General features: G+C 45.0%; 1 long non-coding RNA gene across 1 annotated transcript; it reads right to left on the minus strand.

Moving 5' to 3' along the window:
- Positions 1-100,253: 100,253 nt before the first annotated feature.
- LOC144753771 (uncharacterized) lies at positions 100,254-220,493 on the minus strand. Its single transcript, XR_013594521.1, has 3 exons — positions 220,285-220,493; positions 196,038-196,125; positions 100,254-100,382 (listed from the first exon to the last, which is right to left on the minus strand). It is a non-coding gene; the product is annotated as an uncharacterized LOC144753771 (long non-coding RNA).
- Positions 220,494-288,358: the final 67,865 nt, after the last annotated feature.

The following is a 288,358-nucleotide window of genomic DNA, read 5'->3' on the forward strand; positions in this document are numbered from 1 at the left end:
ATTGTTTGCATACCAATGCCTAGACAGCCTAGTAGTAAGTTTTCATTCAATTATGTCGTCCAGTTCGATGAGGAGTGGGTGTTATATTCCATAGAGATACTCCAATATAGGCGTGGGTAATATCCTAACCCTTCCCCTTTATTCTTCTCTACATTACACACATAACGGTTCTTAGGGACTGACCTTTTACCTAGATAGAACACTGCACACAGAACGCTGGATTATCCCTGGTAAAGGCCTCATACATTATGCATGAGTATTCTTGGAAACTCAGCAGGAGTACAATCTCCTGTATAATAACTATGTATAAAGTTCATTCCCAACGTCATCCTAAGACCGACAAGTAGCACAGCAAGGTAGAACCCCCAGGGAGACCTTTGGGTATATAAACATCACATCTTGTTGAGACAAATAGAGAAGATCAAGATTTCCCTGCCGACACACACTGATGCGAGACGCTGAGATTCCTGCATGCAGATACTCCAGCTCGCAGTGGTCTAACATCCTTTGCGGAGTGTCCAACTCGAGACCAAGACGGGGTCCCACAGTCTCTCACTTCAGGTACTGGGGTTGACTTTATCCTAGAGGGATTCTTGGCTTAACACCTACATACATACTAGGTACACCTAGGTACATCTAGTTAGGTTAGCATCATAGGAGTACGCATTTTATTATCATGTATTTTATAAACTTGCCTGCATTGATTGTAATAGCAAACTGGTGGAAATCTACCATCCTTTTACTTTCTTTGTGTTTCTAATCATTTATATCTGTTACTGTCTAATGGTTGTTTCAACACACCTATTTTACACTAGAATAATGATTGTTCAATATATGCTTATTGAAAAACATCCATACCGTTTATTCTGTGTATCTCTATGAGACTAAGTGAGCACGAGTGAATGAGTGAAAAGTAGTACATTGTTTCCATGGTCCTGAGGGATCAGGGTTGTCATGTTCGATAGTTCCCAAGAACTATTCTCTTCCAGAAAAGAGGAGTTTCTAGTGGCAATGTGAGCTAGCTGGTACACAGGCCAACATTCCTGGTGAGGGTGTCTAGAATCAGTCTAACACCAATCCTACCATGCATGTTGTCAAAACGGGCAGATCTTATATAGGTTTTATAGGAACTACACAACACTAGCATAGCCTTTTCAGCACCCACAATACCCTCTTTTGTGCTAGACATAACAGTTGTGGTTGTACCTTGCCCTCCCACCCGTCAACTTCAGCTTGATTTTAATTTTTTACAGGCACAATAATAACTACTGCTATCACTATTAATACTCCTACTATGAGTGTACCTATCACACACTTAAACCTACAGTCTGAATTTCCAGACTCCATTTTAAATTGTCAGTTTAGCACAGCAAGAGGATCAACACAAAGTCTCTTCTCTCCGCCTCAGATTGCTGTTCAACCAGATCACATACAGTTGATTGACGTTCTGGAAATTGATTCACACTTCGTTGCACTTTTATTTACACAGTTCAAAAAGAATTCCTTAGCCGTCTTTCTTTTTCTACGGAAAGTCCTTAAATGTGTTCTTCTTCCACTCAGACTTAGGTTATCTTCTTGTAAAGCAAGCTTTATTTACAATTCAAAGTTTAATCAACAGTCTTTTAGAACATCAGAACCAATTTCGATAATGACGCGTTGTAAAATTTCTAGACGAACAGCCACAATGTCCTGGGCTGGTGGCTGATACCCAAAAGTTGGAAAGGACAGATCTCACAGAATCACAACTCACACTCCCAAATTCCAGTCCATGGACTACATCTCAATATCAATTTTTAGTTCTGGGGTTCTGCTGACCAATCGTGAAGACCTCAGTCTCCCTGTCCCCACTGGTCCAGGCATCTGTGATCAGATAGGTCCACTCTGGGGCGTACCTCTGGCAGGGCACTCTTGCTCTTCTAGACCTCCTCTGGCTTTCTTGTGCTTGTTCTGCATCACTCAGCTCCGATTAAAATGTTTCAGACACTAGAGCATGATCTCTTTCAGATGTCAGCCTCAAGTTTACCCTCCTCTGATTCACTTGCAAGCTCTATTCTTCTACGCTGCACCGGACCAATTTGCGCACCAGTTCCTTCAGCTGAGTCTGACTCTGTACCACTACAACGTTACTGTCTCCCTACGAGTCAATACTTGGTCCTTTGTGTAGAGTGACCCCCCTCAGCTCTGGTGGGCAACCAGCTTTGACAGCAACACTCACAGCTTGGCTTGTCCTCTCATGTGGCCTCACAACCACAGCTGGATCCTCTTCTGGGAGAGGAATTGTTTCTTTAGAGGGTCCTGAAACTCTGTGGGTATGGGAGGTGTGAATGCAGTTCGGCAAGCCTCCGCACTTTACAGCTGTATTTGTCACCGGAATCACTTGACACAGACCTCTCCAGTGACCATCAAGGCAATTTTTCCTCAGGTGTTTGCGAATGAGCACCCTGTCACCCATGCACAAGTCGTGGCACAGATCCTTTGTGGTCGGTGCAGTCACAGCTTCAACATGGTGAGACACAGAACGGACCACGTCAGCCAGTCCTTAGTAATAATCAAGGATCAAATCATCTGTGAGGTTTATCAAGGCTGTAGATGACACTGTTGGCAACCACATCGCCCTCCCCATCAAAATCTCATGGGGTGAGAGACCTGTCCTCCTATCAGGGACACTATGAATAGTAATCAGAACGTAGGGCAATGCATCAGGCCATTTCAGAGACGTGGACTAACACACCTTTGCCATTCGCATCTTGAGAGTTCCATCAATCTGCTCCACTATTCCAGATGCCTCTAGTCTGTAGCTACAATGCAGTCTCTGATCAACTTGTAATGCAGCACGAAGCAGCTTCCTAGCAGCTTCCTAGTCTTACTATGGAAGTGTGTTCCTCTATCTGACTCCAATGAGGTTGGATACCCGAAATGAGTAATATGCTCTCTAAGCAACCACTTCGCTACTGTGAGACTATCATCTCCTTTCTCACAACCTGCTTTGATCCAACCAGCTTCTTCCTGTCCTGACACTTCTCCCTTCTGGGATCTGAGACAAAGCACTGGACTGGACGACCTCCTTCCTCTCCGGCAGAACCCTTTCCGATCCGAAGCCACCGAGATCATCTGCGGCGTACCCCAAGGATCATCCCTCAGCCCGACATTGTTTAATATCTACATGGCACCACTTGCTCAGGTCGCCCAACTGCACAACCTCAACATCATCTCTTACGCCGATGACACCCAGCTGATCCTCTCCCTCACCAAGGACCCCCTCACTGCCAAAACCAACCTTCACAAAGTCATCGCCGAGTGGATGAAGTTTAGCCGCCTGAAGCTGAACTCAGACAAGACGGAAGCCCTCATCCTCGGCTCCTCTTCCTTGGCGGGGGATGACTCCTGGTGGCCGACCACACTACGAGGAGCACCTACACCCACCAACCACGCACGCAACCTAGGGTTCATCCTCGACTCAACACTCTCCATGACCAACCAAGTCAACACTGTCTCGTCCTCCTGCTTTAACACCCTCCACAAGCTCTGCAAGGTCTACAGGTGGAAACCCCACTGAAACAAGAAGAACAGTCACACAGGCCCTCATCAGCAGCAGGCTAGACTACGGCAATGACCTCTATGCAGAAGACTCCTGAAATGACTACAACGCATACAGAACGCCTCCGCATGCTTGATCCTCGACATCCCTCACCGCAGCCAAATCACACACCACCTAAAAGACCTACACTGGCTTCCCGTCAACAAGAGGATCACCTTCAAGCTCCTAACCCATGCACACAAAGCACTCCACAACACCGGACCGTCATACCTCAACAGGCGACTCACCTTCTAAACCCCGAACCGCCAGCTCCACTCCGCCGACCTCGCCACTGTCCCCTGCATCCGAAGAACAAACACCGGTGGCAGATCGTTCTCCCACCTCACCGCCAAAACCTGGAACACCCTCCCCATCCTTATACGGCAGACCCAGGACCTACTCACCTTCAGGAGGCTACACAAGACCTGGCTATTCGAACAGTAGCAGCATCCCTCCCTCAGCGCCTTGAGACCCTCACGGGTGAGTAGTGCGCTTTACAAATGTTTGATTGATTGATCATTGAAGACGCTTGATCTCATCCCAAGTGTCTGTTATGGTTAATATCATGCTGAGCTTGATTCTTTCTGTGTTCTCCCCAGTGTATTACCCAGTGAAAATGCATCCTTGTTCATCACAGAAACGTGCAACCTCATCAGAGTACCTGTTGCAGAGAGTTACAAAGTAATTTCCCTTCCCATGAGCAGCACACTCACCACAGCTATTTGCCTTGGATGTTGCAAAGCCTCCAACAGTTGTCTTACATATTCCCCATTCCCTATGGGAGATCTTGATGACATTAGGAACCCCCTCTGTGACTATAGCTGTCCAAAGTCAAGAACCACACTGAATCCGTACTGGCTATCAGTGTAGATGGTGACTCGGATTTGATCAGCAACCAGGCATACACGTGTCAAGGCAATGATCTCAGCCACTTGTGCGGAGTATATTCCCTGTCAACAAGCAGCTTCAACAACTCCAGAAATGGTACATACAGCAAACGCCACTCTCAGATGACCCATTTTGTCTCTTAAGCATGAACCATCTACAAAGAAGATTTCAACAGATTCAGGCAGAGGTTCATCAACAATGTCAGGTCTTGGTTTGGTATGCTAACAACTAGGTAAGATTGCAAGCAAGACGGTGTGAGCGCGGAAATCCGCGCTGTGATAACGCCGCTGCAATCCAACAAGCATCCAATAAGTATCGTAACAACGAGGTAACTGGGGATGCGTTCTGGGAAGGAAAGATCAACGGGCCCCCTGACAACGAAGGTGCGGAAGAACCAAGCACCCAAGGTACAAAAAAAGATAAAAGCGCAGGTAAAAGGATTAAATCAGACCTTAATCTCACCAATTGCTCGGGTGTTCGAAAAGTCAAGTAAAATACAGCAGAAATTCAACTTCTTGGCTGATCCGACCGGGGTACTAATGTCAATGGAATCAGACATATCAAAAAACCAATTACAAACCCCAATTGAACTGTTAAGCATCTTTAAGAAAAAACAGTGATATAATAGACTCAGCCGAGGAAATTTTTTTTATAAATGAAATGGAACAAATGGAACAAATGAATTTATCATGCGAAATCCTGAACCTAAGAAGTGATCTAATACATCACACTTCACCGCTGCTAAAAGATGCTGAGGTAGCAAATAAGGATAAAAGAGAAATTGAAGGGTCGATACACATTACACATCTGCAGCAACAACCTATAGCGTTTAAAAAGCCAATACCATTAGAGATCAGAGTGAAAATAACAAATAAAAGGAAATTGCAAGAAACAAGTTATAATGACACTGACACGAGGAAATCACATGCTGTAGAATCTACATCATTAAAAAAGTTTGCGAACAGTACCAACAATATGGAGCGGGAAACGCAACCATTATTATCACTAGAGGTCGAAGTGGACACAACAAGAAAGCGGAAAATGCAAGAATCATCTATTATTAATGTGGACACATTGAAAACACATGCAGCTGAATCTACACCAATAAAAAAACTTACCAATAATTCCACAAATCTTGAAGAAAAAAAACAAGTTTGTGTTATCCCAATTAATGGAGATGTGAGTCATCCAAACCTAGAATATAGTTTTTTTAGGGAGATATGCTTAGAAAGTGGATCAAAGATACCGAATGGCATACGTAACGAGGAACATCCAGAAAAAAAGATAAAATTGGAAGGAGAACATCATATAGATGAATTAACAAACAAAAACCAATATATCAAAACAGATCTGGATCAAAAACCAAAAAACACAACAATTCAAGATCCAGGGGCTATATGGGACATATTTTACCAGACTTCTGCTTTAACATTAGAAGCATTGACTTATCAGTCAAATAAAATGGACACCCAAATAGAAATTCTGGGAGTAATGGCTAATGCAGTCACTGGAATAGACCGAAAATTATCAGAACTAAACCACCTAATAACTAAAGCTCAAAAACATGCAGCAACTAACAACAACTTTGAATGCACTTGTGAACCGATGATAAATAAACTTTCAACTATCCCTGAAGTAGTTAACACCATACTAGAGGATGTCAAAGACCTAGTTCAAAAAAATATATTAACAAAAAAGAGGAAACAGGTCAAGCCCTGCAGCCTATCTGTGATCATACTAAATCTCCAGTAGGAAAGCAACAGGAGCTGGTGGAGTCCAAAAAACTAAAACAAACTGAAAATATAATAGGTCAGAACGGGGAAACCGATTTGTTACCCATAACTACAGAAAAGGATAATGATAATTGTCAAAGACATAAAATTTCAAAGAGACAAAGGAAAAAAATTTGCAAAGCAAGAAATAAGGTCATAAAAGAAAATACAGTAAAAATATATCTCTCCTCTGAGAAATCACTAGAAATGAATCAGGAAGACACAATACAGTAAGTAATTGATCTAGAAAAAATCGAGGGTGAAAACCAGCTCGAAGCGGTGGAAAAGAAGAAAAAAGGAAATAAATATTATGACAACTTTAACAAATCGTTGAAATACTAGAAGGACAATAAGCCAAGTGTATGCAATGAAATTAAGGTAGATGACATTATGGACCAAAAACAACTGACGCAAACCCAAATCAGGGAAAACAAAAAACATAATCAAGCTGAGCAAAACAAAACTCAGGATTGTAAAACAACACGCTCTCAAAAAGAAACTGGATGTATTTCATGGTGCCATCTATGTGATATACAAAGCTCCCCGAATGAAACAAAGTCAGTACCCACTGAAGTAAAGTCTAACACGCTGTTAAATGGTGAATAAAATCACGTAGATGTAAGGATACAGAGAACAATTTGTCAAGCTAAAATCAACTCACGGAATGAATCCATAAATCCCTTGCAACAAAAAAAGTATTCAGCCCAGTTAGATAAGCAGCCAGGTGAGACAGTGAACAACTCAGAACTAGCAATTAGAAAGATGGGTAGAGGAGACTACAAATATAATAATGAAGAACTAATTATTACAAAGTCTGGCCAAGAGAAACTAATAGTCTGTAAAACCCATCAAAAAGTAATGGAAAATAAAACGGACCCGTTATTCTCAAATACGCCGCCACAAATAATATTGACACCACTATACGACTCAAGAGGGACCTGGGACACTCTGAATAGAGAAACTGGAGTGAGCAGCATGTACTCGCAAGATGCGCGGTAAATGTTACATGGAACAGTCGTTTCCTTCACTGTTTCATCTTATTCTAATCCAACAAGGTTACTTCATGTTAATGTGGTTTCAAAATTTTCAAAATTTTATTTTCATCTTTTGAATATTCATGATTTTACTGATGTCATCTCAGCATTAAATTCATTTCTCAATCTTCACAAAAAACCCAATGCATTTCAGGTCACAAAAACAAAGGACCCTTCCACAGGGGTCTGCAAGGAAACATACAGGACCCAGGTAATTACCAGTGCAAAATGGTGTGCATAGTAAATCAGCATACTGCAAATACATATACAAATACAATACATACATTGCGACAAAAATCTAAGGTACTGAACCCACAGTACTGATCTGAAAAAATGCACATTGAAAAAGAATTCTAGGCAGCATTCCTCATTTGTTTCTCGGTAAGGCTAAATAGTTGCTCATATGACAACGATTTTTTAAACCAAATATCAGCATTTTGTGCAAAATGATAACATTTATAGAATGCACATCGTTCCAAAACCGCCTATGTTAAAAGCAATAACATATCCAGAAACGAAGTTTTAAACTTACTGAAAGATTGAGAAGCAGCGCGTCTCTCACAATGCTTAGGCAAACAAGATCAAACACTTCACGTTTGTTATTAACCAATCACTAAAGTGGACCCGTGCACGTGACTGACGGTCACATGTTCTGAGTGTAGTGGCTTCAACATGGAGGAGTTGCCGGCGGTTTACTAAATAATATCACAATACACTTAATTATAGCGACTAAACGGACAAAGCAGCAGTTGATATGCAACAATAAAATGAAATGAAATTAAAACTACCACGGAGAATGCATTTAGTAAAAAACAGAAAAAACAATAATACTGCAATGATAATGTATATTATGTATGATGCTCAGCAGTCAGGATGACACAAAATTCATCAGATAGAAATTTTTGTTGCCAAAATAATTAAGTTGAAAAAAGGGGGAAAGGACAGTCCTGTTACCAATGTCTTCAGAGATCGAGTGGTCTTTATAAAAAACACGTATACTCAATCCTGTCATTCATTCCAGTTGGCTGAAGAGAATTTAATTTTTTGATCCAGAAAAATTCGGCTCGTAGTCTCTGTTTATTAGGATCCATGTCTCCGCGCTGTTTTATCACCTGCAGAATCGTGCATCTTAATTGTGCGATTTGGTGACAAGCCTCAATCCAATGGTTTGCCACTGTGGATTTTTTGTTGGAAAGTCTAATATTGCTTTTGGGCTCTGTGATTCGTACTTTTAATTTACGTTCAGTCTGACCCACATATACTTTCCCGCAGGGGCATTTGATCGCATATATGATGTTCTTAGTGTCACAGGTTGCTGAATGTTGCAATTCAATTTGATATCCTTTCGAAGGATGGGTGAACTGGTTCCCTACAATTATATTGCTGCAATGGACGCAGTTAAGGCATTTAGACATTCCTTTGTATATTCTTCGTTCTTTTTCTGAACAATTTAGGATCTCTTTCAAGTTACGCGACCTTTGATGTGCAAACAAAATCCTGTCACTAAATAATTCTTTTAAGTCTGGTTCTCTTGAAATTAATGACCAATGATTATTCAGAATTCATTTAATGCATGTGACTTCCGTCGAGTATTTTAGTACACATACAGTTCTGTTTTTGGGTCTCAAAACATTAGGTTCAAGTAGCTTCTCTCTGGATTTAGTTTTCACTCTTTCTAGAGATTCTTTCAAAATGTTTTCCGGATAACCTCTTGTCAGGTATTTCTGGGTCTTAGTCTCTAATGATGTTGACAAATCACATTCGTGAGAAGTAATGCGTTTCAATCTAGTGAATTGAGATGTAGGAAGATGCTGCTTGAGCGACTCTGGATGAAAGCTCTGAAATAATAAGCATAAATTGCGATCAGTTGGCTTCGTGTGTACCTTAGTGCTCAATTTTTGCTTACAAAGTGTGATTCTGACATCAAGAAAAAGCAATCGATGACTCATCAATGGTGTAGGTGAATTTGATTCTTTCATTGTGAGTGTTCAGTGTTTCAATGTTCCTTTCCAAATCACTTTTGATCCCTTTCCAAATTAAAAATATGTCATCAATGTAACGTTTAAATAAAATTAAACCACTTGTCCAGTCAGCATTTTTCAAAATGAGATCATGTTCAAATTTGTGCATGTAAATATTGGCGTACGAGGGTGCCCCCCCAAAGCCCATCGATGTTCCATTACATTGGTTATAGAATTTTCCATTCCATTCAAAATAACTGTAAAACAAAGCGAATTGCATTAGTTCAAGGATGAACATCTGTTGTGATTCATCCAAATCACTTTGTAATAAGCTCCACTCAAGTGCTTCAATACCCTCATTATGCGGAATTGACCTGAATAGAGGTAATATCTTACATCTAATGAAATCAATACCTTCATTAGAAAAAGTAACTACAAAAGACATTGAAACCGTGGGCTTTGCACATAACCGGGATGGTACTCAACCACTCAAGGTCTTAACATTAAATACTGCTCACTTAGTGGATCAAATTATGCAAGAACAAGAAATTTTCCAAAATTGGGGGATAAAAATTAGTCAACTGCTACCTAAACCCTACCCGAGCCCATTTAAAAAGGGAGAATTCCCAAGAAAAGCCCCTAAAGAATCAAAGAACAACCCGGTATATTCAATATTAAAAAACCCACAGGGTAGTACACCTCAGGTTAAAGAAGAGAGCATGGAAAAAAAAAAAGTTGCAGAATCTAACCAAATAAACGATAGTTGGATATGGAATGCACTGCATGGGCACTGACAGAATGATGTTCAAAACAAACCCAAGGAAAGGAGGTGTCATCAACACCAGGTTTGCATATGCTCTTGGAACATAAATGGAATAGGTAAAAAACGTATTAACGCTGGAGTAGATTCCTATACCAAATCATATGCCTACAAGAGACATGGGAAACGGAAGCTTTCTTTTTACAAGGTTATAAAGGGTACTACGTCCCAGCCATCAAATATTGCAAATTTGGACGTCCATGTGGGGGACTGGCAATATTCAATGGGACCAACTTGCAAATCAGCCATGAACAATTGGTCACCAATAACGCAAACATACAAGCAGTTAAGATAATATTTGCATCCGGTGAGGAAAAAAACAGAAATACGTTAATAATATTTAACATATATATTCCACCTAATCAGTCATCACGCAAGAACATAAGTGTCGACTTAGTAACATTTCTGCTGGAACAAATAGTACTTGACCCAAACATTAATATTCTAGCTACAGGGAATTTTAATATAAACCTGCTGATTCAAATGACACGGGACGATTTCATCCACTCTCAAAACTACGAATGGTCCATTCCGGAACAAACTATCGACCCTAGTATAATTACCAAACAAAATCTTATCGGAAAAAATCTATTGATGGACTTGGAAGCAATGGGTCTACGAGTATTAAACGGCAGGTTTCCAACTGATCAATCTGCTGGCTGGTCATTTCATAATCATGAATCAAAATCAAGAATAGATTTTACATTACTATCAATAGAGATGTTTGATAGAATTGGTTCCTATAGACTTAAAAAGTAATTGAGAGTGATCACAGCCAGCAAATATTAGAAATATGCTTTGAACTTCCAAAATATCAAAACTACTTAACTACACGAGGTCAGATTAGTACAATTAACTATAGGAAACTCATTTGGAAACCGGATAAAAAATTTGTTGTGAAAAAAAAGGCCCAAAAATTGGTCCAAGCCTAATCAGCCTACACTAACACATTGGGAACAGTTTACGCGGAAGGTAGTTGAATTAGATGAAGATTTTCTAACTAGCAGGAAACCCAAACCCAGGATGAAAATAAAAAGAGATATTAGTATTAATCTCCCATACACATTTAAAACAGTAAGGCGGACCCGTAACAAATTAAGAAAACAGCTAATTAGGATGCCGGATAATGAGGAAATTAGAAAACAATTTAGCAGTGTGAATAATAATTTGAGGAAATTATTGTGGTCTGAAAAAAATAAAGCCCAGCAACAATTGTGGACAAAATTTTTCCATGCAAGTAATCAACCAAATTCCAGAGAATTTTGGAAAATAATTATTGAAATAAACAGACCGAATAAACACGTGATAGCCTCGCCAATAAAGGAAGAGGACTGGGTAAGATTCCTCAAAAAGACGTTATACGTGGAAAGAGAGTCTCACTCTCAGGATGACATTCGGACAGGGAACACTGAAAGAGAACAAGAAACTGACCGGTGAAAAACTTCTCAGAGACTGAAGTAGCCAATTTAATAAAGAGACAAAAGGATATTGCGCCGGGACCCAACGGAATTCCATTTGCACTTTATAAAGATGACCCCGCTCTATGGGCTACTTATTTGACAAAGGTCTTTAACGAAGTTATTCAAACAGGGCAAATACCAGAATCCTGGAAAGGATCATTAATATCCCCTGTGTACAAAAAGGGTAATTGGCAACTACCCGAAAACTATCGTTTGATCACTCTCCAAGATACGGACGCAAAACTATTTGCGGGTCTTTTATTACTAATTTTGACAGATTGGGTTAAAGAAAGGCAAATATTACCCCCAAATCAAACAGGGTTTATTAAAGGCTTAGGAACCACAATTAATATTTTAATCTTATCAGTTTTAACGGATAAAGCACTTTTAGCTAGACAGTCTCTCTACTTTTGTTTTGTCGATTTTAGATCGGCCTTCGACCTTGTTAATAGAACTCTTCTATGGAAAAAACTTGAGGATTATGGAATACGTGGCTCACTGCTTAACCTTATCAAACTACTTTATTCTAAAAATTGGGTCAAGGTGCGGATCGGAGACGGCCGATCATTATCCAACAAAATTCCGGTGACACGCGGCCTTAAGCAGGGTTGCGTGCTTGCACCATTACTTTTTTAACTTATTTGTAGCTGACCTCACCAACACTTTAAATGAAGTTAACTCACACCCGCCTAGACTAGCCGGAAAACAAATGTCGAATTTGCTATATGCAGATGACGTGGTGTTGTTGAGTCATACAAAAGTGGGATTACAAAGGCTAAGTAATCGTACACTTATGTATGCAAAGGATAACCAAATGATAATAAATGAGGCAAAAACAAAATTAATGGTTGTCACAAGGAAAAAAAGACAAAAAAACAAATGGATGCTAGGACAAACTCACCTAGAGCAAGTTGATAGCTATCGGTATTTTGGTGTCTTATTTAATGAAAGTGAAAGCTTTCTCCCTCAACGGAAGGATATCACAAGGAAAGCAAATAGCTTGGCTGCAGCATTTAGAACTATACAAAAGAATCTGACTGCACTGACATATGGTCCGCTATTAAAAATCATAGCTGCTAAACTATTACCGGCTTTAACATACGGAGTCGAAGTCTTAAACGGTAAAGATTCGGAGTTACTAAACAACGCTGTGGCAAAAACCTACAAAATAGTATTCAACCTACCACGTAATGCCTCACAGGCACAAATGAGGTTGGAGTTTGGTATAAACAATCAGCAATATGCCCGGCAAGGACAAATTTTAAAAGTTTGGAACCGTATAAAAAATGATCAGGACAATCAATTGCCTCGAGCATTGTGGCAAGAAGTAGTAGTCAACAAAAAACTTCAAGCATGGATATACTTAAATAAAGCTAAAAAAGAATTTGGAATTACATCAATTTGGGAAAACACAATCATTCAAGAAAGCTTTAAAAAACAATTAATAAACTGGTTATTCATTTATCGCTTCTAAAAGACAAAGAACTATTGGTAAAAAGAAAGCACTCATGGCCGATTGTAAACGACTACAAAAAAAAGCAAGTCCAAAATTACCTTCAAACTCCCTGGTCTGTTCAAAGTAAGCGGGCATTTATCAGAGTACGCTTTGGTCTAAGGCCAGGTTTGTGTCATCTTCCACCTTGGAAGACAACTGAAGGCAATATGATATGTAGGTTGTGTAAAGGGGGACAAGAAGACATTTTGCTCTTGGTGTGTCTGTGTCCTGCAATAGAAGCAGAAAGGAAAGTAACCCTCAGGCGGTTATTTAATGCTCGAGGCATAAGTACTTGTAGACAAGCAATAATGGCATGTCTAAACCTGATCTATTAATGAATGCTGCTTTTGTAAAAATTTTAACTGTGATTGCGAAAGGCCTTAAGGAAAATTTTATGTAGACTTCTTCTTTTAAAAAGATTAGCATTATTATCTGTATGAAGTTTTTAAAATGTTTATTAATAAAGATATTTTAATGTGTACTTCTTTGTAAGATTTTAATTAATCAAACAAATAAAAATAAACTTGAAACTTGAAACCTCAGACCACCTGCCCACGAAATGACCGGACAGTCATATAAACAAATCAATAGGATCCAACCACTCAAAATCATTCACACACAGTGACCCACAACCTGCATCAGCCAGTCGAATCGCTGTGGTCTGCCCTTGTACACTAGCTTCCCACACAACTCTATCAAGCTCTCTCACACACATTTCTCTATCACGAGTGGGTTGTTGATAGCACTCCACGACTCCCACAAACACTGGTCAGACAATTACAGCACTGGTGTCTTCTACACCACAAACCTATCCTGGGATCTTACGCTACTCGTCGAGCCTGACACAAAATCCAAAACAAATCACATGGACCGCTTGCGTTCGGCCTGAAACCACAATCACTCGACTCTCATCCCAACTGAGCCAGATATCACGCAATCAAATGAATCATCACTGCAGTCTAACACACACATCGCTATTCATATTCACTCCACTGTGAACCGCTGTTCCTGCTGGAGGTAACTCTCTGTCAGTCTCTGCCAAACTCCTCTGTGCTCCTCTCTTGATCCTCTGGGCTTTCATCCATCCATATTTGGGGCTTTATGGCTAACTTTCCCTAACTTCCTCCCCTCTCTGCAGAGGCAACCATCCTCTTGCTACCAACAGATGGGGCTGGGCACCTCTCTACAAATGAACTCTGCATCCCTTGGTCAATGAATCACTGTTGCCTGCTGAGAAGTGTAGAGGGGAGAAATAACTCATTATGACAAATTCAACATCTTTAAAGAACCTTGACTCTGAGGAATCACAGACTGCAAATTCCAAGTTAGTGCGTTTATTACAATGCCAAAAATGACTGGACAGACACCTCAAGACAAGGTTGTAGAAGTACATTGGAACTAATACAAATCTGAATCTACGAGCAAGATGGAAACGCTGGATCATAAAAAGAATGGCAAATTCCAGAACCAAAACATAGGCAATGATTACCCCCACGTCAAAATCTTTCTTCATTTGGGGTGAATAAGTGAAACCTGTTAGTCTATCCCTACGCTACTACTACCGTGACATCCCTACTTAGCATTCCCCAGGCAAAGTCAGGAAAAGGTGTCAACTCATGAAGACCTCCTAAATAGTGCACTCAGGTTGCATGGGTCAAGTAGCCAAAGCTACAGAGCTCTTTCCCTCTGCATCGAACTCCTCACATCCTCTCCTGACTCATCCCACTGGGCACTGTCCCTAATTCAAACACAAAGCACTCCCACTGCTTGCATCTCAATCATCTCCTCCTGCTGGGTGTCAGGCTACGAGAAAACTCCTTAGGTAACTGCACGGGAACAGAGATGCTGGATCCCAAATCCAACCCTGGTAACAAACCAGAGCTCAAGTAAACAAGTCTCCAACTGGTTACCTCGGGAGGAAAGGGGGAAAGTGGATAAAATAATAAACAAGAAGAGACTTTCTTGGCTGGTTCCTCTCGTCAGTCCGACCTGCAGACCGCTACCGATTGGTGTACCTGAAGGAAAACAACACTAATTAGATTCTCCTATGACTACTCTACTCTATTCTAATCTCGGCGTTCTTTCTTCCTCTGACCTACCATACGCTTCCAAGAGTCTTGCCTCTCTTCTATTTCTTGGTACTGGCCGGGGAATTTTGCTTCCTACGTTTCTTCCTGCATTGCACAATTACATGTACGTGGATTAGTTTCTAGGATCTCCCTAATTCTCTTGTGTAAATACTACTCTTTTTAACTTACTCACTTCTGTCCAGTACTCCTGTAGTCTTATTCTTTTTTTCAGAACAATTTTTTTTATTGTTTTCTTGAGAGAGATTGCAAGTAAACCACAGTACTCCGAACACCGAATGGGCTGTGAGCACAGAATCAATATGCACAGAATAGCAATCAATACAGTAGTCAAAAAGAAGCATAATTACTGTAAATCTCCCATCCCCCTGCCCCGCATTAACTACCCCCTCCCGGATCCCGCCCTAGCCCCTTGCACGATGTCCTCAATGGTCCAAGAAAAATAGTCATTATGAGACTGGTGATATATATTTTCCCTCACCCCGGTTCTCAAAGCATCTGTTCAGCAACTACATCCCGCTGTGCTGGCGGCTCCAGCCACAATCCCCTATACTCCGCCCATCTCTTCCATATTTTGTAGTGTTTCCTGGGGCAACCTCGGGCCTCAGACACTGGACGCTCCAGTCCCATACAGTAATCCAAACCCTGTTTCCACACCCCCACCGCGGGGGCCTTAGGGTCCTTCCAGGCGCGGGCCACGTCCCTCTTGGCCACAGTAAGGCCAAGGAGCAGTAAGTGTTGTTTATAGATGTTGCCACCCACCTGTTCCATCACATGGAGAAGGCCCAGCTGCGATGTACGGGGGAGCTTCCAGCCCAATACTTCATACAGGCAGTCCCAAACACTCGTCCAGAACCTCTCCAGTGCTCCACAAGACCATACCGTATGTAGGAAAGTGCTATGTACTCAACTGCATAATTCCCAAAATTAGAAACCTAAACCATAATATCATAAATGAAATGTATACTGATTTTCAGGTTCACTAATATCAATCATCAATTTTGACTGTCCAAAATGAAACTATAAACTGTGACATTGTTTTTTAAAAAATATAAGAACTAATAGTATTTTGTTCTTTATAGACATATTGGCTGAAACTATAACTGTCCTGAGGAAGACACCGCGACGTGTCGAAACGCGTTGACTCAAATCCAACAGCCACAGTAACAGTAGATAGGACATGTATCACTGTCCTTCTAACATGTTTTAAAATGTATGTTTTCTCAATATAGAAAATACATCATTTTTTTATCAACAATCCATTATAATTGTATATTCACATTGTATAGATTTATCTTTGTTTTTATTAAAAAATACTATTTTTGATATCATCATGTTTGTCTGTGTTATGGTTTAGGTTTCTAATTTTGGGAATTATGCAGTTGAGTACATAGCTGGTTTTTGTTCAACTGATAGCCTGGGTGTTTACCTTCATATTGTATGTTTTCCCTGACCCAGGATTCTTATCCTTACCAGGGGGCCCTTGTTACTTCACAAAGTATGTAGGAAAGTGCCCACCTCTCGTCCACATCTCAGACAGTCGGGGAACGCAATCAAACCCGCTCGCCACAGTCTCTCTCTAGTATAGTAAGCTCTATGCAGATATTTAAATTGGATGAAGAATAATCGTACGGCAACGGCCGCACCCCTAGGAGCAGCGAAAGCCTCCCTCCAATCTTCTTCCTCCATCTCTCCCACATCTCCCTCCCATACGGTCCGAAATTTATCGAGAGAGGGGAACAATGGGTAACCAACGATTGATAGATGCGGGATATTTTCTTTTCCTCCAATTCTCCCATAAATAACTTAGCTTCTAGAGGGCTGAATTCAGGTAAGGAGTCTAGTCCCTCCAAGGCAGGGGTGATGGCATGTCGGAACTGTAAGTATTTAAAGAACTGAGATTGGGGCATGTTATATTCGTCTCTCAGCTCTTGGAATGATTTAAGGGTCGTGTCTTTCATTACATGGCCCAACGCCGAGATCCCTATTGCGTCCCAGCCGCGGAACCACTGCAAGGACGCCAAAGCCGGTAAGCGATCATTCTGCCACAACGGGGTCTCCTCAGTCAGCCTGTTCCACCATCCCATGCGGTGAAGCGCCCGTCGCCAGATCTGAAAGACCACCTGCGTAACCACTGGGAGCCTCTTCCTCTTCCCAGCCGAGTACAATAATGTATGTAGGGTGTCCGGCTCCATCAGATACCTCTCCAAGGCGTAAGTCGGGTCACCCCGATCCCCATACCACCACTCATTCAATACCAACAAGTGAGACGCCTGATAATATGACAGGACATCTGATGAAGCTAAGCCACCGTAATATGTGGAGAGGAAACAGGTGCAGAGCGCCACTCTCACTGCACCCCCGGCCCAGAGGAACTGGCCTAGCGCCGAATTGACCTGGCGAAACCACTGCGGCGTTATAGGGTAGGGGTGGTTCTGTAATTGATAGAGTAAGCGAGGGAGGGCCACCATCTTGAAAATGGCCGAGCGTCCATAGAGATTCAAGGGCATACGGGACCACGTTTTCATGTCCGACCGGACCCGGTCCCAGACAGGAATGACATTGCGCTCCCACGAGACTCCAGGTATGTCCGTCAGGAACACCCCAAGATACTTAATGCCTCCGGTCGCCCCCTGCAGGGCCGATGCCCAGGTACCCAGCTCCGTACCTTCCCCCAGAGTCCACAGCGTGGACTTCCGCACATTTAGATGGAGCCCCGACACCTCCCCAAACACCCGCATAATTTCAAGGACCCTCGGTCCGGACCTATTGAGGTCCGTGAGGAAGAAAAGCACGTCTTCAGCGTAGAGCGCGATCCTGTCCGATGGCCCGGCCTCCCATTCGAAGCCCCTCATCTGCACGTCTATGCGCACCCACGCCGCCAATGGTTCCATGGCCAGGGCGAACAGGTACGGCGAGAGGGGACACCCCTGCCGGGTGCCCCGTCCGATAGGAAAGGCGCCGGATACAGCCCCAGCCACTCTCACAGACGCCATCAAGTCAGTATACAGCAGCTGTATGTACGATAGAAACTGGGGTCCAAGATTCAGGCGAGGTAGGAGTGCATGCAGATAAACCCAACTCAATAAGTCAAAGGCTCTATCTATATCAGCCAGTAGACGTGCCGCCTGGGTTCCCGTGGCCAGCATCATCTCCAATGCCACCTGAGCCCGCCTAATGTTGTGTCTCGTTTCTCTATGTGGCATAAAGCCTGCCTGGTCCGGATGGACCAAGTTAGTGATTAACGGAAGGAGGCGATTGGCGAGGGCCTTAGCCAGTATCTTCGCCTCAACATTTAAAAGCGAAATGGGTCTATATGATTCATGATGCTCGGGGGGCCTTCCTGGCTTACAAAAAAATACTATCTCGGCATGCCTCCAATCCGCCGGCAGGCGGCCGGACTCCCTGGCCGCATCTAGTGCTTTCTTGTAGTGCGCACCCAATTGGAGGTGGTATTTCCTAAAGAACTCGCACGGGAACCCGTTGGGTCCTGGGGCTTTCCCTGCATTCAATTCTCCGAGGGCCTTTCCTAATTCTTCTGCGGACAACGGAAGCTCAAGGCGAGTTCGCTCCTTAACTGATATCCCCTGTGGCGGGAGATCCGCAAGAACTTTATCCACAGCGTCTGCCGGGAGGGATTCCCTAGGCGCATACTGTGCCGCGTAATAGCGCGCAAAGCTGTCTGCAATCTCCTCGGGGGCTGACAAAGAATCCCCGGCCTCATTTCGAAGAGCCGGCAGTGTCTGCGCCAGGAAAGTGCCTTGGCAGAGCCTATACAGCATTGTGCTGGACTTGTCTCCCCATTGGTAGATTCTGCTCTGCGTAGCAAGCCACACCTGACGTGACTCCTCAAGGTGTAGAGATGCAGAGCCCCGCTGCGCCTGCAGCAGCCTTCGCACATCTACATCCTCCCCAGTCGCCGTGCATTGTTCTTCCAGGGCGTGGACCCGATCCGCCGCCCTCTCCAGGCCCTCCCTGCGCGTCCTACGGGCCGTCGCACACCAAGCTATATCCACTCCTCGGAGTGTGGGCTTCAGAGCCTCCCAGAGGGTCCCATCGTCCGTCCTGGATCCCTCATTATCTTCCCAATAGTGGGCTATGGCCTCTCGCCTGTGAGACTGGTAATCATCTTGTTGCAGGTGCCAAGTAGAGAGGCGCCATCCAAATGGCAACCGCCTCTTATCTAGGAGGATATTAATCGTAGTGGGGGAATGGTCAGAGAGCCCGCGCGGCAGTATATCCGTTGAGTCCACCCTCCCAATCCGAGCGCAGGGGACAAACAGGTAATCTAATCTTGAGAAGGATTTATGCACTGCAGAAACATATGTGTATTCCCGACTATGTGTATGTTGATAGCGCCATGCATCTATCCAGCCCATTCCCCTCACCATGTCATTCAATCTAGTAGGGGCACTCACCATCTGCCCACCACCGGGTCTGCAGCGATCTATCTGACCTTCCATAACATCATTCCAGTCTCCCCCAATGACAGCCATCACGTCTGGAATCTCGGCCCAGATGGTGAACAGTTTCTCAACAAATTACCATTGCAGCGGGGGAGGAGCATACACACTTCCAAAAACCACTGGTTCACCTCCAATCATTCCTTTAATAAAGACGTATCTGCCCTGAGCATCCACCCACTGCGTAGAGTGGGCGTAAGACACTCTGCGGTGAATCAATACCGCCACTCCCCGGGAGCCCCTAACAAAACCGGCGTGGAACACCTGTTGATATCCATAGCGCTGCAAACTAAGGGTTTTGGTGCCCAGGAGGTGTGTCTCCTGCAACAGTAGAACATCTGCCTTCTCTTTTTTCCCCAGCCGTAGCACAGCACCCCTCTTAATTTTATCCAGCATGCCCCTTACATTCCAGCTCACTATTCGTAGCGATGCCCTGGGGAGCTCTGATTCGGGACCTCTAGCCGCCATCTATCGGTTGAAACTCTAATTGCCCGGGTGTCGGGAATTGTATCTGCATACATGCCCACAATAGAACCTGGTGAACCATCGTGCTCTAAAGAGCTGCCCCAACCCCCCCAAACTCTTGCCTCCCCCCACCCCTCCGCCCCCCACCAACCCCCAACCCAACAACCTACCAACTTCTAGCCTCCCCCCACCCCTATACCTCAGCAACGTTGAAGTACCTGTCAAGGCGTAGGAGCGCTCCAACCCCCATGGGAGGCCAGGAGCCACCCACTCCAATGGATCCCCATGAACAGCACACTTAACCCCCAACCAACCCCGTAGGGGCAATAAACGTCTCTGAACTCGAGGAACGTGTCCGCCAGCCAGATCAGTGCGCCCCCCCATACCCATCCCCACCCCATCTCAGTTCAATTGGAACAGTGCAGCATCGGATGTGGCTAGTCCCCATCTTTCCAGTGTCTCCGGTAGGAGCTAGGAAGTGCCACTCGCCTACCACATATGAATAAGTGTAGATAGTGTCCTCAGGTCCATCTTGGTAGTTCAAGGATCTGGCTTCCGAATGTCTGGCGTGTCAGGCCCCTCATCTCGCCCCTCTTGAGAAGGAGGACGTTTCTTGGGCCGGGACCTCCAGTTGCTTGCACTCCGCGATCTCCGGGAAGGCTGCCGCGATGCCGCCGTCGAGGATGAATCTGAATCATGACCCGGTGGTGTGTGCGCTCGGATCCTAACCGTTTCTTCTGTCCAGTTAAACACCTCCTCTGGTGTGTTGAAGAAAAGGGTACGAGATTGATACACCACCCGTAAGCGGGCCGGGAAGAGCAGGGCATACTGAATCTTCAGGTCTCGAGGATGCACCTTGGCCGCCGTAAAGGATTGCCGCTGCTGTTGGACTTGTTTAGTATAGTCCGGAAATATAAGGATCTTCTGATTGTCAAACATGAGGGGCTCTTTTGCGCGTGCCTGCCGCAGGATAGTGTCCCGGTCGTGGTAGTTGAGCAGCCGAGCTATCACAGTTCTCGGGCGAGCACCCACAGGAGGCTTCTTGAGCAGCGCTCTATGTGCTCGCTCGACTATGAAGCAGTGGGAGAGGGAGTCCGCCTGCATCCACCCCTCCAACCACTGTGTCAGGAAGGCCTCCATGTTGTCTTTCTCGCAATCTTCTGGAAAGCCAACAAATCGCAAGTTGTTGCGCCGAGCCCGTCCTTCTGCATCTTCGGCTCGGAGCACCAGGCCCTTTTGAATCCCCTCCATATTGGCCATTTTTTTCTTTAGGGTCACCAGGCCATCCTCCACCTCCGATAGTCTGGACTCAGCTTCAGTAATGCGGGTCACCGCATTCCGTAGGTCTTGGCGCAAGAGGGTGACGTCAGCCCCCACCGCCCCAATCTTTGCGTCGAGCATGTCTCTGGATTGCGTGATCGCCGCCATAAGGGCCGCATTATCTGGCGTCAGTGTCTGGGGCCCCCCGGAGGCTCCCGATCCCCCACTCAGGCCCGCAAATTTGTCCATGGGCCCCTGTTTCGAGGACCCACCGTTGTTACCCCCTCTGGTCATGGTTAGTCTCGGTCTCCCCGGGCGTGCCACTCAGCCTCTGCTGCGTCGCTGGAAGGGGGCAACGTCCCGGGATTATTGTGCTGTTCGCGCGCTCCAAGGGCGGCTGCAGTCCGATGTCCAAGGCACACCCACGGCTCACTGCCTCCAAAAGTCCCCAGCCTATGCCAGCCTGCCACTCTTTCAGTGCCACGCAATCACTCCGCAGCAGTCACAGAATGGCGTTGCGGTCCCAAAATGGCATGCCCCAGTGGTCCGGTGCCAGCACGGCCAGCCTTCTCTGATGGGCGGTGAGAAGCGCACGATCCCCCACGGCTGCAGCTCACCCCCGGGTCCGGTGGTCCTCTAATGTCAGCTGCCTCCGCACAGTCCCAGTCGGCCAGAGGGGACCAGACCGCCCCTACAGGAAAGGGGGCCCCCTTGCCCGCCTCCGATTATCTCCGCGGCCCGATCCGGCCGCCGGGGGGGAGAGGAGGGGGACCGTCAACACTCAGGACCCCCCCCACCGCTCGAACCTCCCCCCGCCGCAGCCTGAAGCATGGCAATGGCGGTCCACAGTCCAGGAGGATCCACACGCCTCACCACCGGTAGAAAAGCAGCTCCCCACTCACCCCTTTGGCTGCGTGTCCTGCTGCGCTCAAGCCACAGTGTCTCGTGGTGGCTCCACCGGAGAGGGGGATAAGGGTGGGAGGTGGGGAGGAGAGCGCCACTCCCGGCCGATGCCTCTATCCAACCACGGCGCGCGCCACCACCGAGGCCTCAGTCCCGGGCACCGAAAGGCTGCTTCACGGGGCCGCTCCCACGATGACTCCGCAGATTGCCGAAGCAGACCAGGGCCTCCGCCCGAGCCCGCCTGCCAGATGGTCCTTTGGTTCCTCGCGCCCGGGGGCCAGCACCTCCACAAGATCTCACCCGGCCTTCCGGGGCGCCAAAATCTAGGTCCAGGCTCCTACAGTCGCACAGGCCTCACTGCCTGGAGCCCGGTGCCTCCGCTCCACTCAGGGTCACCGCAATCAGCAGCCCAATCGTACGACCCAGCACCGGGCTCTCACACACCAGGTCCGCTTCCCTTCTGCCTGACAATTTCGCCACTTCGGGGTCCGGGCAGCACCTCCGCGGGGGCCCTCACGTCCGCCGGGGTCGCCAAAATCTATGTCCCGGCTCCCGATGATCGCGCCGTTCGGAGCTCCGGATCTCCGCTCCCAGTGCTCGCCTGTCTCTCAGAGTCGCCGTGTAGCTCATCGCTGGTCACTCAGTCAGGGGACCCGTAGTTGGGGCTTTTGGGGATGGGGGAAGGAAGGATTAATGCAGGATTTCTGCTCGGCGGGACGGAGCTGTTCTAAGCCACGTCCACCATGCTGTCGCGCTAAGCCACACCCCCCTGTAGTCTTATTCTTATATGCTTCTTATTATTTGTTGCCAACCTTTCCTATAGTTTAAAAGACACCAGGGTTAACTATTATGTGTGTAAGTTAATATGACCTTCTATTTATTTAATAAGCTCTAGTTCTACTTACTGATTAGCTATTCTGTTTTTATCTTGTACTCTTCGTATATCTTCTATTGAGAGTTTAGTTTATTCCTTGTCTTCTATTCTCTTATTTTTCTCTAGGATAACTTCCAACGGGCTTGTCTATTATACACTGCACCGATAGATGATTCAGTCTCTATCTCCGGTAAGTATCTTTTACCTTTTAGATTCTATAACGTCAATACTTTAATAACAAACGAGTTCCAATCACTTATCTCTATTTCTTGGTTTTCTCTTGTCAGCCGCTGGTCCAACTTCGCTGCACGACATGAACTCGAGTTCTGTGGTCAGGTAAGATTTGTCGCTTGATTTTCTGTTGTTGTTGTCAACGAACATTTTCTAGCTGTGCTCTCTTGTTCAGAATTCTCCTTGGCAGTCATAAACTGTCGTCCGACTTACTACTCGGTTATTACTTTCTCTAAATATGCGCAGGAACTTCAGGGAAACATCTCCTCACGGTTGAATCTCTGGTGAAGTGCGCAGATTCATCAAGCGCAGGCTCCACCTGGACTCCGATGCACCGGAGGACCATGAACTAGAACGCTGACCTCTGCCCAAAAGCAGCGGCCATCTTGGAGTTCCGATATCGTATTCTCTCGGACCGGGAACCCCCTACTGGTCTCAAATCCTCATGTTGATGCTTTTGGTGTTGAAACAGAGCCACCTCTGGTTCTAGGGTCCTGACAGTACCCCCCCAACAAGGTAGATCCTCTCCTTCTTGGTTTTGTTGGGAATCGAAGATGAAAGGATTTGACTAACTTCGGAGCGAGCGTGAAAATCTTCATCCCGCTCCCAAGATCGTTCATGAGGACCATATCCTTTCCAATCTACTAAATAGTACAGTTGTCCTTTTGAAATTTTGCAATCTAGGATTTCCTTGACCTCGTACTCCGTTCCAGTCTCTAAATGTAGGGGTTTTGGAGGTAGTTTCCTTCTCAAATTAGTTGGGGATTTCTTCAAAAGAGAAACATGGAACACTGGGTGAATTTTGAGTTTTGACGGCAAGGTAAGTCTATAAGTCACCTGATTAACCTTTTTCTCTACTGGATAAGGACCAATAAACCGAGGTTGAAATTTCCGGTTTCCCTTTAGTCTTAGGTTCCTAGTACTTAACCAAACGTAGTCCCCTGTTTCTAAAAGGGGGCCTTCACGTCTCTTCTTGTCAGCATAGGTTTTATACTTCTCTATTGCGGCTCTTAGATTTTCTATAGCTTCTTGGTGAATTTGTTCCAGATGTGACACTAAATCCTCAACTGATGGGACGGAAATGTCGATTTGCCTAAGAGTTGAGTTGGGATGCCTTCCATAATTCATATAGAAGGGGGAGAAGCCTGTGGATACACTCTTCGCATTGTTGTGGGTGAACTCAGCCACCCACAAATACCCTGACCAGTTTCCATCCTGCTTTAATAGTAACAACCTTAAATATTGTTCTAGCTCCTGGTTCACCCTCTCGGTCTGACCATCGGTTTCAGGGTGGTAGCTAGTGGAGAATCTTACTTCAGTTCCTAAACTTTCCATGAAGGATTTCCAAAAATGGTAAATGAACTGTGGCCCTCTATCAGAGATTACTACCTTGGAGATTCCATGTATTTTCACTATTTCAGAACTAAAGTGAGTAGCTAACTATCTTGCTGAAGGAACTCCTTTTAAAGCTACGAAATGTGCCATTTTTGAGAAAGAATCTACCACTACTAATATGGTGTTATAGCCTTGACTGAGTGGTAAGTCAGTGATGAGATCTAAGGTGATCGTGTGCCAAGGATAAGGTGGAGTGGGTAAGGGCTGTAGCAAACCATTTGGGGCCTGCCGTTCAGATTTTCCCTGAGCACATATCACACAAGTCTTAACATATTCCTCGATATCCTTAGCCATTTACGGCCACCAATAATGTCTTTTGATCAGTTCCTTGGTTTTCGCTTCTCCCTTGTGTCCTGCCAACTTTGCATCATGACACTCTTGCATCACTTGTTGCTGTAATTCTTTAGTGGGAATATACAAATGTCCTTGAAAGTAAGGGAGTTGACGAATTATGTTTTTGCCTTCTTTTTCCTTAACCCAATCTAGCATAGCCTCTGGGCTCATCACTTCGGATACACTAGTTTCAAGATTGACTGAGGTTGTAACTCCAAATATCTTTTCCTTCAGAATGATAGATTGATTCTCCAAGGGCATCTTTTGATTTTCGGTATCAATTCTGGATAAGGCGTCAGCCTTCCCGTTTTGTGTTCCAGGCCGGTAGGTAATTACGAAATCATAATCGGCAAAGTATAACGATCATCGCAACTGCCTCGGAGTCAGTGTTCTGGCCGTTTTAAATTACGATGGTCTGTAAATACTACTACCACCTTCATCCCACCCTCACACACAATACCGGCAGCCATAACTGCTTTTGAGCAAGCGGTATTTAAGGACCTAGAACATTGCCAGAACCCGAAAACATTCGGGAATTTCAGTACTGCTGAATTTGAGGCATTGCAACAATTAAAAAACGACACCTCCATAACCATAAAACCCGCGGACAAGGGCGGAGGGATCGTCATCCAAAACACAACTGCGTATGAGACCACCTGCAAAAATCTACTCAGTGACGTTAGAAATTACACGCCACTGGCATTGGACCCAACCCCAGATCTTGCTAAAAGAATTAGCTCTATGGTAAAACAAGCAGAGGACCAAGACCAGATTTCCAAGAATGAAGCTGCATTTTTGAATAACACAAGTAGTAAAATACCCTACTTTTACACTCTGCCGAAAATGCATAAAAACAAACTCCCTCCACCTGGACGCCCAATCGTCTCTGGCATAGGGTCACTTCTGGAACCGCTATCACAATTTTGTGATTACTTTTTGAAACCATTAGTCCAGTCTACACCGACCTACCTTAAGGACACCAAGAGCCTGTTACGACTTCTGACAGAAATAAACTTTCCTGAAAACTCTATTACCCTTGTAACACTAGACGTGGAAAGCCTCTATACTAGCATTCCGCAGGATGACACAATCGAGGTCCTTAAAAAGGCCCTAGACTCAACCGACTGGGAATTCCAGACCCCAAAAAAATTCATCATCGATTGTGCCACTATAGCACTAAAAGAGAATTTTTTCTCATTCAAAAACAAACTGTACCTACAATGCTCTGGGACATCCATGGGCAGCACCTTCGCGCCGAGCGTGGCGGGGCTGTATGTGGCAGATTTTGAGGCTAAACATATCCTACCACCAACTGCTAACTTTTCTTCGTCAATGCTTTTGTGGAAACGCTACATTGACGACATCCTACTCATTTGGAATGGTAGTGATAATGACTTGAAAGATTTCCTTTCATGGATCAATACCTTAGACCCTAACCTAAGATTTACCAACACCACAAACAGAAAAGAAATCGTATTCTTAGATGTGGTTATTTCAATCAGCGGAACGACACTGGCTACAAAAACCTACAATAAACCTACTGCAAAAAACAATCTACTGCAATTTAACAGCTTTCACCCGCGCCCGTTAAAAGAAAATCTACCTTACGGGCAATTTCTCAGACTGCGGAGGAATTGCAGTACAACCACAGACTTCAAAAGTCAATCAGCTGATCTGACCGAAAAATTGAGAAATAGAGGCTATCCTAATTCCACACTAAGCAAGGGATTCAAAAGAGCTAAAAATCAGCCAAGGGAAGCTCTCCTTGAAGAAAGAACTAATAATTCAGATCAGATTCCACTCACCTGTGTCACGACATACAGCAGCCTCTCCAACACCATGAAAAAGAGTATAAATAAACACTGGAGTATTGTAAGAACCTTTAAAAAGGATTGGGAAAAACCCCTTTTTTCCTTTAAAAAGGGACGCAGTCTAAAAGATACGCTGGTCCACACACGCCCAAAAGAGAATCCACTGAATATCACACCATCAGTAACAACATCGTGGGGACTCCCTAAAATCACCGGGCATTATCCCTGCTCGGATTGTAGTGTTTGCCATTTAACACAACCTACAAAAACATTGACATTGGAAGAAGGGAAAGTGTGGACGCAACGTGTTCATACTAATTGCAACTCATGCAATGTGGTCTATTTGATCACATGTTCCTGTAACCTTCGGTACGTTGGCATGACCACTAGAAAAGTGAAACAAAGGATCTGCGAACACCGGAGTAACATAAGGTGCAAGAAAGTAACCACTAAGCTGAGCCGCCATTTCCTAGAAAAGAATCATACCACTAATGACATGACATGGACTGTCATTGAAGCAATTGATGGTGCAAGGAATATACAAAATAGACTGTTCGAAAAGGAACAGCGTTGGGTATACCGTCTGGGGACAAATATCAATGGGCTCAACGACGATATTCCCTGGAACACAGTCCTAACATGAACTCTTTAACTCCAGCTGGCTGTCAAATACTACACAGAACTGATCTGCTTAAAAACATGTAACATTCGATTTACTTTTCATAAAAAACTCTGTGTACTTTAACATCCCAGTCCACAGTTCAATCTATGTGTACAAAATCACAATCCTTTATGTGCTCTTTCACACTGTCCTTCCCTATTTATGAACCCACTGGTTTATAGCAGTTCCAAGTTCCTGATTGCAAAGTAAATCTTGCCGATCAAAATAGCTAATCCCTCGCTCCCTTTTCCGAGAGACAATGTTTTCCCTTGGTCGTCATAACAACTATCAGCGTGTAAACACCCCCCTGAGGCTTAGCGTAGGGATAGGCTCCTTAATTCAAGCCTCGGTCCGATCAGTAACGCGCATCCGCCTCAGTGGGCGTGTGCGCCCCAAGCCTCGCTTTCACTGAGACACGCCCATCGCGAGAACAGCGAGGCACGCCCAAACCCGAAATCGAGCGCGTAAACAAAGCGCTCTTATACGCATTCACCGGCCCCGCTTCCCATCGTCGGGGTCCGGTCTAGAGGGTCGCAACAGGTTCAAAAGCGGGCTGTGAGCGCTGAGGGCGTGAGTCTACATCCACAGCGGAACGATTACTACGACTAACAAAGCTAAGTGCCTGTGTGTTGTATGGGTTATGCTGACATTTCGACTCTGTACTTTTTCTTAGGATGTGCCAATCGCGCTCCAACCCCCCTCCCGAGACCCATGGTGCAAGTAGCGCCCATTTTTAAAGTGAGATGTTCTCCATATTCCACCATCTTGTGGGGGTCACTGACCATTTGGTCAAATTGATCCCTTCTCATGGAGAGTTCACATCGCGTTTTTATCTCCTTCACTACAATAGTAGTTTTTAAACCACCTCTAGCACTTCACCTCCTAGCAAATACGATTATTCCCAAAGGGCTACTTGGATGGTGCATAAGTTATCTATTATTGTGTGCACACAAAGGTTTGCCACCATCTTAGGAGCACTACGATAAGTCCACGCTGGCATATACTAACTGTATGTATGTCTTTATGTGTTTGTCTGTATATCTTTTCCTACAGGTGCTGATACACCCCTAATTTTGGGGTTTTTTGGATTGAGCAAATTGCTCTCCCATTTTAAGCACTTTTTTCACTTTTCCTTTTCACTTTCACGCCCCCAGGTCAGGGTGGACTATTAGAGTGTCCATACCGCCGGGGTTTTAGTCCTGAAGAATGCCATGGTGAATATATACCACATTGAAGGCAGAAACATGTTGACTGATTTTAATAAATTTGTGGTATTTAGCTGAATTTAAAACTAGATCCTAATAACCTTGGCGATTAAATTCAGACACATATACCACTTACACGTGTCTTAGGGATCACTTATTAAAGTTTTTTTGATACCCTGTTAGTCACTTTTAATTTGAGAATCTTCACAACACATCCTCCCCACACAACCAGCTCCGCAGTCTTTCTGGCGTCGCAGCACACCGAAGAGACACTCTGTCTCTTCGGTGGGGCCCGATGATGAAGCATGACACTGACTAGGTCGGTGTGTGAGGGCTTTCCTACTCAAATAGAGTGACTATGATCCCACCCAACTAGAGTGACTGTGATCAATAATATCTCGCTTATCTTTTTGCTCCACGTTTCTGGTAGCCGTGGGCTTGACCAGTTCAGACCTCTCTCTTTTTTTGTTGTTTTTTTGTTGTTTGACTGTAAATACTGTCACCTGATGCTGAGCTCCCATAAGGTGATGTCACCACTCCTTGAAAGCGTCTTTTATCGCCAACAGCTCCTTCTCGGTGATGGTATAATTAATTTCAGCTGGGGATAGTTTCCTAGATCTATAGGCGACTGGATGCAATTGTCCTGTAAGCTTGTTCCGTTGAGATAGAACTCCTCCAACAGCTTGATCTGAAGCGTCTGTTTCGACATAAAAAGGTTCAGTGGGATCAGCATGTTGAAGAATCCGAGCTGACGTGAAATCTTGCTTCAAGGAATTGAAGGCCTCCTCAGCTTCTCTTGTCCATTCAAACTGGATTCCTTTCTTGAGCAGTTTAGTAAGCGGTAAAATTTTTTGCGAGAACTCACTGATAAACCTTCGATAGAAATTGGCAAATCCAATGAAGCTTTGAACTTCTTTTACACTCTTGGGGGATTTCCAAATCACCACTGCTTCGATCTTTCGCTGGTCCATAAGTATACCATTAGGGGAGATGACGAAGCCCAAAAATTCTACTTGGGAGACGTTAAAAGCACATTTCTCCAGTTTACCAAACAGTCTGTTATCTCGTAATTTTTGTAAAACCCCTCGCACTTGGTCCTGATGCCTTTCCTGATCCGTGGAGTAAATTAGAATGTCATCTATATATACTGTGGCACATTGATCGATAAACTCCTTTAGTACATCATTGATGAAGTGCTGAAAGGCTGCCGGGGGCATTGCAAAGACCATAAGGCATGACCTGATATTCGAACAATCCAAATCGGGTTCTGATGGCCGTCTTCTACTCATCGCCTTCCCGCATTCTGACCAAATGGTAAGCACCTCTCAGGTCTAGTTTTGTGTATATTTGGGCACCTTTCACTTGGTCCAATAAAACCGATATTAGCAGTAACGTGTATCGATTTTTCTTTGTGAATCTGTCGATTGCTCTGTAGTCAATACAGATCCTCAAATCCCCTTCCTTCTTCGGCACGAAAAACAAAGGCGACGAGACCGGGGATTGAGAGGGTCGAATGAAACCATTTGCAAGGTACTTGTCTAAGTATTCTTTTAGGTGACTGTGCTCTTTTTCGGTTAATGCGTACACTCTGCTGCAATGTAGATTGGAACCAGGTTCAATTTCGATCTTGCAGTCATAGACTCTGTGTGGAGGAAGTTGTTTGGCTTCCACCTCATTGAAGACATCCTGAAAATCCTTATAATCTTCAGGTATCTTTAGTGCATTGATCACACATATTGAACATCCAATTTGACACAGAGAGTGGGCTGGATTGAACTCTTGCATACTCTTTTTCTCCTCAAAACAATTTTCCAGACAATACTTGGAATCCATCCTTATTGTCCTGTTGCTCCAGTCAATTGTTGGGTTGTGCCCTGTGAGCCAAGGAAGGCCGAGTATTAATTCAAACTGTGGGGCATCGATCAAATTAAATTGGATCCTCTGCTTCTGACCATTATTTGAAATTAGATGAATTACTTCTGTATGACTTATTATGGGACCGGATGATAAATTCGTCCCATCAACAGCTCTAACAGGTTTGCTTCTGCTCTTCTTAATTGCCTGTATTCCTACTCTTCCTGCGAATTTTAAATCGCAAAAGTTTCCCGTGGCTCCTGAGTCTATCATTACTGTGACTCCGGTCAATGTTACATGTCTGAACTTAGCTTCCATTGATAAAATCAAGTGAGGGGCCGCAGACTGTAGGGTATTAGCGACTCTGTGCTCTTCTGGAGTTTTCTCTAGCTTTGCATCCACCCGTTCAACTCCTCCAACAGATAGTGCCACTAGTTTTCCTTCGGTTTGAAACTGGTTTTTGGTTTCTTGGGACAATTTCTGACAAAATGACCTCCAGCTACACAATACATACACAGGTTACTTCTTCGTCTGTTTTCTTTTTCTTCCTTTGACAAAGGACCCTGTATCGTGCCAATTTGCATAGGCTCCGCACCCAAATGCCCTTCATTACTTCGGTTACCTTCCGACCTCACAGGATCAAACCTCGGAACCGTTGGCCTGAATTCTCTTCTCACCTTTTCTTTCTCCTTGTCGAAAATCGATTTCTAAAACTAGATCCATCAGGGCGGAGATTTCGGTGGGTCTCTTAGGTATTCCGGCCAACGCGTCCTTAAGTTCATCCTTCAAGCCTCGATAAAAGACTGCAGCTCACTTACTCTCTGGCCAATTTGCTTCCACCACGAGTTTATTAAATTGTGCCAAATAGGATACCAGATCTCGATTTCCTTGCTTCAAGTCAAGCAATTCATTGTCCACCACTTGAGAAATTCTTCTGTCAAATATTCGAAGAAACTCCTCCTTAAATTCTTCGTAGTTCCTCAATATCAGATCGTCTCTGGTTATCAATGGCAAAGACCATGACGCAGCATCCCCACTCAGGTAGGACAATGCAAATGCGACTTTAGATTGTGCATCAGGGAAAATTGCAGGCCGACACATGTAATGCAATGAACATTGTGTAATGAATATTTGCGCCTTTTGTGGATCTCCACTGAATCGCTCTGGGGCAGCTAGGGGTATAACTGGGGACAAAGAGTGAATAACTTGTGTGGTCGTTCTGTTTGTGCTATCTAACAAGGGACTTGGCGCATCTTGTCCTGAACTGAAAGTTTGTTTAAATCTTTGTACTAATTCTGCCGTTTCTTTTCTAGAATTGGCCATTTCTAATCTCATATGTTGATTTTCCTCTCTGACTGCGCTTAACTCTTTTTGAATGGTGTCTAAGATTACTCCTAACCCTTGTATGTCTATTCCCTCCGCCATCTCTGTTCAGGTGCAAGGTGCAACTTGGGCACTTCACTCTGTCATGCTACAAGAAAACTCCTTAGGTAACTGCACGGGAACAGAGATGCTGGATCCCAAATCCACCCCTGGTAACAAACCAGAGCTCAAGTAAACGAGTCTCTAATTGGTTACCTCGGGAGGGAAGGGGGAAAGTGGATAAAATAATAAACAAGAAGAGACTTTCTTGGCTGGTTTCTCTCGTCAGTCCGACCTGCAGACCGCTACTGATTGGTGTACCTGAAGGAAAACAACACTAATTAGATTCTCCTATGACTACTCTACTCTATTCTAATCTCAGCGTTCTTTCTTCCTCTGACCTACCATAAGCTTCCAAGAGTCTTGCCCTCTCTTCTATTTCTTGGTACTGGCTGGGGAATTTGGCTTCCTACGTTTCTTCCTGCAATGCACAATTACATGTACGTGGATTAGTTTCTAGGATCTCCCTAATTCTCTTGTGTAAATACTACTCTTTTTAACTTACTCACTTCTGTCCAGTACTCCTGTAGTCTTATGCTTATATGCTTCTTATTATTTGTTGCCAACCTTGCCTATAGTTTAAAAGACACCAGAGTTAACTATTATGTGTGTAAGCTAATATGGCCTTCTATTTATTTATTAAGCTCTAGTTCTACTTACTGATTAACTATTCTGTTTTTATCTTGTACTCTTCGTATATCTTCTATTGAGAGTTTAGTTTATTCCTTGTCTTCTATTCTCTTATTTTTCTCTAGGATAACTTCCAATGGGCTTGTCTATTATACACTATATCGATAGATGATTCAGTCTCTATCTCCGGTAAGTATCTTTTACCTTTTAGATTCTATAACGTCATTACTTTAATAACAAACGAGTTCTAGTCACTTATCTCTATTTCTTGGTTTTCTCTTGTCAGCTGCTGGTCCAACTTCCCTGCACAACGTGAACTCGAGTTCTGTGGTCAGTTAAGATTTGTCGCTTGATTTTCTGTTGTTGTTGTCAACGAACGTTTTCTAGCTGTGCTCTCTTGTTCAGAATTCTCCTTGGCAGTCATAAACTGTTGTCCGACTTACTACTTCCTACTCGGTTATTACTTTCTCTAAATATGCGCAGGAACTTCAGGGAAACATCTCCTCACGGTTGAATCCCTGGTGAAGTGCGCAGATTCATCAAGCGCAGGCTCCACCTGGACTCCGATGCACCGGAGGACCATGAACTAGAACGCTGACCTCTGCCCACAAGCAACGGCCATCTTGGAGTTCCGATATTGTATTCTCTCAGACCAGGAACACCCTACTGGTCTCAAATCCTCATGTTGATGCTTTCGGTGTTGAATCAGAGCCACCTGTGGTTCTAGGGTCCTGACACTGGGCCCTTCTCATAGGTGATTTTCCATTTAGTTTTGATACTACCAGCTCCTGGCTCGATGACCTTGATTCCCAGACCTCCTTCTGTAAGAAAGAACACTGTCTCCCAATTATCAGCATTCCTTGCATAATAATATCTTCTCCTCCCCGAGCCTAACTCCTAAAACAAAAGGCGTTATTCTAACTAACAAAGAGGACTTTCTCCACCTGCAACAGAAACGTGAGAACAGAACAAATCCAACATGCACATGAAATTCATCTTTTTACCCCACTATGAGAGCCGTCAGGGAAAATTAATTTCAGGGCTACAGAAATCGCCTAACATAAGAATGAAGCACACAGGCCCTACAGAAATGCACATAAATTTATGTTTTACTTAAGCATTTCATGTTACATAAGTACTTGGAATGCGCAAATCATTGTGAGCTGCCTATGATTTCTACACATTTTTTTTATAAACACATTTTGCTTTTATTGATTGACAAAGTAAAGAAAAAACACCAGCCTTACAGTCTAACACCATGAAAGGACAGGACTTAGAAAAAGAAAGCAGCACCACACGATTTACAGACAATAACAAAAAACATGGGAATATAAAATTGGACGTTCCCTTTATGACTACTCCACCTCCCTCAACCATGTCGCCTAAACCCTACGGTGCTTCCTAGGACATCCATGAGCCTTGTACAAAACTTTCTCCTGCGTGGCACACCAATCTACCCCAGTTCTCCAGCGTCCAACGCACGGAGGTTCGGAGAGCTTCCAGGAGGCCGCAATGTCTCTTTATGCAACCACCATTGCCGTAGTGTAAAACAAATTTTAGTTCCGTGACCCATCCAGCCCATCAGTAATAACCAGGAGCGCGTGCCTTGAGTCATGGGGCACCTCCCACCCGAAGACCTCGGTGAGTTCCTCCTCAATCTCCCCCCAGAACCGCTCCAAACGGGGACATACCCATACCATATGGAAAAAATCTGCGGGGTCATGACCGCACCTGGCACATTTAGAGGTTGGGCTATGTCCGGCCCGGTAAAGGCGTGAGATATGTAGCATGTAAATAGTATAATTGCACTAAGAGCGGTCTGGCAGAGGCAGTGACCGTTCTAGAAGCCATAAGGGCGTTGCGGCAGTCCTCCTCATCTAAGGTGCCTACCCAACCCTCCCATTGAGCCCGCAGTCGGTCCAAGGAAGTGGGGGCATTGTTGATCAGTGTACGGTAGATATGGGAGATGCCGCCCCTACCCAGGTCACCAAACATTATCTGGGCCTCAGGTGGACTGTGATTCAAAAAGGGGGCGGTGAGCTGGGATGGGGCAGTGAGATAAATAACGGTGATGGATCAAGCCCTGATCTTTGGACTGGGTAAGAGTGGTCTGCTTAATTCAGACACTCTGTTCATCACCACCCCCTTTTCTGAATCGTTTTTGGCCACTATAGGTGTGGCAGGGTATACTCAGACATGAGTCCCTTTCTCACTGCTCCATCAGGATTCAAGCAAGCCGGGCCGAAGAGGCTGAAACGCCAGAAACCGGTCCCCGGTAGCTTGTCTCCTTTCTGGTGAAGAATTGGCTTGGTAGTTTGGTCTGCCCTGTTCCCATGATGCACTGGGCCAGGGACAGACTAATTTGCATATAGCCAGGTTCTGAGCTGGGATGGGGCAGTGAGATAAATAACGGTGATGGATCAAGCCCTGATCTTTGGACTGGGTAAGAGTGGTCTGCTTAATTCAGACACTCTGTTCATCACCACCCCCTTTTCTGAATCGTCAGGTGGACTGTGGTCATGAAGGCATGTGCCAGTCGGAGGTGGGTGTGAAGGGCGTGGCAGGCATAACTGCAAATACCTATAAAATTGTGACTGGTGTAAGGAATACCTGCTTTGAAGGTCACCGAAGGTCCGCATGTGATCCCCCACCCACACATTGCCTAGCTGCAAAATGCCTATCAGGTCTCAGGCTCTAAACCCCTGTAGTGCACCCCTGCAGTGCGTTGACTTCTTTGAGCCAGGTCCCTTGCCACAAGGTTGTGCATTGGGTTAACGTGTGCGTCCATTTGGTATGTCGCAGTGCAGCCACCAGGCCAGCAACACAGAGCATGTCACCTCTGGCAAGTGGGAGGGAATAGGGGCCCCATATTACCTAGCCTGGATCATGGCGAAGCCCAACTCTCCGACCGGCTCGGGTCAGACCAACCCCCATTGAACCAATCATGTATGGAGAGAAGCAGAACAGCCAAATAATATAAATAGAGGTGGGTCATCCACAATCTCCCGTCAAATGAGGGGATCATACACACGCTGAGTGCCAACTAGGCCCTACCATTTCCCCATAAAAACTTGCTGGCTATGCTATCGAGTTCAAGGTACCAAGCGCTGGGAAAGCCGATGGGGGTAGTTTGTAATACATAGGGGAAATGGGGGAGCACCATCATTTTAAATAGGGCGACCCTCCACATGGGATTCTGGGGCAGTGGCTGCCACTTCTGGAGGTGTGCCTTAAACCGCTTCACATTTGGGCCACGTTGAGGGCTCAGCTGAGCTCAGGGAGCAAGGTCATCCATATCCCCAAATATTTGAAGGTTTGATGGCAAAGAGGAATGTTGGATTGCCAGTCAAAACATTCGCGGGACCGGTGTGGGGGAACCAAGGCCGACTTATCAGGTTAAGCCTGAGGCCTGAAGCCCGTCAAAGACGTGTAGAATGCGGAGGCAATGGGGGCCTGACCTGGTATGATGTGCCAAATAGATGAGGACATCGTCTGCATAGGGTGTAATTTTGTCTGGGTCGGCGTTGGGCCTCTCCCATCCCCGCACACGCTCGCACAACCGTGTCATGGACGCCAGGGGTTCCATCACCAAGGCGAAATACAGGGGGGGGTAGGGGACCACCCTGTCTCATTCCTCTACGAACCAGAAAGGGCTCCGATAGAACCCCGTTCACCAAGACGTGGGCGCAGGGGGAGGCATAAAGAACTTTAACCATGGCACAAAAATGGGGACCGAGTCCCATCATAACAAGGACGCCTTCTAAGAACCCCCAGTCCACCGAATCGAAGGCTTTTTCAAAGTCCACCAGAAGAATCACGAGATAGGGAGGAAGAAGATGATGGTGTGCCAGGGCGACTTGCAGTCTACGAAGACAATGCCTAGTGCCACGGGGCTATTAGAAAAAGCGAAACTAGGACCACGTGGAGGGGACATATCAAGCATCCTTAACAAGCATCCTTAACACACGCGAACTCAAGTGGATGTATGTCTTTGACTCCATTGATACTGGTCTTAATGAACAGGACAGTTCGTTTTCTCAATTGGCCACACTAGCTTGAATCCTTATGTTTTCACAATGTTGTGGACTTACTGTAATTCTGCATTTTGATAATAACTGAATGTGTGATATGTCATATCCCAAAATGAATGTTGATAATTACGTGCTTCACACAAGAGTTACGCCTGTGCAATCACATCTTTGCCAGAAGCACTGAATTGGCCTTTACCCCCTTGTAAGGGAGGTACGCCATACATGATATTATATATTGATCGCCCGCAATGATATCAGTACGAAGGAATGTTCATTTGTTGGTTATAATATTACAGAACTTATTTATGCATGTATCCACGATTTGCTTCATGGTTTTACACCCTAGTGTCTTTAGTACGTTATGTATATTTTCGTACTTTACTCATCCTTCAACATGGCTTACAAACTCCATACTATCTCGTGATGATTATCACCCCATCTGAAAGTTATTTATATACATTTCGTAAATATACAACTATCATTTGTTCAGGGTTGATATATTCCACCATGGTCTTTTTTCTACCCTTATCAAGCACCACGTGTCTCAAGTTACCGTGGTGATCTAACTAGCAGGAATCCAGCCCCATTCATCTTCTACGTGTCTTACAAATCCCAGATTACCATAATTATCACCCCGTTTGACTTTCCAAATATCTCTCAAATACCATTTTTTAGTAATCAACTATCATACGCCCAGGGTTGATATTTTCCACCATGAACGATAGTCTTTCTTCTACCTTTATCGAATACCACGTGTCTCAGTTACCATGGTGATTTAATTAACAGGAACCCAGCCCCGCCACGGCTAGTGTGCGAGGCGGATCCAGCCCCGATTGATTCGGCTGTTGTAAGTACCTTGTCGTGGTTTTTTCGATATTTCATCCGAGCGATTGTTTTGGCAATTGACTTCGTGGTGGGTCACCATGTAACTCCCTCCATAAATTTCTTTACAGAAATTTTGGAGTTACCGTCCCTGCACGACGTAAGCGGCTTCGCCCACAGACCGCATCTTTGACGGTGAGTCTGCCATGTCCCATTATATCACCCACGGGCTAATGACTCTATACACGTTGTAATGGCCACAGGCCTGGTAATGATCAGTGTGCCCCCTCCTTGTTCTAGGCATCATTTTGGAGTTACCGTCTCTGCACGATTAAAGCGACTTCGCCCACAAACCGCAACTGTGACGGTGAGTTTGATACACTCATGGGCTATTATCTATATACACGGTGTAATGACCTATAGGCCGGGCAATGATCAGTGTGCCCCCTCCTTGTTCTAGGTTAAATCGTTCTACCGACTCTCTACTGAAATCTCGGAGATACCATGTCTGTATGATAAAGGTGGCCCCGCCCGCAATCATGGCGGTGAGTTTGAAATGTCTTGATATATCAATCACGGGATGATTACTACATACATGCTGTATTAGCTCAGTGGGTTGGTATTGATCAATTTGTCCATTCCTCGCTCTAGGTGTGATCGGCCTACCGACTGCTTGCTTCAGTCAACGCACCAAGGCAATCGGTAAGCCGGACCCATCACGTGTCGGTCTAAACCTTATAAGCTTCTCTATGTACTATGATTGTATATCAACCTCAGCGCTGCCTGCTCTATTTGCAGACACGTATCTACCGATTGAATCCTGTATGATTTTATCATCGGGAAAGATTTTTGACCCGCAGCCATCGTGCCTGCTTACCATCCTATACCCATGGTCAAATGAGGCTCCTCATTATCTTAAGAAGAGCAGCTGCATCATTCGCCTTCTAGTTATAACAGAAAGGCTACTGTCTGATAATGATGTGGATGTCCCACCATCTCGATATCATGTACCTACCAGCTTGAAACTAGCAACATATGTTGTCAATATCAAGGTCCAATATGTCCAATGTGCGCCCACCCTATGTCTAGTCTGTTAAGATTCATACACCATTGAATAATATAGTTTCCTTTTATACATTTTCATTAGGTTGCTTGTCCCGCTCCCTTTCTGGTCCTGAAGAAGACCCCACAGCAAGGGCACAACTAATCTCTGCATTTTAGAGGGTCGAAACGTCGACAACCACCTTTCTATGTCAACTCCACGCCATCATTTGTTACATTAATTGTATTATGTGGAGGATGTCATTTTATCTACATGCTTGAACTATTGGTCTTTTTGTGTATTTAATTTGTCAATACACTACTGTAAATCGTCCGATTTGATTGTCACTTAATCCCTCTATCCCTACCAATTCACTTGACCATCACTTCACCCCCCCTTCCCTCCTTTCCTGGGCACCTTGCAACCGCCGCAAATTTCATAAAGTGTCTGTGTATTGAAATACACCGTATCCCGTTGTGAATTAAAACAGTGTGGATACATTAATTGTTTGGTGAATTATATATTTTTGATTTGTGTTTATTCATTGTGATTCACACTGGGACCCCTTCCTCTCAGTACTCATTGAACCCAGGTCCCAGTGACTATGTTTGGGTAAACCCCCCTGTATATACATTAGTGCCACGGGGGGCATAAATTTGCATTGGTCGGGATGGACCAGCGTGGACAAGTGGGCTTTGAGTCGCTTGGACAAGGATCGTGGCGAACAGTTTAGTCTCAGTGTTGATGAGGGAGATGGGACGTTAGTCCACACACCGTGTTAAGGGTGGTTGAGACTTGGGAAGGACCACAATGGTGGCCAGAACCCTCTCCTGTGGAATGGAGCCCTTTTAAACAGCCTCCCAAAACAGCCCCGCCAAATGCGGAGTGAGACAGTCCCGATATTGTATGTAGTACTCTTGAGGGAAGCCGTCCTGGCCCGGTCTCTTGCCGGAGGAAACAAGGGCAATCGCTCCCTCTATCTCCTCACACGTGATGGGGCTCTCAAGGTCTTTCTGTCTAATGGATCTAGGCTGGGGAGGGGCCACCCTCGACCTCCAACATACCAGCGAGTGAAAGGGATGGGGATCTGGCCGTGTATAGTTGCTGATAATAGGAAGCAAAGGCACAGGCCATCCAGTCTGGGGAACGGCACAACGAGCCATCCTTCGCCATGACCTCAGGAATTATGCGATTTGCCCTAAGGTATGTGGCAAAGCGATGGAGGAGCGAACCGTTCTTGTCACCCCAGCCATATACCCTGGCCACAGATGAAAGCCAAATGAGTTTGGCCGCCTCCAGCGACAACTGCTTGATTTCTGACCGGAGCCGGACAAGGAGTCTGGCTTCAGGGGCGTCTGGAGACTGAGCAGAGGCCCACTCAAAGCGCAAGGCTTGCACCTCACAACTGGTCATTTGTTCTGCCTGAGCCTGTTGCTGACGTTTGAGCTTGCCTTTAGCGAACCCCTTAATCGTGGCTTTGCCCGCCTCCCACAGAACACCAGGGGAGGAGATGGATCCGTCTTTGGAGAGGAATTATTGTTTAAGTTCCTGACCCACCGCCTTTCGGAACTCCCTGTCTTGGAGAAACCAGTCATTAAGTCTCCATGTCTGCCACATGAAGGCAGGAGGAGGGCCCGTGCAAATCACCACCGGGGAGTGGTCCGAGATACCACGTGGGAGGATGGATTTCTACAGGTTTAAGCTCGAGTTTCCACATCCTTGTAGAATAGAATAGAAAAAGATTTGTAAAGCGCGTGGTTACCCGGGAGCATCCCAGCGCTATAGAGCAGAGAATACTGTGAGGGGAATGCCAAATTAGGAATCCTGAGGAAAGAGAAAGGTTTTAAGAAGCTTACAAAACTTCGAGTGGCTGGGTTCAGTTTGAATCCTAAGAGGGAGTGCGTTCCACAGAGTCACTGCATTGACAGAGAATCAACGTCCTCCTGTTCGAGCTCTCTTCACTCTGGGGACAGTGGCAAGATGCACATGGTCGGAGCGAAGGGCCCTGTTAGCCTTGTAAGGGCACACTACGCTCCTCAAAATAGGTGGTCCCTTACCCTGTAGGGATTTGTGGACAATGCACAGGGATTTGAACTTTATCCTCTCGTGTATTGGCAGCCAGTGAAGAGATCTTAGGGCAGGTCTAGCTGGAGATCTTGCAGATGAGCCTGTAAGCAGCCTGGCTGCAGAATTTTGAATCAATTGGAGCTTGTTAATGGTGGCTTCAGGAGCACCCAAATAGAGGGCGTTACTGTAGTCCAACCTTGAGAGGATTAACCCTTGGATGAGAAGTTTTCTCGAGGGGAGAGGTAGTAGAGGGAGCACTTTTCGCACCACAGCCACGCCCCTAAACTTTTAATTTCATTTTTTGGGGCGGGAAGAGCCCCCAGACAGGTGGGCCAGTTGGAATCGGCTAAAGATGTCAACTTATGTCCTAGGAGCATGAGCTCGGTTTTAGTTCCATTTAATTTAAGAAGAGATTTACTCATCCAGGCATGTATTTCGGACAGACAGGAGTGAAGGTTTTCAGGGCATTGGTCCACTTGAGTGAGCGAGACGACTAGTTGTGTATCGTCTGCGTAGGTGACTAGTTTAATACCAAAAGGAGAAACCACATCTTCCAGTGGGGACATGTATACGTTGAACAAAGTAGGGCTCAACGAGGAGCCCTGCGGTACACCACACTGGAGGGGTGAACAACCTTTACAACGCAACTTTTACCACGCAGTGCCTTTACGACGCAACTTTTACAACGCAAACCATTACAACACATTGCGCTGGGGCGCGCTCTAGGATAGGGAATAGATTTAATTTACTATCCAACACCTTCCCTACTATCCTCGGGGACTGGAGTTGGAATAGTAAATTAAATAATTCACTATCCAACACCCAAAAGCACTATGCGTTGTAATGGTATGGTATGCGATGTAAAAAACGCGTTGTAAAGGCGTGCGTGGTAAAAGCATGCGTTGTAATGTCATACATACCACTGGAGGGGGATTCGGTTGGACCGTGCGTTGCCTTCCCAAACCTGGAAAGTCCGGTTGTTTAAGAACGATGTTAGCCATGACAGGGCTGTTCCAGCCACCCCCATATTAATAAGGCGCTGAATTAAGATGCGGTGGTCAACGGTATCAAAACCTGCGCTTAGATCCAGGAGTATCACAACTGCTGATCCTCCTGAATCCAAGATACACCTCGCCTCTTCGACAACCGCTATGAGGGCGGTGTCTGTGCCCTGACCTGGGCGGAAGCCTGTTTGAGAGCTACATAATAGCTCATTAGTTTCCAGAAAGGATGACAGTTGCTGGTTGGAAATTTTCTCCGCAATCTTGCTGAGTCCCGGCAGCAACAAAATAGGCCGAAAATTAGCCAACTCAGAAGAGTCCAGCTGTGGCTTTTTTAGTAGGGCTTTTACAATGGCTTCCTTCCAGCTAGGAGGGACGATGCCTTGAGAAAAGGAGGCGTTAATTAAATCAGTGGCCAGGGGGGAGATGGTAGATGCAATACATTTTAGGATATGCATAGCGGCGGGGTCGCTGGGAGATCCGCTTTTCATGGATGACAGGAGTTTTGGGAATTCTTCCCTGGAGACGGAAGCAAAGGAGTCCAAATGGGGGCCAGATGTATGGGCCCTAAAACTGCCAGAATCTAAAGGGCAGTCGCTTTGCGGTAAAGTTTTTAATATATTTTGAATTTTACTATCAAAAAAGTCCGCAAGCTGATTACATTTGGCCCCTGAAATGTCTGGGACGGGCGGAGGGTTAGGAACCTTCAGGAGTTCCCTCACTATCCGGAAGGTTTCTCTGGAGGAGTTCAAGGACATTCTGATTTTCTCTTCGAAGAATGCAGCCTGGGCAGCTTTAAGTGATGTTTTATAGGACCTAATAGCTGCGCTATAGGCGGCTTTGTTGTGACTGGCCCAATCTTTCCTCCACGCGCGTTCTAATTTTTTACAACCTTTCCTTAGGTCTCTAAGTTCTGGCGTGTACCACGGAGATTTAAAAACACTACTCTTTTTTACAAGTCTTTTTCTAGGAAGGACAAAGTCGAGTGAGCTGTCGAGCCAACTCGCAAAGTTTTTATCGGCCACCAAGGGTTCGGGATTGTGTAAGGGGGCAGTCTGCTCCAGTCTGAGAGTCCAGTTTCAAAAGAGAGCTTGGACCAGGCCCTTTCTAAAGTGCGTGATACAGAGGCTTGAAATGTGTCAGTGAGGATCGCCAGGAAAACGGGACCAGGAAGTGATCGGACCAGGGAAGGGGAAGTGGGGGGCTGGATTCTAGGAGAGGAATGTTGGAAAATATGGGGTCCAAGTGGTGTCCCCTATTAAGTGTGGCGTCTGTGTTTTTAAGCACCAGCTCTTAAGATATTAAATCGAGCTGAAGTTCTGCCGCCAGTTTGTCGTGGGGGTCATTAAAATGAAAGTTTAAATCTCCCAAAAGAATGAAGTTGGATGCAGTGGAAGCTGAGTCAATAATTGTTTCTAATGGCGAGCTACCGAAGTGCCCTGGGCTACCCGGAGGGCGGTACACCAGGAGACCTGAAATACATTTAGTAGGGGAGATTTGTACGGCAAAGAGGGAGCTCTCACAGTCGGCGATGACGCTGTCTGCCATCCTGCAGGTGAAATGATTTCTGTACACTATGGCTACCCCACCCCCTTTACCGTTAGGCCTAATCCGGAATTGGATGAGATATCCTTGGGGGAGCGCGTTGACAATATCTGAATCCGAATTCGGAGTCTGCCATGTCTCAGTTAGGAACAGTATGTCAAATTTGTGGTCCTGGATCAGTAAATTAATCTCCAAGGAATGTTTTGGCAGTGACCTGCAATTCAATAAAAAAGCCGGGCTGAAGAGAGGTGTTACCTCGAAACCGGTCCGGTCCTCGGATGCTTGATTCCGGTCTGGGAAAGATATGGCTGTTGTAGTTCGGACTGGACTGTTCCCATGGGGCAACAGGGTCAGAGCTGATTTGCATAAAGCCATTATCTGACCCAGGGTGGTGTGGAGTGCAAAAAAACGATGGATTTGGGCCCAGATCTTTTGACTGGGGGAGTGTGTGACATTGATCCACATTCAGTCCATCACTTGTTCTTTTTTGCAATTGCCGCCCTAAGTGCGCTGGGGATGCCCAGACGTGGGTCCCAGGCACTCCACACCACTTGGAGTCAAGCTAGCCGGGCTGAAGAGAGGTGTTACCTCGAAACCGGTCCGGTCCTCGGATGCTTGATTCCGGTCTGGGAAAGATATGGCTGTTGTAGTTCGGACTGGACTGTTCCCATGGGGCAACAGGGTCAGAGCTGATTTGCATAAAGCCATTATCTGACCCAGGGTGGTGTGGAGTGCAAAAAAACGATGGATTTGGGCCCAGATCTTTTGACTGGGGGAGTGTGTGACATTGATCCACATTCAGTCCATCACTTGTTCTTTTTTGCAATTGCCGCCCTAAGTGCGCTGGGGATGCCCAGACGTGGGTCCCAGGCACTCCACACCACTTGGAGTCAAGCTAGCCGGGCTGAAGAGAGGTGTTACCTCGAAACCGGTCCGGTCCTCGGATGCTTGATTCCGGTCTGGGAAAGATATGGCTGTTGTAGTTCGGACTGGACTGTTCCCATGGGGCAACAGGGTCAGAGCTGATTTGCATAAAGCCATTATCTGACCCAGGGTGGTGTGGAGTGCAAAAAAACGATGGATTTGGGCCCAGATCTTTTGACTGGGGGAGTGTGTGACATTGATCCACATTCAGTCCATCACTTGTTCTTTTTTGCAATTGCCGCCCTAAGTGCGCTGGGGATGCCCAGACGTGGGTCCCAGGCACTCCACACCACTTGGAGTCAAGCTAGCCGGGCTGAAGAGAGGTGTTACCTCGAAACCGGTCCGGTCCTCGGATGCTTGATTCCGGTCTGGGAAAGATATGGCTGTTGTAGTTCGGACTGGACTGTTCCCATGGGGCAACAGGGTCAGAGCTGATTTGCATAAAGCCATTATCTGACCCAGGGTGGTGTGGAGTGCAAAAAAACGATGGATTTGGGCCCAGATCTTTTGACTGGGGGAGTGTGTGACATTGATCCACATTCAGTCCATCACTTGTTCTTTTTTGCAATTGCCGCCCTAAGTGCGCTGGGGATGCCCAGACGTGGGTCCCAGGCACTCCACACCACTTGGAGTCAAGCTAGCCGGGCTGAAGAGAGGTGTTACCTCGAAACCGGTCCGGTCCTCGGATGCTTGATTCCGGTCTGGGAAAGATATGGCTGTTGTAGTTCGGACTGGACTGTTCCCATGGGGCAACAGGGTCAGAGCTGATTTGCATAAAGCCATTATCTGACCCAGGGTGGTGTGGAGTGCAAAAAAACGATGGATTTGGGCCCAGATCTTTTGACTGGGGGAGTGTGTGACATTGATCCACATTCAGTCCATCACTTGTTCTTTTTTGCAATTGCCGCCCTAAGTGCGCTGGGGATGCCCAGACGTGGGTCCTAGGCACTCCACACCACTTGGAGTCAAGCTAGCCGGGCTGAAGAGAGGTGTTACCTCGAAACCGGTCCGGTCCTCGGATGCTTGATTCCGGTCTGGGAAAGATATGGCTGTTGTAGTTCGGACTGGACTGTTCCCATGGGGCAACAGGGTCAGAGCTGATTTGCATAAAGCCATTATCTGACCCAGGGTGGTGTGGAGTGCAAAAAAACGATGGATTTGGGCCCAGATCTTTTGACTGGGGGAGTGTGTGACATTGATCCACATTCAGTCCATCACTTGTTCTTTTTTGCAATTGCCGCCCTAAGTGCGCTGGGGATGCCCAGACGTGGGTCCCAGGCACTCCACACCACTTGGAGTCAAGCTAGCCGGGCTGAAGAGAGGTGTTACCTCGAAACCGGTCCGGTCCTCGGATGCTTGATTCCGGTCTGGGAAAGATATGGCTGTTGTAGTTCGGACTGGACTGTTCCCATGGGGCAACAGGGTCAGAGCTGATTTGCATAAAGCCATTATCTGACCCAGGGTGGTGTGGAGTGCAAAAAAACGATGGATTTGGGCCCAGATCTTTTGACTGGGGGAGTGTGTGACATTGATCCACATTCAGTCCATCACTTGTTCTTTTTTGCAACTGCAATTCAATAAAGCCATGCGTAAATGGGTCCTGGCTTGTTCAGTGAACTTTTTTCCCGATGTCGGAAGAATGCAACGACTGCAATGAATGTATAGGCCATCTGGTCTGTGCAACATGTGGCATGAGGGGTTCCTCCTCTGTCTTAATTGGAGGAGAGTCTCGCGTGAGTAGGTAATGAGGCGGTTAGGGGCAATGGCCAGGGTTTCTGGCCCTGAGCCCGGGCTGGTCCGAACGGGCGCAGACGGGCTTGCCTCCGGCGCGCCCGCTGTGCGGATGAGAGGTGATGTTCATTTTATAGTGCTGGGCAGAACCCGCCCGCAGCACTAGCCTGCCGACCTCCGACTCCTCCCAAGATGGAGCACCTGATAATGCGCAGGGGTGTCCGAGCCCGCGGCCAGAAGAGCCCTAAATCGGCTCCTTGAAGCGAGAAGGAGCCCCTGGGGAATACGAGTGAGGTGAGAGGGGAACCAGAACAATTTTAAAAGAACAAAAAAAGTTTCCCAAAACAGTGCGTGAATTAAAAAGTCAAAAGCAGAACACGGAGCAATAAATTCAATTTTTTGAGAGAGAGGATACCCTGACTCCCGGCTTCCACCTCAGGAGTCTCTAACTCTAAAGGTGAACGCTTGCAAGATTATTTCCTACTTATAGTGCTGGGCCGAACTCGCCCGCAGCACTAGCCCGCCGACCTCTGACTCCTCCCAAGATGGCGCCCGTGATAATGAGCCGGGGTGTCCGAGCCCGCGACCAGAAGAGCCCTAAATCGGCCCCTGGAAGTGAGAAGGAGCCCCTGGGGAATACGAGTGAGGTAAGAGGGGAACCGGAACAATTTGAAAAGAACAAAAAAATTTGCCCAAAACAGTGCGTGAATTAAAAAGTCACAAGCAGAACACTGAGCAATAAATTCAATTTTTTGAGAGAGAGGATACCCTGACTCCCGGCTTCCGCCTCAGGAGTCTCTAACTCTAAAGGTGAACGCTTGCAAGATTATGTCCTACTTATAGTGCTGGGCCGAACTCGCCCGCAGCACTAGCCCGCCGACCTCCGACTCCTCCCAAGATGGTGCCCGTGATAATGCGCCGGGGTGTCCGAGCCCACGACCAGAAGGGCCCTAAATCGGCCCCTGGAAGCGAGAAGGAGCCCCTGGGGAATACGAGTGAGGTGAGAGGGGAACCGGAACAATTTTTAAAAAACAAAAAAAATTGCCCAAAACATTGCGTGAATAAAAAATTCAAAAGCAGAACACTGAGCAGTAAATTCAATTTTTTGAGAGAGAGGATACCCTGACTCCCGGCTTCCGCCTCCGGAGTCTCTAACTCTGAAGGTGAACGCTTGCAAGATTATGTCCTACTTATAGTGCTTGCCCGAACTCGCCCGCAGCACTAGCCCGCCGACCTCCGACTCCTCCCAAGATGGCGCCCGTGATAATGTGCCAGGGTGTCCGAGCCTGGGACCAGAAGAGCCCTAAATCGGCCCCTGGAAGCGAGAAGGAGCCCCATGGGAATACGAGTGAGGTGAGAGGGGAACCGGAACAATTTTAAAAGAACAAAAAAATTTGCCCAAAACAGTGCGTGAATTAAAAAGTCAAAACCAGAACACTGAATCCTTGTGCAACTTTATTCTGGTGCATGTTTAAACTATGCATTACCTTATAAATGAGCAACTTTGTTAACCAATTGCAGACAAATGCTATAGGTTATTCAACAAAAGAATAAATGTAGGGGCAGACTATTCTTCATTATGATGCACCCCCACGAATGAAAGAGCTCCATACTTTCTGACATCTGCTTCAAAACTGTGTGTCTCTTTCGAAACTGTGCGTTAGTCTATTGTAGTTCTAGAGATCTATCAAAAGCCATTTGATGTTATCACTGTGGGGTTATGTGGTCAATATAACCCTACAGTGATAACATAACTTTTTAGAGGGTGCATGAGGAGCATAACAGGACACTGAAATTTCACCTCAACGTTGGACGAGGCTACACCATGCAACCAGATCCAGAAAAGTTGCAGCACTAGCCCCCACATCAGCCAAAAGTCATATTAAACTCTGCAATCATTTTTGCACATGGCCAGTTACAGTGCCAGATTCAACAGGAATTATGGAATGCTCAGCACACTGTTACGAGAACGAACAAAGAACAAAATATAATTTGGACATGCTTAAAAGTGCAAGTCCTTTGAGAGAGTAGATTTTGGGTAGTCCTCACGTGAGATCAGAAGACACTAATGAAGTACTCTGGATCAATACCTCATTGTTCTCGAGTGACTACATACAACTAGAATATGAGGGCCAGTAGTAGAAATAGGAAAAGAGGAATGGAATGAGAGAGAAAACAAAGACATCAGATTCCACCACTCTCATTGGTCATTCTGCTGGTCACATATGTCAAGGTTTACCAGAAAATTTGAAGCCCAAAAGAGAAACGCACATGCCACTAACCTTTTTCTTTCTAGCCAGCAGGGACCACAGCTTGAAGAGAAGCCTCCCAGTTCCCTCAAGCGCCAACTCCCCCAATGTGAGGAACACAATTAGGACAGGTCGCACTCCGGGGAAAAGGGAAGGGGACAAAATAAGAAAAAACACTGCTGATAGGGCACCGTCTAGGTCTGGTCTAAGGTATGTGATTCTTCTTGGCACAGAGCAGCTATTGGGACAAAAGGAGAGTTGGTTTACTAGGACAATAGGCTGACCCTTACAGATTCAGACAAGACTAGTTCATAAAACACTTACTAGATGCCCAGCAATGTTTGGGCTTGGAACTGCCCCAGGGTAACACGGTCTGTTGCACGAATGACCCAGCAACCATCCTCTGCTGTTTAAATCACAGCTACAGAACAACTGCCTAAATAGAGGAAGGCAATGTTCTCTGAGCGTCTCGAATAGTTTCCTGGGTACAATGTGAAGTTAAAGTCACTTCAGAGAAAAGCAATGTCTAATTATCGAGTGGTGAATTCCTTACGCAAAGGAAGGCTTCAAGGAAGTAAAAGTAAATGTACGAAATGAAATGAGCAGTCTTGATAGCACGGCCACGCTATCAACCTAGATCCTACCTCGCACAGCGGGAAGGAAAGCGTCCGCGGAACCCAGCGGCGTCGTCCTCGAACAGCAGGAAGGAAAGCGTCCGCGGAACCCAGCAGCGTCGTCCTCGAGCAGCGGGAAGGAAAGTGTCCGCGGAACCCAGCGGCGTCGTCCTCGAACAGCGGGAAGGAAAGTGTCCGCGGAACCCAGCAGGGTCGTCCTCGAGCAGCGAGAAGGAAAGCATCCGCCGAACCAGGTCTCTGTGATACACGAACATCAACAGGCTCAGTCAAGGGATCGGGAAGGATTGACAAGCACCCTCCCCTTCCTGCTAGGCGATTGTGTACAGGCAGCCGTTTGCAATCTCCGGACTGCCAGAACCCATGGCGTTCTGGGAGATGTAGTGATGCGATATTCACTATACCCTGCTCTACGAGGAATCATGCTGCTTGAAATCGCTACAGCATATTTCTGCAATTCAAAATGGACATGTAGAGGATATTGTTGGAGGGTCACGTTTTAATATCTAAATTCCCAACCTAGCATTTTTGCTGGACCCATGTAGAATGAAGGTCCCTGCATAGGCCCTATGAGCTAAAATCTGGAAATGTGCTATTTTGGCCATTTTCACCATACACAGTCAGTATGTGATAGCCCACACATCCCTTGAACCCCCTGCATATAGGCCAGCTGGTACGACCTTGACATTTCATGAGTCTCATTTTGCTTCATTTTTATTATGAAAGTTCCCAAGCTTGCTCAAATGAAACCCACGACATCTTGCAACAATAAAACCTGTTTTTTAGTTCCGCTCTCTCATATATTTTTTTGAGATATCCACGCTACCAATGTTCTTTGTTTATAAATTGTGGTCAAGCATGGCCAGCCACTCGCTGAAACACCTGACCCCGTGGGTCACCACTTCTGTGTCCTAGGGTTGTAGCAACACCACTGTAGGCATGCGGTCAACAAACTAAGCCTGTATGACTCCAGTACCAAAGTCAATGTGGTTTAACCATTCTGCATTAACCAGGTATATATGTCCTGCACCCCACTTAGGAGCTGAGAACTCTCCTGCAAGTGCCTAGCAGAAGCGTGGGTTCTCCGGCCGGCCGTTTATCTGATTTGGGACTTCTATGCCTTCTCTCAGGTGATACATCCCAATTTAGATATACTTTTTTACCCTTTGATCTCTTCATTTATTCTCAGTTCTCACCCAATTCATTGCTTTTAATTGATTACTTTCAGGTCTAGTTGCTAGTACTGATACATAAATAATAGTGTTGCAAAACCCTGAAACATCAATTAACTCCGAAAGTGCAAGAAGAACCAAAACATTGTACTCTAATAATTCCCAGAAGATTGAAACTTTCAGGGGGGATAAAAACTCATAGTGGTTGAACTGCAAAATATATACAACCACCTTCCAAAGTCTGCAACTGTATTTCAACAGGCCTTGCAATAGTGGCGACATGATAACAGGGCCGGCAAATAAAACATGCTTCAAATCCGGATACTATTTTGACATAGATTACATATGCTTGGATGGACCTTGGCACTTCCAGGAGCCCTCACAGGGTGCTCCATGTGAACAGGCTCAAACCTTTTGTAAGCAGGACTGACATGGGCTTGCTCGTGGCAACTGATGAGGGACAGGAGGAAGAGAGTGACCCTATCTCTGATCTCCTCTCACAAAACCCTTATGATGGGTCAGTTGATGGTGTTGCCTTGGCAAGCAGCCTCACTGACCAACAGCAGATGGATTGTAGGAAGGTCCTCAATCAATATAGGCACATGTTTTCTTTGACACCCAGTCAAACTCCCTGGTGTACCCATGAAGTGGATACAGGTGAGAGTCTACCTGTCTAGAATAAAATCTACAGGCACCCTGACCATGTCAGAGATTGCATCAGGACAGAGGTCCAAAAGATGTTGGAGTTTGAGGAAAATTGAATTTTGCCCTGTCATGTGTCCCTACGTGTTCCCCATTATATGTTATATGTGCATGATCAATATGCATATGTTCCCCTCGACCGAATAAAGACGCAATTATAGTTGTGTCCAACGTAAGCATGGGTGTAAGTCAAGTCAAGTCAAGTCAAAATCTTTATTCGATTGTAGGTTTTACAATCATAAAAGTGCAATTTTTAAACACACGATAAAAATGACATTAAAAACAATTCATTTCAGTTGGCAAATAAAGACACAGTATACAGTACAATATATTAGGCAGTACGAGCATGGGCAACATATGATTAAAAATATAAATAACTGTGGTATTAAAAACACCTAAAAGAGATGCAGTGTAATTAGCCATCCATGCTTTTCCTAAAGCTGATGGCTTTTTTAAGAAAGTTACAAACAAATAAAGTGCAATCGCTATTCAGTAGTTGTAAGTAATAAAGTGCAGGTTTAATTTGTGAAAAACTCAGCTTTTTGAGGCACGGTTTGAGGTATAATTTCCGTGGGATCAAATAATAGGGGCAAATGAAAAGGAAGTGTGCCAGGTCTTGTGGAGACTTTCCGTCGCAGCCACAAGCTGGCAACACTTCTCCCCGTTGAGCCCCACTGGGGACTGCCAATAACAGATGGAAGAGGTCAAAGCGGAACCTTATTAACAGAAATCTTTCATAACTGGACATAGGCCAAGTCAGGTAAGGTTCCGTGTTCAAGCAAGTTTTTAGTAGAAAATGTTTCCTAACACTGGCCTTCTGCATCTCAACCTCTTCTCTGTCGGTACCTCTTAACAATAATATAGCGTTCTTAACCAAGCTAACATCTGTTTTTGTAATTAAATTTGGGGCATAAAACAGATCCCGTCGGTCAATTGCCGTTAGGCTGTCCTTTATGTACTTCACCCACGGTATTTTGAACCTCCCATCAAGCTGTAAGACTTCTTTCATTATGGCATGCGTTAATGGAATATCATTGTTCAGCCAGCAATTCAGCCAGCATATAACAGGGCTTACTGCTATTCTGTCATCTAAGTGGGGAATCCCTAGCTCCTCATGAACCGAGAAGTTCCCAATACCCCTGGGAAGTCTCAGGATCTTTTTTAGAAAGTTATTTTCTGTGACCACTAGGTCTTTACTCTTACGATAACCCCAAAGCTCACTCCCATAGCAGGCACCAGCCACGCTTTTTGCTTGGTACAGTTTGAGCAATGCGGCCATCGGGCAGTTGCCGATTTTTTTTGCAAAGCCAAGGATGGCCGCATTGACCCTTACTGTTGCTCCCTTCTTCTTGGAGACTGCAGGGCCCCAAGACAATTTGTTGTCAAGCAGAACCCCAAGGTAAGAGAAAGAACTGGTTGATGGTATTTTCTCGCCATTTATACTAAAATGGTCGATTTTCAAACCACCCTTGCCTACTTTCATGACGAAGGACTTGGCGTTGTTTATGCTCAAGCCACGTGACTCCATAAATTTGTGGAAGGAGTTTAAAAGTTTCTGAAGACCGATTGCTGTTCTTGAAATAAGAACAGCATCGTCTGCGTAGAGTAATACAGGTACCCCTCTGCGTTCAACTAAGGGATAATCTGCTTCCACGTTAAGGAGACAGTCCTCCAGTTCGTTAATATACAGGTTAAATAAAAATGGGGCCAAGATGCAGCCCTGTCGGACACCTCGATTTATTTTAAATTCGTCCGTTACATTAAGGTCTTGGGAGTAACGGACGTTCGCTCTGGTATCTGTATGCAGATCAGCGAGGAAGTGGACAAGGTTACTCTCTACACCCATTCTCAGCAAGGCAGCCCAGAGTAGGCTTCTGTCTACACAGTCAAATGCGGACGACAGGTCCATAAATGCCATGTAGACAGTGCCTTGTCTTGCCAGTGTATACTTGCTAAGGATAAGATATAGGTTCAGGCACTGCGTGATGGTCGAATGTCCTGATCTGAACCCATATTGTATGGGTGAAAGGATGTTATTATCTTTGGCCCAGGTGGATAACCTGTTGAGAATTACGCCCCCCACCACTTTAACTACTGAATTTAATAAAGAAATAGGCCTATAACATAACGGGCTACTGCGATCGCCCTTCTTAAAAATGGGGACTATGGTGGAAAGACCCCAGATTCTAGGGCACCCAGTTGTCGCCGCTGCATTAATTACAGCGGTAAGAACCGGAGCCCAGAAAGGGATACTGGACTTAAACAGATCCGGTGGTAGACCATCCGGACCTGGGGCCTTATTGGTAGTTAGACCCTGTATTCCCCTAACAATCTCATGTACTGTGAAGCACAATGGATGTAAAATCCGCTCCGCTCGCGGATTTTTCGGATTTTCGGCAAATTCGCAATCCGCGAATGCTCGCGAATTTGTCGAAAATCCGTGAATCCGCTCGCGGCGGATTTTTTGCTTGGTTGCGGCGCGCGGCGTGGTGCACGGCGTTCACTTTCCGTCATTTTAGCGTTTGCCGAGTTGTTTTTCTTTGCGAGTGACGCGCCATTTTAGATCTTGCTGCGTGTTCCCGCGGGAGTTTGTCGCCCGCGAATACGTACTCGCGGCTTGCCACCTTGCACAGCACACCTCGCGAGAGTTCGCAATTGCGAACACGTAGTTGCGGCGGAAAGGAACAATCTCGCACTTGCGAAATAGAGATTTTGCAATTTCGCACAAGAAAATCACCAGCAAACAGGATAAACCTTCAGAAAATTATGATTTTTATCAGAATCACTCCTCAGGTTGACATTTGCATGGCCTTTTTTTTTGCAAGGAGTCCATTTTGGGGGGGGGGAGGAAGGAAAGGAAGTGCCCCACAGTCTCCAACTTCCTGTTCCTGTCCAGCAGGCTCCTCCCAGTGCTTTGTCCATCTCCTGGTCACTTTCATTTGGATCTGGAGCTGGAAGGATTACTTTTTGTGGGTGCTGCTGGATATTTGGATTTGAGGCCTTTTTGACTGTCTTTGGATCACTTTTGGATTAGAAATCAACTTTCACAAGTAAGTTTGTTTGGGGCATTACAGTTGCTGCAAGTACAATTTTGGAACTTTTTCAGAAAATTAAATAAATTATATTGTGGGTAGCCACAGTATCCAGTAGGACCAGGGTTGGTTATGGGTGCATGATACAACTGTTTTGTTGAATTTAAACACCATTGAGGCCATGGATGGGCTGGGATTGTGCAGATTTTATTGTTTTTTGTCGTTTTTTTGGGCCTGCTGGTGTGGCCCTTTGCCCAGGGGTGGTGAGTGTTGCATGGGCCTAGTCTTTCTGTGGGGTGTCTTCTTGAATTTAAACATAATTGAGGCCATGGATGGGCTGGGATTGTGCTTATTTTATTGTTTTTTGTCGTTTTTGGGGGGCTGCTGGTGTGGCCTTTTGCTTGCCCAGGGGTGGTGGTGGTGCATGGACTGAGTGTGCCTGTGGTGTGGTCTCACTCTCTTTGATGTAAACATCATGGATGGCATTGGATTGTGGTGATTTCTGGCTGTTTTTCTGTTTTTTGGGGGTGTACTGTTGATGTGGACTGGCCATGTGGGTGGTGGTGGTGGCCATCTTGAGTGCTGGCTGGTACAGGCAACATGTGCTTGGGGTGTAAGGGGGCCATTTTGAGGAGAGGCAGTGTCTGAGGCCTGCACTTATTTTGCCTACTTTTCATCCCTTATGCCCAGGGGTAGTGAGTGTTGCATGGGCCTAGTGTTTCTGAGGGGTGTCTTCTTGAATTTAAACACCATTGAGGCCATGGATGGGCTGGGATTGTGCTGATTTTTGTCCTTTTTTGGGCCTGCTGGTGGGGCCCTTTGCCCAGGGGTGGTGAGTGTTGCATGGGCCTAGTCTTTCTGTGGGGTGTCTTCTTGAATTTAAACATAATTGAGGCCATGGATGGGCTGGGATTGTGCTTATTGTATTGTTTTTTGTCGTTTTTGGGGGGCTGCTGGTGTGGCCTTTTGCCCAGGGGTGGTGGTGCATGGACTGAGTGTGCCTGTGGTGTGGTCTCACTCTCTTAAATGTAAACATCATGGATGGCATTGGATTGTGGTGATTTCTGGCTGTTTTTCTGTTTTTTGGGGGTGTACTGTTGATGTGGACTGGCCATGTGGGTGGTGGTGGTGGCCATCTTGAGTGCTGGCTGGTACAGGCAACATGTGCTTGGGGTGTAAGGGGCCATTTTGAGGAGAGGCAGTGTCTGAGGCCTGCACTTATTTTGCCTACTTTTCATCCATTATGCCCAGGGGTAGTGAGTGTTGCATGGGCCTAGTGTTTCTGAGGGGTGTCTTCTTGAATTTAAACACCATTGAGGCCATGGATGGCCTGGGATTGTGCTGATTTTATTGTTTTTTGTCGTTTTTTTGGGCCTGCTGGTGGGGCCCTTTGCCCAGGGGTGGTGAGTGTTGCATGGGCCTAGTCTTTCTGTGGGGTGTCTTCTTGAATTTAAACATAATTGAGGCCATGGATGGGCTGGGATTGTGCTTATTTTATAGTTTTTTGTCGTTTTTGGGGGGCTGCTGGTGTGGCCTTTTGCTTGCCCAGGGGTGGTGGTGGTGCATGGACTGAGTGTGCCTGTGGTGTGGTCTCACTCTCTTTGATGTAAACATCATGGATGGCATTGGATTGTGGTGATTTCTGGCTGTTTTTCTGTTTTTTGGGGGTGTACTGTTGATGTGGACTGGCCATGTGGGTGGTGGTGGTGGCCATCTTGAGTGCTGGCTGGAACAGGCAACATGTGCTTGGGGTGTAAGGGGCCATTTTGAGGAGAGGCAGTGTCTGAGGCCTGCACTTATTTTGCCTACTTTTCATCCATTATGCCCAGGGGAAGTGAGTGTTGCATACTTGCATGTCCCTAGTCTTTCTGTGGGGTGTCTTCAATGTAAACATCATGGATGGCATGGGATTGTGCTAATTTTTCTGTGTTTTGTCGATTTTTTGGGGTGTATAACTGAACTGATGTTCCTCTGTCTTCCATTGCTTTTAGGTGCACAAGAAGACTCAAGAGAACCACCAGTGCCAGGAAGAAGTCCTGCAGCGGTGTGTGCAGCATAACGTCACGCGACGTCACGTCTGGACACAGAACCCTCTGCAACTCGTGCAACTGCTGCCTGCTGACCTGCTCTGAAGAAGATGGCCCCAAAAAAAGTAACCCGTAGCTCCTCTAGCAAGAAAGGTGCCAGTAAGGAGCAGAAGAAGCAAGTTACCAAGGACACTGGTGTGCCGCCCGCCCCTTTTTTTGGGAGTAAAAAAAAAAGTATGCCTGCAGCAGCAGCAGCGGGATCTGCTGGGGACCAAGCTGGCAGCAGCACCCCCGCTCCATTGGGCTCAGTGCCACCACCACCACCACGCCAACTTAAGTCCAAGCCCTTGAGTGCTGCAGAGGCAGCCAGTATAGTTCTTCAATCACCCTCGACCAGTGATGTTGGCTCATCGCAAGAAAGCAGCAGCAATGTCCCTCAATCAACACAGGTTGTTGTAGCTCATCTGACGAGTGTTGAACAACCACAGCCGCAACAACAATCACATGTGCAAGTACAAGCCCAAGTACATGTGGAAGGAGAGGCAGCGCAAGGAGATGCGCAAGCAGAGGTGCATGGAGGGTCACAAGTGCCCACAATAGTTGTTCCTCCCGAAGTAGGGGCACATCAGGAAATCGACAATCAAGGCGAGGTATCATTTGAGGAAGCCACTCCTCCTGATGATCCTTCATTGTCTTCCGCACCCCTAGCAAGGAAGAGATCAAGGGTGGTGTCTACATCCTCTTCAAGCACACCTCCTTCTGATGATACGGATCAAACTTGGGAACCAGCACCACAGCCGTCTGAGAGTGAGGCACACCATGATCCAACAAAGGTAGTTAAGCGTAAAAGGAAGCTCGTCCAAAGTCTCAGAGTTATGGAGTGTGATGAGGCTCAACAAGAAGTGGCGGATACTGCTGCTGATGAAGACTCTGCCAACGACGACCCAGTCATCATAAAGGTCACTGCAGCCCCAGCGGGCATGCAGCAAACAGACATTTTGACCCTAGCCCGAAGAGCTGCTGCGCGTGATGATGATGATGATGTTGTCGATGAGGAGGCAGTGGAAACACCACAATCATTGGAGTTAAGTAGTACACCAACTCGTCCCGCTTCCATATTTCTTTCTGGCAAGAAGAGACCTCCGTCAACCTCGACCTTAATTAGTGGCGGTGAAAGTGCAAAACGTACAAAAGTTGGGCAATCCAGATCCTCCACTTCATCTGGCATTAGCTTCATGACCACCACCACCAGTATCGCCGCCTCCTCCAGGTCCCACAGACACTTCAAGTCCCCAGTTTGGGACTTCTTTACTGTTTGTCCAAAAAATCCAAAGTTTGCCATTTGTACCCTTTGTAAGCTTGCAGTTAGTCGTGGTAAGTCAGGTACCAACTATGGTACCGGCGGCCAGAGAGGTCATCTTGAGAGAAAGCACACTGTCAGATGGTTTGCGCACCTAGATGCGATCAAGAAAGGCCAAATTCAAGGAAACTTTGATGTTTCATCTGATGATGACGAGCAGGAAGAAGACGTGTCAAACACTTCCCTTACACCCAGTACCCCTGTCAGCAGCACACCCAATGTGAGGCACACTAAGAGTGTTGGAGCGAGTGAGACACCAACGCACAAAAGTTCACCAGCGAGCAAAATTGGGTCAACGAAGTCATTATCAGCCCGTAAATGCTTGGTCCAGGGCAACATTAGAACAATGCTTACTTCAGACGTGCCATATGAACGCAACCACCCACTGACGCGTCTGTATAACACTAAGCTGGCTAAAATGCTAGCTGTGGACCTTCTACCTTTTTCTTTTGTAGAAGCGGTAGGTTTTCTTGAATTAGTGGCAACGCTCTGCCCTAAATGGAAGGTTCCGAGCCGGTTCTATTTTGCCAGAGTTGCGGTTCCAGCACTACATGAAGATGTGCTGCAGGCGATTGGGGCAGCTTTGCAGAAGAGTGCTGTTCACACAATACATCTGACAACAGACATGTGGACCAGTGGCCCAGGCGATGATTACATGTTCATCACTGCACACTGGGTCTCTTTTTCAGGTGTTAAAGCAAAGCTAAACGCAGGTGTTGACCCGGACCAAGTTTTCAAAGCTGCTCGGAAACATGCAACACTAGCCATGTTTGGCTTGGAGAAAAGTCACACAGCAGAAAACCTTTTGGAAGAGTTTAACAAAAAGGTCTTGACAATGCTATCCCCCCTAAAACGCAAGATTGGTTATGTTTCCACGGATAATGGCGCCAATGTAGTTAAGGCCATGTTCATTGGTGACCATGTTAGAGTGCCGTGTTTGGTGCACTGTATCAACCTGGTAGTTCAAAAATTCTTGAGTGATAAAGAGAGTCCAGCGTTCGAGGTAATGGCCACCTGCCGCAAAATGTGCAACCATTTCAGCCATTCTTTTAAGGCCCGGAAGCATCTGCGGAGACTGCTACTTCAACGTAGAATGCCAGTGAAAGCACTCATCCAGGAGGTGGCAACACGTTGGAACTCAACCTTCTACATGCTTGAGCGTCTGTATGAGCAGTATACGGTACTCGATCACTATTTCTTGACAGAGGCTACATCTCAGAAGGAGGACCTGCGGATGAGTAAGGCGCAATGGGACATAGTTAAAAGCCTGACAGACATGCTTCGTCCTTTTGAGTTCTTCACGCGTGCAGTCAGCCAGGAGGACTGTAATTTGGGAAAAGCTATCCCATTGTTGTGCATACTGGAGCACCAACTGATGGCGGTTTCTTCTGAGTTTGAAAAAGATGAAAAAAAAAAAAACCATTTCATTTTGTCTGAGAAATTATTACATCGCCTACGTGGTGATGAACGTCTTCAAAACATCAATTCAGATCAGCATTACATTTGTGCTACTATTCTGGATCCACGCTACAAAAAGGCGCTGGCAGACAACGCATTCTTTCCTTTCGCTGATGCAGATGTTCAAAAGTACAAACATTGGTTAGCCTGGTCAGCCAAGAGGTTTGAAAAAGAACGGCAGGTTATTGAAGGAGAAGCCAGTACATCAGCATCAGCATCAGCAGGCCATCCGCAGTCACAAGAATCCACTTCTGCACCTGTGGCTGGGGCACAAGTGACCTCTCAGCCGTTAAAGACACCGGCAACTGGATCATCTGCACCACACACAATGACAACACTAACAGTGGCTGGGGAGGAGGATTGGCTAAGTTTGATGGGGTATGGTTCTCGAAAAAATGTCACAGGCACAGCAAAAAGTAAGCAAAGTGGAGGAACAGTTGATGACCTTGAGTCGATGGTGCAGGACTATCTGAATGACTCAACAGAGGTCTTCCTTAATGATGAGCCATTGCAGTATTGGCATGGCAAAAAACAATTGTGGCCACAGCTCTTCAACCTGGCTATAAACTATTTGTCTTGCCCACTCGCAAGTGTGTCTTCTGAACGTGTTTTCAGTGCTGCTGGTGGCATTGTAACTCCCAAACGGAGCCGCCTCTCGCCCAAAAATGTGGAGCGGCTGACAATGATCAAGATGAATCAGCACCTCATACCACCAGATTACAAAGTACGAGAAAGCACGCCGCATGAAGACGAGGAGGACAGCAACGTAGATGAGGGGATTTTTTCTCTGTTCGGGGCCACTGACCTCATCCAGCCTGAATTCGCAGAGTATGATGACGAAATCTTGTTCTTATTCCCTGACACCGAGCCCTGAAAATGAGACAATCAATCAAGAACTTTCTTTTTCGTCCTTATTCACTTTTATTCCTGTGTGCTTTGTGTCTCTCTTTCTTTGTTTTGCACAGTTAATTTAATTCAAACTTTAATCACCTAATCCCAAAAACAAGACCATCATCAGAACTGTCTTCACTTGTTTGCTTATTGATTTGAAGGTGCCGCAGTGTACATTCCTCAGGTTCACAAGTTCTGAAGAACATGCTCCTCTATCCTCCTCCTCCAGACTGCGATTTCCCTCCAAGCAGAGTGCTGGATTACGCCCAATGAAGGAAGACTCAGCACTTGTGGGGGTGTTGTACTTCTTTGCGGGTGAGTTGACGGATTTGGGCCCATTGCTGTGAAGCTCTAATAATGGACAAAAGTGTTTTGGAGCAAATATGAGGTGGAAATTTCTTGCCGTTTTTGCTGACTTGCTTGCCTCTGAGGTGCTCTTTGGCGGGGTTCCGGGGGTTTGTGTGTAATTTTTGGTGTCTGTCGAAGCACTGCTGTGACAGTCTAATCTTGATTGCATTTGCTTTTCAGGAAATCCGTGGTGGAAAACAGGAGTTATGATGATTGATGATGATGACCTAGCTGAACAGCGCCGCATTTGGAACGAAGGCCGAGAGATATTGTAAGTATGAGATTTAGCTTTTTCGCTGTTTGGGGGTGTTGTCGGGTGTTTTTTTGCGGGTGGGTTGGCGGGTCTTGCCTGGGGCATTCCTGGGAAGGTCTAATACCGGATAGAAGTGTTTTGGACAAAATCCATAAGGAACAGCCTTTTTTTTGCTATTTCTTCTGACATCTTGCTCAATGTAGCGTTTTGGGGGGCTTCCTGCTGTTCGTGGGTGGGTTGCGTCCGGGGTCTCTGTCGAAGCACTGCTGCGACAGTCTAATCTTGATTGCATTTGCTTTTCAGGAAATCCGTGGTGGAAAACAGGAGTTATGATGATTGATGATGATGACCTAGCTGAACAGCGCCGCATTTGGAACGAAGGCCGAGGGATATTGTAAGTATGAGATTTAGCTTTTTCGCTGTTTGGGGGTGTTGTCGGGTGGTTTTTTGCGGGTGGGTTGGCGGGTCTTGCCTGGGGCATTCCTGGGAAGGTCTAATACCGGATAGAAGTGTTTTGGACAAAATCCATAAGGAACAGCCTTTTTTTTGCTATTTCTTCTGACATCTTGCTCAATGTAGCGTTTTGGGGGGCTTCCTGCTGTTCGTGGGTGGGTTGCGTCCGGGGTCTCTGTCGAAGCACTGCTGCGACAGTCTAATCTTGATTGCATTTGCTTTTCAGGAAATCCGTGGTGGAAAACAGGAGTTATGATGATTGATGATGATGACCTAGCTGAACAGCGCCGCATTTGGAACGAAGGCCGAGGGATATTGTAAGTATGAGATTTAGCTTTTTCGCTGTTTGGGGGTGTTGTCGGGTGGTTTTTTGCGGGTGGGTTGGCGGGTCTTGCCTGGGGCATTCCTGGGAAGGTCTAATACCGGATAGAAGTGTTTTGGACAAAATCCATAAGGAACAGCCTTTTTTTTGCCATTTCTTCAGACATCTTGCTCAATGTAGCGTTTTGGGGGGCTTCCTGCTGTTCGTGGGTGGGTTGCGGCCGGGGTCTCTGTCGAAGCACTGCTGCGACAGTCTAATCTTGATTGCATTTGCTTTTCAGGAAATCCGTGGTGGAAAACAGGAGTTATGATGATTGATGATGATGACGACCTAGCTGCACAGCGCCGCGTTTGGACCGAAGGCCGAGAGACATTGTAAGTATGAGATTTAGCTTTTTCGCTGTTTGGGGGTGTTGTGTCGGGTGTTTTTTTGCGGGTGGGTTGGCGGGTCTTGCCTGGGGCATTCCTGGGAAGGTCTAATACCGGCTAGAAGTTTGTTGGACAAAATCCATAAGGAAACACCAGTTTTGGCACTTTTTGTAAGTTAGGGTTCGTTAGGGTTAGCCCTAGCAGCAGGATTGCATGTGTTTCGGGGGGTTCTATTGCAACGCGGTTCTGTTGTTGTAGAGCACTGTTGGAGCGATGCTGGCTATGGATACTTTTGCTTGCTTGCAAGTGGTTTGAATACAATCCACGGTCTGTATTTGGGCCTACTGTTACTTTCAAAGTACGTTTTGTAACCATTTTTCTGCTAGGCATCGTTTTTGGAGATATGATTGGGGTTCTTCTACATTTTTGCGACTGGCTTTAGTAAGGGTCTTGGTGGGAGCATTGCTGGGAAGGTCAAATTTTGTTCTAAAACACAGTAGTACACCTACCTTGAGGGGAAAGATCCGCTATAATATTTTGGCCATACTTATTGATCCTTAAAAAGGTGACTCAGACAGAGCACGCAATTTCAAAAATATTGTACTGTCTATTAGGGAAATCAAAGTGTCACTTTTTGAACCACACAGCGTACATACCTTTTATTTATTTATCAGTGGTATTGTAATAGCACTTCCTGTTTTCCGTTCAATAATTACAGGCCGGGTTTCAGTCAACATCCGCCAGGCAGGCAGTGGACAGGGTGTCTTCTGTCAGTGGTCACCACATTGATGGACGAAGCGTCAGCTGGAATGGAGGAGTGCCGCCAATAAGAGGAATTGTTTGCTGCATGCAACTTACTTACCAAATTCAACAGGACAACTCCAACAACATACGCAATACGTACTACGGTCCAATGACCGTGTCCAACTGATCGTTCCGCGGGCAAAAAAGGCACGACTAGGAGGTCGGACCTTCTCAGTTAACGTCGCTGCTCTGTGGAACTCCCTGCCACAAGCAATACAACAGGCCCCCTCCGAACCCTGCTTTAAGAAACTGCTAAAGACGTGGCTTTTCACCCAGCCACGTTAACTGTCCTATGTCTTGCCTCAGGTTACTTGTGGTCTACTAGCGCCGGGACACCTCCTCGTGAGGTAGCTGTTCGCGCTATATAAAATCCAGTATTATTATTATTATTATTAATACAGATACAGTATCCATTGTTGTCTTTTATTCTATGAGTGTGACTGCATGTGCTTACCTTTAGTTTGTAACCAAAGATTGTCTGTATCTTCAATTATTGTTTGTCCATGCTCTGCTTTTTTTTTCTTCTCTCAACAAAACCTACCCAAAAAGAAACCCCCATTCCCATCCATTTTACAAACCCTAACCCTCTTCCCCCGGGCTGTGTTGTTTTGCTTGATGTCTGACTAAAATGACATCAATAATTCCACACACTTGCTGGGGAGGATAAGGTCATAGCAGCAACAGGCTGGTGAAGGAATACGAGCATATCTTCTAGACTTACTCAGCTTCAGTACTATATCTTCTAGTAGTAGTAGCCAATGTCAAATAAATTCAACGCAAGTACTAGTTATACTTGCAAGCAAATACTTTACCATTTGTTAGGCTACATTATGGCACTGTTCTAGTGTACTGTCACCTGCTATTTTCTCGATCGTACCGTAACCGTTGTAATGCTACAGTAAGGAGGACAAACAAGGTTTCGTTTTCTTTTTTTCCATAGGCATGCAACTGCCACTGTGTCACACCACTAGTACCACCGCAATGAGGAAATGTCACCCGCCCAGGATTGACAACGTTAATCCCCATTTCACCTGGAGCCAGCCCTGGGCCTAGCCCTAATTTCTAACACAAATGACAGGTAAGATAAGCGTTTGGTGGGAGGTAGTATAATGGAGTATTATTTCGGAGTAGACAAGAGATTGACGGTTGTACTACTAAAGTCCTACGACTGTTCAGGAAAACAAAGTTACTGTTACACCCCGCCCCCCACCCACCAGACTGAAAAGCAGTAAAAAACAGGTATGGTCAGATAAAGTTGAAAAATATATTTATTTAGCCCTAACAAAATAATCTCCCTCACCCACCCTAACCCCAACGATTGTCTCTGAAACGTCCCAAAACGATCCCAACTCCCAAATCCCACCCCCCAAAAGTCTATAAAAAAAGGGCAAGGGACACTCCACTACTGGAGGGTGCTGGTGCTGGTGCATGATGCGGCATGGGCATCATACTCCTTGCGGAGGGTGGCAAGCTCGGAGCGGAGGCCCTTAACCAAGTTCTTATACCTCAGGACCTCCTGCTCCAGGTTGGACATGCGGACTCGTAGGCGGCGTTGGCGTTCCTTGCAGCTCCTGTGGGGGGCAGCTGGTATTTCGGTTGCTTGGCGGTGGCGGTCGTCTTTCTTAGCCCGGCTCGGTCCCGCTGGCTTAGTCACGGAGGAGGATGCAGTGGTCACAGTCGAGGATGTTGCCCCGCTCGACTGCGTGTCCTCCTCCTCCTCCAGGGCCACCAGCCGCCGATATTCGGCGACTGTGGCCTCCAGCCTCCGTTGCCGGGCCAATCTAGCCTGCTCCCTCCTTGTTGTTGATTTGGAAGGAGCAACTATATGAAGAAAGAAAGACATAGTCTGTAACCAATGCTCCTTATTAATAACACAAAGTGATTGAGCCGAAAGTTGGGTCACAGAGTACAAGTAGCAAATTGAAAGCACAGTACATAACTATTGAGGACAGTATCTATGTAACCTCCCACTTCTGCATCCTTGCTCTAACAGTAGTGGTAGTTTAATGAACTAATTCTACGACCACTATGGACTTCCATTACAGTCGACTATGACAGTACACCAGTCTTATTCTTCTTCTTCTCTCTTGTTTAGGGAAATGGGTACGTTATCTTATGCAAGCCGGCAGAATGACATGGACACAGCACAGTGAACTTGCACCCGAGAAAAAAAGTTGCACACCATGATGAGTGAGACAGACTTGCATTACTGTACCGGTCCAGTACATGCAGGTGGTGAAGCTATTACTTTTCTATTACGGGTGGCACTGAGAATACTCTGTTACAAGGGCTACTGCTTAATTAATTTACCTTTCACCCTACAGTGCAAATGAGTACTAGAAAAGGAAACTGAAGAAGCTAACTAATTTGATTATCTATCACTTCACATGGGACGTATTTAATGACAGATGAGATGACTTTAGGTGCTTTGCTTAATATTGAGTGAACAGTGATACACCCACACATGAATGACGTACTACAAGTAAACTAAAGTTATTAAGAGAGGTACGGAGTGTCCACCGTAATAACCAGATATATGCTGTGAATGCAAACGCAATACAAAGTACTGCTACTATTCATGGTAGTATTGGACACATTTACAATTTCTTTTCCTTGCCTTCCCTGCACTGGAACGGACGTGCGGGTGCGGTGGTACATGCTCTTCAAGGTAACACTTACTTCACCTGGCGACCATCTACTCTCTCTAGATACACATGTGCTATCTAAGAGTCAGAGAATACCATGCTCCAGGCATCCATTCAGTCAAAGTATACGCACACATACAGTTTCTGTTTCACCCACCCAGGCTGCTGTCCTTCCACCCATCCTTGCTTCATCATTGACCCAGCCATGCACCATACCATATTCTTTCCATCCCAGCCACCTCGGGGGCCAAGCAAACACATATCGTTCTTCTTTGCCAGCCATCATACAAGTTCGCGTGAATCGCGTCCCACTTACTTACACCCTTCTTTCGCTTTTCGTTCATCCCATCCATCACGTTCGTCTAAGAACTTATTGGGATTCTTCTCACCAAAAACTTCACAGCTAAGTCGAAGTACATTTCGAGGAGGCTACTACCTGGTTGATTTGTAATTGTAATACACCCGTGCAGAAAGCACACTATGCAGTCTTCAATCTCAATAAGTAAGGAATATATAGCTTACCTGTTTCCGCCACCACCGTTTGATCACCCACAGGAACGTCCGCCAGCTCTTCTACCGCCGCCTCCTCCCCAGAGGCCTCCGAGTCCTGGTCCAACACAGCCACCTCCGCGCTGGGCCCGTCACCAGATGTTACACCTACAAAGTACATTTAAGAATGTTAGAATACACCACTCACTACTATATAATATTTGGTCTAGGAGAAATGTTAAAAAAACAGAATACAATGTAATAATTTGTGACTGTCTACTCCATAGTAAAAATGTCCCATTTTCCAGGGAAGGCTGTTGTCTTGCTGCACTTTTATGCACAACTGATGAATGCTTGCTTTTGATTTTTAACACGCACCACTTTTTCTCCTAACAGACAGAAGCTTGACTCCTGAGTCCTAAGAACACGACCAGGATCAAGTTCAAACTAGGTGAGAGTTCGGCTCGACCACAAGAAATGTGTCCAATTAATCGTCAGCACTAACCACTTTTCCGTTTACAGTTAAATAGTTTTATGACAAAGTAGATTTTAATAAATGTGTTTACTTTTAATAAAGCTTTTAAACTTAAATAGACTCTGTGGTTTTTGTTCCTCTAGACTAGAGTGGATGAGCTAAAGGTTTTGGAATTTTTGCAAGCATGAGTGCCTCTGACACTTCTTGACTGTGCTGTGACTCCGTACTACTCTCTTGTCCTGCGTACGATAATCTAGAGATCATTGGGGATCTATAATCGGTGACTTCGGGAGCTGAATGACTCTGCCACACTATCTAGTCAGTAAGGAGACAGTGCATAGAGGTATTGCTGAATATAATGGGAGTCCAATGGAATTGCCAAATGTCCAATCTTAGTTAGCTACACAGACAGACTAATAAGAATAGTCTAGTAATACCACAGGGAGTCATATTCGAGGCAGGATAAGAATTTATATCCAGTCTACAAGAAGATCAAAGACGATTTAGAAAAAATCGAATGAGGAACGCTAGGAAAAAATAGGTACTGTTTATTAAAATGTAAACTTACTGGGGCCAGCAAAGGAGCCCTCGCCTGCCCGATCCTGGCCTGCATCCTCAGCACCCTCCTCCTGTGTCCTCTTGCCCTTGGGGGGAGCTGATGTACAACATGAAAGAAAGAAAAACCAGAAAACATGGATGAGATTTTTCAACCAAATCAAACATTTCAAAAGAACAATAACAACATATTTTGGAAAAATAGCAAATAGATAGACAACTATTCCACGGGATCTATCTCATGTGGTATACTACGTTATTCGTATTGCCTGATTTGCGGAACGTTGACTTAGAAAGTTCCTATGTAACTCAATAAACAGACTACTAAAGAGGTTTGCCTAGGCCTGGCACTGCAGGCAGCAGTGCGCAACACGTGACAGACAAAGTCCATCCTGCTTGCAGATCAGTGAATACTCAAACTATCAATCCACCCGCCACCACCGCCACTATTTCTTCTTATAGCCATGTGACTGTCTAAAGGAAGGACTGGACTTCAGTCTGTTGGGGCTGATTTAGAAGTCCCTTGCGGAAGTTGCGGCTGATTTTCCTCCATTGTTGCGTGCCTTTTCTGACGCAGCGGCAGAACAAAAGACTCGCCATGGTGTTGGTGCGGCGTATATATTAAAAAAAAAAACACATATGGGCATATGGGCGATGCATCACGTTGTAAAGCCCTGCGCCATCAGGGGGCGTTCCGGCGCAAGGGAGGGCGTACCTGCGCAGGAACGAATCCTAAAAGTGGCTGAGGGAAATCTACAAGATGTCAATCAGTCACTTTTAGGACAATGATGCATGACTCAAACCCTGCGCGCTTGAAGCCGACGTACGGCTTGATGCAGCATTGGGGAGATAGGGTACCCCAGAGCATTTCTGGAGCTGCGCCATCGTTGGCACGCAACTCCAGCAATGCGCTGCCTTTACGGCACAGATGCGTAAGGCTTCTGTGACGTTTTGGGCCAATGGGTGGTGGTGGCATGGCACACAATTACTGCCGCATCCCTGCTACTTTGCAGGGATGCGCCGGTGATTGAAAATATGACCCTTACTGTCTAGCATTACGCAGTTCTTTTCTTTACAGTACACTCATACATAATTTCTCAGGCCAATGAAATGCTTCTGAACACAACATACAAAACAAAGAAGCATAGTAGCAAGCAAGGCTACTGAGAAGGAGAGCAGTGCACCTGAAATGCATAGAAGATTTTGAAATATAATTTACCTCAATGTAATCGGCAGCATTATTGCTCTTGGTAAAGAACAAAGATTTGCAAATAACAGAGCAGGATAAAACAGAGTAGTAAATGTACTACTACTACTACTCACCAAGCCCGGGGACCTCTACGCCGAGCGCGTCCAGCAAGTCCCGCTCCCGGTCCATGACATCGGTCCAGCGGTGGGTGGCCTGGTTATATGTGCGCCGGACCCCAGAGATCTTGTACATGGCCCGGCACACCTTCTCCCACCGCTTGCGACGCTCCCGGATGCCATAGCCGGTCGCGATCTTGCCGCCTCCCAGGATCGTCTTGGGGAGGCGGCGCTGGACGTGGAAGATCAGTGCCGCCACTTCCTCCGCGCTGAAGATCTCCCTCGGGACCACTTGCTCCCCCCTTAAACGCCCGCACGGGAGCCGGGCACGGGGTGCGGGACCCTTCCCCTTCTCAGGGTGCTTCCCGGCTCCCTTTACCATGGTCTGGGCAGAAATAAACTTAAATGATAAAGAAGAAATAGAATAGTGAAGAAGAAAAGAAAAGAGTTTAAAAAAGTAGTTTAAAAGTAACTAAAAGCTGCAGAAAACACAAAAATATAGAGCTAGAAAAATAGAGGGATAAATAATAAGTAAAATTAGATCAAAAAAACTTCAAACAAGCAAAGGATGGCAGAGATTGAGAGAGGATAGAGAAAGCATGCCCAGAACCATAGCAATGAATGAGAAACAAGATGGCCGCGCCCGTTCACGACCGCGTGGGTAAGTTCGCGCGAGATTTTCCTTGCGAGTACGGGCGAAATTGTACTAGCGAGCAGCACACTTTGCGAGATTACACATAGCGGGCGGAAACGGAATTACGTCACGCCAACAAGATGGCCGCGCCCGTGTACGACCGATAGGGTAACTTGGCAAACGTATAGCTAGAAGCGCCTCGCGAACACGCGCAAGATCACGCGAACATACATGTCGCAACAAAAACAATTTTGTATTCGCACGTATTCGCGGCTTCCGAAATCGATCTCGCACGGATTCGCGCCCCAAAAAACGCGCGAAATTGCAGAAAAAACGATTTTAGCTAAACTGAAAGCAATGAGCAGGTGCAAAAGTTCAAACTTAACATTAGTAACATTCAAGGTAGTGCTTCCTGATGGGCCCCTCCAGAGTTTGCAACTATTCTATGACCCTGCTATGACCCAAACAGCAGGCTCATAGAATAGCACCATAAAGGTCCTGTGAAAAAAAAATTTCACTGCAACAAAAAGCAAATTACAGATAAGGAAGGAAGCAGGTGCCAGCCAGACTGGAACTTTCAAAATTACTGACACATTAATGAAACACAAATTAATTGATGGCAGTTGAAAAAGGGCAGGTGTGCTTGCTTTTTTCAACCACCATAATCTACAGTGATAAATAAACCTAATAGGTGCCAGTGAGGATGTACCAGAGGGTGGCATGGGTGTCCCAGAGGGTGGCAGTGGTGAAACAGAGGGTGCTGTGAACCTGTGATGATAAACCAGACGTAGAAACAACATAGTCGCGGCCGTTGCGAGCCGAAAAGTAAGTTCGCAATTGCGAACTTGTCCCAAAATCGTCGCGAACACGCGCCAACACAAAAAACGGAAAAATCCGCAAATCCGCTAGAGTTCGCGGATCTTCGCGGATTGCGAATCCGTAAATCCGCAAGTTCGCGTACGCGAGATCCGCTAGATCCGCCCATGCTTAGTCCAACGTTAGTATGCCAGTTATCCAGTCCTCGTGAAAGCAACGAGTATTAGGCCTATGTTGCCAACGTCTTTTCATTGTGCACGTTAATTCATCGAGTTGTCCCCGTTTCTAGGCCTCGTAGGGCCCGGACACCAGATTCAAGCTCAAGTCTCCTGAAACCACTCCGAGGAGCGATGTAGCCCCTCCCGCATCCCTGACCCTTCACTTACTTCCTGCCAAGCAGCGCGGTGCCCGGCCTGGCCTGCCTGCCTGTCTGCCAAGAATATGTTATGCCTCTAGTTATCAGTTCAGCTCCCCGGTTTCACATTCCTAAGCTAACGAACCGCATAAACATCTTCAGCTAAAGTCTAGTCTTTCTGTCTCCATGCAAGAGAATTACTGAATTAGTATCCATAGAAGATTCATAGCACACGCAATACATGTAGAATATATGCATGCACCAGCCTTAGTGTCGAGTAGCCTTTGCCCTGATAACTTTTAGATTCTATCAACATGTACTCCAAACACAAGATATCAGATATGCTATAGGTACATGTCGTCCTGACATCCCAGACTTTAGTCTCCTCTTCTAGTGCCAGAAGTCAGAGCCCCCAGCTCTCCCCAGTTACACGTCATGGCCCGTTTGCGCGCACCAGTAGGTTAAAGGTCCCAGCTGCCCAGGTAGCCCCCTCCATGTATCCACCCATTTATGACACTTCTGTGACGTTTACATCACATGTCTTCGTGCACGCCCTGTGCACGCCTTCTTTGTACGCCCATATGTTCTTATCTTTCGTTTGTCACTTGTTACGCCTACTGTATGCAATGCAATTATACTGTTTTACTATATATACTGTGTAATGTTAATGAAATGCTAGCTGTCCCTTTTTATGCTTGTGTCTGTCCCTTCCTGAACCTTTGCAGGTGATGGAACCCGATGGTCCATTGGCTCGAGCCATCCGATTAAAGCCCATTCTGACTCAGATATCACGGATCCTGCCTCTTATTTATTGAGCTATCCTTTTCAGTTAATGCATAGAAAAATAGTACCGGTAATTAATTATTTATTTACCACATGATGGCGCCCGAATAGGGACGAGCCCCTTCCCCACGCGCCGGCGATGTAACGCAGGCCCCCTGACCCTTCTACAGCCGTGACGGAACCCTACAGTGCACGTGCAGATATTTCTGCTTCAAGTCTCCCTCAGGCCCACGGAGGAGACGGAGACTGCGGTCCGGCATCCAGACGAGGCGGTGAGGAAGGCGGGTCGTCCCGACCAGAGCCCAAGCCGAGAGAGCAAGGTCCGAGGTATCCGGAGGCCCACCTGTAACCGAAGCCCGAAGCCCGAGGCGCATGCGTAGTGCGTAGCAGTAACCAGACGTCGTAGCAGTCCAGTCCGAGGCCTTCAGTTTTGCTTCCCGGTGAGTACCGTTGCTGGGGGTATCTAGACGGGTTCATTAGTTTGCGCCCGGTCCGACGGGTTTGGGGTACACAGATCCGGTCCGACGTGTTCACCTAGGTGGATACGGTATGACGTGTCTCTTTAGGAGACCGGTATGTTCTGTACTGTTTTAGCAGTGCATCCAGTAATTCTAGTAAGTCTGTTCTCGAGAAGTTCAAGTATTATGTTTTCAATGTATTAGGTAGTATCTGTTCGAACTGTTATTAATGTGTTCTTGATGTCGTGGTATGAATGATTGTTTTGCTATTCATTACTGTGTTCATTGTGTATTGTGTTCAAGTTCAAGTACGTTTCAAATATGCCTCTGTTTTCGAAATTACGTCAGATAAAAACCAGAAAAGGGTTACTCGAAGAATCAGTTCCTGTCCCTCCCAGGGACAGTCCTGGACACTTCATGTATCATAAGCATGGCTTAGATGCCATACTGTATCTAGATTTATGGGTTGATTACACCAAACATCTCGAAGAGAAATATAGATGGCCTGTTTCAGGAACATGAGATGCCGAGTGCATCATGAGAGTAGAAGAAGCATTATGGAAAAAGAAAGCCAGACAGTCTCAGAAGGATGCCATAGAATTATGGCGTAAAGAATCCCATAAAAGAACAGAGAAAGAATTCAGAAGAGCAGAATTAAGTAGGGAATCCTCAGAAAAAGCCCAAGAAAGGGAATTAATAGAAGAAGGTGAACGAGTTAGAGCAGAACAGTCAGACAGACAGAGAAATGCCCTTATTAAAGGTATGTATCCTCTTCTCGCCGAGGGTTTGCCGAAGGCAACCCCGGAAGCACTCTGTAATTTACCGCCACCCTTGGTCCCGACTAAGCTGCGTCATAAACCGACTGCAGTTGAAATTTTTCTTTCTTCCTATTTAGACGACACTGTCCCCGAATATGCTAATACAGATCCTACCCCGCCAGTCCAAGTTCAAGTCCAGCCCCCTGTTAATAATGTAATTACTGTGCCTCCAGTCGTTGGTCCTGTTAATGTGCCAGCACCCCAGGATCAACCCGCATGACGTACCCCTACTGTACCAGTCACGTTACCAGCAGCCGCACATTCAGTATTAACTGACGATTCCAGTTCAGGAGGAGCAAGGGGAGGTACTCCTATCACCCCGCCTCAAGCAAGACGACATACGCTGAGAGATGTAGCGTTACAGCGTACGCCAAAACTGGCTACGTATGACGCCCTCAGAAAGTATCTTACAGAGTGCGGAACTGATTGTAGATATGATCCAGTACCAGGCGAAGATAGCATGTTAATATATTCCATACGTTTACGACGAGTTGCGAGCTTCTTGGTTACCATATCAAATATGGAACAACATCTAGACAGAATATATCACTTCATTCGTACAGGGGAGAAACCAGAAAGTATTCACGAAGCTATGGTACACAGGAAAGTCGAGATTCAAGGCATGATTTTGCAATTTCTGATAAATTGTTTAATAAGAGAACAAGATTATCCTGATAAAAACAAGGAAGATATGAAAGTCCTGACCAGATGGAGTGACAATATAGCAGAAGGAAAACACAGAACACAAAATTGTATAGAATCCATGTACAAAAAGATTCGTAAAGAAATTATAAGTATACACCAAAAGGAGGAAGCAATGAGAGTAGCCCAGAAAGAGAATGACTCTTCAGACGAAGAGGTAGACAACGAGAATCCCACCAGAATAGCGTATGTAGGTAGAACGAGACCTTCAGATAGACACACACGCCTAGATTACAAGAAAGCTTTTCCTCCTCCCGTACCAGAACAGTGTTCTCTTGAACAAGTATTCCAGGCTACCGATAAAGTTCTGAAACTACGAATAGGTTACAGTGAGCATAGTACCATGCATGAACAAGAACTAGCCCGATCAGCAGTCCGATGGACTAGTGATTCTACCACGTTTCCAGACGAAGTAGTGGCTCAAATGTTTCTGAAACTGCCCCCAGCCGAGCAGCGACTGGTGGGTATGTACATGATCCAGCACCTCATTACACTGTACGAGAGTCAGCATTCTGATCCAGGTCCTTTATATAATGTATTGAACGAGTTACTCCTAAACAGATGGAAAGGTCTAGGTACCGATTTAATTAGTGTCATTTTAGAACAGCGCCACAAATACAGAACGTTCCTGACTCCGCATTTTGTTCCTGTTTCACCTCCGTTCTACATAGACAGACAGAATCCGTTACGAGAAGTGCATCCTGTTAAGGGAGCGGGGGTAATCTCGAACGAGTATTTGTTTACACCCCTATCACGAAAATAGAACTACTAGAAATGAAAAAGTTAGTGCCCTGTCACGATAAAGATCCAGCAGGGTTCCACCGTGAATTAAAAGACATGCTCCGTATGGGAGAATACACGTATCCAGATATCATCAAAATGTTAAAGGTCCTGTTGCCTGCGGGCATATATGAAAAACTGAAAGAAAAAGAATGGGAGGTGGGAGAGAAAAAGATTGATTGGACCGCGTTAGAGAACGAAGATAATGCACGGGTCCCAGGTACTGGTCTTGGGGATAGAGCCAAAGATTTGCCCGAACTGTTAATACAAGTCTTGCCAAGATTGCTAGCCACGAAAAAGGAAGATTGGGATGCCATCTCAGCCTGTAAACAGAAACAAGACGAAGACACTAGTGATTTTTATTCCAGATTTGAGAAATGTTTCATTATTAATAGCGGTCTAAAAACAAGTAGTGAGTCGTATCCACATCTTTTTGTTACTAAACTAGTTGAGAATTCTTTACCGCAAGTTAAGAATAGAGTATTGAAGGTCGAGAGTACTTGGCAAGCTAATACCCCGTCCCAAATGCTCCAGATGTTACAGTATCACCAGAACCGAATCAGGGAAGAGCAAGAACACGAAAGAAGACGTATGAAAGACACGAAAATTAAAGTACTAGTTGCACAGTCTGTTCCACCAGATAGTCAGAAGAGGAGTCCGAATCAGACTAGTCATTCTGCAACTCCTGTTAATGGGACATGCAATTACTGTAAACAGCCAGGTCATTATATAAACGAATGTGCAGTTCTGAAACACAACATAGCTACAGGTAAGACGAAAGAGAGACCGCGTCCTCCTAGACAGGAACATGTTCCGCAGAATTCGCAGCAACCACCGCAGAATGCACAACAGACAGTTACAGTACCGCAGCCTATAGCTGCCACACAACACGTTACACAACAGATGTACCAGTATGCACAGTCAGATTATCCAGAATATCAGCAGTATTCATGAAACAGCCTAGAGAGGGAGGTTGGCTTGCCTCTCATCGAGATTCCTGTAGATCAAGAGGGTCCCTATGTACACAGTCAGGTATTAGGGAAAGACAGAAAGTTTCTGATTGATACAGGGGCAAGTAGGACTACCATCAGTCATGACGAGGTTCCAGGGGCTCCACTCTCAGGCTCAAGAAATGTTTCCCTGGGATTTTCAGGAAAGCCCATTGTTAATGAAATATCGAAACCAGTTTCCCTAGAAGTTGGTCCATTGTCCCGAACTACGGACTTGTTACTTACGAAATCCTGTCCTGAAAATTTACTTGGTATTAAAACATTGAAAGAATTAGGTGCCGTAATATGCTGCTCTCCGGAAGGAGGGAGATTGTTTTTACGTGATTTTAAAGGTCATTATGTGTTACGTGATTTTGATCCAAGATTACTGAATGTACCACAGCATTTATGGGCGCAAGGTCCAACTGATGTAGGTTGTATGCACATTACCACATATCGTGTCACTCTGAAACAAGGTGTTGTATTACCACGAATCCGACAGTACAAATTGCCACCCGAGGCTGTAGCAGCCTTATCGAAAATTATTGACGAGCTCATTGCTCAAGGAGTGGTTGTAGAAACTGACTCCAATGTATGTAATTCTCCTATCATTCCGATTCTTAAACGTACTGATCCAAATGCACCCCCAGTTTATCGATTAGTGATTGACCTCCGAGAACTTAATAAATGTATTATACCCCAGTACCCTGTGGTTCCAGATATCTCTTCCCTATTGACTGCCATTGATTCTGAAGCTACGTTCTTTACAGTTATTGATCTCAAGAACGCATTCTTTAGTGTTCCCATTCATCCAGACAGCCAGTTTCTTTTCGGATTCTGTTTAAATGGAAGAAGCTATAAATTCACACGAGCTCCTCAAGGTTTCACAGAAAGTCCTAGTATTTACAGTCAAGCACTTAAAAGACAACTAGACAGTATTCACATGCCAACTGACACTGCCCTGCTCCAGTATGTCGATGATCTATTGATCACGGCCCGTACAGAACGTGACTGCGAACGTGCGTCACTTACAGTATTGTATTTTCTGGCAGAGATGGGGCACAAGGTGTCCCCTTCGAAACTGCAATTCTGTGTCCAGCAAGTGGTATACCTTGGACACTTACTGTCCAAGAGGGGTAGACAGTTGACACCTAACCGTATCCAGTTAATAGCACATCTTCCACAGCCCAAGACACAGAAGGAGGTACGAGCTTTTATCGGCCTGACTTCTTATTGCAGACAATGGATTCCTCAGTATGCATATCTAGCTAAACCACTGATACAGTTAACGACACAGGAGGCAGCCACATCGACTGTCCTCCCTTGGACCCAGGAACATACACTTGTTTTCAATGAGTTAAAGAAAGCTTTATGTAATGCACCTGTATTAGCGACACCAAACTACAGTAAGCCTTTTACACTTTTTGTTCAAGAACGTGATGGTACAGCGTTGTCTGTTCTCACGCAAGATCAAGCAGGACAACACAAGCCTTGTGCTTATTTTTCTAGTACATTAGATCCAGTCGCCCAGGCTCTGCCTGCGTGCCTCAAGTCAGTTGCAGCCACAGCTCTAGCTATCAGACAAAGTGATTCCATAGTGTTAGGACACTCCCTGACAGTACAAGTTCCACATTCCGTGGAAGTTCTTTTAAACCGAACACAGACTCAGCACTTGACAATTGCACGTTTAACAGGATATGAACTGACACTGTTTCAGCCACATATAGAAATCAGACGCTGCAACATTTTAAATCCTGCTACACTGTTACCCTCGATTACATCAAACCCTACCACACATGACTGTGTGGAAGTTATTAACATCATGACTAAGCCAAGACAAGACTTGACGGACATTGCATTACCTGATCCAGACCTGACACTTTACGTGGACGGATCATGTATGAGAACAAGTACAGGAGAACTAGTAGCCGCGTATGCAGTGACTACTGAAACTGAAGTTATAGAAACACATCGTATTGACACCTTGTCTGCTCAAGCAGCAGAGCTCATTGCTCTGACCCAAGCCTGCATACGAGCTAAGAACCTGAAAGTAAACATATATACAGATTCACGTTATGCATTCGGAGTCGTACACGACTTTGGAGTACTCTGGCAAGAAAGAGGTTTCATGACCTCTCATGGAGCCAAGATTCAGCATGGCCCCCTCATTCAAGCTCTGTTAGAAGCAATACATTTACCGACAGCCATTGCCATTATGAAGTGCAAAGCACATACGAAAGCCACTGATACCATTTCCCAAGGTAACGATCTAGCAGATCGAACAGCCAAGCTTACAGCTCAGACTCCAGACATTCCAGTTAACACGACAAAGACAGATGTTCTAGATCAGACGACTTGTATGACAGTTAAAGACCCTACACAAGATGTACTAGACATACAGACACATGCTACCCCAGACGAGATCAAGAAATGGTCTGAACAAGGAGGGGTCCAGACAGATCAGGGATGGTTGACGAAGGGAAAAGCCACATGGTTTCTCCTCGACTCTATGGTTCAAGCCATTATTAACACCGCACATAGTCCAGCACATTTAAGAGAAAAAGCCATGTTAGACAGTATCCAGAACATTTGGTTTAACAAGCATTTACGAGCAGCAGCCAAACAGAAAGTGCGTACCTGCAGGATATGTTGTCAGTTCAATCCAGGTAAAGGTGTTCCGGGGGAACAAGGTGGATTCCATCCTCCTGACCACCCTTTTGAAGTCCTCCAGATGGATTATATTCAGATGGATCGATGTCAAGGTTTCAAGTATGTCCTCGTAGTTGTATGCACTTTGTCCAGATGGACAGAAGCATATCCAGTCCCAGATTACACTGCCGCGACCACTGCCAGGCAGCTGGTTCGTGAGTATTTCCCCCGCTATGGTTTGCCCAGGGTCGTGTATTCAGACAACGGCCAGCCATTCTCATCCGAACTCATGAAACAAGTATCTCTTCTGTTAGGGTACCAGTGGAAGTTCCATTGTGTACGACACCCCGAGGCAGCTGGCCTCGTCGAGAGACATAATCAGACTCTGAAAATCCGCATTGCAAAGGTTTGTGCCGAGAAAGGCGTAGATTGGATGGTAGCTCTGCCATTCGCCCTTTTTTACATGAGAATGGTCGCTCACTCCCGTTCAGGTCTGTCACCTTTTGAGGTTGCTTTCGGTCGTCCCCCGAACATGTGGGGTACACCGATGCCACGTAAAATTACCGATGTTGACAGTAATATGCTGACAGATTACCTAGCTTCCTTGATGTCTGCACTACTCTCTTGTCGTTCACAGGTTGCGGCTGCCTTTCCAGACAACACCCAAGTAAAACCGCACGAGGTCATACCAGGCGACCTAGTACTCGTGAGGAATTTCGATCGTTCAAGTCCGCTGGAGCCCCGCTGGAAAGAGCCAAAACTTGTTCTGATGACCACAAGGACCGCCGTAAAGCTAGAAGGAAGAAAAGGCTGGCTACACTCCAGCCACATCAAGCGTTTTCATGGACTCGGTCCAAAGACTTTTCTCAAGGACTGCCCCGATACTGACTCTAAACTTCCCCTGTTAGAGAAAACTCCGCAGCAGGAGTATAAACTTAAGCTCCGGTCTAGCAAGTCAGACAGTTTAATTGTTTAAGTCCCTCTCGGGTGAAGCGGTTAGACAGGTTCCTGACATGTATGAGATAGACCCCCATAGTGAGAGAGTTAGACGAAACTCCAAGAAAATACGTTACTGTAAAAATTTGCGCAGCAGATGTATCGTCACTTTATTGCTTATGTTATTTCTGAGTCTTACGATTACATGCATAAGTTACGTTTTACATGTATTTTTTCCTCCTATTGATTCACATGTACATCTTTCTTCTAATGATACAGTTGAGCACACTTTTAGTGAACTACCCCCTCACGAGTTATCCTATCGACTTTCCATGCGCAACAATACTTTTATCCGAATGTTACACTATTCACACCAGACTAGCAATGCCACTAATTGTTGGGTGTGTGGTCGACTCCCCCCTTTCCAGACACCAAAGGGAGTTCTGCCACTCTTTCCCTATCCGTTTTCACACAATGGTTCGTGTGGAGCATGGTTTACGATAACATCATCCTCAGACGATAAGTCCCTTCTGAATAGAACATGTTTCCCAGACAAGGAAGGTCTTTCCCATAGAACAGGGTTAGATCTAGAAAATGAAGTATATGATCTAGGTAATTATTCCTCGAATTTCATGGTTTTGAATGTTCAGTCCGAGACTACTCCAGACTTGCCTGCTATTACAGTCCTACCAGTGAAAGGCGAATTATGTGTCAGAAAGAATGGTTCAGTACATCTAGGACATAGTGATTGTAATACTGTGGTCGAGTATAGTGACAGTGGGAAATCTAATTTCAAAGCCTCACGTCATTCGTATTTTGTATGTGGTCAGACCGCATATGTACGTCTGCCCCTAGATTGGGATGGAACATGTTACATTGCCTTCCTACTGCCACCAGTTTTCCTAGCCCCATCCGATTATCACAGAAATACACATCTAGTACACGTCAGACATAGAAGGGAGATTGAGTCCCCAATTGTCGATCAAACTGAAACTGCCTTAGAACAGTATACAGACTTCAATAAAGGTTTCTTTTTCTTCATAGGACCTGTCCAGAATAATAAGCTAATACGTAGGCTAACCAGAACCCTTGAAGCAGTAGTGAATGAGACTACTTCCGCTCTAGGTAACTTAACCGAAGAACAATCTGCTATGAGATTTGTCGTTCTTCAGAACCGCCTTGTTCTTGACGTCATACTGGCCGATAGGGGCGGAGCTTGTAGAGTCATCGGATCTAGTTGTTGCGTTTTCATTCCTAATAACGCACCGTCTGTATATTCAGCCATAACTAGACTTCATAAAATAGCCCATCAGTTGCACCAGAATCCAGGCACCTGGACATGGTCCGGTTGGCTCTGGAGTATAATATCTGCCTGGGGATGGAAAGTATTGTCATTCCTAGGAATAGTAGTAATGATCATATTCAGTTGTTGCCTATGTTTACAATGTGGCCCTGCGATTTGCGGCTTGTGCGCTACCTCTTGTATTCCAAGTCCTAAGTCCCGTTCCAAGAAGATTCGAGACGAGCAAATGATGCTCTATGAACAGATAGATGGTCTCATGAATATTGATGTTTCCTGAAGGAAACGTAGGGAACAAGGAGGGAATGAGGAAAATTGAATTTTGCCCTGTCATGTGTCCCTACGTGTTCCCCAGTATATGTTATATGTGCATGATCGATATGCATATGTTCCCCTCGACCGAATAAAGACGCAATTATAGTTGTGTCCAACGTTAGTATGCCAGTTATCCAGTCCTCGTGAAAGCAACGAGTATTAGCCCTATGTTGCCAACGTCTTTTCATTGTGCACGTTAATTCATCGAGTTGTCCCCGTTTCTAGGCCTCGTAGGGCCCGGACACCAGATTCAAGCTCAAGTCTCCTGAAACCACTCCGAGGAGCGATGTAGCCCCTCCCGCATCCCTGACCCTTCACTTACTTCCTGCCAAGCAGCGCGGTGCCCGGCCTGGCCTGCCTGCCTGTCTGCCAAGAATATGTTATGCCTCTAGTTATCAGTTCAGCTCCCCGGTTTCACATTCCTAAGCTAACGAACCGCATAAACATCTTCAGCTAAAGTCTAGTCTTTCTGTCTCCATGCAAGAGAATTACTGAATTAGTATCCATAGAAGATTCATAGCACACGCAATACATGTAGAATATATGCATGCACCAGCCTTAGTGTCGAGTAGCCTTTGCCCTGATAACTTTTAGATTCTATCAACATGTACTCCAAACACAAGATATCAGATATGCTATAGGTACATGTCGTCCTGACATCCCAGACTTTAGTCTCCTCTTCTAGTGCCAGAAGTCAGAGCCCCCAGCTCTCCCCAGTTACACGTCATGGCCCGTTTGTGCGCACCAGTAGGTTAAAGGTCCCAGCTGCCCAGGTAGCCCCCTCCATGTATCCACCCATTTATGACACTTCTGTGACGTTTACATCACATGTCTTCGTGCACGCCCTGTGCACGCCTTCTTTGTACGCCCATATGTTCTTATCTTTCGTTTGTCACTTGTTACGCCTACTGTATGCAATGCAATTATACTGATTTACTATATATACTGTGTAATGTTAATGAAATGCTAGCTGTCCCTTTTTATGCTTGTGTCTGTCCCTTCCTGAACCTTTGCAGGTGATGGAACCCGATGGTCCATTGGCTCGAGCCATCCGATTAAAGCCCATTCTGACTCAGATATCACGGATCCTGCCTCTTATTTATTGAGCTATCCTTTTCAGTTAATGCATAGAAAAATAGTACCGGTAATTAATTATTTATTTACCACAAGTTGGGAGTGATTAAACCCTCAGATAGCCTGTGGGCTAGCACAGTGGTCTTGGTACCAAAACCTCACACCCAGGGTGGTAAGAGAGAGATGAGGTTTTGAATTGACTACAAGGGAGTCAATGCAGTAAATAGGACTGATGATCATCCAATTCTAAGGGCAGATGAGCTTATTGACACTTTTACATCAGACAAGTTCTCGAGCCCATTTAACCCAAATACTGGTTATTGGCCCATCATACTAGCTGAGGATGTCAAAGCAAAAGCAGCATTCTCATCCCCTAATGGGCTAGTGGGCAGTATTAATTTATTGTGATGCCCTTTGGTTTGAAGAATGCACCTACCACATTCCAAAGGCTGGTGAATAAAGTTCTCACAGGTCTGGAAGCCCATAATGCAGCATCTCTTGATGATACAGCTGTCTTTAGCTCCATCTGGTAGGATCACCTGGTCCACCTGAAGAATGTTTTGGAGCCTCTGCACAAAGCCGGTCTCACTATCAAGGTTACCAAGTACCAGATAGGGCAGAGAAAGGTTGTGTACCTGGGCCACCTTGTGGGTGGAGGCCAGGTTCAACCACTTCAGGGCAAAATCCAGACCATAATGGACTGGGTTGCTCCAACTACCCTGACTCAGGTCAGAGCTTTCTTGGACCTGACTGGGTATTACAGGAGATTTGTTAAAGGATAAGGGTCCAAAGTGACCCCCTTGAATGATCTGACCTCCAAGAAAATGCCCAAGAAAGTTCAGTGGGCACTTAGCTGTCAGAAGGCATTTGATGATCTCAAGCAGGTCCTGTGCACTGCTCCCATTCTGCAGAGTCCTGACTACTCCAAGCAATGTATTGTCCAAAGAGATGCATCTGAGTTGGGGGTAGGGGCTGTGTTGTCACAACTTGCCAAGATCAACCAGTAGATTTTATTAGCAGAAGGTTGACCCTGAGAGAGAAACGTTGGTCAGCTATAAGGAGGGAAGCCTTTGCTGTGGTCTGGGCCCTGAAGAAGTTGAGGCCATACTTGTTTGGCACTCACTTCATTGTTCAGACCCACCACAGGCCCCTCTTATGGCTAATACAGATGAAGGGTGAAAACCTCAAACTTTTGAGTTGGTCCATTTCACTAAAGGGGATTGACTCTTCAGTGGAATATAGATAGACCTGGGAGTAACCATGCCAATGCAGATGGGCTCTCCAGATATTTCCAGTTAGAAAATGAAGGCTCAACTGGGAAAATTAAGTCTCATCTCCTTACATTTTGGTAGTGGTTGTGTAGGAAAGTAGGATCTGCTTCTCATGGTTACCCCCACTTTTTGCTTGATGTGATGCTGTTTTTGACTAGTCTGACTGGGATACTGCTAATCAGGACCCACGTCTATCTGCTTTCTTCCTAAGTTGTTGTGTTCAGTACTAAGGTACATCCCAGATTGCATACTGGGGTACCCTTGTCATTCCCTAATATATGGTGCCCATGTACCCAGGGCCTAGGTACTCCAGAGTTCTCCATGGGCTGCAGCATGTATTATGCCACCCATGAGAGACCATTCAAAATGGAATTACAGACCTGCCATTGCAGCCTGTGTAAGTTGGTGCATGCACCACTTACTAAATGTATAGGTTTGCTATATCTGAGGATCACTGCACTTAAAACCACCAACATACCCAGTGAAGGAACAGGACTTGTTGGAGAAAATCCCCCCTCTAGACCGAACCTCCTTGCAGAAGATTCTGAATCACCTAAAACCTAGCTCTCCAACAGATCCAGCCCCCCTACCATTCTAAATAGGATTATTAAGACCATTTTCTGGTCATATTGGACTTGATAATAGCCTCTCTTCTGACGGGAACTGCACCCCCACTTTGGAAACAGGCAATGGTCAAAGCTCTTTTAAAAAAAATAGTTTGGACCCGGAAGAATGGTCGAATTATCAACCCATATCGCTCTTGCCGGGCATGAGTAAAATTGCTGAGAAGCATGTGAACTGAGCCCTCTCTGCATTCCTGGAAAAGAACAACCAGATTCACCCCTCACAGACAGGATTCAGATCACAGCCAGGCACGGAGACCGCACTTCTGTCGGTAGTGAAGGAAACTAGAAAAATCCTTGATGGCAGAGGCTGCGCAGCACTTATTCTGTTAGACCTGAGCGCAGCCTTCGACACGGTAAACCACTTTCTGTTGATCAATAGAATCAGGGATGTAGGAGCGGATGGAATAGCACTGAAATGGCTGCAGTCCTTTTTGGAAAACAGATTCTTCTCAGTCTTTGAGGATGAAATTTACTCAAAACAACTGCACCTTACATGTGGGGTTCCCCAGGGATCTGCACTGAGTCCCAATCTATTTAATATTTATTAGCGCTCCTTGGCAGAAATAGTTACTCTGTTTGGGGTTCAGATTGTCACCTATACTGACGACACTCGGTTGGTCGTCTCCCTTAATAAAAAGGACAACTCTGGACTGGGTATAACCTATTGCCTAGAAAAAGTCTCCAGATGGATGGATAGCTTATGTTTGAAGCTTAATGGGGCAAAGACTGAGCTTATGGTCCTTGGCAATTACGCCCCTCCCAATATAGATCCGTTTTGGCCTAACTGTCTGGGCCCTGCCCCTGCCCCGAAAAAGCATATTAAGAGCCTGGGTGTCTGGCTTGACGGTAACCTTGATTTCAAGGAGCAAGCTCGGAAAGTAGCAGCCAGCTTCTATGGTCTCTTGAGGATGACTAGGAAGATCCTTCCCTTATTACCTTTCACGGCCAGAAGACTGCTAGTTCAAGCACTGATTTTTTCATGGCTCGACTATGCCAATGCTCTACACTTAGGAGCTCCTTATTCCACGACCAAAATACTGCAGACAGTACAAAACTGTGCAGCTCGTCTGCTTTTGAACATCCCTAAACACCTCTCAGCTAAACCTGCTTTGGCCTCTCTGCACTGACTCCCAATTCAGGAGAGAATCTAGTTTAAGGCCATGTGCATTGCACATAAAGCACTTTCTGGAGAAGGATCTCCGATGATTCATTCCACTTATCCATTCCTACCAGCCCAATAGAGCTCTGGGATCCAAAACTAAACATCTGGTGACAGTCCCAAAAATAAAAAGGACGAGAAGTGGAGGCCGTCTTTTCTCATACAGTGTTGCTAAGACATGGAACCGCCTCCCCCTTCATATCCGTTCACAATCAAACTACTTGAATTTCCGTAAGCAACTGAAAACTCTCCTCTCCCTTGATATATTTAGAACCAGTATTTGCGTTACTATTAGCGCTGGGATGCCCTTGGGTAACCAGGCGCTCTATAAATGCTACCTCTTTCATTCATTCATTCACAAGACACCCCTATAGCAGGCTTTTCACATCCTGAAGGCAGGGTGCTTCATTCTAAGTGTGAGGGTACCCCTGCATGACCAGGACACCCCTGCAGCCTACAGAGTCCATTCTCCCGTGTTGTCAGTGAAGCAGCCATATGCTATATAGAGGGCCACTGCGAAATCACACGATTACCATCTCGAAAACTACTGCAACAAATCCTATCACGTTTGGTATCAAACATGTTGGAATCATACCCCAAACCGTAAACTATATGAGATGTATGATTCCAAGCACTGGAAGGGCCCTCCAATAGGCTCCCAGTGTTCCTGGTACCAGCCTTCTAGTCTCGGACAGCACAAAATGGTTGCTGCTGACCAGAGACACATTTCTGCCCTCCTGCTGCTGAGCCAAGCTCGAGCAGGGGAAGTTAGAACAATAGGCATCCTGTCACAGGGTGATGTAACCACCTCCCGGACAGGATTTAGTGTCTTAGGGCTGGGTGGAAGCGCTTGCCAGCGCCTAAAAGTCTGCATGAAAGGGCATATTTGGTGTCCCTGTGCATAGTCCAGTTCAAACTAGTCCTGGGAGCCGTTGGCTCCCCTCTGGTGCGAAACTGGCAACATGGGACTAACCTCCCCCCTGTTTAGACCTTCCCCTGGTCGGGTCCCTTGAATCTTCCCAACCCTCTCCAAGGGCTTATCTCTTTGCAGGTCCCCAAATTCATTGTGGGATAAGATTAATAACCGAAACCACTGCACTTCTACCATGTGGGCACTCTGGACTTCGCTGGAATCTGTTTGGGCCTGACTTCGTCTCCCTTCCAGTCTGCTGCATCATCTGTGCCTTTGCATCATACAGGAACCTTCCAAAGCCTTGAAGCATCAAGGAATACCAAAGTAATCTACCTTGGAGTGAATGAGTCATTCACCTGCATTTGCAGGCACCGCAACTAAGTCAACTAGTCGGCAGATCCTGAGCTCCTCCGGACTCCTTGGGCTTTGCAATACAGGTTGTAGTTTTCCACAGCTCCAGAGGCCTGCTCTACCCTCTCACCAAGTTTGAGCCAGTAGTTCTCGTGGGGGTTGCAATAACTGAACCCCTGAGTACCGTGTCCCCTTTGAGGGTACAAAGGCTTGTTGACATCTTTGCAAGAACATCTTCGAGCTCCAAGTATCCCCGACCTCGTGCACCTTCAATGACCAGAATCCTCAGCCACACCACATCGTGTGCATCGTGGCCTGCATCTTCTGGTGAGCTGCTTGAGGTCCTCTCATGTGCCTCTGGCCTGTGGGTCCATTTGAGGATCACCTTTGTTTTACTTGGGCTCCCCTAATTGCTCAGGGCCTGCCCTGATTCCCCTGCTTGTAGTGAGTCTCCTGGACCTAGCTGGTCCCAACCATGCACCTTCTTGACTTCCTGCGTGGGTTGCATTTGCCAAGGCTTGTTGGTGCTCCCGCCAGACACCGACCCCTCAGCACTCGACATCCTTCATGGGAAAGCTGGTATACAGGTCCTGGTCATCCTCAGCATTGCCTGGTCCTCGCAGCTGCAGAGTCAAGGTCACTGTCATCTTTCCTGAAGCACCCAACATCGACAGGGCTCCTGATCACTCCAGAGTGACATAGACTCTCTTCCCTCTGCTTTCAGGTACTCCTCCTCTTCAAGAATCCACATTTGGATTCCTCTGGACACTTTCTCCTTTTCCAGCAGCTGCACTTTCCTGATGTCCTCAATTGGGTTCGACAGCAGTTTCTGAAGCCACTTCACACCTATGCACCTGGCTTCCCTGGAGTAGGTAACTTGGGCACCATGGTATGCACGGGCGGGGTGGCTCTCCAACCTTCTGTTTTCCATGGGATTTCTTCAGGGTCCACTGCGAAGGGTCCCTAATCTTTAAAAATCCAACCGCGACTTGCACATAGACTTGTATGGAGCATGCAGTTGTTTTCACACACTGCACACACTCTCCGTGGGGTCTCTATCTACTTACCTTGGGTCATTCTGTGGGTCCCCAGCAATTCTTCATCCTCTCGACTTTGTCTTGACTCTAGTCATGGTTCTTATACCACTTTCTTAGTATATGGTTTGGTCCCCCCCTGGGGCCCACTGCGTAATATTGCTATTTACTGTGAGTACTTTGCTTTAGTATTGTGTGCTTAGTGTCTATCTTCGTGTGGGAGATACTGTAACATACTAGATACTTTTCATTTAATCTATACTCCAAGATTGCATTCTGGTAAAACAAGCTGCTTTACACACCTTCAAGGCCAAGCCTGAAGGCTGCTCTCCACAGCTACCACTTGGATAGCTTTCTAAGGTTGTCTAAGACCTCTTAAATCACCATGAGGGTTGTCTGGACTGGTGCAAGGTGCCCACTTACATTAGTGGACATCATATACCAGGCCAGCTTCTCACAGCGTGTGTGTGTTAGTGTGTGTGTATAAATATATATCTTTTAGAAAACAAAGCTTAGAATGACATTATAGTTTGATAAAGTTAAAAAATGTGCAAATATTTTAGCTGATGTAAAAAAAAAAATAGAAAATCCCTGAAAAAAAAGGTTAAAGTGAAGTGTAGTTAGGTGTTGTAATAAAGCAAAAAACAAATGTATAAATCCCCCAAAACACTGAAATTCACCAGTTATAGGTAACTGAGCTCAGTATAACTTGCTATAGTTCACTGAGCTAACTATAACTTGCATAGGACCTCACATATGAAATCATATATGTTAAAAGATATTATCGATGACAACACTGATGACATCATTGATGGCATCACTGATCAAATCTCTGACATGGCAGTTGGTGAGACCAAATGAGGACATAGCCTTAGGCTTGCGAGGAAGGGATCCAATCATATTTTTATTGTGCAAGTGATGATGATGGCAGGGAGCCTTCAGGGAATATTGCTGGCAGGTGACAATTCCTACTGCTGCAAAGGGTCTTTGATAATGCCTCTGAAAGTTCCTGCTAATTGTGGATGAAACTTATCTGCTCGAGTCAATAAGTGTATGTCGAAGTGTCACTCAAGGTATCACACATGGGACTTAAAGCACCAAAACCTTTAAATTGACATGTAACATGTAACAGAGACTGAAAACTTGACAGCCATTAGACCAGGTCTATAGACACTCCTTTCATTTAGCTTCGGAGCCAATTGATGAGCCAATCAGAGTAACCAGTCCTTGTACACTGAGTAATTGTCTCATAAAAGTGCAAAACCTGCTTGTAAGAGGAGAGCTGCCAAGAAAACTCCCAAACCCAGGGCTGAATCCTTGATCAGTAGAGAAATGGCATGAAAAGCAATACTGTCCATTCCAAGGTGAATATAATCCTAATCTTATTGGGACTTCTTGCCGCAGATTCCTTACCTTAGAAATACTCCCAGGTGTAAGACTGGATTCAGAAATCTTTTTGTGAGCAGTACCCCTGCATCATCAGCATCATCCTCGCCAGAAGGGACATGTGAGGTGTCTATATAGGCCCCACCCCAGCACGTTGACGTCAGCTCTTTACTTTCTGAGTCAGTCAGCTCAGAACCAGTGAGAGCTTTCACTTTGTCGAAGTTATTTTGAGATTTTTTCTCCTGGTTTTGCATGGATGTCCACTAGGAAGTCTGGCTTCAAGCCCTGCGGTGCCTGTCACCGCATCTTGTTTGCCTCTGGTGTCTGGAGCACGACCATGAGTTGAACACCTGTGCTGATAGCTGCGCCATGCATCCCATGGCATTATGAGAGTGGTCCCTCAAGCTCCTTGACATCCGACAAAGAGAGGAAGGTACCAGGATCGGTTGCGGAGTCAGAGATCCTCATCGCATTTGAAGTGGTCGGGCCGCTCGGTTAGGTCCCACAAAAAGAAGAAAGGCAAGAAGTGAAAGGGCTGAGTTTCTGGAAACCAGAGCAACTCCTGCTCCACTTCAGGAGTTTTATGAGGCTGTGCGCCTCATATTTGAGCGGCCTGTTCCCACCGGTGTGCCGTGAATATGTGACATTACAACGCAAACAATTACAGCACATGTTTTTACAACGTGTTTTTTACACCACAACTACCATTACAGTGCATGATTTTACAACGCATGCCATTACAACGCATTTTTAAAAACTACCATTGCAACGCATTCCATTACAACGCATACCATTATAATGCATACCATTACAATGCATAATACTTTTAGGGCAACAGTAGGGTAAGTATTGGATAGTGTAGGGGTTAAAATTACTATTCTCATTCCAGTGAGTGCAACAGTAGGATAAGTGTGGGGTAGTGTAGGGGTAAAAATTACTATTCCCACTCCAGTGAGTGCAACAGGAGGGAAAGTGTTGGACAGTGTAGGGGTAAAAATGACTATTCCCATCTACCCCAAAGCCCATACCCACCCTAAAACTAACTTACTTCCCTTAAAATGCTTTGTAATGGCATGTGTTGTAATTGTATGCGTTGTAATGACATGCATTGTAATGGCATGCTTTGCAATGGCATGCAGTGTAATGGCATGCGATGTAAGGACAGTTGCGTTGTAACAGTTGCGTTGTAAAAGCAGTCCACTGTATTGACAGCGTTGTAATGGATGTTTCCCATGCACCTTTGGGCTCCGTGGGTTTGGGAGGGGCCCCTCCTGGTTTCACACAGTTGGCTCCACCCCCCCAGCACCAGTTGGGCCCCTAGACTGGCGTCAGAGAAAGTCAAGGTGGTACGACCAGCGACCACCCAGATCCATCCATGGATTCAAGGGGCCCAACTGGCTCTGTGTCTACTGGTGTGGAACCAATAGGGGCCCCTCCTGAACCTGTGGGCCTGAAGGAATGCCATCCCCATTCTGATCCCTGACTCCAACATGGATCTGGAGGGGCATGGTTTGATGTCCACTGAAGCCCTGCCTTCTAGGCCAGAGCCTAAGCCCTATTCCTATGGACTAGGACTCGGGTGGATTGGGAGAGGTCGCTGGACCTTGAAGAATACCAGCCCTTGAAAACCAATATGGAATGGTGCGAGGACTCTGCAGAGAACAGTGGACTGGCCACTTCTCCAGCTACTGACATGCTTTCTCTGCCCACTGTGGCTATAGAGGAGGGAGCGTCATATGTAATGGTGCTGAGAAGAGCGACTGAGGTCTTGGACCTTAGCCTAACCTCAGTGGCAGTCTAGACAAACATCTTGACAGAGGTGCTTCAGTCAGGAGTGACCCTCTCAAACCTCCTTCTCCCATTTAATGAAGTCCTCCACCCTGGGGGACCTCAATTTCCTTAAATAACACCCTACCCGGGAGAGTGAATTCCCTATTGCAAAAGGAAATGACAGAGTGCACACCAATTTCCAAATGTTGTCAAAAAATTCTTTAGTATCCATTTGTAAGCGTGCTGGCCCGGTATCGTGGACTGCCCATGCCACGTGTATAGAATACGTCACTGAAAGTATGGGGCGTGGTGACACCCCACTCCAGTCACACAGCTTTCCATTGTGCATAACGAATATGCCGCAAATTATTCCAATTCAGCCAAAGTTTTTAATTTCAATTTCATCAACACTTTACTTAATGTTTTCCGTAATCGTCCTCTATCACATGAAAGACACTCTATGTTTCCCTTAATTCCTTAATGCTGTAGACATGTCGGTACTGGCCTTATTCTAGAGCATGGTATGGTACATAGATATTCTTCAAATGATCATTTTCATCACCCAATGCATTTCGGGCCGATTGTTGGCCCTTCGTCAGGGGTACTCTGCAATTTTAAAACATTACTGTTAGACTGCATCATAATAACTCGCATTAAGTACACAAACATATGTTGATGACTGAAGTTAAACCCGTTGGTAACGTTTTGCCCACTGAATTAAAACATGAGTAAATGCCCAGTGTTTCATCATTCTATCTTTTCTCCCTCCACCCCTTAAGTTCTAATCACTCGGGTCTCTCACAAGCTAACAATCGCTTTTGGTGAAAATGTCCCTTTAGCTACGATTTATCTAGCGAGCACATACCTTAATCCTACTGATGACGGTTTTATCTTGTGTTCAAACACCAATTCACCTCGCGTTCAAAAACCTTTCTAATCGTTTCTCTCCCTCTCTCGATTTTAATCACCTGTAACATGTCCCCGCCCATCAGTACTCAACCAATGAAAACCGGCTGTTCCATCAAACTACGAAACCCATAGTCCACTGCAACTGGAAGTTAGAAATACCAGCTACGCATTCCTAAGAATAATTATCAACCTGTTGTACTCATTATATCCTCTCCTATTTATATATCCCACTGTACATTTACATATTGAAACTTTAAATTCACCACCCATAGATGTCATTTTTCAAAGTTACTGTAAACGCGTCTTTGCTTGTATCTCAGTCTCTTAAAGTTCTATGCATAGATCACTAACGTTACTTGAAATAGCCATAAATCCGGCAAATGCTAGTCCATTATTATGTCCCAAAAATAGCAGTTCACAATTTTACATTCGGAAAAAGCTGTTAAATAGGCCAACATGTGACGATCGTAGAAGGGCCAACAATGGGCCCGAAATGCATTGGGTGATGAAAATGATCATTTGAAGAATATCTATGTACCATACCATGCTCTAGAATAAGGCCAGTACAGGCATGTCTACAGCATTAAGGAATTAAGGGAAACATAGAGTGTCTTTCATGTGACAGGACGATTACGGAAAACATTAAATAAAGTGTTGATGAAATTGACATTAAAAACTTTGGCTCAATTGGAATAATTTGCGGCATATTCGTTATGCACAATGGAAAGCTGTGCGACTGGAGAGGGGTGTCACCACGCCCCATACTTTCAATGATGCATTCCCCCAGTAGATAGGAATCCAAGAAGCTGGTCACCTTAGGCTAGAAGATGTTTTCTTCCCCCAGCCTGGCATTGTGGTCCTTGAACACTGCATGCCTTTTGGGCTTTCACTCTCATGCTCTATGGAATTCGGTTCCTGAGGAGGTCTGGACCATACTTCCCAAGCTGCTGCTGACGGGAGAGATACAGCCAAGTTCAGGATCCGATGTGGACTGGATACCACTGACTCATTGGGCAGACCTGGGAAACTGGATGGAAGCATTGAACTTGCAGGATGCATACTTCCACATTCCTGTCCTGCATGCCCACATGCGTTACCTGCGGTACACAATGGCCCACGAGCACTTTCAGTTTGCTGTGCTCCCTGCTGGCCTTACCAGCGCCCCACGGTTATTCCCTAAGTTGATGACGGTGGTTGCATCTCATCTAAGTAGATCAAGGGTGCCAGTCTTCCCCTATCTCGATGACTGGCTGTTAAAGGCAGGCTCTCCCCACACTGTCGTCTCTCACCTCCAGACTACAGTGGACCTCTTGCATTCACAAGGGTACACTATCAACATGCTGTAGTCACACCTGACTTCCTCTCAGACCCTCCGTTTCATTGGATTTTGTCTTGACATGGTGCAGTTTCCCGTCTATCCTCCCGAATGATGAATTCAGGATATTGAAGCTATGATACCAAGGCTTCAGCCACTATCCTGGATTTTGGTGAGTCTGACTCTGAGTCTGCTGGTACTTGTGGCCTCGTGCATCCTACTGGTGACACATGCCTGCTAGCATATGCGGACTCCACAGTGGTACCTGAAGGTCCTGTGGGTGTAGCACCAGGGAATCTCTCCAATATGATCCAGAACTAGGAGGGAACTGCAAAAGATCTTCAGTGGTGGTTAATGAGCTGAGACTGGATCAGCAGCAGACCTCTCTCCCTACCCCAAACCAAATCTCACAGTGGTGACAGATATGTCACTCCTGGGAAGGGGGCAGCCATATGGGAGAAGTGGAGATCAGAGGAATCTGGTCTCCTCTGAAATCCGAACTTCATATCAACCTTCTGGAGAGAAGATGAGTATGTCGTCTATATAAGACAGCAAGGATATTCTACAAACCACAGGATTCCACTAGATTTAGAGCACCTAAGTCAGGGTAGGGTTTGTAACCAGCTAATATTGGCCCAGTAGCCTCCTCATTACTGAGAAGACCCATTTGACTGGCCCAGGGACATGGGGAAGGGCTCCATTAAACCACGTCTGGTATTCCCAGAACTTTAGAGGAATTCCAAGGGGTGTAAAAGGTTTTTATGCTGCAGGTGCCTGGGCAACAGTGTATTTATGAAAAGTATTAGCGTTAGCGTCAACAGCAGGAAGGGTGACCAATGAGTAAAAGACTTCAAAGCGGAACACTGTATCCACTTAGCCTACAAAAATTACAGGGGCTCCAACATTAGGGACACCATGTTGTTGTGAATGTGCATAAACCACTGGTCGGCAGTTGACCGCAATAGGTTGCGCCATAAGTAATTTATAACAGATTCAAAGTGAAGCACAAACTGGGTGAAACTTTTTAATATTCAAGCTTGAAAAGCCAACAGAACTAGGTATTCCCTAAAAACTGTGGAGGACTAATCCCCAACACCACGGATGTCTCTGATAAAAGGTGCAAGGGCATTGTGTAAGGGCGGGCAGCATACTCTGCTCCACCAGCGGAGTTTGCAGAGTGTTACTAACTCCACACTCCACTGGGAACGCAGAGTTGATGCAAAACTCCGACTCCATGGTGTAGCAAAGTACGCTGCCCAACCCCAGCGCCCCAAAAAATAAAACTCACTTACCGCTCTCTGGTGGTGTCTGCGGGCTGTCCTCCAGCTTGCCGTGGTGTCCCTCCGCCTTGCCGCCGCTTCCTCTTTGCAGGCACTGCAAACCCCTACATTTTACATTAGTTTACGTTTCGTGTGTACTGCACTTACGTAGGGGGTTGCGATTGGCAATGATGAGGATGGCGGCGGCAAGGAGTAGAGACACCACAGCCATGTGGAGGACGGCCACCGGAGAGCAGGTGAGTGTTTTTTTTATCTTTATTTTAATTGTAGGTGGGACAGTGGTGGAGCGGAGCGGAGTACCATTGATTTTTTTTTAACCCCCTGGAACTCCGCAGAATGCCACTCCGCCCAGGGTAGTATTGTGGAAAAGCACAAATAAATACCAGACCCAAACATTGGTGGCACCATGTTGCAGGGATTCTGCTTAGGAACAGAACTATGCTTGAGACCATAGAACCTCAGTATGTAGGTACTGAGTCACCATACTACCTTAGTATCAATGAGCCAGAGTCTGACTAGCTATAGTGCCTCACTTTCCCTCCTAACCTTCCCAGAGAAACAAGTGAATCGGCATCCCAGAACACAACACTCCGGACCCTCTCAGGGATTGCAGTAACATGACACACCCTTTCGCTCTCTAACTCGTTTTTGTCCTTAATAAAATAAACATGAAACAAGAAGGAAGTTTGAAATATTTATTTAAAGTATCTTGTTCTAAGATGCAGTATTTGCGCTGGAATTAGAAAACAAATGCATAATACAAATATCGTTAGCATGGTTAATAAACCATATACCATAAAAAGACTTATCATGTTAGCCTAAACCCCTTACCCCCTTCCTACTGAAGCTAAATGACTATATATAAAACAATTCTGGAATTAGAGGCGGACCCTGTACCTTAGCATACATAGATGGATGCTCTACATCTCAGCTGACACAGCAATCTTGATTCAGGACATTTGCTCTCAGTCTGTGTTTTTAGAACTCCTCCCCTAGGTAATATGACAAGATATGTTTGCTCACAAACAGCAACTGCATTCTCATGAAATATCTATGTGCTAGTGCCAGACCAGAGAGAATAACAAGAGGCATTGTTGTTTGACTTTGTCCATGGTGTTCAGACTAAATACCAGAGAAGAGCAGAACATGAAAATATATGCAGGTTCTGTATGAATATACAATGTGGCACAAAAGTGATCATATTTATACAGTAACGTTTGCAAAGAGAAATGCGTCTGGCAACGTGCACTATTAGGCTAATATGTAGAGAACAATAATGGGCCTAGCAGGAAACACACAAGAGGTTGAATAGAGGAGGAAGATAGTAGAAGCTTTTCAGCAAGGGATTTTGAATTTGGGTCAAGTGGTAGAAAGGGATCAGGGGCTGGAATGGTGTAAGAAGAAGTGGGCCAGCTGTGTCAAAATCACTGATGTCAAAAAAGGCCCTACAAGAGATAGAATCACACTTTGTGGCAGACATGTCACAAAGCATGTCACCCAGGATGTCAATATCTTGTGCCAGTTCTTGACTGACAACCTTGATTGTATACAGCAATTCTCTTTTTTCCATAAAGAGGTCTTAAAAATACCCAATGCTCCCCCTGACACCAGTCATTGCAGGATGCAAGCAATGGGAAGGGGTACCTTGGTGTTTTCAGACTGGGTGCCGGTTTGGTACCGGGGGTATGAGTGAGGATGGTGCTGGTACTAGTGATGGTGGTGGCCACAGAAGAAGATGTTGACTCTGATGTGTAATCTGTCACCACCCGGGGCTGGGCAGAGCCAGAGGCCTCAGAGGTAGGTGGAAATATGGTGTCCTGCCAAGTCTCCTCACCATCATTTCCACTGGGTCCTTCTGTGTCAGCCATTGCATCTTCCAGCTCCCAGTGACCCTCCTGCCCTTCCCTCGAAGTGTGACCAGCGTCTCGCTTGTTTGCTCTGGAACAAGCTGAAAGCAGACATATTGCACACATGAGTAGCACAGTACAGAGTGCATTGACAAAATATACACAGCAAATATGGTCTCCATTTTTTCAATGAATGTCAACATTCTAAAGGAAGGGCACCCAATGTAACATCACAAAGGATCTAGGGCTAGATGTAGGTAATTGTAATTTACCGATTCGAAAATACCGAATTTTACCGATTCGGTATTTTCGAATCGGTAAATGCAATGTAGATAAAAAGTCGGTAAAAATACAGAATCGTTAAGATTCGGTATTTACCGAATCGGTATTTACCGATTCGGTAATTGCCCTTTATTCCTTTGTGCCTGGAGGCCCATAGGAATGAATGTCAATTACCGAATCGGTAAACCGAATCGGTAAATACCGATTCGGTAAAATAGGGAAAGAGTCAAGGGTGGCAGGGTGTCACTTTGACACCCTGTTGCACCCCTGAATAGTGCTGGTGTGCACATGCGGCATACATACATGCCCTAAGGGCATGTATGTCTGTCACATGGCACAGGTGTAAATGCAGATTTGCATTTACAGAGATATTCCTTATTTACCACCAACTAATAGTTGGTGGTAAGTAACGAATCCTTAAAGCACAAAAGCACTCTTTAAAGTGCTTCCTACATCTCATTTACCGATTCGGTAAATACCGAATCGGTAAATACCGATTCGTTATTTACCGAATCGGTAAATATACCACCTACATCTGTAAAGGCTATTACCGGTCGGTAACGGACGATTTCGGCCATTACCGACCGGTTATAGCCTTTCTACATCTGGCCCTTAGTTTGGTAATTGGGTGATGGGTTACTATGTCACAAACGTAATGGCTATATTGTCTTCATATTCTATAACATGTGTAAAAAGGGATACGAATACAGTTTGTGACAGAATACTTGTCCACAAAACCCTAACTTAGGGCCAAAAAATGAGAATGAACACATTTAAAGGCAAGCTAACATTCATAAAGTATGTAGACTTTAGGATGTAGGATACTCCTCATAACTGTGACATAATTTCGGTCCGCCATATTAAAAGTGCCATATGTTACAATGCACTTCTCTGACACTGTAAATGTGAGTTCTGAAAATAGACATGGGGTATTTCAGTGGAGATATTTATAATGGTCTACAACAAATTACATCTGCCTTGGAATAAAAGTAAACTGTTTCTAGGGCTGGATGTGGTATTATGCCTGAAAGTGAAGAGGCATTTAGCCCAGTGCTTAAATTGAGCGGGTGGTTCCCCAGTAATTGGCACCGGCACTTAATTGTCTAAAGTGCAACTTATGACAGCTGACACACAGCGGTCTTCTTTGTGTGATTTAGAGATAAGCGGAACAACATTTGTTTTATTGATATACATTGAAAACAACTGCTACCTGACGCCCAAGCAATTCTTATGTCTTTGGGGTCTCGACAATCTGAATTGTCATACTTGTAGCAGTGTGATGATTAGTAGTTGTGTATGTACTGTGATGGCTGTACTGACAGGGGCAACGGGTAGTGCAAGCTGCGGTGGCCTCCTGACAAGGATCCTGGCACTCATTTATTTTACAAATCAAGCACAGCTTTATCCTCTGCAGTGTCTCTGTTCAAAAGCAATCTAGTGGTAGGTGTACCGGAAAACAATCTTCAGAGGTGCAGCACACAGTGACTGCAGGTTCAACAGAAAGAGTTACTAAGAAAAAAGGAACAAATGACAGCAAGGGATAATTAACGCCACACTACCTGACTGTACATTAAGTGCAGATACAAAGGGTCACTGATGCCCACCTCCTAGGTCCACTGCCAAAGAACCCAACAATTGAAATATAGATTTACAGAGCACAGAGAGGCAACATAGACATAAATAGCACAAATGCTAGAAAACAATTCTTTCTGGAGCCTGCATTGAGGTAATACTTCTTTTTTTTTTTTTTAAGTTCAATAAGAAGTTTATTAGTCAAAAATAGGGTGTCAATACAAAATGCAAAGCAAGTTCAAGAAAGACAAGGAAATAATTAAACGGAACAATACATCAACAGCAATAATACATATCGAAAAGCAGATTCTCAATTGAAATAAAAATGATAAAATTAACCTAACTGTAGAGCAATACAGCAATAGGGAGATAAAAGGAATAATGAAGAAATAAGGAATGTTAAAGGTAATCAGGGGGGTTTGGAAACTTCTTGTTGAACAGGCAATAAATGAAATGAGCGCTTGGCACATACATCTAGGTACAATGTAATAGGGAGCCACAATTCCGTACACTTCATCGCCATGTGAGTAGGAAAAACAAAACCAGTGTCCAGTCTGTGATTGTGACAAACACTGTACCACCATGTTGTAAAGGAGATGTTCGAAAACGTTTTCCAGTTAATTGTAATCTGCTGGAATGCAACAGCTAATAACAAATCAACAATACGAGCATTGAGTGTGACACCCTCCCAACCTGAAGAGTGACTTCCCAGGAAAATGTGAGTGAAAGAGAACGGGATACAAGTGTGAAAAATTACATTAATCTGGGACCAGACCTGCTTCCAGAAATCATGAACAACATTACAGGTAAACAACATATGGAAAAGAGTAGCCTGAGGGGAAGAGCAAGACCAACAAAGGTCCAGGGTCGTGGGAAACCTTTTGTGAAGAGTAGAGGGCGTAAGAAGAAGACTATTATAGATGAAGAACAGGGATTGCGTTAGAGTCGCTGCCCTGGAGGATTTGCGAATCTTAGTCCATATCTTATTCCACAAAGATATAGGCCAAGACATGGCAAAGTCACATTCCCATTGTTCTACCTTAGACTTGGGTCGGATAGTCTCTGTGACATGAAGGTATTTGTAAATTGCAGAAGCCTTAGGTTTGGATTGTAGAAAAGAATGGAGTTGTGAAGTGGAAGTGATAGAAGAGAGAGAGGCACATGAATTAAAAAATCGGGTATAAGTTGTCATCACTGCCTCCTTGAGAAGAAGGTATTTGTGAGCAAAGGAAGTGGGTAGGCCAAAAGACTGGCAAAGTTGTGGGAACGTCAGAAAAACAGAATGCGAAAATAATTGAGATACCCAAAGTATCCCCTTTTGTCTCCAAGATTTCCAGTAAAAAGGCTTATTATTGATTAAAAGGCTCTGATTATGCCAGATGGTAGAGTTAAGAAACTCATCAACAGTAGCAGGGGGAGGTGGAGTGAAAGAGAGAAGCAGTTTGGTAGTGTACTTATGTAAGGGGGTGGTAATTGAAGGGGGTTTGCGAGAAAAGGAAATAAATTCAGCAAAAGAAAAAGGAGAAAGGGAGAGACGCTCAACCTCGACCCATAGAGGACAAGGAGCACCAGAATCTTGAAGCCAAAAAGAGGCTTGGCGCAGTAGAAACGCCTTTTGGTAGGCCGGAAAATCTGGAAAGTTAACTCCACCTTCTGATTTTGGTCGAATTAACCTGGCCAATGACATCTGAGATTTTTTGCCATTCCAAAGAAATGAAGATAACAATGCGTTAATCTTTTTGAAAAATGTGGAATGAATAGGTAATGGGATGTTAGAAATCGTATAAAGAATTATAGGAGACAACATCATCTTAATGGTGTCAAGGCGACCCCACCATGACAAATAGAGAGGATGCCATCTAGATGTCAAATCAGTTATTTTCTGGATACATTTAGACATGCAGAGAGAGATTGTATCCGATATGGACGGAGTAACATGTAAGCCTAAATATTTAATGTGCGAGGAACTCCAGGTGAAATTGGAAGCGCTAAACTCAAGTTTAAAAGTAAACTTTGTTAGGGGTAAAATCTCACATTTGTCATTATTAAGTTTATAGCCAGAGAAGGAAGAGTAAGCACGTACCTCATCTAAAAAAGCGAGTATGGATTCAGTAGGATTGGATATGAAAAGTAAAATGTCACCTAGGTATGCAGCAAGTTTGATATGAGAATGCGTTGTGCGAAAACCATGTATGTTAGGATTCTGACGGAGTTTCGAAAGGAAGGGTTCTAGAGCCAGATTAAAAAGAAACGGGGATAAAGGACAACCTTGTCGAACACCCCTGCCAAGGTCAAAGAAGAAAGAGACTAAACCGTTGGCACCGACCGCTGCACGTGGGTTGGAATAAAGGAGGGATACTAAAGAAATACATTTGGGACCAAAGCCAAACCATTTAAGGGTAGAGAAGAGATAGGTCCATTCAAATGCTTTCTCGGCATCCAATGCAATCGCTGCAATCGAATGTTGTAGACGTGAGGACTTCGACAGGACATTAAACAAAAGCCTGGTATGGTCAGTAATAAAGCGGCCCTTGATGAAGCCAGACTGCTCCGAACCCAACAAGTCGGGTAATATGAGGTCTAACCTTGCTGCAAGAGATTTGGCAAATATTTTATAGTCTATATTAACCAAAGAGATGGGCCTATAGTTCTTACAATATCTGGTGTCCTTTCCCTCCTTGGGTATAAGGCAAATATGCGCATCAGAAAAGGAACCTGAAGAGGCACCTAAGGTAGAAAATATGTCTAATAAAGAGTGCAATTTGGGTAACAAGAGTTGTGAGAAGTGAAGATAAAACTCAACCGTGAAGCCGTCTGGCCCAGGGGCTTTATCCGTCTTGAGATGTTGAAGTGCAGTGAGTAATTCCTGTTGGGATATGTCTGATTCTAAAGAAGTAAGATCAAGGGGAAAATGTTGGGGTTTGCGTATGCTGGAGAAAAAGTGTGACAGGGATTGAGGAGAAGGCTGGGTTTCTGAAGAGTACAGGGTCTTGTAGAAGAGAGAAAATTCATAGTGAATGTCAGCATCTTTGTACTTGAGAACAGAGTTGTTATCAAAAACAGATTCAATATTTAGCTTATTGTGCTTGACTTTCAAATAATTAGCCAAGATCTTTCCAGCCTTGTTTCGACCTCCATAAAATGTTGCGCTCGACTTCAATAAGTACAAGGAGGCATCATCAGTAGATTTTTTGTTAAACTGCATTTTAGCAGCAACTAGTGCAGTCAAACTATCCTGAGAATGGGAGGTGAAATAGGTGTGTTCCAATCTCTTAATTTTCTGAAGAAGATCTCCAGTAAATTTGCGAGCAGCCCTCCTTTTTTTCGCGACAAAGCCAATTACAAAGTCTCTCACCGCAGCCTTAAAAGCATCCCAGATGGTATGCTTAGGTATGGAATCAGTAACATTAATTAAAAAAAACTCACCAAAAAATTCAGTGAAGGAGGCAGTACATTTAGGATCTAGGAGAAGGGTATTGTTAAAGCGCCACCTCTTAGGCCCATCAGTTTTAGGCAATATGTCAATAGTAATTGAAGCAGGGGCATGATCTGACAAGAGTATGGGACCGATTTCAGCATTGGCGAGAGTTTGGGCTATGTTATGTGAGACAAAAAGCTAATCAATCCTTGACTGGGAATTGTGGGCAGGCGAATAAAAAGTAAACTCGGTCGTCGCCGGGTTGCAGAGGCGCCAAGCGTCAATGAGTTTATGTTGAGAAATCGCTTGGGCGAAGGGTTTATGGGATTTGTTTGGGATATAAGGAACTTTAGAGTTCCTATCAAGGAAAGGGTCGAGAGGCTGATTACAATCTCCCGCCAATATGAAATTATCTGCAACAAATTTGGAAATATGTGTGGACATCGTGCGCCAAAAAGCAGGGTCACCGCCAGTGGGGGCATAAACATTGAGCAGAGAGATTGGAACACCTCTAATGGATAAATTAACATGGGTCCATCTACCTTCAGAGTCCGATTCTTGAGATACACATGAATAAGCTAAAGATTTGCGACACAAAATTGCCACCCCATTACGTTTACCATCACCAGGAGAGTAATAAACATCACCCACCCAGCCCCTCTTTAGCTTTGCAGACTCTACATCTGAGAGATGCGTTTCTTGCAGAAACGCAAAGTCAACATTTAATTTAGCAAGGTGAGACAAAATTCTTTGTCTCTTAATTGGAGAATTAATACCTTTAACATTCCATGTGACGACTCTTAACGACATAACATGAAAAACATATTATGACAGACAAAATGAAAACATCCAAAAAAGAAGCCTGTTGAAAAAAGGAAACAAAGAAAAGAAAAAGACTTGTGGAAGAAGATGAGAAAGAACAGTATAGAGGAGTATGAGGGGATAAAAATATTAACAGACAAACTAGAAAAAATACAGAGGAGAGACATGTGAGAAGATGAAAAACAGCTAATGGAGAAGATATAACATGAGAAGAAGTGAGAAGTACAATATGAAAGAATAAAAAATGAAGAGATAGAAGAGAATAAATATGAATTGACACCTACCGAAAAGGGAAGGAAAAGGAGAGAGGAAATGAAAGGGAGAAGAGATGCAAAGATAACTACGTGGAACAAATGAAGGAAAAACATACTTACAAAGGAGAAAGGTGTGGGGATACAGTTGGGCTCAAAACCGGAAGAGTGGGGAGGGGAGGGTGGAACCACACGGAGTAGGCAAGACGTCCAGAGTCAGCGAGACGTCAAACCAGAAGACATCGCGGAGCGGGGTTCTTGATCTACGAAAACATGAGGAGGACAACAGCGAAAATTAACCATACAACGAAGGTGAGAACCGATAACTGGAACAGAAGTAAGCTAAAAATACAAAAAAAAACCATATGGAACGTATAAAACAATCCTACTAAACAGGTATCATGCACAGTAAAACAGGCATAAAAGAAGGAACAAAAAACCAGAAGAGTCAGTGAGGAAAGGAAGAAGATGGACCTGTCAGGTGCGACATGAATTCAGGAAGCTTTGAAGACGAACAGGATCCTCGTATGTTGTGGTTTTATTGTTGTGGGTGACCTTAAAAAGGCATGGGTGAAAAAGTCCATATCTTGCACCGATAGAGCGAAGATCAGCTCGCATGTCCAGGAATGCCTTGCGACAAGTTGCCGTAGCCTTAGCAAAGTCCTGCGCAAAGAACAAAAGTGAGTCTGACCAAGTAAGACGAGGAGAAGCTTTGGCTGCTGACAAAACTTTTAAGAGATCTGTATATTTCAGGAAACACATGATGACACCTCTAGGTCTTGACGTAGTAGAAGTTGAAGTCGGAGCACGACCAAGCCTGTGTGCTCGTTGAATATTAAGCACAGTACCCTCTGGCATATGCAAAAGCTTGGGGAGGAAAGATTGGAAAAAGGCAATGGAATCAGTCCCCTCACATCCCTCCACCAGGCCGTAGATACGAAGGTTGTTGCGCCTATTGCGGTTTTCAAGGTCCTCCACCTGCTTCTGAAGAGAGTGGACCTGCGATTGCAAGTGAGAGACCTTGGTGGACGAGTCCTGGAGAGAAGAAACATCCCGTTCCACTGTGGCGACTCGTACATCCATCTACGCCCAGTTGTCAGTCAGGGTTTGTAGTTTAGCATTAGTTTCTTCCATGAAAGGGCGGAGGGCCCGTATTTCATCCAGCAAAAGCTCCATAGATATTGACGTTGTGGATTTAGGTGGTGAGGGAGGATCCTTTTTTAACCTTTTGGTGGTAGCTTTCCCTGAAGAAATCACAGATGGCTCCATCTTAGGCTGTGAGTCACTGTCGAGACAAGGTTGAGAAGCCTCGTACCTAGCAAACTCAGAGAACAGTTTAGAGTTCTTAAGAAGAGTGCAACTCGAGGTCTTAGTAGCAGTGGTCGTAGATTTCTTGCCCATAGGGTACAATGACACACTAAAGGGAGCTTGTGAGTATAAGATTGGGCCCGCTATGAGGCTGTGGAAAGCGCAAAAGTCACCAGGATGCCATGAGTAATGAAGGAAAACCACATTATAATAGGCTCAATCGCAGAAGTAATATATTCAGCACCATGCCAGAAGGTACATACAACTGTACTCAAAAACCACAGGAATCCCATGCACTTCACGGCAAAAACAGCAAAAAAGCATCCAATAATAAGGCAAAGGCATTAAGCATCAAAATCCTGAGATGGAATAGCAGCCGCAGTGGTGAAAAGCTGAAGAGAGTCACAAAATAGCCGCCATTCATTATGGGAAACAGTGCCTCAGAGGTTCATGGAAGGAGGTGAGAAAAAAAAACATGAAAGGCAACACGCAGCAAAAAAGTCCCACCTTGGTGCAAGCAATTTAAGATAGAGTCATTGGAAGAGCAGGCAGGAACATTCAACTGCAGTAAATGACATTGCGCTATGCGTGAAGCGTGCTCTGAAGAATCAAAATGGCGGTCGCGGCTGTGAAGGAGCCGCGACCGGAACGCCGTCGGTGAAAAATTAAGCAAAACAGCATCAAAGGGCATCCAGAGAAGCTTCCAAGCATACCTGGGGCATTCCGCCGAGCAAAGCCTCCATTTCCGACGCTCGGGAAGCCCGTATACCGCAGATGTTTACCGGCGCCGACGAGCGCTCACACTGGAGCCGCCATACTCAACGGGCGCCAAGCCACGCCCCCCCGTAATACTTCTTTTAATAGTGAAATAGGCCTTTAGTTACTGCTGCGGCAAATGGACTGATACCGTGTCTCCCGAACTTCGCACAATGTGATAACTGAAACTAATTGACTCATTAACAGCTGATTCACTAATCAGAGTGAACACGCTATTTCTGTCACGGATCTGAAGACCCGATGTGGACACGTTTTTCTATTCTGAGATTCATGCATCATTAATTTGAGCCTCTACAGACATTATATGAATTGACGTGCTCTTTCTAAAATTTCCTAAACCTCACTATTGCCCTGATGAAGCCCTATTCAGGGTGCAAACGTGTTGGCTGCATCTGCTTTGTATCACGCATCTGTGGTTGTGAAACTATTAAAAGAAGTATTGACCTCATTGAAGACTCCAGAAAGAATTTGTTTCAAGCATTTGTGCTATTTATGTTGCCTCTCTGTGTTCAACAGAAAGAGAAAGTGTGGGCAAATGAAGAAAAGAGGCACCTAATAACTTCTTTATTAGTCTAAATACACGCACATGTGATTCTAGCATGTTAATCTTTTATTTCATGACTTATTTTATATTTACATTTTCCTGTTGACAAATCATTTGCTCTTTTCTTTCATTGTAACCTGCGAGTGAACAGAAACATTGTTTTGTTAAACTTAGTTGAATTCTATATATGACTCTTTAAAAAGTTACATTTTCAATAAATGTCACTTACCTCAAAATATTTATTGGTGATTTATGATTGTGGTGCTCTTCCTTCTATTGCTTTATTTTGCATCCGGACCAGCGTTATGGTGAGGAGGGTGGTGTACAGATTGTTTATCATTGCTGTCTTCATCCACTTGTTCCATAGGAAGTGTTTTCTTAGATATAATGTTGTGCAAACAACGGTTTTTGGTGCATACTTCAAAGCGCCACCACTTTTATAAATGCATCAGAAACATCCTTTAAGGAACCCAAAGATACATTGTATCACGACCATGTCTGCCTGTGTGCTACATTGGACCTTCTGTCCCTTGCTGATTTAGGATGTAGATTCGGTGACATTAGCCAGGGTCGATTTACATATGCACCACTGTCAACTAAATTATCAACATTACTATAATGTTACTTCAAGTTTGGAAACATATGTGGAATATAATTTTGTAAATAGATTTACCATACCGAACAAGCATCCATATCTAAGCTGCCCTTTTAATAGCCAATTGTAAAGCACACAGCGCTGTAACATACAAGAGTCATGGGCACTCACTGGATAACTTATAACAAGGTCTGTAATGACACACTCACTGTCTTTTTAACCCCTTCCATTCTGATGACGAACCCCAGCCGTCACGCTCCACGGTGCTCGTGTGCTGATGACGGCTGGGGTTCGTCACGGCCCCGCCCTGTTCTTTTGTTTACCGCACAGCGGCGGAATCGGCCCAGCATGGAAGGGGTTAAAGAACGGAAATGTTTTTGTTCCGATAAAGGAGTTCTATTCCATGAGTGGACATGTTGCTGTGGACATATCGCTATGCATGTTTTATCATTACAGCCAATTACTTTTGGAAATTAGACAATGCAATAAAATAGCACCTTGATGTCCCTTGGTGTTTTTGGAGGAGCTATGTGAGCATGGATCCTAAATTACATTGCTTCCAGGAAATTGTGCAGAGCGTACTTTGAACTATTCAATCAACCACAGCAACTATGTCTTGATAGCTGCCCAACACCAATAAGTGTAGAGACAGTGCTTAGCTTCAGTTATTGGTTGCCGGTGAGGGTCACAGCTACTCATTTTTGGGGTCCGGCACTTATTTTTCCTCTTCATACACTTCCCAACAGCAAGAGAGGGAAAAATATACAAAAGGGAAAGAAGGAGGAATATAAAGACGGAAAATCGTCACAAAGAGATAAAGCAGGACCCCACAAGAGGAGGATAAAGAGGCAGGGAGTGTCTGGCAGTGAATTAAAGAGACCTGGGGTGGATTCAAGATTACGCAGGTTTAGTATTAGGCGAGCTGACATTTAGTAGTGCTGGCTGCTGAGCAGAGCGTTGGGCACCAGCATTTATTCTTTTACACACTCACGGGCACATGCATCAACGATAATTGCATTCGCAAACGGTGCGAATCGCAATATTCGGCCGTTTGCGAATGCAATTATCAAAATTGGAATGCATCATGTATTTCGCAATTTTAGGAATCGCAATCATGTTGCGATTTCTAAAATTGCGATTGCATTTAAGAAATCGCAATTTCAGATTTCTTAAATGCAATGCATGATCATTTTTAAATTGCGAATTAGAAATTTGGAAGCGGTAAATTAGCATGAGGTTGGACCTCATGCTAATTTACCGAAAACCTTCAAACCTGCACAAAAATGCATTTTTGAAAGTTGCATTTTACACACACACATGTCCTTGGGACATGTGTGTGTGTAAATTGCACTTAAGCTTACTTTCAGGGGTGCAGGAAGGGGTTCTTTGGACCCCCCCCGCACCCTTGAAATTGCATTTTCAATTTGCAATTCGCAAATTGAAAATCGCAAATTGTAAATGCCTTCCCATTGGATTTCCCTTAATTGCGATTTGCAAATTGTGAATCGCAATTTAGGAAAAATACCGAATTGCAAAAAAAAATTCGTTTTTTTCATGCATTGCCGTTTGCGATTTCTAAATTGTGATTCCTTCATTTTCGCAATTTAGGAATCGCAAACGGAACCGTTGATGCATGTGGCCGTAAGTACTGTTTTTTTTTTTAGTTCAAAAACATTTTTTATTAAAAGAAGTTCAGATAAGGTAAGCATAACATATCATAAACACATGTTACATAAAAATGAATTCAAATATTCTAAAGAAAAGAAATAGGTATAAAGCATCGCAAAAGAGAAAATAATGAAGGTATAAAGAAGAGTGAAAAGGAAGAGAAAAAGAAAAGAGAGAAGGACAGTAAAAGAAAAATGCAATATGCTATAAGCACGACTAATAACTATAACAAAGTACAGCTGAAAAGGTATATACTATACATAACACTCACAATGAAAACAGATGTAATTCAGAAATGCAATTATAAAGTAACAACATGTATTAGATTTAAACAATATGGAACATCAAGTCATCCTCACGGAGGCTTAGAAACTTCTTGTTGCAGAGGAGAAATAGGCAAAGAATGTCTGGCACTATCATCAAACAAGGTGGTAACAGGTTCCCATAACATTTTTCGTTTCGTCGCCATGGACAATGGATAAACATAAGTCGTATCTAATCTGTGATTATAACAGACTGCATACCACCATGCCTGATAAGATATTTTGGTAAAGTCTTTCCAATTTTTGGTAATTTGTTGAAAAGCAACTGCTAACAATAGATCTATAATTCTGGTATCCATATTACAGTGTTTCCAAATAGGAGAGACACTCCCCAGGAAAATGTGCGAGACGGAAAAGGGGTGTGTGGAGAGAAAAATGTTGTTAATCTGGGACCATACTTGCGTCCAAAAGGTGCGCACTAAGGAGCATTCAAAAAGCATGTGAAAAAGATCTGCTCCGGGCTTAGCACACGACCAGCATGAGTCCATGACAGCTAGAAATTGCTTGCTTAGAGTGAGAGGGGAAAATAATAGGCGATTATAAATAAAAAATAACGTCTGAGTTGCGCTGGCGGCTCTAGAAGATTTGCGTAGTTTAAGCCAAATTTTATCCCAGATAGCAGTGGTCCAAGAAACTTGTAACTGTCTTTCCCAAGTCTCCTCAGTTTTTGTTTTAAGCCTAGGTGAGGGGGAGGATAAAAGAGCAGCATAAATTTTGGAAGCCTTGGCACGTTTGAGGAGTAAAGAGTGCAAAGAAGGCATACTGGAGAGTATTGATGAACAGGAGAAGGAGAAGTGAGATAGGTATTGTGAGCCTCTTGAAAAGCAGAAATTAACAAGGAATATTTGGGTCGGAAGGAAGAAGGAAAATGGAACAAAGAAGTAGCCGAAGAGAAGGAAAGGGGCCGACCGTGGTTATATAATTGGTGAACCCAAATAAGACCGCGAGATCTCCATGCCTTCCAAAAAATGGGCTTCTTATTTATCAAGATAGAAGCATTATGCCAAATGGGTTGATCAAAAAAGGATGTGATAGGGAGAGTAGGAAGAAGTTTAGATGTATGTTTGACAATAGGAGTAACTACACCGTGTGGTTTGCGAGAGAACATAAGATACTCTCGAAAAAGAAAGGGAGGGCCGTAAGTACTGTTAAGGAGCATGAGAAGTGAACATGAGTGGGAATGTCCTGACTTCTCTTTGTGTGTCTCCTTTAGAAAGAGTCAAGTTTATTTATGAACCCTCAAATGACCACTTAGCCTAGCATTTATTTGTTGTAAATCTCTTCGTCTGTTTGGTCAAAGTGTGTAACTCTGGTGCGAAATTCTAAAAATTATCTTCTTCCCCTCTGTTAGCCTGCCAAAATAAGCCTTCTCTTCACCTTTGGATACAAGGCAGCTATTGTGAAAAGAAGATGATGCACTGTGGTCCCGTGTTTATAGTTTACACCTCGTTACCACCTGTCTCTACTTGATGGTGATTTGCAAGTTCAAAATCAGCTTTTTGCAATTATTTGCTAATAACAAATGCCTAGTACATATAATTTGCGAATTGTTATTAGAGTATAACAAGTAGATATTGTTGGGAAAAAAATCTGTAAATATTCCATCTACTATGCTATTTTACTAATTCCTACAAATGTATGATTTATTACATACAGCTTGCGACTGCTTTGCAATTCAAATTTCTTTGTAAATATGGCCCAAAGTTCTTGAGGCATATTCTAGTCTTCTTAGATTTCAAGATTAGAAGAAATATACTTTTTGATGAAAAATTCACATATAAGATAGGAAAACGGGGAATGTGTTGTGCGGGGAAATAGTATCAACCAAATGTGACATTTAAGCTTTATAAAATTGTCAAGGAATAACATTTAAAAGAAGCTTATTTTAACAAGATTTAATTAAGATGTGGACAAGCCCATGACATTGATGAACCTTGACTAACCATTATCTAATAAATGTGGTCAATGTAGGTGACTGCGAGGATCACGAAAGAACTGTGATTCTTGAAAAAGTAGCTGCTTCAGAATCAATGCAATGGGTTAGCCTACTAAACATATGGGGGCATATGTATGAAAAAGACCTTTTGCGATTTCTTAATAGCGATTTTTAGAAAATTGCTATTAAGGAATTGCAAAATGCTATGTATGTAGGAATCGCAATAATAATTGTGATTCCTTAATATTCCTTAATTGAAAATCGCAAATCGTGATTCACAAGTAAGGAATACCTTCCTATTCATTCCTATGGGCGTAGAGGCCCATAGGAATGAATGGGAAGACATTCTCAATTTGCGATTCGCAACTAGAGAATTGCAAATTGAGAATGCAATTTCAATGGTGCCAGGGTGTCCTTTTGACACCCTGTTGCACTACTGAAATATGTATGCGTGCACATGTGGTGCAAATACATGCCCTAAGGGCATGCATGTATGCCACATGCCACTTTGAGAAATGCAAAAAAGTGCATTTTTCACAGAAATCGCAAATAACCACCAATTTGATGTTGGTGGTAATTTGTGATTCCTTAAATGCAATTGCAAAATAGGGAATCGCAAAGTTTGTAATTCCTTATTTTGCAAGGCAGTTTTTCTTTCATACATACCACTAAGCCCAATTGCGATCGCAAACGCCAGAATTCTGTGCATTTCGGCGTTTGCGATCGCAATTTGGAATGATACATATGGCCCATGGAGAGGTGATGTGGTTCGCTGTGTCAATACAAATGCCTCCACAATTTGTGATGTTTTTTTCTAGTAACACTTTTACAGAGATGCTGGGCACAACATATTTTTATCTCTTGTCTCATCCCTCCCTCCTACCCTCATTGGATACAGGTACTCAGTCACCTGTTACTGAACACAGTCGTGTGTAAAGCCTAATCTCCCCATCTTATTTCTTTCAAAATGTTTTTTTTTATTTTTCTAAAGAAATTGGTAATGGCTTCTTGAGATCAGCTTTGATGCAGCTTCATGATGAAGTTTCTTTTTCTTTTTGTTTTTAATACATTTTTATTAAGCAGAACATTAGGTACATGATATACATTTTGCAAAAAAAATCAAAGACACGATTATTGAAATCTTTTAAAACATGAAATAGCTTCTTTCTTCCATAGCAAGATTAAAAAAGGATATAAAACTGTAGCAGCCAACGTCATCATCAATGATTTAAACAGAGACAATGTGCAAAAACCTGCGATAAAGTGCAGCAGCAAAAAAGTGCAAATATCACAAAGTGCAATGACCACAAAAGTGATTGTGCTTCTAAAGTGCAATCACCAAGAGAAAAAGTGCAAGTGCTCTTAATCGCGAAGTCCGCTACATTTTCAACATCAATATCAATATCAACATCAAGTGTTAATCACCCCCCCTTTAGCTCTTCTAGATTTCCAAAATACTGCCAATTTTTTTCGAATTTCCTGATGGCTCCCACCCGACTTGCATATGCTTTTTCGAAATTACGAGTCCTTTTCATTTTATTGAACCACTACAAATGGGAGGGAACATCACTGGATTTCCAGTTCTGAAGGATTAAGGAGCGGGCTACCGTACAAGAGATAAAAAAACATTTCTTCAGCCTTAGTTAACATTGTTCTATCTTTGCATATACCAAATAGGAGGCCTTGCGGAAAAGATATCCCGAGGTTGAAAACAAGTGTTTTAGATGCCAAGCCAATTGCCAGGGCGGGTGGCACCACATTTTTTTTACCTGTCCACGGTTAGAGCCCTTTTGGGAGGCAATTTTTACGGATATAGAGCTGGCAATCGGGAAGAGGATTCAGCCTGAGGCTGAGTCGGCCCTATTTGGTATGATGAAGTTTCTTGAATAAAAATGCATTCCACTAGTATTTAATAATCAAAAGGGGGGAAGAGAAAATGTCCAGCTATTTTAAAATGTACCTCCCATTTACTACTATTAGACTCATCAAAGAACATTTCAGACATAGAACCTAGTCTCATCCATTAATATATTCCCTACTGGGACTGATGATCTCCATTTTCCTGGGTATGTTTTAAAAAAAAGATGCAAACCCTCACCCACCGACCTATGTAGCATGCTAAATTGTTTGGTTGCTTCTTATCTGGATAGCATTAGTGCTGGTACGGATGGACTTCATAATCCTTGGAGTACTTTAATTTAAAATCTTTTTCATTACAAAATCACATTATAGAAGTATTATATGTATCCACATACTGACAAATCAAATTATCCTTAGGTCACCTAAACAAATATTATTACAGAAACTTATGATAATATTAAAATATCCACAATGTGGCTAGTTGAGAATAACCACTGATCCTCTGTCCCTCTGGTAAACATGTTCCAACAATGCCCAATGGGCCCCATACGAGGTTTCCAGCTTTCATCTAAAGCAGGATGCCTGCCTTACAATTTCCCTTTTCTGTTCCTGTTGCTTCTCAATTTATCCGGGTATTAAACTATGATTAAAGTGTATGTGTTTCCCTATTACACGCACTCATGCATTCACATACATAACATTCACAGTCCATGTATGTATACACTTCTAGACTAGTTCTGTGTCCTCAAATTGTAGGTAGCTTTGAAAATATATGCCAATTAGTGCACAAAAGCATGATTTGTGACTGGAGCTGTCACATGATAGGTTCAATCATCACCCATTTAGGGGGAAATAGTGTTGCTTCAGACAAAAACATGACACAGCAAATGCATGCAATTAACCACTTCCAAATGTGATCGTCACATTTGTATCAGGTTTTCTTAAAAAATGTTCCCGAGATCTTCAGGAATCAGTAATCTGTCCTTACCCAGTCAGGGTTCAGAAAGGGGACCTTATAGTGGGATACTGTAGGAATCAATCAATTAATCAATCAAAGTGCATTTGTAGAAGGAGGTTTCCCTGCACTAGTGCAGACTGACAGTGAAGATCAGCATGGAGGTACCACATCTATGAGAAAAGCAGAGTATTTAAGGACTTCCTGAACTCTAGTTCTGACTTGATCAGGCACAAGTGTGTGTGTGTGTTGGGGGTGGGAATAAGCCATTCCAGAGTTTGGCTGCCCTGACCGGGAATGACCTTCCCCCTTGACGCTCTTTGGCATATCCTGGCGCACGAAGCAGACATGAGTGTCTAGATCTCAAGAAACAATCCTGGTGGTATAGGCTAAGCCTCTGTCCATGCCCCTTATGGCTCTAAAAGTTAGCCTTAGGGCCTTGAATTCAATACTCTTACTCACCGGGAGCCAATCTAACTGTCTCAGATGAAGAGAAATACGATGTCGGAAGGGCACCCTGCAGATCAGCCTATCTGCTGCATTCTGCACAATCTGTGGTCTGTGAAGCAGGTATTCCGGGAGCCCAATACACAGACTGTTTGCATAGTCCAGCTGGGAGGTAACCAGGGCATGTATAATGATCTTACAGCCTTCCTCAGACAAATATCATAAAACTTTCCTCAAGGACCGTAACTTCCAGAAGCTTGTGGCCGAGACTTGTAGGATGTGCATTGTAAAAGAAAGATCAGTATCAAAATTGATACCCACATTTCTTGCAAACTGAGTAGGCATAGGAGGGGGTGTTCAGTTCTTCTGGCCACCAGAGATTGGATAGTGGTAGTGAGCTCTGATTGAAGAACAAGACCTCAGTCTTATCTGCATTCAATTTCAAGTAGTTACCATACATCAAAGTGGAAATCTGCTACATGCATTCTTTGAATTTATTGAATTCCGGCGGGGTGTGCTCTTTGAATAACAAAACAGCTGTCTGTCGTCTGTGTAGGAGACTCCTTTCATGCCCCAGGATGAAATAATGGTGGCTAAGGGGGCCAGGTAGAAGTTAAAAAGCAGTAGGCACAAAGCCAAGCCCTGCGGCATTCCGCACACCAAAAGTTTTTGGTGAGGATGAGAAAAGTTGTAAAAAGACCTGTTGAGAGCGATCTTCCAGATAGGACAGAAGCCATGTGAGCGCCACTCCCCTCACGCCCAGATAATATAAGCGCTCCAGCAGGATCCGATGTGAGACCATGTCAAAAGCTGCCGATAGGTCCAAAAGTACTACCATGGCTATCATTTCTGCAAAATCTGTGAGCTGTTTCTGAAGCACCTTTTCGAGGATTTTCACTGGGGCTGGCAGGAGGGAGATCGGTCTGAAATTGCTGAGCATCCTAGGATCCACATTAGGTTCTTTCAGCAGTGTCCTCTGCAGTCACACCCTAGAAGACAAATAAAAGAAATTGGGTTATTAGTCAAGGGAGGGTGACTACCCACCTTGAGTAATAATCACAATTCTTGTCAGGGAGACCCTTCAAAGTCACTAAATTTACCACAGCTCAACCCCCTTGTAGCTATGGCACATCTTTGACATGCTTAACGTAGGGCAATGTGTAAAGTATTTATGCTGTACCCAAAAAGTAGTACAATTTAAATCAAACAATAAAACCCCAAACCAAACCTGAAAAACAGAGTATATTTTAATGAATAAAATGACACCCAAATGACAAAAATGTAATGAGGGAAACCAGAGATATACATTTTTTAAGTCTTAAATAAAAAGAATTCCAAAAAGTATTAAGCTCGCAACCACGATCAACTGGTTGCGGTCGACCGGGACCAAGGCATGATTTAAGGCTGACCACGATGGAGCGTGGGTCAGATACAGCAACCACGTTTAACCCGCCGGAAGTAAATTAATGCCTTTTTAATTGCCTTTACAGTGCTTACGCTTGCCCCCTTTTACTAAACATGGGGCCCATTTAACAAATTATGTCTTCCGCTAGAGTCAGTAGATGGCTACTCTCATGTAGGTTCCCATGTGGCGTTTTGATTTACTGTTGGAGCTTTAGCATGATGGTTACCTGATACGGTAATGTGATTAGGGGCCATATGTATCAAGCTAATTTTTAGTCGCAGACGCTGCGAATCGCAAAAAACAGCGTTTGCAATTAAAAATTCGCTATTGTGAATGTATGTAGTAAAATTTCCTCGCAAAATAAGAAATCGCTAAAATAGCGATTCCTTAAGTTACGAGAGCCTGAATTCTGCGATTTACCTAGCGATTCTTTATTTTGCGATTACCTCAGGTAGCGAAAATCGCAAATTGGGTAATCGCAAAATAAGAAATCGCAATTTGCGAATTCTCGAAAATCGCAATTTTGAGAATCCCAATTACCACCAAGTGGGAGCAGGTGGTAACCAGGTGCAAACTATATAAGGAGGCCCACAATGCAACAGACTTTTTCCACAATGTCTGGGCTTTACGTGATAGCGAGGAGGCTGCGACTGAGAGCTGCTGCACAGAGGAGGAGACGCCAGGAGAGGATATTCTGTGCACGCATTTCCATCTTCCAGCGCAGAGAGGAGGACATCTACACACACTACAGACTGGATGAAGAGAGTATCCTTGACTTAATTGAGGAACTCAAACCCTCCCTTGTACACCCCACATGCAGGACACAATCCATCCCCACCCACATCCAGGTCCTGTGCTCCTTGCACCTCTTGGCATCAGGCAGTTTCCAGGGGGTGATAGCCACAGCAGGAGGGGTGTCACAAAGTGCTCTTTTGTGCTTTTTCCATGCATTCCTGATGCCATAGTACAGAGGCTGCCCCGCCACATTCACTTCCCGAGCACCCCACAGGCACTACACCAGACCAAACAGGACTTTTATCAAATTGCCCAATTTCCCCATGTCATCGGATGCATAGATGGGACACACGTTGCAATATTCCCCCCCTCCCAGAATGAGTACGTGTTCAGGAATCGCAAATCTTACCATTCCCTGAACATACAGGTGGTGTGTGATGCCAAACACATCATCACGGACATTGTTGCCAAATACCCTGGCAGCACGCACGACTCATACATCTTCCGCCACAGTGGGATACACCGTAGACTCACAAATGGGGAGTTTGTCAAGGGCTATCTACTAGGTAAATGTATTTGAACAGTGGCCACACTTGTTAAGGATAGCATGTGCAGGACAGTGTCTAACCATATACCTTCCTTCCCTAAGGTGACAGTGCGTATGCAGTCTGAGGTTCTGTGGTTTTCGACTTCGCTTCATATTTAGCCGACATTTTGTGTCCGGCGCCATTTTGTGTTGCCTTTACTCAGGCAGCACGGCGAACGTAGTGTTTTTGCTTTTCCAGCTGCTATGCGACTCTTCTGTTAAAAAGTAACTCTTTGTCCTTGTTTACGAAACCGATGTCAGGGTCTGGCCGAGTTTGTTAATCCATGTCTAGACTGATTGATCCTTGTCTTAGTTGACTGTTTGGGTCCCACCATTCTTCCCTTACTTTATCTTATTTGACTGGCCTTCGCTATTCTCTTCTTGTATTCTCCTATTACACAACTATCCTTTGAGGCAAGTAGATATGTCCTACCACCTGCAAACTGGATTACAGGCACTAGCATTGATTAACTTAAGGGGAGGAGAGAACACGGGGTCTGAAAGAAGGGCGTATTCAAGATACTTGATAGCTTGTTTTCAAACTTTTCCTATTTGTCAGTTTTGTATGTTTAGGGAGTAGACGTTGTAAATATGTGTGCTATAAAAGATTGTGCGCCACGGAATTAAGTGGCAGTCTCCTAAGAACATACCGCTGTACTTCTTGGATAACTGTGCTTAGCTGCAGCTAATAAACATGATTTTCTACGCTTAACAGAGTGTCTTGTGTCTCTGTCTGACAAGGCAGGTGAACCCGGAGATATTAGGCGTGCCCTGCGCCGCTCTGCCCATAAGGCCCGGTTCTCCAAGTCCGTGACTTCATACTGACACCCTACCTCAATCCAGCCAATGCAGCGGAGCGGCGGTACAATAGCACCCACATTGCAACAAGAGCCACCATTGACAGGACATTTGGGATTCTCAAAAGCAGATTTAGGTGCATACACAAGAGTGGAGGGGCACTACAATACAGCCCAGAAACCTGTTGCAAGATAGTGGTAGCATGTGCCATGCTGCACAACATCGCCACCAGGAAAGGCACACCGGTGGAGGTCAGTGAATCTGACACACCAGATGTGGAGGGGCCAGCTCCAGGACGCAAGCCTGCCGTTGTAGCTGGTGCAGCTGCTGGGCACCAGAGGCGGGATGAGATTACGCGCAACTATTTTTAGGTAAGAGAAAATGGCACAATGCTATATTACAATTGTCAGACTGTGTTTTTATTCCATAACATCAGGATTGTTAACGTCACTCAGGCTGAGTGAAACGCAATGTCCTTCAAAATGTTCAGTACATGTTCATGCACAGTGCAAGTCTCCCATCAGGGTCAAGTGTCCATGCGCAGTGGGTAGATGCACCCATCCTGTGGTCCCATGTATGTCTCCTTACAAGCGGCGCTGGCGGGAGGAAGCTCCTGTTTGGGGATGCACAGTGCCTCCTTCACTTCGTTCACTAGCCCTAATGTTACGGCCACTACGGCGCCTATCCATGGTTGGTGGGGGGGTGGCGCTGCTCCGTACTGATAGGGCATCCTCATCATTTGGAGTCAGGACTCCTGGCCCTGTAGTGCGAATTGCTCATCCACAGCCGTAGAGATTTGGAGCAGGGCCCTTGCCACGTCCTGGTTGTGTGCGCCACCTCCCGCTGCATGCAGATGCTGCGCCTAGCTAAAACATTGTTGGAAGAGGACAGACTGTTCACCGCCCGTGTGTACAGGTCCAAGCGCTGCATCTCCCTATGCCTGGCTGCACGGTTGCCCTAAGTTCGGCACAGAGTGCCTCCATGGCACATGTCATGCTCCTGTAGCCTGCCCTAACTTCCCTTTGGAGTGACTTTATATTTTTTGCTTACAGGCGCTGTACCTGCAACATGTTCAACTCAAGACCGGCAAACACGGACTCATCCCCTGGATCTACAGCACTTGTGGCAGCACAGGACCTGCACCTGGTTGGGACTTCTGGCATTGGCTCTGCACAGGAGCGGTTGTGGTTCTGGCTGTGTGGTATCAGTTTGGCCATCGCCATCAGTGTCATGGCCCTCATCCTCCAAAGGGGGTAGTGGTTGTACAACAAGCCTCCTGCGGCGCTTGGGGGGGTTCACTGGGCTAGCTTCGTCCTCACTTTCATCCTCCTGCGCAGCTGCTGGTCTGGTAGGGAAATTGGCCTGTCTCCCACTGCCTGTTGTCTGATTTGCAGTTAATGCTGTGGACGTAAAAGCACACATTTATTTTCTGTTCTGACTAGCACTTGACAATTATTAAATTTCATTTTTTGGGATTACATGTATCTTGTTTTTTACTTTCATGATGTGCACATGCATTTGGGGACTGGCTGGGTGTAAAGGCACCCCTGTAATGTGCATGTGACTACATCTCCCATAGTGCATTGCAGTGTGTGCTTGTGTACCTGCACTGAACTTCTAGTTTCATCCTGCCCCAGATTCGCTGCTGGGTGTGTGGGGGTAGTTGGAGTGGGGTCAGGGGTGTGATGGCATGCCTCTTACCTTGTCCTGGTCCTGGGGGGTCGGAGCTGTCCAGGTCAGCCACGCCCATGACGCTCTCAGGAAGTAGGGTTGCCTCCACCAGTTCCCCCAAAGGTGTTGAGTCATTGGCAGTGGAGGTCCCTGCACCAGTCTTCCTGGCTTGCTCCAACCTGGCAGCCACCTTCTTCTTGGAGTGCTGGCACATGTCGTACCAGTGCTTACGCAGGTCCTCCACATTCCTATGTCTTACCCCAACAGCATTCACCTTTTGTTGGATGTCTGCCCATATGCGCCTCTTCCGTGTCTCAGGCATCCTCAGAGATTTTTTGCCAAACAGCAGCTCATGGCTTGTGACCATTTCTTGGATAAGGACTTCCAGCTCTGCTTCTGAAAACTTTTGTTTCTTCTTCCTCTGGTTGTCAGCCTGCTGCTGCTGGAGGGTGTCACAGTGTTCCCTCTCCACCACTCCTTCACTCTGACTGCTTCAGAAACTCGGGTGCAGCATGGGTAGTCACACTTCCTGGTTGTGATGTCATCAAGCTGCACCGGAGTTTCAGATTAGCAGATTCGCGAAATTTGCAATTTAGCAATTTTTTCCGTTAAGGAATCGCAAATTTGGAATTTTTTACCTTAAGAAATCGCTATTGGGGGAATCGCATTGAAAATAGCGATTTTTAAGAAATCGCTATTTTATTGCGATTTTCTACATACATACCATTTTGTGATTCTGAAATTTCGATTCTCAAAAAATCTCAATTTCAGAATCGCAAATGGGGAGCTTGATACATATGGCCCTTAGTCTTCCAGCACACCTTGTCTGTTAGAGTATTTGTCTTGGGTTTTAATTGTTTGCACATGATGGGATACCTTATATCTGTACTCGACTATATCCTAATTTAAAATATTGGGTGGAGCATAATAGGTAATAAATTCCTATTTTTATTATAACTATTAGGTTATCATTTGATTACTGATCACTGAATTTGGAACGAATCTGGTAAATCCATTACATTACTTATGGGCTTTCAAGTTCTTCCTTAAGTAAGTACACTATATATAGCTTTGCATACGTATACTTAAGAGTGATCACCTCCTATTAAAATGTACTCCCTTTTTTCTGATTCCAGTTTTATGGTTAAGACCATGAACCATTGCGGGCTCTGACGCTGTTGGAGTACATCATTTGGCCAACTATACTTACTCAATATTTAGACCGAGCCAATTTGCAATTGGTGAGTGGCTTGCTATTATTCTCTGATGGGCAATTTTTAAATAGGCTCTCATTTCCCCTTTTCTATTTTTTTCACCTTACTATATCCGCAACCTTTTGTCTTTTATTCACTGTTCACGTATTTTTTTTGTATCTTCCCGTGGTTCATACATTTCTCTTTCTCCCTGTTCTGTACACTATGAGGTGATAGTTTGGAGTAGTCTTCACATATTCCATTTTATCTTAGCATCTGTTTACTTACTTTCTCTTCAGAACTAGGTGATGACACCCTTGGCAATGGGTCTCTGCTCACTGCTTGCTGCACATAATATTCGGTTTTGGTCTGTTCCTGGGTGATACTTGTATTATGAAGATTTTGTTGGAGTTGTAATTTTTTTTTTCTTGTGGTAAATGTTCTAGCCCTGAAGAAGTCTGTGGTTTACACCACATAAAGATGAAACACATGTTAGCTAGAAGTTTTGTTGAACTTTGCCATAAGAAAATAAAGTAGATAAGAAGAACCTAGTGGCAACTCATGACATGGACTTTTCCTATTAATTTGGACAAATATTGCTCAGGAAATTAATTCTTTGTGTTATGCTTGTTTCAGGCCCTCCTTAAAGTGTGTTTTGAATCTCAGACATATCTCTCCTAGAACACACGGTGCTAGGATGAAGCTGGCAGACTCTCTTACTTGCAATATATGTGTAGTCTGGCCTTGCTTTTTATCATTCCTTTGCAAGGGTGCTGCTCTAGTCACAGCTGGAGATGAGTTAGTCAGACCCAGTGAACACAAAAAGGTGCACTTGGCTTAACACCCCCAGTAAAGCCAGAATCAGAGAAGCAGTATGAGAGACTGTAGGAAGCTGGCTTGTTATGTAGGTCACCAAAATGAGGTACACTATGTACAAAGTCCAGATGACTCTTATTGGCTTATAGGGCTTACGGGGCTAAAATGAATAATTACTCTGTGGTAGTGTAGGCGAGCAGTTTAGGCTTATCAGATGGCTGTGTTAAGCATTTGTTGTACGCAGAGTCAATAAATGAGACACACACTCATAAAGAAACTTGATACCAATTTAGAAAAATAACAGATTTGTTATATAATGTTAGACACCAAGATCATCGGAATCAGGTAAGTATGAATTTATGGAGCCTCGAACGAGGTAATGGTATCCTATGGGAGAAACAGTCGCTGCGTAGGTACACTTTTAGACCACCTACAAGACTGTTCTTCTGGACTTAAGGTAAGTAGGGGCCAAGGTCCACAAAAGCGCCAACATTTTAAGTTTACCAGCCCTGGGGTGTCTGAGTGCAGAGGTGTTATACATGGGGAAAGCCTTGAATGCTACATGCTAAAGTCAATAGGAAGATAAAAACTTCAAGTGGGGACTTGGGGACCAGTCTGGATGAACCTACGGGTCGGCTCAGCTCTTGAGGGTCTCAGGGCCACAGATACAACGTTGGTTTTCTTGACCCAGGCTGGGGAGCTCAGGTGCAGAGGTGTTTTGTCCTGCGGGTCAGTGACTTAGAGGCTCTTGTGGTTCTTGGTGACCAGCAGAAGAGGAAAAAGAAACACAGCAGCACCACTCTTGGTGTGGAGCTTGCCTCTCTCGAAGTCCCTCGGCATGCAGGTAAGTTTTGGCAGTGGTGGTGTTCCGACTGAACACAAACAAGCCTTGGGGCTTGCAACTGGCTACTGTACCAGGTACTGGGGTATGTCTGGGGTATGGGGTCTAGCGGGTCAGTACTTGCTGGGGCTGACCTCTAAGAGCCACAAAGTTCTTCTGGGGGGCTGCTCCCTTGGTAGGCCCGGGGGTCGACAGAACGCTGTACCGGGCAGATGCGGTCAGTGCCTTGCCGTACAGAGAAGTGGCTCCTCCACTCCAAAAGAGATGTTGCTGGGTCGATAAAGTGCTGAACAGACCTCCAAGGGTTTGGGGAGGCTGGTCCTTTTCTGGACGAGTCGGCCTTAGTGACTGTCGAGACCGCAGCTGCTAGGCAGGGCTTTGCGCCAAGTTTGGTGCTGATACACAGTTCTCACTTCTTCAGCTCTTTTTTTTATCCTACTTCTTTTTTCAGGTAGACAAATTTGAATTCTTGGTGTCAGGGGGCCAACTAAATACTACATTTAGGGGCATTAAGGGGAGTGAAGGGTAGTAGTCAATGGGATACTTACCACTGGGGTCGCTACACCCCCTAAATAACCACTTCCCTTCCTGTGGGGAGACGGCATAACCCTGTCCTAGAGTTGCTAATTCCACCAAAAACAAATTGTGGAACTATTATTTCGTAGCGTATGTCAGGTAGCCCACCTTAGGGGTGTGACTAGCCAGGAGGTGCAACATGCATACTGCATGGCTAATTTCCCGCCTGTCCTGGTGCGAAATGGGCCGCAGGATAGGAGGTAGCATTCGTAGCCTCTGCCCTTGGTATGAAGATTCACTAACCATTCCTCTGGAGGAGGTGATAACACCTTTTCTGGAGCAGGCATTGTTTCCTGACTTCAGAGACAGCTGGCTCTCATCTTCAGGTGGTCAGAAACATGTCTGTGGTGGTAGGCTGGATGATACCAGTCAGCCAACACAATAGACTAGTAGGGTTCAGGGGGCTCTACGGTACCCTCTGGGTGCATGTCAGGACAAATCTAATACTGGCATCAGTATGAATTTTGTGGAAAAGGATCGTGCGCTGCTGATTTTTAAACGTGATTTCAAATGTCTGCCGTGCTACAGTGGTACTCTCCCTACCCGGGAGAGTGTAACACTGTGAATACCATCTACATGTTGAAATGCCCATGTGGAAAGGAATACATTGGAGAGACAGAGCGAAAATTGAAAACAAGATTATACGAGCATAAAAGTAACATAAGAACAAAAATGATGAAATCGACAATAGCCACGCATTTTCACGAGGCAAAACATCAGATAAGCCAACTAAAAGCCTGCCTTCTGGAGGTAATTATAAGAACTGAAGGAAAAGACAACAAAAAGACTCTTTTGAAAAGGGAGAATCATTGGATATATCATCTGAACACCCTAAAACCGCACGGGTTGAATGAAAGGGTGGAACTTTTATGCTATCTGTAATTCACTGAGTAAGCATTCGCTGTAATCCAATACCGCATATTTTATTCGGTTATTATCCTTGTCTAACACATGTGAAGGTCGCTATTGATTTCATAAGCAACATTAGGCAATTACACATTTAACACACACGGATGCACTCTAGAGGTAGAGAGATACATACACAACTTTCCCAGTTGTCGTAATACTATGTTTCACTCAACTTTATGTATACACAGCAGCGTAAATTCATGCACGGCCCCTTTAAATGAGGCCTGTGAGAGTTAATTAAACAGCATACGTCACACGCGTAACGTAGCACTTCACAGTAGCAGCATCGGCACTCGTCCATGAAGCAAAGGAGACCCGAGAGAGCGGCAAGATAGAATATTCGGTAAGCACGCTTGCCACAAGTCTCACACACGTAGAAATGATAGATTGCTGCGTAAATGATAAAATACAACAGTAGCATTTAACGCGAGTGTTTGAAAAAAGCGCATAATGGTAGAACGCGCATTAGACCGATGGCCATTAACATAGACTCAGGATTCACTATCAGTGCGACTCAACAGAGGCTTTAAAAGCCGCACCTTGGGGAACCATTTTCACGTGTAGGTAAGGTTCGTAATAAACAGAAAAACACACACACGATACTGCATTTAAACAAGTATTAGAGTTGGTATTAAATATGTGCATTAGAGCGGTGGCATATAAATCGGCAAGTTTTCCTCAGCATTAAAAGAAATGTAAATTTTTGTTTAGATATCCCCTGATGAAGGCAATAAAGCCGAAATGTATTGGGAATCATGTAATATGGATTACAACATATGAGAATAAAAAGGCATTGCAGACAACTCCAAAAAATCCTGATTTAATTCGCACAGCCAGAAAATCTTATAAAAACACTATAAAAATTAGAAAAGCCACCCTAAAGAAAAAGGTATGGGCAGCCCTGAAAGAAGCCTTGACTAAAAGAGATAACAGGGCTTTCTGGAAGATGGTAAATGACCCATTCCTACAAACTAAAGAGGCTGATTTCATCAACTTGGCAATTACAGGTGATCTATGGGTAGCTCATTTTAAACACCTGTATGGCAGATCGACTTCCCTCGACGATGGAATCACTTCCATAGACGAGGATAATAATTCTTTGGTAGGTAAACAGCTCACCCCTGTCCCATTACCTATAACCTTCAGCTGTGAGGAAGTCATTAAAGGTATAAAAGATAGTTCGTCAGGAAAGGCACCGGGCCCGGATGGTGTGCCAATAGATACCTACAAGGCCGAGATAGACTTATGGGCCCCAATGATTACTAATGTTTTAAATAAAGCGAATCAACAAGGTTTTATATCCACTTGGTCTGACGCAATAGTTATACCTATCTACAAAAAGGGTAACAGGAACGACCCGACCTGTTATCGGCCAATGTCATTGTTGGATGCATAGGCAAAGGTGGCAGGCCGAATCATTTTAAACAGGATACAAACCTGGGGGGAGGAAAAACACATTTTCACTAATTTACATTATGGTTTTAGCCCAGGAAAGGGGACAACGGAACAATGTTTAAATTTGGCCCTTCTTATCACAAAATACACCCAGGCAAAGAGCGGGATCCTTTTTATTTCCTTTATAGATTTAAGTTCTGCTTTTGACTGTGTAGATCAGGAATTCCTATGGTCAACACTTAGCGACATGGGGATCGACAGTCAAATTTTATTATATATTAAGGAACTTTATAGAGATGCAGGTGCAAGGGTCAGGTATGGCCCCAGGGGGGAATGTTCAGACAAATTCGCCATAGAAAGGGGTGTTAGGCAGGGGTGCATTTTGGCCCCCCTGTTATTCACCTTATATATTAACTCAATTGGACAATACCTCAGGGACTTTCAGCACGATTATCCCACTATTAAAGGGACTCCCATCCCATTATTACTATACGCCGACGATGCGGTATTAATGTCACGGACTAGACTTGGGCTCAGTCAGTCATTGGTAAATTACCTGCAAAACAGGAACAAATTCCATTCTGATAGCTCAAAAAATGACTCAAATCAAAGCAGTATTTCCTAATACTAGCCCTCATGAGAAACACAGAATTTCAACAATCTGTTTACCGATGGGGATCATACCACATCTGGAGGACTGCACCACTTGGAGTACAGTCTTTGCTGCAATCTATACTAAAACACATGGTGTTCCATCTATGGTGGCAATACCTGACGTCCTGAAACAGATTCAAAACAAATACGGGGCAGAGCCTGCATTAAATTTGGGTATGAAACTATTGAAAGATTTCAAACAGGTCTCAACCATAATATTAGCTAATATTAAAGGTGAAGCAGCATCCGTGGCGATCCGCCAGAAGAATTTGATGTAACTGAGCAACCACAAGAACTAGCCAGAATAATTGAAAAATCCTTTGAAGAATTAGGAAGAGACAGTCTGGGTGGGAAACTAGTGAAACCCCAAACTGTCAGAAAATCCTGTAAAGGTCTTTACTAAAACCACTCCTACTCCTTCTAAAAAGAAGTGGGAAAATACTAAACAAACTTCTAAAGAGAAGCATTCTCAATCCAGAGGTAGGTTTCCTCAAAATGATCCCTTTGAAAGGAGGAATAGGGATAATTTTAGAAAACCTGACAGATATCAAGATACTGATACACGTTCCTCTCGTACCTTTCAGACTTCGTCAGAGAAATCCGAAAGAAGAGGACGGTCAGAAAACAAAAAAGAACGCGTGAAGTCCAAAGACGATCAACATGTTCAGCAAAACAAGAAACCTCAATTCACCAAAAAGAAGGTAGCAGGTCTAAAAATCAGACATGCCGAGGATCTTGAGGACACAACTCAAGGACGGAGAATGGGCTCAGACAATGTTGGACAGCACAGCAGTCATCACCATAGCTCACCAGAACCTGAAGGATCATCTGGAGACAGTGGACTTGAATGAATACATTCAAGTTGAAACTGCAGATACCAGGGTTAGTTCTCCACATACGTTATATGAAGTAACACTCCGGAGAGAGGGAGACATACCAAGAAAAGTGAGAGCACTCTTTTGGGAGCGACTTTCCAAGGGTTATGACATTCTCCTAGCTGAACAAGACTGGCCACCAGAATTTGTCAGGGAGTGCTCACATGCGAAGAGATCATTATGCCACCCTTCTCTAACCACATTCCAATTCATTTAAAATATACTTATGCCAGGAAATGGGCAGTAGCCCAAGCTCCTGCAAGATACAAAAAATCATGTAGGATGGGATGAGGATTCCCCTCACCATAAAATCCAGTTAAGAAATCAACCAACTGCACAAAGGCAGTATCCAGTTAAGCAAGAAGCTATAAAACAGGTCAGGGAGAACTTAGATCAACTTGAATACCAGGGGGTGATTGAAACATGCACCTCGTCAATGAACAAACTGTTGTTTCCTGACTCCAAACCAGACAATACATATTGTCTAGTATTGGATTACAGACATTTAAACTCTTGTTGCAAAACATTTGCAGTGCAAAATGCACACAGTACGGCATTAATGAATAACATTGTGCGTAAAAAATATAAAACCACATTAGATATTTCTAACCTGTTCTTCTGTCAAAACATTGCACTAGAAAGTAGGTATTTGACTACTTTCTCAATTATGGGGACACAGAGTCACTTTTGTCGTCTCCCTCAAGGATTCAAAAATAGTCCTGGGTTATTCTCAGCAAGAGTAACAGAGTTACTACAAACGTATGATGACGAAGCATTGTCATATGTTGATGACATCTATCTGACAGACAATGACTTGGATAGGCACTTGAAAAGGGTGACCACCATGATACTGGGGTTCGCCTCTGAAGGGTACAAATTTAATTTTAAGAAATCAAGAATTACCCACCTCAACGTCCTTTTTCTAGGATATGAATTATCAAGTGAAGGCAAAAGCATGGCAGCCAACTTTTTAGAGAAATGTGTCCTGCTCCAACCTCCAAAAAACACTGAAAAACGTACAGTCGATTCTAGGTTTCCTGGATTTCTGAGGAACTTACATTCTAAACTACGCAGAAAGGGTTAAACCTCTCTACGAATTAATCATACCTGATTTTAAAACAGTTAATTGGACACAAAAATACACAGAGATTTTGCGTTCATTGCAAACAGATATGTTAGCAACTACACATTTGCGAATAAGCATAAACGTACGCAACTTAGTGATCCAAATCATTCCAGGACAATGCGGATTCACGTACTTAACTTTTACCGAAGGTGAAAAAGTACCAATAGCTTACACATCACATTTGTACACACAAGCAGAAATGAAATTCACTTCTACAGAAAAAATTCTGATAGCTGTTCAAACTGTGGTAGTAAAAGAGAGAGCCCTCGCACAGGGTAAGCTCATTATGGTCGTTACACCTGTACCTGCCTTAGAGGCAGTGACAAAAGTGAGCATTCCAAATGCTAAAGCTTTACATCCAAGATGGATACAATGGGTCAATTCTCTTGCTGCAACAGACGTTGAATAAGTTTTTGATCCTTATTTGAAAAAACAAGCATTTTTACAATATGAACAAGAATGTCCTCTGCCTACTGAAATTCTGCCTCTAGAGCAGTATGAATGTATAATTTATACTGACAGATCAGCTCATCACCACGCTACAGGGGATAAACAAGCCTAAAGGTCAGCATGCGCGATCGTTAAAGATCATTGGCGCAATGGTAAATTCTGACCAATGGTCACTAAAATGCAATCTCTAGTATATTGTACAGCTCAGCGAGCTGACTTACAAGCATTCAAGATGGCACTTGAGAATACAGATCGCAAATTCCCCACACTCATAGTGTGCAATTGGTATTATTGTGTTCAATCTAACAATAAATACTTGCAAAACTGGCTTCAAAACCATTTCAAAGATGCAAAAGGTGGCACAATCAAGCATAAAATGCTTTGGGAACAAGTAGTTCAGGTACGACAAGGACTACAAAACACTCACGTGATACATACACTGAGTCATCAACGTGATGGCGTTCACGTTGAAGGCAATTCATTGGCTGATGAAGCCGTGAAGGCAGCTGTGCAAACCGCTTCCGTAGCTGCAATCACTCGTTCAAAAACGAAAATAGACGGCGAAATAATGCTGGCTGTCAATTCTTCAAGCAAAGACAGTGGTAAAACATTACATAAAGTGTTTCCACTCAAATACTCGTACATAAATGATGTGGAGAATGTTCCGTTTGCTCGAATCCCTGGAGTGTGGGATAGAGTAATTCCAAACATGGAACATAGATTAGGACTAAATTTAGCAGCACATGAAGGGCTCACCTCTGCACATGCAGGTGTTTCCGCCACAGTATCTTTATTAAAACAGGGATACTGGTGGCCGCGCATGAGGAAACAAACCAGAAACTATGTTTTGGAATGTGAAACATGCCAAAAGATGAAAGTCTCTACAGTGCAACGTCCTGCGCAGACGCCCCTGTTCATTTCAGATAAACCATTAGCTTGCGTTTACCTGGACCACTGCGGTCCCTTACAGATGGATGGTAACTATAAATATATCATGGTCGCAGTGGATGTGTGTTCAAGGTTCATTAGGATGTGGTCTCAGCGCTCGGCTGACGCTCAAACTGTTATAAAAGATTTGCGAGTCTTTATTGGCACATACGCATTCGACACGCTACATTCTGACCAGGGTCCTGCGTTTAGCTCTCGAGCTTACAAGGAGGCCATGGTCAATCTGGGTGTTGCATTGCAGTACTCTAGTCCATTCCATCCTGAGGGAAATTTGGAAGTGGAGAGTGAAAACCGGGACATAAAGCAATCTATAACAGCGAGGGTATTAGGTTTGGGTGACGGGTGGGTCAAACATCTAATAAGTGTCCAACGTAGTCTTAACAACTTGCCAAGAAGTTCTCTAGAAGGTATCACTCCACATGAAGTCCTTTTTGGAACTAGAATGCTGGTTGCGGACCTTGATTGACAGACATCAGTGGTGGACCAGAAAGATTTTGATATCAAAGATTGTTTGGCTGTTTTACAGAACTTAAAAGAAATAAGAACAAAACAAAGTAACGTGATCCTGAAACCCACCACCACTGAGGAATAACCGACCGTCCCAGCAAGGCCTGTCTGGATCCCAAAGCTTGGTGATCTAGTCAGAGAAAAGATCGCGGACAAGAAGGAATGTGGGTCTTCTTACAGACAAACAGTACCTGTCCTAGCAATCCACGGATCAAGAACAGTATTACTGCCACCCCTTGCTGGTAAAAAGGAGAACAGGTTTTTGTCTATCGACCTGGTCAAACCACATTATGGGGCCGATAATAAGCAGTAGGCCAAGTGGACTCCACCAATGTAGCAGACGCCCAGCTCTAGCTACTATCCAAGAAGTTCAAACTGAGAGACTCATCACCTTTGAAGAATCTGCAGTGCAAAATGAAGGACTAAGCAACAAAGCTATGGAACTTATACCTCTTGAGACCCAAATAACAGTTCGTCAAGAAACGCCTGTCTGGCTATTTCATTAACTTTGATACGTTTTCTGAGGATCCCAGCGAACCTGAAACAACGCCAGCGAAAAGAACTTTGAAAGAACAAGCAACAGACCTTTTTCATCACCTGGAAAAGACTTATCTGGTTTCACCATGGATTGAACTTTGGATTGTGTTGGGTGTACTTTTTCTTCTACTTTGGTTGACTCTGGTAATAGCTTTGGGAATGGAATTGCTGATAAATGGAAGATACGTCAAAATTAACACAGCAAGTAAGAACATCAACTTACTCCTCAAGCCACACAAATCGTCCCATCGTGAACAGAGAGACTTGTCATCAGTGAACATCACAGCCGTTCCTATACCTGGTGGTATAGCTTAGGACAAAATGGATTATTACATTTTTGGCCCGTCGGAGCTGTTGAAGATTCTACACTTATTCAAGATTTCATTAAGTGACTTTGTTTCATCTAGTACCCTTTCTGATGATTGGGACTTTAAGACTGTTAATAATATGATGTCAGACCTAGAAATGTCTGCAGTATTCACAAATCATGAATATTTAGAAGGTTTATCAGACTATTAACACATGTATTGTTATAATCATTATGGTCATCGTTTCTTGCACAAATCTGCAAATCCTAGAAATGTATCAATCTATAAACAATGGTAACATTGTCCTACGCCACCAGAGTGTAGCTCAAAAACATTTACTATGCAATTTCCGTACTTTTCAGGGTTCAATGTATCCAATGCTGAATCATTTTACTTTAAAAATGTAAACAAAACAGGCATGAAAAGTATGTTGACAAATACCAAACAGATTTATTCTGCAGCCTTTTATGCCCAACTGTCTAAACTAGGTTTCGACTTTTGGGAAAGACAACATTGAGACAAAAACTGTCTGGAGCACAAAAGATTGACAAGTCCAGGGTATAGAAGCTATGTTTAGAGCCTGTATCATCCCTGAGCAAATTATCTTTTTGAATGACACTGTCCAACACACGTCTTGTCTTGGGTTAGCCAAGATAAAAGACCTGAACAGTTTGTCCATACCTACACCTACACCAGATAAGAGTAACACTTCAGAGGGGGAGGGCTACGTACATACTATTTTGCTACACAACAGTACAGATCCAGATTGGAATAAATGGTTGATCAGGCCCACAGACACAAACAACTGTCAAGATAGATTCCTGAACAGAACACAGGGTTTCACATTCAATAGGCCAGACCCAAGATATGTTCAAAGACAGCATCCTGGAATAGTAACAACGTACAGTGTAGGGAAGCTCTGCCTTGATTGGTTACAAAGATCTACACTTAAGGATGTAAAGCAACACTTATCTTTACTTAAAGATGGCGCCGCGTCATAAACGTTTTATATATGCTGGTATATATGCTGCTTATAATGAAGCTTGGAAGATTACGCAAGCAGAGACTGCAAAAAGAATACGAGAAATTGATTGTATTCATTTAGAGAAAACTCTCTCTGTGGTTGACAATGGGTTAACGACTCTGTCGTCCAGGATATATTCATTGGACAGCATAGTGTCTTCTGCCATAGACATCATGGAACAGGACTTGGTCATGTTGCAACATGGCCAGTCGCAACTACGTTCTATCATGCTATTAAGCTGGACATTGCAAAACCGTCATTCAGGCTATGTGCCTTGGTGTTTAATCAATACTACATCACTGTTTTCAGAATTTAAGTCACTGTTAAACAGATCAAATTGGCACAAAGGGGAGCAGACTATACGGTGCTGAGCATTGAAAAACTGGAAAGATTGCCATTTACAGTAGCAGAAAAAATAGCTATTGAATGAATAATACATGGAACAATCACTCTGCCTGTTACAATTTTCCATTTTCAGTATTGCCTAAAACACATACCAGCAGGCAAATATCAAAGGTTGGGTAAAGAATACATCAAGACATCCTGGGAATTACCGTACACACATAGATGTTTGTTGTGGGGGACGTGAAGTGTTTCTTAGCGGGAAAAACTGTGAAAATGCACTAAGCGCTTCTCTCCTTCGTCAGGGTGTAAACTTACATGGGGCCTATGGTGGTTCCTCTAACAATTTATCCTACCACCTTCAAGGTTCACCAGCTGCGGTGATTGATCCAATTTTTGGACAACTTTCAAATGGAAGTTACCTCATGTTGAATGATCACAGCTGCTGTGGCATGTTGCCAGGCATACCATATCTAGTTACTGTGTCAGCCAGAGTCACTTGCTGTCTCAGGTATTCCTAAAACCAAGACAGACAGGGTGTCGCCTTTATGGCCTTCACTGAACATCTCTTCTATACAAATTGATACTTTAAGCAGAATGAAAGCCATTCTTTTGCAAAAAACTGTGCCACTGACCTCGGCCAAAGAGACCTATGATCTACAAGTCGCAAGGACTTCTGCCGAGATACATGCCCTTTTAACTACAAACTGCCCTATACATTTCTCAGAAATGTTAAGTCATATCTTAAACATGTCTGATATGAGCGGTATTGTACATGTATTTAAGACCTTATTTTCTGGACTGTTAGCACCTTTTGAAGCAGTCCTAGGAATATTTCCAAACTTTGTGCACTCTGTGTTTGGTGGACTTCCCCTAATTTTGGGACTCGCTGCAGGGATACTATTTTTGCTCCTACTGCTGCGATATGGCAAGCCAATTCACCAGCGACACCCAGTTCTCCATGGAGATGACTCTACTGGCGATGAAGTGTTGTGAGCTCATCGTCCAAATTTTGGGACTATCTCGTCTACGAGTGTTAAATACCACATGGTTTCTGTCATTCACACCAATTTGGCAAGATTGCATCTTACCTGTTCTACGCTGCCTGCTATGCGGAGAAGAATGCGTGTTAGACACATGTCTCACACTCCCATCAGTCATGCCAAGGGATGTTGATACTTTGGTTGAACCAGTAACGGCCCATGCACTGTGTTGTCCTCAGCGGCTACCAATTCTGATGACGGCATTCATTGAGATCTCACAGACGCAAAATGCATCTGCTGAGGTACGAGAGGAAACAGGCACGCAGGTACCATCCATTACGAACATTGCTAATGCGACCAATGCTGACGGCGATGCTTCACATCTATGTGCGATTAATCTTCTAAACAAGGTAATCCAACTTTCACCTACTATGGGAGACTAATTTTTGTCAATAGACATAGAAGATTTCATGTTTTCTCCAAGATCTAACACTGACTTTTGATTTGACACACAGTGTTCCGAGAGACTTTGAATTCGACCTTCATTTTTTCAAAACAAAGTTCGAACTTTGAGACTCTTTTTATCTAAGATTAATTTCTTTTCTCCAAATTTGTATTTTTCTTTTTGGCACAAGTAATCTTCTTAAAGTAGAACTATTCATAGAGAACAAGAATTCCCTAAAAAACGTGCAGAGACATCATTTGACCTTGTCCACAGACAAACAGTTTTATGTAATCTGACATGAAATGGTTTTGGCACCTTTTTTCTTCTGTATTTACGAGCCATTTCATAAAGGCATATTTTCATGATTCATTCAGATAGCATTTTCAAATGTCAACTATATGCTCAGAATGATGCATTGCTTTGAATGCGTACAGCACCAATGCTCTTTTGTGTACAACCAGTACCAATGCATTTTTATGTGTTTTGGGTGGGTTTTAAACTCTTGTTGTGTAGATATATTTTAGATATGTTTCAACATGTTTAGGACTTAGTATTTAGTAGAAGTCGTACATAAGAAAGTGGAGGGGGTGTTGTGTACGATTTTAGGTTCCGATTGAATTTCCCGATTCATGCCCTTATATAGGTACAATTCGCGTTGCCCTTATATAGGCCTAGAAATCCAGTCCTTATTTAGGCATAGCCCATGCAGCCCAAATACAGTCATGGATACTTCCATCTGTTCATCAACGTCACAACGATTTCTTAGAAAACCAGACTCTTAAGCTGTTAGGTACTTCCCTGTGCTTGAATATTGATTTCTCCAAGAACTCAGTTATTATACATGAACATCTATTCCTTAGGGGTTCATTCATGACGTTCATATGCCCGACTTTATGTCAAAGCTGGCATTCCTAAACACCTTCAAGGTATAAATATACCTTCACTTTCAATGGCAAAGCACGGTGTGGTTCGGTGCAGTTCGACTACCTACTTGCACGACACAGCTCGCTACAGCAAGTGTCGAAGGAAGACAACTCTCCAGCTGACGCACTGATCAGAAGCTGTCCTCCTCTGCCGAGAAATCCAGCTCCAGTGTTTCTGACTCCCCTTGCAGGGTGTTGGGAAATCGAGTCCGTGAAAGAGATACCAACCTCTCTCATTCTAAGGTTTGGAGCTGATAAGAACCTAGAGAAACCTTTGGCAACTCTTGGCAAAACTAAACCTATGCTAAAAACCACACTTACTTCTTCCCTCGTACTAGACCTAGGTTAGGTACATTGGGGTAGGCATATTTTAGAAGCACCAGTTGAGTATTTTAGCCTGTGTTATCTATGTATGTATTTTTATGTCATAGCACCAGACAATGCTATTACAGTATTATTTGATATTACTGTTTAAGCTGTACGCATTATAGTATGCATTCTGTCTAACGATTGTAACACTACACCTATCTTGCATAAGAAAGAAGACTGTTCAATAAACCCCCTTTATTGAAACGCATGTCTCTCCATTTTTCTCTGCAACTCTGTAGAAACGAAGCATGCACGATTGACTGAGTAAAATAGTTATCTATTGTTTCCAAGACTCTGAAAATACGTTTTGTTCTTGGGAAACAAAGTTGTCATGTTTATGCGGTTGTCAGAAACCAAACCCTTCTTGTGTATTCAAGAACGTTTCTAGTGACCTCTGAACTAGCTGGCACTCACAATTAAGTTTAGTATACTCGATAGAGACATACTGACCTCAGTCCTATGTCATATCTATAGGGTATATTATTCCAATGTGCAGAGCCTATTGGGAATTTAGGAACTACACTACACCCTGAGAGTATGGATAGAGGGATCCAACTGGGTTCAGGGAGGCATGGAACAGGTATAGATCCTTGCTGTTGCGGGCCAGGTTCCATGTTCTATCGCCCCAGCAGGGAAGCCCATTGAGGTCTGGATTGGTCTACCCTGGCTTTAGGCTGGAAGGGGATTGTATTGGAAATGGCCCTTTTTGCAGGGTTATCCCCAAACTTTCTGCGTCTTCCTCCTATTTTTTCATGACCTGCTGTTGTTGGTTTTAGGGCTCTGGGCACCTTACCACTGCTGATCGGTCCTAAAGTGCATATGCTCTCTGGGTAAATTGTGTTATGGATTGGTGTTTCCATGATTGGCATATTTGATTTACTTGTCAGTCCCTAGTAACGTGCATGGAGTGTTCCAGGGCCTGTAAATCAAATGCTACTAGTGGGCCTGCAGCTCTGATTGTGCCACCCACATGAGTAGCCCTGAAAAGGTAACTCAGACCTGCCACTACAGAGTCTGTGCTCAGTTCGTAGCTGCCATGTCAACTTGGTAAGTGCAACCACTTGTTAAGCCCTAACCATCCCTTTTCTTCATTTGAGTCAACCCGAACGTAGGTCCAAGGTACCCCTGTGGGCAGGGTGCTGTGTATGTGAAGGGTAGGACATGCACTGATGTCTGTGACATGTCCTGGTAGTGAATTACAGTGCATTTTATTTTTCACTATTGAAAGGCTATCTGGCCCATAAGAAAGCATGGGAGTTATTGTATAACATCGTATAGATATAACTTCCCTTTGAGACCAGATAGGAAAATAATGTTTAGTATGCCTCAACTCAGAATTTTAAAATGCATCTTTTAGTGAAGGTGATTTTTACATTCTGTGTTTGAAAATACCACTTTTAGAAAGTAGGTATTTACTTACTTATCTATCCAGTGTACCTCTGCTGGGATGCGTATTGATCGGCTCTGGTGTGAAAGGGGCTGGGGATGTACAGTGCCTCCAGAGAGTCTGGATGAATCAGGGCTGGGCTAAATAGACTTGGGCTGCATTAAAAGTAGTGGTATGAGTTGTCACTGGCACCTGAATAGGCACAGTCTGCATTTAGAGTGATGGGAGGGGATTTCCCTTCCACCTGAATATGCCCTGTCTGCCTTGGACAATATTGTCTCCGCCTCCTTCTGGGAAACTGGGCCAGAAAGGACCAAACTGGTTTGGACTACGCACAGACACTCTCTGCCTGAGAGCACAAAGAAATTTGGAGTATAAATATTGGGGCCCAAACCCCTAATCTTTAGAACTCCTTTGGAACCAAGAAACTGCCAGGAAGAAGAGCTGGAGAAGCAGTGAAGCAAGACTACCACTTTGCTGTGTGTTTGCTGTGTTGGCCTGCAGTGGCTGCTTCTGTCTTGGGCAGTGAAAGGATTGGACTGAATTTCTGCAATTTCTTTTTGTGAGTTTCTCCAAGGGCTTTATGTAGAGCTTGCCCCTTGGTCAAGAAGTCTCAGGAACAGTAAGGAAGTAAAGTTCTTCTGCCATCAGCACTGGGGACTGTGTGTTTTGTGCTGCAACAGAAGAAAAAGAAACACAACGCCGTTTACAACGCCGCTGCTGACTCCATGCCCTGAAGGCACCGCAGAGGGCATTGCCGCACTGCAACATTGGTATCACCGATGCCACCACCTGATGCACCACCAAACCGCTGCTTGCATCGCGACCTGTGGGCACCGCACTCCTCCCCGACATCGACGCTTCACGACAACATCGACATCGCTGCTTGCACCGTGGTTCAAGGCCACCGCTCGTAAGCTACATGACGCACCGTCCTCATCCTGCCCCGCAGCCTTGGCCTAAGGACACGGCACCATGGACTCCAGTTCGTCAGTCGATGACATCGCTTCAGCAATGCTGCCTCCGCTTGCACCACTTTGCACCGCAGCCCTGGTCTCACCGACTCTGCTGGATGACCGTCACCAGGCCGCTGCCTGCACTGCGACCTGAGGGCACCGCACACAGCCCGATGCCTGCCGACGCCGTCGCTCCCAACATCAACCGCAAGGAGTTCAATCCGCAACACATGTGACTTCAAGGGCCCGATGACTCCTGCACCGACCTCCGGACCAATGCCTGCAGACGCCGTGCTTTCGGAGCTCAACGAGAGGTCCCCGACTCCCTGCCTTTCTAAAGGTACTGTTTTGCGGGTCTTTCCGACACCGTAGATGGCCCACGATGCCACAGTTAGATATAACTGTTTGGATTTGTTGTTCACAAGGCTGGGATAGCCCCAGATGGAGCTATCAACTTCAAGGAACTTCATTGTAGATTGTTTATAATTTCTGATCTTGTCTTAAGTATTTGAAAATAGTGGATATTGCTCTAAACTGGTATGGTGTCCTTTTGTAGTGCTTTCACTGTATTACTATAGGTTATGTGCAAATGCTTTACACACTGTCTCTAGAATAAGCCTGACTGCTTGTGCCAAGAGAGCAAGGGGGTGAGAAGGGGTTATTTTAGGAGTGTAACTCCCTTATCCTGACCGGAAGGAAGGGTCCTTACTTGGACAAGGTGCAAACCATTGCCATCTAGAGACCCCCATTTCTAACATACAGTTACTCACATCTGCCTAGAAACATTGAATATCAGGAAACTCCAGGAACATGTGTATGTCATCCACCTTTTCTTTGGCTGCATTTTGGACACCTCGGTGTTACAACCTTCCCCAATTTAGATAGTTTCATGGGTGTCTAATAGGCTCTGTGAATACAGAAAATGTAGTTCCTCCTTAAATTTGCGGCATGCACTGTAGAGTAGAGAAGGTTACAAGATACTTGCCATAAGTCTTCTAGCTGCATCCCCGGCAAGCTCTTTCCCCAGAGGTCAGCTGGTAGTCTAAAATCGCCATCTGATATGTCCACCAAAAGCCAGTACCAGTTAGCCACCTCCTTCTTTCTTGGCACTTTGCTGCCAAGCATGGACTCCAGCTCATTTGAGGAACATATGCCTACCACAGCAGATTGGTACCAGCTTTTTATTTGGAGATATTTGAACCTCAATAGCTTGTTGTTGGTTATCTCTGACCAACTGTCACATGAAACCAGCTTTCCATCTTCGACTAGTTGTTTCCATCTCATCACTGCCTACCTCAGAGGAACAACCAAGCTGTCCTTAGCCCACTCCGGGGAGCCAGGCGCATCCCATATTGGGGCCAGCCCACTGTAGTAGATGAGTTTTGTCTCCTTTCTGATATTATAGCATGTGACTACTAGACATTGTAGAGTCTTGAGATGCGCCTTTTTAAAAAACCTGAGGTCTCCAAATGTATACAGCAAGCCTTGCTCTCCCCCTTCACATGTGATAGCATCACCCTTAACATTTTGCAGATGTCTGAACTATCCGGTTCATTCAGCAGCATCTTCCTGTTCCTTAGCAGGAAAGCCCAGGCATAATAGGAAAGATCTGGTAAACACAGGCCCCTCTTATCCTTCTTCCTTCTGAGCTTTTTCCATGCAATCTGCGAACCCTTTGAAGCCTAAATAAAGCTGCTTATCTTGGCCTGCACTTTTTTGAGCCACTCTTCTTTAAAATTTTAAGGAATATTCTGGAATAAGGAAGTACATTTGGGGAGGATTGAAATTTTACCTAGGTTCACCCTTCCAATGATTGTCTGCAGTAAATGTGTCCAGCTCAACAATGACTTACAGACATCCTTTCTAACCCTTTTGAAATTTGCTTCTGGGAATTACTCGATGCTTTGTGTGATCCTCATGCCTAGATATCTCATCTTTCTTTTGATGTTCTTTTGATCAATTTCTAAATTCCAGGCCATTATCTCTGTTTTTGTTCATTCACTTCGTAGCCCTAGAAGCGCCTGAATTGAGAATTCAATTCATATATCAATGGAGCCAAGACATACAAGTCAAAGGTGTATACCATTAAATCCTTCGCGTACAGGCCCGCCTTTTTCTCACAGCCCATATACCTAAAGTGGGATATTCCATCTTCTTTTCTAATTTTCACTGCTAAGGGTTCAATGTATAGGTTAAAGAGGAGAGGGGAAAGAGGACACCCTTGTCTAGTTCCCCTTGAGATTTTAAAAGGAAGGCATAGAAAGTTTTCCATTCACCAGAACCTTAGCTGTTGGTTTTCAATATCTCATTCCTATGGTCCTGCAAAACGTTTTGCCCAAATTACACGGCCTTAGAATTTTCTGGAGATCGGGTCAATTCACCTTGTCAAAGGTCTTCGTGGTGTCCAAGGTAATGATTGCCAGAGGGGCTTTGTAGACAGTAGTTATATATATTGCTCCGTTGTTCTGCGGGGATCATCCTTGCCCACCCATTCCTTCACATCTTCCTCCGTTACTGCCAATACCTCCTGGTATACCCTCCCAAAGTGGTTGTGAAATGCTTCTTCTATTTCTTTACTGGTCGTAAGAAGTTTAACTGATGCCTCACACCTGACTCCTTTTATAAAACCTCTTGTCTGATCACTCTTAGTTTTCCAAGCTAAGAGTTTTCCACATTCTACTCAATATTCTAAGTGGGCGAGTTTACTCACAATCCACCTTTTCCGTAGTCTCTCTTCTACAACTGCTGCAAGATCCAGCCTATGAATTTGGAGAGAAGTTTGTAATGCCACCAACTCCTTCTCGACCCCAGTCGCTAATAACTGCTGTTCCAACCGCTGAATACTACATTCATGTTCCCCTACTTCAGATATGAACTTCTTACTTTTAAATGCTTAAATAGAAGGTTTTCTCCCCCTCAGAAAGGCCTTATACAACCCCCAATGAGGCGCTATCCGTATTTATAGAAAAGAACTCCTGAGTCTCTAAACCAAGCTTCTCAATTACTGTCTCATCTAATAATAGAGCACAGTCCATTGTCCATCTCCTCTTTACTGACCTAGTGGATAGGGCTAAAACTAGAGTTACTGCGGAGTGGTCTGACAAATGGGCTCCTACATGCTTAATGTCTTGCACCCACTCCTTAATTCCTTGATCTGGTAACAAGAAATCAATTCTTGAATGGTGTCCATATTTTGTTATTGTTAAAAGTGAAACCCTTGCTGAGTCCCATTTTTTCCCTCCATATGTCACACCAACGTAGCTGTTTAATAGTGGTGTTTATTAGAGAGCGCATTTTACCATTTGTTACTGCTTTACTCTTGACCGAGCAGTCCAATCCACTGTCTAGAACCACATTGAAATCCCCTGCTAAAATGAAAGGATCAGGGACATTTAGAAGCTCCTTCAGCAATCCTCTGAATGGACTAGGGTCATCTATGCTTGGACCATAATGCCTGACCAAAGGTACATTTTTGGTGATGGCACCTTATTTCAACAATACCCCATCTGCTCCCCCTGTCTACTCTACTTTACTCTGTGGTGATACATGAGCCCTTTTTAACCATAATTGCCTGCCCCTTTATAGGTAAATGTTGACTGGAATAGATAACCTCTTGGACTCAGCCTCTAGACTTTAAGAGAATTTCCAATTGCCGGTCAGTCAAGTGTGTTTCCTGTAGAATAATAATCTGGGCGGAAGCATCTTTCAAATATTGTAGGATCTCTTCCCTCCTGAGTTGAACTCTTAGCCCATTCATGTTCCATGACAAAATCTCAATATGAGCACTCTGGCTGTCACTAATCACTCGTACCATAATCTAGCTGCACTGGGGGGTACCAAAAGCAATGATTGGGTGACGAGGATATATTTTTTGAATTTTTTTTCTCCCACTGCTCCCCACCCTGTGGTCCCTATCACTCCCATTATCACTTAACTCACACACCCTGGAGAACCCTCCTTTTACCTCCTCCATTGCCTAAGCCTGAGTCGGGAGGAAAAAATAACACCTTACTTTACTGTGCCCCTAGAGCTCTCCTATTATGAAATGTGCTCAAAACACCCAGACCCTCCTAAGACGAAAAGAAGGAAAAAAAGAAAGAAACAGAAGAGAGAGAGAAAAGGAAAAAGGAAACAGAAAAAACCTAAGGGAGGGAGAGTCTGGGGCGGGGGGGCTAACCTAATATTTGCTCCTACCCCTGTCCCTCTCTATCTTATCCCTGCATCTGATATGGTCTTTATGAATGCCCTTGTTAAAAGTACCGGAGGGAGCAGAGGGGGACAATATACAAACTTTTGTAGCAAGGCTAATAAAAGCTGGCACCCAAGTTGACTGCTCAGAACAAGACCTTATTAATGATATTCAGAGGCTACACAGAGACCCATTTATGTTCACACCTAATAAAACAAAGCCCAGGAAAATGTTTGTCCACTTCCATACATACAAAATAAAGGAAGAAATCCTCACCAAGGCACTAAAAATGAAGCCGCTAAATGTGGATGGCATCCAGGGGCGGCTCCTCCAGGTGGGCGGAGGAGCGTTGCCCCACTGCTTTCTCGCAGTGTGAGAAGCAGATACATTAAATGATATTATGAATACCATTTTATGTTTCAGCTTCTCGCACTACAAGAAAGCAGAAGGGTTTGGTTGGGGTCGGGCGGGTGGGCGGTCCTGCTCCATGCAGGAGAGGAGTGGCTTGCCCCCTTTTGTGGGCGCTGATTTTTTGGTCGGACCCAGGGCCGACCAAACCAGTCATGCACACCGTTTTCTCCATATAGGCTGCTTGCGGCCAGGGTTTCGGCAGTGGTGGTGGCGTGTCTCGATGAGCCACCACCACCGGTGAAGAGCGCGCTGGGTAGAGGGAGGGGCGCTAGGCGGTGCATTTCTGCACGCGGAGGCAAGCGGAAGAGCCTGCCTCCGCGTCTGGTAAAAGAAGATAGTGGAGCTGCTGGGCCCAGGGAGGGGGGCGGGGCCTGGTGCTCCTGCGATCCCAGTGCGAGAATGGGGGTCGGCAGTGGGGGAAGGAGGAGAGGCGGGGGGGCCCGTGGTGCAACATGAGACTGCGGGCCCAGTGAGGCAGCTGTTGTGGGCCAAGGACGCCCCGAGGCAAGGCCAGGGTCAAGTGTTCACAGGTGATCTAGAGCAGGGGAGGCCAGTGATGGGGGGTAAGTTGTGTGCGAGGAGGCTACCAGGCAGGTGGAGGCAGTGCCAATGGACCTTTCTAGGGGGTCCCGGCCCCTGCACCCCGCCCAGGTGGGGAGTGTGGGGAGGGGCCAGAGGTTGGATGTGCTAGTTGGAGGCCTAGAGAGAGCCACACAGGCAAGTGTTGGGGTGCCATGGGTACACATGAAGGGGGTGGGGCCCCGTGGGCATTGCCCCCCATTGCTCCCCAGGTGGGATACCATGCAGATTTCAGACAGGATTAGGGAGCAGCGCCTACTGGTGCAAGAGTCAGAGGCACGTCTAGCAGAGCTGGAGGCAGTGAGGTCGGGGGCTATCTGGGAAGAGGAGGCTGAAGGGCCCCCCACACCTACCTCTGAGGAGGAAATGTGGGCGGAACAGGAGGAAAGAGATAGAGTGGCCAGGGCCAGGTGTGAAAGGGCAGGGGTTCGGGGAGTCTAGCAAAGCCAGTTAGGGACGGCGACGAGGTCCGACAATGCCAGAGCCCGCCCAGGTTGGAGCGACCTGGGGGTAGGGGGGGATCACAGCAGGCGGAGGTCAGCAAAGGGGTGGTAGGTGTGGCGGGGCGCAAGACGGCCCCTGGACGCCGCCTTGAAGCAGCAGGGGGGTCTGCGGCAGCCTTCCCTCCGGCGCAGGATCGGGCTACGGCGGCGTGCGTGGAACTTGAGAGTGGGTGTGGGATGTCTGCACAGTAAGGGGTGAAGAGACCGGTACGTGAAGTGATGTGGCAGCCTGTGGCGGATGAACCGGTGTTGGAGTTGGACTATGGTTCTGAGAGTGAGGACTTGGAGGACGGGGAGATGAGGGATGACGTTGACAGGACGTGGGGTGCAGAGCAACCGTGGTCTTGGTGTTTTGCGGGCCCACAAAAGAAGAAGGGAAAGGCAAAAGCAGATACCAGCAAAGCCACCAGCTCAAGAGGATGGTCGGGAGCGACACAGACACCTTTGGCAGGTGAGGGGGCGAGGTGGTCAACTTGGGATGAGGGCCCGAAAGGGGGCAGGAAGAAGGCGTGTAGGTCGGTAGGTGTTGGGGATGGGTCTGTCTGGGATGTGGGGGTGTCCTGGGGGGGCGACACCCAAGACGGGGGGGATAAGGTGGTGGTGGCGGCTGGTGTTCAGACTGACAAACCTGATGGGACAGATGACAAGACCAATGAGAAGGAGGACAAGGAGAGTAAAGGGGAGGACAAGCAGCATAAGAAACTGCCAAATATGGGGCTAGCTATGCCACTGGGTTCCCACTTGTCGGGCAGGATTAAGAGCAGGATTTGGAAACATGAATATGTAGAGTTGTTCAAGCTTCTACATAGGGAGGTGTAGGCCAAGGAAGGTTCGAAGGAAGAGGAGTGGGAACTAACTAGGCGTTCCAGGGTACCAGTGAATATGGAAAACTTGACGTCCGCTTTTCTCATTTATGCCAGTATATACTGTGAAAAGCATTTGGATAGAGCGATCCCCCTTTTGAAATACATTGATATTATTAGGAAGGCCCAGTTACGGTTCGGGGGGTTAGCCTGGTTAAGTTATGATGAGGAGTTTCGGGCACGGGTTAGCGTAAACCCTGACAAGCCGTGGGGAGAAATTGATCAGGAGCTGTGAATGCAGTGGATGGTGTTGACACACTCGTCGGCGTCCACGCACACAGCCAATGATTTGCCGGTCCCTTATTGGTCTTTTCAGCCATGGTATGCCCAGTCTGGGGCGGGAGGGGTTACTGCACACGGGGGTAATGCCAGTCAATCAGCCATGCCAGGCACCAGCACTGCAGGTGCATGCTGGAGCTTCAACAAGGGATACTGTTCGCGGTACCCTTGCAAGTTCAAACATGAGTGCTCCAAATGTGGAGGCAGGCATGCTGTCACTCAATGTTTCACCTTGGTCACCCCTCCGGAGCAGTGGTGAAACACAAATGTGAAAGGTAGGGGGCAGCCTGGACAGAAGGGCGTCTACGCCGATTACAGTGGAGGCCCCGTGGCTCTTGTGTTACCCCCGTAGGGAGGCGGCTTTAAAGATGCGTTGGGGTTTCACAGAGGGTTTTCATGTGGGCTACCAGGGACCTAGGGTGCGGAGATGGGCGGACAATCTTAAATCAGCCAAGGAACTACCTGGGGTGGTGGCGGCCAAATTGCAGAAGGAAGTGTTGGAAGGCAGGGTAGCGGGACCGTTTGTGGATTGACCCCTTGAACATTTGATCGTCTCCCCACTGGGAGTCGTGCCAAAGAAGGAGGAGGGTGAGTTTCGGATGATCCATCACCTCTCCTGGCCGGAGGGACAGTCTGTGAATTACTTCATCGCAGAGGTGGACTCACGAGTGTTCTATGCATCGGTGGATGATGTGATCCGCCTTGTACGGGTGTGTGGGCCGGGGGCGGAACTGGCAAAGTTTGATATCAAATCTGCTTTCCGCCTCTTGCCCATACACCCTGCGGATTTCCCTCTGCTGGGGCTGCAGTTTGCGGGGGCCATCTACTTGGACAAGGGCTTGCCCATGGGATGCGCCATTTCCTGTGCGCTTTTTGAAGTGTTTGGCACGTTTTTACAATGGGCTTTTACACAGATTAGCGGACACCGTGACGTAACTCACTATTTGGATGACTTTTTCTTCCTGGGGAGGGATCACTCCGTTGACTGTGGCAGGGCCCTGTACCAGTTTCAGGAGATGGCGCAGAGGTTTGGAGTCCCCCTGGCGCCGGAAAAAATAGCTGGGCCCAGCTGCTACTTGACTTTCTTGGGAATTGAGCTGGATTGAGGGCGGTGCAGCAACTGTTGGGTTTTTTGAACTTCGCTTGTAGGGTGGTGAGAGCTGGACGGACTTTCTGCAGGCGGCATGGTCATGTCGGGGGGGGGTTTGCCACACCACAGGGTCCGGATTTCCATGGGAGTGCGGGCTGACTTAAGAACATGGCTGACGTTCCTCACTGACTTTAATGGGGTGTCACTCGACTTTGTGGATGAAAAGATGATATGGCAAATCCAAATTTACTCTGACGCAGCAGGGGCAGCTGGTTTCGGCATCTTTTGGGATGGTAGATGGTGTGTTGAGGAGTGGCCGGCCCATTGGATGAGGCAGGGGTGGAGCATTGCTTATCTGGAGTTCTTTCCCTTGTTGGTGTCGTTGGAAGTGTGGGGAGCGGAGTTTCAGAATAGATTGGTGCTTTTTCATGTAGACAACATGACTGTGGTCGAATTGGTTAACCGGCAACGGGCGACGGATTTGAGAGTGCTACGGCTGTTGAGGAGTTTTATGCTGAAGTGTCTGCATTTGATTGTGGTGTTTCGGGCTAAGCATGTCCCTGTAGCGAATAATGACATTGCGGATGCTCTGTCTCGTTTGCAGTGGCAGCGGTTCCGGAGACTGGCGCCTGGAGCGGATCGGTGCTAGTCCGGATTGCCGGCCGGCGTCTGGGCCTTGGGGGATTGAGGGTGCTAGGACTGGTGGAGAAATCAGTGGCAGACTCAACTAAGCGGACCTACAGGCTGGCATGGGCAGAGTTCACCTCCTTCATGGGTTGGCAGCGAAATGTGACGTTTGGAGATCGAACCGTGGTGGAACAAGGGGTGTTACATTTTGTTTTATATTGCATGGACAAAGGGTTGTCGGCTGCGACCATTGCGGGGAAACTGGCTGGTCTGTCATTCTATGGGACTTTGTTTTTCGGTTTTGACCCTACAAAAGATGTGGTTATAGGTAGGATGTTGCGGGGTTAGGGTAGGGAGCTGAGGGGGGAGGGGAGGTTGAGGGAAGCTGTTACTATTGATCTGTTGGTCCGGTTGGTTGAGGTGTTGCCGCGATGTTGTTATGATAGTTTTGAGGTTCGCATTTTCCGTTTGTGCATGATGTGGATGTTTTTTGGAGCTTTCAGGGTTTCGGAGCTGTTGGGGCAAGGGCCAAAAGTGGCAGGTGGTATGAGGAGATCAAGTTGGATGCTGGTCGGCTTGGGATTTGGTTGGGTCAGTCTAAGACGGATCAGTTGGGGAGGGGAAAATGGGTTTGGTTGTGTGAGGCTGGTTTGGGAGGAGTGTGTCAGGTGGCTGAATGGAGGGCGTTTTTGGTTTCCTCGGCGGCCCCAGTGGGTGTCATTTTTTGTCATGCTTCTGGGGCCAGAGTCACGGCAGCACAGTTGTTGGCAGTTTTGCGGATGACAGTAGGCAGGTTGGGGTTGAACCCGCGGGTTTTGGAACGCCAAGTCAAAATACACTTTATTCGATTTGATTAAAATCATAAAAGCCAATAAAAAACACAATAATATATACAAGTTAAAAGGATACATACAAATCATCAGAATTTGCGACACATTGAACAATCATGAGAAGCAGGACATATATATCAACATTCGTGGTACAGTAGTGCCAATATTGAACCTTGACTTAATTCTAAATGCTGCAACTAAAAAGCTAGCCACAGAATATGTAATGAAAATATTACCTAAGGACTGTAAGTATAGCAGGGCAGGCCTGACTTGAATAAAACCAGTTTCTTTTAAAACGGGTACTAAATATTTGGTTCTTGGCTCTCTAAAAAAACTACAAAACATCATAAAGTGCAACGTATCCTGGCTCGAAAAATCATCACATTTACATGGCACACCTAATTCCGGCGTGCTCCATTGCTGGAAGCAGCCCAACACGTAAGGAATTTGATTACGGATTTGGAACGCATTCTTTACGCATTGGGGCGGCGACGGCAGCGGCACGACTGGGTTGGTCATGGGATAGGATCCGACGGATCGGCAGGTGGAAGTCTCCTCGGTGTTGCGAGCGGTATCTCCGGAAGTAGGGTCATGTTTCAAGGGTTGGGTAAGGTGAAATGAAGGATGCGGGTTTTTTTTACGTGTCAGGATGTGTACTAATTTCTGTTTCTTTTCCTAGGTTGTGTCGGTGGCCTGGGGGCAAAGACGGTCACATGGATTGTGGGGCATTCATTCGTGCACTGGGCCTCCAAATATGCAGAGTAACAGGTCTACGGCCATAACCTGGGACTCAGAGGACAATAGCATGAGGTGCACTGGTGGGGAAAAGGGGGGATGCGATGGGGGGCACTATTGCCCTGGCTCGCAAAGATGGTCCCACAGAAAGGATGCCCAGATCTACTGATTATTCATTTGGGGGAAAATGACTTGATTCAGCTGTCGGGTTTGGCGCTCTTACAGCTCATGCAAAGAGACTTGGGAGTAATGAAGCAGAAATTATCTGGGACTTGTATTGCTTGGACTGAATTTGTTCCCAGAAGAGTTTGGAGAGGGGCGATCAAGCGTGGGGCAGTCGAGAAAGCTTGAAGGAAACTAAACAGAGCTATGAGGGTTTTTTGTGAGGGCAGAGACATTAAGGTGATAGCACACCCCGGACTCAGACTGGAAGAGAGACTGCTTTTTAGGGATGACGGCGTGCATCTTTCGACTCTAGGGAATGCCTATTATATGATGGAAGTGAGAGATGTGGTGAGCAAGCTGTGGAATGAGGCGATCTGGTGTCACAGGACTGCTTGAAGGAATTGGGGGGGCAAAAGATGCACAGTAGGTTCCCGGGGGGGGGGCAGGTAATCGCCCTAAAGGCTCCCTGGCTGGCGGTACTTGGGAGGGTTGGGGGAGTCACTAGTGGGAGCACCCACCTCTCGTGGGGGGAGGTGTGAATGATGAGGGGGGACTGGAGGCATGAGGCTAATGACCGGATGATAAGAGTGAGCGGAAGAAAGGGTGGAAGAAAGGAATGGGCCATGGAGTGGAATGGAAGGTGAGTTTGGAGTGTATGAAGGTTGAGTGTTGTTGGGGGGGAGTTGTTGGGGAATTAATGTTATTTGGTTATTGTTGTGTTTGTGCAGCCTGGTCCTAATAAATGGCCTTTTACTCCTTAAACAACAGTGTGGCCTAATTATTGCGCGATGCAGGGCCCGGGGGAAGTGAAGACGCAGTCTAGTCTTCCCCCGGGGTCATTCGCACCGGGGGGGCCAGGCTGGGGTTGGGGGTTGTCGTTTGGGGGGTGGGTATAAGAATGCAGGAGAGGAAGGTGACTTCCTCTTCCTGCATTCTAGCATCGTTCGGGTGAGGAATAGTTATTTGAGGACTCCCACCCACCCTACAGTTTTTAGGGTTATGGGGTAGGGTTGGCGGAGCGTGCCAGTTTAGGACAGGCTGCAGGGTTGGCCGTACTTGGGAGGGGTGGGGGAGTCACTAGCGGGCGTACCCACCTCTCGTGGGAGGGAGGAGTGAATGATGAGGGGGGACTGGAGGCATGAGGCTAATGACCGGATGAAAAGAGTGAGCGGAGAAAGGGTGGAAGAAAGGAATGGGCCATGGAGTGGAATGGAAGGTGAGTTTCGAGTGTATGAAGGTTGAGTGTTGTTGGGGGGAAGTTGTTGGGGGATTAATGTTATTTGGTTATTATTGTGTTTGTGCAGCCTGGTCCTAATAAATGGCCTTAAAGAACAGTGTGGCCTAATTATTGTGCGATGCAGGGCCCCGGGGGAAGTGAAGACGCAGTCTAGTCTTCCCCGGGGTCATTCGCGCCGGGAGGGCCAGGCTGGGGTTGGGGGTGTGGTTTGGGGGGTGGGTATAAGAATGCAGGAGAGGAAGGCGACTTCCTCTTGCTGCATTCTGGCATCATTCGGGTGAGGAATAGTTATTTGAGGCCTCCCACCCACCCTACAGTTTTTAGGGTTATGGGGTAGGGTTGGCAGAGCGTGCCAGTTTAGGACGGTCTGAAGGGTTGGCGGTACTTGGCAGGGGTGGGGGAGTCACTAGCGGGCGCACCCACCTCTCGTGGGGGGGAGGAGTGAATGATGAGGGGGGACTGGAGGCATGAGGCTAATGACCGGATGATAAGAGTGAGCGGAAGAAAGGGTGGAAGAAAAGAATGGGCCATGGAGTGGAATGGAAGGTGAGTTTGGAGTGTATGAAGGTTGAGTGTTGTTGGGGGGGAGTTGTTGGGGGATTAATGTTATTTGGTTATTGTTATGTTTGTGCAGCCTGGTCCTAATAAAGGGCCTTTTACGCCTTAAACAACAGTGTTGCCTAATTATTCCGCGAAACGGTCTCTCCATAGACGCCTGTGCGGTCGGCGTCTCAATTGGCTTAGGGGAGGGGAGGGAGGCTGCCTGCTTGGCTGCTTCCTGCGTGGAGAGGACGTGGGACAGTGCGGGACCAGACCGTTGCGGGCCGCGAAGGTAAGTTAAATTTTTTTCATGTATTTAAAATGAATCCCCCTCTCCCCCGTGTGACTCTCTCCCCGTGCGACCCCTTACCCCCCCCCCCACCCGAGATTCATGCTGGCCGCGACTGATGGCATCAGTTTTTAAATAAGGTCAGATGAGTTGCAGATTACAGCAAATAAACATTAGGAGTTAGGGAAACTGCTCGACCCATTGTAGAAACCAGGTGCTGCAGGGCAACTGAAATTTCCTGCTACACTGCATGTGATGCATAACACAATGCAAAATGTTCGCTGTGTGGAAGAATTCATAAAGACCATTAAATGCATATTGCATGACTGACACTATCCATGTTTAAAAGAGCAGCACATACATGTTCATACCACAGATGTAAACAAGCAGTGGCAAAACCAATAACTCTGGTATAGTTGGCCGAGCTTTTCGTTTTTTTTTTTTTTGCTTGCTTCCATTTAATTGAGTTTCCATACAATATATTAAAAACATTAAAAGATGATCGCCAGTGCACGTGCATGCTTGGAGACAGCCCACCATCCCAGGACCTGAAACAGACTCGTGTTTGGCAGCTGTGAGCATGCAACGCGTTGAGAATCGAGCTGAAATGCGCCAGGTCTGCATGCCTAAAGCAACAAGCAGTAGCATGGTTGCCTGTGTGGGGCGTCCTTTGTTGCGAAGTTACACCCGTCCAGAAAATATATAAATATACATGTAAGATTGTTTGTGTGTATTAAGGATCCTTTTTCCTAAACTGAAAACGAACGATAGGTATTTATAAAGTATGCCGGAACGTTTGAACATAAAAAACAATGTGACGTTGTGTGTGAGGTGTCATGGTCAAAAGTACAAACAATAATTACCAGCGTTCAGACTGTCAACCTGATCCAAGAATTTAAAGTAAATGATCTCTGAGCTGAGTCGATTTGAGGGCAGCAACATATACTGCATTGGAATTCTGCAGCAGGGATCGTGTGCGAGTTCTTGAGGCGCGCTCCTCGCACCTCCTGAGGCAGACGAGGACAGTAAATATGCACCATCATTGCTCCTTCATCTCCAGGGTAAGAATCCGGTCTCTCGAGCTCGAGATCTTATCAAGTGTTCCATTTGGGTTCATGCAAGTTTACTGCTCTTGCACAACTATGTGGCGCGCTGATTCGGCAGATACAAGGATTCCATGAAAGATTTCTCAGTGTCAAGTAAAGGCATAAGCAAGGGGTTTGGGGGGACGTAGACCCAGACATTGGTACTCACATTTACTGAGCTTCGAAGTCCTTCCAACGGAACTGTTGTTCACTCCAGCAACACTGTACTCACTCTTGCCCGTTACGAAATACGAGTTGGACCACACATTTGATGCATTTTTGTGATTAAATGTGTTAGTTACCAGAATGTAACAGGGGTTGCAGGAGGACGCAAGGAAAGCACCGCATTTTAGGGGCTCACACCTGTGAAACAAAGGAGACGCACACCTGTAAAGTACTTACTGGCTTGGGAAAGCTGCCAATGAACGCACACGAGAGGCTCGTATCCGAAAATGTATATAAACACCCGGGGCTTGCTTTGCGGCCCTGCGCCCAGTAACTCCTATCTTAGCTGGTGTCCCAATAAGTGTTTTTGAGTATAAATGCGTATGTATTAGGTGTGTGTTTGGGTGTGTATTTGTGGATACGGTTCTGAGTGCCTGTTTGTGAGTGGGAGGGAGGGTGCGTGCGTGAATGTGTTTGGTGTTTGTGATTGTGGGTTTTCTAAACACGCAAGATGGACGTTGAAACGCATGGCTTGGGTGTTTCTGTACTGCGCGTGTGGTACTACTTTGAGTTGGTAAATTAGGGTTTGGTTTCTCAGTCTGGATAAAAAAAATGCAGGCATTTTTTGATCAGACTCTCAGTGCTGGACATTTCCACCTTCTGAAACCTGGTGGGCCGAAGAGAGAAAGGTCTGGGTGTGGGGTCAGCCAGCGGGAAGGGAAAGATGGTGTGGGGTGGATGGAGGAGGGAGACTTTAATGTGGCAGCAGAGGAGGGGAGACAGGCTTTGGCGTGTGGTTGAAGGGGGAGAGAGGCCACGGCGTGGGAGTAGTGTGGGACGCCAAGGGATGGGGTGGCTTGGGGAAGGAGGCCTTAGGGTGCATTGGCACAAGGGGAGAGGGCATGGTGCGGGTGTCACGGGAGCCAAGGAAAGGAAACCTTACTAGCCTTGTTGTAGGGCTGTCAGAGAAGGGAAATCTGGGTGTGAGGGCCGCCAGGATATGTGGTAGGTCGCTGAGAGAGTCCTTGCTTTGGGTGGCACTGGGAGCTGAGTGAGGGAACCCAACTTACTTCATTATAATACATGGGATTCTGAAATCCCTATATAAATATCTGTCTCTGATTTCTTTATAATCAGCTGTTTGTGATGCACCCAGTCACCGATTATATAAAGAAATGGCGTCAGAACTCAACTGTAATCATTTTAGTACTGACATCACAATGCCTGCAGGAGCCAGGACCCGAGGGGAAAGCATGTCAGGACATGGAGCATAATTAAGCAGCTGTTTATAGAAGCCACAACCAAAATGGAGATATTTATGGCAACTTACCAAGCTACTGCGCCCTTAAAAAAAAACCAATGGTTTGCATTACACTTGATTTTAATATCTTCTTGCAACAAATATCTCACAGTCATTTTGAAGTGTTTCATTTTGCAGTACAGATTCTATTTTAATTTTTCATGTTTGCAAACGTGCACTTTTATATGAAAGATCCATGTACCAAGGATTTAAGTGCTTTGTGAGAAAGGTGATGTTGATGCTGATCCCATGTATTATAATGGATAAGGTACCCCCTGCCGTACATGATAAGGATATTGCAAGTTACTATGGAGTTCGATAACTTTAAAAGGGACCCATCCTTTGGCCCGATTTCTCTATATGGTCGTGGAAAACCTCAGTGACTTGCAATATCCCCATAATGTATGCCTGGAATACTTTATTTTATATATTGCAAGCAGCAGCATCGGTTTATATCACAATTTCTGAGAGTTGCGGAAAGCACTTCTTACTTTTTAAGAGTTTAACAATCGAGATCAGCATATTTTAGGACTCTGATTATCAGTGTTATGAACATAGTAGTTTGCATGTATGGTCTTTTTCCTGACCACATATGTTTTGTTAGTGCTATAAATTAATCACTCCATCAGCTTCAAAAAGTTAAAAATTAGAAGCGGTACACAGAGCCGATGATGCACAGGTTCCCCACGGGTTCAGTTATTTGCGCCAAACAATCTTGCAGGCAGGTGTGTCACATGATTTTACAATGCAGTGACAAGCATTGCCTCCATTTAATTTGTGACCTTGCCCTTCTAGTTTTTCCTGAATTTTACTCTCACCGCTGCCTGGGAGGTGAAGCTCAGTGCTTCAAATGGTTAATGCACCAAAACTAGTCGCACTTCAAAGAAGCCTGTCTATTTGTGAGGCTACTACACTAATGGGTAAATTACATAACAGTGAATGCACACACCAGCCCCCGTTGAATGACTATCTTGGCACCTCATTTTGTTGGAATGAGTAAATACGATGTCAATGAGTACCATGATGTGTGCAGTCTTAAAATCGACAATGCCGATAAATATAGTGCCAACGTTTGCCATAACCGGTGCCCAAATGACAATTTCAATGCTCCTAAATGCAATGACTCTTTTAGGTTTTCTCTTTTTTGCATTTATTGATATCGTGGTGCTGTTATATTTTGTTAAATGATGCATGATTAAAGGTTATGTTGTGTTAAGTAAGTCTCTGTAATTTATCTCGACCAGGATTTCATGTTTGCTAATTTGCTGCTATAGATCAACCCATACTGCTCTGAACTAACAAATTCAATTCTGTTACATGTTGTTACTATTTCAATTTCCTATTGTTTTTATTAAATGTCAGTTTAAATGCATTGATTATTTATAGAGCTCGTAAATCAGTAGATTGTTTTTGGTACAACCCCGTGTACACTGTTCCTCAAAATGTGAGTAGGATTTGTGATTATTTAAAGAATCTCAAGACAATCCAAATTTGTACAATTCTTAAAACAAGTTCTCCAATCCATCATGGAGACCCCATTAAGTCATATGCAAGCGAGGTTCCCACCCATGCTTGGAAGGTTAGAGAGACACTGCTGCGAGTGTCATGACCTCACCAAAGCACACCCTTTTCCCTGGCCCGAAGGGGGGAACCTTCGATATCAACATCATAGAACACACTAAAGCCTATATATAGGTCAGACACTGGAGCCACAAGAGAGACATAAAATTAGCCCTGCTGAAAATATGGGCCGACCCCAGGATGGCCTCAAAATGCAAAGCACATAACTCCAAAGCTAGTAATACCAAGGAAGCGAGCTCCAACTCCTCCAACAGAGAGGACGAATATACAGGGTGGGGCCCTCAAACACAGGTAGAAGATAGGGAGGGTATGCCGGGGACAGTACAAGACCACCATGAAGAAGGTCCCTTGGTCACGATGTTAGTAAATGAGATGCCATACCACTTTCTAGTGGATACAGGTTTGGCATGGTTCTGATTGCGGTCACCCCTCACAGAAGCTCACAAACTAGAACGGGGTGAAATGAGCTCAGGGGACAATTGCTATACTGCCCGTCCTCCTTGACTAATATGTTAGGAGGGGCCTGTTGTCCAAACTTAGTATGGCCATCCAGTTCGCCGAGGATGAAACCGTAGCCCGTTACTCTCCTGGAGTTTCCTCTCTAGAAGACAAACCGGGAACTTCCTCCCTTGTCCTGGGATTGCCAGCCAGAGTGATCCCAGACCGTTTAGCCCACACCAAAGGGTTAGTCCTGCATCATATGGAGAGCCTCTTAAAGCAATGTAAATGAGCTCAGCAGTGGACCAGGAACACACACCATTTCTTGGTAAGAAGGACCAAGAAGGTAGCGAGGGGAGCCGGAAGTTCAAGATTACGACATGCACTGACCCACTGCATTAGTAGTAACCAGACCATGCACGGTCCAGCGTTTGTCACCACCCTGGCACCTCACCAAGGGATGCAGTGGTACAGGGAAGGTGGCGCCGTGACAAGGAGTGCATTGTCCACACCAGGAGCCCCACTCTGTCATAAAAACATGGCTTGCCCGACTGGCATAATGACACCCCATGGAGGTTTCCCTGGCGGCTACCTGGGAAGAGATCTCAAGCCAGCAATGGATAGGCCACTGAGTTCATCCCCAAAGTAGGAGTCCCTTTGGTGTGGCCAGAAGACAGACGAGAGCGCCCCCAAAGGTGCTGTGGCAACCACAGGTGGGCGAGGGTAGCCTGACTCGATAAAGACTCAGCTGCAGGGTCCCAGAGGGACCCAAAAGAGCTCCTCACCGAAAGCCGAAAGACCGACAACCTCCAAATTCTAAAGACTGCCATCACTGCTACCGAAAGAACTAAATTGCCAAATATTGTTGTCTAAAAATGTACCACCTACAGAATAGGATAGTACTGGGACAGCCATACAGAACATACACCCTCAAAACCAAGTGCAGAACAATGCACATGCGTCACACAATCAGCTTCAAGGACACCAGGCCAGGGCTCCCTACCGGGTTGTTGGCTGGGCCCAAGGCAGTTGTTGCAACAGACAGGGTAGCTCAGCCCTACAGGTACTGGACCACCAGCCATGGCAGAGTAGAGTGATTCTCTGGGGTGGCAGCGCCCTAGCACATACCTAAAGTACAAACACACCATAGTGCAAGATCATCCACCTATTCCCTTCATACCACTCTCAGCCATATTTCCTTACCTGCCAGCTTTCAGGATTGCCATGCTATGTCGACTGGGAGTCTGCACTAGAATTCGCCATTGACTCCCCTGGAGTCTCTCCGCTAGAAGAAAAACTGGCAAATCTCCTCCCTCATCCTGGGATCGTCAGCCAGCAGGATCCTGGATTGTGGAGCCCACACCAAAGGGTTAGTCCTGGACCATATGGAGAGCCTCTTAGAGCTATGTAAATTAGCTCAGCAGTGGACCAGCCACACACACCATTTCTTGGTAAGATTGCCAAGACGGTAGTGAGGGGAGCTGGAAGCCCAAGACCACGGCATGTACCGACCAACTGCATCATTAGTAGCCAGACCATGTGCTCCCCGGGGTACCAGGTCCAGCCCTTGTACCCACCCTAGCACCTCCTCAAGTGACAAAATGGTACAGGGAAGGTGGTGCTATGACAAGCAGTGCATTCGCACACCAGAATCCACTCTCTGGCATCAAACATGGCTCACCTGCCTGGCATAATGACACCCCATGAAGGTGCCCCCGGCTGCCACCTGGGAAGAGTTCTCAAACCTGCAATGCACAGGCCCCTGTGCTTATCTTTGATGCAGGAGACCCCTTGGTGTGACCAGAAGCCAGGGAAGAGTTCCCCCCAAAGGTGCTGTAGAAACCACAGGTAGGCAAGGGGCGCCTGACTGGACAAAGACTTAGCTGCACGGTCCCAGTGGGAGCCAACAGAGCACCCTCACCCGAAAGACATTCAACATCCAGATTCTAAAGACTGCCACTCTGCTACCAAAAGAACCATATAGCCAAATAATATTGTCTAAAAATGTACCATGAACAGAATAGGATAGTACCGGGACAGTCTACACAGAACGCCTCTCACAAAAGTTTAGAACAATGTACATTCAACACAAAACCAGCTTCAAGGAAACAAGGCTGAAGCTGCCCCAACAGGTGGATACCAGGGCATTCATTGAAACAGACAGGGAGCTCAGCTCCACAGGGACTGGTCCCCCAGCAATGGCAAAGTTGGGTGACTGTCTGGGGTGGCAGCGCCTTAGCACATACCCAAAGTAGACACACACAATAGTGCAGGATCACCCCCTGAAACAACCTATCCCCTTCATACCACTCTCAGCCACATTTCCTTCACCGCCACCACTGTCAGCCTTCAGGACTGCCATGCTATGTCGACCGGGACTCTGCTCTAGAATTCCCCATCCCTGTACCTGCAGGGGGCGCAGGGACCCCACTGCTGTTGGTTCGCCCGGGGCAAGGCTGTCTGACCCCTCACACAGGGGAGCATAGACTGACACAGGGACAGGGTGGGTCTCCCAGTCGTTGCATAAAAGCAGGCACCCAGGACCGCTCACCTACGTCCAACATTTGACGGACTATGTAAGTAAGTCTTCATCGCATCAAGGTTTACTAATGAAGGCCCCCTTTAGTTCCAAAATGAGGTGAATGCCCCAGAATCGGCTGCAGGAGCAAGATTAATCAACACACAGAGGGCAGCAATGGTCAAGATGGCAGCAAAATCATTGAAAACTCCTTGAAAATCCATTCATGTGATCCCTGTCCATAGGAAAATCCATTGACTTAATTAGCGCCACCACCATTAGGCAGAGCACATAAAGTTCAAACGATACCTCAGATACCATCTGGACACATACACACTGGCCCGCAGTAGTTCTCCCTGAGGTCTAGAGCCATCTGTGTCCTTAAAAAGATACCCAACCATGTTTATTTATTAATGTAATGCCTTTTAAGAATGCAGAAATCCTTTATGGTACTTTGCAAGATGTGTATATAACCAGCCAAAACTATGTACATGGAGAGACATTCCTCAGATACATTCAGTCGAGACTGCCGGTGGCTGCTTTTAATTAGGCCAACTTGTTCCCGTTTTGCCAAACACCTCTTGTCTTTTCAATTCTTTAAGGTAAAATCATATTACCTGAGCAGCACATTTGTCACCCAGTGAGCGCTGTAGTCTGTATTTAATTTCCACAACAACACTGCAGTGGGAATATAGGAGCGACAATGGCACTCATTTCGGTCAGAGCACAAAGGGTGCCCCCCAAAGCTTGCCGCCCAATGCAGCAGCACCGGTCACTTCACCCTAAAGCTGACAGTGTAAACACCTGCTGGCAAGTACAGGTAAAGACATCACCTTTCTTTTGACATTTGACTTCATGGTAAAATGCAACCTATAGAGTGCAGCTGAAAGCCAACCCTTACAGGAGGAGGAGAAGGTGAAACACAGTATGTGCTTAATGTATGTTTTCTGGCTTGGCAGTTCGGGCTGGACTGTTCTCATAAGGCAAAGGGCCAAGACAGATGTGCATATGGCTGGGTCTGATTTGGGGTGGTGAAGTGAGCTACTAAAGAATACCTCGCCTAAAGAATACTGTTCAATCACAAGAAACACAAACCGATAGGGGAGGGTCCTAGGGCATATTTAGAGACCTGGCATGGACACAACCCCCAAGACTTAACATAGTATACACAGAGTGTCCACGGGTCTATCAACAACAAATCTACCTTAGAGAGACATTAACCCCTTCAGTGCGGCGCACGTTCAGCGGACGTCGCATGCACCACCTCGGTAGTGCTGCGCACGTCCGCTAAACGTTCCGGCCCCGCCAGCGCAATAGATCGTTCCGCACCAGCGCAGAACGTTCGGCGCATGGAGGGGTTAAACCAACAAATCAAGTGTGTAAATAGATAAGAAAGTCTCCTTATAAATAAGGATACCCATCAGTCACCATTCGATACCGCCCTAGTCATCATCTGGGCTTCCTTATGGCATTTCCATCGTGAATCATAAAAGATGTTAACCAGGACTAGGTGGACACGTCCTGCATCTAATTATGAAGCACGGGATCACCCTATAGATGTTGAAAGATGGTGTTGATTGATGGGTAAAAATGAAGAAATTGCAGTGAGTGAAATGTGTGAGATAATTAGTGAGTTAAAATTGGGTAAGTGAGAGAAATAAGCGTTTATTATTATCGCTCAATTGCCCAAGATTAAAAACAGTGCAAACAAATGGCAGCTTTAACAAATACCTGCCAGGATGGTTACTTGGTCAACATGTTTCGGCAATATATCAGGACACTTCTATCCTCTGCCTTCTTCAGGACCTCTATCAATGATTGCTACTGCAATAGAACAAATCAATGTGAAATAAAAGAGAATCAATTAACCATTTCACCTGGACTCCTAGGTGTCTGGTCAGCTCCTCCTGTATGTGGATTATTCGGCCACTAGTTAGCAGGAGGGTACAGCCTCACCTCACCTGGCTGCGGCTCAGGCAGAAGAAGCACCGCTCTCTCCGTCGGTACTCCAAACAGTCTACTGAACCGTCTCGGGGAGACGTCTCGGGGAGACGTCTTGGGGTGTCTGGTCAGGACGCGTGTAAAGAGAGCCATGCACGGGGACAGAGAGAGCCATACTCGCGCTTCCCCCCCTTCACCCCAACTTTGGGTTTGAATTATCGCTGCATTTAGACCGAATATTGGTTTTATTGAAGTGGAGATCTCGGCTGGGACGGAAGTAGAACCGGCAGAGAGGTTTCTTGATATTTTTGCCAGTTGTCCTTTAGCCCTGAAGAAGTCGTGGGATATTCCCAGACAAAACACGTGTTGGCTGGGCACTTGAAAAATAAATGAACCAGAAAAAGAACTTCGTGGAAATCATATATTGCATGATTGTGTGACTTATGGGATACATCCAGTAGTAAAACTGTTAATAATTGTGTGTGCACAAGTTGCTTGTTTCATTTATTAGACTTTTATCAAAAAGATAACAAAAAGTTATCCACTCTATGTTTTTAGTAATACATATTTGGCATGAAAAAGGTGTGAAACAGGCTGTCCTACCATGCAGGGTGGATATAAACAAAATCAAATTTTCAGCCATGCACTGTTACTACTACTATTATAAAAACAGTTACAAGCATGCAGTTATTTACAGCATTTTAATAAAACACACTTAGTTCGTGTGTTTATTGTTTTCTTTAGGCAATATAGTTATCTTCAGACCTTCTTTAAAATTAGTAGGTAATTTCAAGAAAAGTGGAGGATCCAGCAGGATCCTGGATCTGGCAGCTATTATTTGAGACAGATCTGGGCTGTGCAAAGTGAAATATGCTGACATTGTCCTGGGGTCATTTTCTGACACTGGGACACATTCAACAGCACCCACACCATGTCTGCTTTCCATTAGGAGCCACAACATGCCGGCGGTAAGAAGGCTTTCTTTTTTGTCCCTCAGCTGGGCCCAAAATAAAAGCCTTATTTAAAGAACCATTAACCCTCCTTATGGTTGAGTATTAACCTGGTTGAGAGCTATATAGAACCTAACACACAGATACTAGTGAAATGGAGGGAAACAAAGGCAACCCAGCTTGTTATCACTTATTGAGTACTTTAGAAAAACTATGATATGGAGATAGATGTTTCTCTTTAGTCAACCCCTGTATCTGAAAGTTATGCATGCCCTAGGAATGTCAGATGTATCTTATGAGTAATTACACAAATAATGATTTAAATAGCACTTACTATCTTTTGAAATTCTTTATAGTAATAGTCATCCCAATGTAAGGGGGCAGTGCTATACATCACACGCACATTATACAGAAACAATAAAACATACAAGACAGTAAATCAATGTACAGTAAATATGACATAACACAATAGGGGTCGCAAGCAGTAGGGCTCAGATATTTTCCATCCTGGTAGGTATTTTATGTTAAGAGAGTATTGGTGGGAGAAACACATAGTTAGGATTTAAAAAATAAACGTGGTTGGGGGTTGTCTCTGCTATTAAGACTTTATGACTACCCAGAGGAAATAGAAGTGCCATTGGGTTCTATCAGCTCAAATAAAATACAAATCTGTGGTCCGCAAGTTACACAATGTACAGGCAGCAGATATATAAACCCTTGATGCTGCTATAAGTCAAAACTGTGACTCAACACAACACAGATTTCTCTCAAACAAGTGCATAACCATCAGAGCTATTTACCATTATTATTCCCTGCAAATTGTTGGACATACACAGATCTTTGCAGCAGGTGTCTTAACTCTGCAACATATTTTAAATGAAGCCTATCTGTTTCCAATTAACTAAGACAGAAGGAAATTTACTGTCACATTTCTAATTGTTGCAATTTTTTTCCAGCAGAGTTTTAAAAACATGTATAAGTTGATAGCCAACCTCCACTTTTCATGACTCCAACCCTTGTGCCTTCACTCCCTTTCTTCTGCCCTACTTTGACCCCCAATTATGGGCGTCCAAAGTAAAAAACATTCTCCATTTCCAGCACTTTTGTCAGCATAAACTCGTTGTAACGCAAGCGTACTCACATTGAGTTTTAGATTGTGACCTGATAGCATTTCACATTAAAATGGCATTGATTAAGTCATCTTCATTGGCTAAAACAAATCCAGCACTGGAAAATGTGTGCGTTTCATGAAACTGTCAAATCAATCAGCTTGGAACTTGTGAGGATGCACCAAGGATTTCATTATAAATGTTATTACATTCTTCATTACATATTTATATTACTTTTTTAAGATATTGTTTTTAGACATTCTTTTTAGTCCCTGGTTCCGAGTCAGTCAGTGTATTCTGACCCCTGCGTAAACCCCTGTTTGCACGAAGGTAGGACTTCCGAATTTGATGGTATCTACTGCATTCAGTAATTATCGAGTTAGTGAAATATATTACTCTTCATTAAATTTCGGCAGGTCAAACCTGCTGAAAATTAACAGAGAACAAGTGTACGGTGTTCAATACACCTTGCAGATTCCAGCAAAATACACTTGTTGTTCCGCAGAAATTCATAATAGGTGGTATATATTGTGATGGAGCGTGATGGTGCTCTAAAATTGTAGCTGTGCATTATAGTCATGTATAGTCCGCATTCACATACATTCTTGTGTTGTATTAATTTGATTAGTATAAATGTGTTGTAATAACAAAAATGTGCAAGTGTATGCATAGAAAAGTATTTCGTGCCATGGAGATGATAAATGAAACGGCGCTTGCATTCGAAACTGTAACCTTTTGATGTTTATTGTAATTGCTTAACAAAAAGCTTATGTGTAGTGAAATGCATTAGGTTTAAACCTGCACCATGATGAAGACCGCACGAAGAAATACTGAATTATATTTGAGATGTAGTGAAATGTAGTTGCTTGCAGATGAAGCGTTATTAGCGTGAGTGATTAATTTGATGTTAAGGGCCTAAATTACATTTTCACATTGTGCTCATGAAAGGCCTATTCTTATGTTGGCTGAATTGTGTAGGCCTGGAAATGTAATTTCCCTGGTAAGCTCGCATTTGGAGGTAGTCAGCGAATTTCATGTGTATGCTAGGATGTTTTGTTCTCACGTTTCAGTTGCAGGTGGAAGAAGCTGCTTTTGTTAGTTAGAACTAATACCTTTTGTTTTAGGATTTAGGTATGGAGGAGAAGAGAAACATTGTAAACAGAAGGTCGATAATTGGGAGCCGGTGTTCTTTCTAGTTGAGGAGGCCTGGAAACCAAGGTCATCGGACTACATCTCGAGAGGGAGGTGGAAAACTACCTAGGAGAGGTGTCCGTTAGCATGAGGTGATCTGTGGACATGTTTCACATTTTTGCATTTTTGTATTAGCAAAAGAGCCCAGAGGGAGGAGAGGCAGAAGGAGACAGGATGAGTTAGGAAAAGGGTGTCAGAAGATCGATCTGGAAAAGAGCATCTTAAAACGAGCTCTGTAGCTTTGGCTACCTGATATACTCTGTGAATGTGCTTCTTAGGAAGGCTTCACAAGCTGGCACCTTTTACTGACTTGGCCTGGGAAATGCTAAGTAGGGATGTCACCATAGAGATCGTGTAGGGTTAGTTTAATGCTTCTCACTTCCTAGTCACACATGAAGTCTGACTTAAATGTTGGAGCAGTCCTTGCTTGTGTTCTTTTTCTAGAGTTGTTTATTCTTTTCATGATCCACGGGAGCAGATTAATCTGTAAGTTTGGTTTTGTATTAGTTCCTATGTATTTTTACAACCTCGTCTTGAGGTGTTTGTATATTCAGTTGTTTTTGGCTTTGTAATAAATCCCCTAAATTGAAATCTGGAATCTGTGATCTTTCTGAGTTAACGTTATTGGTTTTGCTAAATTGTTGTCATGAATGATACTCCCCTTTACACTTCTCAGCAGGTAATAAAAGATCTGTCCACCCAGTGTTCCCTGTAAGTTCTGATGGTGGAACCCGACTTAATCAGTTGGTAGCAAGAGGACGATTACCTCTGTAGTAAGGGGAGTAGATAGGGATAGGTTAGTTAAAACCCCATAGAGCCCAATAGATGGGTTTCCAGAGGATCGAGAGAGGAGGACGATGGTGCTTGGTGATGACCGACGGAGAGTGACGGTGCAGCGGAAACAGCAGTTCGCGGAGAAGTGAGTATGAATAGGGATGTTGTTAGATTGCAGTGATGATTGATTGTGTGATGTCTCGAGGAGTTGGATTGAGATTTGGGTGATTGTGGTTTCGGACTGTAAGTGCGCGCGGTCCATGAGATTTTGATGCCAGGCTCGACGAGTAGCTTAAGATCCTAGGATAGATAGATTATGGTGTAGAAGACACACAGAGCCGTAATTGTCTGCCATTGATTGTGGGTTGTTGTGAGACGTCATCGACAAACCAACCCGAGATAGGGAACAAGAGAGTGAGTGTTTGAGTGACCAAAGCAGGTTGTGTGTTACTGTGTGTATAAATTCGAGTTATTAGATCATATCAATTATTTATGTGACCGTCCGGCCATTCGCGGGCAGAGGGTCAAGGGCAGTTGTCCGGTCGTTTTGCGGACAGACAAATATTCAGATTGATGTAGACAATTAAGAGCAACTATCCAGTCGTTTGGTGGATAGACAGTCGATTAAGTGACTGTCCGGTCGTATGGTGACCAGACAGTTACTTTGCTGTGTGAGTGAAATGTGCGACTGTGAGAGACTAATTGTGAAGGAGGGGAACTGCTGAACGTGGAGGAAGAGTGACGTTGAAGTGTGCCGTGCTGTGATAGGTCGGTTGGTGTAAAGACTTGCTGGTATTGGTGGATTGACATCAGGAAGTAAAAAGACAACATTGTCGGCAAAAGAGTTGATTCCATCATGAAATGTTTTAACGTATTACGAGATCTTTGTAGGGGAGACAGAGGAGTGGTAACGCGAGTGGAGGAAGAAGCACCACCCGAGGATACCCTAGCTCATTACATGGCTACGAAGGTAGAGCTCCATACTGTAATTTGGCTTGAGAATTGGCAAACGATTACTGAAAAGGAGGAAGATTTGGCTTTCCCACATTATGGTTTATTTAGATTTGATGTATTGTACCATTTGAGATCAGCGATGGCTGCATTGCGACCTTTACTCAGACCAACTCAGTTCGAGGCGCTTGATGCATGGATAAGAGTAGCACATGCTAGAAAAAGAGATCAAACTCAGGAAAGGGTGAAGAAGTCGATCAGGGCATTCCAAGATGCGTGCTAGGACGCATTGGCGAAGAGATGTAGGGTAAACACCATCGAGGGAGATAGATTGTTTCCACTGTTAGTAAAGGAGGGAGAGGCTCAGAAGAGAAGGGAAGAGGAAGATGATAGTCACACAGATGACAGTCTTTTGTAAAGATTACTGGCTGAACGTCCACCTCCATATAATCCAGATTCGGGAGAAGGAATGAGAGCTGTTGCAGAGGAAATTGGGGAACTACAGAGAAATTCGAGTGTAGTAGTAAAAGGGAGGATTTCAGCAAGAACAGAGGGAATGGGAATATCGCCACTGAGGAGTGCAGAGACGGGTGGAGGCAATCCAATTGTCAGGCTACCGGAAGCTCTCACATTGCGGGTTACCATTGGTCCCATAGTGTATGATCCAGATCAGGTAGGAAATGGGAGTCTGGTATGATTGATAATGGGAGAAATATAAATTCTGGAGGGAATAGGACAGCGAGTGGAAGTGGTCACTCTTCGAGGCCCATAGAATCGAGAACGCCTTTGCCAGCTACTGCAGATTCTTCTAGAGGTCAGGTAGAGCAGAGAGCAGCAAGAACAGGGTCATTAGCTGATTCACACTCTGACTTGAGGATGTAGGAACCCCCAGTGAGAGGTCCTAGTGGAAGGATGATGGGAGGTGACAATGGTCAGGGAGTTTCGGGGAGTCAATCGGTTTCACAGAACATAATGGAAGGAGATCAGCGGGAAGATCAGAGTAGTGAGAGTGGAGAGTCTAGTAACACGACGAGTAGAAGAACAATTAAAGCTACTATGAGGGCTAAAGTGTTGGATGTGGTGAGATTGAAGGCAGAAGTACAGGAAATAACCATTGGAAATTTGCCTTTAGAAAGGATTGAACATTATGAACAAGATGAATTGCTGTTTGTGGCGAAGGATGGAACTCGCAAGGCGAGGAAAGCACATGAGAAATTGACAGAATTTGCACAGAGATATGATGTGGATTTGTCTAAAACTAAGATGTACAAGGGAATCATAGGTTAAATTACAGTGATCAGGAACTAGAAGATAAAAGAGTCATAGGGTTGAAAGCGCACATTCGAGAATTGATTGTAGGGATACGTGCATGGAGCATGCTTGACAAATGGGAGGAAAGGTGGTCAAGGAAGAAGAGTGTTAGGAAAAGCATAGGAAAAATACCACCTCGAGGAGGAGGGGTAAGAGTAGAGGCCTTTCCGTTGCGAGAGGTACAGAGTGGAGGATACCTTCATGTGCCTTGGAGTAGAGGTGATTTGGCGGCGTTTACCAATGATTTTCCTCTGTTGAGGGAAAAACCTGTTGAGTGCTGATCAATTTGTCAAAATTTCAAAGGTCTTGTGGATTGATCTGAATTCGTTGTTTGATAATGTGGTACCAAGTGATCTGTGGTCAGCTTGTAAAATTGCTGTCCATTGGCCGTCTTCAGAACCTGAGTGAGATTCTGTTGCACCTGGTCCTTCACCTGTGGTTATGAAAAAGTATGTGCTGGTAGTCACATCGTTGCAATCCAAGATTTCACCCCAAGATATTGATTGGGTTAAGATAGGCAGAACTGTTCATGAGCTAAAGGAGACTGTATATGCCTAATATGAGAGTCTCTTGCAAGCCTTCAAGCAGTACAGCGGGTTGGACAATCTCGACGCAAAGGATATGGGACAGTTCGTCTCCAAATTTGTTTTAGGACCGAGACCAGAAGTTAGCCTCATGATACAACAGCATTTAATATGCTGGCAGAATAAATCTGTGGATGAGATTCTACGGTATGCCAGATACTGTAGTGACAAAGTGGACTCAAAGCATAAGCATAAGAAGCTATGTAGTAATTAAGAAGAGCTTCAGGCTGTGGTCCTTCCATTCAGACTGGGCAATACTGTAAAAAAGGAAACACTCCTGGGCAGTGATCACAAATTTTAAACCCGGGGTTGTACCCCCCTATTTATCAAGTACATTTACACTTTTTTTTAAAAGAAAGTTCTTGGCCCTAAGGAAGGGTAAATGGCCTTTTTTAATGAATCTGCCAGAAAGGAGCCAACCAGATAACTACACTGAGTGTAGGCTGTGTGGCTACCACAGCGAAGGACTGGAACATATAGTATGCCTATGTCCCACATTGCGCAACGTCAGACGTTTTTACTGCGTGAAGAATGGAACAGGCTCGGAATCCGATCATGCCTCCAAGCCATAATAGCAGCTTTAAACCCGAGCAACACGAAGCTGAAGATCGGTTTAACGAAACTTGTAATGAAGGCGCTAAAACAGTTGGAAGCCATTAACGTTCCCAACCACTCCCCATTACGGCAGCGTGATACCCCCATCTCTGGGTTCAGCATCTGTTCTTTGACTACTAAAAACCTGCCGACCCTAAGCTGGCCCTTGGTTGGAACATTAACCGCCAAGAAGGTCTCCAGTGTGCTAAAGTAAAATTAACATTTTGGACTTCTGTGTAATTTTATATACTGTTTTTTCTTTCAAAGAATATGCTGCAACTGTTTTTATATTGTAAGGGTTTTTAACCACATAACAATAAAGCCTTTCTTTCCTAGTCATAAGGAAAAGCTGATGCTGGTCCAAATGCAAAATGCAGAGAAGGAAGATCAGACACAGTCAAGTGGATGAACACTAGGAAGAAGACAGGGGAACAATCAAGGAGGGACCCAGAATGCATCGGGTCAGGGAAGGGGGAGATCCATAGACCCTAAGACAGGAGTAGATGTTGCCAGACTAAAGAAGACCACTGCATGTCATAATGGTCACAAGATTGGGCACTGGAATCGCGAATGCAGGGCAAATCTAGCTAAAAAGACGCAAAGGGAGGAAGTGGTGCAGACACCTGAGGTCGTCAATACCGGGACTGGACCCAGATCTGTGTGCCTCATGGGAAGAAAGGGATACTGTTTGTGTAATTACCTGTGAAGTTAACGGCGTAGCCCGAACTACCTAGGCGAATGCCATTGTTTTCCACGTCTCCCCGTTTGGTCTCCTTTCCCTCCCCCTCCTCCCTCCTCTGTGATTGTCTGGATTCTAAACGATGTATCTATGTATCCTGTAACTCACTGATATAGATACCTACTGCGGAGCCTGAGCAACCTTGGCCGATGCCCGGTGGAGCTGTCCTATGCAGCTATAGAGGAGTCTGGCTCCTTGGCCGTCACCTACCCAGCCCGACATCTGACATTGTTTTACTCGTCTCCCCATTCGATCTCCTCCCCCTCCTCCCTCCTCCCTCCTCTGTGATTCTCTGGATTCTAACTGATGTAACTATGTATCCTGTAACTCACTGATTCAACTGATGTAGATACCTACTGCGGAGCGTGAGCAACCTTGGCCGATGCCCGGTGGAGCTGTCCTATGCAGCTATAGAGTAGTCTGGCCCCTGGCCCTCACCTACCCAGCCGGTCATCTGGCATCGTCTCCTACCTCTGTTTCTTTGAGTTAATCTGTTGTAACTATGTAACCGGTAACTCGCTGATCCAACTGATATAACTATGTACCCTGTAACTCGCTGATCCTCATGTAAAGCGCTCTGATACCTCTGGGTCTAACCAGCGCTATATAAAACTTTGCAAATAAAAATAAATAAATAAAATAAATGCAGGTAAAAGTTACCCAGTCACCAAGAATCCCACAGGCAAATAGAACTTACCAACAGATGCCCTTTATCGAGACCTTTGATGAATTCGATTCAGACCCATTGGGCAATGGGGTCTGAGGGGGGAGGAAGACTGTATCCTGGAGCAGTCTTGGAGGTAGGCCAGAGAGGATCGTATGTAGAGGCGGTTTTGGTTGATACTGGTGCTACTCGTTCTACTGTGAGATCTGCAGTAGTTCCCAACCTACCCCTTTTGGGACAATCAATTCAAGTTGTAGGAGTGGTGAATAAGAAAATGACTAACCCGCTGACTGAGTCAATACCTCTGAGGAGAGGAACCTTTCACGATCAACACCAATTTGTGGTGTGTGACTCAAGTCAAGTCTGTTTGTTGGGTTGTGATCTTCTGTGCAATTTGAACTGCACCATCTATTGCACGCCCAAGGGAGTGGAACTACAGACTAATGGTGATGATGGCGCATTTAAGGTGGTAAGTCAGAACCTGTGTGCAGAGGTATTCCCTATGTTAACAGCTGAGGAACTCCCACCCGACCTGAGAGACTCTGTCTCTTTGGACGTATGAGATTTCACAGGGGAAGAGATAGGACTGATCAAAGGGGTTGAGCCAGTTAAAATTCAAGTCAAGCCAGATGCCGAGATTCCGAGAACACCTCAATACAATCTGTCACCGGAAATGAATACAGGGATCAAGCCTGTGATTGAGTCTATGATCGAACAGGGAATTCTAAAGAAAATAATGGAAAGTCCATATAACTCACCAATCATAGGATTGCAGAAACCGAGCGGGAAGTATAGGATTGTACAGGTCCTGCGAAAGGTCAATACGATTGTGGTTCCTTGTTGTCCTGTGGTACCAAATCCATCAGTGATACTGTTCCAAATCCGATGCAAAGCTGAGTGCTTTACAGTGATTGATCTGTGTCAGGCATTCTTTTCGATACAATTGCACGAGGAAAGCCCGTTTTTGTTTGCTTTCCAGCTGGAAAATCGTGTGTTAACGTGGTGTCGTATCCCTCAAGGGTATACAGAGAGCCCATCGATCTTCAATCAGCTTTTGAAGAAGAATCTTGAGAGTCTTGTACTGTCACAGAATTCAGTTCTCGTGCAGTACATTGATGATCTCCATATTGCTTCCAAAACGGAGGATGCTTGCAGGATTGATACTATTGCCTTGTTTAACCATCTAGCAGAGAATGGACACAAGGTGTCCCCAAACAAGTTACAGTACTGTTTGACTGAAGTTCAGTATTTGGGTCACCGAATTGAGAAAGGCAAGAGGAAGGTGTCACCAGATCGAATTTAGGTGACAATCAAAATGACCGCACCTACTACTCAGAAGGCAGTCAGGATGTTTCTGTGAATGGTTGAGTACTGGCGACAGTGGATCCCAAACGTTTCCCTGAAGGTGAAGCCTTTACAGTGGCTGACGCACAAGGATGTGAGCGATCAAGTACCGTGGGATCATGACTGTCTGGTAGCGTTCTTGGAGTTGAGAGAGGTCTTGTGTCGTGCTCCAGCTCTGAGGATGCTAGACTATAACAAGTCCTTTTCATTGTTCTGTTTTGAGCAAGAAGATTGTGCTTTGTCATTCCTAACTCAAAGTCATGGAGTTGTCCGTAGACCAGTTGCCTACTTTTCAGCTACTTTAGATCCAGTAGCTTCAGCGCTGCCCGGTCTTAAGTCCGTAGCTGCAACCGGTGTCAGCATTAAGAGATGTGAGTATTGTTATGGGTCATCCACTTAGTGTTTTTGTTCCACATTCGGTTGAGCTCCTGATGATGAGAACTAAGACACAACATATGACAAATAATAGACTTACACGATATGAGCAGGTTATACTTGCTTCAGAGAATGTGACTTTGAAACGTTGTTCTGTGTTGAACTCTGCTACATTGATGTCTTTGCCAAATGTTGATGATGTAGACTGTGTGGACCATGACTGTCTTGATGTGACTGAACTTTGCACACAACCGAGACCTGACATTGTTGATGAACCACTGGCAGACCCTGATGAAATCTTCTTTGAAGATGGTTCATGCTTACGAGACAATGTGGGCATTTGCTGTGTGCACCATTTCTGGGGTTGTGGAGGCTGCTTGTTTACAGGGAGTATACTCCGCACAAGTAACTGAGATCATTGCTTTGACTCGTACATGTTAGGTTGCTGATCAAATCAAAGTCACTGTCTACACTGACAGTCAGTAGGGTTCAATGCGGCTCATGACTTCGGACAGCTATGGTCACAGAGAGGTTTCCTAATGTCATCAGGATCTCCCATTAAGAATGGGGAATATGGGGGAGGAGCCAAGATGGCGATCGGAACGGTCGCATAAACGCCTCGCTCCGAGATCCCTTACTCCCCGCCGCCTATCCTGTCTTTAATCCTGTTCGGGGCGTTCCGAATTCGGTTACCAAGGAAGAGCCTTCACTTACCGTCTGTTTCCGGGGCTCCGGCGTGCAGTGGTTTCTGCGTTCTGCCCTTGTCGTCTTGCCGGCCTTCCCGGCCCTGACGCCGGGGCCTCGAGTGCAGTGTCTGCCCGGAGGTGTTCGGAGTGCCGGCGGTCCGGGTCCGGTGGAGAGACCCGATGGTGGGAGCCTGAGAGCCGCGAGCCGGAAGCACCGGAGCGGACCCACCCCCGATGGTGGGCCGCCCCACATGCCCGATTGCCTGCCGGACCGGAGAGAGAGGCCGCGTTGTCCGGCACCCCTCGGGTGAGACGCCCACTCCTGTTGCTTGTCCCGCCTGGGATCCGGTGCAGGGCTCCCCGAGAGATGTGGGGAGCACGCCCGTTCTTCTGGTGACTCTCCTTTCTCCGCCGGGCGCCGTCCGCCGCGGATCGGCTGTGTATCCTGTGGCCTCTGGCACTCATGGTGGACTTGGAGGCGGACAAGACAATGGCGGCGGGCGATGTGCTCAAGATGGCGGATGGCCCCTCGGAGTGTCTTCCTCCTGGAGACAGGGACGTTGCTGCATTTGCTCTCGCCGGACCTCGTTTGCTTTGGGCGGCGCCTACACGGAGTGCTGTCTTCCTTGCCCTGGCTACTCTGCGGATCGACCTGTCCTTGAAATGCCGGGACTTGGAGTTGCGGATCGCCGCCATGGTTGCTCCGCCATTTTGTGACGCTGTGTCGTCTCCCCGAGTTGGTATCGTTGAGACTCCTTCAGCTGCTGTGCTGGGCTCTCCAGATGGGTGCTCGATTCTAAGGGATCAAGTGGACCCGGTGCCGATGCTGCAGTGTTTCCTACATCCTGATTTCTTTGCTTCGTGCTGGACAGCCCAGATTTTGTACTTGGCCACGTGGATATTTGGTGTACTTTTGCATTCTGACTGCTGCCGAGTTTTCCTGGTTGCTTCTTGGTGGCCGGGACGGTGTTCCGCGAAGATTCCACTTGCTTTCCCTGACTGGTATGAGCCCGCTATGTCGTACTGTTTCTTGGCCATGCCGGGGTCTGGCAGTTCTGTTCTTCATAGAAGTGGACAGGGGTGATCGTGCCTGGGTGACTGCGGGACTTTCGTTTTGTTAATGGTGTCTCCGGGCCTCATTATTTGGACTGTTCCTGTCTCCATCCTCTGTGTGGGCTTTTCTCAGTATCCTCTTTGACCTCGATTATTGAATCTTTGTTGCGGGTGGGGAGGTGTTGTGTATTTCGATCGCCGGCTCCTCTCCTCTCTCTCTTCTTTTTCCTCTCCTTCTCTCTTTTTCTCCTTTTTCTTTCTCCGTTATTTCTCCCTTTCTCTTTTCTCCTATCTTTCGGGTGACTCTGGGGCGACAGACACGCTGTTTAGTGGGGTAGGCCATAGCCATTACAGTGATGTAGGGTGGGGGGGGTGTTTGTTATTTTAGCTTGTTTTGTTCTATGGTCCCTTTTGCTTCCTTCCTAGGGGGTGGGCTATGTCCCTTTGTTCTTTCTCCTTCGTTTTGCAAGTGTCTGCACTTTCTCCTTTTTCGGGGCGGGTGGGCTGTCTATGTGGCGTCCTATTCAATTGTCTGCTATGATTTGTCCTTTATTTTTGACCCCTTTGGTGGGCATAGGATGTCTTTGGGCCTTGACCCTACTATGGTTACCTGATTGCGTGGGGGGCTATATCCCTCCCGTCCCCCCCCTTTTTTCTGTATATGTTGCATGACGCCCTGGTAGATATGGCTGCTGCCTCCTCTATAAATCATAAAATGAAACCTTTATTATCCTGGCGCTTACTGTGTAGCAACTTTATTCCACGTCTATACTGTATTCGTTTTGCCGTACACATTGATGTTGCTCCTTGTTGGCTCTCCTGATTTTGCGGCCGGCCCCTGTGGTTGTAGGCCTGCGCTTGTACTGATACGAGTATTTCAATAAAGGTTTAAAAAAAAAAAAAAAAAAAGAATGGGGAATATGTGAGACATTTGTTAGAAGCTTTGGAAATTGCTGTAGTAAAATGTACAGCCCATGGGAGGGGAAATGACTTTGTCTCTCTTGGTAACATATATGCTGATGAAGTTGCACGTTTTTGTGCTCAACAAGGATGTATTTTTACTGGAGATTACACAGGAGAGAGCCCAGAAAGAACCAAGCTCAGCATGATGTTAGCCATGGCAGACACCTGGGATGAGCTCAAGTGTCTGCAGAGAGAGGTTTCAGAAGAAGAAAACGCTGTGTGGGTCAGAGCAGGTTGTGAGAAAGGAGATGAAGGGATTTGGATTTCAAATGATGATCGAGCAGTATTACCAGATGATCTATTAAGTCCTATGGCAAGTCAGATTCATGGAGCAATGCACCTTGGTAGGGATGCTATGATGCAAGTGTTCAAACAGACATGGTACAATCCACAGTTCTGTGCGTTTACTGAAGTAGTGTGTCACAGATGTGTTGCGTGTCAACAAATGAATGCTGGAACGAAGACTGTGGTTGCATTGAGCCATATTGGAAGGTCTGAAGGACTTTTCAACAGGATACAGCTTGATTTTATCGAGATGCCTAGGTGCAACGGTTTGAGGTATGTTCTGGTTGTGGTGTGTGTTTTCTAATGATGGGTGGAAGTGTACCCAACGAGAAATTGTGATAGCCTCACCGTAGCAAAGCTGTTGCTTAGGGAGTTGATTCCGCGGTTCGATTTTCCAACTTCATTAGAGTTGGATAGAGGAACACACGTCCACAATGAAATCATGAAATTACTTTGTGCTACCTTGAATGTTGATCAAAGACTGCATTGTAGCTATTGACCAGAGGTGTCTGGTATTGTGGAACAGATTAATGGGACTCTAAAGATGAGGATGGCGAAAGTGTGTTTGTCTACGTCTTTGAAATGGCTGGATGCATTGCCATTGGTGTTGATGAGTGTTCGTAGTACCCCTGATAGGAGCACCGGCCTTTCACCACACGAGATTCTGATGGGGAGGGCTATGAGGTTACCAGCTGTGCCATCCACAGCCTTGATAAACATCACAGATGACCGAATTCTTGACTATTGCAAAGGACTGGCTGTGTATTATGCCAGTTAGGACCTTGGTACCCCAAGAAGAGATTGAAGCAGTAGCCGCACGGTTACCAGAACAGATACATGCATACATGCCCACCACAGCACCAAAGATGGACATCACCCTCACACCAGATAGGCTAGAACCGGAGATTGAAGCAGTAACCGGACGGTTACCAGAACAGATAATCACTGTGAGAGAAGGAGATATGCGGGTTAGGACCTTGGTATCCAAACCGGGGGCAGCTTCACTGCACCTAGATCCTGTGTTTAACTTATCCGACTACACTATGACCAGTTCTGAAAAGGATATACTAGCCAAAGGACTATCCTATGTACCAACAGCGATACCGGACTCTTTTCAAATGAAACTTGAATTACAATGGTTCTTTCGAAAAATCAGACTAAAATGCTTCTTTACCAAGAATACATTTACACCCACAAGGGCAGCTACTACCTTCAGACCTCAATCAACTTTCACACCTGCTTCTTTCATGATGAGTGATAGAATACTCGCCTTTGAGAAGATTGTCTTAGAAGACACCATGCATCTGATGGAAGAAAGAAAATACATCAGATACAATACTAGCAAGGAAGAGAAGGTGGCGCTCTATGAACTTGCAAAGAACGATGCCATAGTGATAAAGGCAGCTGACAAAGGGGGCGCAATAGTTGTGCAAAATACAGATGACTACATCATTGAGATCGAACAACAACTACAGGTACAAGACAGTTATCGCAAGGTTGCAAAGGATCCAACGTTGGAAATCAAAACACTCATTGAAATAACCACCCAAGGGGGAATGGATGAGGGCTTACTGAGTTGACATGAGCGTGACTTTCTAAACCAGCAGAAACCAAGGATACCAACCATATACACCTTACCTAAGGTGCACAAAAAACTGGAAAATCCGCAAGGCAGACCCATAGTATCAGGCTGTGGGTCCATCCTGGAGCCGTTGAATCAATTCATTGATCATTTTCTGCAGCCATGGGTGCCAACAACTAGATCATATGTACGAGATAGTATGCACATAATCCAGTTGCTTGAAGGCCAACCCTTTGATGGTAGAAACCAGATTGGTCACCCTCGATGTTTCCTCATTGTACACATCCATCCCACAGGATAAGGCGGTAGAGGTTATCAAAACCACTTTGGATAAAAGACCTATGCCGCATTGGATTCCGACCAGCTTCCTGATTGCACTCTTGGAAATAGCCATGAAAAAAACCTATTTTATCTTCAGGCGGCAGTTTTACTATCAGTGCAAAGGAGTTGCCATGGGTGCTACATATGCCCCGAGCTTCGCGAATATATTCATGGACAGGTACGAAGAAGACCATCTCTACGACCTTACCAACCCCTACCTTCATAAAATTGATGTCTGGAAAAGATACATCGACGATGTTCTAATGATATGGTCAGGGGATGAGAAGGAGCTCAAGGAATTCCAGGCTTGGCTAAACAACAGGAGTGGAGACATCCAGTTCATGATGGCCCACAATAGGGAAGCCATAGATTTCCTGGACCTCACTTTCAAAACAGAAAATGGACTACTATATTGTGATCTGTATCGCAAGCCAATGGAGAGGAATACATTACTGATGTATGGTTCACACCACTCAAGAAATTTGAAGGACAACTTGCCCTATGGGCAGTACTTAAGGCTGAGAAGAAATTGCTCCCAAAGAAAATACTTTTTTCGTGAAGCTGATGACTTGACGACTAGACTGAAAACTCGTGGGTACCCTTCTGAATTGCTGAAGAGTGCAATAAAGCGTGCCTGGTACCACCCCTGGGACCAAATACTCGAGGCCAAAGAAAAGACCAAGGAAACCAGCAGCATCGTGTGTGTCACCACATTCAACACAAAGAGCAATGAACTAAAAAAGATCATACGAAAGTATTGGAACTTGGTGGCAGGAGAACTACAGACGGTTCAACAACCATTGTTTGCATTCAAAAGGGGGAGAAATATAAAAGACACTGTGGTAAAAGCTTTTCTGAAACCCCCAAAACAACCAAACCTCAGGAGTTGTTGGAACCTTCCACCTGTGACAGGGCACCACAAGTGTGGAAATTGCAAGGCCTGTGATTACTGCCAGGAGGGTACAAGCTTCAGGCATAACACCAGAACATATAAACTAACACACTTCACTAATTGTAACAGCTATGTCAGTTTCAGTTTCAAAATGCTTTATTCGATTTGTACAAGTACAACCATATAGCAACATTCATGGATACAATTGAAGTTACTTTTATAAGATTAAAGAATGATGAAACTTGCTAAAACAATTACATTAATTCAGCCAATCAAGTTAAAACCCAAAATAGAAAATAATCACTAAATGTAGCGTCAATTTAAACATAAGGTGCGAGGCATGCCAAGGGCGATAGTACTAAACAAGAAACCTATGCTGGACGTAAAGTGCAGTAATATGTGCAAAATGCAAAATATGGGCATAGTATTTTAGCAGCGATTTAGCAAATAAGTACAAAGCATATCACATTAGTATACCCTAGAATCACTTATATGTAGCAGCCGTTTTAAGCGTTTGATGCAGAGCATACAAGTAAGATGGTACTAGATAAAAGGCCTATGCTGGGCATAAAGTGCAATAGTATGTGCAAAATATACAAAAAAGTTAAACATTGTATTTAGCAGAAATTGTAAAGTCTAGTGCAAAACAGGCTCATTGAGGTAGTACAAGTCAAAGAGAGGCCTAAGTTGAGCATAAAGTGCAATAGTATGTGCAAAAATATGCAAGGGGAACTAAAGTGCAATGTCTATAAAATCTCTTACGTATTTTAGCAGCAATTATGTACAAAAAGCATGAGTCCAGAGAGGTACAGGACCAAGAGAACAATCGATACCCGGATGTAAAAAACATAATAATAACCAAAGTTCGTGTATAAGAGAAATGCAAAAGGTTTGGCAATAGCTCACAGTTGGTCAATAGGTGTCTTTCCCAACGGAGATCATATAATGATTGATTTCCTGTGCCCGATGCATTTGAGAACATAAGTGGCTACACGGTAACACACATTTGGGGACGACAGGTCAAACAACAGTTGCATTGCAGCTCTTATATCGCACGTACTATATTCTAAAAATAGTTGCTTTAGGTAAAACTTTCTAAAACCAGTATAAAAATTACAAAGTAGTAAAAAGTGGCAGATACTCTGTTTCGATTTCCCATCGCATGGGCACGGGCAAGACCCCGGCTTCTTTACAGTAGGGAAGGCCACCAGAGGGTGGACTATACCCAGCCTCAGGCGTGCCAGAACAAAGCGATGGGAGTTAATACTGACAAATGTAAGGTATGATGGGAATCCTGTGCTTAAATTGTGTTCCAGATACAATTTAAAAGTACTTTGTGTAGCTATGTCATCACTTGCCCTTGCCCAAAGATATACATTGGGCAGACAACGCAAAAAGTCAAAACAAGGATCCCACAACATATGAGTAGGATTAGGTGTGGCTCAGTGGAGGCACTTTAAGTGGAACATTTCAGCACATACAATCACAAACCTGAGGACATCAAGTGGAGGGTCATCGAAAAGATAATCTCCAACGCCAGAGGTGGGTCCACCTCGAAGTCACTCAATTACAAGGAGTGCATGTGGATACATTCTCTGAACGCAGTACTGGATGGGCTCAATGAGAAAGAGGAGATGGCTAAACAGATGGGAGAGCTGTAAAAAACTATATTTTGCCCTATACATATCTGTAACTCACATGGATTAGATTTGACATACCCTGATCATGATGACGTATGAGCCTTTTCCAATATACCTTTCAAAATATAATGAGATACCCTGTTCCTGATAACATATAAGCCTTGTTTCAATAGATCTTTGAATATGTAATGAGCTGAGATATAATAAAAAACTTCATGAGTACACAATTTCGTTAACCAATGAGCTCTACCTGCGATATGAGTTTTTCGTTCCTTCTAAGTTGGCAGGAATCACTTGCATTGACAATTCCAGTAAGAATAAAGTAAGACATGTAAATTGTTATCGCATTAATTGCCTAGCTTTAACCGAAATGCATTAAGTGTTCATATAAGTGCACAGAACCTGTTGTTGAATTATATATGTACTACTGAATACTTAACATGTTCAATTAGTAATAAACACGGACGCAGACTGTTCCAGATAGGATAATGCATGTCTACATTTCCTTATGAGTATCAATAATGATTGAAAGCGTTTTTTCATGTATAAACCTTTCCATTCCCAGAGTCCAGTCCTTAATTAACTGACCCACCCTTGCATCAGACTCGGAATATGGAGCTCACCTTAGTACAGACCTGACTAAGCGAGCCGGTCCTATAACTTATCTCTGTGCCTCTTCCACCTTTCTGAATATAAGCGTTAGGGGAACGAGTGCTTATGATTTACTAAGCTTTGCCCCATCAAGCCGATTTCGCCCTGGTGGCCCAAATGAGCTTTCTCTTTTTAAACAGTTACAACCCAATATTAAAGGCAGTGATTCATGCAGATCATATTCTCGAATTAATACCCTATCGAAGCTATGGAAGAATGGACACCTCCCGTGGTTGCCAGGTAACGGGAGACATGTGACGTCAGACCTCCATCTGACGCCAGTGAGGCATGCAATCGTGCGAACGTGCACAGCTCGTTGCCTAGCTACGAGGTGACGCTCGAACGTCCTTGAGGCGAAAAAACTGGCTTTTACAGGTACCAATCACTCTCGGATTCCCTGAATGTGAATCGGACGGCAAGCTGGCAGCGAGAAAGGAAACGGATCGCGGGCATTGCCATTCACGAGTAACTCAACAGAGTCCCAGGTGAGCAATCGCTGTAGGCATTGCATCGAGTTAGGGAACTCGTTCCCCTTATATTAGGATGCACATGACTGGTGCGCAAATTATGCTGAATAATACTAGGATGGATGCGCTTAACCGCTGTCCTCCCTTTGCATTACAGATTGCTTCAAGTTAGCAGCTGAACTGTCTTTTCATTAAATCATTAGAGGGATACTGATACGGACGTGGTCCCCAAACGTGGTGAGGTAATCTGGATACTAGATAGACTGAATGGGCATATATTTAGTTTACCCGTCTGTCTCAGGCGATTCAATTAATTCAGTTGTCATTTTAACACACAGAAAGTGGATAACGCCTTGATTACCATACCCCTTTGTTTTACTAGAGTCCAACCTGTGATTATTTCACAAGTCAAGCCCTACTCCCAAGAGGTCCTGTAGGTAAGTGGAGAACCAATCACTGAAGCTCACCTTGTCAATTTTAAGTCATTCTCACTGAAATCCCAACCTGACGGTGTATTAATTCCACCCACAGGCGGCAAATCTCCTTCTTCCTGTCCCCACAGTCCTGATGAAGACCCGCACTGACTCAACAATTGGGCTCCTATAGGGTCGAAACGTCGACAGTGTAAAATCCATTGGACCAGTGAGAGCATTCCACAACACAAGCCAACAGAAGTGGCGTACTGGAATAACTAAAATTTAATGCCAAACTGGCCAAACAATTCTTCTTCCCCCCCTCCCTTCGCTCACTTGTACATAGAGTCACTATTGTATGTCACAATTGCACAATTGTCACTGCACACTTGGAATCATGTTCACGTCATTTGATGCGCCGTCCTGCAAATGTACTTGATTCTTCATTGATGTTTCATGAATTGATAAAGGGTAACTTATGAATGCAAACAATTGATACAAAAATTCTACCTTTACCCTATCTGGTTTGGATTTGCAATATTGTTTTGTGTAAAGTTTTGATTGTAGTAGGCAACGACTGATGAAAATCTTGTATGAATAGTTCTTATATACTGAAGTGATCAGGTTACGAACCCGACAGAACCATTGTTTATGCTAGTATATTACCAGGTGGAAGCTGCAACTGCCCCGACCTTGAGAGACCTCTGCCATGACTTGTGTCCGGGTGATTGGATGCTAGTTCGCAAGCATGTGGGGAAAAGTTGGCTTGATGCCCGTTGGAGAGGTTCTTACCAGGTAATCTTGGTGACAAGTACAGTGGTGAAGTGTGAAGGTTTACCGAACTGGATACATGCCTCCCACACTCGCAGGGTTTCAGAACCCCTGGAAGAAACAGCTCCTCTCATAGAAGAAAATCCAGCTGTGGCAGCGAGGCCACTCGAGAGGTTAGCCAAGCTGTAGGATTGCTGACGAAGCTGGCCCACCAGAACAAGCTGAGGAGTGTTACGCTTCACAAGACCCAAGTATTGACTCTGAGGGAGAAGGTAACGTTGCGAATGGTATAGAGTCAGACTCAGCTGGAGTAACTGGTGTGCAAAGAGGTCTGGACAGAGGAGAAAAGCTGACATTGCAGAGGACTCGTGGCCTGGGAGACAAAGGAGGCTAAATTTGAGACTAGCTCCTGAAAGAGACCTTGCGCCTGTGTCAGAGACGTCCGAATCAGAACTGAGTGAGTAGAGCAAGCTCAAGAAGGTCGAGGAGAATAATAGTGTCTTGCCAAAAATATGCTGCTCCTGAGTGGACTTATATGGTCACTGATGCCGGGAGTATTGGGAACCGGGAGACAGAGGTCTTCACAAGTGGTCAGCAGACGCCCAAGCTGAAAATCGATGTGGGACTGATAGTTCCTGGACTGTAAATAGAGGGTGTGCTGACAATAACTGTACCAAGACCTCCAGTATTGAGTAGAGTGCGCATTCTGATTCTCCAGGAATAGTCCGTTCCAACTTTTGGGTATCAGCCACCAGCTCAGGAGATCGCAGCTGTTCGTCTTGAGATTCTGCAGCGTATGCTAATCGAAATTGGTTCTGAGCTAATAAGAGACTGTGAATGAATTGTGAACTGTAAATAATTTTCCAAAAGAAGATGACCTAGGTCCGAGTGGAAGAAGAATACATTTAAAGTTTTCCATACAAGAAGAAGAGGGATAGGGAAATCTTTGGACTGTGTAAATAAATTCAGAGGAAGTGAACTGTGAAATAATTTCTCGTACTTCAATGAACTGTGTTTGAACTGTTTGAGCAGCAATCTGAGGAAGAGAAAAAGAGACTTTTGTGTATCCTCTTGCTGAACTAAGCCGACAAGCTAAAGATGGAGCCTGGAAATTCGAACCGTAGGTCTAAGTGTGTGATAGGTGCACTCTTCGTAGGAGTGATAGTTGTTATAGCAGTCATTATAATTGTATCTGTAATTATTTCACATGAAGCAGAAGTTAGGGAAGTGGGAGCACAAGGGATATCCACACCTACTACTTCTAGGACAAAAGAGTGTATTGTAGGAGCTGAACAGGCTATGCTAGATCAGACTAGTCATATGTTGCATGTAGACTTATCTAGGGGCAATTACACGCTAAATGCATATGCAAAGCTGCTATATAAGTATGTGGACACAATGGATGTGAGAGATTGCTATGTGTGTATGCAACTGTGGAGGAGGGTATCCTTTATCACCATCTTCCTTTGACGTATGGTATTACATGTAGTCTATTGCTTAGTATGTTTTATGACAAAGGTCACTATGATATTATTTTTCTAACTATGATGTAGTGCTTTCAGAGGTTCCAGCTTACAAGCATTTGAATAAGTGCGATTGTTACAGGCAGGAAGATAGGGTGGGAAAGTATTTGATACCCTCTGTAACTTTAGATACAGCTTATGCACATCGTCGCAATTTAACATGTTCATTAACAGATGCAGAGAAGAAGTTTATACATCAGGTAGAAGATAGACATAGACAATTAACAGGAAATTGTTACAACAAGGAAGGGAAGATTGAGTGGACCAAGAAATAGTTCGCTCACAAAGCAAAAGGGAGTAGTGGTCCAATTGCATTGGATTTCCAACAGAGAGGGAAGTTGTGTGTGAGACAAGTTCGAACCTATTATGATAAGGACTTTGTGGGAGAGAGTGTATGTGATCATATTTTCACCATTGAGGCAACAGCAAAGAAGTTTCTACAAGATACAGTACAAGTGGTGCCAAATGTGTATTTTGTGTGTAGGAAAAGTGCTTATGTGCGGTTGCCATTAAATTGGTATGGTACGTGCTATTGAGCAGTAGTGTTTCCCAAAATTTACCATGTAGAAGGTTTGGACGAATTTGGAAGGAAGGAAGAGAGGTGCAAGTGCAGGAGAAATTGTAGGATATATTGTTGGAGCATTGATACCAGGATTGGGAGTGGTGTTGAATGATGTCAAGATCAGGAAGTTGTCAACCATTGTGGACAAGTTGTCAACAAACACAGCTCAGTCATTGTTGCTGGTAGGTGGAGAGATGGTGTCAATAAGAGCTATGATGATACAGAACCGTCTTGCTTTAGACGTTTTACTGGCAAAAGAGGGCAGAGTCTGTGAAATGTAAGGGTTCAAGAGTGCAGTACTTGACAAAAACAAAGATCTGAAGAAGTATATAAGTAACATCACTGAAATCCATCATGAGGAACATGATTTGGCTACAGAAGGAGTTTGGGACAAGGTGGGAAAAGGATTTGGTGAGGTAGGAAGTTGATTTGCTTCCCTAGGAAAGGGAATTCTTGGTTACCTCTTGAAGCCTATCATCATAGTGGTGGTTTGTGTGATTAAATTGTGGGGATTAGTTAGAGCCTACAAGTGGCATAAGGCAAGCCAAGTTGCGAGGTCACTTAGAGAACAAGAGAGTAGGATGGAAAGACTGCAGGACAGTCATTATGAGAATATTAAAAGCCTGGAGGGGTTCAGGCAGGGAACAATGGCTACAAGCTCTGTTTAGGTCGGTTCTTTCTCCAGGAAGTGAGAATTGGTGTGACGACACTAGTCATCAGAGGGGGGACCTGATGGAGCGTGATAGTGGTCTAAAATTGTAGGGGTGCACTATAATCATGGACAGTCCGCATCCACATATATTCTTATATTGTATTAATTTGATTAGCGTTGTAATAACAAAGATGTGCACGTGTATGAATAGAAAAGTATTTCATGCCATGCAGAAGATAAAAGAAATGGATATTGCATTCAAAACTGTAACCTTTTGATGTTTATTGCAATTGCTGAACGAAAAGCTTATGTGTAGTGAAATGCTTTAGGTTTAAACGTGCACCATGATGAAGACTGCACGAAGAAATACTGAGTTATATATAAGAGAGATGTAATTGCTGTGCAAATGCAGCATTATGAACATGCGTGATTAATTTGACGTTAAGGGCCTAACAGAAATGTTCACATTGTGCTCATGAAAGGCCTGTTCGTTTATTCTTATGTTGGCCGAGTTGTGTAGGCCTGGAAATGTCAATACAATACAATACAATATTTTTATTGTTGAATTAATAAAAATCCTTACAGTAAGAAAAATAAGTTTAGCCAATATTCACATAACAAGTAACGTTAAAATTCAAAAACAAGAACTAATGGGGAAGTTAAACAAGGGTAAAACTTAAAACTCTTCGTCGGGTCCCCCCACTAGCAGCTTAGGGATTAATAAAGTGAGCATGGGAGCTCCAGCTTGGAAGGATGGGCCTCAGACAGTATATTGGATGATCGTCAACAGACCTGTAGCTGCTTTCTAATCTCAATCATAAATTTAAGTCCCCGACAAGTCAGGATTGGGGATGAACCTTCCAGCCAGATAATAAGGGCCTGCCGACATGTTCTTATGTTCAATTTGATCAGTATGTCCCGTAAGAACTGTCTTCTAGATACCATGAGGGCTGGGCACGCACAAAACAAATGAATTAGAGATTCATTTTGATATCCGCAAAGTCTGCATTTTAGGCAATCATCTTGAGGTTTCCAGGAAGGTTTTAAGTCCTTGGAATCGTGAAGGCCCATACGGAAGTCGATCAGGGTCTTTTTTAAATGTTGGCTAAAATGAGTTGTCAAATATGCCTGGGGTTGTTGAAGTGAGTAGGAAGAGATAACTGTCCAGGCATGACGTCGATGGGTCAGTATTTGTTTCTCTTCCAAAAATGACTTCCTTTTGGCGATGGAATTAGCAATTTTGCAGAAACTGGCTTAGTCAATTTTTTGGTTCCATGCTTCTAACAGTTCGAGCTCCGTGAATGGCCCAGGGCTGGGTGGATTCAAAATTGATTACTTGCCAACAGAGATTATTTAAAGAGTCTTGAGTCGGCAGCACGAAGTTTGTGGCAAAATTTGACGAATCTTGACTTAGACCGAAAGATTTGATTTTGGAGTCCAAATTCTAATCGCACCTGGGCTGGTGAGGAGCATTTGGGTAGATTAAATAAATCTTCGTAAATTTTATTTTGTAAGTTGTTTAGTAAACCGGCCTCCCCTCCAAGCCATGTAACCAGACCGTACGATAGAGTAGGTAAAATCTGAGCGGCCATTACTTTTAAAAGGTGGGTGTAGTTTGGGCCACCCAGTTTTTGTAAGAGTTGCCTATATGCATAAATTAGCGTCTGGGACTTGGATTTTAACACCGTAGAATGTTCTTTTTTAGAGTTGTCTTTGCCGAGGGTAACCCCCAGATACCGGTAATATGGTTGTTCCTCTATTGCAAGGTGGTTAGATGTCCAACTAAAATTGATAGACTTTCGCTCTATAAGACGTACTACTTTTGTCTTTTCTCTATTCAGTTCCAGATGTTCTTCATCTAGGTAGAGTTGTAGAGCATTTATCAGCCTTTGCAGCCAAATTGGGGTTCTGCTTAGGAGGACAATGTCATCTGCAAACTGAATGATTGACATTGGGGTGATACCAAGTTTCGGTGCATGGCTTACAATTTGACAGAGATATTTTCCTAGGTCGGCGAGGTATAAATTAAAGAAGCATGGAGCCAGGACGCAGCCCTGTTTTAGTCCGTCCTCGGTTGGAATTTTCGATGTGAGGCTTGAACCCTGACCTTGTTTAACCCTTGCCCAAGGGTCAGTGTAAAGGAGCATGACTGCGTTGAGAAGATTTTTTGACAGCCCCCACTCCTTGAGTTTTTCCCAATGTCTCCCCCTACTGACAGGATCAAAAGCCGCTCTAATATCGATAAAGCAGCCATATAACCGATTGTTCTTCAATTTGGCTCTTTCCATCAGGAGGGCTAGGGCTGTAAGGTTTGTTATGGTCCCCGTCCCTTTTCTAAAGCCTGTTTGGTAGCTGGGGATTAGGTTGTTATTACCCACCCATTCCTGAATCTCCTCCAAGATGCAAGAGGTGTATAATTTGGCTTCCACATCTATTAGAGATACCAACCGATAGTTCCGTGGTGATCTCCTGTCTCACTTTTTAAAAATCGGTTGGATGATGATTTCTTTCCACGATGGGGGCTGCTGATTACAAGCAAAGACTTGGTTAAACAGGGCGGAGAGATGGAGTGCCCAAAAATCGGCATTGTATTTGTATACTGTGTTGGGGAGGCCATTAGGTCCTGGTGCGCCTTCGGTTTTGATATTGTTAATGAGCCTTTTGACTCTGTCGCTGGAGAATAATTCCGGCTGTATCGTCAGATTATTTATCCTTCCTACGTCAGTGGGGCTTGTTAGCTTATCTGACGGTCCATACAAGTAGCTTGGTTTCGTGGATGTGTTAGGACAATGATTGTTTTCGGGAGAAGCAGAATCCTCTTTTAAGTAGAGATTTTTTACATAGGCTTCCCAGCTTCGTTTGCTAATGCCGGGGTCCTGTGACATTGCGTCGGCGTTGTTTAATTTATTAATGATGCCCCAGAAATCCCTCGTGTTTCGCTTTTTGCTGGCATATAGCAATTTTACCGACGTCTCTTCCTTGTGTTTGGTCTTGGTTTCCACACCATTTTACGATAATTTTTTCTCATACTCCTAACAAGAAGGTGGTTTGACATGGAGCCCTGGTTGTTGTTCCTTGTTGCCTTCAGTTGCTCCTGGGCATTTTTTTTCTTTTCCTGTCTTAATTTGTTGTTAAACCAGGGTTCCCGTAGGACTAATGGGCCATGGTGCTGGAAGAGGGGAGCCGAATGTTTATGGGACAAATTCCCTAGCAGTTTTTCCCAAGTTGAAACCTGATCTTCAATTTGGTCATTTTCATATTTTGAAAAGGAGGTACTTGCAGTTTCGTAGATGGCTTTCGTTGCGCTGCCCCTCCATCGCAATCTTCGGAAATTGAACTTGTTTGACTAATGAGAGGGGACAGTAAGCTGTGTAGACTCCGACACCCCTATATTGATCCATATAATTTGAGGAAAGTGATCGCTTTCGGTTCGTGGTGCTATTTCATAGCCCTTCACTGAGTCAAGCAGGTTGTTGCTAATTAAAGTGAAGTCAATGGTTGATGAAGCCTTGCCACTCATGTACGTGGGTACTGATGAAGATGCACCTGATATTGTAGGTTTTAGAATTGTTAATCCCAGCATTGTGAGTTGTTTTGGGGTAAATAGATTAAGGTCTGCCCGGGTTTTTTGCCTTGGGATATAAGTATGCAAATCTTCTTGATTTAGGTTTAGATTAAAGTCGCCTGATAGTATCAACAAACATTGAGAGTTTGATTTCTGGAGTGTTTTTATGAGTTTGATAAGAACGGCCAATTTCTCATTTTTTTGGGTACGATCAGGGTGGATGTAAATATTTATTAATAGCAGTTGGAGACGGGGTATTATGAAGATCTTTGTTACCTGAACCCAGCTTAGTCCCACATCCTGTTTTTCCGGCTCCCAATTAAATTTCTGCGAGATGTATGTGGATAGCCCTCCACTAGGGTGCTCGACAAGGATATGGTGTTCAGTAAAGCCGGGAATGGCGGGGGCTACCAGGTTCCAGGTTTCTTGTAGTAAAAGGATGTCGTATTTATGAAAGAACAGTTGTGTCTCACTGTCTTGGTCCATACTACTAAATCCATGGATGTTCCAACTGCAAATGCCTATTTTAGTCGTTTTGACCCTATCCTTAGTAGCAAATTTGGGCCGTATGCATTGGTATGGATTTTCTTTTTTTTTAGGAATACTTTTGGTTAAGGATTAACGGGATCCATGACCAGTCCTGGGTCGGTGACCCAACTAGGCAAGGTTGAGTTAGGAGTGTGTCTATTCCACCGACCTCTTGGACTGATGTAGCCGAAAGGGCACCCTGGAGACACGAGATTTGCTTGCTTCTGATTGTCTCCTGCCTGTTTAAGTTCAGTATACTTTTTGCGAGCGGGAAAGGATATCTCGGGCGCCTATGTTGCATGAGGGTAATTCCCCAGTGTTCGAATGATCCTCTGTTTTCAAAGATCTTTGCTGCTATCTCCTTGGAAGCCCAGGTTGTAACAGAAACTTCGGTGTTTGTATGATCATTCTTTTGGCCAAACTCAACTGAAACTAGGTCTTGGGTAGATATACCTCTAAGCTCAGGAACAAGACCAAATAGTTTTAATAGATTTCCTCTATTTAGGATGTCGTGCATGCCCTTTGTCTCATATTCAGGAGTAAATGTCAGAATTGGTTCTAATTCTGCAGTTGGAACTATTAACGGGACTTGTGAGCATAAGACAGAATGGTTGGAATTAGTTGCAGAAAAGTTTTTTGTTTTTTGGATCACATTTACTATGATACCCTTACCCCTGAAGCCCCTTACGGGAGAATGAGTGGTTCGTAACATATGATTATTTTTGGATTGAATACCAGGGTTTGTCAGAGCTGTGCAATTGCGATTTTGCCAGATTTTTGTTATTTTAATCGGGGTAATGTTCCTTAAAGAGTCGTGGGTTCTTATTTTATGTTGAATTGTTCACGTTGGATCCATTGGTTTTTGTTTAATACACTGCTGGTCGTTCCCTATTTTAGTTATCTTTATAGGGTCAGGTCATATGCTGCCTGAACGTGAGTTTGATCACTATTTCGTTGCATCCTGTTTGGTAGTGTGGCTCCTTTAATGCTCGTTGGTAGTGGCTCAGAAGGGCGTTTTTTTTTGAGCGGGCCGCTTTGAGGTAGGACGAAGGTATTTCACCATTGATGTTGTTTCTGGTCCAAGTGTAAAAACTGATTTTGTGTTTGTACAAGCGATCAGTGCTTGCTGGGACTTACTCAGACCTTCAGATGATGCCTGATCTAGGCCGCAGGACTGTACCCACAGTTTAGAATTTTCAGACAAAGCATTTGCCTGAGGATGGTGTTGACCTTCCAACGTATTAATGGCGGTGTTTGAGGAGATGTTTACTGATCCTTTGTCTTTTGGCGGATCAATCAAAGGTTTTGCAAAGAATTTGTCGATTGTGATCCTTTGGTTACCTTTTGGTTTGGACCTGGCTTTTCTCGCTCTTTTCCTTTGTTTTTTCATAAGGTTGTCGTGGAGGAGAGGATCGGGATTTTCCGTGCCCTTGAATGAATGGACAGTCGAGTTTGAAAATGCTTTATGCTGAACCTTTGGATAATGTGACGAGGCGGGACCCCCATCCCCGTCTAGACTCTTATGTAATGAAGGGTGAGCGATTAAAACGCTTGGTTTACCCGTGTTGTGATTTTCTCCTGATGGAACTAGATTTATCATCTGATTATTTCCTTTTTTAACTGCTCCCAAAATGTCTTTTAGAATTACGGGGAGTGATGCCAGTTTCTCGATGATGCTCCCACTGCCGCAGCTGGATGGTTGGCTTGTGGAGCCTTTGTCGGTTTGGGCCTGTTTTAAAAGGGGGATATCCGAGGTTTCTTTATTAGTCAGAAGAGAGATAATTGTGTCTGTTTTGGAGCTAAGTTGGGCGATATGCTCTGCGATGAAATTTATCAAGTCTATTTGGACCTCCATCTTGTCTGATTGGAAGTTGAGAGCCTTTATTGCCTGGTCCAAAGTGCTAATCAAGGTGTTCCCCCAGGACCCAAATGGCGCTTCGATGCAGTGGCTCTTTTTTCGCTCTTCCCGTTGTATGGTCGTGCTTGTTGAAGAGATTGATATAAGGGACTGCGTAGATTTTTTTGGGGGAAACTGCTGCTTCCAGAGCTGTCATCGATTAGGATTCTATGATTCGTGCTGGGGTCAATTACTTTTTGAGGCGTGGACACCACTGGGCTCCGGCTTCGCTCCTCAACCATTTGGTCATAATCCAGATTTGAATCTAGATTTAGTTCTTGAAAAGATTGACTTGGAACTGGGAGCAGTGTCGCATTACCCAAATTAGGAAGGTTATGTCCCGACAAAGGATCAATCTGGTTGTCCAGCCTCGTAAACCTCTGGGTTGGTTGCGCTTTTAGTCGTCAAGGTCCAAGATCAATTTGGGGATTATTGGGGTCGATAACATGATTATTTACCCCCAAATTCGATTTGTTATTAGAATCATTGAAAAGTTTTTCCAGGGAATCCTGGCCAGGAGATATAGGTGAGGGCAGGACTAGTTTTTGCCCAGTCTTTGTTGATTTGCTTTTAGTTAATGGAGAACTGGAATTGTGAATCATTGCCTGAACAAGTTCTGTTTTTTTTGTAAGAGGCTTGAGCGGTTGCTCAATTAATAAAACCGGTTGATGTTGCGTGAAAGTTTCTAAAATTTGAATTTGGGCCATCAATGCTTTGCCACGATTTGGGGTTCCTGGGTGACTATGATTAGTTGTCTTATCTGGTGGAGTTGGGCTTGGTAAGTTCCTAGCTTCCCTAGTTGTTGCCAACAGTGCCGATACAGGGTCTTTCAGAAAGAAAAATTTGTTGATCTTTTGCTGAGTTCCTAATAATCGGCCAGGGCTATATGGGGGCTGGGGAGATCGTACTATCTCACTTGTCCCCTCACCGTCACCCCCTCTTGCCGCAGAGCAACTAGGGGCGGAATTACTTGCGCTTGCTTTAATGCATCTGACTTCTTAATTTTTTTACTGCGTGGTGCTTTATTTGTTGAAACCTGCCGTTTGGTACCTGAACGCATTTTTGTCCTGCACAGTTTTATAAAAGTTGTGGCTGGTGCGGAAGCTGAATGGCGCTAGTTAGAGCGAGGGTGGACCAAAATGGAACGCCGAGGGGACAGTTGCTGCAGGCGAGCGGGGCACTCAGGAGGTGCCTCGAACCAAATCGGACCTAGTCAGATTTGCCTGGGCAACCCCCCTGGCTCTTACTTAGCAGATGCCTCTAACGGCGGCCGCGCTCGTGCTTTATCCCTGGGCCTCGCCCTATACTCGGCCGGCCTCTCTCCCTTAAGCTCCCCAGAAATCCCGGAGCCTTTCCTCATGCACTCGGCCCACTGCTCCTGAGCCTCCCGGGACAGTGTTACGGGAACGAGGGCGGCTTCTGCAGGAGAAATAATAATATTTGCGCTGGGCCAGGTGAGCCTAAACTGTAAGGGATGTATGACGTTACAACGCATACTTTTACAACGCCTACCTTTACAACGCGGTTTTTACATCGCATACCATTACAACGCATAGTGCTTTTAGGCGCTGGATAGTGATTTATTTAATTTACTATTCCAACTCCAGTCCCCGTGGATAGTAGGGAAGGTGTTGGATAGTATATTAAATACATTCCCTATCCTAGAGCGCCCCCCAGCGCTATGCGTTGTATTGGTTTGCGTTGTAAAAGTTGCGTCGTAATGGTAGTGCGTTGTAAAAGTTTTGTTGCCAAGGATGTTTCCCAACTGTAAGCTGTGAACTGAGAACTGACAGGGCGCCCTCCACTTATTGCCTGCCTCTCGACGTCAGGCCAAAGCGGCAAGATGGAGCTAGATAGGGGAAAACGGGTCCTCCCTTCTTTCCCGAGATCCCGGCGTCACTGTCACTGTCCCTGAGGCGCAGAGAGGCAGCAAATTACCTCTCAGACGTCAAACAGCAGTGGAGCAATGGAGGCAAAGCTGGGGGGGGAGTGATGAGCAGCAATCAACAACAATATCGGGAGACGGCTGGATTGCGTAGCCGCTTGCTCACTTACTCGCCTGCCCCTGCAGGCGCCAGACTCCACGCTCCTCGGGGCTCACCAGCCGCTCCTCTCCTCTCCTTTCTCCCTCGATGGCTCAGAGCAGGCTGGTCTGTTTGTGATGCGAGTCCCGGGTCCTGGGTAGCCTCTGCCTGTGCTGTGCGGCTGCCTCTCGACTTCTCGGCTTCTCAGCCTCCTGTCGGCCTCCCGTCCACGCGGATTGAGTCCGAGGGTTGAGGGTCGAGCTGAGGGCAGGGCAGGGCTCCCCCGGTGTAAAGGATCCTCTCGCTTCTCGCCGCCACTGCCTCCGCCGCCTCGGCTTCTGCACTGCTTCTGCTTCTGCTTGAACTGACGTGCACACGATCGCCACCTTCTGCTCACAAATGAAAGGACAAGATCCGGTTCACTTCACTCATTCTCCATGTCATTTCCCTGGTAAGCTTGCATTTGGAGGTAGTCAGCGAACTTCATGTGTATGCAAGGATGTTCTGTTCTCTCGTTTCAGTTGCAGGTGGAAGAAGCTGCCTTTGGTATTTAGAGCTAATGCCTTTTGTTTTAGGAGTTAGGCATGGAAGAGAAGAGAAACATTGTAAACAGAAGGTCGATAATTGGGAGCCAGTGTTCTTTTTCGTTGAGGAGGCCTGGAAACCAAGGTAAATGTAAATGTACAGGAATTTATATAGCGCAAATCACCAAGCGGTTTCTAAGCGCTTGCTTAGGGAACCCGTCCTGGTATTCCCCTGAGAGATAACCCCGGCAGGGTATCCGCAAGGTGAAAGCCAGGCATCCCGCCGCGAGGGGCCGTTGTGGAGATTAAGCAAGCTATTGCCCAGAGTCGCAGAGTGTGAACCCATGAATCGAGTAGGCACCGGAGCGAGAATTGTCGAGTCCATGGAGATTTTAGGACTCAAGACCCCGCCGAGCCGGGAATTGAACCCTGGTCCCGGGCTGACCTCTGCTTCCAGGTCTGCCTCCTCTAACCAGTGAGCCACACTTCTCCACCGGACTACATCTAGAGAGGATGGTGGAAATCTACCTAGGAGAGGTGTCCGTTAGCATGAGGTGGTCTGTGGGCATGTTTTAAATGTTTGCATTTTTGTATTAGGAAAAGAGCCCCGAGGGAGGAGAGGTAGAAGGAGACAGGATGAGTTAGGAAAAGGGTGTCAGAAGATCGATCTGGAAAAGAGCATCTTAAAACGAGCTCTGTAGCTTTGGCTACCTGATGTACTCTGTGAATGTGCTTCTTAGGAAGTCTTCACAAGCTGGCACCTTTTACTGACTTGGCCTGGGAAATGCTAGGTAGCGATGTCACCATAGAGATGGTGTAGGGATAGTTTAATGCTTCTCACTTCCTAGTCACAGATGACTAGGAAGGATTGTTGGAGCAGTCCTTGCTTGTGTTCTTTTCCTAGAGTTGTTTATTCTTTTCATGATCCACCCGAGCAGATTAATCTGTAGGTTCGGTTTTGTACTAATTCCTATGTATTTTTACAACCTTGTCTTGAGGTGCCTGTATATTCAGCTGTTTTCGCTTTGTAATAAATCCCCTAAATTGAAATCTGGAATCTGTGATCTTTCTGAGTTAACGTTATTGGTTTTGGTAAATTGTTAATGATACTCCTCTTTAGACTTCTCAGCAGGTAATAAAAGATCTGTCGACCCAGGGTTCCCGGTAAGTACTGATGGTGGAACCTGACTTAATCAACTGCTTCCTAAAAAATAACATTCCCCAGAGTATTGTCATTTATCTGGTGCCATAAAAAGCACATGGATTCCTACTAACTCTAAATCAGGGCCTAAGAGTAGAAGTCTTTAAACATTTTGATGCCAAGACCCCTCTATCAACATTGATTAGGCATAAGGACCTCATCCTGACAAAAATGTCTAGATCCTGGTACTCCTGATCATCGACAACTGTCGACAACCATAAACGCCCCTAATTCTCACAACAAATAATTTTTACGGAGTGCAAATAATATTAAACAGTGTTTAGCAAACGAAAGGTCCGTGAGCATGGGGGTGTGGTCAAAGGTGTTTCTAAAAATAAAGGGTCTCTTTTAAGAGGAATTGGCGTAGGGCGGCAACGCAGGTCTTCTTGCTGTGCTGCCCTATATCAATGTGAAAGCACAGGAATGCACCTTATTTATGAAATACGGTGCATTCCTTTACTTTCCCTCTGCGTTGGCGCACAAATTGCTGCCAAGTGCCAATGTAGGCAGGATTGTTTTTGTGCCGGAAGGGGAACATTCCTGCACAAAAACAATCCAGAGAGGTGTTTTCCTTTTTCTATGTGAGCTATAGAATGCAGCACACATGGAAAGGGTAAACAACTAGGAGAATTGAAAATATTTCTCCTTGTTACACCCGCTGTGGGGAGGCATAAGATTCTGGTGCTGCCCCAGGTTTACATGATTTTGTAAATCGGGGGCAGCGTCAAAATCAATGGGGGTTGCGTGATAACATACACTGCAATGCCCATGGAACGCCTTCTTGATGCAGAGTTAGGCAACACAGTGACTTGTGCTGCTTAGTCTTACTACATATCTATGAGGCCATGCAAACCTACACAGGGGGACTTTGTGTCACCTCATAAATATGATTGAGACTATTGTGCCGCTGGAGCTTCCAAAAATGTGATGCCCCAGCGGCACAAGCCTCTTATAAATAAGCCACAAAATATTTATTTCGTTTTTTAGGTCTTTCTCCATCAGGTAGATACATATAAAATAATGGGTAACTTAAAACAAAAATACATTTTAAAAAGTTGTTACTCAGTGGGAAATGCACTGTAGCGCATTATGGAACCTCTATTAGTTAATGCACTGCAGAGGTCTGTGTGTAACCAGAGCGCCATAGAATTAAATTTGGTTGGTGCAGTGGAGAATAGTGACTGGTTATGTTATGCTATGTTATTGTCCATTTCTTAAGCGGGCGTTCACCAAATGGTCTCTTGGCGCTGACTTGTGTATTTTTAGTGCTACGAGGTCACAGCCTGTGAAAGAAAGCACTGTGAATGTGTAAGTCATTATTTTATACTTGCATTACACACAGTATAAGATAGACTGATACAAAATGGGCAAATAGTTTTATGATAATAAGGTGATTCCACAATGTAGATTTTAGTGATATCAGTCCGTAAGTAAAGCAATTGTTTTTTACACAACTGTCCCCTCAATACCTCCTCAGGGGTATTAAGCACTGTGTGAGTACAATTAAGATTAAAAGCACACACTTCACAGCCCAGTTGTTAACTCTTTGCACTACAAAGAAACACATCTTTGCCATCCCAATGCTTGGAGTAATTCGAGCAATTAAAGCCAGAACTGCTACCAAGCATCTTTTACATTTGCAAATTAACTCATAGCGCACATTTGCATTTCATTCAGGCAAGCAGGCAGCCTGGCACGAAGGATTATCTGCCCGGCATCGTTTCACAGCACAGAAGACTCAATAAATGAAACTTCAGATGACGCATTTTAACAATCAGAATTAACCACCCAGGGACAGTTGTCTTTTTCCAAAACAAAGAGCAAACGTTTTAGATTCCAGGACTCTACAGCCCCAGATGGGGTCGCACCCCACAGATTGAAGCCATCTGCCTTACAGTGAGAATGGGATGGCAAGTGCTTTGAGACTCATGATTCAGACATCTGGAATGGACTTAACAAATACAACTTGTCTTCAATTTTATTCTTGTAGTTCACCAATCATATTCAGATGTCATGTTTGTTTTTTAAATGTTTAAAAACAGTGACACTTTTTCCAAGTAGACATTCAGAGACAGTTCAGCAATTGTCTTTAAAACTACCTGACAAAATGTTGTCACTTAAAAACGTGATCTGTGTAATGATTGTTGCAATTACTTACTTTTTTCCAGAGTGTGGATGTGTGGTGTGGCCAAGAGGGACGCCCCTCCTTTTATAACTCTCTTCGGGGAATATTGATATTTTTGTGGTGCAGGGCAGTGCGGCAAATCACCTTGTTGCACTGCTCTCCGTCATAGAGAAAGGGCAAGAATGTGCTGTATTAATCCAAAACTGTGCATTCCTGTCCTTTTCCCTTGTGACGTTTTGGCAGCCTAGCTCCAAAGTAGGCACTCTTCCCCATGGTGCCAGGCTGCCTCCGTTGTGAGCAGGATTGTTTGTGCAGGGAGGGCACATTTCTGCATAAAAACAATCCTGGGAGGCGTTTTCCTCAGCACACATAGAAAGAGGAAAAATAAGGAGAAATAAAGATATTTCTCAACGTTACGCCTCTCTGGGAAGACGTAAGATGTTGGTGCTTTCCCAGGTTTACAAGTCCTTGGAAATCTGGGAATGCGTCAAAAACCGTGGGAGTTGTGTGGGAACACCCACACAACACCAATGTAACGCCTGCCCAGGGCAGAGTAACGCAACTCAGCGATTTGCCTTACTCCTGATTTTTAAACCATTCAAAGCCACACAAAGTGGATTTGGGTGGCTTAAAAAATCTGGCTAAGAGGTTTGCGTTATGCATGTACCAAGTTGCCGGAGGTCATATAAAGATCCTATGTTTGCGCATGTCAGTTGATGACTGTTCCAAATTCCTTCGTGTTTACTCAGTCACAGCCAAAGCAGCGCTACACCCAATGGCTTCACTTAAACACAACTTGCAGAGCATAAGCGAGATCAAACTAAAAAGCAATAAAAATAAAACGACAGTGCCACCTACTGACATCATCCAGCATCGCAGGAATAAATGCGATAAATGCATGACATTTAAAATAAACTATTTATTAGCACATGCTGCCTCGCGCAAACAGCATGGTGCTTTGAGTTATTAAACTGGATTTCGGCTCTTCTGCTGATTAAGAAGGTATATACATAACACCATGAATGTTTAACAAAGAGGTTTTAGTTAGTTAGGTTACATTCAGTTTACACACCGCAATAGTAACAGCGATAAAATCTTCATCCTGTATCTGGCAGGAGAGCTCCCAGTACATGACTCTTCCCAGGATGAGTCCATGAAAGGTCTTCCTACGTCCATAGTTAAAGTTTAGTAACATTTCCTTGCCAAGTTTGTAATTCCCTTTCTACACATTCATCTGTCCAGATTACTCGAGATTTGTTATACGCCAGACAAAACACGGTCCGAATGAATCCACAGACACTTAGGGCATATTCACAACAAAGTGGTGCAGCGTGTCGTTCAAGCCAAGAAGGCTAACAACACGCTCCATCACTTTAGAAATGCAGGGCTGCACCTTATTTACAAGAATTTGGTGCAGCCCTGTGTTTCCCCCTGCTCTGGCATGAAATTTAGCTGCCTAGCGCCAACGCAGACACCCTTGCACCATAGTGCAAGGGTGTCTGCGTTGAAGGGAAGATTGTTTATGTGCAGAAAGGTCCCTTCCTGCACATAAACAATCTTTAAATGGTGTTTTTTTTTCATGTGTGCTGCTTAATGCAGCACACATAGAAGTTACAAAATGTTATTTGTTTTAACATGTTTATGTGTAGGAAGGGAGATCTTCCTGCACATGTGTTGCAGTTTCCTTGAAGGCTGCACAAAGCAGCACACATAGAAACAGCAAAAACGAAGAGAAATATAGCATTTCTCCTCGTTTCGCCTGTTTAAGACAGGTTTTTCCTGGTCTTAATTTTGGAGCTACCTCCTATTTACACCACCCTTGTAAATAGGGGGCAGCGTCAAAATCAATGGGTGTGGCGGTGGAGCACCCACCGCAACACCCATTGCCCTCCCCTTTCACGCAAGTACAGCGTGAAAGGGTGCCTTATTTAAAAGGCCCGGTTAAGCCACGTTAAGTGGCTTAACGCTGCATTGAAAATAAGGCAAAGCCCCTATCTCCACCACAACTTCACTAAAAGTGTCGTTATGGTGGCGATATGGGATTGTAAATGTGCCCCTTTATGTGTGCTTATAAGGACTGGCAAGCAAAAAATAATTCCTAAATCTAGAGCAAGAACTAGGAGTACAAATTATTCAAGGATGCCACTCATGCGCACTGTGCAAAGAAATCCTCAGGATGGCCAGAATGCCTTTGGGCTCGATGGTAGGTAGCCTTTGGGCGCGCTCCCCTACTAGCGATGCTAAAATTGTACACATTGAGTTGTCACGCACATCCGAACAGATCAAGTCAAAACAAAGCAAAGTCAGTGTAGAAGCCCGCACTCTGTAAAAAGAAACATCCAGTGGGAAGCAAGTCAGACTGTGTGACTACTGTGGCAATACACAGCATAAAGGACCTCCCTGCCTAGAAAAGAGCAAGACATGCTCTGCGTGTGGCAAAGAAAATCATTTAAATAATCAAAGGTATGAACAATAAAAAAGCAAACTATTCCCCCACTGAGTTCCAATTGCTATATCTTCCGGTGTTTCTACAAATTTTTTTTTTAGATTTATATATAGCGCGAACTAGACCCGAGACATAGGGTTTCAGAGCGCTTTACATGAGCACCAGTTTTGTTACAGAAGGACAAATTAATTTTTTTTAGGCCCGGGGAGATCAAGTGATTTGCCCAGAATCACAGGATGTTGAGCGTCATTGCCAAAGACTTGAACCAGGTTCCCCAGCTTCAAGGTCGACCGCTCTAGCCATAAGGCTACATCCTCTCCTGACTATTAAAATATAAGAGGACATGTGACCTTAGGGCCAGAACTGCTGACCTTAGAAGGGGGGAAACAGGCACACGTCTCTGTGTGGACTTAATTTCCTGTGAATCTGCACAAATCACTTAATCTACCCATGCCTAAAAGAAACAAGGGCTTTTAATGCAATAGGTCTCGCATTTGCGAGAGTTAGAGCTATTGGTGTTGTAAATGACAATGCCTTTTACCAATGTGTTTTGGTTTAAGAGTGGAGTGGATGTATGTCGTGTGGAATGGAATTATGTGTTTTGAATTGGAATTTGTTAGTTGTGGAATTGTGTGTGATGTGTAAGTATTTGTGTAGTGGAATTATGTGGCATGATAAATAGATAGTGGTGAGAGCTGCACAGAATAGTTAGAAAGGAATATGTAAAGCACCAGAAGACCACCAGAAAAAAATGGTTCCTTTGTAGGTAAGCAGTATTTCCCCCTTCCACTCTCTTTTGCTCTTTCCATTAATGCTGTGAACAGCAGCAGAAATACAAACAAATCCTGCCGGAATCCGGCTCTTTGATTTGATTGGTATGACCTTTCATGTCCTTTTCTCGACTTTATTTTAGTACGGAATCATAGTTAACAATTCATTTAAACATTTATATTCAGATTGTGAATGAATGCCTTCCCCAGTTTACATTGTTGATTATCATGTTTAGTTCCACCAGAGCAGGATCCTAAGTAAAATCAGGACGTCTTGTTATTTTACACCTTGCCTCTCCCAAGTCACTTTTGTTTGATGCCATGCAAATGAAAAATAGCCATAACGCTGTGCAGCAGATGATCGAGGTTGTTCACTCCAGAAGCTAATGTGTATATTATAGAGGACTGTATATTCAGAAATGTTGGTCTTTGGCTGGCAAAGTGATGTTTAAAACGACGCTGCAATAACTTTGAATTTATATTCAGCTTTTTACTTGGAAACACTGTTCTGTTTTTATAACAAAACAAACAAGATGATGGACGGAATGTTGCACAATGGCAAAACATTCAGCCCCAGTCACAGATCTGGGTTTAATCCATCGTTATTTTGCTCACCAAGCCACCCCAGTTCAGACATGGCCATATGGAAATCATGCAATGCACCACTGGAGTCAAGATATCCTGGCTGAAGACGGCTGATAGCCAGAAACCGGTCCTAGGATGCTTGATTCCGGTCCAGGAAAGACATGGCTTGGCAGTTTGGGCTGGACTGTTCCCATGAGGCACAGGGTCAAGGCAGATTTGCATATGGCCATGTCTGAACTGGGGTGGCTTGGTGAGCAAAATAACGATGGATTAAACCCAGATCTGTGACTGGGGGTGAAAGTTTTGCCATTGTGCAACATTCCGTCCATCATCTTGTGTGTTTTGCTGTTCAACCTATGTGGGAAGGGTATGCCCAGACGTGGGTCCCTTGCTCACTAAGCCACTGGAGTCAAGCTATCCTGGCTGAAGATGGCTGATAGCCAGAAACCGGTTTTAGGATGCTGGATTCCGGTCCAGGAAAGACATGGCTTGGCAGTTCGGGCTGGACTGTTCCCATGAGGCACAGGGTCAAGACTGATTTGCATTTGGCCATGTCTGAACTGGGGTGGCTTGGTGAGGAAAATAACGATGGATCTGTGACTGGGGGTGAAAGTTTTGCCATTGTGCAACATTCCGTCCATCATCTTGTGTCTTTTGCTGTTTTTATAATGGGTTTCGCTCAATGAAAACCTGGGCATCCCTTATTCTGGGTGAAATAGATTTGTTTTGGACTGCGGTGTGTAGATTCTAGGGAATGGTTCATTTGACTGTTTAGCCTTACTTGAATGCAAACCAAGAACATGTATTTTTAGGCAATTACATGTGACATATATTTTTGTTTTCTCTAACACTTTTTTTTTACAGGTAACAATGCACAAGCAGAAATAGAAAACACCAGAGTGGCTGATATCGTTACAGTTCTGACATCACAGTGAGCCACCTTACCACTTTTCTTGACAACATCATAGTTATCTTTTATGTAAACTGATGATATAACCTAATGCTCATTTACGTAAACCTCTGGCTCCGTAATGCTCCATTTAAGTAAATGTCAGAGGTCACAAATGCTCTATGTGTTTCCATGCTTGTCCTCGCATTTCTCTCAGTAGGTATGTAAACAAAGCAAAGCCTGATGGGCACACCTTGCTGCTAGCTCGAACCAGCAGCTTGGCATTTCAAGGATGAGGGAAGTCGGATTACAAAATCTAGCCAGACGCTTGTTAGCTGATTAATTAAACGTACTACCCTGTGAAAAAAATAAGCGCATTTTTCTTAAAAACAAACTGATGCGATTTGTGTTTGTGCATGCATTTGTGTTCTTCAGGTTGTGGCATTATATAAGAGAAAGTACTTTGGACTGCAAGATGTCTGGCTGTATCTGGTATCACGGGGAAGAGGTCAAGGTCTCAGCCAAAGGCTCTATTCTCTATAATGTTGCAGAGGTCCGCTTCAGAGCTATACCCTCATCTACTTACCTGGACTGGTACTTTATCCTGTCTGTATATGTGCATAAGAGGTCAAATCTTGATCAAGCTTTGCAACAACAGCACAGTCCTAAATGCGTTTGTAAATAATTTTTAGGGGTGCAGGTGGGGATGGTTTTAAACAGTGCTTTCAGTGGGATGAACAAGCCGCTCTGCGGCAGAGAAAGTGTAACTTGTGCAGTGGCTGCTGAGAGACCTGCAGTTTGCCTGCCTCACCTCAGAAAAAAAGGCAGCATAAAGCCGCCTGGAGGCTGGTGTTTGGCACCCCAGAACCATGCTTAACGATGAAGCGCAGAGTGCCGAGCTTATCCCTTTGCAAACACAAAACCAGTCAAAGTTAAAAGCAATTAAAATATTTACAAAGAGAAGTTTCTTTAGAATATTTAAAGTGCTGCCAGATCAAAATAAGGAGCCTTGCCCTAGTCCATAGGCATGAAATAGCCCGACCAGCTCATAATGGCCAGAGGAGTACTAGACAGCAACTAAACAACAAGCCCTACCCCTAAAATGAAGCCCAAAAAAAACTAATATCTTACCAAAAGAAGCCCAACTGATGGTCAATGTCCAAAATTGCAAAAAGGCTAAAAAAAAAAAACCAAGCAACAGAGCGGGAGGTACAGCACAGGAGGCAGCACTAACACAACTGTAGAATTAAGAGGAGGTGGGAGGGATAAATGCTATATTACAATGTAAGCAGCTATGGTGCCAAAGCGGAATACAGGCAAACAGTAACAGAGCAGGAAACCAAGAAAAAAATAGTTCCCCTAAGAACAGATAAAGAACTGTAGTGTAACGATACAGTAATTAGTCCCTGCTCGGTGGTAGAAATGGAAGAGAAAAAGGAGGGATAAAGATGCAGGACTGACCACTAGCAAGGAAGGATTTTTATAGGACACTGACATAGACACATAAAAAGAAATGGCAAGCAATAGGCGGAGTTGAACCCTACAAAGCATTTACAAGAGTTTGCTAAGCGACAGGGCAAGCGCTTTTTAGGCTCGACCTAAAAAAAACGAATGTATCCTTGTGTAATTTAACTGAAGTTCATGTAAAGCAAACCAGTACCTTTGGGTCGAGTTTTACGTATATAAAACTGTGCACAACAAAAATGGTTTCACTATGCCTTTGGTGCGGAGTTATTATTTTTAATCTGATTCATGATATACAAAAAGAAGTATACAATACCATGTTTTTCCAGACTTAAACAGATCAGGCACTATTCACAGCATGGACAGCTAAAGTATTTCAGCGTCAGCATAATGTCCCTTGTTCACTATAAAACAAAAAATTTAAAAAATTAGAATAGCTGTAGAGAATTCACATTCGCTAGCCCTTTGGTCCTACTTTCTTCAGGTCACCAACAAGGCCCAGTTTCTTTTTTATTTACCTCTGGATCTTGTAATTTCCACAAAAGATACCCAGTTCTGGGAAGAGCACTCATAAAAACTGCTGATACAGCAATTGTGCTGGTGCTATGTTCATCAAAGTGCTTGTGCTGCATGAATGCTTGTTGTGTATAATTTTGTAGGATTGTGTGTGGGAGGTGTTGCAAGGCACTCCCTATAATCTCAATTATGCCCCAAATACACAATGCAGGTGGACAATTGCTCACTATTAGAAATTGGGTTACTGGTTGACTGGGGTGTGAGCCCTGTTCAAGTAGCAACCAGAATCCTAGTTAGGGTAAGGCAGAAGAAAACCCCAAATTAACCTGTTCTCATCCTTTGGTTGCTTGGCACAGAGCTGTCAGGCTTAACTGGGAGGCAATGTGCAAAGTATTTGTGCAACACTTCAAATAGTACAACAGTGAAAAACACCACACTAAAAGGTTTCGAATAGAGTAGATTTCGATAAATAAAACAAGACCAAAACCACAAAAATCCAATTAGTAGAACCTGAGATATTGAGTTCTAAAAGTTTAAGATGAAATAGCACCAAAAAGCACAAAGCACCAACAAGGGATATCTGGTTTTAGCCCTGGCCAGGACAAGGTCACAAGTTCAGGCTGGCCGCAATGGAGCATGGGCTGAGTCCACGGCCCCTGTTAGGCCCACTGAACAAAGTACCTTAAAACCTGGTTGCGGAGTGTTGTGTCGGTCCAAGGCGAAGAAGTGTCACACAGTGGAAATGATGCTTCAGTTCCGATATGTGGTGAGGCTGAGGTGTGAGGTTCTGCTGCATCGCCATCAAAGATCCTGTGAACTGGGCTAGCGATGCAAAGTCTGAGTGTCGAGGATGAAGCACGCAGCTGGCGATGCGTTGGTACCGAGGAACTGCAATGTGGAGGTCATCGTAGAGCGGCTGTTAACGAGAGATGCTAGGACCTGGGTCAGTGATTCGCTGTGCCATCAGCAATGGGTCGGTTCCAAAGACTGCTAGGGAAATGCAGACTTTTTGTGCCGAGTCCAATCAATGCAACAGCAGCGATACATCAGTTCAGCCAAAGGATGCACCGCTCAGCAGAGAAGATGCGTCGATTCTCAGGTCCACTTCCAAGGATCCAGGACTGGGGTGGCAACACTTGGCAGAGGGCACGCACAGATGGCAAGTCCAAGTGCAAGTTGTTAGACATATGTTAAGCCCCTGAGGTTTCAGATCAGGAGGCTAGCCAATTAGCCCTTGGTGTCACTCTGGGTTCAAAAGATGCAGGTCCAGACCTTCTCACACCGGCAAAGAGGGCAGCAGGCCAGTACAGAGATATTTCAAGAGCATCGGTCAAGCATAGAGGCAGTCCTTCAGCAGCACAGCAGTCCGTCTTCCTGGCAGATTATCCACAGGTCTGAAAGTATTCTGAAGTGGCGGTGTCTGAGGTCCAGTGGTGTTTTTTAAAGTGGGGGAGAACTTCAAAGACAAGACTTTGAAGTGCACAGATGCCCTGCTAGCCCTGGCTCCAGAAAAACCACAGGGGGTAGGCAGTTTTGTTCGGGGACAGGACACAGCCTATTCAGATGAAAGTGAGGCTGGATCTAACTCCTCCCTCCCATCTTGTCAGGCTACCCCACTCAGTCACACCTAAGCTCCCTTTATGTGTTGTTGGGTTAGTATTGTATTGTATTGTAGCCTGTTTATCAGTATGGGTTGCTTGGTTATCTGGTTTTGGGGAAGAGCCAAGTCTTTAGGTTCTTCCTAAATAAAAACAGAAATTTGATTTGTCTGATGTTGGGGGAAGGTCATTCCAGAGTCGTGAGGCTGCTACCCCAAAGGCTCTGCCACCTGTCCTGGTCTTCTTAAATCTAGTGGTGGTTACCAGATTTGCGCTTGATGAGCGTAGGTTTCTCCCAGGGGTGTACCAAGTGAATTTCTCCTGCATAGATATTGGACCTAGTCCGGTGAAATACACAAAGCCCAACTTCCAACTACACACCGCTATGTGACCAGAGACAGCCTGCAGGCACCAAGTGGCTAATGCAAGAAAATGCACACTTTCTAAAAGTGGCTTTTTCAGAATTGTAATTTAAAATCCAACTGCACAATTAGTTAGGATTTTAAATTAGGATTCTAGGGACACCAAACATGAACCAGTTATATCTTCCTATTTGGAAATAACGCTTATAAAATGTAATACGGTAATCCCAATGTCACCCTATGAGCGATATAAGCCTTGCAGTAGAGAAAAACGAATTTTAGAGTTTTCACGACCAGAACAACTGTGTTTTAAATACATTGCACCCTGCACTCTGGGCTGTCCATGGCCTACCCTAAGGGTGTCTTTAATGTATAAAAAAGAAAGGTTTGAGACTGGCAAGTGGTTTAGCTTGCCAGGTCGGCAGTACACTATAATACTGCACACACAGGCTCTGTAATGGCAGGCCTGAGGCATGTTTAAAGAGCTACTTATGTGGGTGGCACAATCAGTGCTGCAGGCCCAATACTAGCATTTAATTTACAGGCCCTTGGTACATGTAATTCACTCTACTAGGGACTTTAAGATAAATTAAATATGCCAATTAAGGGTATGCCAATAACACCATGTTTAGGGGAGTGAGCACAAGCACTTTAGCACTGGTTAGCAGTGGTAAAGTGCACAGAGTCTCAAGGCCAACAGAAGAAAAAATCCAGCAAAATGTAAGGCAAGTAGTCAAAAGGTTTGGGGGAAGACCAGCCTAAGGGTGTTAGGTCTAATACTCATTCTTCCATTTTATTACATTTCAGGTACACAACGGTTTAGACACAAGGAAGTTATGTTTTGAAGGGGAGTTACCCATTGGGGAAGACACGGTCCCCTTGGGGGCCCATATTTATGTTTATTGGGCATTTCATGGCATATCTGCTCTCTGGGGTATGATTTTGCCCCTTGAGAGATTTGTGATTGAATGAGCCTCAAGGTGGATGGTAACATTTGAGACACCTGGGAATAAGGTTGTGTATGTGGTGGGAGATCTGCTTCTGGGGTAAGGTTTCCTTCCCTATGACGGTGCAACGTCTCGTTTCAGGGGAATATGAGTGTCTTTTGATATTTTGTTATAATGTTTATGCATGTTTTAATTTTCTTTTTTCATTGTAGAGCCAATCATTTCCTTTGTCTTGTTGATGAATCCTGTTTGCGAGTGCAGCTTTGGCAGATCTGCAGTTTGTGGAGTTGAGTTTGTTAAGCAACTCATTTTGTAATCTTTTAATCTAATGTGTATCCTTCTCCTGTTTGTATAATTTGTTTTGTTAGCTTTTTGTCTCGCAGGATGACTGCACAGCTGGATGTTGGTATACTTTTCGAGTCTTCTTCTGATCATGATAATAAGACTGAATTTGCATCTGAGGAAAGCTAGGATTCTGGCAGTGAATTTCCTGTTTAAGGGTAATCATCTGATGATGAAGCCACTCTCAGTTCAGAAGTGCCGCTTTTAGACGAAGACACTGATGTGCCAATAGTGCAGCGTGGGGCTGAAAGGCTTCCCATTGCAAGTGATGGACTCTGGGTTGCCCCAAACATGGTCCAGCCAGTGTTGCCTACCTATAGTGGTGTTGCAAGGTGTGAAGTGAATACTGAAAAACCTTTGCCTATAAATTTCTTTCAGTGGTTTACAGACAATGTATTTTTGCATGAGATTGTTGAGCTGACTCTATAGCTACCCGGAGAACTCCCACAAATCTGGATGAGTTGAAGAAGTTCTTGGGTTTAACTTTTTGATGGGCCTGATAAGGAATCCGTCACTGTCTTCATATTGGTCTACTAGTCCCTTGCTGGCAACAGCTATATTTCCTACAACCATAAGTCATCATCAGTATTTGCTTTTTCTTCGGATGTTGAATTTTGTTGGTAATGCTTTAGCATTGCCACAAGATCACCCTGATTGTGACCATCTTGCCATGAGATCACCCTGATTGTGACCGTCTTTTTAAGGTTTGGCTTGTCCTTGATCACTTTGTAGATCCATTTTCAGGGATCTATGTTTGAGGGAAAGAAATAGCTGTGGATGAGTCTTTGGTCCTGTTCAAGGGCCTGAAGGTTTTTAGGTAGTACATTCCTAGCAAGAGGAACAATTAAGATGTATATGCTGTTTGAGAGTAGTACTGGATATGTCTATAATTTCAGGGTGTACACTGGTAGGGATTCCACTATTGACCCACCACTGGTTGTCACCTACTTTCGGAGTTAGTGAGAAAATTGTGTCGGAACTTGGTAGAGGACGTTCTAACAAAGGTTCCCATTTATACATGGATAACTTTTACACTGGTGTGCAATTGTTCAGGAAATTGTTCAAAGTGGACACTGTTTCTTGTGGCACAATCTGCTCTAACCATAAAGGCTACAAAAAATAACTTGTTTGTAAAAAAATGGAGAATGGGCAGTACAGTGCCTTGTTTATCGATGAACTTCTAAGTGTGAAATGTTCTGACGGGAGAGATGTCTACATGTTAGCTACCATACATGATGAACGAACTTCACCTGTGACTGTTTATAGTCAGGTCGCTGATGTGCGGAAATCTGTGTTCATTTTAGAGTACAATAAATACATGAGTGGTGTAGCTAGACCAGATCAGAGGTTGGAACCTTACACTGCTTTTCATAAAACATATGTTTGGTGTAAGAAGTTGGCTATCCATTTAGCAACCTTCAGTGCTTTTGCTGTATTCAAGGATTGCCCTACAGAGTCAAAGATGAAATTTTTTCAGGTTCAGCAGTTTCTGATAGGCAGCCTTGGCGTAGTTGACAAGGAAAGAGTTCCTAGAGAAGCAGTGGTGGAGGATGTGGAGCGTGTTTCCTAACCGAATCGAACATCCTCATATCAATTTTGCATTCTAATAATTCCTGGTCCTACGGCAAGGTCGCTAACCGTGTTAGATCCTTTTAACCAGCTACGCTCTCATGTCCGAGATGCGCATGCGCAACAAGGGCCTGGTTGCCCTCGTACGCTCCGTGAACTCCATTTAACCATAACAGGAGGGCCCTTACACTCGCGCCATTCGATGACGTCATAGTGTGTGTGTGGGGTGGCTACCAGCCTGAGGAAAGCGTGACTCCCTCCCCGCACCCTACCAAGTGAGCGGATATCCTGCCCCTGAAGTTCTGGGAGAGACCAGTGGCCCCTCGCCCTGGGCGACCCCTTTCGTGAATGGGGCCGCGCCCCCCCCTAAGGACCTTAAATTGCTGCTCACCGATTATGACCTTACCGCCTGACCCACATAATAAATACGACATTATAATCTAAGAAGGGTAAAAGGGTCTAAGGAAAAACAATTAATGCAGCAGCAACAACACAACCAATTCAGCATATTAATTAACATTGCCTGGAAACGGGGAAAAAGGCCTAAGGAAGAAAACACATCTATACTTACTGTTTTGAACAGCGTTTCAGAGGATATCTACCAATGTTCTTAATCGGATTCTGCTAAAAGGGGATGGAGGGTGGGGAAAATTACAAGCCCAACAGCGGGCGAGGAGCGAGCCTGGGAAGCGCAGGCACAAAGAGAACGCTTCCCGGGCTCCCCAGGCTCTTAAACCCCCCGTTTGCTAGAGGTCCCGTCTCCTTGTCCCGGAAGTGAAAACTGCCTCCGGGTCAATGGCGGGACCCACAGACCAATCAGGGCGGGTGAGGGGGGGCCGGGCCCAGCCATGTGTGCGTGGGGGCTGAGCGGCCCCCCCTTTCCTTTCTTAAGAGAGTTGGACACTATGCTGGGGGAACTCCCATGGGCTGACAAACAACATCGAATAGCACTCTGTTAACTGCAGCTCTCAGTGGGTCAGGGCAGGGTTTAGCCCCCTTCTTGAAACATACTACTTAGTGACTCAGCTCTACCAGGTGTCGCACTTGCTGACAGGCAAGACCTCTACCGGCGATGGGCCCTTACCATTTGATACCCTCTGCCAAAACCCTGCAGTTACTGTTCCAACAGCACACACATCCCACACAAGGGCCCCATTGCCCAGAAGCACCTCCAGACATTGCCTGCATGGCCCCTAGACATACTCTCAACCTCAGTGAGTGCACATTGTGCTGCAATTTCACTTCAGCAAGACATACTACAACCTTCGACAATGGGCTGGGCCTCAAGTATAGTTGTGGTGATCCTTACTGTAAGTAACAACAGTCATTCTGCTGTTACTGTTTTGTTGCTACAAAGTGTGAAATTAAAAAACTTTAATAAAAGGAGTTTCAATAGACCAACTTGTGACAATGATTTTCTCATTAAATCTCCTACTCTGTAAAGTCTCATGGCACAGGCCTTAGCAAGTAAGGTGCATTCTAATTCACTCCTGACCAACTCCCTTAGATAGAGAATCCAAAAGGATTGATGTCTTTGGAAAACCTGTTTTCTTCTTACAGAATGGGTTGTTATTCCTGCTGATTATTTGCCATGATAAAGGATGAGGGAAGCAGGCATAACTTGGGTCTCTAATCACTGAACGCGGAAGTGGAAGAACAAATTCAAATTTTCAAGTTTGCTCAAATTCTTTCTGCCCTTGACCCAGGAGGCTGGATGGTGTTTATGGGCTTGCAGGGCATGTATTTTCTTTGATCTAACCTACATACAAGCCTTAACTGTGTTTCATGATGGATCAGCAGCATTTTCAGTTTGTCCTGCTCCCCTTGAACCTCACTTGTGCTCCTTGGTGTTCATGAAAGGGATGGCAGTGGTCCCAGCTGATCGTCCAACTGGCTGCTGAAGCTAAGCTAACTGCAGTCACTCATGGACTACCTCCCTGAAAGAAATTGGGTTCTTGGTTGAGGGGCTGGCAGCCCCACTCAGTCAACAACCACAATCCTTGCCAGGGTGAACCGCAAAAGTCACTAAATTAACCGGTGCTTAACCATCTGGTAGACTGGCACAAAGCAGTCAGGCTTAACTTAGAGGCAATGTGTAAAGTATTTATGCAGCACGAAGCTATCAAGTGAAAACACAACACAAGAAAAATACCAAAATCAATTTAGAAAAATAGACTAAGGGGCATATTTACAAGCCCCTATCGCCACACAAACATGACTTTATGCGATGTTCCTGTGGCGATAAGGGCTTTGCTTTATTTACAAGGTGGCAATAAGGTACTTAATGTGGCTAAACGCTGCCTTGTAAATAAGGCCCCCCTTCACACTGAATCACTGACAGAATATCGACGTTGGAAATATCAACGTCAAAAATATCGGAGGCAGAATATCGACATAACAAATATCGAAGTCCTATCTACATTAAGGTAAGTGCAAAAATATCGAAAACAAAATATCGTAAAAAATGGTGTTGTAAAAAATATCGTTTTTTATGTTTAAAAATAATATAAAGTTAAATAAATAATACATATAAATAACATAAACATACTTTAAAATGTATTTAACATTATAAATGAAACATATAATATACAAATAAATAAACATATAATATAATATAATATATATACTATTTACAATTAATTACTCTAATAACTTATCAATTATTATTAAACATATTATAATTTATAAATACATACATATGCATTCAACAATAATATCAATAAAATTATCAAAACTATATATAACAAAGTTTAAAAAATAATTTTGAATAAATTACAAACTAAATTAATTAAAACAATATATATATTGTATAGCGTAAGGGTTAAAGTTACTATTCCAACTCCAGAGGGTGCAACAGTAGGGAAAGTGTTGGATAGCGTAGGGGTTAAAATTACTATTCCAACTCCAGAGGGTGCAACAGTAGGGAAAGTGTTGGATAGCGTAAGGGTTAAAATTACTATTCCAACTCTAGAGGGTGCAACAGTAGGGAAAGTGTTGGATAGCGTAGGGGTAAAAATTACTATTCCAACTCCAGAGGGTGCATCAGTAGGGAAAGTGTTGGATAGCGTAGGGTTAAAATTACTATTCCAACTCCAGAGGGATCAACAGTAGGGAATGTGTTGGATAGCGTAGGGGTAAAAATTACTATTCCAACTCCAGAGGGTGCAACAGTAGGGAGAGGGTTGGATAGCGTAGGGGTTAAAATTACTATTCCAACTCCAGAGGGTGCAACAGTAGGGAAAGTGTTGGATAGCATAGGGGTCAAAACAACTTACTAATAATTAAAATAACATTTCTTCAGTAAAAATTATCAATTTAATTATTAATTTACAACAAATGAATTAACAATACCAAGAAATAATAAAAAAAATATTACCAATTAATAATTAATCAACAATTAAAATAAATATAATTAAATGATAATTATTAAAAATATCTTAACAAATAAAAATAAAAGAAATAATACAAATATAAATAGCAAAAAACTTTATTTATTAAAAAACATTTAACAGTTAATTAACAATAATTTATTGATTAACACAAATACATTTTATAAAAGAAAATGTATTTACCAATTATTAATTAATTACCAATTAATAAAAAAAGAAACATTTATTGACCAAATAATAATTGATTAACAATTATTTAATAATAAATACTCAGCACTAATTTTCTTTTTTACTTAATTACCATTAAATTACTTACCCTATAACCTCACAACACACATCATTAAGGAATTAATACACTTAATATAATTACCAATTAATCAATTAATAAAAATTAATTACCAATAAAAAAATAATTACCAATAAAAAATTAATTACCAATTACATTTTTTTAACAATTAATAATTAATTGAAAATTAAATAATTAACAATACCAATAAATGAAAATAAATGATTACATAATCACAATTAAATTACTTCCCACCAAATTCCCCCATAAACCCACAACCCGCTACAGAACTTAAATACAAAAATTAATTAAAATTAATTTATACATCCTAAAAATGTATAATTAATTTAATATAATTAAATTACTTCCCACCCTATTCCCCTATAAACCCACAACCCGCTCCGGTACTAAAACACAAAATTGACTTAAAACAACATTATTAACATATAAAAATATTATACATATAATTTAAAACAAGTAGAATAATTAACAAAAAACATATAACACATACATATTAAATACATAATAAAATATACATAACAATAATATACATATTGATATTAGTAACATCGAGATTAGTAACATCGATATATTTGATATCGATATTACTAACATCGATATTACTTACATCGATATAAAAAAAATCGATATTACTTACCTTAGGGTCGATATTCTGTCCAACGATATTCTTGACATCGATATCCTTTACCTTCGATATTTCCAACTCGATATTTGTGTAAGTCGAAATTTAGGATTAGATATTTTGACTGTGCACCCTTCACACTAGACTTAGGGGCCCATTATGATGGCGGGGGCAATCCGCCCGCCATCCACTCTCGTTTCCCCCCCCCCCGGCATATTAGTATGGCGGGGGACCTCGGCGGACGGAAAGGCCGTCCGCGGCTTTTCCGCCCCGGTCGCCTTGCGGCCGGGGCGGAAAAGGAATAATATGGTGGCGGTGTCTATCAGACACCGCCAGCCATATTATGATGTGCTTTTGGCAATGCCTTTCCCTGGCGGCAATGCCGCCACGGAAAGGCAGGCGAACTTCACTCTGGGGGCCCCTTGCGGGCCCCCAGAGTGAAGGAGAGTAGGGCGGTGCACACGGGGGTACCTGTGGTACCCCCCTTCATTTGCATTTACAAAGCGGCAGGCACCGCGCGGTGTATGTAAATGCAAATGTGAAAGTGCTTTTTCAGCATTGTGGCGGGCGGTGCTGAGAGCACCGCCCGCCACAATGCTTAACATGCAGGATGTGCCCGCCACTGCGGCGGGCACATCCTAATAGCATCCCCGGGACCCCCGCCCTCTTGGCGGGCGGTCCCGAGTCCCGCTAGGATGACAGGCGGACATAATGACCCCCTTAGCGTGAAAGAGGTGGGCAATGGGTGTTGCGGTGGGTGTTCTGCCGCAACCCCCATTGATTTTGTCGCTGTCCTCTATTTACAAGGGTGGTGTAAATAGGAGGCAGTGCCAAAAGTAAGATTAGGGAAAACCTGGTCTTAACATGGGGAAATGAGGAGAAATGCTTTAGTTCTCCTCGTTTTTGCTGTTTCCATGTGTGCTGCATTGTGCAGCACACATAGAAACAGCAAATTGCCACGAAGGATTGTTTATGTGCAGGAAGGTGTGCCTTCTATGTGCAGGAAGGTGTGCCTTCCTGCACATAAACAATCATTTTAAAAAATGACGATTTGTAACTTTTATGTGTGCTGCACAATGCATCTGGGGTCTAATTGTTTGAATTTCACACTAGCAAACTTGGGGATACATTTGCAGTAATACTGCACCAGGCCCGACAATGACCTAATCTGTTCCTTGTTGGTAGGAGATGTTGTCGCAATGATGTAATTAGCTAATCATGACTCTGCTTGTGATTGCCATTCACTAGGATGTCTTCTTGGAAAAACATCACCAAATCAATCCCCTTCACACATCCTTTATAAGCCATTGGAAACCCGCTGCTGCCGAAGCCACACCAAGGTAATCTTATGAACCTAAATGCACCTAGAGGTGTGAAAAAAGATGTGAGTGCTCTCAAATCTTCATGTAATTGCATTTGATGGTATGCAGCTGAAAGGTCCATCACACTGAACACACAGGCATCCTTAGCATGGCCAAGCCCTCAGCAATATTAGGTATGGGCTGATGATCAAACCAACTACATTGATAAATGTCCCTGAGATCCACACACATTCTCAGCTTGTTGCCATTGTCTATTAGAGCCAAAACTATTAAAGCCAACCACTATGAGTACTCTATCTCCTCAATAACGCCCATATGTAACAATGTATCTAACTCTTCCTGTAAGGGTTTCAGCATAGATTAGGTACACTCCTCACCTTATACACAACAAACTTTACATTCTTCTTTAAAATAATCCTGGGTTTGAAATACTTCAAAAGACCAAATTTATCTCTGAATATGTCATGAAAATCTTGAACCACTCACAAATGGTCACCAATGTTCACAATCAAAAGGATCTGCTCAGTGGAATTTGAATTAAGAATAATCCCAAAGTCCCTCTGGTAATGCCATCCAAGCAGGTTGTACTCACATTTAGCTGAGTAATTCTTACACAAAGTCTCTCTCACCTTGAAATTAATGTTCATAATTGTATAACCAATTAGAACAATTTTCAACCCTTCTGGGTTTATGTCAGGCGGTAACCATATGATGCTCTCACTCCCATATGCCCTTTCCCAATTGTTATCACCCACCAGTGTGAAGGGGGAACCTGAATCCACCGAAACCGCAAGATTCTTTCCACCACTCTTAACCTCACACTCAGGCATTTTGATCTGGCCCCCATCAACCACTCCATCCACCTGCTTTTACACCCACAGAAGAGGGTACTACTTGGAGCTATTTGACTCATCTCAGGCATCTCAGTGACTTCATGTATTTTAGCATTTTTGCACATGCGAGGAAAATGCCCTTTTTTCTCACAATTACGACATACAGAATTATGAGCAACCAGAAGTGTGTTCCACACTCAATAATATCCGCTGCTTCCTTCAACATAGGATTTTTACTTTAAAGCTTCTTCTGCAGTCAAGCATCATTAGTGCAACCTACTAACTGATCCCTGATAACAGAATAAGTCAAGTCATCAAAGTCACAAGTTTGGGCTAGAGTATTTAGAGAGGCTACATAATTTCTAACCTTTTTACCCTTGGCCTGGGTTCTCTTATTATTTATTTATTTATTTGTGAATTTTTATATAGCGCACAGCTACCCCAACGGGGTGTCCCGGCGCTTCTGGGTATACTAAGCTGGATCAGAAACTGGGGAGAAGTTTTTAGCAGAAAAGGAAGGTTTTGAGCGCTCTACGGAAGGGGAGTTCTTCCTGTATCATCCGAATGGAGATGGAAAGTCTGTTCCAATGAGAGGAAGCGGAGACTTGGAAGGTTTTCCCACCAGAACGTATTTTTTTTAATCTAGGTGTGGCGAGGAGATGTTTAGAGCTAGAACGGAGAATGCAAGAATTCTTCTGTTGAAGAATTTGTGTCTTTCCATAACAATATTTATCTGTGAACCAAGATGTTTCACCAATATCAGAACTGATATTTTGTACACGTCTCTGGGCTTGCCGTTACCATTGCCTATGGTAATTTCATCCAAGCTTTCATATATATGTTATACCCCTCTATACGTGAATTGTGGGGTAATATTCCTTGTTTTCTTGCAGAGGAAAACATCTCTCCACCAATTGATATGGGGTATGAATCAAAGAGGCATTTCCATTTTTATCAAGGGCAAAAAAGATTCACCAGAATCACACAAGGTGGAGTTTTATAGGAAGTTTGCTTTTTATGTACTAGTGCCAATGTAGAGGCACACCATGCAAAAACTCCATAAGACCATTATTGGTTACAGGGCTTACTTTATTATTCCCAAGTGCTCCATTTGTACACAACCAGTTAAGGCTTATCATACAGGGGTGTTAAGCATTTCTTATACACATAGAGTCAATTAATGAGACACACACTCAAGAAGAAATCAGAGACCGATTTAGAAAAAGACCACCAATGTTTACATGAATTTAGACACCAGGATCTTTGGAATCAGGTAAGTACTTTTGGTGTTATGGATTTTACAAGAAAACAGTAAAAATGCTCAAATAACAGTTTTTGAGGTATGAGCCTCGAACACCGTAATATTATGTGCGGAAACACATACACAGCAAACATTTACTTGTAGTTGGTGTTTGGAGATGCCCTTAAGGACTTGAGGTACTTAGGGGTCAGGGTCCAAAGAACCACCAGCAGTTTGGGTTTACCTCCCTTGGGGTGGCTGGGTGCAGAGGTGCTGGTCGGGTTGGTAGCCTTAAGCGCCACACTGTTAAAGTCAATGGTACCTGAAATAAAGAAACTTCAAGGGGTGACTTGGGGACAAGTCTCGGGGATCCCACAGAGGTGTTCAGGTTGTGAGGATGCCTAGTCCAAGGGACACAGTCAGGAGTCATGAACCAGGGCTGGAGGGCTTGGGTGTAGAGGTGTTTGGCTGGCTGCCAACTTGTATTTGAGGCTCTCACTGTTCTCAGTACACCTGTAGAGGGGAGGAAAAACAAGACAGCAGAGTCACTCTCATCATGGGTCTCATTGGTACGGAAGCCACCCCTCATGCAGGTTAGTTTCCACTGTGGTGGTGTCCAGAATTGACCCAAACAAGCCTTAGTTGATGCAAGTGCCCCGGTAACCAGGGTATTGGTGCAGGGGGGGCTCCTGGAAATTCTAGCATATTGAACCTTGGCAGAGAGATGTGACTTACCTCCTAGAGCCACAAAGATTTCCTTTAGATGTGCTGCACCCTTAGTGGGCCTGATGGCCAACACAATGTACCAGACAGGTGACCTATCCTTAGGACACCCCCGCGCCGCACGGCCACCAGCTGCTGCATGTGCGGTCCTCCCCCGCTGCTGTCTCAGCCTCGCTGAGCCCGCCCCGGCGACCCCGCCCCCCGCCGCTTATTCGCGCTCGTAGCAGCCTGTCTAGCACACTGTGATTATATTTATCGTTTAGTTCGTTTTTATTTCCCCACTGTTCTGTGTCTGTTCCCCACATTGTTGGCTGTTCTCCCCTTGTTTGCCTCACCGTAGCCTCTGTGTCCCTGTGCCCCGCTCCCCGATTCCCACCGCCTGCGTGCGGCCACGCCCACTTTCCTTTCTGTACCCTCCCCGCTCCCGCCTCCCAGCTGCTCCTCCCTCCCTCGCACTTCGCCTTAAATGGCGACCGTGCGTACGCGCAGCGTTGACGCGCAGCGGGCGAGCCGACTAAGCGCCGAAGGTGCGCCAAAGGTAAGCCCGTCTGCGCCCGTCCGCGTCTGGACCGCGCCCCGTGCCAGGACCCCTGGCCCCCGCAGACCCAAGCCCACCCGCTGGACGTACGACGCCGCCACCCTCAACGCACTCAACGCCGGCCGATTCCCGGAATGCTACCAAGCCACCCCGAGACGCACCCACGGACCCTTCAGCTGCAACTCCTGCAAGTTCACCTGCATCCGGACCAACACCACTCCAGCAGCGCCCAAGACCCCGACGAGCAACAGCAGCAGCCACCTGAAGTGCATCTTGCTCAACACCCGCTCCATCCACAGACACGCCGTCGAGCTCTGGAACCTGCTCGACACCACAGCTCCAGACGTCGCCTTCCTTACGGAAACCTGGATGACCGCCTCCTCAGCGCCTGACATCGCCATCGCCATCCCGGACGGCTACAAGATCATCCGGAGGGACCGCATCAACCAGACAGGAGGAGGCCTCGCCATCGTCCACAGGAACTCCATCCGCATCACAACCATCACCGACGACACCCTCGCACCCGCCGAGCACCTGCACTTCCAGATCCACACCAACCCCAAGACCACCCTCAGAGGCACCCTCATCTACAGACCCCCGGGACCACGCACACAATTCAGCGAGGACATCGCCGACTTCATCAGCCCGCACGCCCTCCCCTCCGCTGACTACATCCTCCTCGGGGACCTCAACTTCCACCTGGAGAACAACAACGACCGCAACACCACCACCTTACTGGACAACCTCGCCAACCTCGGACTCAAGCAACTGGTGACCACCCCCACCCACTACGCCGGACACACACTCGACCCCGTCTTCTCATCCAGCAAAGACATCGCCTTCAGCCACGCCACCGGACTCCACTGGACGGACCACAGCTGCGTCCACTTCAGCTTCAAAAGGACACGATCCACCACCAACAACAACAGGCTGCACGCAGAAGCTGGAACAAGATCACAGCCGACCAGCTCGCGACCTCCCTGAGCAAGAACCCACCCACCAGCGCAACGAACCCCTGCCAAGCGGTCACCAACCTCATGAAGTGGATCAGCGACTGCGCAGACGACCTCGCCCCTCTGAGGACCCCGCCTAGCAGACCCGGCAGCAAGAAAGCCCCATGGTTCACCGACGAACTCAAGAGCTCCAAGAAGAACTGCAGAGCCCTTGAGAAAGCCTGGCGCAGAGACCCAACACTGGACAACATGACTGCCCTCATGCTCGCCACCCGAAAACACCACCGACTGATCCGCACCACCAAGAAAACTGCATTCAAGGAACGACTGGACAACAACGCACACAACAGCAAGGAACTCTTCTACATCGTCAAAGAGCTCTCCAACCCCAACGCCGGAAACAACGACATCACCCCTTCGCAAGACCTCTGCAACTCCCTACTTTCACAACAAGATCACGGACATACACAACAGCTTCAGCACTCAACCGACGCACGCAACGACCGAACCACCGCCCCCCACCACCACCCTCCGCGCCTGGACCCCGAGCAGCATCGAAGACACCGTCCGCACGATGAACTCCATCCACTCCGGATCTCCGACCGACCCTTGCCCTCACCACGTCTTGAACAAAGCCGACGCTGTCATCGCACCCCACCTGCGGGACATCATCAACACCTCCTTCAACACCGCTACCTTCCCGGAGAGCTGGAAGCACGCCGAACTCAGCGCCCTACTAAAGAAGCCATCAGCCGACCCCACCGACGTCAAGAACTACCGACCCATCTCGCTGCTCCCGTTTCCCGCAAAAATCATCGAGAAGACTGTCAACAAGCAGCTGGCCACCTTCCTCGAGACGAACGGATCCCTCGACCCCTCGCAGTCTGGCTTCCGGGCCAACCACAGCACCGAGACTGCCCTGATCGCAGCAACCGATGACATCCGAGCCCTGCTCGACAACGGAGAAACAGCGGCCCTCATCCTCCTAGACCTCTCCGCAGCCTTCGACACTGTCTGCCACCGTACCCTAGTACAGCGACTCAGCAACGTCGGAATCCAGGAGAAGGCACTGGAGTGGATCATCTCCTTCCTCGCCGGAAGGACACAGAGAGTCCGCCTCCCCCCGTTCAGATCAGAAGCCACCGAAGTCATCTGCGGCGTTCCTCAAGGCTCCTCGCTCAGCCCAACCCTCTTCAACATCTACATGAGTCCTCTCGCAGCCATCGCACGCCAGCACAACCTCAACATCATCTCCTACGCGGACGACACCCAGCTGATCCTCTCCCTCACCAACGACCCCACCACCGCCAGAGCTAACCTACACGAAGGGATGAAAGAGGTAGCCGAATGGATGGAGAGCAGCCGCCTGAAACTGAACGCAGACAAGACGGAAGTCGTCATTCTGGGATCCTCACCCTCCGCCTGGGACGACTCCTGGTGGCCCCCCGCCCTAGGCAGTGCACCCAAACCAACAGACCACGCACGCAACCTGGGCTTCATCCTGGACTCCTCCCTCTCCATGACCAGACAAGTCAACGCCGTCTCCTCGTTGTGCTTCAACATCCTATGCATGCTACGCAAGATCTTCCGGTGGATCCCCACCGAGACCAGGAAGACGGTCACCCAGGCCCTCGTCACCAGCCGACTGGACTACGGCAACTCCCTCTACGCCTGAACCACCGCCAAACTCCAGAAGAGACTCCAGCGGATCCAGACGCCTCAGCACGTCTCATCCTGGACATCCCCCGTCGCAACCACATCTCCGGACACCTGAGAGACCTGCACTGGCTCCCGGTCAACAAGAGAATCACCTTCCGTCTCCTCACCCACGCACACAAAGCCCTGCACAACCAAGGCCCAGGGTACCTCAACAGCCGCCTCAACTTCTACGCTCCCAAACGCCAGCTTCGATCGACCGGCCACGCCCTCGCCGCCGCCCCCCGCATCCGAAGAGCCACCACAGGGGGAAGATCCTTCTCCTACCTCGCCGCCAAGACTTGGAACTCTCTCCCTACCCACCTCCGCCTGACCCAGGACCACCTCGCCTTCAGGAAGCAGCTCAAGACCTGGCTGTTCGAACAGTAGCGGACCCCCCACCCCCTCCCCTAGCGCCTTGAGACCCTCCGGGTGAGTAGCGCGCTATACAAATGCTTTGATTGATTGATTGATTGATTGACAAGTGTGGTCAGTGCATGCTGATGCATGTGGATGGCTTCTCCTACTTAAGGAAGATGGCAGATGGTTTGTAAAGTGCTGGACAGTCCTCCAAGCATTGAGGAGGATGCACAGCTTTTGGACGAGCCGGGTCTTTGAAATTGTTGAGGTACCAGCAGCCAGGCAGGCTTTTGCACCAAGTTCAGTGCAGGTCATCAGTTATCACTGTGAAGGCTCTTCTTTGTCCTTCTTCTGTTCTCAGGTAATCCTATCCATTGCTCTGGTGTCGGGGAATCCATAAATACTCAATTCAGGGGCGTTTAAGGGAGTATATGGTAATAGACAATAGGATACCTACCACTAGGGTGACTACACTCTCTAAAGGATCACTTCCTATGTGGAGTGGGCCACATTCATGACTCATACTTCTCTATTTTCACCAGAAACAAGATGGTGAAACCCTTCTCTGGCTGTCCACTTCAGGTAGCCCAACTTAGGGGTGTGACTAGCCTGTAAGAGAAACGCGTCTCCTGAATATCTAATTTTCCACCTTCTCTGGTGCCAAGTAGCCCTCAGGGCAGAGTTGGCAGTCCCCAGGTCTGGGGAGATGCAGAGGTCGCATATCAAAGGGGGGTAGAGGCTTTGAAGCCTCTGGGCTTGATATGCTAAATTCACTAGCTGGGCAGGCATTGTTCCTGGCCTCTGAGAGTACAGCCTCTCACCTGCAGGGAGTAAGAAACTCATCTATGGGGGCAGGCTGGATGATACCAGTCAGTCAACACACTAAGTGACTAGTAAGGATTCAGGAGGCACCTCTAAGGTGCCCTATGGATGCAAGTTTTCATAAATCCGATACTGGCATCAGTACAGATTTATTAAGACAAGATGTTTGATACCAAACATCAGTATTTTCAATGAAGCTATTATGTAGCTGGGTAACTCATGACCAGTGCCCAGTACATATCTTTAAAATGGCTTCTTGATCACTTGCAATGTCTAGCAATGGAATTGGACATCACAGGGCATATCTGCTCATGCAGCTGTGCCCTCACAAGTAATATAATGCACCCTGCCTTAGGGCTCATAAGCCTGCTGTAGGGTTGGTTTACTTATAGTTTATGCAGAGTACATGGGCATTACACACACGGACTAGGCAATGTTGGCGTTTTAGGAATGGCTTGTGTCATTTTAAGCATTCTGCAATGGCAGTCTACATGCAGTTTATGTGTGGGTCCCCTTGGGAGGCATAATACATGTTGCAGCCATTAAGGACCCTCTTTAGTACTCATGCTCTTGGTACCAGGGGTACCATTTACCAGGGGCATACAGGGGTGCTAAAGTCATTGCCAATTGGGCTACGATTAAGCATTTGTGTCGTTTTTAGGGAAAGCACTGACACTGGGGTGTGGTAAGCAGGGACTCAATGCACTACCAATCAACAACATCAGTACCAGAGAGCAAAAAGTGGGGGCAACCATGTCACTTTCCAACAAGGTTGCGGTATGCTGGTGGCACCCATACTTCAACAACCTGGAAGGATAAATCTAAAACAACAGAAATTAACAAAATTAGCTAAAATAACTCAAAATTAACACACTAACATAACAAATTAAAACAACTATTAGTCAAAGGCCACGTTTTAGTTGATTTGAATAAATACTGTTGCAGCGTAAAGCGTATGTAAAGATATTTATTATAAGCTTACTCTTATTTACTCCTCTAACCGTTGTGGGCCCATTACGATTAGATAAACTGCAGTGCTTTCATCTACCACAGAGGCAATGGTCCTCTAATTAATCTGTCGTGCCCACATGACGGCACTAGGACCCTGGGCTCAGGGTCAGGGGGACAGGGACACCGGACACCACATCCGGTCAGGGAAGGGGTCAGGGGGCAGTACCACGCAGGACCTCGGCGTGAGAGGTCAGGAGACCAAGAGCGCAGCCCATATACAGCGCGATGTACCGGTACCTATATACAAACAAATAAAGAACAACGCTGACCGCCCATACCGTCTCTTGTGTGATTCCTGCGCCTGCCGACGCGACAACTGGCGACGAAGGTGGGATCGAAGACCGGCATGCAGGAGTGGTAACTCGAGGCCAGGAGCTCACCCTGGATCGCATCGGGGTCAGGAAGAGGACCGAAGCATCACAGGAGTGTCTGCAGCGACGTGGGAGCCCACCCCAACGATCCCCGCACAGGAGAAACATCTGCCCGGTAAGCGCCCAGCAAAAGAGCGCGAACAGAGAAGAGAACCGAAAGCCAGCGCGAGCTCTCGCGAGAGTCTCGGCGGCCATATTGGGGCCAGGCACCAGGACCAATAGAAAAGAGGAGTCAGCGCGGCGGCCATTTTGAGGACAGGCTGACGCGCAGACACATCAGGCATGTCGAGACAGGAGTGAGAAATTTGTCTGCAGAATCGGGGGAAGATTGCGAGGAAGAGCAAACGGAACGGCTGTACCTTATGACAGAGGTCGACACAGACTCAGACGAAGACGAAGAAAAGTGTGAGGAAACAATATGCCTGGTGGACAAGAAGAAAATAAAGAAAACCGAATCAGTAACAATAAAAGTGGGATCACACGATGCCACATTTGTGTTGGACAGTGGCGCAACATGCAATATCATGTGCGTCTCTGAATACGAGAAGATGGAAGTGAAGCCGACCTGGAAGCCGTCCAGAGTGAAAGTCTTCACATGGGGTGCAAAGCGACCAGTGATCAACTTGGGGAAATTCAAAGAAGAACTAAGATACAAAGATAAAAGACTGACGGAACAGATACATGTACTGAAAGGAGATATCCCAGCGCCATGCTTGCTGAGCAACGTCACGGCACAAGTAATGGGGCTGATGGAAATGACATATCGGATATCAGAAAAGAAGAACATTCTAAAGGAATATCCAAAACTGACAAAAGGGCTGGGGAAGCTAAAAGGACGGCAGATAACATTGCACATAGATGAAACAATAAGACCAGTTGCGCAACATCACAGAAGGGTGCCCGTACACCTACAGCCACAAGTAGAGGAAGAGCTGGAAGCCTTACTAAAACAGGACATCATAGAACCAGCGGATGGACCGACACCGTGGGTATCACCCATCGTGGCCATCCCAAAGAAAGACAAATCGAAGATAAGAATATGTGTGGACATGAGGATCCCAAACAAGGCAATTGAACGTGAGCGACATCCAGGCCCACACCTAGACGACATGATTAGCTGTCTCACAGGCACAAGACGATTCTCAAAACTGGATCTATGCAAGGGGTACCACCAACTTGAACTAGACCCCCAGTCGCGGTATATCACGACGTTCTCCACCCACCTCGGACTATTTAGGTACAAACGTTTGAGCTTCGGGATCTCATCGGCTGCGGAAATTTTTCAAGAGACAATTCGTCAAATCATCAGGCCAGTCAATCCTGGTGTTCGGCAAGTCGGACGAAGAACACGACATGGCCCTAAGAGGGGTATGTTCACATCTGGAAGAAGCAGGCCTAACGCTAAACAAAGAAAAATGCGAACTGGGGAGGAATGAGCTAGTGTTTTTCGGTCACATCTTTTCCAAAAATCTTTTATCTGCCGATAGGAGGGGTGAAATTTAGGGTGACCAAACTCCACGTTAGCTGTCCAGTGAGGACCATTAATTCACAGGCAAATCACAAATTTGAGATCATATTTAGGTACACCACTCTCAAGACCATGCTGTAGAAATAAAGGATAGCAACAGGAAACCAAACCAAAAGCTCTGCCACAGCAACACAAAAGAAGTAACACTTAATGTTTTGTCAGAGCGCAATGATTCTCCTTACAACATATTTAAATCATTAGGAAACAGCGCGGTTCAATTGAAAGAACCAACAGGACTCAATAATAGACTTAGACAGAGATTTTAATAATTTGTTTATTGTATTAAAGATTCAAAGTTCATTGCCATAGGTACTTTCTTGAGAAGTTCAGTTTAAGCAGGATTTCTCAAATTATAAATAGCTACAGAGTCCTACCACCATCTAGGCAGAGGGATAGTCTGTTGTCTAACAGCTCATGTCCTAAGAAAATGGAAAAAGGGGTTCAGAAATAAAGTCCATCAAGGGCGAACCCATTAGTATAAACAAAGATATAGGATAAATGGGTCAATGGTAATACGGAAATGGTTAGGCAAAGAAGGTTCAGTCCATCAGCTACTGACTATAACATTGACCTGGTAATCCAAAGCTAGAGAAAAGTTAATCAAAAATCGATCAGCATAGCATCTGGGTCTCGAGTAGAAAAAATCAGAATGGTGTTGTCCCTCCTTCTTTTATAAAGTTTTTTTTAATATCATCCCAGTGAGGTGGCATGACACTATCATCAAAAGATGACTACATGTCCTTATTCTCATAGTGTCACCTAGGACCCTTAAAATTTTAAGATTCCCATGCTAGTCATGAGAAAGGAAAAATTGTGAGTCCACATACGCCTAGTTTCAATAGAAAAAATACCAAGTAAACTGTTCAAAGAAAGAGATGAAATTCTATTCCCACAGGAATATTTCATGGTGCACATTGAAGAAACATTCTGGAATGTCAGTGTGTGGACATGTAGGGGACAAATAAGCAACATTTAACTCGTAGAGAATGACCCATTGCATTAAATCAGGGGAAAGGACAGATCTAGAGAAAAATAATATAAAAAAAGGCTTTTACGTTACCATTGTATGTTTAAATGAAACAAGCTCTAACCAACATCTAATATAATGAAATTAAATAAATTCAAATGAAGACAGTGGCATAACTAGCGGGGTTGGGGAGCAGTCTGCACCGGGTGTCACTTTTTTAAGTGCGGTGGCGAGCCATAAGCGGAAGGTACGTTTTGTTTTCTCTGCGTGGCAAACTAAGGGATTGCCCCAGGCATCTGAAGCTATAGCTACGCCCCTGAATGAAGAATATATAGAACCTTCACAAATTATTATTCCATAAAAATAGCTAATGTTAGAAATACCCCACTAATATGTTTTTTACAATATTTGCATAAGTGCATGATTTTCTAATTTCATCCTACAAAATATGTTTTTATGTTTTCATAAACTATAGTCTCTAGTCTTATATTATGCAATTTCAAGCTTGTACTTCATTTCTACACATTTTTGTACCGACTTTTTTGAATGGTGCATTCTGAGAAATAAAATATAAAAATTACTAAGCCATTTCATATAACATCCAATTTCATCAGTATATGTTAATAAGCAACATATGCAATAGAAAAATCATTAGTGCATCTTGGTTTCTATGTATAAGTATTACTTTATATGTGTGGTTACTTCATGTCACGTTTTAAAGCACGCTTTTATCATGCTTCTACTACACTTGTCTCAGTCTCATGTGTCACTGTGTCTAAAGTGTGCAACGCGTACTTTCAACTTTTCATGCATTCTGTGAATAAACATGTTGTATATTATGATTTTTAAAATCTGATGCATTCCAGCCCCCTCTGATGGCAAATCAAACCATCATCTTATCTACCACATCATATCTTGTCAAAGATTATGGGTGTGTTGTCTTTAACCTCTTTCTTCTACTCTTGTCTAAGGCTTTTAATTCATCGTAAAATGTCTATTCTGCATCCTTCATTTCAAGATCAACTTTGTCTTTTTCACTTCCTGATTTCTACTCTATTGGTATCTGCAAAAATGATAATATCAGCAGCATTATGCACAAATAAATCTCCACTACAGGTCTCAAGATGGATATCACTAATCCATTTCTGAAGTATCCCATCCAGTTGGTAACACTTGACAATCCCTTACCTACGGTTTCCAAGCACCATGTGCTATACTTTTATTATAACCTTGTAAGTCTCCTATCCATTATATAGGCACAACAATGTTAAACTTTCAGCAATCAACAGACTTCACCTTCCTTTGCCAGAAGGATATCAAGGGCAAGTTGATTTTGAATCACCAGCAATCTTATTGATATCATTTCTTCATTTACAACAGAAAAAACAATATCAACAATACAAGACAGGTTTTTAATTTTCTGAAAGTTTAGTGCTACTCCTACTGAAGGCATCAGGACTCTAAATATGTATCCCACTATGTCACTTACACTTCTCTTCATTCTCTCATTTGTTTCCACTTACTCTTCACATCTCTTCTTGAGGACGCACGTAAAGGCTAGAGACGCTACTGCTTTTTATGCCCATTTTATGTGTCTCTGAAGTTTCAGAGTTTGAACGTTTTAGACTTGAATTTTAATTTTAAAGCTGCACTCTATTTTCGAGAACCTTATTCATGACTGCTGCTGGTCTTTTTCTGGGAGCCTTACCCACTGCTCTCCGCAACATTCTCCCTGCCCTCCTGCGATTCACCCAAGTCGCACTGTACTTCCCCCTAACTCTGGGGACATACTCTGCTCTTCTTATGCCTCGGTTTTACCGTTTGTGCGGAGGGAGTCTTTCCTTTGTTTCCAGTTCTTCTCCAAGCCAGACGCCTGTCAGAGGTCGGCAGTCCAGCTCGATTTGCACTTCCGGGTTTGGGGATATTTTAATCCATGCAATTACGAGCGCACAGTGGACGCGCACAAAGGCAAGAGACGCTGATACTTTTTATGCCCATTTTAAGTGTCTCTGAAGTTTCAGAGTTTGAACGTTTTAGACTTGAATTTTTTTTTGTAAAGCTGCACTCTTTTTTCAAGCACCTTATTCATGACTGGTGCTGTTCTCTTTCTGGGCACCTTACCTTCTACTCTTTGCAACATTCTCTCTGCCCTCCTGCGATTCACCCAAGTCGCACTGTCCTTCCCCCTTGCCTGTGGGGACCTACTCTGCTCTTCTTAGTCTCTCCGATCAGCCAGGGTGTTACCGTTTGTGCAGAAAGAGTCTTTCCTTTGTTTCTAGTCCTTCTCAAAGCCAGGCGCCTGTCAGAGGTCGGCAGTCCAGCGCGATTTGCACTTCTGGGTTTGGGAGTATTTTAATCCATGCAATTACGAGCGCACAGAGGACACGGACGAAGGCAAGAGACGCTACTGCTTTTTATGCCCAATTTATGTGTCTCTGAAGTTTCAGATTTTGAACGTTTTAGACTTTAATTTTAATTTTGTAAAGCTACACTCTATTTTCGAAAACCTTATTCATGACTGCTCCTGGTCTCTTTCTGGGTGCCTTACCTTCTGCTCTTCACAAATTCTCTCTGCCCTCCTGTGATTCACCCAAGCCGCGCTCTTCTTCTCCCATCTTCTGGTGACATACTCTGCTCTTTGGCTCACCGGTCTGCCGCGTTTTTACCGTTTGTGCGGAGAGAGTCTTTCCTTTGTTTCCAGTGCTTCTTCGAGCTGGACGCTTGTAGGAGGTTCAGCTCGATTTGTACTTTTGAGTTTGGCGCTATATTAATCGATGCAATTACGAGCGTGCACCGGATGCACGCAAAGGCAAGAGACGCTACTGTTTTTTTTGCCCATTTTATGTGTCTTTGAAGTTTCAGATATTGAACGTTTTAGACTTGAATTTTAATTTTGTAAAGCTGCACTCTTATTTTCGAGCACCTTATTCATGACTGCTGCTGGTCTCTTTCTGGGCACCTTACCTTCTGCTCTTTGCAACTTTCTCTCTGCCCTCCTGCGATTCACCCAAGTCGTGCTCTCCTTCCCCCCTGCCTCTGGGGACATACTCTGCTCTTCTTAGGCTCTCCGATCAGCCGCGGTTTTACCGTTTGTACGGAGAGAGTCTTTCCTTTGTTTCCAGTCTTTCTCCAAGCCAGAGGCCTGTCAGAGGTCGGCAGTCCAGCCCGATTTGCACTTTGTAATAATGTACAAACTCCGTTTTATTGAATTAGCAAGTATTTATTTCAGGAGCGCCGGGGCTTTGCTTCTATTGCGGTCGGCGCCAGAGAACAATATGGCCGCCTTCCGCTTCCTGTGTCGTGGTTTCCTGTTCCGCTCTAGGAACACTAGAGCGCTACCACATATCTCCCCCCTTTATGCACAATAAACAAATTTACAAAAGTCTTACTTCCAGTCCATCTCATAGTCCTTGAATCTCTCAGGTACCTTAATTCTCCGTCCTACTCGAGTCTCCACTCTCTCATTCTTTCTCTCTCCTCCCGTAGTCTCGTGTTCCATCCGCTCTCTCGTACCTTCTACTTCTCTGTCCTTTGCCTTCTTCTCACTCCCTTCTTCGCCGCTGCTTCCTCCTTCCGTTGTCTCTCTCCTTACTCTTTCTTCACCTGCTGTTTGTCCTCCTGCTCCGTCCTCATTCTCTCCTTGCCTTTCTCCCCCTTCACTTTCTCCTTCCTCAAAGACATGCTCTGTTCCTTCTTCCGTTTTCTCTTCCCACTTCAGTATCTTGCTGCATTTTGCCATTCTGTCCATAGACCAAATCTTACCATCGCTCAGGAGAGCTGATCGAGCATAGGGTTCCACCACTTTGAGGGGAGGTGAGAACTTGCTCTCCCCTTTCCTCTTCATGATGGCCAGTTTCACCCTCACCCAATCACCTTTGTCTAGTTCTGTACTTCGAGTGTTTCGTCTTCTGTTGTAGTGAGCCGTGTAGACTTCTTGGGCTCTCTCTAAATTTTTCCTGACCACCGCCGGTGACCACTTACTCTGGACAATCAACTTCCTCCATGCTGTGTTGTCCTTGGTGAAGGCTTCTCTACCTCTTAAGATCTTGAAGGGGCTGTAGCCTGTGCTACCCGGTGTGATTCGGTATGCCCAAATCATCTTCTCCAGCTCCTTTTCCCAGTCCATGCCATCCTCAATGGCTGCCTGTATGGTGCCCATTATCACCCGATTAAAACGCTCCACTTGGCCATTTCCCGCCAGGTGGTAAATCGGGGGTGTGCTTTACTTCGATTCCGTTTCTGTTGGTGAAGGCAGTCCATTTTTCCGACGTGAATTGGGGTCCATTGTCGCAGGTGATGATCTTCGGGATGCCTTCGCTGACAAATGTGGTGCGCAAAAACCGTATCACTGCCTCAGTGTCTCCTCGCTCCAAGACTTGTAGCTCGGGCCACTTGGAATACCTATCAATTGCAACCACTACGTACTTCTGAGTACCCTCCTTGTCCAGGACTGGTCCCATTATGTCCACCGACAACATCTCCCATGGGCCATCCGGAATCGGAAATCTTCCCAGTGGTGGCCTCAGCATGCTCTGAGACTTGTCTGACCTTGCACAAGACTCGCAAGTGCGCACGTGTCTTTCTACCTGCACGTCGATGGCCGGCCACCAGTATGCTTGTCTGGCCAAAGCTTTCGTTTTCGTGATGCCCTGGTGCCCTTCATGCAGTAAGGACATCAATCTCTCCAAAATGTTCCTGGGCGGTACTACCTTGTCTCCTCAGAGTAAGAACATTGGGTTTTCAGCCAATGACAGTTCCTCTCGGACTTCCCAGTATCTCTTCAGTTCCTCCTTTAAGTGTCTTTTTTCTGGCCAGCCATGAACCACGTATCCCTTTACGGCCTCCAGGTCTGTGTCTTCCCTGTAGGCCTCTTCCCAGTCCTGGGCGCTTATCACTTCTTCAGTGTCCTGGATGGTGGCTACCACGTATCCGTCCCACTCTTGTCTTTCTTCGTTCCTTGCCTCTTCCATGGCAGCTGCCCTACTTAGGAAGTCGGCCACCTTATTCTGTGGCCCTGGAATGTGCTCGACCTCATAGACAAAGTCCAATAGCCGTAGGGTCATCTTGGCGATCCTTGGTGTGGCATGATCATGTCCACTTGATGTCAGGACACGAACTAAGGGCTTGTGATCAGTTTTCACTAAGAACTTGGCTCCCCACAAGTATTGCCTAAATTTCTCCACCGCCCAGACCACCGCCAGCATTTCTTTCTCCACCACACTGAACTTCTCCTCATTGGGCGCTAACGAGCGGGAGGCGAAGCTGACCGTTGACATCTCTCCTGACTCCTCTCTCTGCATCAGCACCGCTCCGAGGCCACGGTCACTGGCGTCCGTGGTGAGAATGGACTCTGCCTTAGGATCGAATCCTTTGAGGGGAATGGCTGTCCCCATTTCTTGCTTGAGTGCGTCGAACTCTTTTTGCTCTTCCTTTCCCCACTGAAATCTGTTCCTTTCCTTGAGCAGTTGTCGTATATAGTGTGTCTTTGTTGCAAAATGAGGAATGAATTTGCTGTAATACTCGGCCTTCCTAGGAATGACCGAACATCTTCTTTTTTTTCCGGAGTGGGCGCCTCCATGATGGCTCTCATATTCGTCTTCTTTGGAGTTATTCCTTGTCCACTCACCTCATGGCCGAGGTATGTGACCGACTGGACTCCCAAATTGCATTTTGTCCATTCGGCAGTCAATCCGTTGTCTTGCAATTTCTGTAGCACCTTGTGAAGTTTTACATTGTGATCTTGCCTCGACTTCCCCATCACCAGAATGTCATCCTGGAAGAAAAGGACATCTTTCAGGTCTTTCAAGAGCTTGTGCATGATTTTCTGGAACACAGCCGCGGCTGAAGCTAGGCCAAAAGGCATCCTCACGAACTCATAGCACCCGAATGGTGTGATGAACGACGTGAGGTGGGTGCACGACGGATGAAGCTTCACTTGATGGTAGGCCGACGAGAGGTCCACCGTGGAGAACCATGTGACATCTTTCGTTTTCGCCAGCATTTCACTGATGCGCGGCAAGGGGAATTTGTCTATGACAATGTTTTTGTTTAACTCTCTTAAGTCCACGCAGAGACGTACCTTGCCGTTGGGCTTTTGGGCTACAACCAGGGGAGACAGCCACTCCGCACTCTCAATCGCCCTGATGACTCCTTCCTTTTCCAACCTGTCCAGTTCTGTTTGTACTGCCTCCCTGCTGCGGAACGGAATGTTCCTTACTTTGTGTACTACTGGTACTGCTCCTTCTATCAGTTTGATAAGGTGTGTGTACTTGCCCAGCTCGCCAATCTGCCCGTTGAAGACTTTGGGATATGTCCTCCGCCACAGCTGCACATCTTCCTTGACCTCCATATCCATGAGTAGGATTTTCTCAATGCCTCCCGGGTTGAGCTGGATTCCTAAAGCTCCTTGGTCCTTCCAACTCAGCACGGACGGGCCTCTCTCTGCTACATACAGCTTGCACTGCGCGTGACGGCCTCTAAATTCAAACAAGAGCGGGCAGTAGCCTAACATGGGGATCTTTTGTCCAGTGTACGTAACTGGTCTCACATCCATGGGTAGGAGCGTTTCTTTGATTCTCGACGCAAAGTTGTCTTCCCATACCTGCCTCTGAACGATTGAGATGGGCGCTCCACTGTCCGCGATCATTTCCAAGGGTACACCCCCTATGTGCATGTCGAGTCGGGGCCTGTCTGAGTTGGAACCATCCATCTCCAGAACTTGGACATCAATGTACAGGAATTCCTCTTCCTCCACCTTGTCTTCCTGATCGCTGGAATCATCTCGCTGATCTTGGTCTACCAAGCGCACCACGGCATTTTTCGGTTTCCTGCGACACACCTTCTCGTAGTGTCCAAAGATGTTGCAGTAGGAACACCTGGCCTTGAAGGCGGGGCACGCCTTGTCGTTTCCTAGATGGGTATTGCTACCACACCTGTAACACTGCGTTTTTCCTGTTTTGTGTGACTTGCTATCCGCCTGTGATTTTGCGGAGAAATCAGCTCTATTACCTCCCTGGGTCTTCCGCGTCTCATTCTGCTTCCAACGGTCGTTTCTATTTAACGCCATTACTCTACACACCGCTTGCGATTCCTGGGCGTCTCTCTTCGCTGCCTGAGCACACCTTCTCGATAGCTCGGCTTTCTTGACCATCGCCCAGATTTCCTTGAGTGGGGCGTCGCCATTCACCCACAATTTCTCCTGTATGTGAGAACTGGAAGTATGCATAATAATTTGGTCCCTGATGAGTTCATCATGCAGTCCCCCAAATTTGCATGTGATAGCCAACTTCCTCAGCGCTACGACGTATTCGTCAACATACTCTCCGCTTTTTTGCTTCCTCTGAAAGAAGTTGAATCTGTCAATGGCGACACACACCACAGGCCTGTAATGTGCGTCTAAGTCTTCGATGGCATGATCAAACACCTCAGCATCCCCGGCGGCTCTTTCACCTTTCACAATGGTGTCATAGATCCTGAGCCCTTCTGGACCTAAGTTATGGAGCAGAATCTTCTTTTTTCTTTTGCTCGTAAATGGGGTATCGCCTTCCTCTTCCAGCGCCTCCAGATAGTTAAGGAAGTACCTCTTCCAGTCTTCCCATTTTCTTTCCGGTTCTCCGCTTTTCGTGAGGAATGGAACTAGTTGGGTGAGGGATGTGCTCTGGCTAGCCATGGCTGGGGCGTTCCTCTTGGCCTTAGTTACAGTGACTGTTTGTCTGGACGGACTCCCCGGGGCGTCTTGCTCTCCTCCCTCGTCCTCTCTGTTCTCTCCCTCGCTGTCCTCTCCCAGTCCACCCTTTGTGGTGAGAGATGCTGCTTGCGAGCTGCTTCCTGTCTCTGGACGCGATGGGCCTGCAGTCTCCGCCAGCGTGCGCCGCTTTGCTTTGTTGCTTGGGCACTAACGAGGGCCTACAGTGATGTGATAGGGCTTGGTACCTTGTTGTATCCCTGTAGGTGTCCTCCGATGCCTTGCTGTGCACTCTACCCCCTTCGGGTGCTGTTTCACTGCACAGTGTCCTTTTCTGGGCTCTGGCGTCAGGGTAGGGCCCCCTTCTGTCTTGTGGGCGTGCTGGTGCTCTTTTCGCGCTCCTTGCCGCCTTGCCAGCTCCTCTGCCGCGCTCCGTGGTCGTTTGCTGTCTCACGCGATATGCGTGCACTCGCTAGGGGTCGCGTGAGCGTTCGGGTCTTTAAGCGCCATTGTAATAATGTACACACTTCTGGGTTTGGGAGTATTTTAATCCATGCAATTACGAGCGCACAGAGGACGCGCACAAAGGCAAGAGACGCTACTGCTTTTTATGCCCATTTTATGTGCCTCTGAAGTTTTAGATTTTGAACGTTTTAGACTTGAATTTTTATTTTGTAAAGCTGCACTCTATTTTGGAAAACCTTTTACATGACTGCTGCTGGTCTCTTTCTGGACGCCTTACCTTCTGCTCTTCGCAAATTCTCTCTGCCCTCCTGTGATTTGCCCAAGTCACGCTCTTCTTCCCCCATCTTCTGGGGACATACTCTGCTCTTAGGCTCACCGGTCTGCCGTGTTTTTACCGTTTGTGCGGAGAGAGTCTTTCCTTTGTTTCCAGTGCTTCTTCGAGTCGGACGCTTGTAGGAGGTTCAGCTCGATTTATACTTTTGGGTTTGAGGCTATATTAATCAATGCAATGACGAGCGTGCAGCGGATTCACGCAAAGGCAAGAGACACTACTGCTTTTTTTGCCCATTTAATGTGTCTCTGAAGTTTCAGAGTTTGAACGTTTTAGACTTGAATTTAAATTTTGTAAAGCTGCACTCTATTTTCGAGCACCTTATTCATGACTGCTGCTGGTCTCTTTCTGGGCACCTTACCTTCTGCTCTTCGCAACATTCCCTCTACCCTCTTGTGATTTGCCCAAGTCGCGCTCTCCTTCCCCCCTGCCTCTGGGGACATACTCTACTCTTCTTAGGCTCTCCGATCAGCCACGGTTTTACCGTTCGTGCGGAGAGAGTCTTTCCTTTGTTTCCAGTCCTTCTCCAAGCCATATGCCTGTCAGAGGTCGGCAGTCCAGCTCGATTTGCACTTCTGGGTTTGGGGGTATTTTAATCCCTGCAATTGCGAGCGCACAGCAGACAGGCACAAAGGCAAGAGACGCTACTGCTTTTTTGCCCATTTTATGTGTCTCTGAAGTTTCAGAGTTTGAATGTTTTAGACTTGAATTCTAATTTTGTAAAGCTGCACCCTGTTTTCGAGCCCCTTATTCATGACTGCTGCTGGTCTCTTTCTTGGCCCCTTACCTTCTGATCTTCACAACATTCTCTCTGCCCTCCTGCGATTCGCCCAAGTTGCGCTCTCCTTCTCCCTTGCCTCCGGGGAAATACTCTGCTCTTCTTAGGCTCTCCGGTCCCCTGTGGTTTTACTGTTTGTGTATAGAGAGTCTCTCCTTTATTTCCAGTGCTTCTCCGAGCCGGATGCCTGTCAGAGGTCGCCGGTCCAGCTCAATTTGCACTTACGGGTTTGGGGGTATTTGAAACCATGCAATTACAAGCTTGTAAGCGGACGCGGCGCTGGTGCGCGGAAGGCATGCCAAAGACAAGCCCATCTGCGCCCGTCCACGCCTGACCAGCGGCAGGGGCCAGGCATGCTGCCCTTTTTCCTCCTGGAAAAACGGACGCTCAAGCTAAAACTTATTCTAAATTACAACTGCTTACACTGCACTCTAAATTCAACCACAAGGGGTGCGAGGAGAAGTGGGATCTCAATAAGGGGAATGCTGTACCCTTTCAACATTGCAAATTAAGACCCATTAACAGTAGGGTCTCCCATCTCCCAAAACACCTCAGGGGCTGGAGGGTAAGATGGAGACCAATAAAATATCAAAGAGCAAGACAAATCCACTTCTAGGAGCATTGTTGAACATTCGATCCATGATTAAACACAAACCTGAAGTTGCCTTGACAATCCAATCACTTAATTTAGATTGTTTTTTTATTACCGAGACATGGGCAGGGGTCTGATCAGGCCAAACCTGGTCGACGCCTTCCCCCCAGGCTATTCCATATTTAGACTAGACCAGACTAGGCTAGACTAGACAGAAGAGGAGGTGGCTTAGCCTTGGTGGCTAGGGACTCCCTTAGATGTACACTCAAAGCTGTGGAAGCGGCTCCGGGCTCTATACTGGAAGCAGCCTCTTTCAAGATCAAGCTATCCGGGAACTTCTGCTTTTTAGGTATTCTAGTCTATTGCCCTTGTGGCCCGAGAGCAAAGTTTATGGAGATCTGGTGTAAGACTTTTGAACCTTTTGCTACCACTGCCCATTACACGATTTTAGGAGATTTTAATTTTCATCTCGAAAACCACCTAGATAAAGACACAGTCCATCTTGTAGATCTTATGTCTTCCATGGGGTTTGTGCAGCGGGTCCTCTCTCCCACCCACACAGCCAGCCACAGCCTGGATGGCATCTTTAGCAATCACGACGACCTGGTGATTGAGGCAGTCCAACCTCTTAGTTGGGTGGGCCACTGGCTGATTAAATTTAAAATGTTCCTTCCTTCCACCACCAGAAGGTATGAGGGACCCCTCTCTTGGTACAGTTGCTGCAGGAAACTGAATAAGATCACAGCCGCTAGTTGGGAGGCTACCTTGGCCTCGATCCCTGCTGGGAGACACAACGCTCCCCTATAAAGCAGAGGGCTTCTGGGAGTGGATTACCAGGGCCCTAGACATAGTTGCCCCACTGCATTACTAAAACGGATAATGGTTCTTGGACGAACTTATTACCATGATGCCTAAATGCTGTAGACAAGAACGCAAATGGCGCTCTTGCCCCAGCCCCCAGGAGAAAGGTAAGCAACGTGCTCTGCTACAGAATTACAAAGATGCCATTTTCCAGGCTAAATCCTGTTTTCTTACTAGAAAGATTTGGTCAGCAGACAATTCCTCCAGTATGCTCTTTAAGGTAATTAAGGAAATATTGGAACCACCCCAGCAACAACCTATGACTCCCTACCAAGATTTCTATGATTAGGTAGCAATCCAGGAGAAAGTCCTGCAGATCTTCCATGAGTTTACTCCTTCTGCTGACAATGTGTCTGTTAGTGAGGAAACCATGGAGGACAGTGCCGAACCGAATACGATACAACCCCTACAGGTCATCAGGAAGAATATTCTGTCTACTTTCTCCCCAATTTCTACTGAACTAACCAAAGATCTCCTCCTCAGTCTTAAATTCAGAGTGCCCTCCAATCCTTGTATGCCCTCTACAATGAAGCTGGCACTGGACTTAGCAGCTATTTTCCTAGGCAAGGTATTCAATGGAATACTCTTGTCTGGCTGCTACCCAGCTATCTGGAAGGAAGCTACTGTTCTCCCTCTCCTTAAGCAACCTAATGCTGATCCCTTGGAGCTAAAGAATTACCACCCTATTTCCCTCCTCCCTGCCCCGCCAAAAATCCTGGGGAAATCCATTAATACTGAACTAATGAAGTATACTGACTCACAGGAAATTTTAGACTGTTTACAGAATGGAATCTGCGCTGGTCACAGCACCAAATCTGCCCTTTTTGCAGCCACTGACTGCATTCGATTGCAGGTAGACCAAGGGAGTTCGGCGGTGTTGATTCTGCTTGATTTATCGTCAGAAATAAACACCGTCTCCCCAGTGCGCATAGTCCAACGTCTGCGGGAAATGGGGGTCATGGAAAAAGCCCGGCAGCTTCTTTAATCCTTTTTAACAGATAGATTGCACACAGTTAGTTGTGCAGGCTTCAATACAGAAGCTTTTTCTCTCCCATGTGGGCCCCTCAGGGCTCTTCCCTTAGCCCTACTCTTTTTAATCCATATGTGACCCCTCTGGCCAAACTGGCGAGATCCTGCGGATTCCAGGTGCTCTCCTACGAGGACGACACCCAAAATATCGTTTCCATCACCAACGAACTACATTCTGTTGCAGAGAAGTTTAACACATGTATGTCCCACATCATTTGTTGGATGAAGGGCAGTTCTCTTAAGATCAACACCGACAAAACTGAGGTATTAGATTTTGGACCCCAGAACTACATCTGGTCGAATGCATGGTGGCCTACTGAATGCAGGCCCCTTCCAAACCCGGTAAAATCAGCTAAAAATCTGGGGGCCATCTATGATGAGGGGCTGACTTTTGACGCCCAGGTCAACAGTACAGCTGGTACATGTTTCTATATTTTAAGACCCCTCAGAAAGGAGCTTCCTTTCATTTTCTCTAACCTACATCGGCCAACTATCATTGCACTGATTACCTCTCGTCTTGATTACTGTAACACCCTATACCTCAATATCACCACCGCATCACTGAATAAGCTCCAGGTGGTCCAGAATGCAGCAGCAAGACTTATTCTTAAAATTCCCAAACATCAGTCTGCCAGAAATGGATCCGTACCTTATACTGGCCCCCATCAAGGAGAGTATCTCATTCAAGGTCTTAAGCACAGTATACAAGGCCATGCATAGCAAAGGTTTGTCTCAACTCAAATCTTTACTTCAATGGTATATTGCAGGGAGGACCTTGAGATCGTCCACACAGAACAAACTGTTCTTGCCCAGATGTCACAGATCCAGATGGAGCAGCCGTTCCTTCTCCGCCTAACACTGGAACTCTCTCCCCATTGCTATTACCAATGCAAGCTCTCTCTCTGTCTTCAAGAAACTCCTGAAAACATGGTTATTCCCCTCTTAATCTGCTGTTGCACTCTCTCCCCTTTGCATATGTCTGCCCAGAGCCTTGACACCTTCAGGTATAGTGCGCTTTACAAATACTATCCTATACTATCCTAATTTGTTTGAATTGATACATTTTTGAAGAAAAACATTCCCATATTACACCTTCCATACCATCCTTTTGGCAACTTGTAATAAGCTCTCTTCCCACAAACAAATGGGGTCCACACCTGCTAAATATCTTCCCCAGTTTTAATACAATTCAAATGTATGTTCACATTCACTAGATCCTACAAAAATAGTGTTAATATTCGATTTCTTTCTGTATACACAAAGTTTATCTTTATGTTGCCAATCTAAAGCTAATGAAACCATTCCCTCTATGATTTTGTTCTCTTCTTGAATTGAGCTCCTAGGAGTTAATTTAGGCAGTGCACTAACATTATTTATTTCATGGTCTGGTATACTCCCCACGAAATCTATACAATTCTTTTCAGTTCTCACTAATTTACTTTAGGTTATATCCAAGTGTCAAAAGATTGAGTTGGTCTAAATATGTAACCCATAGCTTCAATTATTGAAGCAAGACCACTGACTCATTGTCAGTGAAATTGCTCTCCCACCCTCGCAGCTCCACCATTAAGTGAGGTGCCCCTGCCCCTGCACTCTTGAGTGTTGGTGATCGAGGCCCTCCTCCACCCGCAGGTTTCCCTGCGCCTCATCCCTGGTGGTCCAGTGGACCTCTGTCTCCTTTCTCTCACTCTGCTCCTTCACTCGGTTTTCTACTCTTTCTATCTTTCACCTTTCTGCACCTTTCTGCATCTCTGCTCTTTTGTGCCTTATTTCTGCCCATTTTCCCTTTCTCTCCCTCTGCTCCTTCGCTCGTTTTCTCTCGTTTTTCTACCCTTTCTATCTTTCACCTTTCTGCACCTCTGCTCTTTTGTGCCTTATTTCTGCCCATTTTCCCTTTCTCTCCCTCTGCTCCTTCACTCGTTTTTCTACCCTTTCTATCTTTCACCTTTCTGCTCTTTTCTGCATCTCTGCTCTTTTGTGCCTTATTTCTGCTTATTTTCCCTTTTTCTTTATCCCTTCTTTCCTCCCTTTCCCCGCCGCTGCTGCCCCTGCGGCCCCTCCCCCCCCAGCGCGACTGGCCCAATCCAGCTCCCCTCCCCGCCTCCCAGCTGTCCAGCCCTCCCCGACCCCTACTTAATGGCGGCCACTGCGGGGACAGGCGAGCAAGACCACTGACTCATTGTCAGTGAAATTGCTCTCCCACCCTCGCAGCTCCACCATTAAGTGAGGTGCCCCTGCCCCTGCACTCTTGAGTGTTGGTGATCGAGGCCCTCCTCCACCCGCAGGTTTCCCTGCGCCTCATCCCTGGTGGTCCAGTGGACCTCTGTCTCCTTTCTCTCACTCTGCTCCTTCACTCGGTTTTCTACTCTTTCTATCTTTCACCTTTCTGCACCTTTCTGCATCTCTGCTCTTTTGTGCCTTATTTCTGCCCATTTTCCCTTTCTCTCCCTCTGCTCCTTCACTCGTTTTCTCTCGTTTTTCTAACCTTTCTATCTTTCACCTTTCTTCACCCCTGCTCTTTTGTGCCTTATTTCTGCCCATTTTCCCTTTCTCTCCCTCTGCTCCTTCACTCGTTCTTCTACCCTTTCTATCTTTCACCTTCCTGCTCTTTTCTGCATCTCTGCTCTTTTGTGCCTTATTTCTGCCTATTTTCCCTTTTTCTTTATCCCTTCTTTCCTCCCTTTCCCCGCCGCTGCTGCCCCCGCGGCCCCTCCTCCCCCAGCGCGACCGGCCCAATCCAGCTCCCCTCCCCGCTCCCGCCTCCCAGCTGTCCAGCCCTCCCCGACCCCTACTTAATGGCGGCCACTGCTGCGGGCGCGCCGCTGGTGCACCGAAGGCGCGTCAAAGGCAAGCACGTCTGCGCCCGTCTGCGACCCGTCCGCGACCAGCACCAGGAACCCTGGACCTCCGCCCCGCCAACGCTACGACCCAGCAGCACTCCACGCACTCAACCCAGGCTGCAACAACAACTGCAAGCTAGCATCACCAGCCGACACCCATGGACCCTTCAGCTGTCAACGCTGCCGGCACACCTGCAGCACCGCCAAGAACACGGATCCAGCACAACCCGCCCACAAGAACACAACCGAACCGAAGACCCTGCAATGCATCCTCCTCAACATCCGATCTCTCCACAAACACGCCACAGAAATCTGGGACCTACTTGACAGCACCACCCCGGACGTAGCATTCTTCACCAAAACCTGGACCAACACCACCTCTGGACCGGACATCGCCATCGCCATCCCCCAAGGATACAAGATCTCCAGGAAGGACCGCCCCACCCACCCAGGAGGAGGAATCGCCATCGTCCACAAATCCAGCCTCCGCCTGAGCACACTCCCTGACGAGTCCACAGAACTGATGGAACACCTTCACTTCAAGATACTGGCCAGCCCTACCGCTGCCCTCCGAGGAACCCTCATCTACTGACCCCCTGGACCCCGCGAACCCTTCGCCAACTCCATCACGGACATTATCTCCCCGCAGGCCATCGCATCCACCAACTACACCCTGCTGGGAGACCCCAACTTCCACCTCGACAATCAACTGGACCCCAACACCACATGCCTCCTGGACAACCTCCACAACATTGGACTACGCCAGATCGTGACCGAGCCCACGCACTCAGCAGGACACACCCTCGACCCCCTCTTCACTACAGGAAACTCCATCACCTTCAGCCACACCACCTAACTCCCATGGACCGACCATTGTTGCGTCCACTATACCTTCAGAACACCCACCATCCACAGACACCAGCACCTGCTTCCACAAAGAAACTGGACCAAAATCACCGACGACCAGCTCACCTCCTCACTCAACAACTCCACCCCAACCATCGCGGAAAACGACGACCCCAACACCGCAGCCCGAACCCTGCATAGATGGATCTCAGACAGCACCAACATCATAGCCTGCCGCAAGAAAAACAACAATACCCGTGCCAAGAAAGCCAGATGGTTTACCACCGAACTTCGAGAATCCAGGCGCACATGCCGCCGCCTCGAAAAGGCCTGGAGAAACACAAAATCCACAGAAGCCCACAACAACTTCAGAGCCGCCACCAACGCCCACCATCAACTCATCAGAGAAACAAGGAAAAAAGCGATTGAAGACAGAATCTCCACCCATGCACACAACCGGGAGTTGCTGTGTGCATTTTTGTAACTGTAAATGTGATATCTCTTAAAAAAACTTGAAAATTGTTGCTGTTTTAAATAACTCTCCCCTTACCTGCTACACGAGTGAGGTGTGCAGGCTCCTGTTCCTTAGGCAAAACGAGCGCTGTAAAGGGTGGAAATCGCCGCTTTCCTAAGCGCTATCCTCCTCGGTTGGAGTAGGACACGCCCACCACGAGGCCACGCCCCCTTCTCACGTCGCTACTTAATGCGCCCTGATTACCAGCGCGCTGATGACCATTTGCTCCTGAGGCTCAGCCGGGAGTTGCTGTGTGCATTTTTGTAACTGTAAATGTGATATCTTTTAAAAAAACTTGAAAATTGTTGCTGTTTTAAATAACTCTCCCCTTACCTGCTACACGAGTGAGGTGTGCAGGCTCCTGTTCCTAAGGCAAAACGAGCGCTGTAAAGGGTGGAAATCGCCGCTTTCCTAAGCGCTATCCTCCTCGGTTGGAGTAGGACACGCCCACCACGAGGCCACGCCCCCTTCTCACGTCACTACTTAATGCGCCCTGATTACCAGCGCGCTGATGACCATTTGCTCCTGAGGCTCAGCCGGGAGTTGCTGTGTGCATTTTTGTAACTGTAAATGTGATATCTTTTAAAAAAACTTGAAAATTGTTGCTGTTTTAAATAACTCTCCCCTTACCTGCTACACGAGTGAGGTGTGCAGGCTCCTGTTCCTTAGGCAAAACGAGCGCTGTAAAGGGTGGAAATCGCCGCTTTCCTAAGCGCTATCCTCCTCGGTTGGAGTAGGACACGCCCACCACGAGGCCACGCCCCCTTCTCACGTCGCTACTTAATGCGCCCTGATTACCAGCGCGCTGATGACCATTTGCTCCTGAGGCTCAGCCGGGAGTTGCTGTGTGCATTTTTGTAACTGTAAATGTGATATCTTTTAAAAAAACTTGAAAATTGTTGCTGTTTTAAATAACTCTCCCCTTACCTGCTACACGAGTGAGGTGTGCAGGCTCCTGTTCCTTAGGCAAAACGAGCGCTGTAAAGGGTGGAAATCGCCGCTTTCCTAAGCGCTATCCTCCTCGGTTGGAGTAGGACACGCCCACCACGAGGCCACGCCCCCTTTTCTTCTCCTGTCTATAAAGATGTGCTTGTTCAGGAAGCGCAGCGGACGAGCGCAGCGGGCGCGACGATTGCGCGCCGAAGGCGCGCCTAAGGCAAGCCCGTCTGCGCCCGTCCGCGACTGTCCGGGACTAGGGGCGCGTTATTCTGCCCCGCTCACCACCTATACCGCGGACCAACTGCACAAGCTCCGGGGATCCTGGCCTATCGCTACCTCCACCTGTGCACGCATCCTTTCCCTTGGTCTTTCTCCTGCCGCCCTCTCTCACATCCCCTTGCCCACAGTTGACGCCTCTTTCTCGTCCAGTAGCATCACTCCTCCCACTACCCCTAAATCGCTCACGGTGTTTTATCTCAACACTCGATCAGCAGTCGCCCATGCACACAAACTCTCAGTCCTGCTCGATCTTCATGCCCCTGATCTTCTTTTCCTAACGGAGACCTGGTTTAGCGACGACTCCCTCCCCGCCCTATTAGCCACCTTACCGGCCTCTCACTACGCCCTTCGGGCTGATCGCCCTCCTGGCAGGGCTGGAGGCGGTGTGGCAGTCATCGCACGCACCGATCTCCCCTTTCAAATTCTGCCCCTGCCTGATATCGCGACCACTGAATACTTGGTTATTCGTACTACCTCCACTATGCCTCCCCTGACCTGTTTTCTCACCTACCGCCCTCCTCAATCTCCTTTACAGTTTCTTTCTGACTTCTTGGACGTCCTGGCTACCATTACAGTCAACAACTCTTCCATCCTAATCCTAGGCGACTTCAACTTCTGGCCTTCCGACCTAGCTGAATGTTCGTCCTCTAAGGAATTCTCTGAAACCCTCCAGTCCCTCAATTTCACTTCCCATGTCCACTCCCCCACCCACATCAAGGGTCACACGCTTGACCAGATCTGGTCCCTTAACTGTCCCGTGGAATCCCTCTCTATTTCACCTTGCACATGGTCCGACCACCACCTCATCTCCTTTTCCTTACCCATTCACCCCCCAGCCAAACCCCCCCGCCCCAAAAACATCTGGGTTCGAGCATGGGGCTGTGTCAATCTGGAAGACCTCTCTTCCCTTCTTACCACTTCCCTCCCCTCCCTGCAGGACCTCTCTACCCTTTCCCAGGTTGAGGCCATAGATCAGTGGCTCTCCGCTGGCAGTGACTCTGTTGCCCCGCTCAAACGTATTACTTCCAAGCGCGACAAGGATGCCAACCGGTGGTTCACCGCAGAGCTTAAAGCCACCAAACTTACTGTACGCCGCGCGGAGCGGGCTTGGAGGAGAAGTTATTGCCCCACTTTAAGACTGGAGTATACTCACATCCTTGCCCAGTACAAAAAAGACATCTTGGCGGCCAAAACCGCCTACTTCTCCTCCAAAATCCTTGCGGATGAAAATCAGCCCAAGGAGATTTTCACGATTGTCCAGAACCTGGCGTTCTCTGATAGAACAACTTTCAAGCCCGCCCCCTCCGAGGAACTCTGCCACTCCCTCAACAACTACTTCATCCATAAAATCTCTACTATCAAAGCCAATATCCCACCCCCCTCACCCGCCTTTGTTGACCCCCAATGCCCCCCTCCCAAGGGACTACTCACTGCCCTCCCCCTCATATCTAAGGAAGCCCTGTCTTCCTTGGTACCTTTGGTTAAATCTGGCTCTCCACTCGACCCCTGTCCTGCTCATATTCTCCGTCACATCTTTGTTTCCTGCCCGGATCCTCCCCTTCACCTCCTCAACAGTTCTCTGGCTAAAGGTGTGGTCCCCTCTCCCTTGAAGTCTGCAGTTATTGTGCCGATTTTAAAAAAACCCGGGGCAGACCCCTCTGTCCCTGCCAATTTCCGCCCCATCTCCCTTTTACCCTTTCTGGCAAAGGTGCTCGAGCGCCATGTCACCGGCGCTTTGAGCTCCTTTGTAGAGACTCACGGAGCTCTTGCTCCCCGCCAGGCCGGCTTCCGCCCCGCACACTCTACCGAGTCCGTTGTTATTTCGGTCTTGGACAACCTCAGGGAGGGTATGGATACCAACCGGTGCCAGGCCCTTGTGCTCCTCGATCTCTCAGCCGCCTTTGACACGGTGGATCATACCATCTTGCTTTCCCGTGTCAGGGCGGCCGGGATCGGAGGGACTGCCTTGGTCTGGCTATCATCCTTCCTGAGTGACCGCACCCAGGCCGTTCGCCTGGGTGATTTCACAGCGGACGTCCGAAAAGTTCAGTGCGGGGTTCCCCAAGGCTCCTCCCTTTCCCCCCTCTTGTTCAATCTCTATATTGCCCCTCTTATCTTTTCTCTTCAACAAATGGAGGTCGCCGTATTTAATTATGCGGATGACCTCCAGCTGGTCTTTAACCTTTCCTCTTCTCCCTCTTCTGTCCTTAATTTTCAATCTGTCATGCTCCACATCCGGGACTGGATGAACCACAATCACCTTAAACTCAACCCCGATAAGACCGAGCTGGTGTTGACGGGTGGTTCATCCAGCCCCTGGTCCTCTCTCTTCTGGCCCCCTTCTCTTGGCCCCTCTCCAGAACCCTCTACCTCTGTTAAAACCCTTGGCATAAAGCTCAACTCTCAACTCACTCTTCACTCCCAGGTCAGCTCTGTGGTATCTTCCTCTTTCCTTTCACTGCGTACTATACGCAGGGTGTCCCGTTTCTTCACCTTCTCTGCTCTCAAACTCATCACCTTAGCCATGGTGGTGTCCCGCCTGGACTATGGCAATGCCCTATATGCAGGTATCCCGGCATATAGTTTACGGCGTTTGCAGCAGATACAAAACCAGGCGGCCCGCCTGGTTTTCAATCTTCCCAAATTTCACCGTTCTTCCCCTCTCTTGAAATCCCTGCACTGGCTCCCTGTGCGAGCCCGAATTCAATTCAAGCTCGCCTCCATCACCTTTTTGGCCCGACTGGACCTGGCTCCAGCATTTATCTCCTCAGAGATCACCCCTTATGTACCCACCAGGGAACTCCGCTCGTCCTCTCAGTCCCTCCTCACTATCCCACGCTACCGGACAAAGAAGTGGGGAGGCTCGAAATTTGCTACCCTTGCCCCGATCCTCTGGAATTCCCTTCCCTTGGATCTGCGATCCATCGTCCTGTACCCGCAATTTCGCAAACATCTCAAAGCCCATTTGTTCACAAAATCTTTTGATTAAATCCCCAGCAGTCTCCCCTGTTTTTAGCCCTGGACCTGGTCAGCAGTAGCGCCAAGAAACCGCAGGTGTATGAGCGCTTTACAAGTATTTTAAAACTCAAACTCAAACTCAAACAACAGCAAGGAACTCTTCAGCATCATCAAGGAGTTCGCCCAGCCCACCAGCGAGTCTACCGACATCCCTCCCTCACTAGACCTCTGCGAAAAACTCAGCACCTTTTTCCACCACAAAATCAAGAGCATCTACGACAACTTCGACGAAGACAACCAACACACTAAACCCTCACCAACCACCCCCGACACCTGGAAACCAGCGATTGATGACTGGACAGCCCTCACCACCGAAGACACACTGAAGACAATCCACTCAGGGGCCCCCACGGACCCCTGCCCCCACCACATCTTCAACAGAGCCGCCGACACCATCGCACCCATGCTCCGCCACACCATCAACCGCTCCCTGGCGACTGCCTCGTTCCCCGACGACTGGAAACACGCCGAGGTGAACCCCCTCCTAAAGAAACCCTCAGCGGACCCCCCGACCTCAAAAACTACAGACCCATCTCCCTGCTCCCGTTCCCAGCGAAAGTCATTGAGAAAGCCATCAACAGCCAACTCGCCACATTCATTGAAGAACACAACATCCTCGACTCCTCCCAATCCGGCTTCAGAAAAAACCACAGTACGGAAACAGCCCTCCTCGCCGCAACAGACGACATCCGCACCCTACTGGACAAAGGAGAAACAGTAGCCCTCATCCTCCTCGACCTATCAGCGGCGTTCGACACAGTCTCCCACCGCACCCTAATACGCAGACTCTATGACGCAGGAATCCAGGACAAGGCCCTCGACTGGATCTGCTCCTTCCTCTCCGGCAGGACGCAGCGGGTCAGACTCCCCCCTTTCCTCTCGGACCCCACACCTACCACCTGCGGAGTCGCCCAGGGCTCCTCCCTCAGCCCGACGCTCTTCAACATCTACATGGCTCCACTTGCCCCCATCGTCAGAACCTACGGACTCAACATCGTGCCATACGCAGACGACACCCAGCTCATCCTCTCCCTATCCAACGAGCCCAACACCGCCAGACGCAACTTTCGAGAAGGCATGGAAGCCGTCGCCAAATGGATGAAAAACAGCTGCCTACAACTAAACACCAACAAACCAAAAGAACTCATCATGGGCCCAAACCCCGACGCCTGGAACAACACCTGGTGGCCCACTGCCCTCGGAAACCCGCCAGCCCCCACAGACCACGCACGCAACCTGGGAATCATCCTGGAATTCGAGCTCAAAATGGACCGCCAGATACACTCTGTCTCATCTTCCTGCTTCCACACCCTCCGCCTCCTTCGTAAGACCTTCAAATGGATCCCCCTCGAACACCGAAAGACAGTCACTCACGCCCTGGTCACCAGCAGACTCGACTACGGCAACGCACTCTACGCGGAATAAACAAAAACCTCATCAGCAAGCTACAGAACATCCAGAACGCCGCAGCAAGACTGGTCCTCAACCTGCCAAAACACTGCCACATCTCCCAGCACTTGCGCACACTCCACTGGCTCCCCGTGGAGGCGAGAATCACCTTTAAGATGCTCACCCACGCACACAAGGCCCTCCACGGCACCAGACCAGAATACCTGAACAGCCGACTCAAATTCCACGCACCCTAAAGGACCCTACGATCAGCCCAGCTCTCCTACGCCGTGGTCCCCCGCACCAGAAAGACCAGATCGGGAGGCCGCTTTTTCTCCTTCCTCGCTGCCAAAGCATGGAACGCCCTTCCGCTCCACCTCAGACAGACAACACCGCTCCCCATCTTCGCAAGAAACCTCAAAACCTGGCTCTTCGACAGACCCCCTCCTTGATGGAATAGAACCGGCACCCCCTCCCCCCCACCCCTAGCGCCTTGAGACCCTTACGGGTGAGTAGTCGCGCTTTAACAAACCCCTGATTGATTGATTGATTGATTGAAGCTTCATGATGCGGATTTAAATGTCTAAGCACAGGAATTTCAGAAAAGATCCGATCTTGATTAGAGTTATAGAATAACAGTTGATCAGTATTGTAGAATAAGCTAGTTAACACACTTTAAGAAATTCCATATGTTAGAGGTAAACTGTGGTAGGTCACGACCTCAGCAACTGATGAACGTATTTCCATTCTGACGTAGCAATCACCAACATCCCCAGTATTTGTGTTCTCATTAAGCAAAATAGCATAAACATTTTAGCTGAAATCTATTTCCAAAATATTATTGTGAAGAGGATTCATGTAATTAAAATCAGAAACAATCTTTTAGTGCCTCCACAAGAAATATTTAGTTTAGAATCGTTCACAGAAAAATAATGTGGCAGATTTAAGAAAATTAATATCAACACAACAATAGAAGGAATCACAGTATGTATACCTTCCAGATTCCAGAGCTGGACTCCATGGCAAATCAAGATTCTGACCATTTAAATAAAGAAAAAAAATAGCAGCAAATAAGCAAAGTCTTGGCACTAAAAAAAATATTATGGCAAAGCTCGAAATCTTCTCTTATAAAACTATCATAACAGCTTTGTTGATGAGTAAATTCAGGAAAACTGTGTCAGTCCCTCAGTTGGTACATTCAGAACAAAATTAAAATCAATAACACAGTTTGCTTCAGGGAGGTTCAGGTGGACACGTATTGTTAGTGGAAAACTCATAGAACTGCTGTTCCCACTGATTAGCAGCTAAATAGGTCCATTCATGAGATGAGTACCTCTGACTTGGTAACTTTGCTGGTTTAGATCTGCTCACATATGTTTGCTCATCCTCTGTGTCACTTTGATCTGATGGCTCAGAGCTTTCAGGAATAGTTGGTGGTACTCGCCCTGTGGTCAGACAGCTTCTCAGAATGTAACCTCTTTTCGGGCAATGGTCTCAGGACACAACTCGCTTTCTTACTGTGCTATGCCCTTCTTTGGGGTCTGTACCACTTGTAGTCAACTCTACTGGTCGTGACCCATCAGTGGACTCTCTCGGACCCCTCTCAGGCCAAACGAGTGCTGTCCCAGTAGCTTGCTGATCCCTAACAGCTACGTTAACCTGATCCGTCTGATTCACTGTTACCACCAGCACATCAGGAACAGGCACTGTTATATCATTTAGGGGACTTAGGACTCTGCAAGTATGATCTGTGTCCACCCAGTCCAGGAGACCCCCACACTTGACCACAGTATTGGTGACTAGGATCATGGCCCCATCAAGCGAGGTTCCAGGCACGTTCTGCGCACTTGCTTCTTCACCATTACCCAGTCCCCTGGACTGAGGTAATGGTACGGGAAACAACCTTGACAACGCAACTTTTACAACGAACTACCATTACAACGAAAGTTTTACAACGCAAAAACTATTACAACGCATGTATTTACAACGCATGTTTTTACAATGCAGGTACCTTTACAACGCATACCATTACAACGTAAGTATTGGTAAGTATATAATTATATTTAAAATGTTATATTTTTGGGTTTTTTTAAGGGGTATTTTTAGAGTTCAGGGTCAGTTTTTGGGTAAAGGGGTATTTTTAGGGTTCAGGGTCAGTTTTCAGTTTTTGGGTAAAGGGGTATTTTTAGGGTTCAGGGTCAGTTTTCAGTTTTTGGGTAAAGGGGTATTTTTAGGGTTCAGGGTCAGTTTTCAGTTTTTGGGTAAAGGGGTATTTTTAGGGTTCAGGGTCAGTTTTCAGTTTTTGGGTAAACGGGTATTTTTAGGGTTCAGGGTCAGTTTTCAGTTTTTGGGTAAAGGGGTATTTTTAGGGTTCAGGGTCAGTTTTCAGTTTTTGGGTAAAGGGGTATTTTTAGGGTTCAGGGTCAGTTTTCAGTTTTTGGGTAAAAGGGTATTTTTAGGGTTCAGGGTCAGTTTTCAGTTTTTGGGTAAAGGGGTATTTTTAGGGTTCAGGGTCAGTTTTCAGTTTTTGGGTAAAGGGGTATTTTTAGGGTTCAGGGTTAGTTTTCAGTTTTTGGGTAAAGGGGTATTTTTAGGGTTCAGGGTCAGTTTGGGTTTTTTTGGGTAAAGGGGTACAGGATAAATTAAATTAAATTAAATAATTAAATTAAATTAAAAAAAATTAATTATATTAAATTAAATTAAATAATTAAATTAAATTAAAAAAAATTAATTATATTAAATTAAATTAAATAATTAAATTAAATTTAATTTAATTAAAATAAATTAAATTAAATTATTTAAATTAAAATAAATTAAATTACATTAATTAAATTAAATTAGAATACATTAAATTAATTAAATTAAATTAATTAAAATAAATAAAATTTAATTACATTAATTAATTTAATTAACTTACATTAAATTACATTAAATTAATTAAGTTTATTTAAAATAAATTAATTATATTAAATTACATTAAATTACATTAAATTAATTAAATTAAATTAAAATTAATTAATTATATTAAATTACATTAAATTAAATTAAATTAATTAAATTAAATTATTTACATTAAATAAATTACATTAAATTAAATTAAATAAATTAAAATAAATTAAATTAAATTAATTAAATTAATTAAATTAAATTAAATTAATTTTAATTAATTTACATTTCAAAAAATATTATATACTTACTAATACTTACGTTGTAATGGTATGCGTTGTAAAGGTATCTGCGTTGTAAATACATGCGTTGTAATGGTACTTCGTTGTAATGGATCCTGCGTTGTAAAAATTGCGTGGTAATGGTAGTCGTTGTAAAAGTATGCGTTGTAACTTCATACATCCAATGGTACTGGTCCTGTTGGACCACAGAGGCAGCTTCTCCAACCTGGTGAGAGGCAGAACGTGCCACATCACCGAGGCCCTTGCAGTTGTCCAGTATAAGATCATCTTTAATATTAACTAATGCATTAGCAGGAACAGCAGGGTGCCTCATCACATGACCCATGATTACTTCATGAGGTGACAATCCTGTCCTCCTATCTGAAGTACTTCTCTAAATCATCAACGCAAGAGGCAATGCATTTGGTCACTTCAGAGAAATAGAAGCATACACTTTCACCAATCTGTATTTCAATGTGCCATTGATCTGCTCCACCAATCCGGAAGCTTCCAGTCGGTAACAGCAATGAAGCTTCTGCTCAACTTGTAATGCTGCACTTTACATTTTTGGACCTTGTTGATCAAATGATTTCCAAGGTCTGACTCAATAGAAGCCGGAAATTCGACTCTCGGAATCAACTCCCTTAGCAGCAATTTTGCCAAGGCCTGCTGCTGTTTCTAGGAATAGGATAAGCGACATCCCATTTTGAGAAATCGCATACAATGACCAAAACATATCTCAAACCGTTGCATAGGGGCATCTCCATAAAGTTAATTTGCATCTCGCTAAAAGGACCAGCAGATTTACCAATGTGACTCATGAAAACCTGTCTTCTTCTTTCTGGGTTTTGTTACTGACATAACACATGATGATATAGCGTCTCTGCAGTTACTCTAATTCTGGAATTGTACGACTGCTGGAAAAGACGCATCATTGCATGTCTCCCAACATGTGCAGGACCATGATAGTGCCTTGCCATTGGTGACAATAAGCTGTCAGGCAATACTGGTCTGCCATCAACTTAAACCCACATGTTGTCTTCCCTTTTGGTACAACCTGCTTGCAGCCAACCCTGCTGTTCTGCTTCTTTCACCTTATCCTGTAGTTTCCTAACCCACTTCCATATGTCTAAGGCTGATAACATCAAAGTACAATTTGTGACGTCCGATGTGTTTTTCAAGATCTCTTCATTAAATGTGTGCACATTCAAAGCACCATATCTCGCTATCTCATCTGCATAATGGTTGCCGGCTGTAACATAGTCAGTACCATGTCAATGCGCAACACATTTCAAAACAGCAATTTGGGTGGCAATTGTAGGGACTGCAAAAGGTTTCTCATGCACCATTTCTAATGGGCAAACCAGAAGATGTCATGAACCCACGCTGTGACCATAATTAGTTGAAGTCATGTACGGCTCCAAAGCCGTACGGACTATCAGTATAAATTGTAACTCAAAGCTATTCTGAAATGGTGCATGCTCATGTCAGAGCCATGAGCTCTGCAACGTGCGCAGAATACACAGTTTTCAGAATTCCTTCATTGTCTCTCAAACAGGAACCATCAACAAACTACACATGATCAGATTCAGGCAGTGGCTCGTATCAGGATGTGGCTTTGTACACAACTCATTCACATCCAAGCAATCACGCTCGGCTTAATCAACCACATTTGTATTTCCATGCAATGGCATCAAGGTAGCTGGGTGTAATACTATACATCTCTTCCGAGTCACATTCTCTGACCCCGACACAATTTGCTCATATTTTGTTAACCGGCTATTGGTCAGATACTGTGTTCGCGTACGAGCCAACAGTATCTCCACTGAATGGGGCACAAATACTGTCAGTGATTGACCCATAAAAATGCTTTCACACTGTTCAAGACTCACACACCTTGATGAAACCGCTTACAGACACACAGGCAAAGCAGCCACAGCAGGATTGAGTGTCGCTGAAAAGTAGGCAATAGGCCTACAGTTGCTTTCATGCATTTGTGTCAATACTGAAAGAGCGCAACCTTCTCTCTCACTTCAGAACAATACAAAGCACTTATTATAGCCAGGCATTCCCAAAGCCGGTGACCTGCAAAGGCACTGTCGCAGCTCTGTGAAGGCAGTCATGCAATTGTCATCCCAGGGTACCTGATCTGACACATCTGTGTGTGTCAATCTCTGAGGACATTTTGCTGTAAAAAAAAAAGTTTGGAATTCATTGTCTGCAAGAGCCCACCATTCCTAAGAACATGCGGACTGCCTTTTGGGTAACTGAGGGATTCATGTTAATAATTGCTAAGATTCTTTCCTGTGACATTTTTCTTGCTCCATTCTCAATGTGATACCCTAAGTACAGGACTTCAGATTAGCAAAATATATCTTAGTCAGAGAAACATTAAGTCCCTTTTCTGAAAGATGATTTAACAAGGCAGTAGTGTTGGTTTTACAAGCTTCTCCTGTAGTTGACACCACCAACAGGTCATCAATGTATTGAACTAACACTGAGTGAGTCAGAATTTTCAAAGATTCAAGATTCATTTTGAGTATCTTACTAAACATTGAGGGACTTTCCGTATACCCCTGTGGGACTCCGCACCTTGGCAAAGCATGACTGCCGAATAGGAAAGCGAATACAAATTGTCAGTCTTCATGCAATGGAATCGGAAAGAAGGCCTGACATAAGTCAATGACTGAAAACTATTCGGCCTCACATGGAATCTAAAATACAATCTGTCCCATGTTATTCCCTTGAGACTGTGCGTAATCCATATTCTGCATCTGATTTCCCATATTATTTAAAACAGACTTACACTTGCATCTCCAATTTCTCTGGATTTGTCTTTTTCAAAAGCTACACCTCAATATCCATTCCAGGATCTACAGGATTACCACAACTTCTTCCTTGTGATGGAAAATTCTGCTGCTGAAAACCATTAACACCCTGTATCATTGGAACGTGATTATGACCTCTCTGTGCCTGTCAAAACCCATCTGATTTTGTCCTTTCTGCATCACCTTTATCTGTGCAATAATTAATTTCTCCCTGAGTTTCTTGTGTCTCATCTCAATATCGTCTGCACAATGTTTTGCAAAACACAGAATTATGTCAACTGATTTACTCTGTCAACAAAGTATTTGCTGTCGGATCATGTTGGAAATCTCAGGTCTCAAACCGATATCAAACTTGAAGAAAAATTGTTCCACATCTCTCTGAAATAGAGTCTGATCCACTATACTCTTTGAAAACCGGCACTAATCTCTCATAAAAGGCATGTACTGACTCTTTCAGCTCTTGAGTTATGCTGTCATTCTACATCCAAACAATTTCTTTTGGGGAAATCTTAGTCTTCAGGTAAGTTATTACCTGTTGATATTTCCTCATTACCTCTGGTGTGCAGCTGTTTTAGAATCCCTTTCTGGTTCTCCCTCTGGCCAACCCACAGTAATCTTACATTCAGCCCACAAATCTGCTTGAACCACAATTTCAAATAAAGTATTCAAATCAATCCACAAAACCTTTGACATTTTCACAAATTGTTCAACCTGCCTGCACCATTACAGTAGCTTTTCTCTCAATTTAGGGAAATCATTTGTAAATGACAAAAGTTCTTGTTTATTCCATGGTACATGGATATAATCCTCCTCCAGGTACTTCTTTCATAAGGAGCATGGGCACGTCCCCTCTTCTACCACCAGAAAGATCATGTAGTCACTCCACCCTTACTCACTTTGTTACCTTCTTTTTCAACCATATGCCTTCCCACTTTTCTCTTTCCCCTCATTTTCTGATTAATGGCATTAGTTGTTTTATCTGTAATATTTTCCTGGTGCTCTCATATTTTCAATGTCCTTGCCAGAAAAGTCCATGCTGCAAGATTTTAGCAAAATCCATACATTTCGAATATCTACACCATATTTCTGAGCCAATCCAAACAATTTTTCATAAATTACATTTGCTCGTTGTGCAACATTTTTACAGAGAAGCAATACTTCCTTGTCTTGATATATCTCTAATCTTGTTGTACTAAGGGTTCCATGAATCATCTCTTCTAATTCAACTTTTAATCGGGTCACATCCATAAGCGGTTTAAATCTCTAAACTGGATTTTGAACTGAACTTGGTCCTGCAACAGTGTGGAATGGACTGGACTAGAAACTGAAGGTTGAGATGGAACTGAATTTGTAGCTGACGCTGGAACTGAAACATTGCAGAACTCTGATTATTCGGGGTACTGCACCTTTAAGTGATTCATTAAGTTCCTGAAGAGTAATCTCTGATTGCTCCGCTATACTATTAAGTTTGAGCTTCCAGGCTGTACATTTAATACCGAGGTATCTGGAACTGGAACCCATTGGCACAGTCATATCAGAAACATGAAAATTCATTTCAGGGGGTCTACCCGGTTTGGGACAATAGAAAGGTGGAAACCGCTGCACCATTCTTTGCACCATGTCAGCTTGCATCTGATTAGGGATAACATTCACAGCAACAGCATTATTAGTCAAGTTCAGAACCATGGGTGTGTGAATTAGTGATTTCACTGTCAAGTCTGAAGAACGTCTGTGTACTGTACTGTACTTCAAGCATCAAAGGAGCATTCAGTCCATCAGGTGTACTCATTTGCATCAGGTTTCTATCTGGTATCTCATTATAAGGTGCTGGGCGATTTAGTAATAAATCACTCAGAAGTTCATCATCTTTGTCATTCTCTTCTCCCTCTTGCTCTCTATCAGATGTGTCTGTCTCTGAATGCGTTATTTTCTCCTTTCTCTTGCCCTTGCTTCTTCCCCAACCTCTAACACCAGATACAGTTGTGTTCCGAGTATTATGTCTGCTCTCCACATTTTCTGTTGATCATCCCATCTAGCTTTTGCGTGGGATCCATGGTTCTCCTATACTTTCCTTGATATTTCTCTCTATCTTTCTGTTGAGCAAAATGTTCCCAGGTATTTAAAGCCTCAAGAACAGTGGGCCTAACAGGCTCTATCATTTTGTATATTCTTTTCCATAGATTCTCTAAAATTCTCAAATAAATGTTCCATAACGAGGGAACTGTAATTCCTTATCCTTCTCAGTAAGTGTATGCCAAAACTTGAGCCACAGACATGGATGTAATCCTTTGTCCGTCGTGACAATTTTTCCTGGCGTACTCTCAGGCGGTACCTCTACCTTCGGTTTTAGAAATGTAGTCTCAATTCAATTCAATTCAATGCCAGCTTTATTAGCTGTTTGTAAAAAAATCATAAAAGCATACAAATAAAAACACATCTATATTACATGGTTGAAAGGTGCATAGAATAATATTAGTACCGATTACTCAATAATACAACATTTAGTTCCAAAATTATCCATAATTTCATTTCCACGTTAGCTGTCCAGAGAGACCATTAATTTACAGCCAACTCATACATGCAAGATCAGATTTAGATACACCACTCTCAAGACCATGCTGTAGAAGTAAATGACAGCAACAGGAAAATCTAACCTCCTAAAGAAATTAAGTCTAAGGAGGATTATGCAAACCCAAAGCTCTGCAACAGCAATACAAAACGAGGTAAAACCTGATGTTCTGTCAGAGCTCAATAATTCTCCCTACAACACATTTAAATCACTAGGAAACAGCACAGTTCAATTGAAAGAACCACTGGGCTAACAAATAGACTTGGACAGAGATTTGATTATTTTGGTTATTGTATTAAAGATGCAAAGTTCATTGCGTCAAGTAATTTCCTGAGAAGTTCAGTTAAGAATATCACAGCTTTAAAACAGTACAAAGCATATAAGCAGGCTTTCTCAAATTAGAAATAGCTACAGAGTTACAGAGTCCAACCATGAGGGCAGCTGGATAGTCCATTGTCTAACAGCTCAGGGCCTAAGAAAATGGAAAAAGAGATTCAGGATTAAAGTTAATTTAAGGCGAGTTCATCAGCATACCCAAAGAAATAGGGGAAATGGAGAAACTGAAATGGGTCGGTGTTAGACCCGGGATCTCTGGTGGGCTTGCATAGGTACCTTAGGCCAAATAGGGACCCGCGTTTCCACGTCAGGTAAAGGAAGGTCACCTTCTGAGATAGCCCCCCTTAACCCCCTTGGTAGCTTGGCACCGGCAGTCAGGCTTATCTTCAAGGCAAATGTGTAAAGTATTTCAAACCACGCTCACAGCAACCCAATGATGACACAACAAATACACTCAACATTAGTTTTATAAAAACGAGTATACATTTTATATAAAAAATATACGATAGGACCACACAATATAAATCCAACATATGAATATGTGTACTATCTCTCCTGGCCGGTTGTTAGGCCAGCCAGCACTTATAAGTTCTGGTGATAATAATGAGCACTTCAACATTCCACTGTAATCCTAATATCATGTTATGCAGTTCGTAATGGATTCCAGGTGCACGATACAAGGCAATCCTCATGAAGGTCTCACGCTACACGCTGCACACGCACACAGCGTCGATGAGACTCACTTTGATTCCGGTGCACACGATAACAGGATAATCCTCACGAAGGGTTGAGGCTGCAAAAATCACACGCACACACCGTTGCTGATCCTTGCTTGGACTCCATGTGCCCACAATCATAGGGCACACCTTACGAGGGTCTCAGGCTGCAACAAGCACATGCACACAGCGTCGCTGAGAATCTCTTGGAAACATTTGTGTTCCTGTGTTTCCGCAACAGGCAGCCAGCTCACCTCGGGCCCTTAGGGATAAGTTACTTCAGGGCACAGCACATAACAAGGTCCCTTTAGCCTTTCCTTGGTTAAAACAGCAAATTGTAGGCCAGCCCCAGAACACACAGCAAGGGTTAGTCATTTCCTTCAGTCTCTTCAGTTGTTTCTTCATTGGCAACGGTTCCTCTTGACCACAAAGTAGCTCCAGTCTTGTTCAATCTTGATCAAGTCATTCTCCAAAGCTGAGGGGCTTCAGCTCTCATACTTATACCCCTCAATGGCTTTGAAGTCTTTGTGTTCAGGGGGGCACTGACCCCTGTTCAAACCAGTTCTGGGTGCCTCCCTGCCAGTGACACCTTCTTCCTTTGATTAGTGAGGGTCTGGATTCTCAATCACTCAGCAGGAGATGGGACAATTGTTTTATAGCAGCAACTCAGGCCACTTCACCTCTAGGGGCTACTCCTCACCCTACACGCCAGATGCAGGTCTGCCTGTTGCTGTCTCACCTCCTCCCCTGGGTCAAGACATTCCCCAGATCCTATTACTTTCAAATCCAGATGGTCAATCCACAACCAGGCAGAGACACAGAAATATTAGAGCACAAAAACCCAGTCACTTCTAAAAGAGTGGCTTCTAAACACACAATGCAAAAACCACCTTCATAAAAAGATGTGTTATTACATTGCGAGTTCAGGTACAATAAACTTCATCCCTCATATCTTAAGACTTTGGGAAGATAGGCTGAAAAACATATTACACAGCCTTCCCATTTTATCCTAGGGGCAAGATGGCCTTTCAACAGTGAAAAACAAAATGAGGATTATTTCACTGTCAGGACATGGTACACACCTTGGTACATGTCCTACCTTTCACATGCACTTCACCCTGCCCAGAGGGTACCCTGGACCTACCATAGGGGTGTCTTATGTGCATAGAAAGGGAAGGGTAATGTCTGGCAAGTGGGTGCACTTGTCAGAACAACATGGCAGTTTAACAAACTGCGTGCAGACACTGCAATGCCAGGCCTGAGTTCCTTTTATAAGGTACTTGAGTGGGTGGCACAATTAGGCTGCAGGCCCACTAGTAGCATTTGCACTACCAGCCCTGGCACACATAGTGAACTTTACTAGGGACTTTACTAGGAAGGCAAACATACCAATCATGGACAACCAATTACCATTACACTTTATACAGGGAGCACCTGCACTTTGACACTGTTTAGCAGTGGCAAAGTGTCCAAAGCCTTTAGATTGGCAGAACAAAATCTATCACAGCACCAAAAATAGAGGAGGTAAAGGCAAAAAGTCAGGGGTAATCAAGCAAAGAAGTGCCAGGTCTAACAGTCAGCAAACAAGGTTCAGTCCATCAGCCACACACTATAATATCGACCACATAATCCAGAGCAAGATAAAAGTTAATGAAAAAAACGATCAGCATAGCATCTGGGTCTGGAGTAGGAAAAATCAAAATAGTGGTGACCCTCCTTTGGGGTTTCTTCTTTTATAACTTTTTTTATAATATCGTCCCAGTGAGGTGGCATCACACCTCCATCTAAATACTATCACATGTCCATGCCATGTTCTCATTGTGCCACCTTAGACACTTGAAACATTAAGATGGTTTCCCATGCTAATCATGCGAAACAAAATATTGTGAGTCTACATAAGCCTAGTTCAGTAGAAAAGATACAAAGTAAACTGTCCAAAGCAAAGCTGAAATTCTATTCCCACTGGAATATTTAACGGTGCACACTGAAGACATGTATGTCTTCAAGGCTTGAAAAAATAGTAATGGAAAGAGTCGTGGCATATATCCTCAGGATCCCTAAAAAGTAGGGGATATATCACGGCAAGAGCGATGAACCAGATATTTAGATTTTTTGGTTGTAGAATAGAACTTCAAGATACTTTCCAATGTTGAAAAGTTCAAATGTATTCGGCGCGTTAAAAAGTAACTATAGTTAGGTCTATACAATTTTGAAGTTCAACAAGCCCAAAAACTTGCTGGCCGGAGAATTTCTCCGGTTGGAGTAAGACGCGTCTCTACATGCCTGGCTCTATACAGCAGGAACCCTGATGCTGTACGTCGCTCTGACCGTCTACGCATCACAAGAGCCTATACTTCAAAATTGGATAGACCAAACAATAGTTACTTTTCAACACGCCGAATACATTTGAACTTTTCAACATTGTAAAGTATCTTGAAGTCCTATTCTACAACCAAAAAATCTAAATATCTGGTTCATCGCTCTTTCTGTGATATATCCCCTACTTTTGAGGGATCCTGAGGATATATGCTACAACTCTTTCTTTACTATTTTTTTTTGCCTTCAAGAAGTCGTCTTGCGACAACACACGTGTTGGTAGTCTGCATCAATAATACCTACTTCGTGTCAAAATAGCCAAGAATATATATGTCTTCTTGTTCTTCCTTTGTACTTGGATGACTACTGTTTCCATTAAGATACACTGAATGGTGCTTTATCTATTATTAAAATAACTGACAACAAGGTCAGTAGTGAAACGTAATATTGGCTGTGCTCTGTAACTAATTAATAACTGGTCTAAGTCAGTGGAGTTTGTCCTTCATGGACAGAGGCCCTGTCTTCCCAAAGAATGCGAGGCACAAGTAACTACGGATGGGTTCCGCTATCTTGGCATCTATGTTACCACAGATCAGGCTCTCTTTCAGGTCAGCAATCTATAAAGTCCCATGTCTTGACTTAAAAATGATGTCTAACACTGGTGATCACTTCCCCTCTCCCTCCTGGGAATAGCATCACTATTTAAAATGATGGCACTACCACGATTTCTATACCTACTACAAAATACACCATTCCCAAATCCAGATGCATATTTTAAATGGATAGACAGTGCTGTTCGAACCCTAACATGGGATGGGGGCTCCCCACGAATCACACTCATCAAATTTGACCTGGAGCTGTTATGAGGGAGAAAATGCACTGCGCAACATCCAAACTTATTTTAGAGAGCTCAGCTGGCAACTATAAATCAGTGGGTTTACCAAACAGTATCTAAATAGGCCTATCAGATGGATCGGCTAGTTCTCCAACTGAGGGGATACCTCTGAGCTTCATATACCGACCCTTGGCACCTCCCACTGGGGGGGCCACAGCTCTTATAGTCTGTGTATGGCACTCAACTCTCTCCACGCTAGTATGGAAGAATACAATTACCAAGGGAATGGCCTTATGGGAATCCGAACAACTAGGAGTAATGTTTATATTTAGGCAACTTGTATAGCGCGCAAAAACCCTGGAGTGTCTCGGCCCTTCAGGAGTAATTCAAAGGATAAACGAAGAGAGTGGGGACTACTGGCTGAAAAGCCAGGTCTTTAATTGTTTCCTGAATATAATAAGTGTAGGGCTAGTTTTAATGAGGAGTGGAAGGGTGTTCCAGAGTCTTGCAGTAGCGACAAGAAAACGTCGGTCTCCCCAGGAGGCTTTCTTGGTGCGTGGGACCGGAAGCAGGTGTGCTGTGGAAGAGTGTAGAGGTCTATTGGGGGCGTATAGGCTTAGTGATTGCTTTAGGAACTGTGGTTCAGTGTTGTTGATTGCCTTGTATGCGATGCACAATGCTTTGAATTTGGTCCGGCTTTTGATGGGCAACCAATAAAGTTGGTGGATGATGGTTCAGATGGGTTGGAACCTAGGGGTGCCTAAGATTCTGGCTGAATAATTTTGGACCAACTGTAGCTTATTGAGGACTTTCTGTTGAGCATTGAGCAGAAGTGTGTTGCAGTAGTCTATTTTAGAAAGTATTAATGTGGAGATCATGGTTTTGCCTGCAGAGAGTGGGAGGAAAGGCAGTATTTTCTTTATTTTTTTTTAGTGTGTAGAAGGAGGAGGAGACAACCGCATTGGCATGATGAATAAACAAGAGTTTATCATCAAACCGGATCCCCAGGTTTCTGACTTTCGTGACGGGTTTTGGTGGGGGACCTAACTTGTTAGGCCACCATGTGGGTGACCTGTGTGCGGTGAGGGATCCGAAGATCATTACCTCCGTCTTATTGGAGTTTAGGTTTAAGCAATTGCTCATCATCCATGATCTGATGGCTAGCATTCCCTCCTGGAATCTTGCCGCAACAGCTTCACCATCATTATGGACTGCTAGCACCAGTTGGGTATCGTCGGCATATGAAGTTAGCCTCATCCCATGTGTTTTCATAATCCTGGCCAAGTCCGACACATAGATGTTAAATAAGGTCGGACTTAGCGAGGATCATTGGGGCACCCCACATGGGAGGGTGAACACTAGGGAGTAGAAGTTGCCTATTTTAACAGAATAGGTACGGTCAGCAAGGAATGAGGCTAGAAGGGCCCTTGCAGTGTAGTTGATGCCAAGGGAAGAGGCACGGTCGATGAGAGTGGCGTGATCGACCGTGTCAAAGGTAGCGGACAAATCCAATAGTATGAGGACTGCTGCGCCGCCTTGATCCAGGATCATCCTGATCTCGTCTGTTGCCTTGATGAGCACTGTTTCGGTTCCGTGGCCCTTTCTGAACCCAAATTGAGTGTCATCCAGGAGGCGATTCTGGTCGATGAACTCGGATAATTGCCTATTCATTATTTTTCCAAAAATCTTTGATGGAAAAGGAAGGCAGGCAATAGGTCTGTAATTTTCCGAGGCTGGGGGGTCGAGGATAGGTTTCTTGAGCAGAGGTTTTATGATAGCTTTTTTCCAGACTGAGGGGTAGCTGCCTGTGCGAAACGTTGAGTTACAGAGGTTGATGAGAGGAGAGGTTATAGATTGAGGGATGATTTTTAAAATGAATGGTGGGCAAGGGTCAAGAGGGGATCCGGATTTTATAGAGGAAATTAGTTCTGAGATCTGCTCATGGGAGGGTTGGTTAAAATTAGAAAACGTAGGGGAGGTAGAGTCAGTGGGAGGGTGGGTATTAGTGGGTTTGGGTTTAGCCAGAGAGGCGAAGGTGGAGTAGATGGAAGTGACTTTGTCTGAGAAGAAGTTGACGAGGGAGTTACAGAGGGTTTGAGAGGTGTCTGCATTGGGACACACGGGGGGGGTAGATACTTTGTTCACTACCTTAAACAGCTGTTTGGATGAGTTTTGAGCAGATTCTATCTGGGTTAGATACAAGTTGCTCTTTTCTGTGATGATCAGCTGTTTATATTTGGCTAGTGCTTCCTTGTATATTATTTTGTCCTGGGTGTAGTAGTTTTTGCGCCAATGTCTTTCTAGATTTCTACAGTGTTACCTTTGGAGTCTGAGCTCCTCTGAAAACCAGGGGGCAGAGGGGGTGATCTGATTAGTGAAGATGGTCTTAGGTGGTGCCACAATGGTAAACGCTCTATGTAGCCACTGTGAGTAGTTATTGGATGCTAGTTCCGGGTCAGTGGTGGGAGTATCTTGAGTGTTGGAGAGGGTAGTTGTGAGGAGGTGGATGTCAATGTTTTTCCATGCTCTAGTGTGATTGGGGGTGCGAGCGGTGGGGTGAGGGAGGTTGGAGTTTCGGATTTGGACAGTCAAGAGAACTGCCGCGTGGTCTGTCCATTCAAGGGGGATGATTGAGGAGAGGGTTATCTTGCTGTTGTTGGTGAACAGACCATCGAGGGTGTGTCCTGCGAGATGAGTAGGTTTAGTCACTAGCTGAAGGAGTCCTGCTGCTTGAAGGTCAGTTATGAGGAGAGAAGTCTCTTTATCATTGAGGGATTCTAAATGGAAATTGAAATCTCCTAGAATAGTATAGTCGGGGGCTCCTGCTATAGGCTCTATTAGGCTGTCTAGTGCTGCCAGAAAGTTTGTTCGAGGGCCTGGAGGGCGGTAGATAAGGGTGCCTTCAAACGATTGGTTATTGGAAAGGAAGATAGAGAAGCTAAGCGCTTTACAGACTGGGGAGTCTAAGGTTTCTCTTTTGGTTGGATAGAATTCTCGATGGATAATGGCTAAGCCACCTCCCTTTCTGATCGGTCTGTCTTGTATGAGTACACAATAGCCCTCTGGCAAAGCAGCACAGAAATACGCTCCTGAGGAAGGGTCAGACCAAGTTTCAGTAATGAAAAGGAGGTCTAAGTTATGGCTCGTTAGTAGCTCTAGGATTTCATATTTGTGCTTATGAACAGAGCGTGCATTTATGAGAGCGAATGTGATGTAAGAGGGGAGGGGGGCTGGGTGGTGGGGGTGAGGGGAAGGGGGTGGGAAGGACGAGCCCAGTTTGAAAGTGCAGACGGGACAATGTGTAGGGTGTTTATTCTTTGTGGAATCGAACATAAGGCGGGAACAGTGGAGGATCTTGGTGGTGTTGTAAAGGTCTCTAAGCTGGGTAGGGGAGTAGGCTGTGATTTTGCTGCTTGGTGATGGGGTGACAGATCCAGGGGGGCCCTCGGCCCGGTCCCGGATGGGCGCAGACAGGCTTGCCTTTGGCGCGCCCGCTGCGTACGTCCGCTGCGTGCGTCCGCTGCGTGCGTCCGCTGCACGTAGGGAGAGGCATGGTCCTTTTATGGTGGTGGGGGTGAGCAGCTAGACTGCTAACCTCCGTAGTTATCAGAAGTGAGAGTGGGACACTTCCGGCTCTGACGATCTATCCCTCCACTCAATCTGAAGGATCAGTGGTGGACCGGGGAACACGCCAGGGCATGAGAAGAGGTGGTAAGGTTTTAAAAAAATTAAAGTTGCTTGTAGGAGTTTAAAAAATGCAGAGTGAGTAACGTTCACGTTAAAAACCGCTGGGAAGCCCTTTAACAAGGCGCTTCCATTCACGATCAAAGGTGCTAATTAAGTTAAGTTACCTCTGCTGGGGCGGGGGCATTGCCCAAGTGTGCTTGTAGTCCGTGATGGAACGACTGGTAAGGATGCCCTTTCCCTGGCGCTTCATGCCCCTTGACTGCGTGGTCTTCGAGTTAAAATCAATGAATTATCATCCAACTGTGTTGTGCTCTGGCAGCTTTTTTATGCTGGTGGAGGTGAGCAGCTAGACTGCTAACCTCCGTAGTTACCGGAAGTGAGAGGGGGACACTTCCGGCTCTGGCGATCTAATTCTCCACTCAATCTGAAGGAAATGTGGTGGACCGGGGAACACGCCAGGGCACGAGAAGAGGTGGTAAGGTTTTAAAAAAATTAAAGTTGCTTGTAGGAGTTGAAAAAATGCAGTGTGAGTAACGTTCAAGTTAAAAACCGCTGGGAAGCCCTTTAACAAAGCACTTCCGTCGGCGATCAAAGGTGCTAATTAAGTTAAGTTACCTCTGCTGGGGCGGGGGCATTGCCCAAGTCTGCTTGTAGTCCGTGATGGAGCGACCGGTAAGGATGCCCTTTCCCCGGTGCTTCGTGCCCAGTGACTGCGTGCAATTTGAGTTAAAATCAATGAATTATCATCCGACTGTGTTGTGCTCTGGCAGCTCCTTTATGGTGCTGGAGGTGAGCAGCTAGACTGCTAACCTCCGTAGTTACCGGAAGTGAGAGGGGGAAACTTCCGGCTCTGGCGATCTATCCCTCCACTCAATCTGAAGGATCAGTGGTGGACCAGGGAACACACCAGGGCACGAGAAGAGGTGGTAAGGTTTAAAAAAATTAAAGTTGCTTGTAGGAGTTTAAAAATGCAGTGTGAGTAATGTTCAAGTTAAAAAACGCTGGGAAGCCCTTTAACAAGGCGCTTCCATCGGCGATCAAAGGCGCTAATTAAGTTAAGTTACCTCTGCTGGGGCGGGGGCATTGCCCAAGTGTGCTTGTAGAATGGGAACAAGAAAATTGTTTAACCTGATTGAAATCTTACGAGTGGGTGACCTTTATACCAGAATCGGTACAAAAGGGGGTGGTAATGGACGGAGCATCTGAACCAATCAAACACTCACACCCAGTCAAAAGATCTGGGTTTAATCCATCACCGTGCTTTAGCCCACTCTGCCACCCCAGTTCAGACATGGCTATATGCAAATCAGTCTGACCATGTGCCTCATGGGAACAATCCAGCCCGAACTGCCAAGAATGGACATAATACCCTTCACAGAGCTACAGAGAACTCACGACCTAGCCCCCACTGAAACCTTCCGCTATCTATAGATTTGCCACGCCATACAGACAGTGGTGCCCCGTTAGATGCCAGAATCTTCACTGTTAGAATGTAGACTCCTAGAACACTTAACAGGGCACAGGGCAGCTTCACTCACATATCAGAAATTCATTACCAACTACCCCATCACTCTTAGAATTGCTGCGGTAATGCTGGGGAAATTACATTACAGACCTACAGGAAGATGACTGTCCAGAAGACCTGGCATCCCCAAGAGAGGTAGCCATTAGAGCCAACTTTAGGTTAGTTTAGCTCAAAATTCTCCACAGAGCCTACATCCCTTGTGCTAAGGTAATCAAAATGGGTAGGAAGGCAGATTCACTCTGTTATAAAAGATGTGGCAAGAAAGGATTGTTTTACCCCACCTTTTGGTCTTGTCCGAAAATTCACTCTAATTGGGATGCCGTGGTGTCCTGCATTTCGGAGATATGTGGCCAGGAATTAACACTCTCTGCCAAATGGTGTCTCCTTAATGTTTGGGAAGCTACAGAGCTGGGACAAGCAGATCAAACATGGGTTACCCTAGGTCTGATGTTAGCGAATCGCAACATAGCCCTTTATTGGGGGGCAGAGGCCCCACCAGTCCTTCGGGAGTGGAAAAAAGACATGGATTGGTGTATGATGGCAGAAAAATCAGTCTATGTGAATAGAGGGTGCCCACGGAAATGGGGAAAAATATGGGACAAATGAAATGCATATAAGGGGAATCCATGGACTGCTCCCATGGGAGGGACAATACATCCCTTGATACATGCAGAAGACGACTAAAAGGTGTCCCAGGAGAGGTGAAGGCAGGAGGGTTACACGCTAGACTCAAGCGAGCTGATGTTAACCAGTGCTTTACTGTTGCATTTTATTGTCATGCTGTTCATAACAGTGGTGTGATGCTTTTTTTACTGCCTTATGTTAATAGAAAGATATTATAAAATGTACAAAAGTAAGAAATTGGTGCTTTGGAGGGTAAAACCTGCATCCCTTGCAACAGAATGGACAGGTATTCCTCTGAGATATACTCTGATATTGAGGTAGATTTGGCAGAACAGAAAGAAAGAGTAGGGCATCGTCAAGCTAAAATATTTGAAGGACCCACTTGCTGAACATTATGGATGTCCACCCTGGGAGAAAGTACTAAGTCCTGCCTCCCACAGGTTGGTTGGGCATCACTTATATTGTGCAACTTGATAGCTTTGCCGTGGGGGAAGGGGACTGGGAGGACTGGTGCACTTGTTGGCTGGTATACTGCCCGCCAGATTCACGTCCCCTGCCTGAAAAGGACAGAGATGATTGCAGCGGCTGCTGAGGAGACTGACATTGTCTGTATGGCAGTCACCTAGAGTAGCCTTGGAATTTCCAAAACTATTAAGGAAACTGGTAGACTGTAGAACCCAAGAAGCATGCTATGCCCCTTTCAGGGAAAAGTTCTAAGGGAGAATCAGCTTTCTCACAGAACAGGCATACACTGTCAAAGGACATATGCATAAGAAGTGCCTGTAGGCATGCAGAAATTCTTGTGGAGCACATCCATGCATGCAGTGGAGAAACACACTGTTGCTAACCTCCCTTCCCATACAATCAGTAGTGTCAAGGCCAGAAGAAGCACCTATTTGGTCACACCTTGTTCTTCGGAATTGGTTGCGCCTAAGAGGCCCTAAGGTCTTTAGGAAGCAACATCAAAATCTTGCAGGACATGTGTCTATCGTCTGAATAAGTAGCCTGCGCTTACTAATCTCAGGGCTAGGCTAGCTGAGGAGAAAATGTGTTTCCCAAACACCCCAATCTTCTTAGACTCCCTATTCAGAGGAGTGGTTGAGAACGAATTAGGGATGGGGCCTGATCACCCAGACTCTCTGTAGAAGGGTAATTGGTGAGAAAATAAGGATCACCAGGTGCCGGTCTGAGACGTCACGCCACCTGCCTATTCAACGATGGGCAGTGGCGGCCAGCATGGCTCGTGGGGGCAGGTGTGGTCTGCAGAGGGGTGCTTGGTATCATAGGGGGTGACACAGAGGGAGGTTGTGCAGGCCGGGGTAATACAAAACAATTAAACTTACCTTGAGGCCGTGTCCCACGTATCTGCTCTCCGACTACAGGAACAGGAAGCTGGCAGCCAGGCTCCCTCCCCTAAGCCAATCACAACGATGCAATGCACAGCGCTCAGCCAGGGGCTGAAGGGGTGGACATGTTCTCCATGCAAGCTGTAATTCAGACTGCATGGAGAACCCCTATTCCCACCATTTTCATCTGTGGGTGGTGGTAAGCTTTGGTCAGAATCTGAGCTAAAAAGAAAGTGAAGCCTATGATGGTGTGTCTGCCCTGGTAGATGCTCTAGATCAAAGTCAGGCTAGAATCAGAATAAAATCAGTGCAGGGTCAGACATCGGAACCAGCCCTGCATCCCATTCCAGCATCAGTATCAGCATCAACAAGGGAGCTGAATGTGCCTTCTTCTTGGATAGAGAGTGTTACTTTACTTACTTAAGCATTCATTTGGATTTCAATTTTACTAGAAGACTTCGACCATGAAGTTGTCTTCTCACTGTAGCAGTATTGGGAGCAGGAGCGAATCTGCACCCTGGATTAAACCCAGATCTTTTGACTGGGTGTGAGTGTTTGATTGGTTCAGATGCACCGTCCATCACCACCCCCTTTTGTACCGCTTTTGGCTGCCATAAGTGTGGCAGGGTATGCTCAGACGCGAGTCCCTTGCTCACTTTGCCACTGGATTCAAGCAAGCTGGGCTGAAGACGGCTGCAATGCCAGAAACCGGTCCTCGGAAGCTTGTTTCCGGTCCAGGGAAGGCATGGCTTGGCAGTTCGGGCTGGACTGTTCCCATGAGGCACAGGGTCAGACTGATTTGCATATAGCCATGTCTGAACTGGTGTGGCAGAGTGGGCTAAAAAACGGTGATGGATTAAACCCAGATCTTTTGACTGGGTGTGAGTGTTTGATTGGTTCAGATGCTCCGTCCATCACCACCCCCTTTTGTACCGCTTTTGGCCGCCCTAAGTGTGGTAGGGTATGCTCAGACGTGAGCCCTCTGCTCACTTTGCCACTGGATTCAAGCAAGCCGGGCTGAAGACGGCTGTAATGCCAGAAACCGGTCCTCGGAAGCTTGTTTCCGGTCCAGGGAAGGCATGGCTTGGCAGTTCGGGCTGGACTGTTTCCATGAGGCACAGGGTCAGACTGATTTGCATAGGCCATGTCTGAACTGGGGTGGCAGAGTGGGCTAAAGAACGGTGATGGATTAAACCCATATCTTTTGACTGGGTGCGAGTGTTTGATTGGTGCAGATGCTCTGTCCATTACCACCCCCTTTTGTACCGCTTTTGGCCGCCCTAAGTGTGGCAGGGTATGCTCAGACGTGAGTCCCTTGCTCACTTTGCCACTGGATTCAAGCAAGCCGGGCTGAAGACGGGTGTAATGCCAGAAACCGGTCCTCTGAAGCTTGTTTCCGGTCCAGGGAAGGCATGGCTTGGCAGTTCGGGCTGGACTGTTCCCATGAGGCACAGGGTCAGACTGATTTGCATATAGCCATGTCTGAACTGGGGTGGCAGAGTGGGCTAAAGAACGGTGATGGATTAAACCCAGATCTTTTGACTGGGTGTGAGTGTTTGATTGGTTCAGATGCTCCGTTCATTACCACCCCCTTTTGTACTGGATTCCGTCTAGGCCAGTAGTTTTAGGTAAGAACTCGCTCCGAATACCAAGTCTTCGTGGAGGTTGAGTTCACCCTGGTAGTGCCATCTTATTGGGTTGGAGAGAGGATGCGGAAGATGAAGCATGACACTATTATGTGTGTGAGACATCCTCTTCCATTAACGATGACCTTCCCATTTTAATCTGACCTCGCTAAATATAGTGACAGTAAATGACTTCTCTGGTAATGTAGGCCATAGTCTTCTTCGTGTATCTCTGATCTCCCATTGTTGGCACCCTACTTGTATGTGATATATGAGTCAACAAGGAGCCTTATTGTGCAACACAGCAGCATGGGAAAGCATTGCCAGAGAAAGTTTTTCTGGATTCAGTCTAGATTCTAGGGAGCATCTTATGGTGAGGAATCAGCAGTTAGGAGTATCCATCAGAATGCAAAAGATATTACGAGAGATTGGTTGAGAGCTATATTAGGATAAGGTGTATATAACACCTAAATTGGTTCCTAAATGAACCAGATACTTATCTTCTATAGTGCTCTTTCTGTTGGATACACTATCTCCGAACAGGATCCTTACGTACCTTGTGAATACCCCCAGGTGCCAGGCTGAGTACAGAGGATTTTTCCTGCAATTCCCTCATGCACCGTTAGGTGGTATTTCGCTGCTCTGCACCTATTCCTTCCTGCCCCAGATGTAACGCTAGAGGAGATACACCTGACACCCTTGCATGCTGAAGTGAGTTTCTTTCTAAACTGTCCTCACCAGACACAGAGCCATTGGCTGATCAGATTTTACAGCGTGCAGCTCTCTAAACTGGGACCTTTTTAAAGATGGAGAAAATTGTCAATTACACAGTACAGGAGGCAGAAGTGTCAGTAAAGAATCAGCAGTGAGATAGAGTATTCACCAGAAAGAGCCTTAAAGAATGTAACTAACTTGTTCTTCTGATGGCAACTTCTAGTAGCATATTACTCACCTTGTGGATAGATATTAGAATAGTATCTCCGAAGGTGGTGGGTCTAAGGAATTGCTCAGACCAAAAGGTCCTGCAGGACCAAATGGTCAAAACATAACTCCCAACTGGCCTGGCTATCCAGGCAGTAGTGCTTTGTGAATGTGTGAAATGCCTTAGCCGAAGTGGAATGAGTCCACAAGCTCACTGATGTCAGCTTCTTGGCCAATGCATAGCAGATGTTGATGCAGAGGACTATCCGGTGTGAAATGGTCCTTTTTTGCTCCGCATTAACCTTTTTTGCTCCTGCAAACCCCACAAAGAGCTCATTATTCACTTGATGGTCCCTGGAGTGATTAATGTAAAAAAACTTAAAACTCTGTTGGGAACAAAACAATAAAGCCTTTCTTTCTCTTTCAATGGATGAGGTAGAGCAAAGAATGCCGAAATGGTGAAGGATTTTTCGAAATGGAAAGACATTACAAATTTAAACAGGAATGCTGCCCTAGTCCATAGCATCAGTTTGTCTAGAAAGAATGGTGGTATATAGTAATTAGACAAATAGCGCTTGCTACGCACTCATGCAACAAGCTGATGTTATCACTATGAGAAAGATTGTTTTCAGAGTCACAAGACGTAGAGGACAGCTGTGCCTTTGCTCAAATGGGGTGGACATCAAGTATGTGAAAACCACATTAAGGTCCCACTGTGCCATCACAAATGATTTGACGGAAACATGTGGAGTAACCCTTTTAGCAATCATTACAATAGTTGATTGATTTAAACAACAATGGTGGATGTGGTAAATGTAAAAAGGCTGATTGTGGCCACAGCAATGTGTTGAGGGACCAATATAGCACAAACAGCAACACATCCGACACTTTTGCGGATGGACGCCTGTCTGCTAAAATGACATTAACTATTGCGGGAAGGAGGTCAAAAGCTGTCAATTGTCACAGCTCAATTTCCACTCATGAAGTGGAGGTTATGCAGGCCTGGGTGTAAGACTGTTTCCTGCTGCTGCAACAGAAGATAATCCTGAAGTGGCAGCCTGAACGGGGGACAGATGCTCATGGCCAGAAGTTCCGGGTACCCCACTATTTTAGCCTAATCCAGAGCCACTAAGATGATATGGGTCTGGTCATTTCTGATCTTGTTCAGAACTTTGGGCAGGAGCGGTACAGGGGACAAGGCATACAGGAATTCCAAGTTCCACTCTAGGTAGAAAGAGACTTTGAGTGAGAGTTGCAACTTGAGAACTCAAATGTGCAAAAGCTTGGACACTGCACTTTCTCAACAGTTACAAAAAGATCAAGCTAAGGGTCCCCTCAATGCTAGAAGATTCCCTTTGCAATCTCTGAGTGTAATTGCCATTTGCGACCCATTAGGCAACACAGGCTGAATGTATCCACTCTGGTGTTCAAAGATCCTGCTAGGGAGTTTGTGTCCAGGGAGATGCACTGTGGCTTAGCCAATTCCAGGGCAAAGAGCCACATGGCACAGAACCCAGGACTCCACTCTGCCCTATGCGTTGCAATACCACATGGCAGTGATGTCCACTTTCTCCCAGGGTGGACATACATAATGTTCAGCAAGTTGGTCCTTCAAATATTTTAGCTTAGACCAGCCTTTTTTTGATGGAGGAGAGGAAGGCCTTTAGTGACAAGTGAATCACTGAAACTCCAACACATTGATGTGGAGGCGGATCCCACCAGAGACCATAGTCCTCTGATCTCCACCTTTCCCAGATGATGTCCCCAACTCAGCAATGATGCATCCATCACAGTCGGTAGCACCAGGTGTATCTGTCACTTGTCCAAATGCGATTGAGCAGCCACCACTGTGAATCTTTTGCAGCCTCATTCAAAACCTGGATGGAATCCAACAGATTTTCTTGGTGCTGAGCCCAGATCCCTCTGCCGAGTCTGCATATGCCATCTGATGAGTTCCACAAGCAGGATGTAGGGGGCAAGAATGCCAAGAAGCCTTAGAGCCACTCTCACGACACCCAGATAGAAGTTGTAAATGACAGTACACAATGAGTATTGTGCTGAATTCAAGAATTTATCTGCTCTCTTTGAAGCTCTTCAAAGCCAAGTCTGCTCTGTGCAAGCCTTTCAAAGAGGTCGAGCAGCCTGGGAAAGGTAATGGGCATTACCCATGAGAAAGGACACACCATTGACCTCGTTTTTACTAATATCTTAAATTGGCACGTTTTACAACCACTGGTAGTTACTTGGACAGATCATTATCTGATTCCTATCATCTTGTGCTCCTCCCTCCTCTTATGCCCTCCATCACAGGCCATGTGGCAGAACCACTGCTGGTCTAAATTAAACCTTGAGGAGTGGAACGTCTAGCATTATAATAGGTGACCATACTCCCCCAGCCGCCTTTAGACTTTCTGATTGGATCAATAGTTCTCTGAACCAGGTCAACATGGTACAAATACGTCTGACAAGACAGACAATCCCCATGGTTCAAGTCCCATTTGCTGGTTCAAAAGAAGGAATGTAAAAGAGTGGAGAGAAAAGGGAGAAGTCTTATGATGAGTTGATAAAACAGGAGTAACAGAAGGCAACCAGGAACTATCATTTCAAAATCAGAGCCTCTCAAGACTCTTACTACACTGTCAAAATTGAAAAGTCCTCCACCTTGCCTAAAGAAATGTTTCAGATTCTGAAACATCTTACTGAGCCCAGAACGATGAGCTCTTTACCAGACAGTGGTATGCAATTACGATCTGGGCAACTTCTTCCTAAAAAGATTACGGCTATCTACTCATCCTTTCCCGATAAATCTAAGGTGCTAGACCCTTAATTGAGGATGAAATCCTTAGGGAGCCCTGAACAAGGCCCGCCTGCCTTCTCAAACATCACAACAAGCCATCTTTCTGTCAGGTACTACCCAGGGTTGTCTGGGACACAGTCAGGGACTTGGACAAAGACTGGCTACTGGGTAGAAAACGTAAGAAGAACGAGGAGTAGAGCACTACCCAGGATCACATAGAAAGTCAAATCAAATCAAACAAATCTTTATTCGATTTCTATAAGGAAAAAAACATAAAATCACAAACAGTACATTAAATCACATTACTTTTTAACAGTTGAGGTCAATTTTCATTACACCCCTCTTACATGTTTACATTCAAATTGATTTCCTGCATTTTACTGCACTTTTTTAAAACATTGATAAAATCCAGGTTACATATTCATTTTCTAAACACTGTAGAGCTAGAAATGTAGGGCGACACTGTCTAATACCAAACTTTGTTTAAAGAGGTAAAATCCTTTTTTTCCTTTGAACATTATAGAATTTACTAAATAAAACCACGTGGAGTGTTGTTTGCTCCGAGTGATCATCACAAGGGCACGATTGCATAACTTTTGACCAGTCATTACCAGATTTGTTGATTATATGAGTGCATTGGGCCTTCAGGTGAATCAGTCAAAAACATATGTAATGAAATGCGGGAAAACATTTACAAAATGTAGAGATATAATGATATCTACCTCGAAGATTGAGCTTACCAACACTTTTTCATACTTGGGAGCATGCAAGAGACAGAAAATGCTTGTTGAGGCTTGATGGGCCTTTCGATCTTTTGCGGTGCGGCTGGGACTTAACTCCCCGAAGTGATGCTGAGGATCTATGAAGCAAAGTGTCTCAGTATAGCACTGTACGGGGCGGGTATATGGGGTCACAAGAAGTGTGAAGGTGTCCAGGTGGCAGAAAATTATTTCGTAAAATATCTCCTGGTAGCCCCAAAAAGTACTTCAGTATACGTAGCCCATGCTGAACTTGGTTTCCCTTTTGTCACAGACCTGATTAAGATAGAACTCTTCTTACTGTGACACAAAATTGGGACCTCAGACCACACGGATTTTAATGGGGCAATAATCAGTGATTGTTTAAAATCAGCCCGGTATTTAAACAAAGAAACCAGAGTACTTTGAAAAACCATAATTATTGGGTATGACCAGCAGAAACGCTTTGAAAACGGCAGCTACTGGGCACCTGGATTCATTAGGATTGACTAATGAAATTTGTAAATCGAGTGTTTTAAAAAACTCAATTGATTTTAACGTCTTTTAATATCCAACCATATTTGAAATATGTTTAAATGCCCATCATAGGTTTATCCGTATACGTTTTAGATTAGACATATACCATAGGTTAATAACATTTCCCGATATGAATGATTGGTCACAGAAATTGATAAATTGTCCCTGTGATGATAAGATGCCCCAGGATACTATGCACGTGGTATTATATTGTAAATTTTACTCTGAGTATAGGAAAAGATATGTTATTCAGCTTATTAGACACTTGTCCCACGCATAGTGCCACCCTGCATACCTCTTCTTGCAATCATTGTCAACATTAGAGGTGTGCTGCAGGATGTCTTCATTTTTATGGGCCGCTTTTTATGCAAGGAAAAATAATATTTTAGTTCCTTCTATCTAATGAGTAATAAAGAGTATATGAATATCGCCAGAAGCAAATGCATAAAGGCCAATTACAACTTTAAATTTTTATAAAGGGATATTGCTATGTATATATGTACTATGAGGCTAAATCATTAATTACATGAATTTCTGTGAACATTTTATGTAAAAACTTATTTTTAAGGATCAATGTGTTAAACAACTAAAATAAGGTTTAAAGCGTAATGGAATTGTATGCAGTATTCTATTTGTATTGTTCTTTTTATATGCGCATAATTGCTTTTATGGGTGTTCTTTTATGACTCCGAAGATATATATATATATATATATATATATATATATATATATATATATATATATATATATATATATATACATCAATCAAAGTTAGCCCCTGTGAGAGACACCAACAAGTGCGTGATTCCTCAATATTTTATTGCTGGCAGCAACAACAGGCAAAGAAAGCTGATAGTAGCAGCAAAGTTCAAAGTCGCCAGACGCGTTTCGGGAACAGCGTTCCCTTCTTCAATGGCAAAAGTCCTTTTCAGCCAGACCTCGTTGCCTGCACGAAATATAACACAAAGCCATGCCCCAGTGGGCGGGGCCAATCCCTTGGCCTTCTGGTCTTGGTAGTGCAAGGATAGTGCTACCCAAGTGGGTTGGGTCGGGTGAAATCCGTGATGGAATAATTCCCTTGTGGGTCCATACATACAGCCAGCTTTGACTGCTGTGTCTTACTGCTGTCAGCTTGAGCGCACATCCCGTTATGCACCGAAGCCATCAATGCTCCAGTGCGGGCCCGCTCTCCTCGCGGTGGGCGTTCTCTCGCGGCCGAGCAAAGCCGCTCAAATACATCAATCAAAGTTAGCCCCTGTGAGAGACACCAACAAGTGCGTGATTCCTCAATATTTTATTGCTGGCAGCAACAACAGGCAAAGAAAGCTGATAGTAGCAGCAAAGTTCAAAGTCGCCAGACGCGTTTCGGGAACAGCGTTCCCTTCTTCAATGGCAAAAGTCCTTTTCAGCCAGACCTCGTTGCCTGCACGAAATATAACACAAAGCCATGCCCCAGTGGGCGGGGCCAATCCCTTGGCCTTCTGGTCTTGGTAGTGCAAGGATAGTGCTACCCAAGTGGGTTGGGTCGGGTGAAATCCGTGATGGAATAATTCCCTTGTGGGTCCATACATACAGCCAGCTTTGACTGCTGTGTCTTACTGCTGTCAGCTTGAGCGCACATCCCGTTATGCACCGAAGCCATCAATGCTCCAGTGCGGGCCCGCTCTCCTCGCGGTGGGCGTTCTCTCGCGGCCGAGCAAAGCCGCTCAAATACATCAATCAAAGTTAGCCCCTGTGAGAGACACCAACAAGTGCGTGATTCCTCAATATTTTATTGCTGGCAGCAACAACAGGCAAAGAAAGCTGATAGTAGCAGCAAAGTTCAAAGTCGCCAGACGCGTTTCGGGAACAGCGTTCCCTTCTTCAATGGCAAAAGTCCTTTTCAGCCAGACCTCGTTGCCTGCACGAAATATAACACAAAGCCATGCCCCAGTGGGCGGGGCCAATCCCTTGGCCTTCTGGTCTTGGTAGTGCAAGGATAGTGCTACCCAAGTGGGTTGGGTCGGGTGAAATCCGTGATGGAATAATTCCCTTGTGGGTCCATACATACAGCCAGCTTTGACTGCTGTGTCTTACTGCTGTCAGCTTGAGCGCACATCCCGTTATGCACCGAAGCCATCAATGCTCCAGTGCGGGCCCGCTCTCCTCGCGGTGGGCGTTCTCTCGCGGCCGAGCAAAGCCGCTCAAATACATCAATCAAAGTTAGCCCCTGTGAGAGACACCAACAAGTGCGTGATTCCTCAATATTTTATTGCTGGCAGCAACAACAGGCAAAGAAAGCTGATAGTAGCAGCAAAGTTCAAAGTCGCCAGACGCGTTTCGGGAACAGCGTTCCCTTCTTCAATGGCAAAAGTCCTTTTCAGCCAGACCTCGTTGCCTGCACGAAATATAACACAAAGCCATGCCCCAGTGGGCGGGGCCAATCCCTTGGCCTTCTGGTCTTGGTAGTGCAAGGATAGTGCTACCCAAGTGGGTTGGGTCGGGTGAAATCCGTGATGGAATAATTCCCTTGTGGGTCCATACATACAGCCAGCTTTGACTGCTGTGTCTTACTGCTGTCAGCTTGAGCGCACATCCCGTTATGCACCGAAGCCATCAATGCTCCAGTGCGGGCCCGCTCTCCTCGCGGTGGGCGTTCTCTCGCGGCCGAGCAAAGCCGCTCAAATACATCAATCAAAGTTAGCCCCTGTGAGAGACACCAACAAGTGCGTGATTCCTCAATATTTTATTGCTGGCAGCAACAACAGGCAAAGAAAGCTGATAGTAGCAGCAAAGTTCAAAGTCGCCAGACGCGTTTCGGGAACAGCGTTCCCTTCTTCAATGGCAAAAGTCCTTTTCAGCCAGACCTCGTTGCCTGCACGAATTATAACACAAAGCCATGCCCCAGTGGGCGGGGCCAATCCCTTGGCCTTCTGGTCTTGGTAGTGCAAGGATAGTGCTACCCAAGTGGGTTGGGTCGGGTGAAATCCGTGATGGAATAATTCCCTTGTGGGTCCATACATACAGCCAGCTTTGACTGCTGTGTCTTACTGCTGTCAGCTTGAGCGCACATCCCGTTATGCACCGAAGCCATCAATGCTCCAGTGCGGGCCCGCTCTCCTCGCGGTGGGCGTTCTCTCGCGGCCGAGCAAAGCCGCTCAAATACATCAATCAAAGTTAGCCCCTGTGAGAGACACCAACAAGTGCGTGATTCCTCAATATTTTATTGCTGGCAGCAACAACAGGCAAAGAAAGCTGATAGTAGCAGCAAAGTTCAAAGTCGCCAGACGCGTTTCGGGAACAGCGTTCCCTTCTTCAATGGCAAAAGTCCTTTTCAGCCAGACCTCGTTGCCTGCACGAAATATAACACAAAGCCATGCCCCAGTGGGCGGGGCCAATCCCTTGGCCTTCTGGTCTTGGTAACAAGGGAATTATTCCATCACGGATTTCACCCGACCCAACCCACTTGGGTAGCACTATCCTTGCACTACCAAGACCAGAAGGCCAAGGGATTGGCCCCGCCCACTGGGGCATGGCTTTGTGATATATTTCGTGCAGGCAACGAGGTCTGGCTGAAAAGGACTTTTTGCCATTGAAGAAGGGAACGCTGTTCCCGAAACGCGTCTGGCGACTTTGAACTTTGCTGCTACTATCAGCTTTCTTTGCCTGTTGTTGCTGCCAGCAATAAAATATTGAGGAATCACGCACTTGTTGGTGTCTCTCACAGGGGCTAACTTTGATTGATGTATTTGAGCGGCTTTGCTCGGCCGCGAGAGAACGCCCACCGCGAGGAGAGCGGGCCCGCACTGGAGCATTGATGGCTTCGGTGCATAACGGGATGTGCGCTCAAGCTGACAGCAGTAAGACACAGCAGTCAAAGCTGGCTGTATGTATGGACCCACAAGGGAATTATTCCATCACGGATTTCACCCGACCCAACCCACTTGGGTAGCACTATCCTTGCACTACCAAGACCAGAAGGCCAAGGGATTGGCCCCGCCCACTGGGGCATGGCTTTGTGATATATTTCGTGCAGGCAACGAGGTCTGGCTGAAAAGGACTTTTTGCCATTGAAGAAGGGAACGCTGTTCCCGAAACGCGTCTGGCGACTTTGAACTTTGCTGCTACTATCAGCTTTCTTTGCCTGTTGTTGCTGCCAGCAATAAAATATTGAGGAATCACGCACTTGTTGGTGTCTCTCACAGGGGCTAACTTTGATTGATGTATTTGAGCGGCTTTGCTCAGCCGCGAGAGAACGCCCACCGCGAGGACAGCGGGCCCGCACTGGAGCATTGATGGCTTCGGTGCATAACGGGATGTGCGCTCAAGCTGACAGCAGTAAGACACAGCAGTCAAAGCTGGCTTTATGTATGGACCCACAAGGGAATTATTCCATCACGGATTTCACCCGACCCAACCCACTTGGGTAGCACTATCCTTGCACTACCAAGACCAGAAGGCCAAGGGATTGGCCCCGCCCACTGGGGCATGGCTTTGTGATATATTTCGTGTAGGCAACGAGGTGTGGCTGAAAAGGACTTTTTGCCATTGAAGAAGGGAACGCTGTTCCCGAAACGCGTCTGGCGACTTTGAACTTTGCTGCTACTATCAGCTTTCTTTGCCTGTTGTTGCTGCCAGCAATTAAAAATTGAGAAATCACGCACTTGTTGGTGTCTCTCACAGGGGCTAACTTTGATTGATGTATTTGAGCGGCTTTGCTCGGCTGCGAGAGAACGCCCCCCGCGAGGAGAGCGGGCCCGCACTGGAGCATTGATGGCTTCGGTGCATAACGGGATGTGCGCTCAAGCTGACAGCAGTAAGACACAGCAGTCAAAGCTGGCTGTATGTATGGACCCACAAGGGAATTATTCCATCACAGATTTCACCCGACCCAACCCACTTGGGTAGCAATATCCTTGCACTACCAAGACCAGAAGGCCAAGGGATTGGCCCCGCCCACTGGGGCATGGCTTTGTGATATATTTCGTGCAGGCAACGAGGTCTGGCTGAAAAGGACTTTTTGCCATTGAAGAAGGGAACGCTGTTCCCGAAACGCGTCTGGCGACTTTGAACTTTGCTGCTACTATCAGCTTTCTTTGCCTGTTGTTGCTGCCAGCAATAAAATATTGAGGAATCACGCACTTGTTGGTGTCTCTCACAGGGGCTAACTTTGATTGATGTATATATATATATATATATATATATATATATATATATACATATTCCACCAAAGTGATCCTACGACTCCGTGCGCTCGACTGCGGGTGCTCTGCAAGGGGGCCGGATCCTGGCCCAATTCACTGTTTTCCACCAAAGATGCGGCACTCAGGGTTTATGTTAAACAATTCAGGTTTATTTCTCCAGCTCGGACCAACGCGTTTCAGCCATGACAGGCTTTGTTCATGGTAAGTGAGCTTTTTTCTATGTCCACTATTTATCCCAATTGGCGATTAAGATGCATTGTGGGACTAGTAGTTGTTACATTATACATTTCATTTATATCATATATTACATGCAATGTATAAACGCAATCATTTAGATTAATTATTTCATTTTCTACTCGCGCTGCATTTATACGCGCAGAAAAGCGATTTCATTCTCATATTATTGTCATATGCAGAATAAATATTTAAACAGTATAGTACTCATGTAACTGTCATGAACATACTTTTAGAAGTGTCTTTCTGTCTTTGGGTATAGTACCCTATTATATCATATGTATTTCACTTTATGAAGATTGTCCGCATATTATAGTCTTTATTCTAAGTGTATATGAAGCTCCTCATCAAAGTTCATCCCACGGGGCATTTTTGTTTTAAGTCTGATTATGAATTTGGATTCAATTTGGTGCAATTTGCGCAGTCTGTTGCCTCCTCGCTCATCCAATTTGACCATGTGTATTCCATAATACGACATTGCTCTCCAATTACTTTTTTGACACATTGACATATGCTTAGCTGTGGCGTATGACATATCCTTATTTTTCACAGCTCTAATGTGTTCCAGTATTCGTTTTTTAAAGCAAAGTTTGTGCTTCCAATGTAACATGAACCACATTTGCATTGTATGATGTATACTACATGTCTGGAGGAACAAGTGATTCTTCCTTCAATCAATGTTTTTTTCCCATCAGGTTCTTCAAAGGTGTTTTTATTTTGGACAATCTTGCATGCCTTGCAGACATTACATTTTCTAAATCCATTTTGTTGGTCAGTCAGCCAATTGCTTTTATTTTCTACTGTATTTGACTTGAAGTGGCTTTTGACAAGATGATCTTTTAGTGACGATGGCTTTCTATAGCTTATCATTGGTCTTCCTATGTCGGGATCCCCCGATATTAGATGCCAATATTTTTTGATCTTGCTTTTTATAATACCACTTTCTTTACTGAAAGTTGTCACAAATCGCGGTGGTCCATGTAATTCATCTTTTACTGTTGGTGTAGTTAGTATCATGGATCTAGTTTTGAGTGCCACTCTTCTTTTACTTTTTTCCAGTATTCTTTCACTGTATCCTCTTGACCTTAATCATTCCGTTGTTTCCATGATTTTGGTTTCTGCATCTTGTTCATTCAAGCAATTTCTTTTCATGCGAATGAATTCACCATACGGTATACTTGCAAGCAGCGGTTGAGGTTGGAAACTGGTTCCATGTAGGATACTGTTTGTGGATTTTTTTCCTGAACAGTGTTGTTTGTAATTGATTGCTCGCAACATATATTTTCAAATCCAGGAAATCAATTTCTTGTTTACTGGTAGAGTGTTTGAACTTTAGTCCAATGTCATTGTCACACATTTAGAAAAATATGTATTGAAATCAGTTTCCGTGCCATCCCAAATTAAAAACAGATTGTCGATGTAACGGACCCATAGTATTGTCCTGTCCAGATCTGATTAGTTCGTGGGGTTCCATGCAATCATTTTTTCCCACCACCCCATTGTGACATTGGCATAGTTGGGTGAGAATGAAATTCCCATGGCCGTTCCGCACTCTTGCTTGTATAGTTGGTTATTGAATAAAAATACATTGTTGGTAAGACATAACCTAACCATGTTCATTAACATCTCGGTGTGTTTGCGTTGTCCAATGTTTCGCTGTTTCAGAAAATAATTGCATGCCTCTAAGCCAATTTCATGTTTTATTGACGTATACAGTGAAACTGCATCTATTGTTACCAGTAGGTAGTCCTCACTCCATGTAATATCTTTAAGAATTCGTAAAAAGTCTCCAGTGTCTTTAATATAGGAGCTCATGCTCTTTGCAATGGGTGCTAGAAACAGATCTACATACTAATAGATGTTTTCGTAGAGGCTTTGACATGATGCCACTATCGGTCTGCCTGGTGGATCAATAAGTGTCTTATGAATTTTAGGCAGAATATAGATTGTGGGGATTACTGGGTGTTCATTCATTAAAAATGTCTTTTCATCTTCATTCAGTAACCCTTCCTTTTGCCAATCACGTAATAATCCATCTAATTGCAGCGTCATCTGATTTATAGGATTCGTTAGTAATTTACTGTAATTTTCTTGGTTATCCAGTTGTGGTTTTGCTTCTTTTACATACTTCTGTGTGTCCATCAGGACGATATTACCCCCCTTGTCTGCAGGCTTTATAGTAAGATTGATGTCGTCATTTAGTGTTTTGATGGCTTGTCTTTCTCCTTTTGTGAGATTTTCTCTTTTATTTCCTTTTCTTGTGTTGGAGAGCTTTTCTATCTCCTCCACTATAGCGTCTGAGAACATATCAATTCTATTGCCTGGTGACAGGATGGGACAGAATCTAGATTTTTTCTTCAGGCCCCTTTTACCCTCCGGTCAGTTCTAATATTTAGATCCTCCAACAACTGGGTTCCCGAAAATTCAGTCGTCTCTTGATCATACAGCAGTCCGAATATATTCTGGAGGTCAGGTATTTCTTCAATCTGCCAGTTAGGATTGTTATCCGGTGGCTTTCCGCCTGTTGTGTTCAACATTTGTTTTGGCCGTCGTGCATGAACTTTGGCTAATTTAAGCTTACGTACATATTTGTACAAGTCAATTCTGATTTCTGTTGGGTTGAAGTGTTTTTCAGGACAGAATGAGAGTCCTTTATTTAGTAACATTCTTTCTTCTTCTGTTAGAACATGTTCTGATAAATTAATTATCAAGTTTTCTACTTCCGATTCCTAAGGCGATAGGACTTTTTTTCTTTTGGCTCTTCTGGTTTTCCTTGTGTTCCGACAGCGGTGTTCTTTCCTCTTCCTTGGGGCTGGAACGATCCTCTTCCACGGCCCCCTCCTCTGGACATGGATTTGTCCATGTTCCAGAGCAGCACTTCATCTAAAAAATCATAACCCGTGTTGCTTGCTCCACTGTCTGAACCTTCAGTCTCACTTCACTCTGATCCGCTGGTACTGGCAGGTGTACCTAGTGTACCTTGACGTTGAAAGTTCTTTTTGAGATGGTCAAACCGTCTGGCAAATGTTAAAATCCTGCCTGCCGCATAGTCCTTTTCATCTCTTTTAAATTTTTGCTCTTTGCCTTCTTCTATTTCAGTCTCATATTTTTCAAGTCTGTCATCCATTTCTTCTCTCTTCTTTGATGCTTCATCCTTATTAATTTGTTGTTTAATGTTTTCTTCTATCTAATTGATTTTGGTTGTGATTTCAGCTATATCAATTTTAGCATGTTTGATTAGGATTCGCATCATGTTTAGTGAGCATTCGGTATTATTTTCCAGCCAGTCCGCAATTAATTCTTTCTTTGTTTCAGGGTGAGTTGGCATTGTAAAGATCCTAAGTCCCCTCGGTATTCTTTTCACTTCAATATATTTTTGTAAAGCGATAACTTCCCAACTTTTGTTAATTTCTTTTTTATATAATTTTTCAACTTGGTTAAACATTTGCTTTCCAGTGTTTGTTTGTGTTGTATTTGTCGTGTTGGTGTTTTGCGGTACATTTCCCTCGCTTGTAGAGCTTTTAAACATAGTATTAGCCTTATCAACGCGTTTTGCTGCTCGCGCTTCCATGTTAGTCTTGCTATCTGTAATTCACAAGTGGCGTTTACTTGATTGCATGCAAATTCCAATTCCTCTCACAACCGAGCAACCGGAGTTTTAGAAACACAGTCTCTTTTATTGTTCAAACCCTCTTTCCGACGACAACGGCAACTGGATAACCAAGAAAATTACAGTAAATTACAAACGAATCCTATAAATCAGATGGCGCTGCAATTAGATGGATTATTACGTGTTTGGCAAAAGGAAGGGTTACTGAATGAAGATGAAAAGAAATTTTTAATGAATGAACACCCAGTAATCCCAACAATCTATTTTCTGCCTAAAATTCATAAGACACTTATTGATCCACCAGGCAGACCGATAGTGGCATCATGTCAAAGCCTCTACGAAAACATCTCTCAGTATGTAGATCTGTTTCTAGCACCCATTGCAAAGAGCATGAGCTCCTATATTAAAGACACTGGAGACTTTTTACGAATTCTTAAAGATATTACATGGAGTGAGGACTACCTACTGGTAACAATAGATGCAGTTTCACTGTATACGTCAATAAAACATGAAATTGGCTTAGAGGCATGCAATTATTTTCTGAAACAGCGAAACATCGGAGAACGCAAACACACAGAGATGTTAATGAACATGATTAGGTTATGTCTTACCAACAATGTATTTTTATTCAATAACCAACTATACAAGCAAGAGTGCGGAACGGCCATGGGAATTTCATTCTCACCCAACTATGCCAATGTCACAATGGGGTGGTGGGAAAAAATGATTGCATGGAACCCCACGAACCAATCAGATCTGGACAGGACAATACTATGGGTCTGTTACATCGACGATCTGTTTTTAATTTGGGATGGCACGGAAACTGATTTCAATACATATTTTTCTAAATTGTGTGACAATGACATTGGACTACAGTTCACACACACTACCAGTAAACAAGAAATTGATTTCCTGGATTTGAAAATATATGTTGAGAACAATCAATTACAAACAACACTGTTCAGGAAAAAAACGTCCACAAACAGTATCCTACATGGAACCAGTTTCCACCCTCAACCGCTGCTTGCAAGTATACCGTATGGTGAATTCATTCGCATGAAAAGAAATTGCTCGAATGAACAAGATGCAGAAACCAAAATCATGGAAAACAACGGAAAGATTAATGTCAAGAGGATACAGTGAAAGAATACTGGAAAAAAGTAAAAGAAGAGTGGAACTCAAAACTAGATCCATGATACTAACTACACCAACAGTAAAAGACGAATTACATGGACCACCGCGATTTGTGACAACTTTCAGTAAAGAAAGTGGCATTATAAAAAGCAAGATCAAAAAATATTGGCATCTAATATCGGGGGATCCCGACATAGGAAAATTAGTAGGCGAAGGACCAATGATAAGCTATAGAAAGCCATCGTCACTAAAAGATCATCTTGTCAATAGCCACTTCAAGTCAAAAACAGTAGAAAATAAAAGCAATTGGCTGACTGACCAACAAAATGGATTTAGAAAATGTAATGTCTGCAAGGCATGCAAGATTGGCCAAAATAAAAACACCTTTGAAGAACCTGATGGGAAAAAAACATTGATTGAAGGAAGAATCACTTGCTCCTCCACACATGTAGTATACATCATACAATGCAAATGTGGTTCATGATAAATTGGAAGCACAACCTGTGATTTAAAAAAACGAATACTGGAACACATTAGAGCTGTGAAAAATAAGGATATGTCATACGCCACAGCTAAGCATATGTCAATGTGTCAAAAAAGTGATTGGAGAGCAATGTCGTATTATGGAATACACATGGTCAAATTGGATGAGCGAGGAGGCAACAGACTGCGCAAATTGCGCCAAATTGAATCCAAATTCATAATCAGACTCAAAACAAAAATGCCCCGTGGGATGAACTTTGATGAGGAGCTTCATATACACTTAGAATAAAGACTGTAATATGCGGACAATCTTCATAAAGTGACATACATATGATATAATGGGGTTCTATACCCAAAGACAGAAAGACACTTCTAAAAGTATGTTCATGACAGTTAAATGAGTACTATACTGTTTAAATATTTATTCTGCATATGACAATAATAAGAGAATTAAATCGCTTTTCTGCGCGTAAAAATGCAGCGCGAGTGGAAAATGAAATAATTAATCTAAATGATTGCGTTTATACATTGCAATGTAATATATGATATAAATGAAATGTATAATGTAACAACTACTAGTCCCACAATGCATCTTAATCGCCAATTGGGATAAATAGTGGACATAGAAAAAAGCTCACTTACCGTGAACAAAGCCTGTCATGGCTGAAACGCGTTAGTCCGAGCTGGAGAAATAAACCTGAATTGTTTAACATAAACCCTTAGTGCCGCATCTTTGGCGAAAAAAAAAATATATATATATATATATCCACTCGAAAGAAAGTTTTCCAGCACTCCGCTTGTTAGAGATATTTCAATTTTATTCAGCAAACTGTGAAAGCCTACGCGTTTCGAACCGAATGGTTCCTTCTCACGGCAGCATTAAACAGTTGTCCTACTTTGCTTTCAATATTTAAGTGTGTAGGAACTACTAATGCATTATGGTGTGGATTTAAAATACGGGACCCTGTCCTGGTCCCGATTCTAGCACCAAATGAGTGGATTTAAAATACGGGACCCTGTCCTGGTCCCGATTCTAGCACCAACTTGCCAAGTGCTCCCTCTGCGACAGGACAGATTGTGATTGATATATATATATATATATATATATATATATATATATATATATATATATATATATATATATATGGACCAGTCGTTCATTTTTGGGAAACTGGTTATTCTACATAATATCCCAAGTCTAAATCTTGTCAATAAAAATCTATCATATATATCCCAGGCACGTAAAAGATAAGGTTGCATACTATAAGTAATTAGAATTGTTCGATTATACAATACTGTGGGCTTCATTATTTCTTCTGATAGTCTAAGAGTTTCGAGTAGATTTAAGCCTTTTGCCTTTAGGATATTTCTTGTCCAACTATTCATTGTATTTGGCTTGGTATAAAACTCCGGGTGGCCTAAATCAAGCATAAAATCCTACACATACTTTAGCCATGCGATTCTTAAAGCGCCTTCCAATTTAAAAATATCTTTCAAAATTTCCGAATAGATTAGTTTCTTCAGATATCCATATCCTGTGCCGTAGTAGGATTGGCTCCACTTTTATGAGCTCTGTTAGGTATGAGACCCCCAATTCAGAATGGCAAACATAAGAGGAGTTGCTTCCCGGGAATGCCGGAATATATTTTAAAATCAGATTTTCAATAACTTGCAATGCTTGAATATCAGAATATACCCATACCCCTTCACCATAAATGGCTATCAAGATGCACTTGGCCCTATATATTTATAGTAGCTCATGTGGAGGCCTCCTGCCCAACTTTTTTGAAAAATTTACTAAGGCGGCAGAAGTTTTCATAAAAGCCAGTTTTCTGGCATGGACCACACGAGTCCATGTGGCGTTATAATCAAACTAGAAGCCCAAATAGCTAAATCTGTTTATAAAATCAATTTTTTGCGTGTCAATGTACATATCTCTACACTTTTGGCTGCCACACAGGAAGTCAGAGGAGAAAAGGGATCCAAAGGAGAAGCCTGCACACAGGAACAAAATGATTAAGACTCAGAAAGGATAGGCACTCATGAGACAATTTAGTATTCAGAATATCTACACCCAGAACGCACGAGCAAGACATATATACACACAACAACATTAACAATAAAGGGAATGTCGTATAAAGCACTCGGGTGCTCCACACAGTAAGATTGAAGCTCAGTAATTTCCTCACTCACAATTGCTGTTACAGATACTGACTGCAAATACCCACATATAGGATATGCATCCAAAGGCAGTATCTGTGGAGCAGATACTTATAATGATGGTATAAATGTAACTCAAAGACAATACTCACAATGAACAAGAAACACCAGCTAGGTTGTCAGCTGTGCCCATGGATCGTGGCGATCAAACAGGAACATTCAAGGCCGTAACAGCAAGGGGTTGGAACTAAACACAAGCACAATAGTCAAGGAGCTACCAAGAAAGAGTGCTTAACAGGAAAAGAAAAAATCACAGGGCACACTTGGCCGAAAGCAGGTAACAAACTTACAAGGTAATAGAAGCAAGACAGCAGGAATAGCAAGACAGCAAACTAGGAACTCGAACAAAAGTACAGGGAAGAAAGGCAGGGTATGGGAAAAGGTAAATACAGAAGGAGAGAGGTTCAAGGTAGCACTAGAGTAGTACTGGAATAAGAATCAAGGAAAAAAGGTAGCACTGAAGAAAGTGCTAGATCAGAAACAAGGAATAGCAATAGCTATGGAATCAAGTAATCTGCAAGCAGTGCTAATTTAGGAACAATGAATAGCTATAGATCTGGAATCTAAGTAGCATTGGCAGGCAGCGCTACATCAGGAAACAGGAAATAGCTGCAGCTCAGGGAACAAGGAGTCATGCGAGCACTGCAAGCAGTGCAAATCAGGAACAAGAAATAGATGCAGCTCAGGAAGAGCAACAATGAAAAACTATAGCTCAGGAACTCAGGAAACAAAGTAGCACTGCAGGCAGTGCTAACTTAGGCACAAGGAATAGCTTTAGCTCAGGAATTCTAGAAACAAGGACAATAAAAGTTTAGGGTCGTTCTCAGCAGTACAAAGCTACAATGATCAACGCTGGACTGAAGGGAGCTGAAGCATAAAAGAGCTCACAGTAATCACATGCATCAGGTAAGAGCATGCGAGTAGCATCCAGCCACAGGTGAACTGAATTCCTCCAACCATCCTTAGCCTGCAGGGGTGGAGATGAAGCAGCGAGCAGGCAATTTTAAGTAATGGAGTTTCATGGAAGCAGGCTGGCTTCAACAAAACTCAGCATGGCTTGGGAATGGATGGCAATTTCCAAGTAGCTTTCAAATGGCTGGAAGTAAGTATATGCATGAAGGGGAGGGTCCAGAAGCTTATTATAACAGTGGAAAGTCACACAATTCGGCCCCTTGGTGGTGGGCATGAGAGCACATGAAACAAATCGTGACACTTTTCAGCATGGTTAAGTCGGGCTCACCTTCAGACCGAGCTCCCCGCCACATTTTGGAACAAAGCTCAGAGAACATATTTCCTCTTTTGCAGGGCCTATGGAACCTGTCTTTAACCAGTGGGTGGGTTCTCCCTCAAAGAAAACATGCAGTGGTGAAGCCACTTCTAAAAAAGCCTAGTTTGGACCCATTATTGATGGGAAACTACAGGACCATCACCTTGGTGCCAGGAGTGTTTTATCTTTTGGAGAATTGCAAAAAATGGGGTTGGTCAGAGTTGAAGAATTTCAATTTAGGCTTGTAGAAAGCCAATTATTTAATTTCAATGTTCACACAATCAGTAACTTCGTTGTAATTTAACTTTAGAGTATGTTCTTCATTAATTTAGACAATTTAGTTCAAAATATATTGGCATTTATTCAAGCAAAGTTTCAATCAAATTGCAGCCAAAGGTTCATTATAACGACATAGTAGACATGTAATTGTAAACTCATTACATTCGAAAATTCAAAACAGTGCTCTCAGTGAGAAGGGAAGGGGTGAGTGAGGTGAGTGGGACACGGTAAAGGTGTGGTGACATTTTTGTGGCATCATTTCGCAATTGAGAAGCCTTTACACTCAAATCAATTAGCAAAGGTTCCAAGTAATCATCACACATAGAGGGCGAGACACAATCTCTTTTTTCAGTCCTATGGTGTGAAGTAAGCAAAGCGTAGTTCTACGTTTCGACCCCTGGATTACGCTAAAGGGTTGCTTTCAGCCTCATGTTGGGGTCTTCATCAGGAAAGGGGGGGAGAGCCTAGGGGGCAAGGTAAACACTTAATTTAGTATGTATCAGTGATTGTGCGTTTGTTTAAAAAGGGGTTTAAGAGACCGGGGATGTGGTATTACCTACATCAAAAGACGGTCGACGTCTGTGCCGTCTAAAGCGGGGCCATGGTACAGCTCCCAAAATTCATCTGAAAAAATAAATTAAAACTCGGCGTCAGGGTGCTAGTTAGTAACAAACTGCCAGAGGGTGAGTGGTCGAACTGACCGGGACTTACTTTTACGTTGTACTACTAGACATAGTACCGGAAAACGCTGTGGGCACGTCCCTTAATCCCGGGGACCTCAAGTGCTCCTTAGCTGTGGGAACAGAAAGGTAGCGCATTGAAGCATGCGGGGCAAGGGCATGGATTTGCAGACAAAGTCCGCGAGAACGATTAGTTATTGAGTTCTATGGTCAAGCAGGAGGGGTTACAATCTTACCTTAGGACGGGACCGCACTGGGTAGATTCCCGTTCCAGCTGCGCGTTGCATCCGAGTGAAGACTCGCGGTGCAGCCGCTGGATGCCGGTAAGGCGAAAAAGGGCTCGTCTCAGGCGGCCAATCAGCGCGAAGGTAGGGCGGAACCATTCTAAAACTCAAGGGAGCGTCTACTCTGGACTGAATTAGGAATGACGACTGCAAGGGGGGATCTGAAAAAACCTATGTCGGTTGTCAAGGTAGACAGCCTCAATCTAGCCCCGTGTTGTTTCAAATGGTGGCAGTCGCTTAGACACAAATTAGGGTTAACCGAACAATCATAATTGCACACATAAATTGTAATGTATTATAAAACACTTATGTACAAACGATTATTGCCGTGAGCCTCGTACCATATCGAGATGTAGACAAAGCAAGTCTTGAACAATGACATATGGAACCTCATTGTGGTTCAAAGATACGTTAGAAAGTGCAACTTCAAACAGTGTACCTTATAGAATAACAAATGTCCAGAATCAGAACACATTCATGTATGGATAGTTGTGGTACGTTAGGAGGGCGGTGGTGGATTGAGCGTAGCCTTCACAACAGAAACAAGTGATCATTCATGAATATATAGATAATGGTGTGACTACTTGCGTGTGAGAGGTCGTAGCAAAAGACCTAGAGCAATTTAAAAAGCCATACATTATATTGTGGTAGGATTTATGTAAAATAGCCTAAGTAACCACTATTCAGCTAGTGCACTGGAGGGCAATTTATGTGGAAGAGATGGCTGTGTGAAGGAATTCAGAGTCTATGATGACACACAGTGTTCATTCTGGACACAAACTGGCCATCTGAGAAAAATTTGCGTCGAGTTCATTCAGTCCTCTCCTTATGGTTTGAAATTTTTGCATCCACTTGCATTCTCTGGTGTTAAGGATGGAGGTCAAGTTGCCTCCCCGTGGTCCCAGGCAGACTTTCTCTATCACTAGCCAGCGTATAGATTCAGGTGTATGATTCCTTTCTTTGAAATGTTCGACCAGAGGAGCCCCGGTTGTAGAGCAACGGATTCTGCTGCAGTGCTGAAAGATACGGTTTTTGACCTTTTGTATAGTTTGACCTATATACATGAGGTCACAGGGGCACAAAATTGCGTAGATCACTCCACTGGTGTTGCAATTGGTCAGAGACTTGAGATTGATAGTGAAGTTGTTGTATTGGATTTGTTTGGTCTCCCAGCACATAGGGCATGCTTTGCAGGAGGTGCATTTGAAGTGTCCAACAATTTCCGGTAACTTCCATAGGCTCTGGATCGTGGGTGCCTGTGGAGTTTCAAGCAAAGATCTTACCACCATGTCTCTGACGTTTCTCGCTTTTTTGAAGGCGTGCATTGGAGGTTCCGGCACCTCAAGGATGTCTGCCACCAGGCCCCAATGTTTGTTGACACTTTTTCTTATGGTGTTACTCTGGGTGCAGAATGTGGTTACGCATATCATGCGTTCAACTGACGATGCTCGTTTCTTGGTTTCAAGTAAGGTTGATCGATCCTGGAACCAGGCTCTCTTGCGGGATCGCTTCACTAGGCGTTTAGGATAGCCTCTGTCAATCAGACGGTTGATGAGTTCATCTGATTCCTTAAAGAAGTCTTCTTTTTGTGAGCAATTCCTTCGAAGGCGCAAAAACTGCCCAAAGGGTAGGTTGTCTCTCAATCCCCTCGTGTGGTGGCTGGAGTAGCGTAGAAGAGAATTTCTCTCTGATGGTTTACGGAAGAGAGTGGTATATAAGTATCCATCTTTCTCCTTGATGCTTATATCGAGGAAATCAATCGACTCTTTGTCCATATGCATCGTGAATTTGATGTCTAAGGATTGGTTATTCAGCCAGAATAAGAAAGTTCGGAGGTTGTCTTCATCACCAGTCCATATCATTATAACATCGTCGATGTAACGGTGCCAAGTTGTTATCATCTCCCTGTGTGGGTTGTCTGGTGAAAGGATGCAGTCTTGCTCAAATTCAGACATATAGAGGATAGCTAGGTCCGGTGCAAAGGCAGCGCCCATGGCTACTCCTTTACTCTGTATGTAGTAGGTGTTTTGGAAAATGAAAAAGTTCTTGGTCATTGCAATTTCAAGCAATTCGATCAGGAACTCCGTGGGGACCGGTGTAGGTTGTTCCCGTCTATTAAGTATTCTCCTCATGCAATCCAGAGCCGGTCTCTGCGGAATGCTGGTATACAGCGAGACGATGTCCATGGTCACAAGAATCTGGTTCTGTTTGCTGAATGATTTATGGTCGAAGAGGTTGATGACTTGCATGGTGTCTCTTAAATAAGTCGGGGTGGCTTCCGCTAGGGGCTTTAAGAAAACATCAACGTACTTACAAAGTGGTTCAATCAGTGAGCCACATCCTGATATGATGGGTCGTCCAGGTGGCTTGTTGAGGTTCTTGTGTACCTTGGGTAGTACGTATATAGTAGGAGTCCTAGGGTGATTCACATTGAGGTACTCGAACTCTTTCTTGGAAAGGAATCCCATTTCTAATGCTTGTGTTGTAATAGTCACAATATCTTTACGTACTTCTCTGGTAGGGTCCCTTGCCACCGGTCTATAGCTGACCCCGTCAGTGAGTTGGGATTGGATCTCAGTTTTGTAATCGTCCACATCCAGTATGACTATTGAGCCCCCCTTGTCCGCCGGCTTAATTACCACGGATTTGTTGTTTTTCAACGATTGGAGGGCGCTCCTCTCACCGCCACTGATGTTCTGTTTCACGTATTGTTTTTTATTGATGGTTTTGAAGACATCCCTCATGACCACACTTTCATAAGTTAATATCTCATGGGCGACTGACGCCATTGAAGGCATAAAAGTGGACGGTGGTCGCAGATTGGTGAAGGCAGTCATGGCTGGAGTTGGTTTGTTTTTGAAAAAGAATTTCAGCCTTAGTTTCCTGAAGAACCTGGTGAGTTCAGTTTGTATGTTGAATTTATTTGGATGGGAGGTCGGTACAAAGGAGAGGCCTTTGCACAGTATCTTTCTTTCATCTTCAGTGAGTGTGTATTTAGATAGATTTATGATGGGATCACTTCTATCAGGTGCCCTGGTTACCACCTGTATGTCTTCCTCCTCGTACTCCTCTCCCCGTGATCTTCTTGCTGGAAACGTACTTGCTTGGGGGTGTTGCCCTGCTGTCTCCCGCTGTCCCAATTCTGCTGTTGGTTGCCTCGATTGGGGCGGTTGTTCCATGACCCTCGGCATCTTCCTCTGGGTGGTCTCCACTGGCTGCCCTCTAAAAAAGGGGATTGGTGTTCTTGTGGGTATTCCTGTGGTTGGTACCATTGTTCCTGTTGTTGGTAGTTTGCACTGGATGCGCTCTGGTCGTTCTCGCTGTCACCACTGTAGGAGGAATCCGAGAAATTGGTATACCTTCTTGCACCCCTGTATCCTCCCCTTCCTCTATTAGAGAAACGGCCTAGGTTGTCTTGCCTATAGTAGTCTGGTTGCAGATACGGGTAGGTCTTTTTCCGGTCAAAATACTTAATATCCTTAGCCAATTTGTCTAGTTTTTTTGTCTGGGTCTCAACATCAAAGTCTTTTAGAGTCTTTTTTAGTCTCTCTAATGTTTCTTTAGCGTCAGAAAAAGCCGAATGGTTGGCAATCTCCGCCTTTAAGTCGTCAATTTCTTTCGTCAGTTGTTCCACTTGATCTTTGGCCGTCTCAACTCCCAGCACCATCCAGTGCCGGGAGCAGTTGTTTGCCACGAAACTGAATCCCTCCTTAAATTTCGGGTTATCCACGAAGATGGCTGGTTCGTTCCGGACCTATAGTCCGGTAGGTATGGTGTTTGCTCTGAGATAACCTGTTAGTAAGTGACCATGTAGCTTGGTTCTAACTAGTTTCTTCTCTAGGCGTTCAAGTCTAGTGATCTTCTCATTGAGGGAATGGTCCACACTGCGAGTGTCACTGGTTAGAAAAGCAGTTCCCGTTTCACCCCCGATTAAAGTCTTAATGTAGTCTTCTGTATACGAGAGGGTCTCAAGTTCCATATTGATGAAGCCCTAACTATACGCAAAATGAATTAATCAAAATTGTTTCAAAAGAACGAAAACCCTCGCAAGAAACCTCTTGCTCTGAGAGTGTGAGTACAAAAAGGGGTTGGCCCTTACGAACTCCAGACCTGGGTCAGTGAAGCATTGCAAAAAATGAGGTTGGTCAGAGTTGAAGAATTTCAATTTAGGCTTGTAGAAAGCCAATTATTTAATTTCAATGTTCACACAATCAGTAACTTCGTTGTAATTTAACTTTAGAGTATGTTCTTCATTAATTTAGGCAATTTAGTTCAAAATATATTGGCATTTATTCAAGCAAAGTTTCAATCAAATTGCAGCCAAAGGTTCATTATAACGACATAGTAGACATGTAATTGTAAACTCATTACATTCGAAAATTCAAAACAGTGCTCTCAGTGAGAAGGGAAGGGGTGAGTGAGGTGAGTGGGACACGGTAAAGGTGTGGTGACATTTTTGTGGCATCATTTCGCAATTGAGAAGCCTTTACACTCAAATCAATTAGCAAAGGTTCCAAGTAATCATCACACATAGAGGGCGAGACACAATCTCTTTTTTCAGTCCTATGGTGTGAAGTAAGCAAAGCGTAGTTCTACGTTTCGACCCCTGGATTACGCTAAAGGGTTGCTTTCAGCCTCATGTTGGGGTCTTCATCAGGAAAGGGGGGGGAGAGCCTAGGGGGCAAGGTAAACACTTAATTTAGTATGTATCAGTGATTGTGCGTTTGTTTAAAAAGGGGTTTAAGAGACCGGGGATGTGGTATTACCTACATCAAAAGACGGTCGACGTCTGTGCCGTCTAAAGCGGGGCCATGGTACAGCTCCCAAAATTCATCTGAAAAAATAAATTAAAACTCGGCGTCAGGGTGCTAGTTAGTAACAAACTGCCAGAGGGTGAGTGGTCGAACTGACCGGGACTTACTTTTACGTTGTACTACTAGACATAGTACCGGAAAACGCTGTGGGCACGTCCCTTAATCCCGGGGACCTCAAGTGCTCCTTAGCTGTGGGAACAGAAAGGTAGCGCATTGAAGCATGCGGGGCAAGGGCATGGATTTGCAGACAAAGTCCGCGAGAACGATTAGTTATTGAGTTCTATGGTCAAGCAGGAGGGGTTACAAACTTACCTTAGGACGGGACCGCACTGGGTAGATTCCCGTTCCAGCTGCGCGTTGCATCCGAGTGAAGACTCGCGGTGCAGCCGCTGGATGTCGGTAAGGCGAAAAAGGGCTCGTCTCAGGCGGCCAATCAGCGCGAAGGTAGGGCGGAACCATTCTAAAACTCAAGGGAGCGTCTACTCTGGACTGAATTAGGAATGACGACTGCAAGGGGGGGTCTGAAAAAACCTATGTCGGTTGTCAAGGTAGACAGCCTCAATCTAGCCCCGTGTTGTTTCAAATGGTGGCAGTCGCTTAGACACAAATTAGGGTTAACCTAAAGCGGGGCCATGGTACAGCTCCCAAAATTCATCTGAAAAAATAAATTAAAACTCGGCGTCAGGGTGCTAGTTAGTAACAAACTGCCAGAGGGTGAGTGGTCGAACTGACCGGGACTTACTTTTACGTTGTACTACTAGACATAGTACCGGAAAACGCTGTGGGCACGTCCCTCAATCCCGGGAACCTCAAGTGCTCCTTAGCTGTGGGAACAGAAAGGTAGCGCATTGAAGCATGCGGGGCATGCTTCTCTTTTGGAGAAGCATGTAAAGCAACATCTTTCTTCTTTTCTGGAATTTTTTTTTCCATCCTGTCCAAATGGGTTTTAGACTGCAACAAAGTACAGAAACAGCACTTTTAGCTGTGGAACTCAGATGGCTCCTAGATGAAGGTGGCTCCGCAGCAGTTATCCTTTTAGATCTCAGTGCCTCCTTTGACACAGTAGACAAAGCAGTAGTCTCCCAGAGATTCACAGATGTGGGTATAAAAGATAGGGTGCTAACATGGCTAACTTCTTTTCTCAATGGTAGAACTTTTCAAATGGTTGATTAGACATGCTACTCATTTTCCCTCAGGGTTCGGCTTTAAGCCCTACCCTCTTCAATCTTTGTATGCGTCCCATCGCTAGGATCATCTAAGCCTTTGGGTGGTCAATAGTCATATCTATCTCCCCAGAACATTGTTCACACTCTCAACAATCTGCAAACTGTTTAAAGGAAATGGCCGACTGGATGGCAAGTTGTTGCCTCAAACTCAACAAGGACAAAACTGAGACCGTGCTACTGGGTAATAACATTGAGAATCAGGCACTGATACCCTGGCCGGACAATTTAGGGAATTCACCCAACCCCAAAGACCCTATAAAGAGCTTGGACATCTTGCTTACCATAGAGTGCTAAGCCAAGAACCTCGCAGAGAGCTGTTATGGCATACTTAGAATGCTCAGGAAAGTGCTAGATCTTCTTCCTTTCTTTTCAATAAGGCTTATTATACAGGCTTTCATAATTTCTCGTCAAGATAATGGAAATTCCCTATATTATTGATACCCTCGCTACATAATAAAACAACTACAGGTCATGCAAATGTGGAGGCCCGCCTTCTTTTAAACATCCCCAGGCATCAGTCAGCAAATAAGGGCACTAGTAGACCTTCACTGGCTTCAGATGGAATAGTGGGTGCAGTTCAAGACCCTTTGTTGTGCTCATAGGGCCTATTACAACAAAGGCTTCCAGCTATTACAATCTCTAGCTGCACCCTACATCCATGGAAAGGTGTTGAAGTCGGCGAACCCACACCTCAAGATGGTACCAAAAATCCTATGAGGAGGCCGCTCGTTTATGTATCTGGCCTCCAAGTTATGGAAATTCTTGCTGAGCAGACTTCACCAAGTGGATCTAGAAACCACTTTTACGAAGTCTCTGAAAACCTGGCTGTTTGTGAACTAGCCATTCTCTTGATCTGGATGCAGAAACGGTGTGGGTTCTATTGGTTCTTCTAAGCGGTAGAAATCATCTTGGTAACCATGCACTCTACTAATCCAACGGAACAGGATGGAGCCATCTCTAGACTGGCATGTTGCTATGATTTATTCAGTAGGTGGGCCAGTAAGACCCTGTCCAGTTTTCTTGCCTGGAAGCTCGGAGGGAAGCTGTATAGGTCCAGAGGCTAAGACAAATCAACCC

This window comes from Lissotriton helveticus, chromosome 5_1 (assembly GCF_964261635.1).
Source record: "Lissotriton helveticus chromosome 5_1, aLisHel1.1, whole genome shotgun sequence".
Lineage (NCBI taxonomy): Eukaryota > Metazoa > Chordata > Amphibia > Caudata > Salamandridae > Lissotriton > Lissotriton helveticus.